Below are 235709 nucleotides of genomic sequence, written 5' to 3' on the forward strand. Positions count from 1 at the left end.
TCGTCATCTACTTAACTAATCCCCAAAATAAAGCCTGCGAAAGTCGTTTTTTTGACAGTCTGGTTTCGGGTCTCGACTGTAAATCAAAGCCATCAGATGTTTGTGCTTCATTCAGCACAGTGATGCTCTGCTGCTGCTGCTAATCAGCTGCAACCACATTACTCTCCTCCTTAATAAGGTTTACTGTGTGTCTGCCTTACCAAGCCTCACCCTCCACCAAACACACACTCACACACACACAAACGGAGCCCGTCTCATGCAGGGCCATGCAGTATGTGTGCTTGTTGAAGCATTGCCATTGTGTAAGTTGTGTGCGTGAAGGCTAATGTCTGTCCTAGAAAGAGTGTGTGTACACGTTTGGTTGTCATGCACTCGACTTACAAAACACTGCGTTTGAGCGTGTGTGCCAATCAGAAATAAGGTTTGTGTTACAAAACAAAAGACGGGTGTGTGCGTATGCAGGAAATGTGTGTGTGCAGTATGTAGGCTAATGTTCTTCATTGTGTTGCAGCATTAGAGGGAGAGGAGGAGCTATTCTCATCAGAAGCCTTTTAAAAAGCTAATTGGCTACGTCAGTAAGGGTCAGGGAGCCCAGCAGGATGCAGACTAATGATCCAGTACTCCACGTTCTGCTTTAACCTTTTTGAGTCCCAACATATTTTTGGTAACTGAGCTTAAGTTTCAAGTTCCGGCATCACTACAGATTTCAGAGGGAGACAAACATCTATATTGGGCTCTGCTAAATACACAAACTCATTTCAGCTGCTTAACTGTCAGCTCTGTGTGCCTTGACTGTGGGTAATGAGGGTCACTGGGTTTAGAGATGGTCTTTTGTTTTATTCATTGTTGCTGTGCGCTGATCTTGTCTCTCCAGTCATTCATATTCCCTCTCACAGTTTTAAGGTGCAGCTGTTTGCATGCAGCCTCATTGGAAGAGCCAAGTCACGCAAGTGCAATGGAGGAAAACAGATTTGTATAAATCAAAAGAAGGTTTAGTGACTCAGCAGGACAAGGCAGAGTATGAATTAATTGCCTGGCTGAAGGTCACATTGACCACAGTGTCCTGAGGAGGAAAGTAGAGCCAGGGAAGAGGAGCGGCACGACAGCTGCAGAGTTACTGGACCACCAAATTCTGAATTGAATTTATTTGTTTCTTTTTAAAAATTTGTTTTAAAGGTTAGAGGTCTAATTAAGTTATATAGATATATATATATATATAAAAAAGTGGCTGAACGGTAAATATTAAATACTACTTTTGGAAACAAGACTACAGCCATGGCTGCGTCTCTATGGGGCTGTACTCAGAGGCAGAGCTCTGCTTTGTGCTACATGCTAATGTTAGCATGCTAACCATGGCTGTACTATAGCAACAGGATACCAGAATACAAATTACACAGCAAGTGCATAAGCCAAAGAAGTGCTCTAGCTTCCAGTTTAACTTCCACTCTATACAGCACACCATACACACAATTAAGTGTTTGATGGATTAAACACTCATAATACAAACAGTAATGACGGACCCAGCTTGCAGTTCGAGGTGTCCTGTCCTGTCAAAACCTTTACAAACTTCTAAATGTGGTTGTGGTTAAAACGCTGCTTGGGTCAGAGGGGATTTTCACTGTAACACAGAGGGGCCACTGGGACAAACTGGGAGCAAGTAGCAGAAGATATATCAAGCTCTCTTAATACTTCCATGATGTTAACATTTTTACAATGACAATGCTGATATGATGAAGTTTGGACGGTACAATATGTTAACCATAGTCATGTTTGCTAATTAATATCAAAGTAATAAATAAATAACAATGCCATAATACCATGCCATAATAAGATAAAATACATGCATATTGTATGAATGAGTAATAACACATCTACTCCTCACAGCATCTTCTGATGAAAACCATCTTTGAGGTAGTGATGTTCCTACGTTCCAACTAATTTCCCTGATGCTTTAACAGAACTTAGATGAGTCGATTAGTCTAAAAGTAGAAAGAAACACTCAAAATTGATCAGTTTTTCATCTGAATCTCAAACATTGTCAAAAACATTGTGTTTTAGACTGATTTTAAACAGTTCATGACACTCTTCAATAACCAAAAGGCATTTTAAATGTTGCTGAAATGTGTGGCAGTTTACGCCATGCATCGGGTTTTCAAGATTTCAATGTCCCAGACAAATGGGAGAGATATTACCTGTGTTTATGGACCCTGTTTTTTTATGCAAGTGACTAATCAGGACACCCATTTTTGAAACTGGTCCAGTATTAACAGAGTGCAGCACCCGGCAGTTGTAAAAGGGGCTGCAATGTAATTCCTCTGGCTGGTGCATTGTGAACACATTATCCTGCCATTTATATGTGTGCATGAATAAAGAAAGAAGTTAACCGACCAGTGTTTCTGGTGCTGACTAGTGAGGGCAGCAACGTTCAAATCGACCAGTCGACTAATCACGCACATCCCTACTGTGAGGTGAATTTCATTCGATTTCAAGTATGCAGCCTCCACTTGTGGTATCAAACCACAGTATTTAGTTTGATTATTTTCCTGTGCACTACCTAAAAGAGTGTTCAAATATTTCATGCTCTAGAGGATAAAGAAAAAGAGGCTTTGTCTTCATGTAAAGCATTGTGTTTAAAAACTGTCAAACATGGGATCCACTGAAGTGAAGAGGAAACCCAAGGAGATAAACATCCGCGACCAAACATCCCATGACACAAATTAAGATACTAAAATATTCTATCAAATCAGATTTATTTTACAAAATAAAATGAAAACATGATGCATGTTTCCGTAATGTTCCCTATAACGGCATTTGAAATGTTTCAACCCTGTGCAGAACAGCAATCTTAATATATGATCAAACCATTGAACACATCAGACACATTGATGGCTTCTGAGAATGACAAAAGGCTGCACACAAAAAACTTCTTTTAAAACAAAAAGCATTCACATTTTAAAAAAAGGACAGCCATACTTTTCATATATATATATATATATATATATATATATATATATATATATATATATATATATATATATATATTTTTTTTTTTTTTTTTTTTTTACATGTCAAGGCTTAACTGTTTGGAGAGTGTTACAATGACACCGAGACCAAACTAACAAACAGAGCAATTTAACTGATTAACAATAGATTAAAATGAAAATGAACTTCTAATAAAAATGCTTGTAGCACATTTGACAAGTCGTAATATGAATATAAATCAAGTGCTCGCTGACAAAACAATTCCTAAACGGCGTTCTCAAAGCGTATCAAGATATTTTATCAGTCATTAAGGAATTAATACTCCTTCTTGTTGTGGTTCATTCTGGTGCTGGTTTTGGGTTTGGGGTGGATGTAGGAGTCACAACCTACCTGGTCCCAAACAGAGGAAACATGATACCAGAGTTTCGCAGTTTGAGCGGAACACCTGAACAACACAACAAAACACATGATTATCAACACAAAGACACAACTATCACTCTTAAGAGATGTTCAGCACATGCACGAATTTCCTCTTCTGTACACCATTCTACAAACACGACATTAATGCATTCACCATAATTAGATAAATAATTTGCCTTGAGTGATAAGTCAGTTGTGATTTATGAAACTCCATCATTAAGCCTTCTTGTGCTACTAAGAACTGTTTGAACAAAGCCCCCTGCAGCACATCCTAATCTCTTTTCTATCTTTAAGCATTAACACCTAATGGGCAACTTTAATTAGGTCCCAGGCTAAGAGTTTGTGTCTCGTGATGCTACTATGAGTTGTGGTCAGAGGAATGCTCTGTTGAGATCTCAGCATTTACACTTGAACATTACAGCAGTAAACTAAGAGCTTTAATCACTGGAGGTCAGCAAAAGCAAGAATTTAAGCGGGCGTTCATTTTCTCTTTAAGCTTCCAAGATCTAAAAAACAAAATTGTCATTTTCAGTTCTGCTCCATACTGTACTACTGCAGGAGCAGCTCAACAACAATCTGACTGCTGACCCGCTCGTACTGTATGCAACAAACATGATGAGCAGACAAACTCAGCTGTCTCAAGAGGGACACAGGAGAGTCCCGACGAGGGACAAGCACCGGCTTTGCATCTGCAGGTGATTGTGTATATATTTTTATTATCTGAGTCAAATTTCTGCTAAGTCAGGTTTCTGAGGGAGGCCAGCACACAGATCTCAGGGTATGGTGAGGGACAAACAGAGAGGAGCACAGGAGCGACTTACCAGAGGGAATACTGTCAGCACATTGTCCAATTGGGCTGTCTGTATGTAGTAACACAAGTTTCCAGCACATGCACAACCACACTCAGACATCATCCTCCAACCTGTCATCATTGTTTCTATCTTGAGTTTTTATCTGTATTTGAGCAGCTGCATGAAGCACTTTCCAACACGACACAATTCAAAAAACATTTGTAGATAAATCTGCCTTGACCCACTTTGTTGTGCTTTTTTCATTAACACTGTGCAAGCAGAAGCACGGTGGAGCATCTGTGTATTGATAACAGGGCAAATGCAATGAAAGCAGCTTGTTGGGTCAAATAGCTCTGGTAACAGGTCTAATTGAATCTGTGTCAGGTTCTCAGTGAAGGTGCATCCACCACTGCAAGTAGCAGGATGGAAATCAATACGCCCTCTCTGCATCCACAGACACAGTCTAATTTCATTGATTCTCTCTCTGTGTACATGTGCAGGTTAATGAAGGTCATTGTTTAATCCTATTAGAAAATGAGTGTGTGTGTGCACGCACGCAAGAGAGAGGAGCCTTTGTGTGTACAATAGGACTTATGTTCCACAGTGTTATCTTTACTCTTGCAAATGATTAAAACTTGATGTGATGACTTGTAAAAATCAATAAATGTAAATATTCTTATTATGTAACAAAAGAACTTTGATCCATGGATCCTTAACTTAATCCATGATCCACTGATCATAACATTTCCACAAGATTGTAATGCTATGAAGGAAGTGGTGCATTTTGTCTATAATAATCAAATGAAAAAAACAATGTTGTTGCCATTCAATGATAAATCCACATGGTTAAATTACATTTGCTGAAACAGCTTCACAATAAACAAAACCGACTCACTCCATCCTCCACAACAAAGAGGCAAAGTATGGATTTCAGTTGCTCATTTTGAATCTTAACACACTGGATTCTTTATGTCAGTGTCACTTACCTGCACATTGTGTACAACCCCAATTCTAAAAAAGTTGTGTGTCCATGTAAAACGTAAATAAAAACAGAACACAATCATCAATCAAAAAGATAAATCAGCATGTGTGTGTACGTACACTGGCCCAGGTCAGGGGGGCGAAGGCTCAGGGTCCTCAGTATCTCAGGTGGCCTCACAAACGTGGGGTTAGCGACTTTGGGCGGGTGCTGCTCCTCTTCCAGTGTCGGACAGCAGGACCTGGAATTCAAGCTGGATGGAGCTGGCAGAGGAGTCATGCTCAGTGTCTGAGAACAGAGTAAACAACCACTGTCACTAGCTCTATTTTGTGCTTTACAAAAAACATTCATCCACAGTGGCTTTACTTCCTTAAACACAACTAATGTCTTCTCACTTTAAGATCAGCGTTAGAGTGAGCTGGGGTTGTCTTGATCTGATTCAAATCTGGAGGGGCGATGGAGCTGGAGGTGGGACTGGAAGGGTTGGTAGGAGACGAGTTGTTGGTCAAGGATGAGTCCCATTCACTGCAGCTGAGGGTTTGGTCATGCGGCAGAGCACCCTGAACAAGACACAGCAATGAACCAGACTTGACGAGTGTCTGCTCAAGAGATTCTGGGCTTTTGTTTTTCCTTTTAAAATATAGAGTCTTTCAATTCACCGCTTCATTTTTTCAGCTGGTGCTGCAACACAGACGGAAAACCAATGCCTTCATACAGAAACTGAAAGCCTGGAATAAAGGCAGTGGTGGTGTGGATGTGGGCAAGGTCAGTGTCATAAGGTCATACCTGCAGGTGACAGCTGACCTCACTGTCATCAATAAACTCCAGGGCAGGCATCTCTTCCTCTTCAACCTGGGACACCAAGAAACTTCCTGTTTGCTTCAGATTCATATTTCATTTAGTAATCTAACAGTACAGAGATCTTTATTTGTATTCACTGCTCACAGATTCTTTACACACAGTACTCATCTTAAAATGATCAACCTACACATAACACTCAACAATGACAAAGCAAAAACGCATTATTGGAGTGTTTTGTAAATGTATTGAAGAGACTGAAATATCCCACTTTCGTAAGAACCTTTCACTTAGTACTTTGTTGACCAAATGACAGCCTCGAGTCTTCTTGGAAATGATGCTACAAGCTTGGCACACCTTTCTTTTGGAAGCTTCTCCAGTTTTTCTTGGCAGAATCCTTCATGTGTAACCAGAGTAGATGGGGAGTGTCATTTTCACATCTCTCCTGTAATGCTGTACTGGGTTCAGGTCTGGACTCTGGCTGGGTGACTCCAGGACATTTACAGAATTCTCACAAAGCCACTCCTGTGTTTTCTTTGGTCATTGTCTTGTGTAAATGTAAACCTTCACCCCAGCCTGAGATCCTGAGCACTCTGGAAAAGGTTTCCAATCAGGACTGTTCGATTTCTCTGCGTCCATCTTTCCCTCAATCTTGGCTATTCTTTCAGTCCCTGTTGCACAAACAAATCCCCTAATTGTGTGTGAACTTCTGACAACTGTATATCATCTTTGTACTGATCTCAAATGACTACATGTCAAAAGAGACCCATAAAACATCACATTCTGTTTTACACAGCATCCCAACTGTTCTCAGAATCGCAGTAATATGACAGATTGTACAGTAAGTGATTTCAGCTGGTGGCAGTGCATAAAAAGGCACCTCAGCCTGCATAAAAGTGCTTCATTATCTACAATCGACTTATGACCACAGTAATTCTGCTGGGATTCCTGAAATGCCCAGATTAATGTCTGCCTTGACTGCCATCAGAAGAAAATATCCCTTGCAATAGTCACACAATCATAGATGCTACTTTTTACACCTTCATTTAATACACAAATGGCACAGATAAACAATAAAAGAGATCTCACCACCTTACATTTGGCCTGCCAAATGCTCTTCTGTTACAATATTATGATTTTTATTCTCCCATTCTTGGTAGCCGAAGATATGTGAGGAATGATGTTAAAGAACAAAAGCAGCAAAGACTGACAAAACTGTTTAAATTTGCTCAAACAATCATCAGCTGGACACACATTTCATATACAGCACAGCTCAATCAACATCATGTTGACAGGATCAATTTCTCCCATCAGAGGATTCTTTTAGAGAGGTGAAAAACAACACACTGCCACTCTACCTTCTGATACACCCTCTATCATTCTGATATCTAATTTCTGGGTCTTCTTGTAACTGCTTCATCCACCAATAAAGGTTTATTGTTGCCTCAGTTCAGTTTGGATGCGTTCACACTGCAAGCCTTGCTGCTCAATTCAGATTCACTGCTCTCAGATCTGATTTTTTTTCATTTAGTTGTTCATATTATTTTTGAAATATGGCCAATCTCACATTTCAGTGTGAACTAGTCAAGGTCCTGAACTGACTCACATGTGCACGGTAACATGGCATACGACGTCAATGGCTGAGTACAGTACATCTGTCAGTGCAATATTTTCAATATGTCCGCTCACTGAAGTCGCATTCGACATGATTTGTGCTCTTCACACTGTCATGAAAAGAACAGATCTGCACCACTTCTGTCTGTGGTCTAAATGTAGCTTTTTTTGTTTCCTTTATCAACTTCATTCTTCTGCAATTGATGCTGTTCAGTCTAGTTGCATCTACTTGTAAAATGCTGTATCAGGATGCAAATAAACAATAAAATTCTAGTTTTTTAATACAGTCAGAGACAGTAACACTGTAAAATCTCCTTTCGATATATGTTCACTTTAACAACCATCCCCATTAACATACTGTAAAACAGACACAGTCTAAAAATCCAATATCCATTTAACAGCAAACGGATTGGGTGTCATCTTATTTATTGGTCAACAGCAAGCTGTGACCTTCCAAACAGTGTGACTATACATTAAGTAGCATTGGATTGCAACCCCCCCTTTTGGCAAGTGGATGTGTGTGTTCGATGTGAGTGTGTACAATGACTGTTTGTTCACAGTGCGTGGTGCTGCAGTGGGCCTGCGAGCACAGTATGGCTGGTAAGATAAGAGCTATAGGCAGCAGAGAATGAAAGCTTTACAGCCACAAGCTACAAATCCACCACAAACACATAAGTAACCCAGTATGGACACTAATGTTTTGTTTGGCTGAACTGGAATCTCAAAGACTTTTTACATGGAACAGCACCAGCTCTTTACTTCTGTCTGTCTGTCTGTCTGTCTGTCTGTCTGTCTGTCTGTCTGTCTGTCTGTCTCTACATTTTAATGTCTTTCTGACAAAGGACACTTTCAGGGGCACATTTAAGAGGAAATATCAATTAAATGGGAACTGCATGTCCAATTGGGGACAAAACAAGGCAAAAAAGATGATTTTTTGGTCAGTGGTTAAGGTTAGGGTAAGGGCAAGTAGTGGTGAGGGTTAGTTTCCAGGAAATTGATGTAAGTCTGCGTAATGTCCCCAAAAGTCACCTAAGTCACTTGGGTAGCTGTGTGTGTCTGTGTCCGTAGTACCTGTGGTGAAGTCGACATGGACTGTTCAAGCATGTTTGCTGGCTTGGGAGAGGAAGTAGTGTCTTCTTCCACCTCTGGCAGGTCAACCATTCCCTCCCCCAGGTAGAGACTCAGCGGAGTCACCTGGACACAAAGCTGAAGGAGGAGAAATGACATATAGAGAGTACATATTATTTAGAAATGGGTGTACAGATCAAGTATAAATACATACTGTATTTCAATATTCTACTCAGACTGGTGTTTGTCTATAGTGACACTGACTTGGAATTAACTCACAACGAAGCAGAACTTAAATGTTTAATGATGTAAACCTTCATTATTACTGCTCGTTATCATCATGTGTCAGTCAAGAAACTGGTATTTATCGTGACCGTGGTACAAGTAAGTTTGTGTGTGTGTGGCTCACTGCTGCACTGGCTGTGGGGCTGCAGGCTGTCCCGTGGCCCTGGTTCAGCAGGACAGTGTGAATGTAGACGTCGTCATCAGTGTGTGTGTCACACAGGTAGAGCTGCAGCACATCTCCAATGTAACAATTCAAAGCGCCCACCAGGGTGTGATCAGAGCACAGCTTCTGGAAAGACGCCTTGGCCTCAGCAGTCCAGCTGCCCTGCAACAGGCAAACAACAACACTCTTACTAGTAAAAGTCCTTGGAAAGTTTGAATTTACTCACACACATGACGGATGCCAGATACAGATGACAGTTAGTGCAGGCCTTAGCAAGCCTTGTCAGGTGGTAACTGTGAATATTATTAAATAAGAAATGAGACTCACAGCGGTGGGTTTAATTCCAGCGAGTGATGATGGAACAGCTTGTGCTGGAAGAACTGAATAACATGACCTGAGAAAAAGACAGATGAAATGTGAAGAGATCTGAAAAACACAGACACTGATCAGCTTAATAGCAGTCATGGCAGCTGTATTGTTTAAGTGCTTTAATGTTTGAGATGGCCCTACTTGAGGAACTTGAGGCTGGCGCTCTTTACCACGGTCATGCTACCAAAGTCGACGTAATAGACCTCGACCTGAGTGGGGCTGATGACCTGATGGATCACCACTCGGTAGTACCACATTCCTTTGGGAGACACACAGCAGACCTGACCCCGTCGGACAAATCGCTCTGGGAGGCGGTAACGCTCCGACACCTCAGGCCAGGTGTAATATCGTCTGGAGTACAGAGGAGGAGAGGACAGAGAGAGTCAAGGAGACCAGATGTCATTGCTCTTAGAGGAACACCAGGAAGCTTAAATGCATGTTAAGACATGATAACTACATTTTGTGATGTTTTACATCGTAGTTTTGTGATTTTATTTCTCTATAAAACAGTTTCCACCTTCTACTTTACAGATGCTGTCGGTGTTTGGTTTTATGCAGAAAATGATTTGACTTTTTTCCACTAGTGCATTGAAGATGGAATAACAGGTGAGTGTTAGATATCTAATTCACCTTTAACTTCTTTTTACTAGTGTTGAAGAGGAACTAGATTTGTGGGAATACATTTCAAAGACGTACAAAATTAATGAAGGACTTATTATTCTTAACTCATGTTGGTCAAGCTAAATGACGAACTGTATTTTGGTTCAAGCACTGATGAGCGAAAACAAATATTTTCAAAGACGAGTGTGTGGCATCTAGCTGTTAGGTTGCAGACTGCAATAGCCCTCTCCTCACCCCTCCCTTCCCAAGTGTGTAGGAGAACCTACAGCTACTGCATAACTCTGTGGAGTAGATATAAGGAGCTCATTCTAAGGCAACGAAGACACAGCAATTTTTATTTTCAGGTGTTTCTATACCAATGAAAACAGGACTATGAAAATTATATTACTGACATATTCTGCCAGTAGTCCCTTAAATCTTACACACTGATCCTTTAACCGCCCATCAGATGCTAGACTTGACTGATTAGACTGCACATACTCTAATAATGCAACAGATACAGGAAGTCTTAGTAAATTATCTTTTGACCAGGGTGCCACTAACAGGTCCACCACCTCATCTCAATCATCATGTCCTCCATAGCTCGGGCCTCCTCACTCTCACTGAAGCGGATGTGGAAATATCCAGGTGACTCCACCTGTTCCACCAGGACTTCTACCAACTCTCGAGCATGATGGCGTATTGGCTGTTTGAGACGTTGACTCTGCAGCGCGTCCAGAGGCACCGCAGGGCTGCAATGCACTTTAATGGTCGGGCAGATCTCAGACATCTACAGGTGTGCACATTAAAAGCAAAGTGTGAGTGATACGCAGCAGTGGTACTCTAGATTATTCTACAGCACCTGTAATATTAATGACAGGCTATTCTGATGATGAGGCACTGACACCTGCTTATTAAGTGCAGTGAAAGTCATGATATGTGTTGGCATAACATCATATGTTGTTCTAATTACAAAATCTTTATTCAGGTTTCTTCCTTAAAGGTTGTCCTTAGAGCTCAGTGTGGTAAAATAACATGAAGAAAAGATGACGACTAACCGTTTTGAGGGTCTTAGAATTGTTACTGGTCTCCTCATTCTTGTCATCGGTTGTGACATCATCATCTTCTCTTTCCAGTTTGCCTTCCCAGGGAGACTCTCGACAGCTCATAAATGGCTGCTTCACACCTTTACGTAAACTCTCAGTGTCCTTTGAGCCTGCAAAATAAGAGAAGTAAATTTCCTGCTTAGCTGAAAGCCACTGTTCCACAAGAATGCTTTGTCACATGGTATCCCTCATGACAATGGATCATTGATTAGAAAAGTACTGGCTGCAGACACAAACACAGACTGGTGTCCTTGTGAGACACTGGTAGCAGATAAATAACTATAGGAGGAGGAAACTCCAATCTCAAGAACAGCTCCATAAACATAGCATTTATATGAACAGTAACATTACCAGTGTTGCTGGACTGTAACCATCAAATTAATTGTCCACATCCACTATTTTCCATTTTTCAGCCAACATTTTACAATAGCTCGGTTAATATGAAATGTCAAAATGTGATGATGCATGAAAAGCAAAACATTTTTATAGTAATTCAATACAGTTCCAGTATACACTCTGCATGTCAAACTTAAATGGAATAGCTTGCATTACACCTAAAAAAATAAACAGAGTGACACTGATGGATGGTATTTGAACACGCGTGCAAACGCACCTGATTGTGTAAGGTCACTGTCTTGTATGTCCATGACTATCCAGTGCTGTCCACCGTCATGACTTGTAGGTTTCAGGTAGAAGGTGTCATTAATGGCCATGACCAGTTCAGTGACACTGGCAAAGCCGTTTTGTAGCAGCGGCAAGTCCTCACCAAAAAGCCTCTAAGGAGCCAAAAAGGAAAAACAACACAAGTGAGATTCCCAGTAAGGTCCCCACACACCCTTTATATCATCTGAGAACAGCTTTGTCCTCAAACTGCTCGTATCCTCATCACAATCAGGGGCCGGTAGACTAAAGGTGAGTAGGTTACTAAAACAGTAGGACAGAGCAAGAGAAGCTACGACGACCGTAAATGACAGCAAAGCCTAGTAGAGAGCTCTCGCCATGTTTTTCTCCTTGTTTCTTTTCTCTGTTAAGTTACTGTCTAACATATCATAACACTCAGCATAGGCAGACAAGCCAGAACAAGCTTCTCCTCCATTTTCAGGGTAACAAGTCCCATCCCGTTTAATAATTAGAAAAAACTCTAAGCAGTCAGTATGATCTCTCCTCATTGGCAATAATTGGAAAAAAAGATGGTGGCATGCAGGAAAAAAAGGTAATATGGACACATTAAGCTGCCAACCCCATGACTGAACTATCTTAAACTCACTGTGGAGATTAACGGGAGCACTGCATGACATTTGTTTTTTTACCTTGTACTCAGAAGGCAGTTTCTGCACCAATAATCCATCACTGGCCTGACCTACAACCTGCAGAGAGTCATAAACATATAAAGGGGTCCATTACGAGACTTGTACCCACGTGTCTTGGTTGCCTAGCAGGAAGTCTGACCTTTCGTAGCTTGTCCTTCAGCTCCTGACTAACAGTGCCAGCAACTCCATTCTCCACAATTTGCTGGCGAAGCTCCTCCTCCAGCTGATGTACAGTTTAAGCAGACAGAAGAAAGACAACTATACTTAAAAAAAATAATAATAATTCTACACAAAATCGTGTCTTTCCCCCCATTTCACATTCTCATGTCTTGTTCTAAGCAACAAGACGCAGATACAAGTCCTGAGATTTGTTGTTTTAAATGAGAACAAACCTTTAGGGTACACGTCTGAATGAGCCGACCTTCCTGGCAGAGCTCTGGGTCCACTTCCTGCTTTTCCTCGACCATCTTCGGCTTGTTATTGACAGTTGATGACTCTTTATGGATGGGGCCCAAGGTTACCTCAGTAGAGGGCCGGTTCACAGGATTCTGCTTCACTGTGACTTCAGTTGGAGTAAAGCACAAAAGTATTTAAAAAGCAAGGCTAAAAAATTTGAGGATTGTGCTTTTCTGTGCAAAGCTTACAATAAAATGACTGAGGAGTCTGAACATTGAGTTAGTTTGTTCGTTTTGTTTATGTTTGTTACTTGCTAATGTAATAACTCCATCAACATTGAGCCATTCAATGCACATCAGGCAGATTAAGTTGTTATCCAATTCCAAAAAAGCCCAGCATAAAAAGAACCAAACCAAACGATATAGATTGTTTTAAGATTTTGGCAAGATGTTCACAATGTGTAAATGGATCAGTGTCTCCAGAAACAGATGGAGTTTCCCACAGCTCTAATTTTACACAGACCTGGGGGTGCTGCTGGTGTCTGAGCTCTGGTGCCTGGCCCTTTGGAGGCTGACTGGTCAGCTGTAGGTGTCATTTGCTTTATCGGTGCAGTCCTCCTTGGAAAGCTGGACAGCTGCCTGGGCAGCATGTGCTCCCTCAGGGTCAGAACTGAGCCCAGCCTGCCCTGCTGGACAAGGATCAGGTCCCTCGCTGCCTCCAGCATCTCTACAGTGGAGTAGAAGCCATAGTTGTGGACACGGAGCGGGTGGCCGAAGCAGCACAGGAAGCCGGCCTCCAAGTCAGCCAACCGGAGAGGACCCTGGGAGAGCGGGTGCATCGTTACTAGAAACAAGACAACATTTTGCAGTAACACCTACATGAGTTTGTTAAAAAAAAAAAAAACATGAGCAGTCAGGCCCGACAGTACTTCTGATGTAGTCTGAGAAGTGCACTGCATTTTTTTCTTTTTAAATAATAAATAAGAATAAAATTTTGATTACATTTGTCCCATTACGAGGGGAATTCTGGCTCTTGATGTATTTAAACTGCAACTGAAAATCAGCAGACCTGAACAGTCCACTTCATGATGGATGATGCACACAGTGCCTTTGGGTGAGAAACAATTAATGGTAACATAACTGTTTCCAAAAAACCAAGACATACCAGGGAGAGCAGTGTGCGGAGCTGTGCCCTCAGCTGGGCAGGAAGAGCCAGAGGAGCACGGCCTCTTCTGGGAAGGACCACAGTGGGGGATGGGTAACAGTAACGGGGCCACACCTTGCCGACACCTCTTTTCAGGACCTTAATGTCCGCCTTCGATGTGCGCTGATGAGCGACCAGCTCCTCGATGTTTCGGGTGGACTCGTCACCAACGGCTGCAATGATGAACATACAAAAAGGTGAGAGCATGAAGTATAAAAACTTGTTGAGGTGTCTGATCAGCAGATGTTTGAGGGAACATATAGATAAAACACTACTATGGCTCAGATTTTTTTTTTTCCATTAAAGCTAAAATACATAAACATGCTCAAATGGAAAAAGGCCTGACCCTTTAAGACGGGTCTGCCATCTGGCCTGAAGTGCACTGACACCACGTCAGGCATCTCCTTCACCATATCCATGATGTTTCTGAAGCCCAGGTGTTTCAGGGGCATGGGGTGCCCCAACATGTTGGCGTAGTCTTGCTTGAGCTGCTCAGGGTCCAAGGCCATCTTGGATGAAACGAGCAAGGAACGAACATCCTTTTTCAACTTTGCCAAAACGTCTTCCTGACTCATTTTGCCTGCAGACATGGAGGACACAGCAGGAGGACAGATGGAATAAAACACAGTGGACATCCTGAAGCCAAACACATGGCTGGGACACCAGAGAAGAGCAGCCACAAAGCTGACATAAAGTTAATAAAATATCAGAGTATTACTTGATTCAACTCAGTCTTTTCTCAAGATTTTGCATCTTTGAAAATTATAAATGGATAAAATGCTCAGGAGGTGATGACAGCTGAGGTCATGATGTCAAACGTCAGTCTGTTCACTTTCAGCCATTTTAAATGGTTACCATAGAGGAGTTGCTGAAGCATGCCACTTCACATTTCTTGACGTTACAGGTAGAACAAAGCCTTCTCAAGTCACAGGCTAACAACATAAACAAAGGTTAGAAAGGTAAAAACTAGCCGGCTAATACTACTTTGCTTCTGACAGACACGTCGCCGCCACTGCACGTGACTCAAATGCTAAATTAGCATAAAATGCTAAATTAGTTAAGCTAGCCTGCACCTTGCAAAACAGAATCTTCTTTAGGCTGCGCATGAAAACCAGAAATTTTAACTAAACGAGTTGACAGTGTCTTTAAATACGGACACGGGGCTGAATAACCTTACCCTTGTTGTGGCCACACCTTTAACACAAGTCAATAATCTCAATATCTCTGCCGCATGTTCCCACGATTTCTGGATCTTTCCTTTCCTTCACCTCCACAGACCAGCCGTCATTCGCAAATCCGTGGTCACATCAGCCCCCCCTAAATTTGGAGTGCACGCGTATTCTCTTTTACGGTAAATGCGCTGAAACGGTCCGAGAGTTAGTGACTTTATTCTCGCAGATTTCTCACTTTCCAAAAAACGAGAGCGTTGCGGATTTGAAGTCTTATCTGGAGAGAGGTTATGTAATCATCACGCATTGATCACAATTTAACCAATTGGATCGGATTTGGTGAAGTTAGGGTGAGTAGGATAGACACGTGACTCTGTCCGGTTTTCAAAATAAAAATATTAACGCAAAGCAAATGGAAAATACAGAAATCAGAAAAGCCTTTTTTGTCAAGTACGGTTTTACACATACGAGGAAATTATATATATATATATATATATATATATATATATATATATATATATATATATATATATATATATATATATATATATATATATATTTTTTTTTTTTTTTTTTTTTTTTTTTTTTTTTCACCTAATGGTGAAATTTCTCAACTTTGATGGTCTTTATAAACACATTGTCCCATAATTTATGATGATAACTGACGGATCTGAATTCCATCCATGATGATCCAGCCATAGTCCATCCATAGTCATTTAGCAGTGTGATTTAAGCACAAATCTATTGATCTGTATGTATTTCACAGTATTTGTATGTGTAAATAAGAAATAAGCATTCAGTGTCAAGATATTAGGATAATGTTTCTTTAATACATTACTTCACATTGTACTGACATTTATTCACTGTGCATGACCCTGGAACTCTGACGACTAGGAACTTGGCCCCCAGTTCAGCCAGGGTTTGCACTGCTTGATTGGAGGCCTCTTTGTCTGTGTTTGCAAACAATTAGTCTTCGATAGCAGAAGGACCACAAAATTAATTTTCAGTCTAATCAAGCGCACAGTAGGGAGTATATTGTGTGTCGTCTCCTGTGAAAACAGAACAAAACTACATCAGCTCTTTGGATATGAGAGGCCTGAGTCTGCACATTCCCACTGAAGACACACTCCCTGAGTTCCACTAACACAATTAATCTCAATAGTAAACTCTGAATGCTGGACTACAAATGTCTCTGCCTGGCACTGGTTTTACCAGAGAGGAAATGCAATCCAAACAAATGGACCCACAGGTACAAAGATTTAGGGCTTTGAAGGTTTTCATAAAATATGTCTGGATGTTTTATATTATTTATATGGCATGCACTTAAATCCCATGTTTATGATTTAAGGCATAAATGGTATAAACATTTCCCTACAGGACACCCACCAGCCCATGCCTCCACCAACTTCCCAAAGTATTGACATCAGTGATTTAAGCAGGCCATGTATACTTTAGTAGACGTGCTACCATGCTGTTCACCAAATGTGAGAACAACTTCGAATTTTATACTCAAGGATTGGGGAACATTTGGCTCATCTTTTCTCTTGTTTCTAACAGAAACGAAATATTGCTGAAAATAAAATTCCCTGGATGTGTTATGAGGCTAATGAGGCTATTCTGAATGTGGGGGAAAAGAGGGAGAGAGATGCCCTTTATTTGTTTGTAGATCAAGAGATGACCAGCAGATGAGAACTTACCATTATTACAGAATCTTGATGTTTTCACATTATCTCATCAATTGCTTTTACTTTATTTTGCTGCTATGACAACAGACATTGACATCCATGCTCACAAAGGTTCACTGACCTAAAATAATTTGAAAAGCAGAGACAGCGCTAAGTGGCCCTCCCACTACTGTCCTCCCACAGTCCGACAGTCAGTTTAATGTACCATCCACGTATTCCGTCTGATGACCACAGTAGACGGCAGCAATCACTGACTCCAGCTGCAGACCTTCAGCCAGAGGAAGTATCTCAACAGCCAAAAAATTTCACTCAGGGAACCATCCACTAACCCATCAAGCAGAAACATACCGACAGCCATCACTCCTGTGGTCTGTACTGCAGAGGCTCCAGCCAGAATGGAGAAGTCCTCAAATGTCCACTCCAGAAACCCTCCGAGATCCAGAATGAATCCTGGGAAGGAGAGGGTGAGGGGAGCCACAGTGCCTCCCAGAAGTTACCAACAAAGGACATCAAAGACAGGCCGTGACCCAGAGGCGTCATCAGTGAGGAAAGAGAGGCTACAGAAGGAGAAGCAAGAGACACACAAGATGACGGTGGAGCAGCAGGCAGACGTGAAGGTGAAATCCACCGTGGTGGACATAGACAGTGTGAGAGAGGATGAGGTGAAGGAGGACAACCTGGGGCTCCTGGAAGCAGCAGAGCAGGAGGACAGTAAGTGAAGTCTGAAGAAAAGCCTGGTATATTGTGTCTGCTGTGAGGCAAAGGTTAACAGTGGATTTATTTCTGTTATTGCTTCTTTAGTTTTCCTCAGTTCTTTGTTTTCTGGATAAAGAAATATGTCATCCTGTCACCTGGAATTTTCTTTGTGTTGTATTTCTTGAAGGATACATTCTGGAAAAAGGGTCTTAGCTCTTAGCTCTTAGGGGAATGCTCACTTTTCCTGCTCTGTTTAATCTGAGTATCTTGGTTGGATTTCTTCATACTAAGTTCGGTGGATCTCTGCAGGTCTGAAGCGCAAGAACCTTGGAGTGTTTGAGTGGCTGCTGATGGTCTTCGTCTTGGCTCTGGTTCTTCTCTTCCTCCCTCTTTCCATCTGGTTCTGTGTCAAAGTATGAACAACACAATAGACTGAACAGAAACCAAACACTGCATCTACTTTCTGTGTGAATTTTATCATTCAGGTTTCATCAGAGACATCTCCTCATGGTCAAAATGCTGTTTCCACCTTGACAAGAAGTAAAATATTCAGAGAAAAGAGTGAATATTGGGGATTTTTTTAGCATGAGTCAGTATTTTCACCTCATTTCCTTTGTTTTATTTCTAATCCAATGCACTACAGTACACAGCCAACACAGCAAAAATGTGTCGATGTCCTACTACGTTCTGACTACAATGTAAGGCTGACCTACTTGTGTTGTATGTCAATTGGACACTCCAACCATCGCCGTCATCCATTTATAAGGACTGACTGACTGTCATTTTGACTGACAGGTAGTGAGAGAGCACGAGAGAGCAGTGATCTTCAGACTGGGTCACCTACTCCGTGGACGACCCAGAGGACCAGGTTGTCACCAATTACTGTGATCTTTTGTGCTCATCTGTCAGTGGTGATACAAAAACTGTAGTTTTTTTTTATTTTGCTTACATTAAGAATGTGCCACAACAGCTGCCTTGCCATTTCTTGGCGAGTGATCATACAGCCACAGAGTCATGAAAAGTTTGGGCACCCCACAGTTAGTTCAAATGTTTTAGCCTGAGACCTGCACATTCACCACCACAGTCAAAGAAATATAACTTAAAAAAAACAAAACATCTGTCCTTTCTTTTCTATTCCTTTCTTCAGGTCTTCTTTTCTACCTCCCACTCCTTGACGTGTGTCACAAGGTCGACATTCGACTGAAAATGCTGAAGGTTCCTCCTCACACGGTACAGAACAATAAATTAAACCCAGCTGATGTACTCACATTTAGCTCCATATGCAAAAATGATTGATAATAGATTTACAGATTTACTGTAAATGCGCTTTGCTTTCCCTGAAGGTGCAGTAAATCTTTCACAGTTCATAAAGAGATCAGCCTTATTTGTCACTGGCTGGTAAACTTCAACAGCCACTTTCACTATATTACATTCACAGAAGTTCCATCTTCGTTAAACTGTGTTTCTAAACCTTTTAGGATGGTGAGTAAATGAAGTGTCGCCCCACTGAGCACATTTACCAGACAGTGACAAGGTTTTAATTGGATTAGACTGCTGACTGATATTTTTCCTCCTTCATCTGACACAGGTGGTGACAAAGGACCTGGTCAGGCCGGAGCTGAGTGCAGTGTGTTATTACCAGATAGAGAATGTGGCTATGTGCAGCGCAGCCCTGTCCAGTCTGACCACAGTGCTGCAGACACTGGTCCAGGCAGCGGTCAGAGACGTCCTCGCCCAACACACACTCAGCCACGTCCTGCTGCACAGGAGGAAGATCGGACAGAAGATACAAGCAGCCGTTGACTCTGTTGCTTGCCGCTGGGGCATCAGGGTGGAGAGAGCAGACATGTAAGACTTGTTGTAATTTATCTTTCTTTTATTAACCTTCCTCAAGAGCATCTGTTTCAGTTAACGAGTAACTACAGTCAAGAAGATCACAGAGCACGTTACGTCCTGAGGTGGCGATGCATGCTGGTGTACCTTTTGTTACTGTGGGTGTAGACTGATCTTAATGCCTGGGTGACTGTGTGACAGCAAGACCTGATGCTGATGCTTTCAATGGCTAAAGAGACTCTAGATGATTTTTGAAGATATCTACCAGCCCAAAAGAAAAAGAAGCTGAATTGTACAATGCAGAGAGATAGCAGAGCTTGTGAAAAATGCCTCACTTTCTGTGCGCAAAAGCTATTTCCTCTGCACGCACTGATTTTTCCAAGTAAGCAGCAAAAAGGAATGTGGAGATTTGTCGTGCACCGTGACGTTCCTGCTGACCAGGCTTGTGTTTGATTTCCTGTCAGAGACGAGCTCAGTTTTCCTGCGGAGTTACAGCAGAGTCTGGCTGCTGATGCTGAGGCCAAGAGACAAAACCAGGTCAGAGGAAGTAACTAAACCGGCTTTTTATAATCTGATGTTTATCGTTTTGAAATTTAATGCTTGTTTTTGCACTTTAAATATGGCATTTAACCAAAGATTTACCTAACTCAGGAAGTGTTTCATTATCAGCAGTATTTGATAGGCAGAAAAGGCAAGAAGATGAATTTTACTTAAGATAGCTGATATAATTAAAGCCTCCATGTATACAATTAGAGCACGTCTAACTGTGGCGAATCCTTGTAGTAGTACACAGTGAAAGGCATTAGCTGGCAGCAAAGACAGCGGCTGGCAGCAGGCAGGGGCTGCTTTGCAACACTCAGCTCGGTGCACCACAGAGCGTGGCCCTGCTTTAGCCTCCAAAACAACAGTTCTTTAGTTCTGCCAACTGAAGTTTACCTCTGCCAGTAAAATCATTTCTACGTTTGTAAATTTTGTAAAGAGAACATGTTTCAAACGGCTGTCCATCTCTCCAACAGGCAAAAGCAGCAGAAGGAGAGAGAGATGCCTGGGAAGGGTTCAGGGCTTCCCTCCGTCTCCTCCACCCTGCCCTGGTCCTTCCACTCCCTCCAGATCTCCTCAGCACGACCACTGACCTCTCATCCCTACCACCCCCTCCTCCCCCTGTTGTGGAAGAAGAAGGGGGGATGACAGAGGGAGATCCAGACAGAGACTCACCAATGATGTGACAGACTGCTATGAAATGAATTAGCATTGTTGAAATGTAAGAATTAATTATTATTGAACACCTACTGAGAGTGAGCCAGTAATTATCAGCTTATGATCTAGTTTCAGGAGATATTGTCCACGTTGAAGAAAGTAAACTTCAAGCCAAATTATTTTGTTTATTTGAGTACCATTTAAAATACGAGTCCACAATAAATGTTTCCCTGAATACTTTGAAAAAAGAATCCCATTTTCATGTCAGAAACTTTATTGTTTGCTCTGCGTTTACATGGAGTCAAAGACATATCACAAGGTTAAATGAGACCACAGCAAACCATAATGTAAATGGAAGCGTCACTATATTTGTTCTCATACAACAGCCAAATAGTGTGAATATTGATAGATATTTTGTGGTTTAATAGCAGTGCTGACCTGCTCAGTCTCATGCATAGGTATGAAGTGGAACACCTTGTGATCACATGTCAGATCACCGTTTCTTGGTCCTTTTGGTGCTGCTTGTTGGTTTGCCTTCAGCTGTGCTCTTCTTTGGAGGAGCTGGAGGTGTTGCTGGTGGTGGGGAAGGTGGTGGTGTTTTCTTTTTCTCTGCAACACAAAAAAAGCTTTAATATTGTGTCGCTGTCTCTCTGCTTCAGTTCTAAGTTTACAGAATTTGTTGTTTAGTCGCTACCTTCACTACTTTTTGACTCCAGACTGGGTCGACCCTGCAGTTGTCTCTCCAGGTCCTGAATCTTCTCCAGCGCTGCCTGCAGGCCTTCTTCAGCCTTCAGGGCTCGGTGTTCGGCACTCTGGACCCGCAGCTCTGAATCACTGACAAACACAAACACAGAAAACTCACTGAAGTCTTATGTGTGGACATTAAATTAACTTATTTCAACAATGATTGAAATGAGCAAATCAGACATATATTTATTTCCTTGTTGCCCTTCTGATGGGATTTTGCCTAATAAACTCCTCTCCATACAAAAAGGTGATGCGAGTCATCTATATTAACACAGTTTTCCAACATGAATTTGTGATAAACTCCATGGTAACAAAGTCAATTTACTGCAGTTCCTGCTGAAGTAATCCCACTGTGGTCAGATCACTAAAAGCTTTCTGTGATTCATCTGTCAGCGGGGACACAACCAGCTCCTCAGTCTGACAGAAAGAGACAAACAGACGGATGGTCAGTGGGACAGACAGGCAGTTTGTTCTGTTCTATACAAAGACATGACAGTAATGCCTGACCCCATTCAGGTGGACACTGCTCTCTCCCAGCTTTCTGTGTGTAATGTTCCCATCATAGCCAATCAGCTTCACCACTGGGCTCTCGCAAACCGCTGGCTCCCCCTGCAGGACAACAACAACATTCAATTTTAGCAAGTCTGGATCATACTGTAACATAAATAAAACCAGCTGTGTTCCTTTGATAAGAGCCAGTGTTCCTCAAGAGTTTATTTAATTGTTTTTCATGTGTTTTTTATCAAACAAACTCCATAAAACCTTCATAATGAATCATGAATGTCTTAATTCAATGTTCCAAACAAGCCCAGGATTTTAGTCTTTTTCTGATCAGACTGCTGACTATAATTTACTGTAATGTACATTTCATGGAAACAATATTTATACCTGACAAACCTCTTTTTGTGTTTCTTCTCGTTCAGCAGTGCACTGTGGAGAAATAAGAGTATTATCACTGCCCATGTTATTATTATGATGATGATTACCATTCATTTGGTAACAGTTGTTGAATACATTATCTATTGCACATTATATTTATAACAAATATAATTATAATGCATATAATACACCAAACAGGGCTGCTCAAAATTCTAACTTAATACCATCATTCAACAATATAATTCTATACTGTAGTTATGACCACCCTAATCAAGTGTTCAACCCTGATCCCCTGGTTAAATGACTGCTGAACTACTCAAACCGCCTGCTGTCCTATATCATCAACAGCAAAGATGCTTTTTCTCTTCCTGAAACATTTAGCTCACTAGAAAAAGATCCATCCATCCATCCATTTTCTATACCGCCTATCCCTTTCGGGGTTGCGGGGGGGCTGGAGCCTATCCCAGCTGTCAACAGGCGAGAGGCGGGGTACACCCTGGATCGGTTGCCAGCCGATTGCAGGACAACACACAAGACAAACAACCATTCACGCTCACACCTAGGGGCAATTTTAGAGTCACCAGTTAAACTAATGAGCATGTTTTTGGTCTGTGGGAGGAAGCCGGAGTACCCGGAGAGAACCCATGCATGCACGGGAAGAACATGCAAATTTCACAAAGAAAGGCCCTGCCCGGGGATCGAACCGGCAACCTTCTTGCTATGAGGCACGCGCACTACTGCCCCACCGTGCCGCCCACTAGAAAAAGATACTATAGTTTAATTGCTGAAATGTTTGGATAAACTTGTACATCTACAGCATGTCAAGTAAAGACACTAGAACTTCATTTAGGAATTCTACAGACTCCAAAAACCTTGTTCCACGTTCTAAAGCGCAGTCTAAAGGATTACAGGCTTCATTGAGCTTTTCACTCGTACTCCACAGCTGTTACTTTGATTCACCTCTTTCTGCTCTGCCTCAGTCTCATCTTTGACCTCACTGTCTGCTGTAGGTTCTGCTGAAACTTCTTCATTCACCTGTAAACACAAAGACACACACACACACACACACACACACACACACACACACGCAGGCCATCATCAAGATAATAAAAAAATAGAGCACCACACTTTCAAGTAATTTCTCCAATAATGGAGTCCTCACCAAAGTCTCCATGCTGTCTGCTGGAGAGACCGGAACATCACTGCTGGAGGTGGGGTCAGCCTGTCTGACAGGCAGCTCCACAGGACCACCTTTCACTCCTGACAGCAGGATTACACAGGTCTCCACCCAATCAATACACTCCGTCTAATGATGGACACAACAACACACAGACACACAGATGTAGGTTTGCTTACTTTACCTCACCTGAGTGTGTAACTGCAATCTGGCTCCCTCTTCTGGAGACACAAGAGTGGCATAGAACTGTGTCTTCAGCTCTGAAAACTATTCATGAACACTTGGGTATGTGTACATGTATATACCTCAATATGTGTCGTGAATTGTTAATTCTTTAAGAAGGCATTCTGATAAGTTGATAAACACTTGTGTTGACAGGTGAGCCACCACCATCACGACCCCGCTCTGTCCGAAACACATTGTTGCAAGCTAAAAAATGACAGTTGATAATTAATTTCATCATTCAGTACAAAACAGTTTGGACATCCTTTTTTCTTAAGGGTAAATCTACCAGTTGTGCAGATGTATTCAGAAGCTGTTTGGTCTCAAACTGGAAAGTTGGTTTGATGCAACTCTTGATTTTTATGGTGCACCTCCAGCAATGATTACTTTTGAGGGGTAAAAACAGTTAGCCATAACATTACAATCAGTTCTATTCATTGAATGTCACACCATTCCACGTCGTTCACCTGCAGCTTTCTGCACTCGTTCATCTCCTTTTCACCCTCAGCTTCACGTGGGTTCTGCTGATTCTGCTCCTCCAGAATCAGCTTGCAAGAGCTGGAGTCAAAAACAAACATTTCCTGATGAGTAAATCCTGGAGAAAATCCTCCTCTGCTGAGCTGCTCTCAGTCAAACATACTGTTTCAAAGGTACTGTCAACGTTGAAGTAACTACAAATACTTTAGCCATCATTTCATTTCTGTGTTGTTAATTAGTATCTCTAGTGTAAGGAGGTTATCACTGTACTCTGTAGTAGTTCAGTGCTTGTGTAAGACAACACAGTTTGCTCACTCTACCATGTTAGTTAACATCAGTTAACATCAGCTGCCTCACTGTATACTGTAAACACCTCTGGTACCTGGTGATACATCTGGAAAAATAGTCCAGTTTCTCTGCCAGCATCTTGGCATCCTCATCCAGTGTCTGTAGTGAGACATTTGTAATGGAGGGCTTATCCTGTTCTTGGTTCTGGTCCTCACTATGGTCAGGTACCATAAGGAGCAACAGATCCAACATCCAGCGGGTCTGAGCCATATGAATAGAAGTGACCTGGTAGGAGAGGGAACACGAAAAGTCAACCTGTAACATCATAGCAAATCTCTTTAAAAAGGCAAAAAGGCAAATAAAAGCAAAAAAATAAATAAATAAATAAAATAAAAGAGATATTGACACTGTCAGACTCCTCTCCCTCAACAAACATTGTGGACATGGATTGAAACCACAACTGCTCTGGCAGAGCTGCTCTGTGATAAACAGCATGAAAAGAAGCAGGAGAAATCATCATACTGGGCAGTTGTGTGGTAACAGTATGCAGGAATGCGGGGTAAGCTGTTGTTGGAAAAGACTAAGAGCAAATAAGTTATACAAAGGAAAAAACTTAAATCACTGTGAACAGTGAAACTCTAAAGAAGGCAGAGAGTACCTGAAATGATGTGGGGTAAATGGGCAAAGATCCACACGAGACATGTGGTTTTGTTAAAAACATTAAATACAGTGCATCTGGTGCTTGTGCATATTGTAATTGTATGAATGGTAAAATAAGCTTATCTTAAGAGCTCAGGAAGTGAAGCTGACAGTGAAAAGTGCAGAGCAGACAGAGGGAACAACTGGAAAGTGAAAAGATCAGGTGGACTAATTAAACAGAGCTTCCATTTCCAACTCAAAATGGTGACACATCAAATATTAAAGTCTGAATGGAAATGGCATAATGTTGTTTGGATGTATTCTCTGTGAAGCATCTAAGCATCACATTCATGGAGCTGATTTGTTTGTTGGACTTGCGTGTAAACTCCCTTTACAGTTTGACTGCACCTGGTTGGTACTCACCTCTTCACTGAGTCTCTGGTTCTCACCATCAGTGAAGTTGGACAGGCTGGTTATGAACTCCTGCACTTTGTCTAACACGTTTTCTGCCTCTGCACTGTTCACAAACAAACACACAACAGAAACAAATAACTACTGGGGAATAGTTCAATTTCAGTATTAAAGCACTTGTAGTCATTTTTCAATCTGCTGATTAATAAAACCCATTCAATCAAATGTTATCAAAAGAAACAAATAAGATGTGTTAATAAAAGCTTAGAGACTTTGATTCTCTATGAAGTTTTCTAACAAAAAAAAAAACAAAACAAAAAAAAGCCTCTCCCCGTAATGTGTTAATGGACAATTATGGCAACTAGACTGAAAGGCAACATGGAAAAATGAGCTTTGATTTGCACCCATCAGCAAATATTTATTGCTGTGTTGATTAAAGACTTGCTCATTAGTCTGTAGGTCACAGTTCACTTCCAAGTGTTTGTGAATCCTAAGTATGCATATTAAAACATGCATATATTTGATTCACTACACACACAGAATACAAACCTTCTTGTATTTAAGAAAGTTCAAAATTTTACACAAACTAATCTACAAAATGAGCAGCTCTCTGTTCATGGCATCCATTGTTTTAACCATCATTTTGACAGACTTGTGTATAAATTTAAAGCTCAGAGAGGTGTACTGTAAGTGTGTCACTAGTAATGCCACTGAATGAAACACGTACTATATGTCATGCTTGATTTTATTTTCACTCTCTGTCTGCGTGCTGGAGATGTTCTGTTTGGCTTTTTCAGCCACACTTTGCCAATTGCACAGTGCCTTCTCCAGTTTCAGCCAATCACAGACGGACATCATTTCTGGCCGACCGATCACTGCACCAAGCTTGGAAATCCAGGACTCCATCAACCCCAGCAGCACCGTGATCTGTCCGTGGACGCCTGAAAGAGCGTGCCTGGAATCAGTTTCAGCACATCTTAAGGATTCTATCACACACAGACAGACACACGAGGATTCTGTGACTATACAGCAGTCTGTCACACTGCGACACTCACTAAGGTCCGGATTTTGCAGCTGTCAGCAGTTCTGTTTGTTTACAGATGCCCATTTGGACTACAGTCCAGCAAAACTAAAGCAGTGCCAGGTTAAAGTGTATACTTACCTGCCTGTAGGCCACAAAATCAGCTTTTAGCTCATTTAAAAACCTGTGACTCTATCAGCCCTCACCACTCTCTCCGCTGACTTGTGTGTCAAGCTGTTTGAGGAGCTCAGATAGAACCCGGACCAGCTCTCTTAGGGCCTGCTGGCCTCCGGGAGGTTCACCATCGGCAGAAGGGTGTCTTCTGAACAGCTGAAGGCTCATTTTCAGCCATCTTTCCTGGACATGGCCAAGCTCGGCCAGTGTCTGCTGGCAGCAAAGGAGCTTTTCACCTTGGTAGCGCTCACACAGGAGGGCCAACGTCTGCAGAAAAACCGAACACAGAGGAAGACTTTAGGACAACACAGGAAAATCTGCTGTTGCCTAGACATACTGTATTACCCAAATTTCAACATATCCACCAGATATTTGGAATCTTACTGAAGGCTGCCGAACCCGACACTACGTTGTAACACCAAAAAATACAAGCTTAAATGTAATTAATGCTCAGTTAGGACATATGCGGACTACTTTTTATAATGAATTAATTTCCCATTAGCAGAAGATTTTCAAACGGACGACACAGATGTGAAATGACTGATCAGTGGTGGATAGATAAGAGATATGTCAGATGAAAGAGACAGATGACAGAGGTGAAACACAGCAGACAGATGACAGCATGACAGGGATGATGTGGATCAGACATGACAGGTGAACGTAATTATGCGAGACGAAGTGATGAGATGATGTGATTGGATCAAAAACATGACAGAGTCGAGACAGATCAAATACATGATGATAATGAGATTACTGTCAGGAATAAGACACGTGAGCTGTGCGATCAAGTCGAGATAGATCAGATAGATTAAAACAGCCATGAGAAAAACACAAACAGAGGATGGAAATGTGCTGTCTTACATTTGACCACTGCTTCAAATCAGCATGGATTTTTTCCACTGAAGCTTCCTCATACTTTGGGTCAGGACACCTTGAAATAGAGAAAGAGCAGAACACACATACAGATCAATCATCTGTGTCATAAATTGCTCTCAATGACTGCTGATTATTACCCGGCAGTGTATAGTCTCAATAAAAATGCTTAAGTAGATTCTTAAGTAGGCTAGGCACATTATAATAATAGATATCCATGAATATTAAATAATCTCCTTTGGTATCTTAGCCTGTCATTACTTGTTCTCTCTGGTGCAGAAGCTGAGCCACTCAGCGATGCCTCGCTGGATGGCACCGATCTGTTCACACTGAGCATGCTCAGTCTTCTTCAGCTGGGACGTGAAAGCAGCCAGTTGCTCTTTCCAGTCGTCAGTCAGCTCCATGATGACATTCAGGTCCTCTGCGTCCTGCAGCAGGATGGTCACTGTCATAGTCAGAGTGCAACTGAACCACCAGTGATACTTCTAAAAGTAATCTGTGGTGTTTGGTTTAGAGCCAGGAGCAAAACAGAAAATGAAGAAACAGGAGCTGCACTGTTACCTTTGAAGTGAGGTAAAGGCTGCAGTGCTCTGCTGTCTTGAACCAGCTTTGCTCGCTGATATGCAGCCGACTGATCAGCTGCAGCTTCTTCACACTGATCACCTGACAGTCACAGAAAACATACTGAACGGGTTCAGCTTCAGTTGATATCATTCCTACTGAGCTTCTTCGGGTAGAAATTTGATCCTTACAACACAAATATAACAGTGATGCAAGTTTCTATATTTTATCAACCACTAACAAGGTTGAGCATATTGTGAAATTGATCATTGGGGTGGGAATGATAAAATCCATTCCATGTAGTAAAACAATCAATATTAATGACTTTCTTACCCTGATTCCATAATCAGTCAATCTGAATAAAAACACATGGCTCACACACCTTGAGGGCCAGGCAGAGGGTGATCTGGCTCCAGTAGTCTCTCTCCTCAGTCATCTGGAGCAGCTGAGCCTCAAGGCGACCCCTCTGCAGCTCGTACAGCTCGTGGTAACCCTGGACCACGCTGGGAAGAAACGATGGATCATTTGAGAGGGAACACCAGCTCACGTCTTGGATTTTTTCACAGAGCGCTTACTGAAAATTAGTTTTATCACTCTCTTGTAACACTTAGCTGAGTCTCTAAAAAGTTTTTTAAAGTAATAATTAAGGATAAATTTAACTTGAAATAAATAAAGGTTCATAATGTTCTTGCTGGTGAATTTTGGAATGCATCAACTTGGAAATGGAAATATAACTTGGACTGAATAAACAGTAATTCAGGCCCAACGAGGGACTGACTCTGAGTTGGTGTGAGTCTGCTCAAGTGCCCCAGCCAGCTGCTGGTGAGCACGCTCCACCTGGTGGGACACGGAGGCATCGTGGTCTCTGATCCTGGACAGTTCCCTGTGAAGATGATGCACGCACATAAACACACGTGGAAATGAACATGTTTGTCATTCACACACAGTAACGAGTGCCATTATTTTGGTTTCTTGCCTTTACTATTTCCTCTTAAAGTAGAATCACTCTGTAACAGCACATAGTTTTCAAAATGTTATTCATCAGGACCCAGCAGCCTGACACTTCACCTACGTACATGCTGAGCTGCTGGATGGATGTCTTGATGTGGATGATCTCCTCTGTGAGCTGGTGGTCCAGAGCTCGCTGCGCCACTACCTCAGTGTGCAGAGCCTTCAGGCGGCAGGGGATTCGCTCGAGCAGGGACTGGTAGCGCTGTCTGAACACACAAATACAACAGCTGCTTGGGAAAAGGCTTCCTGTGGTCCTTACTGAAAAAGATCTTCTAAAAATGTCAATTTTCTTCCAATTTGTCAAAACGTTTCAGAGTTAAGTTCAGGTAATAAAAGGTAATACAGTTGCAGAATTTTTCATTTTATATGTGTTAACCTGAGTTTGGCAAGCAGCTGTCCTCTTTCAGCACAGCTCACGCTGACCTGCCTGATCAGTTCATGGAAAACAGTGTTGTAGATGCTCTGCTCCACCCGCACCAGCTCCAGCAGACCCTCCATCTGTAAGACATTTCACTTTCTAATATGTATGGCATAGATGGCTTTACTTCCATTAGAATCTGTGAGCACTTTTGTTTTTCACATACTAAATATGTTAAAGTTGAGGGTGCAGCCACCACAATGAACATAAACACTGATTTATTTTTTTACTGACTACACCCAGCTTCCAGCCCTGCACACGGCATGCACAAAGCATTGTATGTGTGTGTATTGTGCTAAATCATGAGCATGGGCATCATGACCTGTGGTAGTTTTTACCTCCACCAAGGAAGTTTATGTTTTCAGTTCAGCTTGTTTCTTTGTTGGCTTGTTTGTCTGTTTGCCAGCAGGGTTACAGAAAAACCACTGGCCTGATTTTCATGCAACTTGGTGGAAGGGTGTAGCATGGGCCAAGGAAAAAATTGTTAAATTTTGGAGAGGACTTCTCACTTTCATTAACATTGTGAGATAGGGCATTTGGCTTTGGTGAAATAAATGTCATACATTTTAAAATCCAGTAGATGGTAGTAAAGTTCAATATTGACAAAACAACCAATTGTAGAAATACAATGACTCCATATCACAATCCACATTCACGGGTACCAGTGATCCTCTGAGGAAGCCACCACATGTAGTTGCTCAGACTTCCTACAGAAAGCAGTCGTTATGAAGCAGTCTGGGTCAGTGGTTTGGTTTCATGGGTCTGTACATGAATGCAGCACAGCAACAATATCAGCCATAGACGCACAGAGCAGCCTTTCTACTTTCTGCATGTCTGTCTGTCCGACCTGGCAGAGCTCAGTCAGCTCCTCACTCTGCTGATCCACTCCAGCCTTCACCAGCATGTCATCCATTATCCTCATCAGCTGGACCACTTCCATTCTGCCACTGGGCCTCCTGGACACACAGAATATACACACACATTTCTATTACAACACACTTAAGGGCTTCTCCTGACAATACTCATCCCTTATCTTAACAGCATTTGCCTACATAATGGTACACAGTTCTTTTACTTCTACAAATAAGCTACACCATTACTATGTTAGACAACAAAATCTCCCAATGAAGACTACTCAAATAAGGTTGATCTGTTAATCAGATGAATTCAGATTTTTTAACTCACATTGAAGGGAAGACCCGGAGCTTCTGCTCATCATCCTGCAGCTGCACTGTGAACGCACTGAGGAAGAGAAGCAACGTGAGAGTTGAGAGGAAAACCGAATTCCAATCTGACAATGATAATATGAGGGTGCACGGTGAACATTCAGAACATTGATGAGCATAATGGAGCTGACTTACTCCTCGTAGAACTCAAGGCTCTGCAGCCCTTTGTTTTTCACAATGTGATATTCTTCTGGGATCAGACTTTCTGAGACACTCGAGTCCTGAAAGACAGAGTAGCTCTGTTTATCACTTCACACTGTGTACGTGTATGGATGAATGGCAATAAATGTGAATTTGAAGTCAGTACTATCATGGTAAATCATAGTATATTTAAGACAGCAGTAAAACCTTTTACTACTAATTATGAAAATATCCCTGAATTTCTCTAAAAGAATGATTTTCTTTTATGTAAATATAAAACAAGGCAAAGTAAAGAGTAAAAAGCCAACAAATTAGCTGAAGCAACTTACTCGTGTGTTGCCAATGCCATGCCTGTCAGTCAGTGGTGGGAGGGGTACTGTCTTCCTGTGGTTTACCATCGCATCACACAGGAATGAAATATCCCTGCATGAACATCGTCCAAAGAGAAAAGATAAAAACATGCAAACTTAGTCTCATTCGATCTGCAGACTGACGAAAGGCAGATTTAAGACTTTTGATACATATAATGTTGCCCTGATTCTGGCATTTCTTTTATTATCTAGTCAAGACAAAAGATATTTGCATGTTGTTTGGTTATGAAAATGTAAAATCTAACCAAGCTGAATTTGCATGAACCCACTCCTGCATTAGTCTCAAGATAAACGCCATACTGTTATTATTGGTACAGTACATGTAAGTAATGTTTCACTAGATCTTTTGCAACAACATGTGTTGTTGCATGTTTTGTTGATCTAGCTGACCTGCCAGCTCCAGTCAGGGACGTTGGCTGCTCCAGAAAGTATCTGTATTTCTTGCGTCCGAGCGGGTGATGCCAGACCGCATCTGGCCGTCTGATTCCACAGCCCTGGACACAAACTCATCTTAGGAACACTGGCATGAACTGATTTCAGCCACAAATAAATGGGGCTTGTATGTACCTTGCAGTGGCGATGGTGTGCAGTGTGCCCCAGCGTGCTCCTGTTGCAGACGGTGGAGGTGAGGCTGACCAACAGTTCATCTGGGATGACCTGACTGCTGACAGGAGGGAGGTGTGTCTTTCTGCTCTCTGCTGGGACTTGACCATTCAGCTCTGCCACTGAGAGAAACAAAATCAAACTCAAACAAACCAGTAGGTGCGTAATCCAGACTCTCATCTTGGCATGAGGGGATGGTAAGTAATGGGAAATGAGAAAAGTAAAAAGATAAGACGATCTGAGGTGTTTTTCAAACAAAGTGCAACTGTTTATTTGTTTCCCTTAAAAATATGTTATTACCAAAAACAGTTACCTATTTACACAATTAAATATTCTAATGGTATTTTAAGAACATTGATATTCAATTAGCCATTAAGCTTTTTGTTTTAAGTTTTTGTCTTGTCTGAAGGGAAAAGTGAGACTTTTAATTATCAATGCCAGAGTTTGTGCCTGTTGTATCTATCTGACTTACTGTCTGTCTGTGTGAAGTGATGTGTGCTGTGTCAGCAAGACGTTATGTCTGCCTAACATTAGCTCATCTTGCGTTTGTTTAGCATCCACCTGCTAGCTGACCGTTGTGATGTTTAGCTAGCCTCCCCACTGACGGCTCAGTGTCGTCACCTCTGGTGTCCACTGTTTGCTCCGGCCTCGATGAACTTGGCGCTGAACTGGCTCTCATGGACGCGGACATCCTGGACTCACAGTGGAGAAGTTACAGTAAGGTTTGGCCGAAAAAATTCTGAAACTTTGACAAAGTCATGAGGTCGAGAAGCTGGTTTTATTGGCTAAAAAGAGAGAACCGCCTCTTCCACTCTCCACGGAGCTTCACACTTCCTGGTCGCGTTGCCGTGGCAACGCCTGGCGCTTCCCGTGGTTACCTTAATAGAGAAACGTCTGCATCGATTAGTGTTTTGTAAATGCAGCTGTTGTTGTTGCTGCTGTTTGTAGGATGTTGTTGTTTATTGTTTCATACGGGCATTCATTTTTAGAATTCCATTCTTTAAACCAATAATTCCATAGTTAACTCACATTTCTATTTCACCCTATTCAGTCCACTCAATGGATCAATAATTCGTATCAAGCATCTTTAGCAAGCTTTTTTTTTATGGCACTTAGCCATAAAAGTCTACATTTAGCACCTTCAAGTCAAAGTAATGTAAATAATTTATATTAAAGTACTGTTCAAGTGTCTAAGTGATGTTGCTGTAAATCCCTCCCATGTGATCCGTCACTACCCGGCTCTGTACGTGTGTGTGTGTGTGTGTGTGTGTGTGTGTGTGTGTGTGTGTGTGTGTGTGTGTGTGTGTGTGTGTGTGTGTGTGTGTGTGGCCTGTTGAACGCCACGCTTTAGTCTTTTTTCTGATGGTGCTCCAGCAAGAGAAGTGAGCATCAAGTGGATCTGGAGTTGACAGCAGATGCGTCGCAGCGAGCAGAAGCAGACAGATCCGTGTGTGACGAGACTTCAACACATCGAGCACGATGATTCCCTGTCCCGATTATGGATCTAATTCGTAGTCATAATTTTGAATTACTTGCATGCACAATTCTCATCTCATCACTTGCGGTGATAGATGGTAAGTGACCGCTCTTCTCTCGTGGCTTGTGAAATGCTGTAGCTTAATCACCATCATGGTACATCTGTAGTTAACTATCAATCAGTACTTTGTCTTTGTAGGAGTAGCCTCACTTTACAAAACTGTAGTTATTTTTGCATCCCTTTCAAAACGTGCGTGTTTTATTGACACTTCTTCGCAAAAGTTTCCTTGAACCTTTAAACTAAGCAGAAAAACTGAGTAGTTTTTGAATTTGAGTCTAGTTTTTGGCTTGCATTTTAACAGTCCATGCTTGGAATATCAATTAAGGCTGTGGTGACATCATTGCCTATAGTGATCTCTACACATGGCCTGAAAGATGACAAAAAGATCTAACAAAGAGGGGGCAGCATAGTGACCCATTAGGGGTGGGAGGATGGGGGAGTTGGTGGATAAGTGATGAGGCCAAAAGGGCAAGGCACTATATGTCTCTGTGGCTGTGCCTTATCACCACTGAAACACTCAGACAGGAGATGTCCGGTGCCCCACATGTGCCATTCGAGGGCCTCCAGATAGGACCAAACAAAGACCCTCAGAAGTGATTTGCATATGAAAAAGCCTTACATGCTGAGGGAGGGGATGTGTGGTTGGCTGGAGCTGCGTCTGAATAGACAACAGGCCTGTCTCTCAATCCTCTGAACTCTGCCTCAAACACCAACGGGTTCAGTGAAGAGCAAATCTTAAAACAGACACCACCTGTCATGGTTTCCCAAAAACTAAAGAAACAGTCAGAGGGAATTTCTTTCTCTGTGATTACAAGCTTTTTATTCTAATAAGAATCTGTCTGTGTTTTTGTAGACAGAAAATATATATATACTTAACACTGCTGCAGCATGTACCTTTAATCTGGTCTGAATTTACTGGCTGATCCTTGTTGTAATGTGAGCTAATAAAGGCATATGGTCATAGCATCACCGCTGATACCCATGATCTCCCTCACGCCCCATGAACACTTGGCCCATACCTCCAAGTCCAAGTCTAGACATGTATAAGCTGCTCCTGGAGAACCCTGCCAACTGTCTCTGAAAATGACTGACCTCCACCAATCACAGAAGATTGTTGCCACAGTTGGTGGAGATGGAGCACCAAGTGTAATTGCACTCCTCTCCGTCCTCACTCAGACTGATTGCGCTCTTGAGGCATGATTACTACGCACAATTATCATCTGTGAGGAATATTACTGGGATATATCTCTTGATATCTGTGTGGCTACATTTGTGACCCCGAGCTTCATAATGATGTGGGATCCTTCTTGCACCCATCATGCAAAACACACTTCAAGTATTGCCACATCCATCTAATATTCATATATACATACAGTATTGCTTTCAAGGCTGTTAGAAATGAGGTACATTCTTATCATCATCAGTAGATGCAGCACTTGTTTGGCTGATTTTGAAGGCTCCTTTTTGTGGCATCATGCCTCGGTGTCCCCTTATGAAAATTACATGGAATACGAGGATCACTGCCTCCAAGCTGGTCCCTTTTTTTCTGCATGAAGTATGGCGATTTCGAGATTCCTCAGTGGTCGCTACAGGTCTTTGATGCTTTCTTGCATGTGTAAGAGCTGTAGGGGGAAAGTCTCAGGGGAGATATGATATTTGATTTGAGAGTCAGGGAGAGTGAAGAAATAAGAAATGCATCATCACAGGGTTGAGGTTCTCAAGACGTTTGGTTTTCAGGCTTCGCTGAAGCTGTTTAACACTTTAAACCTGTAAGTGCATCTTAGTAAAATCCTGCCAAAAAAATGCTCAAACCCACAGAGGTTCTAAGATATCGAATATACCAAATTGGAAATTGAAAATAGTGAACAAAAATGATTTAATATTCATTTAGAATACCTCCATCAGATTTAATGATGAAGCCATAAAAATGACATCATTGGTCTGAGTGCTTTGCTCAGTATGAAATAGCTTCAGTGAAGTGTTGAAACCCAGATATAAAATCGTCATTCTGAGTGGATATCTTTGTATGTGACAGAAACTGAAGGGGAGGTTGACGGTTTAGAGAAGCTTTAAGAATATTTTCCAAAGCCATTGTCGCTGTTTTTAGAGATTTGAGGAATTATCTGTCATGATTATGGAAAATACCATCCTGAAACTACTGTACAGAGTTGGTTCAGCCATTACTTCCTCGAGCATACCATTTTCAACAGAATTATAGGCAAATTTAGGTTTGGAATAGTCTTTTTTCCCCAAAATCAATAATGCCAGCTAGTTTATAAAACTAGGCATAATGAACAAACAAATGTCTACAAGCTAAGTCTGGTGGAGTCTGTATTTAAAGTGAAGTCATTAACTCTTGTTTGAAGTTCACATCTTGTTGGCTGCTCATTTATTTAGCTCAAACTGTCTCCTAAAACACATTTCTATTTGTATTAACAGGAAAGATATGGTACGTTTATGCTATTAATGATGACATGAGAGTCCTAAAAGTCCTTGCTTTGTAAATGTGTGATAGAATTTATGCTCAGAAAAAGTGATGATTAAGTCATGTGCAGTTTGAGAATTATTGCTGGTGTTTGTTGATAGTCGGGAAGATGAAGTGCTGATCCTCTAATTAGTATGTAGAGCATGTGCTGACTGAAATGAGACCTCAAGCCAGAGCTGTGGCAGCATGGCATTAATCTCCTGCTGATTAAAACACACCATTAAGTGTAAAGGAGTAAATGCCTGAAATGTTCGGTCGGATGCAGTCACCATGGAAATAGACTGAATGCTGAAGCCAAGCAGTGGAATTGGTTACCATGGCAGCCATCCATGACGCCTTGAGAGGTCCTTAAATCTCAAGGCATTACACTGACAACTGCTCGATGTAGTGTTTTTATCAAAGCTAAATGGAGATAAAAGAGCTTCATGCCAGGCGTGGTCAAGCTAACAAAACAATCGAGAGCTTGTCTGCTCACATTGATGGAAACACTTTTTACAAAGTGCAGAGGTAAGGAGAGTCACCTCAGAGATTGTTGGGACTGAATTCTTTCTGTAATAAACACAGATCTTCTTGAGGAGTTTGACCGACTGATGGAGAGCAGCATTTCCAATCTAATACTTGATACTGAGGCAACTGAGGTCACAAATGTACAAAACTGTTCTGCTCCGAAACTAAAACCATCAATATATGACAGCCTAAGCACCAAGAACAATGATGTTCTGTGATACGAATAGTTTGATCTGTTCATAGGTGCAACCTCGGACAGGCTGCCTCCAATCGTGGACCAGTGCTCTCCAAACCCATGCCAAAACAGGGCCATATGCAGACTCCGCGGGGACGGCTACTCGTGCTTCTGTGTGCCGGGGTTTCAGGGCGCTCACTGTCAGATTGATGTGAATGAGTGCGTCTCACAGCCCTGCAGGAACGGAGCCACCTGTGTGGACGGAGTGGGCAGGTTCTCCTGTCTGTGCGCTCCTGGGTTCACTGGTGAGTGGAGGCAACAGTGAGACACTGAGTCTGCATCTTAAGATAAAGACGAGATGAAGATAAAGAGTGAGAGGCCACATCATTTCAATCCTAAAATAACAGATTTGTGATAAGATATGTATGAGATAAAGGGATTCCGAGACATTTTTAATCATTAGAGGAAACTACAGCACTTGCATGTGTAAATATTTAAACCTTTGTTTCGGATGAATTTAAATGTAGAATGGGGTTATGGCATTTTTGTGTGCTCCATCCAGCCCTTTTAGCCATGGCAGCAGATTGCCTGATCAGTCAGTCAGTTGGCCCAACGCTTCAGTGCAGCGTGAAATATTTCTACAGTTGCCATGGCAATGAAATTTTGTAAACACATTCATAGTTCATAAAGGATGAATCCTGCTGACTTTCCTCGAGTGCCACCATCACGTTTATGGTTCTGAGTGAAATTCCTCTACAGCTGCTACATGGATTGGCATGAAATCTGTCAAATTCATGTCCCCCTCAGGATGACCAATTGATGGTCTGATGACCGTGATCCTCTGACTTTCCTTCTAGTGCCATCATTAGGTGAAAACTTCAGCTTGTCCAATACCCACCACAAATATGTGAGGATTCATTCAATCTCTTTTTGGGATAATATTGTCTCACCTTTACTCTAAAATTATGCTCTGCATCATGGACAGATATATATGTATTTTTTTTTTTAATTTTATCTTGTTTTATGTTTCACCAAATCTACTTTTAGATAGAGGGACTAGCTAAACCCCAGTGAATGAATCTGCTGACAGGAGCCTGATTATGACATTGGCAAACATTGGATTGATCATATGGTTTACTGTATCTTGGCAGTTTAAACCATGTCTTGTTAGTTGCATTTATTCATGTTAAACCTTCATTCTCACCATCTTTCTTCCACAGTGCATGAGTATAATAATGCTATAGTGCAGGGATACATTTCAAAGATGTGTTGTATACAATGTGTTGTTTTCAGAGCCGCCGAAGCTTTGCTGTGAGATAAAAGAGCCGTCCAAACATGATCACAGCCAGTACACATAAAAGCTTTGTTCATTTTTGCCCCCTGCCCTCAGTCTGTGTAGCCGGCTCATGCGCCCTCTGACATCTGCGCTGCTTTGATGTTCACAGGGGCCGTTTGCGAGGTCCAGATTGATGAGTGTCAATCACAGCCATGTCTCAATGGCGGCAGTTGCCATGACTATGCCGGTGGCTTCACTTGCACCTGCCTGTTCGGTTTCCAAGGACACTGGTGTGAAATCAACATTGATGAGTGCGAAGAGCAGCCATGCCAAAACGGGGGTCTGTGTATAGATGGGATGAATGAGTAAGTAGCTCAGTTCCATTTGAAATTACAGCTCTTACAACATAGTTTCATACAGTATAGATTTCTGATAGATTTTAATTCTACACCTGTAAACACAGACGGCAGGAAATGATCTCAAATATGTGATGTCTGAATCCTTGATTGTCTCAGCTACTACTGTGACTGCTCTCACACAACCTTCACTGGCAGACACTGTGAGACGCCACTGCCAGCATGTCACTCTGAACCCTGCTTCAACAGCGCCATCTGTGAGGACAACCAGGGTAACTACACCTGTGAATGCTGGCCAGGTACTGTACGTCCATGAATGCATCCATAACAACAGATTTTCATTATATATAATAATATTGTCATAATAATCTAATCTAATATGATATATAAAATAATACATAGGCATCATATAAGTTAACATTTCAAACACAGAACAATGTTGCTGAATCCATACAGGATGTCCTATGTACTGTCAGTCATGTACATTGTTCCCTTCAGAAACACTGTCTGCTTCCTCATTCCAGGGTTTGAGGGGCGTCAGTGTGAGATCGATATCAGTGAGTGTGGCAGCAACCCCTGCATGCATGGAGGCCGCTGCATTGAGAGGTCGTGGCGGGCCCTGTATGGCAGCGAGCCTCTGCTGCCTGAACTCTACGACCAGCAGCATGCTGCAGGCTACATCTGCAGCTGTCCTCGAGGAACAACAGGTCATTTATTCTGATTAAGTGGAATTCATTTTGTCTTACCCAGCCTCCAGTGAGGGTTATACAGTAGTTTCCAGAACAATCTGCAGTATGTAGGGACTTCACACTGATAAAAAAATGCCTTCAAAAAGCACTAAAGTTGACTATAACAGTGTGTATAGTCAGATATCTGATCAGGGGAATGAGCAATTTAAATAAAATAAAGATATCAGCCATTATGTACTCTACATATAAAATGCATGTACTGTATATTAACACAATCTTCTCGCTCTTATCTCGTGAAGAAGAAAAGGTTCACTGAGTTCTCTCAAAATCACAAATCACCATATCCCTAATGGTCCCTACATTGTGGGTGAATAGATGTGTTTGTCGTTCTCAGCTCTTCAATATTTTATGTTTGAATAACATCTTAAATGTTTCCAGAAAAAAGTCACCAGTAACCCAGTAATGATATACAGACTTTACACAGACACAGTTTTTACTTTACTCACACAGTGATAACAAAATAACTTTAAAAGAAAAGTGTAACGTCGCTTCAACAGACCGAAGTGCAAAGAATGCATGGCGGGTTTAATGACTGTGGGAAATATAATATTTTTCTTTGCTTAAGTGAACACAGAAACAAGACGAGCTCCTGTGAGAATGAACAGGCAGAACTAACTGAACTGGCCTCAGACAGGGCAACTAAATAACTCTCCTAATGAGGCCTGGAGTGGGGTAGCTTTGCATTTTTTGCAGCCATGTAGACACGATTCAACAAGGTGTATACAGTGAAATGAACAGATGATACAGATGATCAAAGTAAACTATTGGCCATCAGTCCCAGCATGCCAGTGTGAACGTTGCTCCAGTATCAGCACCCGTGACAGCAGTAGTGACAGAAAACAGTTGAGGTTTTGGTGAACTGACCCTTTAAATCTGTTGTATTTCTTATTTTAGCACCTCCCAGTGGTAGTATTAAAAAAACATTAAAAAAGTTAACAGAAGATGCCTTAATCACTCAACTACATGTAGCAGCTTTAATTTGGGCCTCACTTTAATGCTGTTTCCATCTCACCTCTCTGATGGATGCGTAGTGAGCGAGAAGGATAACTGCCACAATTAATCTATTAAAAATATCTAAATCAGGAGTTAGATCTTGGAAATTTGGTCTGCTGGTCATATAAATAATAACACTCTATATACAGCAATAAATGACGTTTCATTGCCAAAATCTCACTGCTGTGTTTTTTTGTGCAATGACAATAAAGGAAGTCTAAGTCTAAGTCTAAGTCTAAAATTCACTTATATTGTTGTGTATTAATGTGCAGAGAAACTCTGCATTATTGTAGGAATGCGACATCAAATTACAGTTTTGCAGAAAATTCTAGTTGTCCGGCTTACACAAGATTTGATCTCGCAATGGAGGTAAGACTGTGAGCTGCTGCCTGCTGAGAGTTGTGTTCTAAAAATTGACTCTCTGCCAGTTGCAATGGCACTGACTCAGTAAGGTGGCCAAATAGCATTAGTTTAATCCCCAGGATATGGCTTTGCTGGTCTCCTGACTGGAGCCACTCAGCCCTATGTGTTTGCAGAGAAGTAGACAAGGAGCAGATATCCCCTGGGATGGCCTGTACACACACAAACTAATATGGTGCAGTTAGACAAGTTCAGGGCGATCTGGGGGGAAAAAGTGACAGCATGATGTGGACACCTGCACCATGGATTTGGGGGATTTTATTTCTTGGAACAGGTAACATCACAAGACATTCTTTTGTACAACTAGATATTTAGTATAAGTATTACATAATAGATATTTAATTTAAAGTCATTTTATCTTTTCTTCCCACAAATATAAAACAATAAATAACTTAGTAGTTGACTAAAATGCATTGATACTATTGTTAGCGTATTTTTCTACAGTGTGCTGTGTTGTACTATAGAATGTGTAGTTGTTGGTCCACATCAAAAAGTGCCTACTCATTGCAACCGTTTGTCTACAATACAAATTCCAAATGCTGATAGCATCAATAGCATAACGAGTAAAGATTTCTGGAGACAAACAAATGGAAGAACAATGTTAAGAAGATAATACGTGAACAAGTAATGGTTGGCTGTAGAGAGTAAAACACACCACCAGCAGAGAACTGGGATTAATGGCTAACAGTTTGCATCAGAAGAGGAACATAGTAGTCCGCACTGTTTTTTCAAGACACCATAAAAATGTGAAAACAGGAGGCATTGTACAACTACGGCAAGAGCAGGCATCGACAGTGTATGGAGGATAGTGGGAGAAAAAAACTGGGCTCATGTCCAGTGTTTTCCTCACTTGCCATCATTATGTAACTTGCCCACATAATAACCTAGCACAAGTGCTTTAACGTGAATGGTATGTTGTAAACAAACAGCGGCTATCTACTGCTTACAAGACCACTGAACAAGTAATAATGACAATAAGTCAGAATAATTAATGCCATCATGTTTTAATGACAGCAGTAAGAGAGTTTAAGAGGGTTTGAGTTGTGTAACTTTTTTTGTATTTTTATGCTAACAGGTTCCCTCTGCCAGGAGGTGAGAAACCAGTGTGACCCCAGTCCCTGCCAGAATGGGGGCAGGTGTGAGAGCCGTGTTGGAGGCTACACTTGCCACTGCCTCAAACAGAGTCATGACGGCTTCCTCTATGGAGGTGTAAACTGTGATGAGAGGCTGGTGGGCTGCGAGGGACATGAATGCCAGAACCACGGTTCCTGTTCTCCTTTCCTGTTGGATGGGACTCATGTTTACACCTGTTCCTGCCCGCCTGGGTACACTGGACCCCTCTGTAAGACCCCCACCACCTTCTCCTTCCAACGCAGAGGCTACCTGCTGCTGCAGAGTCCCCTGGTGGATGCCGAGGTGTCCTGCAACATCACCCTCAGCTTCAAGACTGTTCTGCTCAGAGCGGTGTTGTTCCAGCGGAACAGCCGGGGGCTGCTGCTGAGCCTGGAGCTGGACGAAGGGCAGCTTCGTCTCACACTGAGCAGGGAGACCTCTGCTGGGGCTGAAGCAGAAAGACCGAGCCAGGCCCTGAAGCTTCCACACAATGTCACAGATGGAGAGTGGCATTCTGTAGAGGCTGTGCTTGGAAAGTGGGTGCTCAGTCTGAAACTCTTGGATGATGCTGGGAGCTGTGCAAGCCAGTCGTGCCACAAGGTGGCCCCAGTCCAAAGCACCCTGGCTGGGCTGGCTTCACCTCCTCAGAGCACTTTCATTGGAGGAGTGCTTCAGGATTCAAATGGCCCCAATGAGGACTCTCCACTTCCGGCATTCATTGGCTGCATGCAGGATGTGTTTGTGGACTGGCAGCTCATTGTCCCCGAGGAATGGCTGAGCGACTCTGCTGTTAATGTGTCCCTGGGCTGCAGCCACAGGGACCGCTGTCTGGACGTGCCTTGCCAAAACAGAGGACAGTGTGTCAACCTGTGGCAGAGCTACCAGTGCCGATGTCCAAGGCCTTACGAGGGGCAGGACTGTGAGGAGGGTATGTTTATAGCTGTGAAGTAGTAGGCTTCAATAGGTGGAGGATGTGGACAGTCAAATAGCAGCAACACAGTGTTAAATTCGAGAGAAGGTTCTGGTTATCTAAATCTACTTGTCCCATCAAATGTAGAAATGCATTTGGGATAGCTAAGCACCAAAGGCAGATATGAGCCTCACCAGAGTCTTTAAGCTTAAAATAATCTGATTAATTGAGATTGGAGGATAGCGTACCAGGTCATTCTTACCAAATTTCTTAATTGGGAAATTAGATAACATCCTCCGTAGCTGATGTATAACAGAAGTTACGGAAGACCAATCAAAAGCCACAGTAAAGGACAGAGGCAGAGATCCTCTTATCTGACGCACTGGATTAAGGATAGAAGGGCTTCTATTTCGGAAATACACAGAACATGCAAGAAAAAATTACAGCATTCAGTAGACTGTTGAGTACTGTGATCAATACATCAGGAACAAACTGAGAAGTAGCACAAAAATGTTGTCGTTTGAATACCTCGCTCAAGTTTCCTCTGAAAATATTGAACAGTTGCGCTTTTCCACTGAAGATATCTATAGCCTCTTGAGTCTATCAAAGCAGATTACTGATCCCGGTGTCTGACGGGGGACTGGCACACACATTTATTCACATGTGCACAAATGCACACACTCGAAAAATGCACACACATACACGGTGAAGCTTTCATAAGGTTTCTGTACAACCTGTCAGACACTGTAAGTCCTCCCTGCTGTAGCTCTGTGTGTCCTCAGTGTTCTGCCTGCCTTATGGGTGACAGGCCCTCAGTGGAAAGTGCTGACAGTGGACACAGAACATACAGAACATGAGGGCTGGTGGCTGCTAAATATTCCTCTTCCTGTGCCTGTAGGACCTCTATAAAACTGCTTTAGCTTTTCCTCCAGTTACTTAGTTCTGCAAAAAAAACTTAATGCCCATTAAATAGTAAATATTTAGTTACTTAAGTGCTCAGCACACATGAGAAACATAACCTTATTTTATACCCCTGTGCTGAAAATAAAAACTGAATAAATGTTATTAAAGAGAAGCCTGATAGATTTGGGAATGTTAGCTTTTTTTGTTCTCGGTGGACATGCAGCCAGCTCTCTGGTTGTTTTCTTCTGCCTTTGTCTTTTCACTGCTGCAGATAGTTCTCAAACTTATAAAAGGCTTTTGAACCCCAGAAACTAATCCCATGCTGTCCAAGCTGAAATGATTTGAAGATGTTTTCCTGATGTTGACACCTGGCCACCTCACTTTTCTTCCATTTTTATTTACATTTTTGCAGAACATGTGACTGCACGCTTTGGGGACGAGGACTCTCAGAGTTACGCAGCCTTCACTGTCACCGACGATCTGGGTCACGACCTCTCCATCTCCCTCTTTCTGCGTACACGGAGGCACAATGGACTCCTTCTGGCATTCGCCAACAGCAGCAGCCAGTACCTGCACGTGTGGCTGGAGGATGGCAAGGTCACCGTTCAGCTCAATAAATTTGAGAGCATGAAGGCGGAGAGCGCGATAGACGACGGGGAAGTCCACTTTGTGAGTGTCAAGATGGTGAAGGATCATCTGGAACTGTATATAGGGGCTCAGAAACAGGGCGATGTAGAAGTGAGGACAGTCAGTGTCCAAGCGGGAGACACTGTGTATGTGGGAGGTCTGTTGGGGAGGACGACCACTTCAGTGTTTGGTGGATATTTTAAAGGCTGTATCCAGGACCTGAGGATCAATGACAGGAGGCTGCAGTTCTTTGTGCTGGACACCTCAGTGAGATCTTTCCCTCTGGAGCTGATGGAAAATGTGACTGCGGGATGCTCTGGGGACAACGCCTGCAGTGTGAGTTCAATGCTTCTTTACACTTTATCACTATTGACAGTGTCTCTTTAGTAGTCTACTGTATGCAGGACTGGATTAAAACTTAAAATTCATCTTTAAATGAGACCTCACTCATGCCTATGCCTTGTGTCTCAGTTTTAGTGCAAAGAAATCAGGCAGTATGAAGCATTTGGCAAAAGTAAGCCCTTTATCATTTTCTCATCCTCAGAGGAACCCTTGTCTAAACGGTGGGATGTGCTACTCCATGTGGGATGACTTCACCTGCACCTGCCCTCCCATGACAGCAGGGCGGCGCTGTGAAGAGGTCAGGTGGTGCGAGCTGTCACCGTGCCCCATAGACTCAGAGTGCAGGATGCTGAACCAGGGATATGAATGTAAGTGGTGTATATATTGTTCAGCAGCAGCAGCCTTGAAAGCCTTGAATGTAATCATGTAGTAATGTTACTTCATCACATGTTCTAAAAATGTCATGTAATAATTATAATGTGAAGGGTACACTGACAGTTACATTTAAAGCTTTGATTACATTTTCAACCTATTTACTTGTACCTTTGTTTCCATCGTGTTGTTACACTTCCAGTCGCTGTGTGCTAATATCTTACAGCATCAGCGAGGATTTCCTGAAACACTGAGGTCACTTTTCTCATTAGTGGTAAACATTCATAAAAGAGCTTCAATCCAGACATGGATTTGTTTACCTCTTACACTTAAAGTGTTTGCCACCTAATTGTTGACCTTGTTTGTGGAGTTGGTCATTATTGACTTAATTTGCCACTATATAAGCGAGAGAAACAACATACTTGGTTATATATCGGCTTCAATCTGCCCACACAGTACACTGCCTGTGCTCCGTAAAGCAGGATTGGCCTGAGGCCAGCTTATCCTTTTTTACTGGGATTAGTGATGATTTGACGTACTGCCTGTCTGTGCTGTAAGCCACCCCACATTCAGTGATTAACTCATTGAGAATACCTGCTCCTTATGGTATTTCCACTTAAGGACCTCAGCTAGTTGTCTTAAAGGATTGTAGTGTTATCAAACAGGTAAACGGCATCCTGTCAAAACCCCTGTTGAGTTTGACCTCAGTGCTCTTGTACAATCCTTGTACAAACTAACCATCTGACAAAAGACACTGACAAAGTGAGTGTGTAAATGTGTGTGTTTTCTCTAACCTCCCAGGCTACTCCAATGCAACTTTCCTGAATGACAGCACTGTGCTGTCCTACCGGGGAAATGGCCACATATCCCGCAATCTAACCAACCTCTCCCTAAACCTACGCACACGAAAGCGTAACGCAGCTCTCCTCCACGCCGAGATGGGCTCAGCATTCATCACGCTCTCCATCCAGGATGGTTTCCTCTTCATGGAGCTTCAGAGTACCTCTGAAGACAACAGAGAGGAGGAGGAAGGTGTGTCCACTGTCAGTCTCAGCAGCAGGAGGAGCGTCAGCGATGGGGAGTGGCACAGCGTCCACCTGTTCATGGTAGCACCATGGGCACGAACCTCCCAGTGGACTCTGGTGCTGGATGAAGAAATAGAGGGAGCCAGCACTTCCAGGAGTCAAGGGGGCAACCTGGACTTCCTCAGGCAGGGGGTGGACATCTTCTTAGGGGGCCTGGCCCCTGATGCTGGGTGGGCCCTGGCTGGATGCCTGGGCACAGTAGAGCTGGGTGGCATCGCCTTGCCTTACCTCAGCTCCTCTGTTGTGAACCTCCCACGCCTGCAGGAGGAGCAGTTCTTCCAGACGTCCCGGCGTCCTCCGCTCCTCGGCTGCAACGGGGCCCCCGTGTGTGAGCCCAACCCCTGCCAGAACGGAGGGAAGTGCCAGGACTTCTTCAACACCTACAACTGCAGCTGCGCCGAGGGCTGGGCCGGGAGACGCTGTGACTTCTTCACCGACACCTGCGCCTCCCGTCCTTGTGTTCACGGCAACTGCAGCGTGACCGGGCTGACCTACGAGTGCACCTGTGACTTTGGCTATGCAGGTGTGGACTGTGATGAGGAGGTGGATATGTGCGACAACCACCTGTGTGCCCATGGAGGCACCTGTCTGCACGGGCCAGACAGGTACGCCTGCCTCTGCCCTGAGAACTACACTGGACCCCTCTGCAAGTAAGTTTCATATTGGAGTAGAATAGTCTCTTTCTAGTGAGTGCAAAAGGCTTGTGGAAAATATAGACCAGCAGCAGAGGAGGAAACAATCCCAGTATAAATATTTCATGCTCTGAAGATGACTTTGCTCTCCTGTGCACAGTTTTGAGAGCTTAGTTAGTTAGTAAACACAAAATACACAAGTAAATGCTCCAAATTGCAGAAACACGGGACCTCGCAAACAACACAGACAAAATCCTTCACTGTAAATGTCTCTGCATCTCTGCCTCTGTTCAGCATTTCAACCACGCCTGCAGCGAGCGTCTCAGAAGCTGCATTTCTATTCTAGTGTCAGCCAGAAAAGGCCTCAGTCTGCTGTGGTGTCTCACTACACACGGCTCTCTGGTTCAGCGCCAGTTTCTTTCCCCTGTCATCTACCGTTTGCCTCGGAGAACCAGCAGGGGAACGCCTCCAACCATTTATCCTGTAAACACACAGCCTCTTGCATTTTGCCTCTTTTGCACAAGGAAAGCCTTTGCAAGTGTCTCGCTAAGCAAGACACCCGACAAGCTGCACATCTCCCTTTACTGGGAACATCTACGCTGCAAAGTTTTCATCAAAATGACTTCTTTTTGTTTGTGTCTCCTGTTTGTGTCTCTTTCTACCCCCTTTCCCCGTCTTTCTTTCTGTTCCTCTCCAGTGAACGCATTGAAGAAATACCATGGTACATTGTTGTCAGAAAAGTGTAAGTTGCTTTTTTCCCCCCTGTTTCTCAGGTGTTCGCTATTTGTTTCCCGTTAGATATTTGACTCTCAAATGTCATGTACGATGTCTCCTGTTTTTTCTGTTCAACTGCGTGCAACAAAATGCCAAGCAAAGCTAATATTAACGCTCCCTGTGACATTGTTTGTCTGAAAATGAGATACCCACTGTTTCAAATGAGTGACAGCTGTAGTTCAAAATGATTCCTGGCATCTAAATTAAAACTTCACCTGCCAAAACTGTACTCTCCAAAAGAAAACAGCCTGGATTTTTTTAACCATTGAGGGATGGATTTGAGGTTGCCAGCAGATGCTTGACAGTTGGAACAGAGCTGCTGTGCTTCAGGCAAAAACAAGGTTATAGAGGCCAAAGAGAAATGGTTGGCTTTTTCACTCCTGTACATGTGATTTGACGTCCTGCTGGTGAATTGTTGCCAGAAGTCTTTAATCTTATTATCCCGGTCCACTCCTAAGCCTCTTTGTCTCCCCTGTGGGGAGCCGAACAATACAGCCCCTGCCACCTCCTGCTTCCTGCTTTCTGCAGACGTAAAGATGTCAAACCCTGGTGCACATGAGCCGCTCAACACCTCACTACCTGTGATACTACAGCTTTAAGTCGAGCACAAACAACACATATGTTTACCCTCCTACACGTCTGACTGTCTTCCAGCGGACGGCCTAAGCTGCCTGTGTCTGTGTGCGGCGATGACAACAGAAACTACACCTGCTTCAACGGAGGCAACTGCACCAACCGAGAGCTGTCCTGTGACTGCCCGCCAGGCTTCATTGGACACCGGTAGGAAAGAAAAAGCCATGAGCATTATTAGATCAAACCTGTAAATAAGTGAAATGGATCCAGAACATGGATGATTGGCATCAGCTGCATCAATCATGCGTCACAATCACTGGCTCATTCGCCCGCTATCAGCTGACCACTAACGTCCAGTCATATTCACGCAGGTGCAGCGTGGCCATTATATCCTGCTACTGTTGTTTGCTGCAGCAGCTTCCTCCACCACCCCAACCTCCTCCATATGAGTTATATAAGATTTAATGTATGTTTATTAAGGGAGGATATTTCTCCCAGCAGAGCTCAGATTCTTCGAGAGCTCCCTGAAAGACACTTTTCTTAATTTGCCAGAACTTTTAAGCCATTTGCTGTAAGTGGTCACCTCCTTGACACGTGTCTCTGAAGGATGTGTGATTGTGTGTCCGCAGGTGTGAGCAGGAGGTGGACGAGTGCAAGTCCAACCCCTGTCTGAATGGAGGCTACTGCCGCAACCTCATCAACAAGTTCGTCTGTGTGTGCGACATGAGCTACGCCGGAGACATATGCCAGACGGACGTAAGCGACATTTACTTTTATGTGGCCGTGCTGCTGTGGCAGAACCTGTTCCAGCTGCTCTCCTACCTCATCCTCAGGCTGGACGATGAGCCAGAAATAGACTGGGGAGGCAATGACTGAATGTGTGTGTGTGTGTGTGTGTGTGTGTGTGTGTGTGTGTGTGTGTGTGTGTGTGTGTGTGTGTGTGTGTGTGTGTGTGTGTGTGTGTGTGTGTGTCTGCACTTGTCTGTTTGAGAAAAGTGGGTGCAGGGTGGAGTTTGTCAGTGCAGGTGTGTGGGTGATTGATTGATGATAACACGAGGGTTTCCTCTAGTTTGACGTCAGGTTAACGCTACCACAGAGCTTTTTCTGTGCCTTAAATGAGACTGTGGTAATCAGAAGCACCTTATTCGATATAATTATTTATTTTACTCAATTTACTTTCAAGTAGCCAGAGAATAAAGCCAGCACAGACAAAATACGGTTTAGGGCTGCAGCTAAAGATCGCTTTTGTTATTGAATAATCAGTTGATTATTTGGCTAATCGTTTAATTGTGACGAATCATTTCAGCACAAAACTGCGTAGGATAGTTTCTAAAGGGTCTAAAGGGAAGGATAGTCTGTGTTCAGTAAAGCACTTTTTGATGCAGTGAAGAGCATTATAAAATATGTGTTATTTATAATGTCTCTCATTGAAGATATCCTGTCAGTCTTGTGTGAACTGGATTTTGGGAGCTCCACGCGGATGAATGTGTGAACTATCAAAAACGGTGTTGTAGTTACAAAGGCGCCTAGAGGGGCTGGAAGACGACAAGATGTCTCACTTTGTTCTTGACGCGTGTTCAGAGCACTGTGCTGACTGACTGACTGACTGACTGCTGCGTGTTGTTTTGTAGCGGAGGAGAAGTTTCTGTCTCTAAACCCTCCTGAGTCAGGCAAAAGATATTTTCAGCCTAAATTCTCTGCAGCTCTGCTTGAACGGCACCGATCGGCATTCAGCATGCCGCTGTGGTCAACGTTTCATGGCCGTCTGAATCATTGCACCTGTGTGTTCCCCGTGGACTCGATTGTGTTTTTGTCTGTCTTTTAGTCCTGTTGTGCTCACATCATGTTGGATGATTCATGTATGACCATAACTTCTTGTTTGTCTGTCTTTCCTTCATCATATTCTGTCCTCATGTCCTGTCTCGGTTTAAACCCAATCTGTCTTTGTTGTTGTCAAATAAAGGAAAAAATCACATCAGGCTTTGTGTGTCTTCTGTCCTCTTTTCATCTCTCTCAACTAATTCTTCTCTTCCTTCGCCACATACTTGGTTTCCTTTCCAGTTTCTTTCCTCCATTTCCTCCTCTAGACAAACCTCAGTTGAAGGTTAACTGCAGACTTAATCCTTTCATTGATTTCTTAACTGTGCATCGGTGTGTGTGTTTGTGAGTAAAGGAGCGGTCAGTCAGGTGGCTACCGTGACACCAAACATAGGCCCGTAATCTCTCCTAACAAGATGTAGTGTGAGTAGTTCCTGGAATAGCCCAAGTTCAGAGACGCATATAGTCATTAACACACAGAGCGAAGGCACAGTGCTGCAATATTTGGACTCCTCAGTCCAGGTACTTTTGTGTGCTTTTGATCAGGGGCTAGTTTACATTGTGTTCGATCGAGGCCTCTTTCCTTTGCCCCTACGCACAAGGCAATGTTATTAAAGGCAAGGTGGATTCATTCTTCCTGTTCATACAGCCAGCGTAAGTGTTGGGGGACAAAATCTACCTCCATTTCTGTAAAAAATGCATTCAAAGTATCTCTGAAGCCTTAATCATACTCTAAAAAGATTCAATAAACCCCCTGTTGGTGGAGGGATACTAACAAAAGGGGGTAAGTTTGCACAAAAATTACTAACATTGCAAGATCTCTGCTTGATTTGTCTAACTTGGACAGCTGAAGTCTCATATTAGCTTCGCATAAGCTTATGAATAGATTTGTACTCAGAACGAACGCTGTTTGCAACACATTACAAACACTGGAAGCACATTAAGAAGAGATCTTTTGATGCAAGCATGGTTTCAGTCTTCATATTGGCCTCTGACTATTGTTTTAAGATGGACCTGAAAAAGGAGAAACCTACTCTTTGATGTTTTTCTGAGTCTGATGTGGAGGAAGGCCTCATCGCTGAACATCAGTGCCTGACTGCAGGAAAGCTTTTGTGGGCGTAAATCCCTGCAGCCACGTTCCAAGATGTTGTGGAGAGCCTCCTCAGCAGACTGCAATGGTGATGTTCAACAATCACATTTGGGTGTAATGTTCAGCCGTCTGCGTACTTCTGGCCGTGCCGTCAATATGCAGTTACACCCTCTCTCGTGCACCTGCCTCCTCTCGTATTTTTCAAGTCCGTGTGTACTTGCGTGTGCATGTGTGAGTCTGTCCTTTGCGAGCCCAGGTAGCCCTAATGGTGAGGAGAGAAGGGGAGGAAATGGGAAGCAGTTTTTCAGTGTCGGCACTGATGTGGCCATCCTTTGAGAGCGAGAGAAGCAGAGAGGGAGAAATGTGCTTCGCCAGCGAAAAAACAGCATCTGGCGCCGAAGTGCAGTTTCAGCAGAGAGCTGGTGGCATTCACAGAAGTTCAGTCTGCTTCACAGAAACATATGAGGGCAGCTTATCTGGCAGACACACACACACACACACACACACACACACACACACACACACACACACACACACACACACACACACACACACACACACACACGCACACACACACACACACACACACACACACATATATACACACAGAGCAGGTTGATAGTGCTGACAGCAGGGAAGCATTGCTGCTGTCTCTGTGTGTAGCTGCTCTGCAGAGGCTTCAGGGTGGCCTTGCTGTGTACCTTAGAGACTGGTTAGTTAGACATCTCCGCGTCTGTGTGTGTGTAGCAGTCGGTGACTGATGGCGGGTCCTGGCTGCAGGCTGCTCTGGCTCGCTTGTGTCACACTCGCTATGACAGCCAACTGTGCTGCAGTGACAGGTAAGCACTTTCCAGGAGTCAACAAAGAACCTGTAGCGAGGGAAAGGAAGTGTAATGTCTAAAGCGCCTAGCATGAGTGCATACGTTATTTTTTGCCTCAGGATATGGATGGTTGTGTTTTTATTAGAATTATGTTTCCATGTTGATTGCTCAGTGTAAAGTTTGCTGACTTCTGAGATTTTTTTGTAGTCTTGTGTAGCCTGACAAGTTCAGTCAGAGGCTTTAGTTATGAGGATGGTGTCAGCCAAAATGGGAAGTGTAATGGAGTGATACTTGTGCTGTTGTAGCAGCCGCTCAGAGTGTCACGACTATCACGCCAACCAGAACTACTGATGTAAGTGCATGTGCTGCTCCGTCATCCACTGCTGGTTAATGAACGTTAACAATCATTCACCTGCTGCACTGGAGGCTTTGATTCACCTTGATTCACTGGGTTTGGCTCGTGATGTCAAATCTTTGCGTGTGCATGCAGGCTAACTTCTGGTTGGTAGTGAAGGTGCTTGTGTGTGTGTGTGTGTGTGTCTGGTGTGTGATGATCAAAGGGCCACAGGGCTGCAAGTTAAAAATGAATTTTAGCAGGTTTCACAAATTATTAAGACGCCTTCAGACGCTTTGTGTGAAGCAGCTTTTCTTCCTGCTAGACAAGACTCATGTGTGCGCCTGTGTGAGCTATTTTTGGTGTGTTTCTGGTGGTGTTTGCTGTGTATGTGCTAATGGGATCATCAGGCAGCATCTTGCCTGTGTGTGTGTGTGATCCTCCACAGACGGAGCGTGCTCCATACAGCTCGCGGGTGGCTGCCGTGCTGGCACCGTGTCTGGTTGGCTTGGCGATAGTGGTGACGCTGGGGCTGGCGCTGGCCATAGCCAAACTGCGAGAGAGGCGGCAGACGGAGGGAGGTTTCAGTCCGCAGCAACTCGAGGCTCCTGGTGGTCGCAACCCACCTGCTGAGCTGGGAAACACATCCATCAGCACTTTGGCAGCGCGTGTGGAGCGCCTGGTGTAGTGTAAAGCAGTGAGGAGAGGGGAAGTGTGTGTGAGGGTGTGTGACAGAGACAGAAATAAACTGCATCCTGTGTGAGCGTCTTTAAGCCAAAACATTTCTTTCACATTTCCAGCAAGCACCTGTTAACTGATTCTGTCTCTTCTCCTCCTTCCCTCCAGCTGACCTCTGGGGGTTTGACCTCTGACCTCTTGCTGTCCATTAGTCTGGTGTCCGTTGTCCTGCTGCTGGTCCTCATCCTCTCCTCCGTCGGCCTGGTGGTGGCTCTTAATCGCCGCGCCACCCACGGCACCTACAGTCCTAGCCAGCAGGAGAAGGAGGGATCACGGGTGGAGATGTGGAGCATCACTCAGCCACCGCCCATGGAGCGGCTCATCTGAGATGAACTGTGCTTACATGCAGGGTGATTGTATGTTTTTCTTGTAGCAATGATGGAGCAAATGCTAGAAATACATCAGATAACGGATGTAACTATAAGAAGAATATCTGCAGCCTGCATGTTAACACAGTCTTCCCCTCACAGTCCCTCCATTTTAAACGACAGCTGTCTGTCTTCATTTGCATATGCACATGGTGGAAGACGACATCTTCCTGCAGTGTTTGCACCTGGCTGCACCATCCAGCAGCACATCCATCTAAGTGAAAACATTTGAGTTCAGAATATAGCTCATTCTCTGTGTGTCTGATCCATATTTTTAGGACTGATGGACCCGTGGGAAATCAAAGCAATTGTCTTATGACACATGTGAAAGCAAGCAGAATAAGTCACGTTCCTCTTTTAAAAGATGAGGCCAGTCTTTATTTTTCCTGACTTGTCAACAAACTCCATGAAAAGATCAAAACCAACAATACGTTAGTCTGTCTTTCAAAGTCTGATTGGTTCCTACTGAAGACATAAATCTTTAAAAGCAGGTCACAAATATAGGAATTCATTTTTAAAAAGTAAAGAGTACATTGGTTGGGGACTATTTTCAGATGTGGATTGATAAACATTTATTGCTCAAGTGAGTGTTTTTCTTTCTTTTTTTTAGTTTTTGGACAGTGGTAGAACTCTATGGCACAGACCTGATATATCAGGCTTTGGCTGACTTCAGTGCTGGTTTTTATCTTTTCATGTTATTTGTTGACAAGAAGAAAAATATAGAACATCACCAGACTCATCATTTAAATTAATATGTATTTATTACAGGAAAATGTCTTTTTCATTCTTTGCGTCCTGTCTACACGCCAAGTGTTGCTGCCAGTATTGATGTATTTCTCATTTTCAGCGAACATTCACACAGTTTTCTGCTGTAGCTCCTAACTAGCAGAATAATGTCCTTTAAGTCAGGTTTCAGGATAAGTTGCACTAGTCTAGACTAGCTTTAGTTTCCCCGAGGCTCACTGAACTATCTGTAGACTGCAGAATCATTTCAAGTGTCTAAACGATAATGAGGATTTTGTTTTTTAAACTGTGAATTTAATTTCTGCCTGTTATTGTTGCCAACTGTACATAGAAAATGTGGTGGCTAATTAAAGTGAATTTATTTGTGTTCATTTATGTTGACAAAACTCTATTGGATTAGCATTTTTACTTCAGCGTTTGCCAAATCGATAAGTCAATGCACTGACATTTACACACACACACACACACACACACACACTGACACTGTAGAATTCAATAGACCAGCAGTCTCCTTGCATGTGCTGTGTGAACCGTGAACACGCAATATACCATCCCGGCTGTGGTTTTGTCAAAATTTTGTTCCAGAAAATGAGTCCAGAGATGCATAAGCATGAAACAGTATAATTTATTTTCAGTTCACAGTGCATACATTATGTGCAGTTGTACCAAGTTACTCATAAAGAGACATTAGGTGACCTCAGTTGTTCAGGACAGTTTTTTTCTCTGCAATGAGAACATGCAAGTGAGCACAAGATCAGAAAGTCAGTATATGGCATACTGAAGAGTTAATCATCATTACAATGCCCCAAAAAGAAAAAAAGTTGCTAACAGTAACTTGTCCAATGTTATCACTGCAGTGAACACACACCTCGAATGTGTGGATAAGGGGAGGCGATGTTATATCTGTGTTATATTGAACCTGTGTTCTCGCTCCTTAGTACCTCAGTCAAAGCTGCTACATAATCTGTTGCCTCTCACTCACTTTCAATTTGTAATTTCTGGACAATTCTACTTCACTATTATTAGCAGAGTATAAGGTATCCTCAGTTATCACAAGCCTGCAGACATTGAAATGTAAATTCCCTGGCGATCACTTCTTCATTGTTGTACAATATTAGTGTAAACGGGAACAGAGACACTAAAGCTTTTTATATCACCCCTAACAGCAGCTGACAGCTCAAGTATTTCTCCCCACAAACCCCTACGGTTAGATTTACAGTAGCCAGTAACCAAAGTAGAAATGCTTCCTTCTACATAAAATGCAAGGCAGATGGCATTTAACTCCACAATACCCAACGCAAGGCAGAATGAGTTTACTGTACGAGATCCAATGTTATTTCCATCATCCTTGATTTGATGGAAGTGCTAAATACTGAAATAAGGTCACAATTTATATTAAAGGTACACATATTCAACATTAGCTGGTTGATTATTAGCACGCACATTAGTAGCATATTAGTTCTTAATTAGTCACTATAAAGCACTTATTAATGCCTCACTCACTCTGGGGGTTACTGAGGGGAAGGTCATTAAGATCGTAAGTCATGTATAACAACTTCCTCTCTATCAATAAACAGTAATTAGGAGGTTATTAAAGGAAAACTCGTAGTTAATGGCCTAGTATTGTAGAATATGGTCATGAAGAATAAGGTGTTACTAAGAAACAATAAGTTAATGGTGAATATATGTACCATAATATAAAGTGTTACCTGAATTGATAGTTAATACCAACAGAATCGACCACATCTGTAAAACTAAACAAAATCATAGTATACAACACATACAGGTACATACATGCAGATACAACAATACGCATTGTACCATGTACAAGCAACCGTCAGTCTCTACTTATTTTGATTTAAAGGTGTCAAATGCTGAATGTCAATGGCTACATGGGACGTTTGTTAATACTCTTTCTTCCAAAAATAAAATCTAAAACATTCAAATATTAGGTGTCATTTTTCTACACAATACAACACCAATCATATATATAGATTTATATATATTATCCATGTAAAATAAACTCAAGCCAGCAAAAATACACGTCTATTCAGTTGAAAATAATTTTTCATCAATACGAAATCAACTAGAGAAACTCCTCTGAGAAACATTTTTTCAACGTTAGCTCAGAATGAGTGTTCTGTTTTTGTTTTTTTAAAGAAGAGAGAAAACAAAAAAGCAAGAAAAAAAGAACAAGTAATCACCTATTAGTACAACCAAAGAAAGTACCTAATTTACAAAAAGTCAAATAACCCAGAGAAATTCAGAGATCCTCTCTTAAATACAGGCAGGAAGATTCCCACCGACCACCACAGCAAAGAGAAACACTGAGTCAGTCCAGCTGGACCGAAGCCGAAGCTCGAAAACAAAACGGCTATAAAAACAAAGCTAGAACCCGAGTTCATTTCAGGTCAGTTTCTACGGACCAAAACAGGTTTTGTGTCTGTTTATCATATAAATGCCATCATGTTCCTGATTTAAGGTGGTCTGAAAACATTGCATACGTCTCCGTTCTGTAATACTGTACCTTGTTGTGATTATCCTGGGTGGTACTCTCACTGCATAAGGCACACCATGCTCTCCATTCTGTCATCAGCAGCCACAGACACACCTCAGCTCACACACACTTAAATAGACTTTGATATTTACTTCTTTATTCAGGGACACGTGAGGCTTACTGCCACTACAAACTAATTCCACCGTGATTATTTTTCAAGTAGAACTGTGCATTATGATGTCATTACTCTTAACGACAACTGACCTTTTTGACAATTTGAAATATTTGCATAGTAAATATGTTTTTTAAAGTGTTTACAATGAATAAGGCCCGTGCAGAGTTTGTTCTGGAGACTGTTTTTTTTTTTTTCCTCCTTTTTGGGATTACTAAGACTGATTCCTGGGCTTTTAGAAGCACGCCAAAGACTTTATGAGCAAATCGTTAACGCAGAGCAGCACTCAAAAAGTGGAGAAATAGCTGCTATTAAACTGCCACACCGACTGGCGTCTGGCATAAATCATGAGAACAACGAACCATAAATGTAATAATCCCAACACAAGCACATGAAAAAGCTTTCTTCTTTTTTCTGGGTTTGTGGCGGCGCAGAGAACGATGGGAACCCACAATCTGTGGACTCGGGCGCGTCTCTCCACAGGAGAGCCTGTAATAGAAATACTTTTGTTTTGTCTGTACACGTTACATCCATGTAGATACTCTCTGAGGAGAACCGTATTGCTTCGTTACAGTACAATCATCAACCACTGCTTTACATTACAGTGTGACTCTCACTGAGAAGGACACAGGTTGCAGTTCTTCCTGTGAGCGCAGACAGGGGGACACAGACAGAAAGACGGACTGAGCTCTGTGATAAGTCTGGTGATACTCTATATTCCTCTTACCATGAAAGGACCAAAAACAAAGAATTCATCCTACTAACAGGTGATCTCTGGCTCAACATAGTCCCCAAAAAAAGCACCATTTACTCCTGTTTGATTAACGTTCGATTAAAAAAACTACATTTTATATTTTTCCAAATGAAACTATAGATTTTTTGACATTTTCAGTAGGAACAAATGGGCTTGGGGATGGGAACTCAAGTCTGAAACCCTCGAGAGACGGAGTATTGCGCATTGTTTCATGGGATTTGTTGACAATCAGAAAACCCAGAATATCACCAGCCTTATCCTTCAAGGTTCGCCTCGTCCACTCCAAACCACGTTAGCTCTGCAACGACTGGCCACCACCGTTAAGGTCGAGAGTGAAAGTTAAGATGCGCTGAAAAGACTAAAAGACGGAAGATTAGGAGGGACAACGTGAGGGGGAGAGTGGTAAAGAGGAGGACGTGGAGCATTGACACTGGCATTTAAAGATGAGCCACTTGAACATGTGACTGTATTAGCTTCTCTTCAGAGTGACAGAAGCGTCCTCTGAAGAAAGAGGAAAGAGACAAAGAGGTTTCTACACGCACATCTCGTTATCTGGAATGCAATTTAAAACAGCAGCTTAAAGCACGTCGTATACATATATATTAAGTACTGTGTTAATCCAGAGAAATACAGTGCTGCTAAAGATCTATTAACTGTTGCATTTAAGATCTGAGAGTCAGATCAGAGGTTTTGATTAAAAGTACCTGCTATGGTATCTACAGATTAAGACACCAGAGTATCAAAAAAACAAATCACATGTCCATTTAAGGCATGGTGATGAGAAAACATTGAACTTACACAGTGTATAATTAGTTTCAAAGGCCCGAGTGGACTCTGTGTCCGGAAAATCCTGTCTCACATCATTGTTTTGCTCAAATGGTTTTAGTGCCAGGTGGTCAAGACGGAGTACAATTTGTGTGAAATGTTTGGAACACAGTGAGTAAAAGACTGACATGAGGATGTCTTGAGGAGATGTCAACCCTTCTCAATCCTGAAAAAGACTTTTCTGAAGTCTTCTAAGTGAAGACGGAAAATTCCTCCATTATTACATTTTACCCAAAAGTGAAATTTGTGGGTCTTTTTTTTAAGGTATTACATTTTGAATGTTACAGGGTGGAAAATATGTGTTATCCACAAGTTTAGACGATGACGGACAGAAATACTACAATGAGCAGTAAGCACACTGCAAAACTCTCCTTCTTATCAAGTCTTTTCAGTTTGTAATTGAGTTTCTAAAGTTGGACTTTCTTAAAAGTTTTCTTAAAAGTGGAAAATCTCAATGCTAAGCTGTAAGGGTTGAGATATTCTTACTACACGGGTAGATTTTGAAGTTGATTTGAAGTTTTTAGGGCTCTATCTCACACAGAAATGTCTTTAAAGGATGGAGAGTTCTGCAGTGCACCAGTTCGCCTCTTCCTGTTTCCTGCTCTCTCTCTCTGTTTGCCTGTATGACATCAGATTTGTTCGGAACTGTTCCTGATAGCTCAGTGTTGAGATAAAAAAAGGTCAGACCAATCAAGTGCTCTGAGACTGCAGTTAATGGTAACAGAAGGATTAAAGTGAACAGATTTCAGTAGAACCCATGGCATTTTACAGACCCTGAGTCTGTGACGTCCCTACGACTCGTCTGTGGCTTTGCCGTGGACCTGCTGGTGACCGTTGTTGCAGTGAACCTGTGACAGCTGCAGGCTGGTGTGGAGGACTGAGCCGAGGCAACACATGGACTCAATCTCCTCAAGGAGGCCTTGATCTTGCACCACAGCTCCCCCTGAGCCTTTTCCCTGACCCAGACACAGGCCGAGGCCCAGGATCCCCTCCTTGGACACCTCTTTCTCCCACGGCACCTGCATAGCTGACTGCCTGTTCCTCGACGGGTTGGCCTGAACCTCCTGGTGACCCTTGCTGCCCTGCCTCTGGAGGGCCTTTTCCTGGTAGTGCCTCACTGTCTCCTTGGACAGCACCTTCCTCCTCAGAATGCTAGTGGAGGCAGTCTGGTTCTGGGCCTGAGGAGGCTCTGTGCTGGCTTGGGGGTCTGAGATGGTCCGAAACCGGCCAGCAGGAACGGGAGAATAGTCCGCTGAAGAACTGCAGGTGTGAGATGGTGGCGTAAGTGGAACTCTAGGGGACATGGAGGGCGAGTAGGAGAAACGGTCTCCTGGTTGTCGCCCTGGAGGTAGAGGGTGAGGGTCAGAGTTGGGGTGATGTGACTTGGAGACGTCAGCGTTCTTGGCTGGAGCTGCAGCTGTGGTGACGGGCGCTGCAGGAGCTGTCGTCGGGTTCTTGGACACCTTCAGGCTGCTCTTGTTGGGCTGTCTGCGTGGGGACGGGGGAAGGTGTTTCCCGTGGACCGCGCTGTCATCCTGGCCCATGTTCCAGCCGCCCTGATCCCCGCCGCCACTCTCATCTGCAGGTTTAGATTCACTGGAAGTTGTGGGCTTGCTCTGGAGCAGAAGAAACAAGGAATTAGAATAAAACATATACTTTTATGATAAGAACAATATCTGCCCTGCTGAAACCTGCTGCACTAATTTTCAGTTATGAGGCCATTTGAAGCTCTTAGTTTCAGTGAGATGAACTTAAACTTCACAGATGTAACGGATTAGCATTTCAGCACACACTTTTCTAGATGAACCTAAACCCTACATGTAAATCATCCATAAAACCTGATGGCGATTCAACTATTTCATCATCCTCTAATAGCTCTAGTCGAAAAGAAAACGTGTAATTACATCCATATTTGAAGCTAATAAGAGACACTGAGAAGCAGATAAACTGTAATGAGAGTATCTGTACCACAAAACACAAACTGTCTCTGTTCTCTCTGCCCTCTTTCCAAAAGTCCTGAACCTGTAAATAATTAAAGCCCTTCTCATAATGTCACTGTCTTTCGTACCGGGGCCTTGTAGTCTAAATCTTCCATGGACCTGAAGAAGTCCAGGCTCTTGGCAGCGCTGAGTTTGCCTTGCTCCACTGTTGTGGTGTTCAGAGAGTCCAAGATTTCCTCCAGCAGGTTCATCTGGCCTGACTGGGAGTCCATGTCCAGCTCAAGTGAGTAGGAATCATCGCTGTCCTCGGTGTAAGAAGGGACATCCCCGCTGTCCTCTGAGGAGATCCTGCAGAGAGTTAAACAGTGTTTCATGTACTGTACTGTTTCTATTGTGGGAATTTAAAAAAGTAATATTTAACATATGTCATGAATTACTGTGAATATCACAGTGATAACCTGAAAGTCACAGTGGCTATGACTGACATTTCTGTCAAGTAATGCTGTGACTGAACATGTCCACTTGGGGGCAGTATTATCATGAGTAAAAACATTGCTTGAAGAGGCAACTTTGAACATGTTGTCAACTTTTTCTTAATTAAAAGAATCGAACAGCCAGCAAAAGTTCTCATATCTTAACACGTGACACATATTCTTGAAACCACATGAAAATGTCTTTATTGACAAAATGAGGAATCAGGTCATAAAAGAACAAGTCCTTACTTGCTTGCACTGTCCAGCTCATCATCATCGAGCCCGTATCCCAGATCTCGAGGGCCCATGCTCATGGGAGACTTGTTGAAGTTATGCTGTTAATGAGAAAACAGAAAGTGGATGTACTTAGATGCAAAGAGTAACATGATAAAAACAATAAAAGTGGACCCGGGGGGTCTCTCTAAACATGGAGTCTAGGCAGAATATAATGTTCTGCTGAGGTGCAGCTTTTCAGAAAACGACGACTGAGAGCGCGATGGAGACAAGATGCGGGCCTGTGTCTGGTGGGTCCCCATAAGACTGGAGTACTGGCTTGTTTTAATGAGCCTGGACCCTTAGGGTTGAGACTAAATTTGTCAAATTTGGGTCTAGGGATAAAAATCTTTAAGATCCCCTGCAGTGTTTCATCAAACCCAGCATTATATACGAACTACAAGCTACTCATGCACTGTGAGTTAAGACGTGGGGACCTACATGAATCATTTGCATTGTGTGCTCCAGTGCACGTGATCGTGTTTGTCATTGAGTGTTGAGTGATCAGTGTGTACTGTAGTTGTCTGACACAGTGGGTTTAATAAGCCACCTGTGTACCATATTTAATGGGCGGGTTAAAGAAGAGACAGAAGCTTCACAGAGCAGGGCAGGACTCTCCCCATGGGAGCCCGAAATCTGCCCCAGGCCACTTATTAACATGCCTTCCACTACGACGCACATGTTCCTCTCTCACTTCATGTGCATGTTCGCTTATGTTAACACGATGCCACTTTCCAATTTACCCTGTTTGCATTTCGTCTATTTACCTTTTCACACATTGCTGCACACCTTCTTTGTTTATTTTTGTTAAAATCTCAAATTGTCCTTCATTCTCTGTTTTTTGTACACACATGCACTCATGGGGTACGGTTAACATGCTAGCACTGCTAATAACTGATGTGCGTTAGCATTAGGGGGCAGTGCGACGTTTTCACTGTTTTTTTTTTTGTTTTTTGTTGTCTTTTACACCACCTTAGCTCCACCTCTCTAATTTCTCTGCACTGAGAAAAAGGTCCTTTAAATCCTAAAGATGAGCAGAGCATGGGGGGTGTTTAAGAAGTGAAGAGAGTGGTGTTTGGGCTTGAGTTGTGGTTGTAATAAAACACAAAGGTGAAGAACAGTAAGAAACACTAATGATGAAAGGCAAAAAAAACCAAAACAACACAAGACCAAAAAAAGGAAGGAGGAAGGCAGTGAATGAAAAAAGGAAGGAAGGAAATGCTAAGAGGCGAGGAAAGATTCCTCAAAACCCCAAAGAATGATGGGAATTGGGGGGAGGGGGGTCCGTACTGGAACAATGAACCAAGCCGTTCCTGATTAGTGGACGCAGTGCCAGCCAGACAGGCGGAATGTAACGTGTGGCTGGCCTGGCCTCATTTAGGGCCTGTGTTCGGCCAGGGAAGTCACACACTCACATATACACACTCGGTCACATACGCACCCTATTACAAAAAAACACAAAGAGTTAAAGTGCCATTTTCTCCATAAAAGTCAGCGGAGGAGATGTGTGCAGTAGCCACTTAAGCCTCTCAGCCATCGGGCTAAACACGAACACATGTGGTGGCACTGCTGATTGGCCAAGCCTCTCCCCTTCCATGGTAGCTTGGAGCTATAATGAAAGAGATTTCAGAGGGGCTCAGGCCTGGGATCCCTAAACAGCCTTTAATGGATTCCTGTGTCAGGGCAGTAAATCTGGGGCCAGGCCGACATGCCAGCCAGCCACAGCGGGCCGGCAGAGCGGAGATGCACCTGTGAGACACTTGGGGAGGGTGAGGTTCAGACAGAAACACACAAACGCTGCAAACACGCGCTGTATGTTCATGGTGCGCGCAGTTATTTAGACCATGCATTTGTGCAAGAGGGCTGTGTTTAGGGGAGCGGGGCCTCTCTCTGCGTCTAGGTGTTTATTAAAGCAAGGTGAACCCAAACACAACCAGACACAGGTCATGAAGCCTGGCCCTCTGATCTCTGTTACAGCTTTGGTGCCGTCTACGAAAGGAAGTTCCATAGGGAGCAGTAAATGGATGGTACCTCACTTCACGGCTTTATCAATTTGTCATTCCCTCTCTTCACTGTGACCCTTTAGTGCAGCAGTTAAGATGAAACTATTTACTACAACCGAGCATTTTACGATAGAAGCGCCAAATTTGGCGCAGGAGTGGGTTTATCACAGTCTTTTATGATGGCCGACACATTGCATTCATTTTACAGGTAATGTGAGATACAAAGTGTGCTTTCCTTAGTTACTCGAACATAATATTCTCAAAAACTGCCAAAACCAAGAACAGCAGTTAAATCCAAGATCTAAAATTAGATGGTCTGTGTGTCAATGTAAAAAACAACAACAAAAATATACTCCTCAAATTTAGACATTCACAACGAGATATTCTCAATGCGTGCTGAAGCCGTGACAGCTCTCTGCCGCCATCCCGTACCTCCCCGGGCCTGACAGGACAGTGGAAAGCACAAAATAGCAGAACAACAGATTATCATCCTGCTCCTTCATTAGCTTCTCGCTGTCGGCTAATGGGAAGCTGAAAGGTGAAAATGAAAAAGTGCCTTCCTGTCTCCCATTTTCTCCCTCCATCACTCTGCCGTCACAGGCAGATGTCACAGTTTGTCTGTCTGGCTCTCGCTTGCCTTCCTCTCCAACACATCGCCACAAGTGAGACTCTACAGAACGCGGCGAGCGACAGTCAGGAGGAGACAGAGCAGAGGAACATGAGTCATGAAAATAATAAAGACGGTCAGGCCATTTCAGTGAAACTGCTGTCGGTTAATCCAGTCTTTTGGAAGAGGGAGAAAATCCTCTTGTGCTCCTTAAATCAAGGATAAGATTTGACATCTGAGCCTCTCTTGTTCAGGGTACTCACTTAGCTGACTTAACTTACTCGGGAGGGAACCACTTCTTAATTATTTTTATGTTACTTTATAATTATTTGCTTTGATCCGAGTTCCAGAGTACCTGGCGAAAGAAGTAAAAGAATCACGATTTCCTCAGATTTGGGCTTCAGACACTAAAAGCAGCACATCCACTCCCGTCCTCAGCATCATCATGAACAAGCCTTTACAGTCGTGGATTGTGAGCAAATGAGGGTAGAATTGTAAAGATGACTAACTTATCCTTTCCACTGACCCTGCATACCCTGGGATTCCTAATGTAATAAGCAAAGGTATGAAAGGAGCCTATAAAAAAAAAAAAAAAAAAAAAATCTTCAGATTTGATAGAACAAATTACATTTCATTTCTGCGGTTATGAGGGGAAAATAGTCATCACCATTCATTTTAGTTGCTGCATTTGGAGAAACAAACTTTCCCCTCCTCTTCCCTTCCTTCCCCGCATGACCGGTTATGCGGAACAACTATGCCTCTCTGTGACAGGGCCAAACGCTAGCGGACTTTAATAGCCAGTCTTACATTATACATTTCATATGGTATTTCTGAGTGGGCACTGATCTCACAGCTTGGCACTGTATGTAAAGAAATGCCGGTAAAATGCAAACAAACCTTGGGGAGAGGCAGAGCCGCTGCAGAAGTACGGCCAAGTCTGTGTCTGCCTGTTTAAGAGCTGCTCACTCGAAAAGGGGGGGGGGGGGGGGGGACAGCGTTTGAGGCAAGATCCACTACTCGTCTGTCCAACTGGCTGTTGCTGAAAGCCCGCTTCCCTTTCGTTTAAAACAGGAGCCGTATAAAAGAAGGAAAATGTGCATTATTCTCATTCTGTTACACTAAGCTAAACTCATCCAGTAAAATCACCAGGTGTCTTTCTGTGGATGGGCGCAGTGCAGTACTTTGAGGGTGCCAGGAGATGGCACTTTGGTTTCAGCGAGGAAGCCAGCTGGGTCTCTGAAGTGGGGAGAAGTGGAGACTACAAACGCACTCAAATAACCATGTAAACACATGCACGCACACACGCACACAGCTATAGACAGAGCCACTGCACTTAAAGTTCATTGTAATGCATCTTAACTCCTTATCTAACAATATTTACCCGCAATATTAATCTTACAGTGAGCACTATGAGCATATCTGAGCTATTTTCCGTTCACAATTATATCAAAACTTTAATTATTATGAATTATAACACACAGGCACAGTATGCTCTATAGTCCACACTACATGAATATGCTTTAAAATAAGCTATTAGCTATTCAGTTTACCCAGAAAGTCTTGCCTTAGCATATTGTTCATATTATAGCGTTTTCAATCATGTACTCAACACAAAGCACACATACGTAATCGTTCATGAGCAATACTTCACATTAAGTGTTGCTGTATTAAAAATACAGTATTAGTAGAAGCATCTTTGAGCTCAGAGACATATGATCGTCCTTCATCCTGAAATCATAACCACTCAAATGTACGCTTTCCCCTGTTATCACACACACACTTCACAAGTCATGTGTACAGTGTACATATGTGTCCACTGGCCATGAACACATGAGCTGTCCCCCATTGATGGAGCATACAAACACATCCACCCATGCAAAGATACATGCATGCACACGCGCACACGCACGCATGCGCACACACACACACACACACACACACACACACACACACACACACACACACACACACACACACACACACACACACACACACACACACACACACACACACACACACACACACACACACACACACACACACACACACACACACACTGCAGAACCCATGTTCCTGCTCTACATCTTTGTTAGCTCCCCGTTTCCCCTCCACCTTGAGCTGTGTGGTGTCTTCCGGGCTGGCATCTCTTCTGCCTCACCAGGTGAAGAGTCCAGAGCCTGGGGCTGAGCCCGGCCACAAGCCTGCTGGCTGTCATTGTCCATAACACTGTCCCAACCTCTACTCTCCTCTGCTCTCTTAACAGCTGTCATTCTGTTATCTCCAACCTGAGGCAAACTGCTAAATGCATGCATGTTCGTGTAGATACAGTACACACACTCAACGACATACACATGGACAAAACGGCTGAGGCACAGACATACTTTCTATTAGCAGATGCTTACAGCAAAATACCACATAAAACATGCACACACACGCACACACACAGAGCAGATACACAAAATCTTAAACAGACTTTCAAAAACAGACGTGGCATTCACACACAAAACCACACAGGAGCCAGAACAATGGCTGTTGTTTGTTGAATCAGACAAGAAGTCAGCAGTCCAACGCAGCCTTGTTTTTGTCAAACGAAAGGATTACTCCTACATTCTTAATCAACAGGCTCACCAAACACAACAAATCACCCACATCGCCAGATACAGCTGAAACATGTACGCAAATGACAGCAGAACTTTCACTTTGCTGCACGGGTTGGCTGATCAAATGGAATATGAATTTCATAACTCTGATTATTTTGCTATGATTAATTAAAAGGAGCTACTCCAGGATCATTCATTTCGTTTTCAAGGACAGACATTGAGGGGTTTGCAAAAGAAAACGGTGAATGATAAAAATGCATCAGGCTTTTTCTTTCAGGCAGGACGGATGGAATGTCTTTAATCAGATCGCATTTTTGGAGCGTCGGATGGCAACGTGTTTCTGAATTCATGAGGCAGGTGAATGAGCCTTTGTTGGTCACTTGGTCAGAGGTATGGACATGTGGAAAGGACGCAGGGAGTAGGCTTTGGAGTATATATATTGTAGCTAAGGACGCAATGCAAAAGATTTCGTGCATGTCGCACCAAGTCTTTCAGGAAAATCCACATAAATATCTTAAGTTTATTGTAAATGAAGCCAGGAAACGGTTTCCTTTCATTTTCTATTGATGAATGCTGCTCAATAAGCAGGACCATTGCACTAGCTTCAAAATACACTCAGCCGCTAGTTTATCAGATACACAACAGCAGCTAAAACTACTGCAGTGTAATTTCTGAAGGTTTTTTTGTGGCGCTGTGTTGAATACTTTATACTGAGGTGTGTTGAGAGAATGAGAGGAGGCCAAAGCACTGCTAAAGGTGTCTGTGTGTGGGCATGAACGGTGGGGGAGGTATACAGGTACGTTTTTTTAATTTAGATTTTTTCATTCAACTTAACCTTTATTTAACCAGGTTAGTCCCCCTGAGAGTAATTCCTCATGCAAAGAACACCTGGTCAAGACCGCTGTGGGCAGCGCACAGTATCAAGACTTCACAGGAAGCAATGTAAGAAAAATAAGAAAACATAAAAGAAAAAACGTAGAAGGGTGAGATATGGAGAGATAAGGTGAGCAGGGACAAAAGATATGTTTTCTTACAAATATTCTTTTGAACTGCACCTGAAATGTGAATATGGTGTGCTTTAAGAGTCAGGTGGAGGTGAGTAAACGGCTAGCATCGAGTGTGGCCACCTAAGAGGAAAAATTCCACGAGAAACCTAAAAAGAGCCTTTATTTCATTATGTACTTGCCAAATGTTTTCCCCGTGGTATCTCACAAACAGAAAAAACCTTCTTACTGAACTGAACATGAAAAAACTTTTTGTGTAAGAATTTCTTTTTACAGCTTCCATTTTGAGTTTCTAAGTAATGTCCTTTAATATGTGCATGTGAAGACATAAGCTAATGTGACTGTGGTGGAAAAAAAACAACAAAACACTGGAAAAATTTCCAGCACAATCTCCCTCTAAATTTTGTTGAGTTTCAATCTTTCAGGGGTTACTGCACACTGAGAGGCCATAAATAATCAAGGCTTTCTTGGCTTCTCAATTTTCAGTCTTAGTTTCAGGCGTCTTTAATGTGTGGGACTCCGGGTCATACAGTAATATACCTGGGCGGTGTCAAGGAGGTCAGAGAAAGAGAAGAATGGGAAGAGCATTGTGGATAATATATAAACACAAACACACAGACCCTTTGCTGTGGGACATGCTACCCTGTGTCCTGTGTGTCCCTCCTCCAGTGGTCTCCAGGGACCCGTTACTGTGGCAATGAACACGCCTCAATGGCAGGGACAGGGGTGTGAGCATGTGTGTATCCTGACTACGGTGTGTGCGCGTTTGCGGGTGTGTATGCACATTAATTGCATGTTAACTGTTAATCTGTGTGTGTGTGTGTGTGTGTGTGTGTGTGTGTGTGTGTGTGTGTGTGTGTGTGTGTGTGTGTGTGTGTGTGTGTGTGTGTGTGTGTGTGTGTGTCGGGTTGGCCTCGTCTTTGTGTGTGCACTAGCTGGGGGGGAGGGTGTCCGAGGAGGCCTTTAGAAAAGCCCTAATTGCCGTTCCTCTCCTCTCCCCGGCCGTCACACCTTCCTCTGCGCTAAGACTTTCCAGCCTCATCACACACACAGGAAACGCAACGCTAATTAGAGACAGCACAGCCTCTCCTAATCACGCTCTTGCATGACTGTTACCAAAATGCAAGTGTGTACATTGCAGGCATGTTTTATTTTGTGTGTGTGTTTCTTCAGACACAATTTGGAGTCCACTTGCCTCTATTCGTTTAGCATTAAGAGGTGGAAAAGCTCCAGCAGAGAGTACAGAGGTATAGATACGAGGTGGGAGATATAACTAACCCCGAGGCTGTGTGCATGTGTTTAATACCGTACATAAGTGTGATATTTTAATTACATGAAACTAAACGTCCTGTGCCAAAAAAATACGAGCACATTTTCATTGACACTATACGAGCGTGTCTTAGAATCTTCTAACTCTCTCGATAAATTTATTGATGAATGTGTGTTTTGTGAGTGTGCATGTGCTTGCACATTGTATGCCAGCTCTGCACACAACAAAGAAAAAAAAAGTCCATCCACTTATGGCGCACAAGCAAATTCTTCAGAGGAAATGCTGACCAGCAGATGAGTTGCTTCTACTGTCCGTGCTGTTCGGAGAAAAATACCGAATGTACAACATGAGTGCGTTGAAAGAAAAAAAAAATGCTTATCGTTACGTTTGGCATCTTGACAAACTACGGTGCTTCCAAGAGCTGTTACGAGAGAGAGAGAGTGAGGGGAGAAAGAGAGAGAGGCAAGGGTGGGAATAGAAGGGGAAAGAAAGATGAGGGGATGGAGAGAGGAAGAGAGAAAGAAATGAGGACAAAAAGTGGACAGACAGAGTGCTGAAGTGGACGACTGAATCCATGTGGGTCAAGTGAAAACTGAGCTCTGGAATGATCAGTCAGTGTGCATGCAGTTAACTCATTCACTGATGTGCATCTGTGTGTGCGTGTGTGTCGGTGTCATACCCGTCTCATCTTCTGCAGTCTCCTTGGAGACAGGCTCTTGGTGCTGGTGGGAGACCCTGCACACACTGTCATCCCCTCTTCTTCTTCTTCCTGAGAGAGAAGCCATGAATGTAAATCTGATGATCGTGTGTAGTAGAAGTTAACTAAACTGACTAAAATACGTATCGGTCGGAGAATGATGCACGTTTGCGTTCACAAACCATCCAACGTCTCTCTCCTTCATTTCAGTTCATCCATTTCACATGAAAGAAGAGATTACTGATCTAAAACAAAGACGCTCTTTGCCCAGTTTACTTTTCTCAGTGACATTTTCAAAAGTCAAAGTCTGATGATATTCTTTTTTTTCTTACTGCCAAAAAACCCCATGAAATGATTTATTGATCCTACCGACAAGATCTAAAGCCTGATGCTGTTTATTCGGTGAGCCACGTTGCAGCATTTGGTGACATATTCCTTCGTTATGGCCTACAAAGGCACTGAAGTTTACCAGAGTCAATCCCACACACACCTTCCTGTTAGTGTAAACACTCCAAAACCAAACCAAACCTTCTTGTGTTTGAGCAACATTTGCTGAAAACTGCAGTGGCCAGCTGTTGACAAAGAGGTGAACCTCACATCCTCGCTTGTGAACGACTGAGCCTTTCCCAGGATGCCGCTTTCATACCCAATCATGATACTATCACCTGTTGCCAATGAATTGTTTACCTGTGGAATGATCCAAACAGGTACATTTTCAGTAGAAAGGAAAAGGTTTGTGTCTCATGGACATGGCACTGTGGTTAGAAAGCCCTGAGAGAAGAACTGAGGTACTGCTGGTTTTGATCTTTTTATGGGATTGTTTGGCAAGATATACAAAATATAGACAAGGTAACCACATCTGACACGCTTGTGCATTGAGGTCTGTGGCTGCAAGACACATGAATACAATGCCAATTAAGAGTGATCCTGAGAAACTTCAATTAATCCATTTGTGCATTCGTAAATTCATTTATGAGCACACATGAAATCTGTTTAACGTCAAAATTAAACAGATTTCAACACCTCTGTTGCCTCCGCTCTGTGTGTGTGCGTGTGTGTGTGTGTGTGTGTGTGTGTGTGTGTGTGTGTGTGTGTGTGTGTGCATACACATGGCAGAGCATTGCGTACTCCTCTTGTTCATCATCAGTGCCCTCTCTCCTCAGTTTCCCACTGACAGATCAAACTGCTATTGCCTTATCAAATCCATCAGGCTTATGGAAACATACACCTCGTTACATTAGCTTTGAGGAAATCACAGACTCACTGATGAAATATGCAGACAATAAAAGAGAAAGAGGGTCCGGGGCTCGGATGACATGACAGGCCATAGCCAGAGGGGCGTTGGTTAAAAATGTACAGCCCTGAACAAAGCGCTAAGCAAGCTTCAACAGTCATTAAAGGCCTCTGCGTCAGAATCACACTCTCCATGTAAAGCAGCCATCCTGTCTGTTTCTATGAGGGGTGTGTGTGTCTATCTCTGTGCCTCAGAACAGAATTATGCGCGCGAGTGTGTGTACGCATGCTGCTACGAGTGTGCACGTGTGTCAGAGGTGTGAAGGTCCGTGCTGCTCACCCTTGCTTTAAGTCTGCCCTTAATGTCCCGGATGCCCCTCTTGGCATGACTCTTGGCCTAGGGAGGAAAAACAACACACACACACACACACACACACACACACACACACACACACACACACACACACACACACACACACACACACACACGCACACACACACAGATTACTAATCAAAACATGTTGCATTAACATTCTGCTCTGGTTTCATGTAACATCAAGAAATGCTTTGATCCCTGTGGCAAAAACACGGAGACAAAAGGCTGGATAAGAGAAGCCTCGCACACTAACAGGAGGCGATAACATGAAAGGGCACCCTGACCACCTATTGTACAGAACATAACGACGTGGTGCTGCTCATCAAACATGGACTCGTCAGTGCTCCCGTTCCTTCCACCGCCAATTCCAAAACACACAAGTTTTTAAACTAATCTGTTGTGCCTTCCACAGACGGGTTCATTTTCACAGAATAACCTGCAAGAGGTCTACTTCAGTGGCATTTTCAGGACGCGGCATTTCAATATTGAAGAAAACATTAAGCTTCACTGCAGCTTTGCAGAGGAGCGTACCTTTGTCACAGCTGTGTTGAAGAGCGCTCCTCCTCTCTGTAATAGACACAGAAAACGATTAGTCAGCTGCTTCCACACATATACTCCACACACATTTATTTTTCATATTAAATATTCAAATACGCACAAGCGCACGTCTATACAATAACATGATGACTATCTTCTTTTACTGCAATCATAAAGCGATCGTATGATTGAGCACAAGCTTATGTGAAATAAAGACATGTCACACTGTGCTGTACAGTAACCTTATTAATAAACTCAGAATTATTTTTACCATATCACAGTAGCTGACTTATTTTCAATATCAAAACATCAGCGAAACTCCCTCTGCAGCTGTAAATCGTATTGTAATACAACGTCAGTATATCAGCGGTGACACTACATAAAGTATCATATTGCTGAGCCATGATAAACTGCATGATTCACAGCATTCAGGAGGTTTTTTTTTAGAAGCGGCCTTAAAGTGATGGAAGGGACTGCGTGTGATTGATTTCTGCTTTGAGTTCTGCAGACTGACATTATGGCACCCAATAGCTCTCTGTGCGTGTCTTCTTTTCTCTCTCCGAGGTTGCTGCATCTCTTGTTTGGCGTCTCACTCTGTTTCTCTGTTTGGTCTTTCGAGTAAGCACAAAGCGTTGGCTAAATGGCGAAACCGAGTAAATGGCAGACGGCGTTTCAGAAGTCGGCAGAGGGAGAGGAGTAGAGGGGCCGAGGTGAAGGCCCCTCTTATAGATCCCTGTCAGTCAGGAAATGTGAACTTTAACAAACCTTTGAAGAGCACTCTAGAGAACTAATTCAGCCTTAGCTGACGGCATGGGGAGAGAGGGAGGGTGAGGAAGAGATACTCAGCGAAGAAAGGGGGGGGGCAGGGAGACCGGGGGGGGGGCTGTGACAGAGATGAGAAGGGGGAGAGAGGAAGATAAAGAGAGATAGATAGTGGGGGAGAAAGAGAGGAGGAAAGAGACAGGAGATGAAGAAGGAGGGAGGGATCTATGTTCTTGGGTCGGTTCAGCGGAGTAACGCCTGTGTTTGCTGCCAGATCAACATGTCATGTCGGAGGACGTCTTGTCACGTCAAATCACTTCTGTCTCCCTCCCTGTCTGTCTCCACTGTCCTGCTGCACGCGCCGCTTCACACACCAAACTGCGCTCGCGCTGGATCTGTACGTTCAGGCAGCCCCTTCATTCCAAAGGCAGCGGCAGGACTTCAAACACTGAGTCGTGTCAATCACACTTTCAATTAAATAGAACTCGAGAATAATATGAGCGAAACGTTAAAAAAAACACGCCATAGATAAAAGCATTTAGGTATGATATGCAGGCCACTCTGTGAATACCTTTACAGTGTGCATCCATTGCTGGTAAGACCTTGAATTACCTGGAGGGATATATAAAACACAGGAAATATGAATTAATCATTTTGCACTCGAGAGCATTGTATTAACATAGTTAAGCAAAGGTAACTATGTATTTTATACTGTGACATGTTTTAAATTGTAGACAAAACCTTTTCTATATTAAACAGGTCAAACATAGTGTCAGTGCATCAGGTACTGTGGCTGATTAAAAAGGGTAAAATAGAAATAAATTCAACATTATTTGCTTTCTTCTTTTGCCCCTTTTGGCATATAATAAAAATTTGGTGCTGAATCTAGAATTACCATTAGTAAGTGAATAGATTGGATTGCATGGTTGGTTGTTTTATAGTGGGTATTTTTCTGTGGTATCCAGGGTTTTGCAGATGACAGTATGGGTTCGGCTAAGGATTAGAATTGATAAGCTCAATAATATGAAGATTTAGCTACAACATCTGGAGGGCATTTTTTTCTTGTCCTGTAAATACGAATCAGCAGAGTTTCACGTGTAATAATGCTCAATCCTGCCAAAGCTTCATTACTGTAATTCTTTCGTCAATCTTCTTTTGCCACATTCAATCCGATCAACAAGTACCCTTTGTTATCACTTCCAATAAGATTTTTACAAAAATATGACACTCGAGATGCACGTCAAACATGAAAAAAAGAAGTAATTCCCCATGCTATTTTAAAATAGCTAAGAGGCACTAAGGCAGAATTCGAAGCAAACTGTCACATTGTCATTGTTTATCAAGAATAATTAAAAACATTTCTTCTAAAAAATTTAAAGTTCATTAATGCAGCAGTACTTAAAGCACTTCATGTGGTCACAGGTGTGTTCATGAGAAATTTTACAACACTCTTTAAACTTGACTCAAACAATAAGTAGGACCAGAAATGCTTTGACATTAAAATGTTATTAAAATATAAACAAGATGCCTGCAGTATCCTGTATAAATTACAGTCTTTTTAATCAGCTTATCAGTGTTTTAGAAGACTTTTTGGGCGGTGGAAGGCCCAAATACGTGCCTTTTCTTTTAATTATGAGAACTTTAAAGGTTTCTCCTTATTCTGTTCGCTGCTTTCATGTCTTACTAAAGCATGATAACTACTGCCTGCTGCATGAAATACAGCAAAAAATATATATAATGTGGCTGATTGATAGACAGGTCTAGCACTACTCACTTCCACAGAAGCCCCCTTCTGTGATCTCTTCTTCAAACACGTCAGAGAAGCCGCGGCCTGCGTTCAATTTGGCCAGCCGTCCGTCGATGAACTACAACCATAAATTACAACGTGCTTATTAAAGAAAGGGGTTGGTGGGAGGGGGGGAGGGTAGACACACTTAAACAGATACACATACACTTACACACAGATTCAAACACTCAGGCCACAGTGGGGTGTTATTAATCCTACCTGACAGAAACTACATCCCAAGATTAGGTGGGTTGCAGGTAATAGGGATTTGGTAATGTGGAGCAGGTGAGGGATTAGGGCAGCAGACTACATGCCCCACACTGTCTGAGACATGAGGAAGTTTCATTTCCTCCCTTTGTACCATGGAGCGCATAAAACTCCATCTCATAAACATGGACCGAACAGCCAAGACAGCTCCACATTTCAAGTCACATAAATATGTTACGCAAGTGATCACACACATACATTGACACGCACGCACACGTACCTCAACACTTGTGATTAAGACAATAAGAAACAGCAGCATTCTTTAGACATTAAAGCATGAGAAATAATCTTGTGGGTTTTTACAGGCCATGACCAAATAAAAGCAGAGATGCGAGGTGAAGGAAAAGGAAAAAAACTAAATGATGTCAACAATGGTTTTAAACACATTTCTTATCATTTTGGCCATTTATGTATACAGCAAGAGCTTCAGTGTCTCCTCTGAGCGCTTTACAGGCCTGTTACCTTATGTGACTGACCGCTGTACTGATGTTGTATTGAAGTTTTTGTATCTGTCTAAATGTTGAGTGTGAAGAACATGTCATGTGAATGTAGATCACTCAGTCACACACATGGTGCACTGTTTTCCATTAGCTAAATCCAACCACATTGACCCCCAAGTTGCTGTTAGTTTCCTGTGCAATCACTTATAATATCAGCAAATCTCTGCGTGGAAACAATACGCTGCAGTGAAATCCTTGGGCAAATTTTGGCAAGTTTCTGGTGTAAAAATAAATAAATAAGGCAAGCAGCTGCAATACAGTACTTTTCTTTCATTGTCAAGATGTGGAGCCAAGGTCTGCTCAAGTCCTGAAAAACTTTCTACTAGTTTGTCTTTTTTTGTAAACCTTTTTGTTCAAACTTAAACCAGAACTCCTCTTTAAAAGATAGGAAAGGTAGGAGGGCAAAGCAGCTAACAATCAGTAATGGTGCCATTCAAAAATAACTAGTAAAAACCAAAGCATTTGGATTTAAAGCTAAAATGTATTTTGAATGATGGCTGCATTAATTAACAATCAACACCTCCTACCTTTAAAGCACTCTTTTGCATTTGTAAGAACAACAACAGATCATTTTATCTGTAGCGAGCCCACTCCCACCACTGCAAGTGTATCCAAAGTGTGACAACAGTGTAGGTTGTTTTAGGGTGCGTGTCCTCAGGGACAGCCTGCTAACTAGCGACCGACACGACCACCCGCTCCTCTGGTCAGAAGAGCTGGAAACTCATCATTAGATCATTTTAATGAGAGGTGAGACTGCAGGTTCCAACCACTGCTCCGCTACTTGGCTGGCCCAATTAGTGCACATAATCAACCCAAATCATCACCTAGCCAAAGCTTCCACTTATCCCCCTCCTCCCCCGTCTCCCTCCACACACCCCGGCCAGATTACCTGCCTCATTGTGGGCCTTAATTAGACATTACTCAACAATGGCAGACTGTGATCACCACACTCTCACGCACATGCAAACGGACACTTAAACACTCGCTCTTGCACACGTGACAAGCAAATGTGCACGTATACACAAACACAGGTGCACGGGCTCATTTTCTTTGTTTTGAGAGGGAGACCACAAAAAATAGAAGAGAGCAAGCTATCTCACAGAAAGAGAAAATAATCTCAGTTTGGGCCACATGAGGACCAGTTACACTTCAAGACTAAATAAATGTATATGAAAAACAAATTTACTCCATTCACATTCAACGAATGGAGTTTTCTTTTCCTAAACAAACTCAACCCAAACTACATTTCCAAATAAAGTCGAGCCAATTCAGGCGCAGAGCTCCACAACTGGATGTGAGTCCTGCTCCATCTCTGCATGTCATCTTGTTTCCGTTGATGTTTTAGTTTCAGACAGTAGAGAGTTATTCCATCTGGCTACCAGCAGCACATTGACTCACTCACTCTCGGTCACAGTGGTCTAGATTCATTTCGACTCTGGAATTGTGGAGCCAGAAGTTAGGATTAGGACTCCACAGGGGTTCGTTTACAGAGATACATACATGGAAAGCCTAAACCCCCCATTTTTTTGTGCAACCTGGGTCTCATTTGTGGAATTTTAGCCCATAAACTGCAGATACTATGGGATATGGTGGAAATCACGTCACTCATAGGTTTCTGAGGGGGAGTTTTAGAGGTTGGATTTTACAGCTCACCACCACCTTTGCTAGTTCCTTGAGCATGGAAATCCAAATTTGGCCAAAAGAATGAAGAGGAAGCGGCAACTACAACCGATCCTGACAGGCTGCGAAGCATGTCAATCAAACACAGACAGAGCAAAACGTGCAAAAGTGCTTGCTCACGTAGGAATTGTTGGGCCTGTAATTAAAGAGTACGGTCTTGATCCGGTCTATGTGAGAAACATTATGAGATAACTTTTGTTGTGATTTGGCGCTTCTATAAATATAAATTGAAAAAAATGCCACAGGGACACACACCAGAAGACTCTGACTAAGACTTGGCTATTGAGACCCCCCTTCTTGCAGAGAGGTTGATTTTGTATTTTAAGAAAGAAGTTGGAATCTGGTGTTAATTCAGAGAGAGAGTTTCTGGAGCCAGCAGCGTGCAGCACTAGTGCTTGTACATCTTAAAGCACTTCACACTTACTTACACTGCTGGCCATGGAGGTCGCAGCTGGTTTTACCCATCATTCCTGTGGAATGCAATTCAGTTTGCCATCAAAGTGCAACTTTTGTGCACTCAACGGAGGGGACGGAGCAACCACATGATCAGATTTTACATTTAAAAAAATGGTAGGGACACACCTTTGGGCGAATGGCTCAGCTATTGTATTTATACAGACTGAGAACGACAGATGATTATTGATTGATGGGAAGCACATTGCTTACAAAGGCTCCTGGCAGTAAATCATCACAGTACAAGTCCCCCTACAGACTCAATATACTGCGTATGCCTTAGTTCTGTCAATAAGAGCAAGAGACATCATTGAATCAGTCTGCGAGCACAACGCACACACACAAACAGCACGTGTATTCGCTTGTGAGTTACAAGTGTGTAGGGGCTGAGGATGGTTGATAGGAAGCAGGTTTATGTCGACAGGCTTTCCCCCGCATTCTTTTGGAGGGCTTCTCCCACTTGTTCTTCTGAACACCGGATGGGCTGGTGGACGGAGCAGAGAGGACAACGTCCAGAAACAGAAGTGTGTTAGAAGGTGAGAAGGTGTGCATGGGTATATTCATTTTTAGGCTGGCTTAGTGGCACACGGTAATACTACTCAAATGCACTCAACAGCTTAGATCTGTGTGGATTGGAAACAAAATTTAAGACCCGTTTACATTTTGGTGATTTAGAGAGTGTGCTTATTCAAAATCATTTATATTAAGTGATTTGTTCCAATAACACATTTAAATAGGGGTACTGAAAGTTATTGATGGCCCTCAATGTCATGTGACAGCACACAATAGTCTCTCTGTCCAACTCGGCCATTCAGCTCCCTAAGTATTAATAATGTTTTCCTCAATTTGCATGAACAACTCCGAGCTGTTCCCCCTATAAAACTGGAATTGCTTGTGGCTGATCATGAGGCCAAAGAGCTGCTTTGCAAGGACTGAAAACAACATCACCTGTAGAAAAGCAATTTCCTGCTGAGATGGCGACACCTCAAACTCAGGTAACACCTCGGCATTATGCGTGTGTGCTTCACCGTGTGTGTAATGTGTGTTGTGATCAACCAATTCCAAAAATATGGTTTGAATTTGGCTCAAGCTTGACCTCGTGGAGCACCTTGGTAATCAGCACACGCCGCATGGACAGCCGGGCGCAACCGTTACCGGTTCGATTCCAGCCGGCCACATTTTGTGCATGTCACCCCCCCCCCAACAAACTGCTGACTTCAAGCAAAACAATTAAATGATTAATCCCTGCTTCTATTGTAATATCAGAAATGCAGCATTTGTGGATTTTAATCTAGTTTTCATATATGACAAATAAAAAGGAGCCAAAGTTTAGTACTCGCTGTACGTGTCCAAATACTATTTATGTTTTTTTAATTGAGGAGAACACTTATAAGACAGGAGTCCTTCCTACATACCTATAAATAATGTGCAACATACTGACAATGAAGATAATATATTGATATATATAAGCATAAAAGGACGAAAAGCTTTAAATATAATAACAGTTGGTGTAAAAACAATAACAAAAACAAGCAGTAGAAGTGCTGGAACAAATCCAAACATCTCCAGTCCCACTGTGCATACTCTACTTATGTATAGAAAAATGAATGTGTGCATGTGTGTGGCCACGCACGCTGGGTATTGTTTGCAAGCGGATATGGGTCATGGCCAGAGCAGAGCTCGGGCGGACTGCTGGCCTCTCTCACTTCAGTCCAAAGAGGAGTGGAGGAGATAAGCTCACCCCATCCCCTGTGCTGGAGAGGAGGAGGAGGAGGAGATAAGGGCCTGTTTCCCAATGCTACCGCTGAGGCAGGAGCCAGCCGGGAGGATGCTTTGAACTGCTGCTCGCTATCTGCTCTGCCTGGGAAAATTATAGACGGGGCAGAGTGTCCAGAGAAACAAAAGGCTGATTGAAGGCCGCTGTGCTGTAACTCTCGGGGGTAAATCACACTACTATCACGGGTCAGAGAGCGCAAAGAAAAATTCAAGGGGTGAGAGGAAATTTTCTTCGGAGCCAGAGGTGTCTCTCGGCTCGGCTCTGTCTCGGCTTAGTTTAGTATTGCTGAAGGGATTTGGGGGAAAAACATATTAAGTATACATGAGTGATTTTTAAGGGAAACTCGTGTAACCACACATGAATAAAGGATACCTGCTCACACACACCGATCCTCTAAATACACAGCACATAAATACACACATGACCACAGTGGAGTTGAAAATACTGCATCTGCTAGTGGTGGATATTCATTTTTCTGAATGTTTAAATTCAGACCACACTTCTTGTGCATGTGCTTGTACATACATGTTAAAGACAGACTGCAACCTTGATCTGGTTTAGTCTGGTAAAAATACTTTTAACAGGCCTGGCTCATCATGGTTTTGTTGCATGAGACAAAACTCAGCATACAGAGAGAAATTAAGCTGTGTTGACAGATAACCACAGTAAACACTTTGGGGGTCAATAACCGTCTATAATCCAAGCCTCTCTCTTCTCACTTTCTCCTCACCCTGAACAACTGAACTGTCAAGAAACTAAATGCTAAATTTACCCAGCTGACAGTTTGCTGAGCAAAAGAGGTGCTGAGAGAAAACTTTCATGTGTTAAAATGAAGACTTTCAACCTCCTAAATAAAAAATCAGCTCAAAAATAACCTGACACTGAAGGGAGAGGAAAGAGTTACCTACCATACAAGCACTCAGTCATCTGTTTCTATGCGTGCCTGTCTATAGTTTACAGGATAGGGCTGCACATCTGTCAATGCACCCATAAGTGACAGCAGATTTGTTATGTATACAGTAATTATGATGTCAGGATGAGTAGAAGTTCTGGTTTTATGCATAAAGTTGAGAATCGTCGAGAATTTAAACATTTTCAAGGGTCAGGTCAATTTTACTTGTTACAGTTTTAGTTAATGCTGGTTGAAAGAAACACACACATACAAACACACACGCACACACACACACACACACACACACACACACACACACACACACACACACACACACACACACACACACACACACACACACACACACACACACACACACACACACACACACACACACGCACATTGCAGACAGCTGTTTGTACCTGTTTGAAGAGCTGCAGGTTGACAGCCATGGACAGGAAGTTCTTCATGGTGCTTGAGCGATGGTTTACAAAGCTCTCCTCGCAGAAAGTGATTGGCTCCCCCTGAAGAGTCCACAGAGACATTATTGGCAAAAAATTAAAATAAACAATGAATTGTACTTCATTTTGGCTTCGTACTTGGTACCAATCTGTTTTTTTTAAGATGTTTACTTTGTTCAAAAATGAGCCGCAGGAACACAGGCGGACGCGTTTGGTGGGCAGGCGGGGGGTCTAAGCTAAAGAATGTGTTTAGAATATGACTCTCAGCTCTACGACACTCACATCACGTCTATTATCATTGTACACTGTAAAAACATCTCCTCACCAGCTGAACTGACTTGTTCATTAGTGAATAAGTGGATCTGAAAACAGAAAATGGCTCTAAAAGTGAGACAGGCAGGAAAGAGGAAGGAAGAGGAAGAAGGAGGAGGAAGAGTATTGAAAAAATAAAAAAAAAAACAACAGAAACCAGAAAACAGTTCCCCTGGCAGAGCGCACACCATCTCCCACCAACCAGGAGACAGTGCCCCAGTAAACTCCCCAGTACTCCACATGAAAACATTATCACATTATTACTATTTCTTACATCATGTCTGCTGGCCTGCGAGCTATAGACACGCAGGACGACAACAGAACCACTGCAGGCCAATCACAAAGAGCCCCGCAGTCATTTCCAATTCATGTTTTCTCTTAATTAACATAATTCTCACATATTTCAATGATGCTCTAAATTCTTCTAGTGTATAACAATGTGCTTTGTCTGTACGAGGCTCTGAGCACAGTGTGGCACATAAAAACAACTTAACAACACCGGAGACTAACCCCATTTTCGAGGATGGGCGGATGATACCAGTGGCCCAAATTACATCACAGAAATACTGCTCCACTTACATCACGAAAAGTTTTTAAGGCGTATTCTCTCGTAAAAGCCGAGTTAAAAGTAGCTTGTTGTAGTTTAATCAGCTTTGCAGTCTCCATCTGGCTGCTACAGCCTCCGACCATACTGCAGCAAACAAAACTGAATAGCATGCTGAGACTAACAACTAACTGCTGCAGAAAAAACGTCAACTTTAAGACTGGCTCTGAGTACACATCACTATCCAACAAAATCCTTTGCTTCACACAGGCCTGCGCTGAATGCCAAATGCTACTGCTGCTGGAATCCAAATAGTAGTTAAAACTAGTCTTTTAACTGCTTTAAAAGACTGAAGGAACATTAATTGTATCTCTTAAGAGGGTCAGCATGGACGCTCTATCCCTCAACTGTATGTGGCCAAAAAAGATGATTCAGGCGAACAGCGTAGCCGGGGTGGTACTAATATTAGTCTAACACATATTATCATATTAAGTAAGGGTTTAATGCACTGCTTAAAAGAAAGGGTCATTTTACAGCAAATGTGCAGTGAAGACTGAGCAGATCTCGTTAAGGCTGCTACAATCAGAGAAACTCATCTTGTTGCAGAGTTGATAAGAAACTCACTTTGAAACCCTAGAAAAAAAGAAGCCCCTATTTAACACAGCTGGAAGGAATTAATAAAGAAAAATTGAGCCACAGAAAAGAAAATCTATGAAGACAACTACAAAACAAGGCAATTCAATGAAGGATGCAAGAAACTGTCAGAGCTGCAGAGAGGAGCTCCAGTGGGCAGCAGGACACAGAACTCAATGTGAATGTATGTAAGTATCAGTTCAAGTATGAATGTACATTTGTCTCATGTACATCTGTTTCATGTCAGCCTGACAACAACCTATGAAATGTATGCACATAATATATGGCAGTATTATGAAACTACACAAATGTTTCTTTTGAAGTTTTAAATATATGCTTCTAATTTCCAAAAAAATGTTGGGATGCTGAGTTAAACATAAATAAAACAGATGATGTGAATTTCCTAATCCCTTCTGGCATATACTAATGTTTGACCTCATCAATGTCATAGATTTTTGTAAACATCTGCTTATTCCGAATTTGATGCAGCAACACATTTCAAACACGTTGGGACAAGAGCAACTAAAGACTGGGAAAGATGTGGAATGCTCCAAAAACACGTTTGGAACATTCCACAGGTAAACAGGTTCATTGGTAACAGGTGAGAGTATTGTGATTGGGTATGAAAGGAGCATCCTGGAAAGGCTCAGTCATTCACAAGCAAGATGGAGCGAGGTGTCGGTATCCAGAATTTGCTTGCAAAATGATTATTTACGTTTTACACGGCCAACTTTTTTGAAGTCAGGGTTCTAGATCTGCGTGTTTTTGTACACGACTCCTACTTTATGTGAACACACGACCTCAATCTGCTATACAAGAAAATATGCAATATGTGAGATTTTGGGTCTAAAATAATCTTCACTACCTCTGAACATGTGATGGCACCCTGACCTGCACTACCAAGAGATTTCACACCCGGTCGCATGATATGAAGCGGTTGGATGCCTACTTCAGTAGAACATCAGCTAATTCTGCCCCTAAATAGAACCGAGCACACACCTATACAATACACACACCCACCCACCCGGCTTGGCTTCATCAATGGTTGTGAAAACTAATCGGAGTTACTATTTCAGGTTCTTTTTGTCCGACACCTGTGTGCTGGTGAGAAGCACCTGCGGGAGCATCACCATGAGCTGGAATTGTTGACCGAAGAAATGGTGTTCTAATCAGCTGACTGCTTTTCGACTCATTATCATTTTCCAGTATTGTTTCATTTACAACTCAGCAAGACTCCCACCAAGCATCCAAACCCCTCCTTCTGTCAAGGCATATGGGCCTGTGAACCACAGCGCTCTGCTCAGCTGTCTACGAAGATCTTTTCCTCAGCTCAAAACAGAAACTGGCAGAGTGATATTCCACAAATATCACAACACAGGGAGTCTCTTCATGAAGGTACATTTGTGCATGCTTACGTGCGTGCATGTATGTTAACTCTTTTCTGAAAGATAACACGGTGCGAGCGTGAGTGAACTGAGGAATTACTGCACGTTGTGCTCACACATACACAGACACACACATGCACTGAGTCTCAGTGCTTGTGTCAGAGGGGAGGCAGTTTGTTCTTATACTGTCTGTATACAGAGAAAAGAGAGACAGCATCAATAATGTAGCATCTTGACTCCGGGAGTCCACAAAGTCCAATTAATCTCAAAGCCAAAGGAACAAAGGCTTCGCTATTTGACAAACAGGACATGCTGTAGTTTGCTGTGCTCTGACTCAGACTTGATAAGCAGAAAAGATCCAGAAAAGAAATGTTAGGGGGGCTTAGTAAAGGAGAGTAAAACACCAAAGGTGGCTAAAAGGGATCTTCAAAGGGAACGTCCGGACTCTTTTCAGCTCCTCTGACATTTCACTGCTTCAGACAGGCCCACCTTAGCTCTGCTCTCCAGCTGAAAACACACCTTTTACTTTCAGTCAAAACTGCCCCAGTCTAACCAGACTCCAGTGAAATTTGACTCACTTCAGCCAAACGGAGAGCGCTCCTGCCTTCTGCACGTTCTGGAGCGCAAATATATTCATGTCTGTGAATATTTTTGCTTGTGAATGAAAATACAATCTGTGGCCTTTACACTCAATATCCAGAGTTTCACCTACATTGCCTCCACCTGCTACGCCCGAAACAAACACCATATTTTATTTATGTTTATTTACCTAATTTATGTGCATTTTTTCGTTGTCATTTACAGTCACACTAGTTTCTCTCCTCTGCTCTGCTCTCTGTGCCTCATCGAGGGCGAGGCCCCTCCACACAATGGAGCTGGAGCAGGTTTAAGACACAGGTGAAGTGGACATAAGTTTGTCAGTCCTGGTTATAAGCAGGCTCGGCAGTGAATGACACACTAACGTGCTGATTCAAGGTTGTGATTTTAGCTGAGCTGGAGCAGAATATACGGTTATAACAGCTTAATGATGCCCCACTGTTCTCTGTGAAGTTTGCTGGATGTGATGTAATGTAGCCCTGGTGTGTTTTATGTGGAGTGAACACAGCGCCAGACTCTGTTTAAAAAAATGTCCTTTCAAAATGCTACATCGCCTGTCAGCAACTGATCATATGGTAACTTTGGAAGCAATTTGGCCGTGTGTGCTCTAATTAATTTGGCATGCAGTGAACACACCAGTCCTAATTTTGTGTTAATGAAACCTCAGCTCCTTGTATTTGCTCCTGATCTTCACCACTGTTTTGGGGGAAGGAAATAATGGCAATAACCAGCTTAACCACCAGTAAACCAGTTTTAATTGTGACATATGAGTGCTGTACAGTGGATCAAATCTACGCCGATGTGAAGGCTGGTTCCTGTGGATTTTGAGAAGTAACTGATAAATATCCTTCTGTGAGTCTACACTGGCACGTGAGCAAAAAACTTTTAAGTGTTAAAATTTGAGGAGAGAACTTTGTGTGGCGGTAGGTGGCAGAATGAGAACGTTCAGTGGGGCAAGATGTGATGGAATCCATTTTTGGTTAACTAATTAGACATTAAATGGCACAATTCTTTCAACATTTGGACCGGACCTTTTCACTTCCTTCAAATAGAACTGGAATAGGATTGAAAATAGCCTGTCCGAAGCCAAAGAGGAGAAAGATGGTTTTGAGTTGATTGCTGGCAAATAGAATAAATATGGGAAAACTTGTAAAATAAGACTCACTTAACAGTTTGTTTGTTCGGGTCCAAATGTAATATTGTAACACTGCAGTTTATTGGGTTAGCCTCTAGGTTTGATGGTAAAACATATCCAACAATATGTGATTTAAGAAAATAAGGCTGTAAAATGGCACAACCTGATCAAAAATGATTAAAGATTGGATCCTTACAGGCTTATATCTGAGGGCATCTCGGTAGGATCCAAACAGAGCGGCCTGCGCTCTCAAGAAGGCCCTCGCCACGCCACTTCCTGTGGCTGTCGACTGCTTCTTCAGCTTGCTCTTCAGAGAGGACACCTGGTGGAAAACATAAAGGGAGAATGTGGGGGAGAGGCAGAGGGAGAGAGAGGTGGGAGGGGGGAAAGGGAGAGATGGAGGGGTAAAAGTTAAATTATCACCTCTGAAATTGGTGGAAGAAGGAGCTAGCCCATTCTGGGTGTGAAGTATCACATTTGCAGGTCATCTCAAAAAAGAAAAGAAAAGAAAAGAAAAGAAAAGAAAAGAAAGCAAAAGCTTCAGCCTTTCCTCCAGGCTTATCTGTTGTGCTGCTGAGAGCACCTGCTGCTTTGCTAATTGAGCAGAGGACGCAGAGGGGGGGCAGCGAGAGGGACGGGACAGCAGAGAGGAAATGGAAACTCGTATCATTGCTCTTCCTCTCTCTCCATCCTGCCACCCCTGCTCTCCTCCCATCACCTCCCTGCTTCTTCGCTTCTCCCTCCATTTCTTACTCTCCTCCTCTTTCTTTCCAGTCCTCCTTCTTTCCCCTCCCCGAACTCCCTCTAGAAAGGGACTCTTGACATAAAATGTCTTTAATTATTTTCCCCTCTCCTGGCTCTGTCTCCAGGACTCCAGGCGAGAGTGGAGGAGCAGCAGGCCCGAGCTTGTTTTAGGATGACAAAAGATTCACCCTGGCCACCAGGCCCTGGGGAGTCTGGGAAGGAAGTTGTCAAGAGGCTCTCCTCACCTGCTCAGCAGTAGTCTGACTGTGTTGTGGCAGAGCGAGGAGGAGGCAGAGATAGCGAAGGGACTGCTGCTCTCTGTGTGGGTTGTGCCAGCTTAGCACAAAGCACAACGTTTGATTGGGTTGCACAGGAGGTCTAGATTACTGTCATGCAGTTTGGTGTGGGCTGTTAGCAGCAGTACGGGCTTGAATCCTGATTTTCAAGAAAAACTTTGTAATTTCCAACCACAATTAGTGAAAAACAGATTAATTGTAACTTTGCATTGTTTTATGTTATATTCCATATTGTCTACTGACATATAATAAGATAAAAATGTGTAAATCAATGCTCGACCTCGCTGTACAGAACTAAGAAAAGTGTCGCCTACAGAACTGTGCCTCGTTCACATCACGATAACGAGGCCGGTCAAACCAAAGCTCTCCAGGTACGGACGCACTACCTTACTTGACCACTCTGCTGTCTGAAAACGGGGTAGGAACTGTACATGCAGAACTAGTAAAGTAATTAACAGAGCAGAGTAATTAGCATTTTTGGCTAGCAGTCGGACTATTACATTTAACATTGTACTGCATATTTCACCAGTCCATTCAAACACTGCCTAATACAGTGCAACTTTCTGTGGTGTGTGTTCTGCTGGTTTTGTGTTCACTGCAGGTGTCAGATATTCCCGTGTTAACTGACTGCTTTGTCCACCTCTGCGAAGAAACAGAGAACATTTACAATAAATTCTGCATGTCAGTATTATTGGTTTTAATTGGTGGCAGCAGTATTTGTGGGTGCGAAGAGAGGGAAGAAGAGATGAAAGCGGGAGAAAATCTGAGGTTGTGTCAACCATTAACAGACCCCAGTCCTTCTGTAATGTGATAAAATTTTGATCAGGACCATTTCAATCAGAGGTGGGCCAATATATCATGTCGCGTAGCTGCAGCGTTAGAGGGATATCACGGTCTGGCGTCTGCAATTAGCCTATCTGGAAAACTTCAGGGAGGAGAAGCAAAGTGTTAGCACAGCTCATACAAAGGACAGGCGGAAAGACACAGAGAGGCTGAGAGAGAAGGAGAGAAAGCGAGACAGAGAGAGTGGCAGTCTTAAACTGGGACAAAGACAAAACGAACAGCGTCGATTCCTCTCCCCTGGGCTTTCTCACTCTCCACAACGTCCCCATGCTGCCATTGCAAATGCTCCCAGGCATCAAACAGGAAGTTTATCACGGATAAATTAACAAGTGTCATCTCCATATTCACTCATTGTGCTAAATGCTTTTATGTTTATGTAAAGCCCTTTCTGGAATTAATATTTCATGTTTATGTGCGTTTTCACTGATTTTTTTCATCCTTGCAAATCATTAAACTGTCTTTTTTCGGGGGGAGAATCAAAGCGAACACAATGTCAGTCTAAGTGGGGGAGGCATACCCCAAAGACTGTCAGAGAAGACGGGATAGCGGAGTTTACTCTGCACACAGAGTTCTGTACATCAGCTTTGAACGGGTGAGAGCACTGCAGTGGCAAACACTTTTTAATGAGGTGGGGACACCACTTCACTTGTGTTTTGTTTCCCAGTGTTTGAGGAAAAAGGGGTGATAAAGCAATCAGTTCAAAGTCTCACGTTCATTCATCAGTAAGGTTAAGCAGGATGAAAAAAATATTCTTCTTCAGTCCCGAGCGGTGATTAATTAAATCGTCATATACAGCAAATATAGTGGTAGTGAATGACAAATACCTCAATATCGCTTTTGCTAACAGGAACACCACAGTCCATGGTGCACTCCTTCACGTATCTGACACCAAAAGATAAATGTGTGTTTAGTAGTTGGGTTTTGAATATGGCCCCTATGCCACAATTATCAGGTATGCCTCCACGGTAATGGCTCTGTCAAACTAATTAACTTCTACAGTTTGAGTGAAGCTAACGAGATGCGTACAGGCATCAGAGGAAGGCCAGGCTCTACAGGTGATAACCCAATTTGGCAGTGACATTTTTTAGTGTAAAGTCACAGTGGCGGTGATGAGATCAAAGGCAGAGAGTCCCCCATTGGGTCCAATTAGAACTATAGCATTGTACAGGGAAGGGGTGGCAGGAGGAGAGAGGGGAGTGGGTGGTTGGGGGAGAGAGAGGAAAAAAAAATGTTGAGTTATGATATTCATAATCTATGCAGAGGGGCCTTTCCAGTACAGGTCTTCTCCCCATAGCTGTGATCTTTTCAATTTACATCAAGGGAAGATGGTTGGGGATGAAAGCAGGGCATCCAAAGCGCACAGCCCACAGAGGGCAGACATGGGGCCTCATTAAGACCCAGCCCAGCCAGGCCCAAACAGGGTTTGAAGTGCGTCACATAAAGAGCATGGGGTCAAAGGTCAGACATAGAACAGATCTCCATTTAACTCTCCAGCTGGAGATGGTAATTAGCAGGTGCAATGACGATCCCTGCCTGACTGTAAGGGATGATACCACTGTAGGTGACACCAGGCATATGTGTGAATGTGTGTGCGTGTGCGTGCCCTTGCATGTGTACGCACAAATGATGCCTCGACGCATTAATATGAATTCAAACATCCATCGGAGATTCAAACTCAAACTCGACATGCATGTAAATACAGAATACGCAGGTACTGAATAAAGTACATTTACACCTACATCAGCAGTTGGAGGCTTTTAAAATAAAAAAAAAACCCATCTCGCTGTCATTGTAAGAGATGGAGTAACTGCTGCAGCTCTATAGAACGAGCCTCATAGAACGATCGTAGTTTTATGAACGTATGAAAGGTGGTCATTGCTGTTAATTAACTGTTGGAAATTTTACTCTAACGTCAAAAAACAGAAAACAAAATATGATAAAAGGTAAGAGCCTGACTGACAATATTACATTTACTATTGAGTAATTTAAAAAAAATGTAAATGAAAGAAGAAAAAGTTACACACAAAACTCAGAATATATATTTAGAATTTTCCACTAAACTTTCACTAGAGCATAAAAAAACCCTCCCAAATAACGACCCTGACACTTGTCTGTTGTTAAATAAATAAATAAATAAAAAGTTGGGTTTTCTTCTCACAAAAAAAGAATGTTTTGTTTAAGATTCTGTCCAGGGAAAGAAAGCCATGGGGACGCAATTAAAGAACTACAAAGAAAAAAAAAATAGTTATGAAAATCTCCCACTTTCTTTTGATGTGCGGCAGTCTGAACTATGCACGCACACACACACACACACACACAAACACACACAAGGATGTGAACAAAGACACACAGAGAAGCAGCATACACTCTCACGAATGTACACAATGTGCATGCAACTTGGAATCTATGAAACTCATTCATTCTTTCAATTGTAAACAAATCTTAGATATTTACTGATTTCTTTTAAACTAACCTCTATTTTTAGTAAAACGGCACAATAATGGGGATATTACTTAAGCTGATAACTAGATCATTAACTCCTATTCACTGTTACGACAGCAAAATCAACTTTGGTGAATATTAAATAAGCAGAATGACGTGATAATATAAATATGTACAAATGCAGAAAGACGAGAATGGTGATTAAAGTGTGTGCTGAGACATAAAATTAGTCATTAAGCATGCTGATCTGCTGTTAAGTAAATGCAGTACAATACATTCATCAGGTGAAATGAAAAGAGTGAGAAAGCAATGGGGAGATAGAGTCTGTATATGTGTGTGTGTGTGTGTGTGTGTGTGTGTGTGTGTGTGTGTGTGTGTGTGTGTGTGTGTGTGTGTGTGTGTGTTTTAATAGGGCTATCTCATTGCCATGAGACTCTCCCCGGTGTGGGGTTACTTTGTCAGGCTGACCTCTTATAGCAGCTGAGCGGCTGAGTTTTGCATACATAATTAACTACAGCTAAATGTCATCTCTCACTTCAATAACTAACGCAGTGGGTGATGCTGCTCTCCCTTTTTGACTTCTAATCCAGAGCGAACCGCCGGCAGAAGGAGTATGTGAAAATGAAGTGCAGCTTTCAAACTCCACATGAGTAAATGAAGGGCTGCGAAGACTGCAGAGAGCGTACGCACAGTTCAGCGCCATTTAAAACAATCGGAACACGCTAAAACCATGCTTTAAATGAGCAGATCTCCACAAACGCCGTTGCTGAAGTACAGACGCAACAGCAAAAAACAAAATGAAATACTTTGGACCTTGTTATTATGTGCTGCAGACACTGGAACTGTTTCTGGTAAAGTACAGTATGTAACTGAGGTGGAGCAACCACGTTCCCAGCACAGAGCTACAATCTAGTTAGTACAGCATGCGAGGGCTTTACTGTAGGTGGCTCCGCTGCACTGGGAAGACACCAGTGAAGTGAAACACACTTGGCTCGATCTAAACTGAAAATGGGGAATTCTGGTGGACAAACCAAAAATCTGTGAGTAGCAGAAGTTTACTCCTGAACTAGATCTGAATGTCACTGATGAGCATTCCTGGCCGACAACGTGTAGGTGTCTGTGTGTGTGTGTGTTTGTGTGTGTGTGTGTGTGTGTGTGTGTGTGTGTGTGTGTGTGTGTTTGCCTGCTGTCGGCTGTACTCTGTTGTAGACGATGATGTAGATGTTGTTTTCCGGGAGCATTGGAAACTGAACACCAAATTAAAGCCGCAATGTTTGATTAAGTGTGCCAGGTGATCTCAGGAGAGGCGCGCAGACACAACCGCAACCCCCTCATTCATTTGTAAACCTCCAAATGCAGGCTTGAAATACAGGAAGTAGGAGTGTACGCTGTAAATTTCCCCCTTTATTGGGAATACAAATGATCAAATGTATGAAGGCTAGGAATGTATGGGTACACGGTGTCAGCAAAGTAGCGAGAGGCAGAGAGGAGGAGAATAGAAGGAATTAGGCTGTGATGTGAGAGAGAGCATCTGAAAATAAAGATGTAAGCTCCATTGTAGCACCTCACCTTGAATACGTGGCACAGAAAGAATAATACATGAAAAAATTCTTCCGTCATTGGTTTGAGATCAATTACTGGGATCAAATAAAAATCTGATTCAGTCACACACTGTTTGTTTTCAGAATTAACAGACTCCTAATTTGCTATTCTTGGATACTTTTAATGACTAGCGCGGTAAACAGCCCCACCAACCAAAAGCCAATTATAACTTTATCAGCACAATGTCTGTGTGGAAGAGCAACTGTGGATCTCAGAGAAAGAAACAAAAACACCTTGATGTTCCAGGGAAAAACTACAGTTTCTTTATAGAGTATTTATTTTCAGTGTGCTTGTCAACATATTGATTTTACTGACACAAGTGCAGTCTCTCCAAGATTAGTGTGATTCTTAATGTGCAAAAACTATGGAAACTTTCAGTCCAACTTAGGCAGGCTTAAAAATATGCAAAATCCTGCTAAAAATACACAACGTCAAATTAAAAAAAAATAAAAATAAAAATCGCAATGTTTATCTAAAACAGAAAACAAAAGAAAAGCTCAAACTCAAACGAAGCAACAAAAAAGTTACTTGATCTGCGTTCTAATTTTTTCCGGGTAAAACAGGAAATGTTTAGATTGATGCAACTAAAAAAATGATGAAGGGAAAAAAATCTAAAAGCAGAAATTAAAAGAGATTGATGAGATGAAAAACGTGCCCTGTGCATTTAAACAGACAAATCCAGAACAACAGCGCAATTAAAGCCTTTGATTCATATGATGTTTCCAATTAAAACAACGTCAAAAGTCACACTCAAAAGATTGCTGCATCCTTTTTTGACCCGTTACCAATTACTCTCTTATTCAGATCTTTCCTCTTTCTGCAAAACGGAACCGCTACTGGCATGGTAGCATTTGTAATAGTCAATAAATCTAAAATATTATGTGTGAAGTTGCGGGGAAAGACCATTAAGGGGCGGGCACTAGTGGAGCCGGAGTAGGGGTCCTGTCTGAAAGAGGGTGGCTAATTCAGGACAACTGTGAACTCTGAACCTGCTAAAAGCGCTGGCCACTGGTCAGCCGGGCCACGTAATAGAGTCCATGTGTGCTCACAGCCTGCGTTGCCATAATTAGACGGATCTCTGAAAGGCTTAGCTTAAATCAACATCAGAGTGCTTTGTTTTCCCTCTTAGTTACACTTAAAATATGCACTAAAATTGCCTGTGGCCTTTACCTTTTAATCCATTTCATGGTTTACATATTCATACAAAGTGATGCCGGGCTTCTAAAGTGAGAATAATCACTGCTTCATAGGTCTCAGGGCTTTGGTTTGGTTTCACACTGAATAAAGCCTGAGCGTTAAGTAGCCAGTGTTACAGTGAGAAATTAAGAAGGGCTTTAATAGCTCAGAAACGACACGCGGCAGCTCAACCCAGGCAGAGAATCGCTCAGCATTAATCAAGATTTCAGGCCTCTGTTCCACAAAATGCACAATGCCTCAAACATCTCCTTGTGTGTAAACACAAACATCAAATGGCATGTGGCATGTCCTCATCACTAACAAGCAAACTAACAAAGAGATCTGGAATTCCACTCAATTAGTATCTGCTCGCTTCCTTATTAATCTACTAGCCCCGGTGAAAAGATGAGAGGAGACAGGGAGAAAAAAAATGAATAGGAATAAAAACAACAACAACAATTTGTTGCAATAAATATATTAATGCCAGTGAAGTTTCCGTTTCAGGTGGTGTAATTTGACATGATATGCGGGCTATGTTCTGTCATTAGTCAGGAAAAACGGTGAGAAGGGGATCAAAGCAAAAAGGCTCTGAGCCTGCCACTTAATTTATCACACGGCAAAGACAAAGGCTTTTCTCTCTGCTTCTGTCGCTTTTCAAAAGCCCTGACTCCTTTTTATGACAAACTCAGTTTGCAATTTAATTTAGGACTTGAGTCCCTGGGTGCAGAAAAGCAAACAGGCAGGAAGTGAAAAGAGGGTATTGTAGCCAGACAGGCACACAGGCGAAGAAGCATGAGAAGCAAACAGCGGGTGCAAGATGCGTCCACGCTGGCGGTAAGTGCTGCGGGAGAGAAAGAGAGAGAGAAAAGAAGGCAGACAGGTGTCATGAAACAGTCAGGCAGTAAGGCAGACAGGCAAACGGGCGAAAAGCAGGCAGGTAATTGTATAAAATGTGGGAAAGATCGTATCGTAGTGAGGAGGAATTATGCACACTAGCAGTGTGTAGTAGGCAGAGCAGCGCTACAACGGGAAAACCAGAGGAGTGTGGGAGTGTGAGAAGGTCTGGAGTCTGCCGGGCAGTGGATTGAATTATATACTGCGGGTAGGGCCGGAGTCCGGTAGGCGGTGGAACCTGAGAATATACTGTTAGCAGTGTGGGTAATAGTGCGTCCGCAGTCTCAGTGGGGCCCCAGTGACTCACAGAGGAGCTTTAATACACACACCCAGAAAAACAGCTAAACAAACAGATTCCTGCTTCGGCAAAGACGGGAAGACAAGCACGTGTGTTTCTTTAGGTTTGTCTGTGAGTATGTGTGTGTGTATAAATGTGTGCCCTGATGCCGTGGTGATGCTTCCTGTACCACTGACCGGCATCAGTGCTCCATTAATTAAAGAGACGATGCACTGGCAGGTGGCTTCACTGGCCACACTGGTAATTGGCCCCCTTCTTCCCACTCTCTCCCCCTAAAAATTCACCCATCTCTGCCTTTTCTTTTCTCCTCTCTGCCTTGTTCCCTCCTCCTATCTCTCGTTCTCAGTAACGTGCCAGTGGGCAGGCAGAAATGCAAGACTTTGTGAAATAATGATTAGAATGGATGGAGATGAAGGGAAGGGAGTTGCACATTTTCCCACAAGCCTCTGATGGTCGGGGAATGCTGTTTGCCTTCAAGCGTCATACGACGCGACGGGAGTTTACTTTAGACAGCCACAATCTGAGGAGCCAGTACTGCAGTCATTAATGATGTGGGGAAGGGGCAGAGCTATACTTTGACAAGTTTCTGCATGTATATGTGTTTTGTCCATGTGTGTTTGTCGGCGTGTGCATGTGAGCGTGAGTATCTCAGTGTGAGAGTACATTGGAGGACAAGAGAATTTGTGTTTGTGCAAGTGAGGCTCGATGTGAAAGAGGAAAAATTAACCTTCTGCGTGTCATGTGGAATGACACAATAAAGACCGAGAGGCTCTGAAAGGTGCGTGTGTGTGTGTGCAAGTGTGTGTGTGTGTGTGTGTCTCACCACGTCACTGGGCAGGTTGTGCAGGTCATCAAAGGGACTCTCCAGGGTGTTTGTGTCCACATTGAGAATGACCACGTCCTCCAGTGATCGACTGCGTACTCTCTGGAGGAGGAAATGTCCGGCGTTGTCAGTGTCACTGCCACAGTAATTCTAAACAATTCTAATAATTTAATCTCACAATGTCCATCTATAATTATGATTATGACATTTAAAATCTTGCATGGAGCTGTTCTAATAATATTAAAATAAAAAAAAATCTTTCTGCTAAAGATAAAGGAATTTATAAAGGAAAGTATTGTTGCTTAAAATGTACATATATGTTTTTACTATCTGACATCTCATAGCAATTCACTCTTTTTAACACAGGTAGAATATGAAGATTTCATACTTCAGATAATAAGGAGATAAATTATTAAGTCATGGATTTAAGTTAACATTTAGAATTGTAAGCGTGGCCCAGGTGTGTTTCCCAGCAGACAAAGTCAGATCAGCCCTGAAGCCCCAGGAAGGAGAAAACACAGCGGTCACATTTAAAACCACACTGTCATCACACTCCTTTACGATTAACGGTGACAAATGGCGTGTAGCAAAAAAAATATTAGAACATCTTTACTGTGACACACACACTCGCAAAATGAAGAATGGCACGGAGAAGAGCATTTGGATTGAAGATTTTCCACAGCACCAAAACCTCATGCATCAACAACAACACAGTGATGCTGTGCTGTGCTGTGTGCATCCTGATGGCGACAAATTCAACAATTATTTCAGTGTGGTGCAGGATGCAGGCAGGTGTGTGTGGTGTGTGTGGGGGGGCAGATAGTGTGTGAATTTCTAGTTTGTCACTTTTGTGACAGCCTGTGCAGTGGAGGCTCACATGCTGATCTGGACTAATTATGTAGTGGCGGAAAGGGGGTCTGTCACGGATGCAGAGTGTGATAAATACTGCCACTGCCGCAACTGTCAGACAAATATCACACACACACACACACACACACACACACACACACACACACACACACACACACATGTGCATTACGACATATGCATTTGCACAATAACACGTGCACACAAACACTAAGACACTAACACTTACACACAAGTGCAAATGTGCGCGTGCATGCAACATGCATTCACACACCACAGCAGTGCTGGCGACGGCTTGCCCCCCAACCAACACGCAGGCTTTAACAATGAAGTCGAAAAGCTCTTTGTTTGCAGATACTTTTTCTGCCTTTCTCCTTCTGTCTTTTGTACTTCTGGTTAAGAATGCACACAAGCAAGACAGGGAGATAAAGACGGAAATATATATTTGGTCAAGTTTTTTTGATTCAATGCGTTGGAGGTGCCACAAATTGGCTCACTGAAATTTCAGATATTTTACACCAAAACTGAGAGCACAATTCACCGAACCAGGTGTGGCATTTGTTGGCCATAAACAGAGAGGGAAACTGGGAATTGACAATATGCCTTTCCTACATCGTCCCTAAATGCAATTTGATTATTCTTTTTAAGAAAATCAGCTGACAAGGACCCTGAAATTCATAATATACAGAACATCTGATGCAAATTAGGAAACATTAACATTCCACTATGCAGAGTGCAGAGTTTGCACATATACACATCAATTTGCAGCAGCATATATAATTATGCACATACACGAAAACAATGTACATTTATATGCATACACGTGCCAACAGATTAACTATCATACCTCCAGCAGACTAAGATGAACTCCCACAAAGTATGGCATGGGGGCACTGTGGATGGAGAGAGGGAAACAAAGCTGTGAGTAATATCAGTATCAGATGGCTACATGCAGTAAAGAAATATTTATGGAGGTTACAGCAGCACAGCGCGCGGCACACACACATCTGAAAAAGTAAAACGCTTGATGTTGAGAGCATCTTTCATTAACAGATTAGTCGATCTACAGAAATTAGTATTCAAAAGTATTCAATCACTATTTTGATATTTGATTAATCTTCAGTTATTTATCAAACTACAACTTCAACATAAATTACAGTTTCTTCAATAGGGAGATTTGTTGCTTATTATTGTATAACAGAAATAAAAATGCAATAGATCATTCAAAAGTTTTTTTAAAAAGTTAATTAAACTTAGCACTTCATATGCTAAAAGTTAAGAATAAAAGCTCAGAGTGTTTTAAAAGTAAAATCTATTTTATCAGCAGCCAGAAATGATGTGAAATATACTGGAGTGGAACAGATGTGCATCGGATGCACTGAAGCTACTCGGAAACGTATATTTTAATTCGCATGACATAACATAATCATAACATAGGCAGCAAAACCGATTATCATCCATATGTTGGTCTTTATATTATATATCATCGTACATGTGGCCGCTCTCCTCAAAAAAAGTTTTCCCAAGCACCACCATGACTCTCCAAATGGGAAACAACATTAGATTAAGTGGTGTGTGTAGCAGGAGCTGGAGCAGTGCGACTGAGCTGGTTTAAAAAGTTAAAAAGGTAAAAAGAGAGAAGTTCCTCCTTCATTCTGCCTCTTTGATTTTCAGACAGTGACTTGTGGAAATGTGATTAAAAGTTGTTTTGAACATTTTGTCTAAAACTGCCACACTCAGCAATTAGTAAGCATTAATTTCCCTGGAAAGACGTTTGAGAACACTGATGCTACAATTGTTAATCCTACCGCTATCTATTATAATGATGAAAATAACAATAAATGCTTTTGCAGTACATTCAATGGAGTTTTTCCTCTAACAAGATGGTAGATTCAGAAAGTATAGAAAGACTTGGAACCCTTCCTAGAAAGCAAAGGGGTAGAAGTGTCAAAAGTTTTCTTTTTACCCGACGAAAATAAGTTTTGCATGGTTATTATCATGTCATCCTTAATTTATGTGATATTTTTCTTCATATTGAAAGTTAGTGGCAAGGAAAGGTTGAATCATAGAGTAAGTTTCCCATCCACCACGATGAATAAAATCAACAAAAACAGTCAAATAATAGAAACCATTTTTATGATGAGGTTTACAGAGGCAGCAATAATCGGATAGCTTTGGGTCAGTGTGTTCCTGGCCAGAATGATTCAGAAGCCACAGGCTTGTAATCGACTTAAAGCAACAGCAAAACAAACAGCAGGCCTGTAGCTCGGCACTTTGGCCTACATCTTCTCCATTTCATGAATATACAGTACTGATTTGCACCCACATTTACACAGATACATGCAAACAGAGCATCTATATAATCCAGTTATCTAATCAGTGCATGGAGGACACCCTTGTGATTAAATAAGATAACGATGAGCCTTCACAGAGTATCGAAAATCACATTTTACTGTCAGTGATAAATAGCTTTTTCAAACTGAAGTGTCCCTTACAGTACAGCACGGTGCTGTACGAGCCATCAGCACTGATTCGACAAAAAACAGCTCCTTTTACGTACGCTGACCGGCCTCTCTGCTTCTTTATTTTTTATATATGTACAGATCTGAAGTTGACCTGAACGCACGTTCACGCACGCACGATTTGTGGATGAGCCGTTACCTCTGCTCTCCATTCACTTTCAATCAAGTCCATTCAGATTTGTTGGATTTGCGTTGGATGGGTGGTAATGAACCCCTGAGAGGGCTAATATGATGAGAGCCTGGCGCTAGCACTGGCATGAAATATGGAGCAAGGTGATCCGGGCTGTTCATTATGTTGAGGGGCCACACAGGAGAAGGCGCGCCACGAGAGGAATCGTGAGAACAACTCGAAGAACGGGTGGGAGAATGTGTGAACACGTGTGTCTGCACTTTTACACCGAGGTTTTCGCGGCAGAGCTTGGTGCATGACCAGCACACCTGGTGTGGTGTGTGTGTGTGTGTGTGTGTGTGTGTGTGTGTGTGTGTGTGTGTGTGTGTGTGTGTGTGTGTGTGTGTGTGTGTGTGTGTGTGTGTGTGTGTGTGTGTGTATTTACAAATCTATGTGTTGGGAGTGTGTGAGTGTCAGAAGGTGGTTGAAAAATGAGAGAACAAAGGAGAGAAAGTGGCAGGAGAGAAAAGGAGGGGGTACAAACATTCATTCTGATGATCCTGATGGTGTGTGTGTCTATGTGTGTGTGTGTGTGTGTGTGTGTGTGTGTGTGTGTGTGTGTGTGTGTGTGTTTCAGAGGTGGCCAGCCTTACCAGCAGTAGTCCAGAAGATGCGGGGGCAGTACGGGGATGAAGATGTGCTGCCAGTACATAGGAAAGAGCAGAGCAGCCGCACCGTGGACACATGCAGTTAACTACACAGAGAGAGAGAGAAACGAGAGGACAATCTCAACACAACTTTCTGAGGCAACTCAAAAACTCTGAAAACAAAAGACAAAAATACCCTCATATGCTGTATGTTTACTGGTAGTTTGCTTTTTTTTAACTGAGGGTTTGTGTGATTTCAGTCTGAGGAATTGCCCCAAATACAGAACAGCAACAAGTCAAAAAACAGTAAAATAACTGAGCTAAATATACTGCTTGTCTTTTTTTCTTTCTAAGACATTTCTCCAACTTATCCAACTAAGTTTTTACACTGCTGAAGTCTACAGAAGTCCAGGGAACCACAGCTCTATTCCCTTCCTAACAATATCCTGTTTTTAAAATCCAGAAGTCTGATCAAGGCGGTGATGCCTTGTGTTCATGTGTTGATGCACTGTATGTTTGATTTCATTGAGTTAGCCTTTAATCTTGCTCACTAACAAAAAGCCCACGGTACACTGACACGTCTAATGCTGTTGTGATGAACACATGACCTGCGAGCTATTGTTGGAGGAAGAGAAGAGCAGACTGAATGCTGGAGATCAACCACTTGTCTTAAACTCATGACAGAAACACAGCAGGGATTGATGAGGAGGTGAAGAGAAAAGTGTTGAAAAGACTGACATGAAGAAAGGCAACGCTTGCTTTACACACAGAGAACATGAAACCAGTGGTTCCTCCATATTGATTCATTTGTGGTGGGTCATCACTGCAGTAATACTGCTGCTATTGTACATGGCATTAAAAAAAAAACAACTCACAGATTCTAACCTGTTTTGAGCACAAAAATGAAGGGCAAACACAAGCCCAGCGTTCATTAATAACTGCTTTTCAATTCAATGTCAAAGTGAGGATTGTGCTGCGACCTGCACAAAAGCAACAAAAGGAGGCAAAACAGCGCTGACAGTAACCATAAAAATCAAAATTATCCCAACTAGTATGACCCAGAAATTAAAGAGAAAATAGCCTCTTTTTTAACAAATAATGAGAGGCAATCACATGAAGATGACATTTGCTTTCAAAGGGGCTCTCTGCATTGTCAAACCAACACTACACATAAAATTAAAGTCATTGTCTCCCATTGTCTTAAAGCCAGCATCCCCCTCTTGACATCCCATCTCATGAAACCTCAGCTATAGTAATGACCTGCAACACACACATACACACACACACGCAGCAGGAGAAAGAGGCGTTAGCTCATCCCCCAGATTAAAATAACATGATTAAATATGGAAAGAGAACAGAGGTCTGAGGGGCTCCTGCGGGACTTCATTAGGGCAAATTGCCAAAGAATGAAACATGAGTTAGCCAAGAGAGACTGCGGGCTAGGCCAATACCGCCGGGACCCCGGAGCAGCAGCCGCTGTTATACTGCTGCAGCTTCACAGTCAATGTGTGAAGCGGACACACACTATCACACACACACCCACAACTACCAGGAGACCCCCTGCTCACTGACACACACAGTGTCACAACTGACCGGCCAAAAGCGGGCGAGCTTGAAAACCAGGCTGAAAACCTCCGCTGCCGGAGACAGAGAAAGGGGGCCCCACCCTCTGAATCCACCCGAACATCAAGCCCGGACATCTAAAAAGCTTACAACAAAAAGTGTGTGTGTGCGTGTCCATGTGCATCCCTCCCTGTGTTTGTTTTAACTGCATTTATTTTTCATATCTGCTGGAAAAAAGCAATGATCTTTTTTTATTGTCTCCATGCAGTCTCTCATACACACAGTCCCACAATAGTTAGGACTTAATCAACATTTAATTGGTGTCTTGCTCTGTGTATCTGCATATGCATATTTGCGCTGCCTGCCGTCTTCAAATGAAACACAACAATGCCACGCTCCTGTCAGGATTAATTCCCTGGCAAACAGTTTGTTTTTTTGTTAATTCTGAAAATAAATCAATGCTATGAATATTAATGTGCGAAAGTGAAGCACTTGGTGGAGGCGCTACTATCAAAACCATCACGGCCTTCTCCCTTTTTCCGAAGCGATGGCGGTAAGGGGCCATTAAATTGTGATGAAGAGAGGTCAGCGATCTGGCTGCGGATATACATACACACATACGTACATGTTTCACGCGCACACACTAAGTGGAGAGCCAACAGGCGAGTGTATTCCTCCTCTGGGAGTGTGAGACAAGCCCCAGCCATTCGCTGGTACCAGGAGGTAATGGCACAGAACACCTCGCTAACCAACTCCAATTATCTCCACCAGGCCTCAAGGTGAGCCCCCCAACTGGCATGATTTACTCTCAGGTTGAAAGGGAAAAACAGGAGTCTCTCTCTGCTTCTCTTCTTTCTAGGCTGGGTGGCTGGTTTGGGGGAGTTGGCTGGGGGAGGGGGGGGGTTACTGAAACTAAGATAATGATTTATAAAGCAGATCTAGATCTCTGTTTTCTTTTATTTGCTATCTCCAAAGCGATGGAGGTGGCAGTGTGCCTGAGATAAGGCAACTTGGAGGAAACTCCAGAGGAATAGTTCACATATTTGTTTCTCTAATTCAGCTGAATACAAATCCCTGTGTCCTTGTTCAGGTTTTAGAACGAATGAGGCAAAAAGTAAAAGGAAGATAAGTGGAAAAAAGAGAAATTGTAACAGTCTTTTTTTTTTTCTTCATTTACAGGGGGGCTTCACATGAGAGTGGGTCATGAGAGGCTAAGGCTGATAAAATATTTGCCAGGCTGATAAATAATAGATGAGTGGAGCCAAATGGCTTACACGCTCCACAAAAGACCTGGGTGCTTAATATTCCATTCAATGGAGAATCACAGATACAGTCCCCAAGAACAAATACAGGATTAGGTGCTGGGTCCAGTCCTCAGGGACCAGGGCTCTGCCCGGTAATGAGGGGCTGCCTGCCTCTCACACTGTGTGCATGTGTGTGCGTGTGTGCGTGTGTGTGTGTGTGTGTGTGTGTGTGTGTGTGTGTGTGTGTGTGTGTGTGTGTGTGTGTGTGTTGCCCCTTCCTCTGAGAGAAGCTAACCGATTATACAGCGACAGCCTGCTTCAAAACGCAGTCAAGGTCTTTGGTTCTGCCCTGAGAGCTTTCTTAGTGCAGCGTAGCTGAGACAGAAAGTGTCCACACTAACACTGGTTTCAACGGGACGAAAGCGACAGAGAGACACAAGGACAGAGAAACATAAAGCCATGGAGAGGAGGAGGTCAAAGTGGGAGAAGAAGAAGAACGAGAGGAGTGAAAAGATAATGTCAGATAATTTGCATCTTTGAAGTAGGTTGCAGTAAACTTCAGCTAAGAGGTCACACACCAGTTCTGTCAATAATGTCCCATTTCATACTATATAGCAACAGCATACAGTAAGTACAAAATGTCATAGCATATTGGCTGTAGGACACAAAAAATCCTTTCAGACCGAGAGGAAATTAAACAATGCGTGTGCTTCTGATGACAATCAAGCTGCGACTGGAATGTCACTACCAATTAAACTTCACAAACATCAAAATGTTTTTCAAAAATTTAATAGCTATATTTGTTTTCTGCTGTGTTCACAAAGCTGTTTTACCATCATCCACAATTTGTTTTAACATTTCCCATCTGGAGGCAGCTCCTCCTTTGTGCATTGCATTGTGGGGCAATAATATCCATCAACAGCACATTTGTGTACTGGTGTCACTTTAGCACTGTGAACAGTAGCGTGTGGAACAGGGATACAGCTAACTTTTTTTATTCTGCAGGAAATTAACCCAAAAAGCTGAATTATGAATCACGCAGTTAACATTAAAAAAAGTTCTTTACATGTGGGCAGCAACCCCAACTCATCTGATGGCTCTCCCCATCCAACAGGTCTTCATATTCATATGTCATGATAATCAGATGGGCTTGTCGCCCTACACGCACGAACAACACAACAACACTTGGACAGTAATGTTTCCTTAAAGAGCCGGACCCACCAGAGACCTCAGATCTCAACACCGCAACTCTGAGCTCTGCAGACTCTGTCAGTAAGCAGTGTGTTTCCACCCACACCACTCCTCTTCACCTGAGCAACTGGACGCGTTGAAGAGAAACAGACAGAAAATGGAGAGAGTGCTACTGTGGGGGTTAACATGCACCTCCTTCAGATTTTTCACATACTAAACAGGAGCGGAGATTTAGCCTTTTTGCTGCACTCAGAACATAACCGTCATTCCCTCGGCTTACATACTCTTAGATGAGGGAACCTATCGCAAATGTTAAATTACAGTGAGAGCGAAGTGTGAGACAAATAGCTGCTGCAGGCAATGTGATTCAATCTGACAGGAGGAATAGTATCAACAGAGTCGCTCTTGACCTCTTCACACCAGCCTCAAACACTGATTTCCCCTCTGCTAGCCTTGCCTTCCAACTCTGTCCCTACGCACTCTCCAAATTCGATCCTCTCTTCTCCATCCCCGGCCTCATTTTCATCTAAATTCTTCATTTCTTATTCTGTTTTCCTCCTGCTGTCCGTCTGTCCACCTCTCCCTCGTTTCTCCTGTTAGTTTATCGGTGCGTATCTCTCCCCTCCCCTGCACAAAGTAAGTCACCAATTACCCGCACTCTGCTTCTCCCTCTGTTGACAAACGCCGGTGTCAGGCCCGGCACAACGCAGGTGTGCCACAAACAAGTAGGTGGCACAGGGAAAGAGAGGGCATACAGGAAGACACAGGTAACAGCTAACGCCAGGCCTCCCACACATGCACACACAGTCACTGACTCTCTCTCTTGCAGAAAGACATAAGACATAAGGTACAAACACCTGTGAATGCACAAGACACACAAACAGATGCATGCAAAAGAGACGCAAACACCCACAACATGCACATATGCACATACACGGTCACAGCGGCACAACACACATGTTCAGTCAGACACATGGCACAGGGCTGAGATAAGTCTATTGAGGGGAGGGATGGGGGAGGATGTCCCGATGTTCTGCAGATGCCCAACAACAGAGAGACACATTAAGACACCGAGGAACAGGGAGGCAAAGTCAGAGAGAAAGAGAGGTGTAGGCAGGGTGAGTGAGAGACAGACAGACAGACAGACAGACAGACAGACAGACAGACAGACAGACAGACAGACAGACAGACAGACAGAAAATAATATGTCAGTGAGGAAGAATAACTAAGATAGAGAGAAAAGTGGAGAGACAGAGAGAGGTCGGGGAAAGAGAGGAGAAGAACAACAGAGGAAAAGGCAGGAAACAGAGAGACAGCTGGCACTCTAGGGCATGGTGGATGGATAGCTCCTTGTTAGCATAGGCCTGACAGGCTGATGAGAGGGCTGCTGTCAGCCGGTGCTGGGGCCAGGCTGTGTGAGTTTGGGCGATAGGCAGGGCAGAGGCTGGGCTCGAGAGCTGGGGGGCCTCGGCAGATGAAAGACACGGAGGGTGGTGGGGCGATGGTGGTGGTGGTGGTGGGGGTCCTCCCAACTGACTAGTTAGAGGAAGGGCCGATGCAGCCCTATTATACGGCCCTATGACAAGGCTGCACGCTCGGCTGGCTCCCGCCCCTGCGCCACCGCCGAACAGCCTTTTAAAACAGTGGTACCATTCACCTCCGGTCACGAAACAGCAATAAGTCAACTGACGCATTGTTGTAAGATCATGATTTATTCCTTTGCTGTTGGCTGCTTGCGAGACGCGCCAGCCATGTACCGGCAGACTGACACACTGGGTTCACTGGGGGCTTTAACACAGGCAGCACCTAGAGCAGGCAGAATAAATGTAGTATATCTGTGTGTGTGAGTGTGTGTGTGTGTGTATGTGTGTATGTGTGTGACTTTCTCTCTCTTTCCACTTTCTATTCCCTGTTTCTCTTTGCTTGGCTGAGAGGCTGGACAGGCGGAGGTGGTGAAAAGCAGCTGGATGGTACTAACGATGTAACTAACAATACCTTCTCTCATACATCCTCTATCTGTGGCAAGCAGACGATAGAAATATAACTTGTCCACACTGTGATTGCTAACACTCACTTAAAAAAACATTTTGACAAACTGCGACATTAATTATTTATTTCCCAGCCTTTAAGATATTTGATCACGAGACAATGGATTGGATAATGAGCCGGGCTCTTTGCAGTGAAGTATATATATATATATATATATATATATATATATACGCTTAAGATAGCTGGCTTCAAGAATCACGGCAGCCATTCCCACTTGAACCAGGAGGTCAATCTACGCAACAGCAAAAATAACGCATCACAGGAGCAGTAATAACATCAGGCCTGCGAGTAATCCCAGTGGAGATGTGAAAAATATCTTTGTACTACGGTGCCTGACATACATCGCTACCAAACCAAAACACCTCTTTCAGCGGAAGATGGATGGATAGACAGATGAGTGGATGAAGGACTGCGGAGGATGAAAGGCTTACAGAGGTAAAGGTCTGACGTGGAAGCTCTTAAAAAATCCTGTCGGCATAAATTTGTTAGAAAAAAAAAAAAAAGCCAGGATTAGTTGCTGCAGAAAACTGTAAATCACAGACAAAAATCAGTTCACCCCCTCTTCCTGCTAAAAAGAAAAACACCTTCACCCTTGAGTCTGATACATGGTGTAACTCTTGTGTCGCAGCGCTGCGTGCCGCCTATACCCCGAGCGGAGGTGCTGCTGGTCTGAGGAGCTGAGGGGCGACAGGTGAAATTCTCCCAGGGCTGGGTAATTTTTACAGCTCTTCCTGATTATAGCTCCTATGGGAGGCCTCAGGTACCATTCCCTCCAGCACCCATCACCACCACAGGCCCCTCCGGCTGTTCTGCATTCTGCAGCCTTGTAGATACCAAGGCAGGACCAGCTACACTACAGACACAGATAGGACTTGGGATGACATCACTTCCCTCTCCCATCTCATCTGTCATAAACATTTGGCTCTGCCTCATCAGCCACGAAGATAACAGCGGGGGGAGGATGGAGTGAGGAACAGAGGGAGGAAGAGGGGGAGAAAGACAGAGATTTCTTCCCTCACAGAGACCGACAGAAGGGACTTTAAATTATGCGGGAGAGTTAAGACATGTAATAACGGATAATTTAAGGCTTTTTGGCCATTAATATACTGCAGATATAAGACAAACAGTCAAATATAATCCAGTTTCAGTGTGAATTTCACAGCTTGTCAGAGCATGGTGATAGTTCGGCTCTCTGACTGCAGGACGCCGGGGCAAAGAGGGTGGGGGGGTGCAGAGAGATCAGTCCAACTCTCTCTGTACAAGTAGCGTAGCCATGTCAGATAAATACTCGCATCGTACTACTTAGGGTTTGATATCCTGCTGGAATATTGATGAAAAGAGTCATGTTCAATCTCGGAAACAGTCCCAGCATTTGAGATATATACTTTTTTAAGAGGGCAAAACGGTATCTGAATTTGATATGAAGCCAAAAACAGCAAACGGGACTCTCTAAGACTGTAAATTTACAACATTGATATCATTTTTATGGACGCAAGAATCCTACATTATCTAACATGACATGCTGAAAACACAAGGCTTAGCATTTAAAAAAACCAAAAGCTTCACCTCAACTTAAATTAAACGTTTAGCAAACTTGTCCTTCAAGTGGTTTCAGTATTGAACTGTTTTCTAACGTGTTTTTCCCCTTGTGCCTGACAGGGCAGAGCTGGTAACTGACTGCAGCTGAAACACTGACTTGGAGGGAGTGGACTCACAGTGCTAAGCTTGCTTGAGGTAATGATGATGCGCCGTTCGTGCAGCATACTGGCGTAGAGCTGGAGCATGTTGTTGACGTCCACAGCCACAAAGTACTCTGTCAGGTTCCTCTGGAAATAGACAGCAACAGAAGGATATGCAGGTACATAACAAACTGTCCTTGCACAGCTTGCTTGCGGTAGAGTGTCAATGCTACAGACTGTGAGATTGCAGAGAGTGCCATGAAGAGAGACACACAGTACTGGCTGAAAAAGCACTTGGACTTCACTCTTTGCACATATTGTTTAAAGGAGACTGATAAGGAATACAGATTTAAACCATCTGATATGAGTCATGTTTGGAAAATAGATAACGGATCAATCCATGTAGTTTCATTTGTCAGACTGATCAGCGCTTTCATCCGGTGCTGCTTGCCATAAAGACTTGCGACGCTCAACTTGAGCTCCAATTTGAATACAAAATCAACAAAGAAGACGTGTTCAGTTTGAATCCTCCAATACCCATGGCAATCACTGAACTTCGACATTACACGTACAAGCACCACAGGAGATGAAACCGAAACAAGAGGATGATGCAATCATTTCAAAAGGTGACAAGTGTATCAAGTGTGATTAAAAACGATTAGAGGCAGACATGTTTCCATAAAGGAGGGATCTCTGTTAGCCTCCTTGTGTGTCTTTTCTTTTCTTTTTCCATGAATACTCACGCTCTCAGGGATAGTTGGCAGTCCATTGATATCCGGGGCGATGAAGTAGGAGTGCTGCACAAAACACAAACACGCAGGAGAAAGAAGAGAGGAGGTCACAAGTGAAGCACACCACTCACACAGAAGAGAATGAGGGGAAGAGGGGGGAAAAAGGCCGTTCACTTTGTTCCATGATTTATGGCTCATCTTCAGCTCTGTCTATATGAATTGCTGAGCTGGTGTCTGAACTGTGGCAATGCTTTTATCAGGCCTACAGAACAGACAAAGCTCAGTAGCAGCTCAGCTCCCCGAAGACACAGACTGGGGTGATGTCTCCGGTGGAAAACTGAGTCTTTATTTAAGCATTAAATAGGCCTGTGGAGCACCAACACGCAGACAAAAGCGCACGTGCACATGAGCGCAAGTGTGCATCCACACAGACACACACGCGCAGGTTGTTTAAAGGATCACAAGGCTGCCTGTCTCACTTTGGGAGAGCAGGGCAGGTTCAGTGTTCAGATCAAAGGGGCCTGAGAGAGGTGATGTTTGGAGACAGGTAGACAAACCACCAACTGAAGCGCTGTTGTGTCTCTCACACACACTCTCATAGTGCACCTGCCTTTCTGTTGGCCCTCACTCGACCATCTGTTGCAGGTCTTCCCTGTGGCATCTACAGCGGATTGTCTCACGTGATTTCAAGTGAGTATTAAAGTTCATTTACCCTCTAAGATTTCATGGTGATTAAAGTTGTGACTATTTACTGGTAATGCAAATCATCCAACAAATCATTTCAGGCTAATACACAGCCTGCGTTTCCTCTAATAGCTGAGAATGTATTTAATTTGTGGCCTCTGTGGCAGGAATGCAAAGGAAAGCCGCAATCGAATTCAAGACCTGAGTCTAATGTGGAAACAATGTGCACTTTGGAAGGTGGAAATAATGAAGAGACAAAAGAACCAGCTAAATAGATTCCTTCACAAAAGACAGCATCACAGTAATACATAACAAACACGGTTACGAGTAAACAGTTACATGCAAACATAAGAAGAGCCATTCAAAACCAGCGACCCCAGCGAAAGTATCACCACCATGAAAGAAAAATATCTCTGATTATAGCGAAGAGAGAAAGCCCATCACAGTCAGAGAGCAGCAGGATCGTGACAATCTGGTTGATGCGACATGATTCAAGCCCAAACAATCTGACTTGATTCTGTATGATTTTGACCAATGCTTTGTTCACCCTAACCCATTATATTATTTAGCTAAATGATAACACGGCACAGTAACGACAATGTTCGGCCGTGATCACATTTCACTACATAAAGTGCTGCTGGGTGGTAGCGTTCTGCCGCCTGTACATTCATTCAGCAGTGAGACATTTCTGCTAAAAGAAATCCATTACCACCAGTAATAGGACTAATGGTAATAATTTTTAAGGGACAGTGTTTGAGCAAATAAAACATGAACAGACTGTAATGATGAAGACGAAGCAACGGCGGCACATAACCGCTTACATTTCGTCTGTGGCTGACAGTGGAACATTTAGTTTAATGCGAAACAAACGAAAATGTTTCACTCCCTCAGCGCGTGTGTATTAAGTGTGAAAAATGTGAAAACAATTGTCATATTCCCGGAGGAGGGTCATTGCTATAGTCGAACGAAGCTTGGAGGAGATGAACAACACAAACAAACACTAAACTAGAACCAACATCCGAGGCTTTGCCATTTGAGGCTTTTTTTTTTTTTTTTCATGGGCGAAAGACGGAGTGTCTGAGCATGAGCAGATGATTCGTCAACTCCTACGCCCTCTTCTTCATGTTGAGTGAATATGTTTAAATGTTATATTTTTACACCTTTTCACACCTAACAAAGTTAATGCAAATCGTTTTTGGACGTGGTAGTTCCAGAAGTCTGCACTCCAGACGGGCTCCTGAACACACATGCGTTGTTGTTCGAGCTGAGTCGAGACTCTCTTCCAACCTGTTGTCACCTATAATCTGTTAGCTGCTGTTCGAGTGGATTTGAAAATCTTTACTTCTTCGTCATCTTTATAAACAACGCCGCATGTGGGAAGGGAAGCCCGTTCACAGTCGCCTGAAAAGAAGGCTAGCAGTGGAACAAATGAAACAAAATAAAAGAACAATTGTAACTAAACAAACAACTGTAATCAAAGAATCAGGGACTTGAGGCAATACATCTGAGGCACAGGACAACCCCCATAACCATACATACAGTCACTACAGTGCATTGTCTGTCTCTGTCTTTCTTTTTCCTGTGCTCTGTGTGCTAAATAATGTTTCCCCGTTGGACTACAAATTCATGGCATTGTGATAATCACAAGCCATGCTCCTCAACTCAACCCAGGCTTTCATTGGCTGTTTGCTTGCTTATCTGCTTTTTTCTTGTTCTTTCGAAGACATGTTTATATGAAAACATTGAAAGTGGGTTAACTGGAAAGGCATCAAGGAGATTTTTTGAGCACAATTGCCTTTGCTTTAAACATAGAGAGGGGGAAAAAACTTTTGATATTCAGAGAGAGAATATAGCAGTGTGGAATGGCATTAATCATTTACAAAGTTTGATTGTTTTCCAGAGGAGAAGAAACATACACCAAGGCCCAGGATAGTTTGTTTTTGTTATATTTAAAAAGATAGCGCAGCTTATTTGGCCAAATTGGAAAGCCGTGGCTCCCATGCGATTAGTGCAGCAGCGGTTTCATATTTCACAGCAGCCTCCTTCCCGCCTCCCGTTTCTGCCGCTCACTCATTCCCCTCCACTCACCGGCTCCTTGCTTCGCCGATCTCTCAGTACTTGCCCAGTGGCAATATACAACTGCTCATTCTTGCACAATGAGAAAGGGAGAGAGAACAAAACAGGGTTCACACATGAAAGGGGACAATGATCCTTCTTCTTGGCTGCCATGATAAAAAACACACACCAAAAAAAAGAAAAAAAAAAAGAAAACAGTCTTTTAGGGAATAATCCTGCTTCATCAATTAAATATCAAACTAGTGGCTTCTCCAGAAAAGAGATGAAGCTATCACCTCTGTTCTCCGTGGGCTTCTTTTCCGATGAAGCTCTGAGATTCAGATGAAAAGATATGGTTCATATTCAGCTGATAGGAAACTGACACAAAGAAAAAAATAAATCACCAGGAATCTTAACTGACCTTGTTAACCTTCGTAGATGTGTATTGATTACCTCGTATTAGTCTTGTTATGTTGTAAATTCATCTGTGTAATTAGATGCGTATCCTTCTGAGACCTATGCCGCAGAAAAGACCCAGAGTTGCTGGTTTTAATTGGTCTGGAAAAAAAAAAGGAGCAGTGCTCCTCAAGGACAGAGGCTGAAACTCTTTTGATCCCATTACGGTGTGGAGTCTGTGCAACTCAAAAATAAAGATATTAGTGAACAAAACATTATGAGTTTAGCAGTCCCACTGAAAACCATTACATTGTATTTATGTAGGCCAGACTTATGAGAGCGACAACTGTTTAAGCGCAAGTGTTTTATGTACGAGCTGGAAACGCACAAGGCCAGGTTGTGTCAGAGTTAACACAAACACAGGCTGACTTTGAGAGAGCCGGGCTCGTTAGGCCATTTCAGTTTTAGATAAGCAGGAGACATGACGAGTTGTGAAAGGACCCTTCAAGTTTAAACATGTCCAGCTCGGGCTTATCGCACAAAAACCTGTTAGCGCCACTTCTTGTCTCCAAACAGAGTGTCAGTCCTGGGCCCTCTGCGTCTCTCTGTTCTTACCTGGTGTATCTTAACTTCCCTCCTGCTCTCCACTTTCTGCCTGCTCCGTTGCTCCCTCAGTTATCGCGTCCATTTCAACCTCTTTACTTTGTCAGTTTCACCGGTTTCTGCCTGTCTGCCCTATTTACATTCTCTGTTTTTATGCCATCTTTGTCTTCTCCTCTCGCCTTTGCGTCAATTTCATTTTAATCCTCATTATTCTTCCCTCTCTGTCTCCACTTTTTTCTCTCATACAACACTTTTAACTACTTCATTCAAATGTTATCATCCGCTCTTCATCTTTCCTACAGTCTTCTTCCTGATGCAACACACTACCATAGCAACCTACCTGTCCCTCTCTCCCTCTTTCTACCTCTACTCTCAGCTGTCTTGCCTCTGATAAGGGGGAATATGAGATCTATACCTACCACACTCAGGTTGACTGGCGTGAAGGGCTTTGGCACAGGCAGATCATAGAGAGAATTCAGCATGTCATTCAAGTCATTTTCCTGCAGGAGAGAAACAAACAACAAAAGAAGTGACATAAAAACATAGGACACATGAATTTTATTTACTTGTTTTGTTGATGTCACGAGTTATGTGTCAATCTTAACAATAGTGCTGGGACAGGCGCTGCTGCAGACCAGAGGGCAATCCTGCAGCGAGGCCTGAAGGGCTCCAAAACATCCGACTGACATGTGTTTAACGAGCAATGGTGAGGTTAAAAGACGGCTGAGTGTAGGGCTGCAGACGCTTATTATCCAGCAGCGTTGATTTATGGCCGAGAGCGGGCTGTCGGTAATTAAGCAGGGGTCCCCGCACCAAAGACAGGGGCTTTAAGAAGCCGTCAGAGAGCTGGCTTGACCACAGAACAGGCCCCGAGATTATTCTTCCAGCATTTATGAGCCCGAGGACAACACTGCTATTTACACTCACGGGCCTCTCGCTGGAGAGCTGATGGGGACAACAGTTTGCAACTTGTACTTTAAACTAACTAATGTGAACACAGAGGCTGGGCATTGTTGTTTGCTTTTTTTTTTTTCCAGCCTTTCTCTACTTGCCCTCTCAGGGAACTTTGTTTTGGTTTTGGCTACGAGTTGTTGCTTGTTTGAGGAAATGTGCAGATATGTGTGTGCACAAGCCAGAGAGAAATAACTGGAAAGGAATGGGCGGCAATATACAGTAAGAGGAGGGTGGGTGGGAGGGAGGGGTGTCGGGGTGTGTGCAATCGAACAGCCTCCTGTCATGAGAGGCTCAATGCTCACACGCATGGTCAGCAACACGGCCTGGGGAAACAGTTCATTTACCCCTCGCCTTAAACCCTCATCGCTCTTCTGTCTTCCCTCGTCTGTCAACATCTCCCTCTCGCCTGGAACGGACAGCGGGGTAAATAGAAACCAAATCATGCACACTAACACTTCAGTCACCCAGGATTTCCAGCAATCTTTCTGTCTCTCTCCTCCTCACTCTTTCTCACACACAAACTGTCCTATCCTACTTGCCTGCCTCTCTCCATATTAAGACTATCCTGCTTAATATCACAGAAACGTGTGGGTATGATGAATGTTTATGTGACCTGTTTGTGATCGTCTGCTTTAGCGAAGCTCTCTGTCCTGATCATTGCTCTCTAAGGGTCTCGGAAGAGGCAGCGACTACATGACAATTGAAAGCAGTCCCAGAGCTCTCTGCATTTCTCCCTTGCTCTGCCTCCCTCCCTTCCTTCTTCCTCTCTCTTCAGTCAAAACATGGCAACATCACCTACACCCTCTGCGCTAGACGCTGCACATCTCCCCAGTTTGTTGCATATTTTACATTTCCCTCCCTTTGCTAGTACAATGCAGTGAATAGTCAGGGGAAAAGACTTTTGTGAAGCGCGAACATTTGTGTGTATGTTCGTGTATGTGTGTGTGTGCGCGAGCTGCTTCTTTTTTTTCCTTAACGATTTGTTTTCCAGTAAATCATCAGGAATAACTTCCAGTGTCAGATCAGTGTTTGGTCTGTGAAATGTCAACATTGTTGCTGCTAACAACAGGAGCCAAGTCGAGCCCAAGACGCTGAACAAAACTTGCACACAAAAGACAACATGCGGCATGCAGAGGAAGAACAGAATGGAGGGAAATATCTTAACACAGTGCAGTTTCAAAAACACTTAACTGTGTGCTTGTTTCTCAGTCAAATCAAACCACCACATCTTATTTTTCATGAAATGTACTTACACGGCACCGTATACTGCATACATACAATCAGAGACCGTTGATGCATCCAAAAAAGAGGATTACCTGTTGTTTTGTTAGGTAGTCTGCCAGAGTATTGAGCAACTTGTAGTAGATTTCAAACCATGGTAGATAGCTGCAAGAGCGAGAGAGAAAAACGGATCAGTGGAAAAGCTTGAACTCATTTTATCACCTTCTGCAATAAACAAACAGCATGTGCTGAATCAAAGCTGATCACTGTTTAAAAGTACGACAAATGTAGAGACGTTCGGCCCCCTGAAAACTTAATTTCCTCACCTGCAGGACAGTAGACATTCAAAGAGCACTGAGTTTGTTATGTATAGCCTTGCAATATTACTGTGTGCGCGCTCTGGCTATTGTCGGTGACCTATTGCTGAAAGATCAAATGCATACAGGACACTGATAATGGACTGTGTTCCCAGCTACAGCTATTCCAAAGCACTCATTGTTACATCGAGGAAAAAAAAAAAAAAAAAGAAAAGTAAATGCTATCTAGTCCTTATTACGGCATTCTTGGTACCCAGGGCCCTCTGCATGCTATGCATTCCCGTCATGGCTGCTCTTTAAGCCAATAGGAAAGGAAGGTAGAGGAAAAAACAATGGATTTCTTTAACAAAGAACCGCCATAGCTTTCATGTGATGCAGAGGGATGCTATGGTTTACAAGCATGCTGCTCACAGATGCACAGGCTTAACAAAAATGCAGCCCAAGATTCCTCCTGCCCCCCCCCCTTCTCCACCACCTCCCTCTGCCCTTCTCTGCGCTTCTTTTAATACCCTTCGCTTTTAAAGAAAAAAATCTTTGCCTTATGCAATTAATGTCAAATAAATAAATTCATTAACAGGCACACACACTCACAATAATTTATACCGCAGTGTTTGTGTTAAAGCTAATCGCTAAGTACACCCACCATAAGCTAAAAGCATCTGCAGCATGGCTTTCTTTACAAAGTTGACATTTTCTTGGCCAAGTCCTCTTGCTTTCGAGGTGGAAGATGGCCAACATTTTCTTTTGGCATAAAAGCTGCGAGGACTCAGTTCATTTAATGTTATGCAATCAAATAATAAAAACATGCTGTCCTATCAAGGTATTGAATTTTTATTTAGTTTGGGGTTTTAACATGCAATTCTGAACACTGCATGAATAATGATTCTAGATAAGGACTTCTTAGCATTGCAATGAAATAAACAGAAACGCCCATTAATGCTTCATTAACTCGCCTGGACGCAGGGGTTGAAAAATAAATTAGTGGCCAAATGAGCCAATCAATCAGAAGTGGATTCTTATTTGCTCACCGAATTCAGCAAGTGAACGAGTAAATACAGTCATTAAGACAATATTTTCACTCAAATGAAAAATCTGACAAAGAGCTTAAATTTGCACTTTCTTAATTACATAATAATAAATGGCTAAATAAATAAGCAATGCTTTGATAGTGTGCGAGTTTATAAGCCGGTCAAGTCCTGCTCAGGCAGTTGACTGGAGACTGAGGAGTTTCCAGGGCATGGGTCACTGGCTGCTCTGCAGACTGGAATTAACAGACAACAAGAAAACAATAAAGTGAACCTAATGCAAATTTTCATATCGCTAAATCCGCAAGGGGCCAATGACAGGCCGGGTTCCCGGAGAAGTGCAGCCAAGCGCACCAATCAGAGAGGTTGAGTGACCATTAGTCTGAAACAATCAGCCTCTTAACATGCCAATATTTTGACGTCTGTGCGAAGATTTACCGCAATCAGGTCATACTCACAGGAGGAACCGAATCAAACACGCATATGCTAATTCACATGCTGACCGGATATCAACCTGAAGACCTATTTCTGCCATGTCAAACAACGCACAGCTCAAATATCTGCATATGGGGTCAGTTTACATTTCACCGTTGCACAAAAAGTTCAGTCTGATATAATGACGAAGGGGGAGAACAAAGCATCTGTACTATCAGCCTCCTGTTTAAAAAGCCAGGCTTCTGGACATTAATCCCTCATTTTTCACAGCTGAAGGGGATGTAAATAGGACTCGCGCTGTCAGAGCAGCCGTCAGGCCTCACAGATCTCACAGTCATTACACTCCTACACCAAGGTGCTGTAAATCCTTTGTTTTAGAGGAAACTGCATGATCGCTGGTGAAGGCAGCCAACCACAAATTATCAATATTCTTCTGACACCTCCCGAACATGGGTAATGGTTTTCTGTATTCAAATGCAATAGAATGCATATAACTTAAAGATGAATTGTTTTGTTCTACTTATCCCTGCCCCTCCCGCCCCCCTCCCACCCCCTGGCTCTGCTCTCTCTGTTGATGCAAAGTTTAAGTTTGGAAAGCTTAGAGACATACTCCTACTTGTCACAGTTCATTGCTCAGATCTGTTTGTGCTTCACAAATCCTCCGATAGAGAGAGAGGCATCCATCACTGGAGTGCTCAGTGCGTGGGGGCCCCGCAATCTCTCCTGCCATTTTAAACACATGTCTTCTCAAAGTGCCATGTACTCAAAGAATGAACCAGTTAATCTGCAGCCCACTCACAGCCCATCGTGCCTTCCATCCCAGGCTCAGGCCACCTAACAGAACGGAAATATCTAACAGAAGACAGGGCCATGGAAGTGCCTCTGGAACTCACAAGTGCGCTGCGATGGATAAGAGCACACGCACAAACACAAATGTGGCTGAAATATGAAGGCAAAAATCTGCAGTGAAATAAAACAAACCATTTAGAAAATCTCCAAACGCGGCAGACTCACACTCCCACATTTTATCGATATACCTCAGTAGTTACGGCGTTTAAATCTTAGCACTGGAGCACTTATATCAGCCCTTCTTGCTGCCATAAACTACCTGTTGGCTGCAAAGCACGACACTTATTGCTGTTCCTTAGATGAGTCTTAAATCTCCTTTAATGCACAGGCACCTGTAATCGTAAGTCAACTTACACTTTGTAGACGGCTCAGTGGAAGATTTCATTACACCTTTACTTTCTCAGGTTAAGGGTTAAGTACAGGGAAGGAAGTATCCTCCGGCGGCCCACTAAGTGACCACTAACTGGAGCAACACAGTCCCTAAAACGTATCCTAAAGCCTCAGCCATTAAATAAAACTGAGGAAAGCCACATTTTTTATCTCCGATTTACTCACACGTTCAATCGAAAATCCTTCAAATGTGAGAGACAACGAATGAGAGAAGACAGGGAATAACAGCAGAAAATAGAACAAGTGGTCCTTCATGTTTTGTGTTGTTTCTTTTTTCTTTTTTTTGTTCCTCTCAAGGCTTGCGCAGCCCTTTCGGCCACGGCTTCAGCAATGAGACTACAAAGGTCTGTCCACATAAAACTGTCCTGCTCATTAAGGCACTTCCTCCTGTAAGCGGAGGTGACAATTTTACAGTCCCAGTATTTCAACAATGCAAACTGTTTTAGCTACTTTTATTTTCTATCCAGTGGAAATTCTACATTAAATGAAAATAATCTCATGAGTTTAACCAGGCACATTTTACACGATAATACTTCAAGATTAACAACTGAGATTATCTGGATTTTTTTGGTGATCATTTTTAACAAAAGAAATCTGCTGTCATTTCCTTAATACTGTCTCAAATGACTATTATGGTGAATGAAACAATTTAAAAAATGCTAAAAAATAAAATAAATGCTTGACCAAGAACTTTGAATGCAGGAACTTAATTTACACATTTCTCCGATGGCACACCCAAGGTGTTTTTGATGCTTAAAAATATTTTGGTTATCTGCTCCCACCACAGTGGGGCTCCTTCTGATAAGAAAAGGAAAAAGATCAGGACAAAAAAAGAAAGAGAGAAAAACATAACTGGGGAGCGCACAAACAATTTCAAATTAACAAAAAAAAAACTTTCTATACGTTATTTTATTACAAATGAAGCAAGCCATGCAAAGTACTCAGAATGCATAATGAATTTTATACATCATATGTCAAATGAATTAGCATGTCTAACTCAGCGAGAGGGACAGGGGAACCTCTGCTAATTGGCAGTGAAGCTTCATGCATAATTATGGGCCAAGCGTCTTTGCTGTCGCACTGTGGCAGTAGCCGAATAACGAGGAGAAAAAGGAGAGAGAGAGAGAGAGAGAGAGAGAGAGAGAGAGAGAGAGAGAGAGAGAGAGAGAGAGAGAGAGAGAGAGAGAGAGAGAGAGAGAGAGAGAAAAAAAACAAAGGCCACGGAAGTTGGCCGGGAAGGGTGGGTGGTGGGGGGAGGAGGGACACTGTTCTTCACAGCAGCTCATCAGGGCAGCGACAAACCCACGACTGTCCATCACCAGCCACACACACACACCCAGCACGCACACACACACACCCAGCACGCACACACACACGCGCATGTACACACACACACACACGTACAGTGGCGAGAGCAGCACTTACAGGAGTGCTGCTTTACACCAACAGAGAAAAAGAAAAGGCTTTGTGCTCCTTTTCCAGTTTGTTGTTTGTTAAACTGCTTAACACATTAATTAAAAGTGGATTTATTTTGTATATTTTCCACAGTTTATTCTAAAGTGCATAAGTCTGTCCACTGAGATTAGCAGTGAAGTGCTCCTTCTTTGTAATGGTAAGGTAATTACATCTGTAAAAACATTGTGTCAACATGCAATTACATGGGAATTAAATGATAATAGCCTTTGTTGGAGAGTAATTATGCGAAGAAAATGCAATTTTCCTGGGTTTGGTGTCCTCATTTATGTACGCAGTGATAGGATAAATCCACCTATGAAATATCAAAAACCGCTAAACTTTTGGATAATTATAGGCACATCACTAACATATTTGTGTGGGCAGATGAGAATATAAATTTGTTATTCTGGCATAGTGCAGCTCAGTGTGAAGTGTGAGAATGAATGGAAATGCTGTCTCAAAAATCTGTGTTCACTTCTAAGATCTGGTAAATTAATTTTTCTCATCATACTTGAGAAATAAATGCAGATATATTAATTAAAAAAAAACAAAAAAAACAGTTCTGAGACTGATCCATAGATTATTTGAAAAGGGGCAGAACAGACCAAATCCTGCTTATTTGAGCGAGTAAATAAAGACAGTGGTGTTTGAAGAAGTCTTTTTCCACACATTCTCTTGATTCTGATTCAGAGAGGAAAATGTGAAAGGCTGATTTTTATGTCTGGATTTATGAAGGGCAGCATAACTTTTAGCGCATCCACTTGGCACGAGGTTGGATATGTTTATTCTTTTAAAAATCCTAAAGCCGGTGTTAAAGACTGCAGTGAGATTCAATTCATTAGGACAACATGATTTTAAATGAAGAATACATAAGCAATATAAGGACTTTGGAGTATTAACAAAAAAGCATATGAGGATTTAGTGAACTGTGTGTGTATGCATCAGTGTGTGCATGTGTGTGCGGTGTTACCTGAGCAGACATATGCAGACCCGGCAGCCTTGAGTGAGTCGACAGAAGCCAAATCTCTGTTTGCTGTCAATGTCCGTCAGCACAAAGGTGAAATTTTGCCCCACCTGATTGTGGGAAACCCTGGGGCCGGACACAAGGTACACACACACTCACAAATGGCCAATATCACATAATGACTTAACAATCAACTGAATGCAATGGGGTGCAGTAAATCTATGAAATCCTGTAAATTCAAAACACAAGATAACAAAACACAATCTGGTCTAGCTGCATCACAAACAGACTAATTGTCAGATAAAACCTCACCATGAGCTAAATCTCCAGTCAAGGTCCAAATCTGATGTCACATATTTCTGCTATGACTGCTTGAAAGGCTGTAAAAAGCTTTTCTAACCCCAAGGTAAATTTCAGAGAAAGGCTGTACATCCTTACACCACTAGATGGCAGCAGCTCAGCTTCAGTAAAAGCCTGTATATCCCCCCCCATCTTTACAATGGGAATTTTAACATGTCATTTTCCATGCTGAAAATAAGAGGTCAGTGCTTTTCAGAGAGCTGCTGGCCTGATCGGACCTACAGTATGTTATGTAGAAGAAAAAGACTTAGACTCTTTCACACACATGCACTCATAAACATGTTACTGTGCAAGACACGTCAAGTGGGCACGTCACTGATGACCTCATCAGCAGCGTCCTTAATGGAGGGTGTTGTTATCATTATCATCATCATTATCGTGTGGCCTCACCATCACAACATTTACATTTTTGGGGATATTTTGCTAACAGCTGCGTTCTTTGCAGGTACAGTCAGAACAGCTTGTTTGCAGGAAAGACCGCAGAGCCTACGTGCAATAAAACCTGCAAATACACTCATCATTACGCTCTGACAGTTAGTAAATCATCATGTGACTGTACTGAGGAATGACGGTAATTTCACCGTAACACAACTGTGTGATGCGCAAAGTACACATCATCTCATTTCCTTTTTCAAATGCATGTGTCTGTGGAGGTGGGAGGAGAGCTAGGTGCACATACAGGCGAGTGTGTGTGCATGTGTGAGAGAGTCTGTGCATGTGTTATGTCAAGAGGGTGAAAGTGAGCTGGGAAGCAGAGAGGAATCGTACCTTTCCACGTCAAAGGGAAAGCAGAACTTTGGTATCGTCTGAAGGACCTCCTGAGAAACCAGAACAGAGACACACACACCTTTTTAGAGAAACACACATCACAGGGAAAACAAATAAGAACTGTGTACTTCAATATAAAAGTCTCTTGGGCTTCCACTAAGTGGGTGCCATCAACTGGTTGAACAAAATGGGGATTAATGTTAAATGCTGCTGATAGAAATCTGACAAAGTCTTCACATCCCAAACACTGCAGCCTAAATGCACTTAATCCAAATGAATGGGCAATGTAAACCACCTCATTTGGCAGAACAAAGTGGAAAGGATCCTTTTTTTTTCCAGGGATGGGGAGGGATCCTCGATCCACAGCTTGAATAATTAGCAGTTAATAAGTTCATCGATTATCAGGTGCCAAAGGGAGATGGAAAGATGAAGGAAGAGAGAGCAAGAAAGAAAGAAAGAAAGAAAGAGCGAGAGGGAGAGAGAGGGGACACACAACACCAAGGCTATGGTGGCAGATTGTAGTGACAATGGGCTAAGCAGCTCTGAGGGGTTAAGAGGTAGGAGGGGGGTACAAGCCTTCAGGGCTTTACCTCCCAACACCTCCCTTGTGGGTTGGGGGAGTGTGGGGAGGGTGAGGGTCTGCATGCACTTGAAGCAAGGTGGGAGGGGAGCGGAGCGGGGGCACCTTTCCACCAGCAGCATATGGATTTAGACAGGGAGCAGGAACAGAGCGGAGCACCATATGGGTGAGCCACTCCAGACCAGCCACACAGCCACAGAGCACCAGGTCCCCGCTCTGTCTGTCGCTCTGTCTCCTCGTCTCTCTGGCTGCTAACCTGGCCCGCGGTCGGCGCCAGGCACCAGGTCCTTTTTGCCGTCTGTCTTTCAGCTACCTCTCTCTCAGTTGTGGCCAGGCTCTGCCAACCTCACAGACTAATCCTGGGGACTGGGTGGCGGTCTGCTCTGGCCTCTCTCGCTGTCTCTCTCTTTCTCTTGGTTTGCCTGCCAAGCTCGGCCTCTGAGCCCAAGGTCTGTCTCCTCTTTCTGATTGGAGATGTCCGAGCTGAGAGTGATGCTGCTGCTCCACTATCTCTCAGTCTCTCCTGTCTCTCCCTCCTCCTCCCCCAGAGACTGATCTGGATGACAGGTTGGGTGTCTTCTGTTGCTGCTGCCTACTGTTGCTAAGACCTCGCCGTGGGGAGCAGTCACTGATCCCCCCCCTTCCCCTCCTGCCCCATCAAAACTTAAAGCTGCCACCCCAGCAAAACACAACCATAGCCACAGACAAGCAAGCAACGGCAACAATGAGCTATGACAGAAGGGGGGATGAGGATGTGTGTGTGTGTGTGTGTGTGTGTGTGTGTGTGTGTGTGTGTGTGTGTGTGTGTGTGTGTGTGTGTGTGTGTGTATGTATCATGAGTATTTGTGCATTTGAGTGTATGACGTATGTGAGTGCCTGCCTGCTTCAAGGACTTTGTGTGTTCAATGTGAGAGGGTGGTTAAGCATGTACATTTGTATGTGTTTGTGTGTGTGTGGGTGGGTGGCTGAGTTTGACTTGGCTATATGTTTGTGTGTTTGTGTGTGTGTGTGCATGTGCCCACATATGGAGCAAATGGGAGGGGAGAGGAGGGGAGGGGCGGGGAGGCGGGGTGGTGGGAAGCGGTTGTTTTTACTTATCAGGATCTGTGATAAATTTGAGAACTCGACAAAGACGGAGGGCTTGGTGGCAGAGGAGGTCTCTGTCTCTGCTACGGGAGTGTGTGTGTGCGTGCGTGTACATGTGTGTGACAGTGTCTTGGCGTGTGCAGCTGTAAAACTGTCACACACATCAGAGCTGCCATCGCTGTATGCGTTTGCTACTATTATTAACCACTATGTACGCACACCAATATGTTCCAGAGAGCCCTCCCTGGCGCACTACATATGGCACACAAACCCAAACAGACACACACATACGCACATACACACACATGCACGCACACACATACGCAGGCACTCGCTTTCCCTGCAAATAAAAACATTTGACTTGCCAGATTTGAGAGTTGTCTGTGTTTGAGTGACAGTCTAGGGGATGCAGAGACTCTAATCTCATGCAGGACCAGTGGGAAGTGGCGTGTTTGTATGTGTGTATAATGTGAAACAGCAGACATGTTCTATATATACATCCTAAGAATCAGATATACATATCAGTCTGCATGGCTCAGGTATGCTGACGCCATACAGTCTATAGACATTTTTCATCTGTAAAATGGCTGTTTTTGTTTCTGAAATCACTCAAGATCTATCTTCATCTTTATCTACCAATTCATAGCAACATGTTTAAGGGCTGCAACTTAAATAATCTTTTGAGTAATAAATTTGTTTTTCAGTTTACAAAATGTCAAGAAATTGTGAAAAAGTCAAATCCCTCAGAGCCCAAAGTGATGTCTTAAAATATATAGATACATATATATAAAGATATTCGGTTTACGATGTTATAAAGCAGGTAAAAATGTAAATTCTCACTTTTGGGAAACCAGAAAATGTTTAGCACATTTGCTTGAAAAATGTCAATTAAATGTTTATCAAAACAATTACAGATGAGCTGCCCGTCAACAAGGCTAACCAATGAACAGCCAGACATCAATATGACAAGCGCTCTTCTTTCCTAACAATGGCATGGAGCCCGGTTATCTAATCACTGGATATAATGTTGTTTGTATATATATAAAATCAATACAAACTTTGAAGGGAAACCACTGAAGAGGAAAAACACCTCATAACATACCCTGCCTGGTGTAGAGTGTGATACAGCACCACTGCTAGAAATACTTTGGCTGAAACTTGTAGTCGAGGTTTTGACATAACCCTGTCTGAGATTTCTGCCTCCAGCCGATACAACAGAGCCGAGCAGAATTTAATTTGTAGTGCTCACAGGATTGGAAAAAAAAATAAATAAATATTTGCAGTGCATCTTTTTGGAATCAGGGTCTCCATTACTCTTGATAACCTACAGACTTTGAAAGCTCTATATGCAAAGAGATGAGACCAATATCTAAAAAACATCAAAAATACAGTACATATATCTCAAAATAGTGCCTAAACAACCAACCAGAAGTATCTGAGTGGCTACACACCGCTATGAGGAAGTGAGAAAATATGTTTTGGTATTTTTTGGATAAATCGACCCTTTATAATGTGCTCAACAGTGCTCCTGTTCCAGCACCCCTTCCCTTTCAGTTTTAACCAGACAGACTGCTTGTATGAGATATGCAACTCATAATCTTTCAGTTCCTCATCTGTCAGTCTGTTTTCCGTTTCCTAAACCATACCTATTTCACTGACAACTCCTCCTCGCATCTCTTTCCATTCCCCTCCCTCCATGACTGGGCCCTACACCGCAGGGATATCTAAACAGCAATGGCACAAAAGGGGGTGTTCTTCCACAGTTTCTCAGTACAGTAAACCCCCCACCAGTACCACCGCACATGCACGAACACACGCACACACACAGGCACACACTCCCCCTGCTTGCCATTTTCCCAAGACAAAAGAAAAAGAGGCAGCTAATATATTTGCAGCTTTGCGAGGGGGGTGGAGGGGTGGGCAGGAATCTGCTGCTAGGCTGGGCTAGGCTTGCCAGACAGGAGTGAGTGTGTGTGTGTGTGTGTGTGTGTGTGTGTGTGTGTGTGTGTGTGTGTGTGTGTGTGTGTGTGTGTGTGTGTGTGTGTGTGCCCTGTTTATCGTGCGTGGAGACAGGGGTATCACTCAGTGAGACAGAATACTCTGGGTTCCCCCAGCGGACGATCCTGCTATCACTGCACCACAACGCTACAACAGCACACAGCAGCGCTGTGCAGCTTTGCACTGTACCCCTGCAGAATAGCACAGTACAGCAGGCAGGAGCAACAAACTTTGCAGCACAGGGGCGACAAGCTTGCTTTTCTACTCTTAAAAAATAGGCCTAAGCTTCACTTTTATTCATGCTCTACCCTTTTAGTAGTATTTGCAGTGGGTCAGGTTCTATAGGGCTGAGGCATACAGTGGGTACTGGGGGGATCTGACACGTGAGAGATCATACTCTTTGGGCTATAGTGTCTAACACTTAAATGCACGCACGTCCCCTCTTGGCCAGTCACCATTAGTAAAAAGGGGAAAACCAGCTTTTAAGATCACAGCCAAGTGGACAGAATGATGTTAACCAGTTTAAAAAAAAAAAAGTGTCTTTCATAAACGGATTAAATGCTAAACTCAGCATCAGCCATGGTGTTTCATTTTGGGTGTAAACTTCATGAGCAATGTTCATTTTCCCATATGCTTGCAAATGGATGCAAGGAGAGAAGGAATGAGGATGGAGTGAAAGGACAAAATGCTGAAAATAACAAACTAGGAGGCAATAAAAGAAGAAAATGAGAAAAAGAGAAAGATGGGGCAGACAGAGAGAGATGTGAATATCAGAAGGAGGGAGAGATGGAAAAGGTATTCAATGGATGGACACAACAGCAGAAGGAGGGAGGAGGAAAGGGAGGGAGGGAGGGAGGGAGACAGAAGCAGCTCAGTTCATGCCCCTCTCCCCATGCAGCAAGGACTCCTCCCTGGGGGGACTCAGACTTTAAGCCCCTGCCCTGCTTTATATTCCCCTGGCTACTGCAGCCAGATCAATCTAGCTAGCTACCCGGTGTAACTCAACCCAGTTCAGTGCAGCCTGGCCCCCAGAGCCCTCTATACAGGGTGTAGTTTTAAGAGGAATGGAGGCTGGTGGCAGGCAAATTTGTAAATGTACCACTGGTATACTCATATTAGAAGCAGACTTTAAAAGGACTATATCAGTGTTTTTGCATGTGTTAGCCCATTACTACAATTCACATGTACTTTACATTACTGTCAGCTGTTTTCAAAGCGTGGCGTACTGTTTTAGATTTCTGGATGTCTTTTTTTACTGTATAATCCATCACAGCGCACATTGTGCCTGCTTTTATTTTTGGTCAAAGTTAATTTATTATTTCCTGGTAATGCAATTGTAAGTGCAGACTGATTTGAAAAGCCTGCGCTGCATTACCACACAAAAATAACATCGCTCAAAATAATGCAGACAAGATGTTCACTGTGATGGATTACCTAACTCAAGCTAAGTTTTTGCAAGATGAGTTTTTATACCAGATGGAGTGGAAATGAACAGAAATCAATTAAAGCTGGGAAGGTTGTAAAAGCACGTTGAAACACCTAAAACAGCATGGTATGCTGCACATTTGCACATCTCCACGAGGATTCCTTGTTAACTGTGCTGTGCTCTGGAGCGGTGTGTCACACATGGGCAGCTAATGTGTGCAAGTCATCAAAGAACCGGTGATTCAAACCCGCTCTGAGTGATTTTGTTCTTTCTACAAGGTAACAACCCCCTCCTGCCAAATAGTTTTAACTCACTGTCTGTGTACTGCATCATTAATGTCACAGCATAAAATAGTACAAGTGTACGGCCAGAGCATTACACATTCATTTGAAAATGGTGAGTCTTAGGCTCAAATTTGGTGAACTGTTGGTGGTTCCTCATGGAAATCTAGTTAGAGAAAGTTACAATAATTATAAATTGCTATCAAATCAAATTGTAACTGCTATCAGGAAGCCTTATGTTTACGACTGCAAACAGAGCACAACCTGTTACAAATGCATAACTTCGGCCAAATGAATATTCTGTCAGGTTACGTGTGCCAGGTAACTCACAACATGGCCCACTGATCAAAATTTTGGGTCTCATGAAAAGCCAGGCTGCTCCTCCCCTTCTGAATCCCTAAACTGAGCAAACTCCATCCACTGAGGAAGACCACGGGAGGGACCTGAAATCCCGAAAGGAAGCAAATGTGTGGACCTTGAGGTAAGATTTTTTTTTTTTATTTATTTATTTATTTTTAAGTCACCACACATTAGTTGAACACCACATTACATAGTTTAGTTTTATGATTGCCAGTCACACGCTTTGATACACAAACATACAATCTTTGGTTCCTGCTCACAACTCTTAATTATATTGATCATTATCAAGATCCAATGATGGTTTCTCCATATTGCAATTCTATCGCTGTGCAGTGGCCAGTTAACTTCATAAATACATTAATAATTTAACATATGATTAACTTTTTTTTGTTCAGACTATACAGAGTACTCCGCAGTTGGTGCCTGTTGTGTTGGAATCAGAAGTATACTTTCAGACTTCGAGGTACAGCTGAGAGAGACCAGTTCCTCTTTGAATGTTTGCAAGAGAGACGGTTAGTGCGAAGCTCTCTCCTCCATGCGTCAAACATGCAGAATAATGGAGTTTTAAGGCTACAGTGGTTTGCAGCAGGCAGGGACCCTGGTTATCCAGCCAGCGCTTCAACAGTATAATGACACAGTCAGCAGGGCTACTAACACATCAGCGCTGGAAACCACAGTGTCTCCACTCACCCTTCCTTCACCTCTTCCTCCCGCACGCTCTCGTGCCCTCTTCATCACCTCCTCTCCTCCTTCCCTTCTCTGTCCTTCCCTTCATCCCCCACTCTGCGTCCTCTTTCACCTCCCTCCTAAACCCCCTGTCGTCATCTTGGATTCCCCCCTTCCTGCATACCCCACCTTTTCCTCACCCTTACCAACACCCCTCGTCCCCCTTCTCGCCCCCCTTTTCCCAATTAGTCTGTCTGTGTGCAGCTACCCAGCCGATCTCTGCCCATCCTGCCGGTGCTGGTTCGCTCACCCAGCCCCTCTGGCGAACATGACAAAGAGAGATCCTCAGTATTCAAACAGACACACTGCTTTCAAATGCCGAATGGCAGGGTCGACCTGGGTGCAGCTTTAAGCAAAATATTCAAATTCTCAGCCTTTCTTTTTTAAGAATTTGCATGGATATGCATTCATTTGCAATGTGTAAAGGCACAAGGACAGCTGAGCCTTGGTTTTAGAGAGAGAGTGGGGAAAAAATAAATAATGCAGAATGAAAATGTATGATGGTATGAAACCTTGATTGGGTAGACTGGTGGATTAAAACTCAGTTCCAGTTTTTTGGCACCACATAACTGATGAACTGATTATTATCAGGGCTTTTACATGGAAAAGGGAGTGACTGAGCCTGTGATCTCATATACTGTAAACAACAAACTTCCTGAACAACTTCCTGTTTCTTCAGTGATCTTCAAACTGCACCAGATAGCAAAAGGTTACTGGATGTGATACTATAATGACAAGAAAGACAGAGAGAAAGGCACTGAGAGACACACTGAGCCGAAGATATTTAGACAGAGAGAAATACAGAAAACCAAAAGAGTGAGACAGAAGAAATAAAATGGGAACTCTGGATATTTAATGGCTTAATAGAGCTTTGAAAACATAAAAAAACATGAACATTGTAGATCCTAAGGAAAAGGTAGCATCAGTTCTGACATGATGAGCAGTTTTCGTTCCTCTGAGGCAAACAAAACAAGGGGCTAAATCATATTTCTCTTCGTGAAATCAATAGAATTTAACCAATAAATATGGAAAAGGCACAAGAGATTAATCTACTGTCATGTTATAGGCTACAGCATATTAATCCAAATGCTTTACAAGTGTCAAACAATCTATACGAGCAACTTATTCCAATAATGTTGACCAGCACACTATATCTTCCTGAACAATACCATTATTTTCTAAGGCCAAGAAATAAATGCAGATATGGTGGTCATGGGAAAGTCTTGCATGAGTGAAGAACTGCACACCACTGTAAGCCACACTATGACAATGCAACTTTGTTTTCAGAGTACATGGAGGAAATGGCAAAGCTGCATGTCAATTCTCCACTGATGACTACTTTTGGGAGAAATTTACAACCAAGCAGAGCTCCTGCAGAGACACAGACAGGATCTTTAGAGGGTGGGATGTCAGGGCATATCTGTGTCCTGAGCAGGACTTCTAGGTGCCCCTGACCTCTGGCCTACCTGTCGAGGGGGCGTGCATGAAGACAGTTCTCTGGTGGGCTGTGGTAAAGTCATTTTCATCAATTAATATGAGAGGGATTCCTGAATAGATGATTATAAGACAGTCAACTGGGACCATATCATGGAAAAGAAAGGGAACATACATTTATTGGAGAGGCTTCATGGTAAAATGTCTGCCACAATAGCATATTTAACAAAATGTAATAGCAGCAGTAATCAGAAGGAACGCTGAAGCCTTGTCTTACTAACGTGAGCCCTTAGCTCATTTTTTTTTGGAGGCAGCCAAACAAATTTATAGGAGTGAAAACATAATCTGATGCAGATGCAGGTAGAGTGAAACTTAAAAATACAGAGCAAGAGAGAAAACAAGAGAAAGAAAAAAGGAAATGACAGAGACAAAGACAGTGACGGGGGAGACGCAGAGAAGTCAGATTTAGAGATAGAGACACCATTCTGTAGGAATAAAAAAAACCTACAGAATAGTGAGGAGAGGAGCAGAAGAACAATGGGCAGAGGCACAGCCTCCTCTGGCCGCTGCAGACCGCAGACCCTGCAGAGATTTCTTTCATTAGGCTTTAATAGTATGCTGCCGGCTTGCCATTCTGACCTGCGCTCTGTGCCAGTAATAAGAACGGCCTTCAAAGCCGGACCAAAGCAACAGAGCTGCTTGAGAGGGGGAAGGTGCAGAGGGGGGTGATGGAGAGAGAGGTGGAGGGGCACATGAGCCGATGAGGTGCACTTTCAAATTGACACGGGGGCGTTACATTTTCACATTCTTGCTCACTGTGCCCGGGCTGATAGGAGAGGGAGATGGGGGAAGAGGGAGTTTTGTCATTCTGGGTTTTCTTTTTTAATCCCCTCCACAACTTTCTGTTCCCTGTGACCCCTCTGCTGCAGAGTGTCTGTGTTAAGGGAGGTTATTTTGGTTAACAACAGCCCCATGTTACCAGAGCTCTTCTCCAGGAGGTGTTGAAGGTGGCAGATTGATCTTCTGGCCTTTTCAAGCACTTGCTAACACCTGACAGGTGTACAGTATGTGCTCTTATAATTCATATGTGTATGTGTCACCTCTAAGGCAAGAAGAAACCCTGTTTGGTGAAAATATTTGTCATTTTCAAATCTGCACTTGCAGGCCCTTAAGGACATTAGAGATGCCTAAACCAAGGACAAAATATAGGCCTTAGTTTGGCTCTGCCGTGTCTGCCTACTGGCCTCAACACCTTACACCACGATCTCGAATGGAAACATCGCTGGAAATTAGCATCCAAGGAGCCATTGCATTTACCCTCAGAGTTGTCCTTGCTCAAGTTTAATAAGGGTAGGTAAAATGTTGCTCAGATTTTTTTCTTTTTAGGCTATAATGCATATGTAGAACGAATTCAATCATTTGTGTTAACAAGAGGGATAACGTCCCCTTAACCCCCCACTGTCCAGCCATAAACTCGTTCCCCGTCTATCAGCTGTTAATGAGTCACCTCCAATATAACAACATTCCAGTGGGGTAGTATACATGCCATCCATTGTATTGCACTCATTTATTTCCTGCTTTTTGCACAATGCACGTATTTATGTTATGGGGTGAGGGGGCACACTGCTTGGAGAATAAGTATGTGGCGTCAACAATAACAGTGTGCATTATTCCAGTGCTAATAACCTGTCCTGCTGATGTCCTTTCTACGTATCACAGATGGGCTCAGACAGGGGAGAGCGGCAGTATTATGCCTCTGCAGAGATCTTCTACTGAATATATTACCATGTGATAGGGGAAGATGTCTCACTCCCTAACACACACACACACACACACACACACACACACACACACACACACACACACACACACTTGTAGTGTTGGGCCAAGAGAGCTGCATATGCCCCAAACATACAAGCATGGGCTTCATTAATGACGTGCCAGGAGGAGAGGGAGACGGATAGAGAGAGAGCGCGCACGTGTGTGTGTGTGTGTGTGTGTGTGTGTGTGTGTGTGTGTGTGTGTACCAAGCAGCCGGGGGGGGATTTCCTTCTTTAAGCTCTCAGCTCCCACTGGGCTTAGCTCGACTGTATGAACCCTGATGTGGGCCTGCCTCTAACACATGGCGTCACACACACACACACACACACACACACACACACACACACACACACACACACACACACACACACACACACACACACACACACACACACACACACACACACACACACACACACACACACACACACACACACACACACACACACACACACACACACACACACACACACAAAGAATGTATACATTGAAGCTCAGTGGGGGACCAGCAGTGCAACACTGGCTCCTAAACATTTGGCTGTGGACGTTTCACTGACAGATGTACATGGAACCAAGCAGAGGGGGTCAGGTCATCGCTGCACCTTTCTCTTCCTCCTTCCCCTTCCCCTTCCTCTCTCCATCCTTTACACAGCACCCTATTTGTTCTGCCAGTGCTTCTATCTCGGTCTCGGGCTGGTGGTTGCCGGTTGTGCCATGTATCGGGGAGTGTCGTTCAGGAAAAATGCATGCCAATTAAGCCACATTGTTAAATGTGTGATAGCTCTGTTGGCAACAGCAGCATGTGGTTAGGGTAAGTCTGGCATCTGATACCATAAATATGAGTATCCTGGTTGGCAGGGACAACCTGCTTCCAAGTGCAAACACACTCTTCTCTGTGAGTGCAGCCATAATATCGAGGGAGTTTGGCAGCACTCAGAAACACAATATACCATACATTTACTGCAGCATTACACTAGTCCAGTTTGTATATGTTAAACCCAACAAGGAGCTCTAACAAATAGATGCAGGATTCAAGATTGTATTATGAAACAAAAAAAGGTGGAACAATGTTTTACCACATGACTAACAATTTCCCTGTTCCCTATTCTCGAATCTCTGTTCCCTTCCTGCAGTCATGTGGGCACAAACGGTTTCAAGGCGAGGTCTTAGTAGTTACATGTTGCGTGCTTCAAATCTCTGATATAAAAGAAATGCTTTGAATAAAGCCACATTCATCTTTTCATGATCTTTTGAAATCTTTTCACCTGTAGTGTCATCACAACTTCACTGCACTGTACTAACACCAGTAAAACTTGAACACGACACAGCATGTTGAACGTCTAAGGTCCTCTCGATCAGCTACATGAGCCAGTCAAAGGTTTGCGTTTGGAAAGCTTTTTCATGTATCTAATGAGCAGGTAGGAACCACTTCAGCACACGTCCACTCTCCGCTTACAGTACATTGCTTTTGAAGCAGTTCATCCTGGAAACGGACTGGCAGTGCAGCTAAAGTGCCGCCAGCTCATCAGACTCGCAGGATGGATACATCTGTAGCTGAATCCACTACTGTCCACCTGCAGCTTGGGAAACACAAGCAGCCAACAGCTCTTTACTCCACTGCCAAAACACACCACCGCTTTCTGTTCACCAGTCACTGGTGATGCTGGAGAGGTGTGAGCAGCGGGGCGTAAAAACACTTCCCCTGCTCTCCGCTTCCCTCTCCACCGCCCTGCTTCTCCCAGGAAGCCCGCCCAGAGGTCAGCGCAATCAGGACCCATGAGCAACAAAAGGGCCCTAGTTAGGCATCCAGCTCAGCGCCCGAGCCAAAGGCCAGCTTAGTAGGGCGAGACTGTCCATTAGGCAAGACCCTGGAACACCCGGGGGATCTGAGGTGAAAGGGGTTAGAAAGAAGAATAAAAACACTATCAACCCAGACACACACACACACACATTCTCAAAGACATACACAGATCATATGAGGCCTTGTTTGACACTGCTGTCAGGGTGCAGTGAAGGGGAAAGACGAGACCCTGTGACACACAGAGACATCACACACATACATGTGCGCAAATTCACGCACGCACACACTTAGGCCTATTCCTCTCCACACACACAAACACAAGCGGGGTATGAATTTCCATCTTTTTCATTTCTCAGTTTCCCACACGTTGTGCCTTGATGTTACAGCTTCACAAAACCGGCTGTAGCTGTACCCAAAGAGCTGACAAAATAGGCTCATTCTCAACAGCTCGCCACAAAACATCTTCTGTCTGCTGTCTTTTCGGAGGATGGGTGGGGACGGTGGCTTTGTCCTTGTGAAAGACTCTGGTCTGACAAAGGTGCTGTACTTTTCTCTCTGGTGTCATCTCCTGTTGTCAAATATCCAGCGCATTCCTCTGTCAACCACACTCAGTCTACACAACCTTTATCATATAGTGCATTACTCCGTCATCACCTACTATATCATTTATTGGTGGTGTTTCATATCTAAACTCGTCCATTTTTCAGTGACTGTGGAAACAACCTTACCATTGGAGAAATGAAAATATTCTGTGCTGGGTTTGTAGACCCTGAGGCCACAAAATGTACAGTTTACATAAAAAACATACCACTTCTGGATTTCTGCAAACACAGCATTGCATTCCTAAAACTTGCACGCTACTGAACTAACTCACTCTCTCTGCTTTTCACTGTCCTTCATCTTTTCTGGATTTCTTTCTCATTTTGTCATTCCACACGCCTCTCACCTTGCCTTCATCTCTCTACCTCCCTATCCCTCCAAACCCAATCTCATGACTTCTTCACCTCCCTCCAACTTTCTCCGTTAGCCTCTTTGACATAAATCTCCTTTTAAACTCATCTACTTCCATTTCTCCACCTCCTTTTTTCTTGTGTCTACCTCTTCTCCTACATGTTATTTTTCTATATCGCTCACTCCTTTGGGTGCTGTACAAGGTCTCAATTGAGGGCCACGTCATTGCTTCAAGTTAGTATCTCTGGCCCCCTGCTACAGTACCTCTGCACACCCATCCTGACCTCCACCACCACTCTTGCCCACTATCTCCTCCTCTCCTCATGGTCAACACTCAGCTCCCTCAAGGCTGAAGCCACCAATCATGTCCACTCCTTTACCTCCATCCCTCAGACCACTGCTACCACACACACTCAATCGACCTCTCCTCCAAAGAGCCCCCTTCCTGTCTCCCCCAGCCAAGGCTGGTCCAGAGCTGTGGCCACCAATCACAGCATGTCAGGCGGCCTGTCCTGATGGAGCACAGTGTCAGAGCAACACTCAGTGTTGCCGAGGCTGAAGCCTCGAGAGACTCTCCGCCTCTCGCCTTCTCTCCCTCTTTGTCTGTCCCTCCCTCCCTCCCTCCCTGTCTGGCTGATGACACACTGAGCTTTTGAGCAGAGATGGATGTACAGGACTACGTGAACAGAAAATAAGTCAAGTTTAGCCTTAAGTCATGGCATCTCAAAAAAACTTCACTGTTTAAAACTAAATAAGCACAAAGATGGAACATTTGAATAACATTTCTATAAAAGAAACAGAAACATCAGCCTGGAAACTATTCAAAACTGTGAGAAACATGGTTTCAGGTAGAATGATTGGTACATTTTGAAGACTGACCCCCACCACATTTAAGCATTAGAACATTTTTTTTTTTTAAATGTGGCCTATTTTATGATTTTGTTTGTTTGTTTCATTATGCATAGAGTGACATTCAACACTTGACACTTCCAACTATCACAAGCTAACATAACCTGGCAACCTTAGTTAGCTAGCTAAACAGTAATAAAAATAACTGTGACATTTATGGAGAATGGCAAGGAGCCGGCGAGCACCTCGTCCTCAACAACGCCACTGGAGTCACCGAGTGGAATCCCAAATGGATGGTGGAAAAGACAGTGGACTGTCGAGAGCAGCCCACTGACCCCAGTAATCCCAGTTCAAGTGTTAGTAAAGCTTTAAAACTATAATGAACTACACTCGCAAAACATTTGGTTGTGTACTTCATATCATACTAGTCGTATATTATTTGGTAATCTATTATATGAAATTAGAACCACTAAATTAACGTCACATAATAAATGTATTAATATTGTATACTTTTTTTTGATGTAACAATATTATACTAATTTACTCATTTATAATAGTTACTCATCCAGGCTGTGGATGGTGATGGTGGGGGTTATGATAGCGGGGGGGGGGGGGGGGGTAGATGGTCAAAGATATTTGTCACTGGGCCTCAGAACTTTTCTGGGGGAAACCCTGTTTGCCTTATTCCCATGTCTAATTTGCCAAAACAGATGACATAACAATAAGTTGCGACATTGGCTGCTCTGCTACACATAAAAGGAAATAGTCCCTGAAGTTCCTGAATATCTAAAACACGAGCTGAAAACATCAAGTATTGGTGTCAGTCCAACAGAACAAGAGGCTCCTTGTTTTGCTCCAAACTGTAACAACACATAAGCCATCACTGAATAAGCAAAGATTAATTAGTCCATAACGCACTGCAGCATAATGACATAATATGTTTTAAATAAAGTCTGTGACTCAGTTTTTCTCATGTGGGGAAACTCTTTCTTTGCTACAGCAACTGCTCTCTTCACGCCTACATATTCCAAATGCAACGAGCTCATAAAAAAGGCCTACGAGGAAATGCAGGAAGTCACAAGAAAATTACTCATGTAGAGGAGAAAAGTACATTACAACATTTTTCACAACGCAAGTCCTGGAATGCAATAAATATCACAAATCGATTATACAAAGCAATGTATATGTTCATATCAAAGCATAGATATTTCCTTTTCGGATCAAATCGCACCTACTGTGGCCTTGGCATAAATGAAAAACAGCATGTTATATGATCAACTCCATGAAGTATGCAGCAGGAAGATCAAAGGCTCCCTATTAAAATGTGTGGAATGGCCATAGAGAGTTAACATCAACTTCAGTTCACAGCTGAGAGAAGGCCCTTGCAGTAGAATCTATTCATAATTCAATATTTCCTTTATTTCTCTCTGGATATTATGCCGCAATCAGGCTGGCAGAAAAAAATGTGGTTTATGTGTAATTTGCAATTTCCTGCAACATCGTCTTTTGAGGGGAAATATGAGATGAGGTGTTTGGAAATGGGAAGGTTGATGAACCGGCTGGGAGCAAGAGATACAAGGGGGCAGAAGGGATGGAGGGAGGCTGCGATGAAATAAGAAAGAAAGATGGGCATAAAGAGAGATATGAGGGTGGAGAAAGAAGTGGAGTGACAAAGAGGGAAAAATAGGGAAAAGACTAACAGGAGCACCAAGAGGTTGAACCGGAATGATGCGTGATGCCCTGTGTATGCACGAGTATGATATGGTAGTAAACTCTAAACTGTTAGGAAGGGAAGTGCAAAAAAGAAAAGAGAGAAAGAAAGAGATGAGATATGTTACTGGAAGACAAAGTGTATTCAGAAGATGGATTAATCTGTGTCTAATCCCTGAGAGTAACTATCTCATTTCCTCTATTTCCATGGAGCGCAGGCAGGTGACAGGGTCTATGATAAGGTCCATAGGTTAAGGATCTCCAGGAGGTTGATATCACTTCCACACAAACTAAACATTAATGTTAAACCTCAGTACGCTCAACATCAGATCCGCTACTTCTCAGAAAAGGTAAATGTTTGGACAATACAAAAACATGTGGCCATGGCTGACCAGTGCTGATCCATGGTCCCTCCCCCCAGCATGGGTACTGTGTCCCAGTTAATATTGATTTATGTTTAGGAGTTATAAAAACAAACAAAAAAAATCTGACTTTTCCCATCACATCCTGTATCTTGGCACATTGGGGAATTGGTAGAAGTACACAGAGTTTCCCAGGCTTGTAGCCACACCCCCTCAGGTATTTCCATTCTTAGCTCTTTTGAAATGACTTCACGACAGCCCAAAGCTAACTAAACAAATGAACAGGAAGACAAAGACAGATACGCGTATGTTAGACACATAATAAACACATCATAAATAAAATGACAGTTTGGAGCCTCTGAAAATGAAAATGCATTTTTGCTTGCAGTCTTGGGCAAGTTGTGCTGTTTGCAAAAGGGTGTATGTGTGAGCAACATTTTTAAATCTGCTCAGAGCCGCTAAGATTTCAAATGGTCGTCTGTTTGTGGAACTTGCTGAGTGTTCATCGTATCATCCTCTGTTCTCTAAAGAGGAGTGGGCCTTCGACACACCACACTGTGGTTAGCAGGAATTAACTGGCAGAACCATTTTCTGTATATGTGTGTGTCAGCACGTGTGTGTGTGTGTGTGTGTGTGTTCTGTCTGCTGGGTTTTTTCCACAACTTTGGGATGAGATCTGAGAGGAAACTGACAGATTTCCATCTGTCTGCTTCATTTGCAAAAAAAAAAGGCCTTCTTGCGATTCAAATATATGCTTTATCCACCTCTCTCTTGCCCTCCCTCCCTCTCTCTCTCTTCCATCTCTCCCTCTCTATCCAAGTGGCATCTGCAGATGACCAGAGCATCAAGAGTCTCAGGGGCTGAGGCAGGAACAGGGGGAGCAGGAGGGAAAAAGGAAAAGAGAGGAGGGAGAGAGGAGGGAGAGAGAGAGGGAGCAAGCGCCTCTCACTTCACATTTCCCCAGCACCACCCCGGCGTGCCAGCCAGCCTGCAGTCTGTTCTCCTTTGAGCTTTCTGTTCTACCACAGCACAGAAAAAAAAATCAATTCATATTTCCATAATCCACAGTCCTGTCTGTCTACATGTCTTTGCCTCTCCCCCTCCTTCCATCCCACTCCCTCTCTCTTTCTGTCTCCCTCTCTCTCCCCCTCTCCCCTGGGGTGGACTAACCCCTCCACCCCGATCCTACGGCCTACAAATGTCATTACGCTGAGCAACAATAACGTCCTAAACAAAAGGAGGCCTTGCTCTGAGCTCTGAGCCCTCTGTGGAGACTGTTGGCTGCTGCTGCCATATGCTGGCCAGCTCGGGCCACAGAAAGAGATAGAGACTGTGGCTACAGAGGACTCCAGCCTTCAGCCCCACAAAGGAGGAAAGGAGCCCTAATCCTGGTAATGAGGCCCGTGAATACAGCCTTTATGTATACGGGGGAAAGGGCCAATCCCTCTGTACACAGCACGCTAACTAGCCATCTTAAGGGCCATCTTATCCACACAAACGATCTGGTCGACAACAGAATGAAAGAAAAGTAAGGTTGTGGGGGGGCTGAAAAGAGAGAGACATACAGGAGAAGAAGGATGAGACAGGCCCGTGTCAACACGTATACTATGTTTACACTACGTTTGTTTTTTTCCCTCTATTTCATCCCTCTTGGATTCAGCTGCTCTTTCTACTCCTTTTCCCTCACTTCCATTTCCTGCGCCTACCTCTGGAAGGCTGTAATTTCTTGCTCACACTCTCGTTCCCTCACTCCCTCTACCTCTTACTCTGATAGCACGCTCTGGTTCTTGTGGGGCAGGCAGACATCGCCTGAAGCATCTTTCTACAAGCCCGTTTATTCCTCAAAGTGGATCAGAGAGGCAGGAGAGCTGTTTAAACTCACTGGCTTGGCTGCTGTGTCGAGAGATAGTTAGCCTATGCACATATTGTTGTCTTTTGCTCTATTTTTATTCTTTTTTTTATATCTGTCCATTTTTCCCCTCAGTCCATTGGTGGGCTGCTGTAGTCATCTGCACAGTGATTTGCTGCAGGACCTGCTTTGTGCTGTGGCCACTTCTGGAGCAGAAACAATATGTTGCACGTCCTGTTTTTTTCCTTTCAAATCTCTGTCTTCTGTCATTCTTACACTAACTGACAGTAGAAAAATCTCTCTCTTGCCCTTTCTCTCTCTCTCTATCACACATACACACACTGTCCGAGAAGCCACAGCAGCAGAGAGCAAGAGTCATCAAGTCATCAAAATGATGCAAATCTCATCTACTTCACAGAGTGACGCGCACAACATAGACATTAATACACTTATTGTTCAAGGCCGTGTGATCGTTTTGATCAAGTTGGATCTCGGCTGTTGTTCTTTGAAGGTGAAGCCAGACAGAAATAACAAAGAAACCCTGCTGAGGTTGTGTATTTTTCTAAGGGTAAAGAGCAAGGCCTTTAAATAAAAGGAATATTAAATCAATTTAAATTATCCCTTAGATCTTTTTTTTTTTTTTTGTACAAGTGCGTGCACCCAGTCTCTCTGAGGCAGCTGGTAAGATTGGTGATTGGTTTCAAGGGTAATTTGGACTTATGACACCTTCGGTCTTATTTCACAGTCTTGACCATTACTTATATCTGAAACAATAACGTGGCTCTCCTCAAGTCAAGTCATACTTCCATGAATCCAAACCAGGCACTGCACTGACACGGTGCTCTCTCTTTCCATGGTTAAGCTCTGTATGCCTCAACACATGGAACCTACCGGAATTGTTTCTATTTAAGGTGACATGGGGCCAGGGATCGCTTTGGCAGCCCACCATGACTGAATAAATGTAACTGATAGCTGAAGCCCTGAGTCTTCATCGTGGATCGGTCAGTTCTTGGTTGATACATGATCCACTTTATAAGGTCAGACATCAATCTGCTGAGTCGAGTGCGTGCCTCCCGTCAGAAAACGAAGGCCAATCGCAAAACAGGACGTAAACATCCATTACAGGTTACATTACAGACTTCCTGGTTCAACTTTGACTTTTTGTAATCACCATAGTTGTGCACATACACACACAAAATAAGGGTACACAGTGGAAATTTTGGGTACACTTGCTTGCAGTTTTATCTCCAAATGAATGAATTTATGTAATTTGGCTTGTTGTAAACTGTGGGCTTGTTTACAACCTGTGACTGTCAGTCAGCTGCTACTTACCCCTTTGAATTTTATTGTTGCAATATTTCCATGTTCCCAGATCTCAGCTACTACTGATCAGTGTAACTCCATGATTATAATCAATTGAAGTCATAACCAAAGGTACATCATGTCTTCATCAAAACTGTGATTCTTAAACAATACAGACTAGTGGGAGATACTGAGGTGGACACTCTAACCCTGCAATACTTACCTCTCAGTGGCTTAGGAAGAACATGGTGTGCCAAAAAAAGTAGTGCAAATCGGCTGTGGATTTTGCTTTCAGATGGAAACCGAGCCCAATAATGCTATAAATGTGAAACAATAGGAAGCAGACACAGTAACACAATGAGAGAGAAAGCATGAGATACAAACCGAGAGAGAGAAAGAGAAAGGGGAGAAAACGGAGGTGTGCATTCCTGTCACGGTTGCATGATAATTACTGATTCGTCAGTTATTGAAGACCTGCTCACTGCTTTTCATTACCAGCAACAGCCGCACAATGAGACAGAGAGAGAGAGGAAGAGGAGGAGGAGAGGAAGCACTGATAGGGATGAGGAGGAGAGTGGTGGTGGTGGTGGTGGTGATTGGTGTTGGGGGGGGGGGGGGGGGGGGGGGTTACCACAGGATGGCAGGGTGAGTGAGGGCATTAGGCAGGGAAGGGAAATGGGAAGGAGGAAGAGGTTGTCTGTAACGGTGAACAAGTGAGAGAGAGAGAGAGAGAGAGAGAGAGAGAGAGAGAGAGAGAGAGAGAGAGAGAGAGAGAGAGGGAGAGAATGAAAAAGCAGAGTGTGTTCCAACCTGGTCTGTGTGGTCCTGAGGGAAGCTCCACAGCACGGTTGGATCTAGAGGTAATTGACAGACAGCATTAATCAGCGGGTGAGAAACACACCGTCTTCGCTAGCTGCCTCAGAACACATACATATTAATGAGAGGGGTGGGGGCAAGGGTGGCTGCTGCAAGTCTGTGCACGCACGCACGCACACACAGGCACTGATATACTCACTTACACACACAGGCTGAGCAGCGCACAGTGAAAGACAAGAGAGAGAGTCTAGGCTGTATGTGCTGTAAATATGCTAATCTATATTCTCAGTGTAGATATGATAGCTTATATTATACACCAAATCAGGCACGTTTAAGAAAGTCATATCAACACATACTCTAGTTCATTTGCTCTATATTCCAACACCAACACAAGCCTAGCTGTTTGCTGGAGAGATGTGAAACCTAAGCTAAAAGGTTTATCATTAGAGCTTGTGATTTATTTATAACACTAATGTTAAGAGATTGAGAGAAATTGATTAATCGATTTTGAGATTGAAAGCAAATGAACCAGTTCTGATATTGTCAAGTCAGTTCATAAGTGTAAACACAAATCATCAGCTGGGTTAAAAGCTTCAAACTGTATACTTAATAACTATATAAGACATGCTGCATTAGTTGTAGACATAGACGACTTAGAATGGTCATTCTTATTTAAAGGTCCAGTGTTTCAAATTTAGGCAGATCTATTGGCAGAATATGGCAGAACTTAATATAATATTCATCAGTATGTTTTCATTAGTGTATAATGACCTGAAAACAAGAATCGTTAGAATCTCTTTCTTTATATCTACAGAGAGTGTGGGTCCTCTTCCTCAGAGTCCACCATGTTTCTACAGTAGCCCTGAACAGACAATCCAAACACTGGCTCTAGAGCTTGCCTTTTGTAATTTTTACATTTTTAGCGATCGCCGTATCAAATCAAATCGTATCAAATACACCAACCTGCATGAAACGTTTAATTTACCTTCATAAACTGCTTCTACTACTACTGCTGCTGCTTTAGTGTCATTCTTGCTCTTAAAGGTAGCCTCCAAATGAATACGTGAGCCTCTCGCTAGCTTGTACCATGTGGCGGAAAGGAAGCAGCCACCAAGCCATAGCCTGAACACAGGGGTCTCTGGTAAACATGGCTTCTACGGCTCCAAGGTCATCCTGTGACCTCAGCAGGAACAGCAAGGGTTTGAAGAGATGAGCGCTCAAATGCCAGGTTCACTGTTATGGACATACAAAAGGCCTACAGGCTCACCAACAGACCCCCAACTCTGCCAAAAGAAAGCTGGCTGAGAGACAGTTAATCTTTTGATAGCGTAGAAAAACAACGACTGTGAGTTCAACAGGTATAAACTATGAGGTTGATTTGGAGGTTGTATGAGCATTTTCACAAGGGTTATATTTGGGGATGATCCTGCCCTATGCATATACCCACAAAGATTAATGTAGACATTTATGAAGCCAGAGGAGAGGACCATTACTTTAGTAAAGAGGCCATGCAATAACACACAATGTGTAAAGTAGCTTTATGGCTATCACACCAGGCTGCCTGTGACAGAGGCATACAATGGACAAACGGATGACAGGACGCAGCAGAATCCATCATGCCTTACATAATCCTGTTGGATAATTTCATGGGCCCCATCTTGAAAAGAGCGGCACAGAAAAAAAGCAGCAGAGCTCAAAGCTCGACACTCTGACTGCCCCCCTTCTCCCTACCCTATGATCTGCCACAGTTAGGGCTATTTTATGCTGATTTACTGGGTGAGAGGATGGGAACTGCTGCTAGAGTGTGATACAGGTCAGAGGAAGAGGCACAGGAGTTACGGAAGAGAAGGGACAAGGGGGGTCCGACGTCTGTAACTTCAGGCAGTTCTACCTACTTTGAACAGCGTTAACACTGTAAACCTCTACTTGGCCTGAACCAAACGGGCTGTGTGTTGACAGTACAGACAGACAAAGTGTGACTGAATGTGAGATCCAGTTCTAATAGAGGCTGCTGTCCATTTTCACACTTGCAGGAAAAGCGCAGGTGAAAGAAGTTTTGCTAACAATTCATTCCATTCCATCAAGTGTCCCAGTAAGCCACGCCAGTGAGGCAGCATGCACAATACCAGGAACCGGAACTGGGTCACCTATATGGAATGCACTCATTTTTAATGTTATCAATTACACCTGTGCTTTTCCTCAGATGACAAGCCAAAATGTGTCACGTGAGAGAGGTCTGTGAGCAGAGTCTGTTACCTTCTTCCTTTGAGGCCGGTATGCCACGCATGTAACCGTTAAGTGTAGACTGATGTCTGTCACGTGAAAACTTCCTATCAAACATTTTATAGGTGCAGACCCCAGTATGTTCAATTCAGTATGGAGTCACACAGAGGGACAGCGGCGTAGCACGAGAGAGAGGCATGAATAGAGAGAGCACAGGAGGCAGAAAACAGTGAGCTACAACAACACACGAATACTATCCATGTGTAGCTGAGGGCATGTGAGAACTTCAGAGCACCACCAAACACCGTCCTTTATCATTCATGTCTCCTCTATCCTGTGCATCCTGTGTGCACTTTCCTTTCTATCCTGCAGGATCTTATTCTTTATGTTCTGCTCCACCTCCACGTTTCTGTGCCAATCATCTTGCCTCTTCTCTTTTCCACTGTCTTTTCTTGTTTTTCCCCCCATTTCTGCTTCAATTCCAGTCCCTTTTCTCGCCGCCCTCTGTTTCCCATGCTTGCCTCATTTTTTCTGTTTCTTCCAGAACCTTTCTTTCTCTCCATCCCCCCCTGCAGCTCTCTGTCCTCTTCACTTCTTCACCCCCCTCTCCATTTTTCTCACTGTCTTTGGTTCGCATACCCCTCCCTTTGGACGTGCGGGGAGTGTGGTGGACGCAAGAGGGGGCCTGGAGGGGGTTAAGGCTGAAAGTTGAAGGTTACAGAGGTGAAGAGGACCCCTGCTGCTCCGCCAGGGGACACAAATGTCACCATGACAGATCCTGCACCGGTTAATCCACCCTCCCCTTCTTCAAAAACGCGCACACACACACACAGACACACACACTGAGGCTCAAAGATACTGACCAAAAAACACGACAATTCATTCCTGAATACTGTAACACCAACTGCAAAATGGGGAAAAAACTCCGTATGAAACCGTTTTCTTTTCAGCACACAAAAAATAGTTGAGGTGCAAATGACATGATTGTAATTTCCTCCATTTAAATGTCATCAAAATTTTTCACTGCTTGATTTGCAAGGAGGGGGGATTCTAGACAGCCATGAGCCCACAGCAGATACATTTCTGTCTGCAGCCTCTGTGGCTTCAGACGTTTTGGGCATTTTCAAAACACAGGCTGTGGATTTTACAAGTGCATTGCATAAATGTTTTGGCTTGTGCACAAGGTCGTAAAACACTCTCTGCATGCGACAGACAATGGTAGCTGTCAGTTACAATAAAATACAACAAAGTCAGAGACACGGGGGTTCTGGAGGACACCACCAATAAGCATGAGCACATAAACACACACACACAGCTAATAATAATGTCACTACATGACTGTAGTCCTACAAAGGGTATAAATGCGGTGCCCTGTTCGTGGTTAGGAATTAGCTTGCCAAATGTCAACAAGCAGTAACTGCACTGTAGCTTTTGCCATTTGACTGGACTAATTATTGGTAAGATTCATCAACCACTTCTGGCATTTTCACACACCTGCCGACACTGCAAGCTACCTGTTTGTCCACGCATCTATCTTGCAATCCAAGCTCTGTTAGGCCTGTCTGCACGATAAGCTGCTTTGTTACACATCAGCCTCTCCATCACCTGTCTCAAGGCCAGAAATGCAAAGGATTCACAATGTGTTTATTGTATTTCCTACAGTTGACAAAATCTACAAAGAGCTGCTGCAAACCGTATCAAAACAGCCCATTTGATGTGACACCACTGGCAGCTTGAGTGAGAAGGGGAAAACAACCTATAGCATATTTCACCCCGGTGGAGCGCAAACAGATCCAGTGGGTGAGAATTGAATTGAAATCACCTATCCAGAGTTAGATTCCTCCATTCACACCCCGGGAAATAGAGGTGCGCAAATGTGAGGACAAGCTCAAGGAGTGACCGGCATGTGTATCTGTGCGCAAATGTATACTATACAAGCGAATGTGCGTCTCTATAGCAGATAGATATCAAGCTCAGGCGTGAATATTTACTGTACAATAGCATGTCCATTGATCTCTGAGGACTTCAAGCGTGGCTGATCTCCAGCAGTCACGATAGGGGCAACATGCACAAAGCCCCTGAGCCATGACACAGATACTGGGGAGAGGAGGGTGGTGGTGGTAGAGATGGTCAAAAATCAATGTTTCGGCTATTCCTGAGACACTTGTCTTTAAAGTCGGAGGAGGAGAGTGAGTGAGGAGAAAGGAGGGTTAATAGGTGAAGGATGCTGGGAACTGAGAACGGGGCAACAGGGAAGGAGTGGGAGGAGGAAGGATGAGGTGAGCAGAGAGACGGATGGACTGCTTAAGAGTGGGAGGTAGACCTCGGCCTCTCTCGACTGACATCGCTTCATTCCTACCTCCTCAGGTGGATCATTAAACGGGATGGGATTAAACAGAATAAATTAGCAAGGTGCGTGTGCACTGAAACATGTGAGAAGAGAGAAATAAGCCTACCCCTTCATCTCTTATTTCTTCTATTCTCGGCAGAAATCTACACAATGTCTACTGGCACTTCCAAGTAGGCTAAAAATGAAAAATGCTGGCATCTTCTCTTGGCATAAATCTCTGCTTCTTGGGATTTCCAAGTAGGCTAAAAAGAAGCTGTTGGCAGAGGGTGTCATTCCTAATGCTGCCCTAATGCTGTTGGCTGGAAGAAAAAGTTGGCGCGCAACACCAGTGTGTCAGAGACCTCACTCTGCCCAACGTTGCACTCCAAGTTATTCAACTTCGACCATTTTGTCACAAAACTACAAAAGTAAAACCCAACTTACTTTCCTACTTTGAATGACATAGAGCTTTATAAAAATAGCCTTCGCAAAAAACAACTGGAGAAAGCATATGATAGACATGAAACACACCCACAGGGCAGAGTCCTATGTTTGTGTTTCTATAGGATCACCTCAGCAGCTCAATAACAGTGGTCTGAATGCACGGTTCTGGCTTTAAGACTGAGAGAGATTCCAGTAAAAGACAAAAAGACCTAACCCTAAATCCAGTGTGAATACACATTTGGATGAAAGCCTCTAGTTTATAATTCTCTATACTATGTGAATCAAACACAGACTTAGAGCCCTCATGGCCATCCAGTGTTCTAAAGGCATAAAAAAAAAATGCACTTTTTTCACCTTATTCCACGAACGACTGAATGTGTGTTGTGAGTGAATAGGGGGCCTGTTTGTTAAGAGAGGCCAAATCCCATATGGTGAACAGCAGCTTCTCTGGTGAGAAGAGAGGCTGTGAAAGCCACCGGCAGCCCCTCTTCTCCCTCCGTGCTCCGGAGATGAAGGGATGTAGTGCCTGCCTCTCCTTGTTCCTCCTTTCTCTCGCTCCCTTTGCCTCCTCTCCTCCCTCTTTCTTGGCCAGGGGTTAAACTGCTGCACTCTAACCTCCTTGGCAATGATTTCATTCACTCCGTTTCTCTCGCTCGCTCTCTCATCTTTGAGAGAGATTTATTTCACAGTATGTAGTGGATTAGGCCCCCCTCGTATGCCCTCGGACAAAAGCATTGTTTTAGCACTAGCCTGTTCGCTGTAACGGGAGGAAGTTACCGCTACTAAGCATCCACAATACAGCCATTGTGGACACAGGGCTGGAAGGACCCTGCCTCGGAGGCCGTCTAGACTTTGAGCCTGGGCCGATTGGAGAAACAGAGGGAGAAAATCCCATCAGGCAGTGGAGTGAAAGTTAACTAAGGTAACCTGCTGTGAACCTGATGAAGATGTCAAGCCAACATATGGCAAAAAATGTCTATTGTCAGAACAAGGAGCTTTCTTCCCGCAGAGGGAGGGGATGGTGGAGGAGGAGGAGGAGATGAGGGGTGGCTAAAGAAGACTAGGGGGGTTGCACAACCTAAAGGAAGGAATAACTGTGGTGGTCATCGTTTTACTTCTGGATCAGTAGCCTTATTCTGGCCGGGAGGAGGCCCAACCCCTACACTCACAATTAAAGGAGTAAGCAGATTAACTGGCATCTTTCAAAGGCCAGCAGAAAGAAAAACACACTCGCAGACGTTTAAAACAGTTTTTTTCCATTTTGCCTATCAAGTCTCACACTGCACACTGCAAATGGCATTACATTTCATGCTGATTTAGTGAGCAGAGGTTTTCAGAGAAAAGAAACTTCTTAAACGATGATATGCTCCTTAAGTTTACTCATACTGATTGGTCACACTAAGTTGTTACAAATGAGGACTGGGGACAGATACAAAGAGTGAGAGCCTGAGGGTAGTCAAGAACTGGCTGGATTCAATTAAAACAGATTTGTGTTTGATATCAAATTGGGATCTAGAACTAAACTGTGACAGAAAATGCTCTGACTAAACGCTCTAAAGGGTAAATTATTTTGTGTCAAAGGCACTTGCAAATGGATCATCACTAGATCAGGACTTAGAAATAGGCCTAAATTTGCAAATGAGAGATACTTTTTAATTCCAACGCACGAAATCTTGAATAAAACAGAAAGAAAACAACCTCTAAGGTAGAGCCTGCTTTACCAGCCAAAAACATCAACTGGCAGGCTTCACATGTGAGAGATGCTGGCCTGGGGGATTTCTCAGCCATTTCTACAGCTTCATCTGAAAAAGATAAACAACAGCCTCAGCCACTGGAAGAAGAAGAAAGAAAGAGTTGCATGGAGATGATGCGACCCTATTAATGCCACATTAGTTGTTCCGTCTTCCCAGAAAAATGCTTCGGCGAGATGAGCCGAGAGAGCGAGAGGGAGAGAAGAGGTGGAGTGAGAGAGACAGAAAGAGGGAAGTGAAAGCGATACTGTCTCCAGGCTAGTTGGGATGCAACCCAATTTCACAGCTTCACGAATGAGTGGCACAGCATATGGATGCAACCTTTGTGACAGCCTCTGTGTATCACCACATATCAGCGTTGATATTCCGAGTCAGATTCCATACTGGTCCAACATTATGTCAAACACCGGCTCCGCATGACTGCATTTCCAACACAACACACAGACAGTGTGTTTGTTGGGGGTGTGAGGGGGGTGTTAGCCTCCTAAGCTAAGAAAAAACAAACCAGCATCTCCCTAGACAGACTCACTCCAACTCTTTCTACACTGTGTGATGCTCGGTTGCTGCAGGATGATAAAATAAAGTGCTTATATTAAAGCAGTAGCGTGCCCCAAAATCTGAGGTACAACCTACAATCTGAGATATGACCCAGATATTTATTTCCAAATAGATGGGGAAAAGGAGGGAAGATTGCAGAGTTTTGACAGCAACAGCACGAGTTCATGGTGAAGACTGCATCTCTAGCTGTTGGCTGGTTGGCTTAAAGGCCAACATTTCATCACATAATCACATACTTCTCTCCATATGGCCCAACCGTCTGCCTCGGTCAAAAAACAACATCTATATAAGGACAATCAACAAATGAATAACTGTATTATTGAGGTAATAAGCATAAAAAGACATGACTGTAGCAAGAGCAGAGCTTACATTACAAAGAAAAGCTTTAACTTTATCTCCTAACACACTGAAATGATTGAATTTACTCATTTGCACACAGAGAAACATGTTTTGGGTGTGGCCTCATGACACAAATGGCTGTCTGATAAGTCTGACAAAACAGAGTTTTTGGATGCACAACTCCTAAAGTTTGAGAGCGCTGGTGATCAGGTCATTGTCACTCACTTACACATGCTTAGGGGAGAGTTCCTTTTCTAGTCTTTGAGGTGGTGGTTGCAGCATCAGAGAAAAACACTGTGTAGCACGGCAGCTCCTTTAGGTGGGGAGAGGATCGATCTCAGCTAATGTCATATGGCACAGCACCCAGAGGCAGCTGCGTGGTGCTGATGACAGTGCAAAGCCTTGCCTTTGGCGGCTACATGCTTGGTGCTGCCGAGCTGTGATTTGAAGTTCACATGCAAAGGCTGACAGACAGACAGCTCTCAGTCAGCCAGTCAGACAGTCAGTCAGCCAGTGTTTCCACAGAGATAACAACACATCTGTATCTGTTAAAAGCGTACAATAGTGCCTAATCCTAAACACATTCACAGGGGTCTCAAAGCTCTACAGGTCTGATGGATGAAATACTGACAGAAGAATACTGGGCAAACGCTGTCTAACCACTGAAACTGAAACATACACAGATACCCGCGCGCACACACACACACTACCCTCAAATTTAACTGGCTTCAGCAGAGAAAACAGAGGATGTCAGGTTTTGGAGAACCATAACTTCTATGGGATTTATCTGGAATGGTCATTTGGAGAAAAAAAAGCCTTTAGTGTCCAGAAAACTCAACGGTTGTTTTTCCATGATCCTATCATTCCTTTGCAATACCCAGTTTCATCTTTAAATGAAGTCAGAGTTGCAAGCTACCAGATAAACTGATTCAAATTTCTAAGAATATATCTATGTTGATACCATTTTCACTGCAAACCAAGAGCAACTTTGCACCTAAGATATTGACTAGTCCATTATCTTTGCAACAATCATGGATTGAGGCTAACGCAGTGAACAAACCATGTCAATAAGCACACATTCTTGAGTAAAAGCCAGTAATGTTTGAGCTGACAACTATTGAACAGAAAGCCATTGAAGTGTGCATCCCCCGTACTGCTTGCATTCTCTGAATCACAGAAGAATCGAAAACACGGTCTTAGTCAACGAGTGACTCTGCAGACAGGACGAGGCTAACGCATGTCAACAGAACTACACCCACTTTCAACGCACACAAACCTGTGTTTGATGAGGTTTAATGAACACACATTCCACCCGCATTGGACTCATTAATATCAACTTCACTCCCTCATAACAGACATTCACATAGGACCCAGATCTACTGTGGTTCCACAGGGATCGTGGCTAAACCCATCATTTACTGCAGCAGGCAATGAGTTTTAAGATCTAAATTCTGGGTAATTGATAGTGTATAAAGTATCAGAAAATAGTGAAAACTGCCTACAATTTCCTAAAGCCCAAAGTGACATCTTAAAATTGCTCATTTTATACAATCATCAACCTGAAAAAACACAAAACAAAAGCTTGTTGATTTACAATGAACACAATGAAAACATTGTGTTTGGCATTTTTTCTTGATAAATGACATCAAAAATGTCTGTATTCACCCCAAAATATTTCCGCCCTAGATCTAATGTGAACTGTATATTTGTCATTGTTGCTTGTGGGGTTGTTGAAATTCAGTTCACCAAAAGTGATTGTTGATACAGACTGTCAAGCCCCCAGAGGCAAAATTTGGATTTTGGGCTGTATAAATAAAACTGACTTGATTTGAAAGCAGAATAGGGCCAGACCAGTTAAACCCCGGTCAGAGGCAGGTCCTGAGGCCTGGTTGGATAACGCCTGTTAACCTATTCACTCTGACCACAGACTCAGGTTAATCCTGCTTTACTGTGTCAGCCTGAAATGGGTATTAGATGTTTACACAAGTCCGAGCCTCATCCTGGATGACCAGAAATTATTCAGGAACTACACTGAACAATAGCGGTTAACACATGAAAGTCTGGAAGCTGAGGGGAGCATCAGTGTGTGTGTGTGTGTGTGTGTGTGTGTGTGTGTGTGTGTGTGTGTGTGTGTGTGTGTGTGTGTGTGTGTGTGTGTGTGTGAGACCTGGTATTTATCACACTGTGGGACAAAAATCTGTTTACACAGTCACATTGTGGGGACTCACCTGCCTTATGGGGACAAAATGCAGGTCCCCTTAATGTAAATCATTAAATTTTAGGGTGCAGACTGAGGTTAGGATTAAGGGTTAGGTAAGGTTAGGTTAGGTTTAGGGTTAGGAATAGGCAAATGGATAGGAAATGAATGTAAGTCTATGTAATGTCCCCACAAGTGATAAAAACACAACGTACATGTGTGTGTGTGTGTGTGTGTGTGTGTGTGTGTGTGTGTGTGTGTATCTGTCAATATGAAAACAAAGAAGCTGTGGATGAATTACATGATTTGCAATGATAAATGGTCTCAGACGTTCACAAAGGCATCAACATTGACCTATATTCCCTGTCATGAAAAAATAGGCCAGAACCCAAATTAAGGGCCAGTTGGCTACTACGCACATGTAAACGGCATCATCTTCACTGTAATTGTGTGGTGTTAGGAAACATAGGAGCAGCCTCGAACGGAGAGATATAGCCTAAGGGCGTAGCTGTTGACATGTAAATAGTGAGGATAGAAACTGAGATGACAGCACAGACAGTAGGCTTGTAGCACTAGTTCTGCTTGACTTGGATTTGGTCTTGACCACAAAATTAAGGTCTAAAGGACAACAGTCTAGATGTCAGGATACCAGTACTCATATCATGTCAATAAGTAGGTTGATTTCCTTAATTGCCGGGGAAAACACATTTCTGTCTTTTCATCATTCATCTTTTAGGTCATTTTACATCAGTCTACATGTCAGCAGCCCCGTGAGATCAGAACACAAACACTGAGGCTGCATCCTCTGGAACAACCTCTGCCTTTATCTGCATCTTCCACTCGTCTAACAGTGGAAGATGTGCAATGTGAATACCCATTGTTGGCTATCTTCTGACAGCCAGAAGATAGTCAATGTATGCGTATTATTTTGTACTAAACTCAAGACAAAAACACTCACAGGTAAAGGTTCCTGTGGGAAAATCTCAGAGAAAGTGATGTCTCCTTTAATATGGCTGGAATCCTTCATAAGAAAAGCTTTATAAGCTTTATGGCCATCATTCACTGCACATGACAGGAGAAGTGGGCCAGTTGATGTCGTCATGAGAAGTGAGTCAGTCCCAAATCCTGTTAAAATCCTGCCGTCATAAAATCTGCTCAATATGACAGTCACAAAAGTCAACATATTTTTGAGCACAGCTTCTTTTTTTTTTTTTTATGAAATCCAATTTACCAGACTAGGCCAGATTTACATCACCAAAGCTACATTAAAGCAGGAGCTACTCTAATCCTGTTCATTTGTGGGCTAAACTAGGCCACATTGGTATTACATGCATAAGAACCAGCCAATCATTGTTGTTTGACTCATGATAATTGGTTGTGTGTGTTTGCTTGTACAAGCTTGTGCCATCTGCCGTGCTGAACATATATACTCCTGGCCGTCTATTGCCATCCTTTGACATGACACACGTGAATCAGAGCTTATCGTTCAGATGACATTGGCACTTTTTGGAAGCTAAATTCAGCTGGACATTATCTTAGCCTTTGCTTCTTGGTTTTTATTTTTAAACACATAATATTCCCACAGCTCTCTGGAGCATAACTGAAGAGTGGTCACAAGGGAATAAATTCATCTGCCATCACACTAAGATGCACAGTACACGCACACACACACACACACACACACAAACGAAAAACAAGCCAACGACAACAATGCTGCGAGGCTGCAAGTGAAGAGTGAGGGTGATGTGATGAAGCTCTTCTGTATTCATCAGAATCATCTCATTTTAAATCATTGATCGGGTCCCTACTTTTCCCCACTTTTTCGCCGTGGAAAGGGGAAGTCTAAAAATAGCCCGTGAGCGTCAGTGCCTAGAAGTCTTTCCATGTTCTCGCAGTCTGGCAGCATTAGTGAATTCAGATGAGCTTCCTGCAGCTCTCACAGCTTCTGTGTCTCTTTCTCACACACACACATCCATGCAGCCGTGCACACGCACATATACACAGTCATATATGCGCAACACGCACTATACACTTAAACATGTACCTGCCATCACACACTCACACAAAGAACAATTTACCCCTGGAGTTTCAGTACCGCGTCAGTGGGTGGGAAAGCTCAGCTAGCATCCCCCGCACTATCTAACCTCTCAGCCACCTCTATGCCTTCAGCACATCCACGACACCCTTCATCCTCTCTCCCCCATCTCCCTCTCTATTCCCCCTGCCCCACCCTGATTTTGCCCCAGTTCCTCATGCTTTGGCCAATAATACTCTATGCTCTGAAGAAACACACACAAGTCCACGCACAGCTGCCCTGATGGCAGTGGATGTGTGTGCGTTTGCCAAAACATGAGTGTTGCGAGGTCACATGGCACCACCTGAAAAGTCCCAGTGACCTGTTCCTTCATGCCATTCTCCCTGTCGGGCCCGTCCGTCCTGTCTGTCATAACGAGTGATAATCAGGTAGGGCCATGAGAAGCAAACGTGTGGTTACTAAGAAAAGTCTGACATGCAAGAATGGACAGAGACAGAAACATGAATGCGTAAAAAAGGCAGCTGTTCTGTGATCATTACTGCCAGAGACATATACACCCAAAATTTAGAGACTGCAAAAAAGTCTATTCTCCTGGCTTTGAATTTCATTGGCGGCCTTACCTGTATAACAATCGAACACGTCATTGGCCTTTGGCCAGTGCAGAAACCTTCTTAGTCTGAGTTTCACCATAATCTGAAACAAAGTAGGCTGTGGTGAAATGTGAAGACAACACTTGCCTCCATCTCTTTTTAATGAGAAAAGAGCTGGAACTAAACCCAGTAAGCAGCAGGCCACTACACAGTTACTGAATGGATGAGTGGCTGTGAGGAGGGAGTTACAAATGACTCCAGACACCAACAAAGAAACAAGGCTGTAGAGCACTGAGAAAGGCTAGTTGGCCAACATTGTCATCTGAATAACCAAAGTGGAAATCCAAGCAAGGCTTATCTTACATGTGACTGTGCAGTACACAGGAAAAGCTGGGATGAAACATCACAGCATTAAAGGGTGGAAACTGAATTCACATCGCTGATCAAATCGAACAACAGTCCAGTCTTGACTTGAGAACATGTAACTATTCCAGAAGCCAACCTAATTTCAAATGTAATGTTACTGATGCAGATCCAGTTTTGATTCTTCTTTTTCTTTTAGGAACACAAAATCATCCACACATAACATATCCAAGCCACTTATTCCACTTAAACCCTTTCAATTCTTTTCTATTCCTAGCTTGATTCATTCAGATGCAACTGAAACACTTTTTAATGGTTCCAATCTCCAGTCACATACTGCTTCATGTATGACATTATCTTTGGATACAAGCGCCCACCAGATGTCTAATGTTTCAGTGCCATGTCATTAAGAGTGCAGAGAAAAGAAAGGGACATCAGCACACAAACAAACAGCCCCAGCATGCAGACACAAAGACGAGGTTAGGTGGTGAAAAGTTGGACTGAAGGTCAGACATGATCTTACACACACTTAGACACAGAGTGGGAGGGGATTTCTCAAAGTTCACTCACACTGTGGTCATTACAATAGCATCGCAGGGAAGTTAAGAGACTTCCGCAATTCGCTTCAGAGGAAACAGATAAAAGACAAAGACTTGGGTGATATCTGATTCTGTGTAAAAGAGCCAATTTAGCGAAGTCATATGGGTGAGACAAAAGCAAAAGGCAGTAGCGTTGTGAGATAAACAAAGTGTGAGACCCTGGGGACCTCTCAGGAGTGTGAGTGGAGGAGTGTGGCTTCTCTAATGACCAATCAACACCCTCCTTGCTGCCATGGCATCTGTTAGTACTCCAATGGCCTCCCGTCTGAGTGTGAGCCCACTGTGAACTCAACACGCAGCCGGAATCCAATCAGACTGCAGAACTGGCAAAGCTTGGGTCAAGGAGCAATTCTGACATTTTGCAGAATGTCAACGTTCAACCTTTTCTAAAAGTTCTACTACACAGGAGTTTTGCTCTACGAATGCGAAGGGTGGAAATGGGAAGGTGTGAAAGCCAAAGGAAAAAAACGGAATATCACAGCTTCTTGAGCGGGGCTGCGGCAGAGATGGAAGCAGATTGGTAACTAACGAACAGTACGCCACACCGTGAGACCCCCAGGTCTCAGCGAAAATGTTCTTAGGATACAGAACAAAAGTAACTTTTCATAGTTGGAAGTGAAGCTATAAGGCCACATGAAGCAAAGGGTAAAATGCATCTACTCTATACTTTTGCTTTTCCTTTATGTGCATCTGAAGGAGAAGTCAAAATCCTTCGCACGTGCACTTACATTTTAACAGTTAAAGCTCCTGCTGCGTATTCTAGTAAGACTCTGTTATGAGATACTGAAGCAGATGATAAAGCTGTCATTTATCTCACGCAAAAAAAGGCACATGCTCAATGGCACACAACTGACAGGCACAAGCATACAACGGAAACAAGACAACAAGTGCTTTCATCCATCCGCTGTGCAAATAGGGAAGAATGTCAGTCTTTTGTAAGGCATGGAAATACATTCACATTGGTTCATTCAGATAATTTAGTGCTCCCAATTCATCTGACCTGCAGTCTGTCTGAACAGCTACACAGAGAGAGCATGCAAAGCAAACCACACAGAGAAGAACCAGGGCAATGATTTTCACCCAAGACCGTAATCCTGTGATGCATCTGTGCTAACCAAGCTGCCCCCACTGAGGTGTTTTTTTTTTTCTTCTTAAAAAAAGAGTAAATCGTTCACCCTAATTGCAGCATGAATGTTGCTATAAAATTGATATGCTGATCTATTAAGTTTATTGCTTTGTTACTGGGAACAATCTGGCTGGAGGGAGCGGGCGAGGACAGGTAGCATCTGTCCCCACCTACTGCCTTGGCAGCGTTAGCGTCATCTGCTAGCTTTGGCAGCATCTTGGAAGCACATCAATATGGCTTTATGTAGCCAGGGCCGCTAGTAGCTAGCATGCCAGTCACGCTCTCAGGCAACACTCACTCACAGCCTGAGCATCCACAGAGCACTGAGCCAACAGAGCTAAGCGGAACTGAGCTCAGGCTGAACAGGGAGGCCAGGTCTCCATGGACCTGCATGAGGAAAAAGGCCCAGAGTCTGTCATCTATCCACACATCCACGGTTAGAAGTATGGGGCCAAGTCCAGATATGAACACTGCCACCATTATAGCTGTGAGCTTTATTTTCTTGTTGTATCCCTTCAGCAACACTTGTGTTGTGGAATGCTGATGCTCTTGTCAAATGGACGTTTCTGCTCCTACCGGCACTACTGAAGTCATGAAATGTTTGCCAAAAGACAAAAAAAAAAATCAAGCCCACTCATGGGATTAATAATTGGGAATGTGTCCAATGGGAACAAACTGAGAACACTGGCATAGTTAAGTCCTCTAAATGACATGGTTTTAGCAACATCGTGACAAATAGTACTCTGCTTGACCGCGGTAAAACGGAAACTTGATCTGCATGCCTGTCAATCAGACTCATACATCAAAAGCAGGAAAGCCATGTCATTCAGAGTAGCTGAACGGCCCCGTTGGCTGAACATCACAGTATAGACAACAGTGCTTAGTTAAGGTGCCCTGAAATGTATTCCTGTAAACAAACAAAACTTTTGTTTACATTCAGTGTTACTCACCAAAACACACAGTGTGTAACCTTGAGGTCTAACAAAAGCGCTGAATTCATTTCCTTCCTCCCTGAACATTTGCAATGCCGATTTTTTAAGTGTTTTAACTCCAGCCTTCTTTCCACCCATGCTGCAGCCTTCCTCTTGCTTGCCTTGGCTGGCACCCTGCAGCATATCTTGGCATGCTATCGCAGTCTGTTGATCAGTGGAATTGGGCGACACCATTGGTAGGACTGTATTTCACTTCATCCATGCGCACACATGCATGACATAAACAAAACGGGAACCCACTCATAGCTTCAGCTAGAGGTCTAAAACTCCACAGGGAACCTTTAATCAATTATCCACCATAATAATGATCAATCATAATTAATTAATCATTTGAGGCTTTTAAAATGGACAAAATGATACACCATTGACATGATACTGACTTTTGCAGCACAGCCATCTTAAGTATTTGAATAAACACAAGTAAAAAAAAAAACTGAACCAACAATTAAAAAAAGGGAAATGCTGTCACTCCCACTGCTTATTATTCAAACGAACAATTAAAGAAAGGTGCATATTGTTCTGGTTCTGATTTTCCAGAGCACCTAAAGGTCTAAGCCGTTCTTTAAATAAAAAAAAATCTGTGGTAGGTCGTGAGCAGCTTAGTGTATCTCAACTTGCAAACAAAACTTAAAAGGAGAATTAGCCAAGGAGCAGACAGCAACGGAGAACTGGTTCAATGAGAAGCCGCAGGTGCTCACTCCAGTTTGAGTCAAATCAAAATCCAACGAGTCATCAAGGTAAAAAAAACACCTTTCACTCTGTTGTCACAACAAGCCTGCATCACTGGTTCAGATAATGGTTCCTAATGGTGCACACGCCGCACTTCTCCAGTAATCCCAGCTGCCTGTACAGCTAGCATAGCTCCAGCCATTGAAACCACCTCCGCAGATGAAACCAAATTTGCACGTTGTCAGTTAAAATATTTTTGATTCAAAATCTTCACAGCGATTAATTACTTCTTGATTAATTATTAATGTTGGCATTGATGACTTCACTCAGCACTCAGGTGTGGACTTGCCACATAGAGAAATGTTAAGCCACGCACGGTTTCTATGCCAAAATGTCAAAAGTTTCTAATGAGTAAGAAGTCTATTCTGAGACCACCAGTTTAAAAAGGTTGTTAAAAAGCAGGTTTATTGCAGGTCTGTCTGTACACATGTGGGCGTCGTCTGCACACATAGTGCTAAGTGTGAAACCTATTTAACACAGGAAGTTCGGGGTTAGGTGTGCTGACCATCTATAAAGAGTTTTGCCATTTTCATCTGACTACAGTACAGGCCTCTCTGCAGTTTGATCATGACTTATATTTTAACAAAAAGGGAAATACCCTCAACAATATAAGCTTGTCATGTCATGCTATCGCACATGGATCTAGTTTCACACCTGCAGGACCAGGATGTGGTGAGGGTGGCAAAACAGCAGCGCAGCATCAGCACAACCCTGCACACAGCAAGCTTTCTAGTCACTCAATGAGGACACCCTGTCAGTCACTTCAAAGCACGGCACTGCGAGCTGGATTGCTGGTAGAGGGAGGACACACTGAGTGAAATGCAGCCAAAAATCAATCAAAAGAATTTAACTTGTATTCCCTAAAGTGTGAGGAGGCGATATGAGAAATATGAGCAAGCTTAAACCTTCCAGCACTTCTCCAAACGCTCAAATGTTCTGCAGCATGTTGCTATGACAATTTAATTATAGTCTATCATGGTTGCACTCTTGTTTGTTTGCCTCTGTGAGGTAGTGGGAAGATAATGTGTGAATGTGAAGTGGTGCTTTTTGGCCGAGTATCTAATGTTCGACTGTAGGAGAAACGGCTCTAGTCTGCGGTGAGTGACTGCGGAGGTTTCATAGCTGACCAAAGCTGTTCTGTTATGACTCATAGCTTTAACCCTTTCAGCTCATAATAAAAGCAAGCACCACACAATTAAGACAAATGCATACAGTACTATAAGGCAGGTCAAATTTTAGTTGTTAACGTGTGTATACATACAGCATATAATATTCGCACACCATCGATCCATTTGGGCCTGGTAAAATGCTAACAGTTCATTCATTTCAATTCATTCAGCTAAAGCCAAGTCAAAGAAAAGGAAATTGATCAGTGACTCATTCCTCATAAAGTTATCTGAAACTCCTTTAAAAAGCAATCTGCCACAACCATAAGTCCCTGCATGCAGCGATACACATCTACATCATAACAACATCCTCAACCGGGACATTCTTTTATCCAATCAGGATTCAGCACAGGGCAGAGAGCGCCTCCCCCCCAGTGACTGAGCAGAATGTGTATGTTCTACTTGACCTGCGGGGTGTGCAAACATTGCTCTGTAGCTGTGCTCCAGGGAGCAGGAGTCCGGATATGAGTCTGACCCTGGATCATACGTGGGGGAAGTCGGTTATTACAGCACAGGCCGGCGGTTTATGAGTTTGGTTTAAAATCCAATATCAGAATTACATCCAAGGACAACTTTCAGTCTCCTCTGGTCAGCTAAGCAGCTGCACAAGAGAACCGTCCACATAACACCTCTTTAACGTCAAAACTGAGTGGGCAAAATCAGACAGCTGGTGTAATGTGCAGTGAAAATGTTTTTACATGATATTTGACTTATGAGCGACACTGGATATTGATGTGAAATGTAGGTTACTGTATTTCCCATATTCATAAAGGTAGAATATGGTGTTGTTCTTCACTGGCCACAGAAATTTCCTGAGCCAGTCTGAACACTTTTTGTCCCGGCCACCACGGCTGGAATGTTTGACCACTGCAAACAGCAGAGCAGTTAATGCAGCTTGCTGACCCAAGCGTGATCCTTCTAAAACAATCTTTGTGGGGTCACGGGTGCAAGAGAAATGCCCACACTGGTTAGCTCATGGTCAGGCTTGATAACAGAATAGTGCAAAATCAGTCAAACAAATGAAGAACGCATAACACCAACAGATCTTAAAGCAGCTAACGTATCTGACAATTTTGCAGCTGAACTCAGTGCTGACCTTCTCTAGTCCTTGGGAGTGCACTCTACAGCACACATAATAACACCCGAGACATAATGATTGCTCTCATTTTGCAAGACTAAACTCAGTCATGCACTGCAGTTCTGTGACGCTTGCTGTCTTACTTAAAATACTGTGCAAGTGCATTTGGTAAACACTGCTGCCAGCGTTACACGGCATCTTGGCTGTGCAGCCTTACAATTACTGTAATTACACGACAAACAGTCCTTTCTACAAACACATGGCACAAAAACAGAGACAACTGGCAAATACACATAAGCCTCTTCATCAAGATGGATATTAGGATCATGGGTAACAATTATTTTCAATGTAAAATAGCCTGTCACTTAGTTTGGATTCTTTTAAATCAATCAATTAACTGTTTAGGCTCTAAAATGTAACAAATTTAAGAAAATGTCCAACGAAATTGTCCAGAGCACAAGGTGAGGTGAGCACAAAGTCAAAGATATAACATTTACATTGATATGAAACAGAGTAATGCAGGAAATTCTCCCTTTTAAGGCGCCTGAAACCAAAAAAACACTTGGAGAACTACAGAACGAGAACGTCTTGTCTGATAAATGACTCAAATGAATGATCATTTACTGAAATTGCTGATGATTCATTTTATGCCAGCCAACTAATCATTTCAGCACTGAAACACTGAATGAATATGCTCTATTTAAGGGTCTTACAAATAACAATTTTCACTAGCGATAAATCTGCCAAACACTTCCTCCATTTGTCACTTCTTGAAAAATGCCCATCACACTCTCCCTGAGCCGATGGGGACGTCCTCGAATATCTTTATTTGTGTGGACAAAAGTTCAAAAGCCAAAGAAATTTACCATGATGGAATCTGTTAATTTAAGGCATGCCCATCTTAAAAAATAACAAATTTTCTGTCAAAGTGCTAATTAATCGACTAACTGTTTCATCTCTACCTCTGTTATGATGGCTGCCACTAAGCGGTTCAGATACCTCTTTACTTTACTTAGCAGACTGCAGACTCGCATAACTGGCACACTGTTATGGCATAAAATCATCACCTACCTTCATTTTCAGATGTTGGACATGCCACCTGTAGAACCAGATCAAATGTTCTCTCTGGATGCTCCCTGAAAAGAACAACACACTGACTGATGAGGGGAAATAAGGGCCAGCTGTTGTTGCACGCGCTCATATGCAGTCAGCATGTATTCCATATTAGCGCGCATGAAAACTGTGCTGAACTCCTTTACCTTATAATATCATGTATAATCATACAGTGGATCATTATTCACATGAATCACATTGTTCACAGCCAGCTACATAAAGGTGTCAAACAGTGGTTTAGTGAGTGTGTGAGAAGTTTTCTCATCAGTATCTCGACAAAGTTGGGTCACAGGACACGACCGTGTAGCCTATTTAAAGCTGCCTGCTTGGCTAGCGGAGCTGCTAATTGGTGGCCAGCTAGTAGACAGAGCAACAGACTGACCCAAATGCTATGGAGCCAGCTGGCCTGGCTGCTAAACCCACTGCTGAAGATGACGCCAAACACTGCTCCGTGTTTCACAGTCAGCTCCGACTTAACGTGACGTGCCTCAACCACGCATTAGCCGTTAGCTCGACCGCTCTGTGCCGAGAAGCGGCACAGGCGGTGGTGTTGGTGCTGGTGGGGGTAAACATGAAACTCAGAGGTCTTACTTTATTCTGCTGTCCATGGTTTAGCTACAACATCGCGACAACTCGGTGCTGTCGGCGGCTGTGCTCGGCTCTGCTCTGCTGGCTGTCCGGGAATATGTGTGCACCTCGTCCTTCCTCACTCTCCGCCGTCACTTCTTCTCTCTTATCTAATACCGCTCGAAAGCTGCCGCGACCACATGCTCGGACGTGGGATGGTGTGGCAGTTTGTGGCGACCTTCTGTCCTTAATGTAGCACGAATCCCCAGTTCAGCACCACGGTGTTTATTTCCCACAACAAACGCCACTCCAGGAAGTGCCGCTGTCAAAGATTTGGTGACGTCAGCGCGTCGGATGAGCACCTTGCTGTTGCTGCTGCTGCCTGCGAGCGTCTTTCCTCCACTTTAGATGAGTAACAAGCATGATACGAGCAGCAGACCTGAGCCTTGTGATTCATGCTTCTGATGAAAAACGTGTTTCCCTGTGAGACTGCATTATTAGTTCAATAATTGTGGCAGCGCTAGCCTCCAGCAGCGGCTCCCAAAGTGGGGTCTCGGAGCCATCAGGGGTCTTTGTGAGGTCTTCCAAAATGAGAAGTAGTTTAAACCAGTATTAATAGATTTTTTTGGCCGCTTGCAGGCTGAATACATCATAGCACAACATATCATCACCTTATTAAGCTGTTATGATGAATGTGATGGTAAACAGTTGCCTATAGGCCCACACCCTAAAGATACAGAGAAACATCAACATTGATTTGGAGTCATGTTTCGGGTCACCTGACAAATGCAAGTTCAGTATTCACTCTCTTGTAAGCCTTGTGTTGATCTCTAACATCTGGCTCTTTAGCTGCTAAGTACTCCACAATGTTCACCAGCTATAGTCGCCAACTTTGTGTGTCTGCTGTTCGTTGTTGTGCAGCTTGTGTTCATCAGCTATCTGCTTCATCTGGGAACAAATCCTGATGACAGAGTTGAGAGTGAATCAAAACAGTAGTTTTAGGCCATGAAAACCATTAGTTAAAATAATAATAATAATAATAATCTGTAGACCTGCAGAGTGGGATGATAATTCCCACCTTTCACACAAAACATTGGCTGTTTATTTGATCCATTGTTAGTATACAAATACTGATTAGAGCTTTCGCTGGTACTTTCTCCCACAGGACTGAGTATGAGTGGAAATATAAAGCATATGTAACAATGTTATATGAAATTTAGCATAGCAATATGTAAGCCACTGCCCTGGGGCTCAAGACCCCCAGGGGCCCGAAAACCCAAATTTACTGTGAGGTTTTGGGAAAGCTTAATATTTTAGGGAATTTGCACTATTGAGATACAGTTAAGGTGGATCCTGTGTCATGTGTCAAAATATACTTTTCAGACCTTCATCATTTTAATATTTTATTGTGCAGTGTCATATTGGCAGCATTCTAAATAAAGGTGTGCTTAATGAAATTACCACACATAAGATGGTAGCATTATTCCAGCATGAAGGTCCTCTGGGTCTCAGCAAATAGGGAAGTGTTCACTTGGTGGTGACAGGCTACACTCATAATGTACATGTGAGGGCTCACTTCTGGAACTAAAGGTACGACCAGAGCGCTGTCGCCTCGCCCCTCACTGATTACCGCCACTGAAGTGCCTTTGAGCATTCCCCCAACTGCTTCAGTGCAGCCAACCAACCAGACTGTGGTGGACAGTAGAAGACTGGAATGATTATTTGACTTCATAATTATAGTGTGTCATGTGTAAATGCTACTTAGGGTAACCGCGTAAGATGACAGCAGTCCATGCATGAAATAGATGCTGAAATCGCAATACATAACTCTGTTACTTAGGCTTTCAAAGGATGAAAAACCATCTGTGTCACACACACAAATCAACTATAGAATGAGCCCACTGTATGTGACTAGAATCTGCTTCAGGACTCCACATTAGGCATATTGCTCATGAATCAGCTGAGTCAATGGCGCTCTTACAGAGAAAATCCACCCTAAAATCGAACAATATCTATAATTTTGTACTTGGGGTTTTATTTTTGGAATTTAAATGAGACAACTCATTGTTTCATGGATAAATGTCTGATTCACACCTTCATTAAGTTTAAACTTATTTAGGTGTAATATTTCAACCAGATATCAGCCCACAGAGTCAGTAGCAGATTCACTGCTGGTGGACCAGCTCCCTGAAGTGACACCTGATGACATAAACCATTAGTGCCATGAATCTCTTTATTTCCTTTTCAAGGGAAATATCTGTCATTTGATATATGTTGCCTTTCCTTGCCCAAATCACTGACATTAAGTACAATGTAAATTCTGTTTTAGGGTAGACAGTCCTTTTATTGTTTGCATGTTTAAGCAATATTTGTCCCATGGTAAATTGAAACCAATGGCTTAGATGTACTTCTCTCTCCTCTCCAGAGAGTCTGTCTGGATCAGAGCCAGATTTCTTCAGGCTGACTGGAAGGTAATTAAGTGGCAGCAGACTGGGGCATGCTGTTTCAGGCATCCGTATGAAATGATAATGGCAGGGCTGCTGCCTTAACATAAAAAAAAGCAATGTGACACACATGCACACAAAGGGACACACACATAAAGCTCTTATGAGTCTTGGGCACTGAGAAGCAGTGAGGTTTCACATTTCAGACAACTGTAAAAGCAAACAGTTCCAGATTATATTCATTTAAGAGAACCAAACAAAACAATGCAGTGTCCCATTGTCCAGACAACACATTTCAGAATGGCTTCAAACATTTCACTTATTTGAAGTGCACATGATTTACCTTGCTGAATTGAAATGTGGAGTTATTTCAAAATCTTGCATTGCTTAGGACTGCAATACATCTGCATTGTCTTACATTTTCAGGTTGTTTTGCAATATTTCATATTTTTCATAAAGTAAATGTGTTTTACACATGTAGCACTGTGTTTGCATACTAAGCATGTATATATTTTTTACCAGTAATCTGTAATTTGTCTGTGGGTCAATTGGCCCCACAATGTCAGTCAAAAGACACTTGTCAGGTTTCATTATCCAGAATCCTGTAGTACACATCATCAGAGGTGGCTTACAGCATTGGGTAACCTTGAAGGGACTCATTAACGTCCACTCATCAACCTTTCAGTGCTTTGTCCAAGTCATTATACTACTTAAGTATTATGGGAAGGTGTCTTTGTTTGCACTGTGGTGTCATTACAGCCAAGGAGAACAAAGCTGGACATTTATAGGGATGCTGTAATTTATCCACATCCATAATTCTAGAATTAAATCAATATTAAAAGTGTATACATCATTTTACATAAATACTGTAATTATCAAACCGGTCCAATGTTGCTTCTCAGACAAAAATAATGAACACATGAGTTCTTAAAAGTGCAGAGCTGTGACTGTTAACCCATTTATTTCATTATATATCAGTCACATAATAAAATGTGGCAATGCACTGGTAATGAATGTAGTTTAATATTTCTCACTCATTTGTGGTTTTATGATTTTTCTTATTATTATTATTAGTATTGCATCCTTCAGTGTGTAAAGTGTGGCTATCCTCACATCAGCAGGGGCCCGATGGGAGCCGCTGTGAAACGGCAGGGGCGCTGTGTGCGCCGGTGGATCAGTGTGACGAGGCGGTCACACGTCAGCGGTGTGACGAGCAAAGGAGGAAGTGCAGCACATATCTGTGCAGGAGAAACTACGAGGAGGAGACAAGGAGTAAACATGCGATGAAGGCTAACTTTGATGAGAACCAGCGACGCAATCACTGTGTTTGATTAAGAGTTGGGATGTTTCCAACAGTTAGAAAGTGGTGCAACTCTTTCCCCGTTTGTAAACTACACACATAGAGGAGCATGTTTCACCAAAATCGCCCGGGTAAAGCGTTTGTCAGCAGATTGATTCTTCTGCATGTTCAGCGTAATAAACGACTTGTAACAATGTCAATACCGAAGCCCTCGGAAGAAAGCTGGAGGCGACCGAGAAGCAGAGGCATGTCCCAGATCAATGCGGACGGAAGTGAAGCAGACCTCAGCGACGTGGTGACAGGCAGCATGGGGGGTGAGAAGGACCAGGCTGGAGGAAAGTTCACAGAGGAAGAGATGACCATCCACAGAGTCCACAGAGAGGCGTGTGAGGTAAGATGAACCACTTTAAACACCTGAAATCCAGTCATGTTCAGTCCGATTACTGCAATTACGCATGATTAATTACAAGCCGGCGTCCCCACATGCTGTTTGTTGGCTGTCGCTTTGTACTGAATTGCATAACTGCAGTGATGGAGAAGCTCCTCCTTTACAGGAGAAACACCACAATGAAACACACTGCACGTTCACATCTGTCATTCAAAATATAACAAAGTAAAAATAATGTCAGCCAAATGTAGGTGAGTTTGATAAGTAAAGCTACTAAAGCAGAACTCCGTCAGAGTGCTCATTATTATACACTGAAGATTTACTGTTATAATGCTGCATTTTAAGCATCTCAGCAACATTTGAATGTTGGAGCATGTTATATTTAAGTTGAGCTTGTTTGTCTTGTAATGTTGAGCTGATATTACCTAATTCACTTACTGTCAGGTAGTATGATCTGTAACAACTGACCAACTGACTGTCTGAATCTAGATTCACAAAATGATACTGAACTAAACAAGCTGAATCAATCTGCCAGGAGGACCTAATACCAATATTCAATATCTTCTCTGCTATATGTACCGATGTTGCCTCTTAATGCGACAACATGCTTCTTGAAAAAACAGGCCTAATGTCAAACTTAATGCCACAAAAGGCCAAATCATTACAAAGAATACCAGACCAATAGGATCAGTGTTTATGTAAGCTGATAACAGTCTTGGTATGACAGTAGCAGCTGTGGTGCATCTCCAGAGCCCACCTGTCCCCAGGGCAGGGTCCCCTGCGGGTCCTTGGCAGAGGGACATTTCACTGTAATTTTAATGTCCGACTGTTAAAGAGACCGTGGGTAGAGTAGGTATATATGTGGTGCTGCCAAATGGTAGTCCGAAGGTAAATTTGGAAGATTTCTTAAACAGCTTTGTTCCAGTCTTGCTCAGAGGCAGACCCACCCAGGGCTCCATACACAGTACATGTCATTCAAGTAATGACGACTGTTGCTTCTGTCAGATCCATCACATTGACCAAATCTTCCTCGCTCTTCCATCAAACAGAGCCAGTGAGCTCTGTGCTGATGACAGTCATGAAAAGGTGTCATCTGCGTGCCTCCAGGCGGATCTGCTGTAAATATTGTGCTTCAGAGTGTGGATGAAATTGAGGCAAGTTGGCCTCGACCTGAGGAGAGTGGTAGGGCCTGGGTGGGAAAAGCACAATACAGAGGGGGCCCAGCTATGCCAGCTTCACTATGCGCCCCTGCAATGCCATGTGAAATGACAGGCCGTGTCACCAAGAGGCCTGGGGCCTTTTTCCCTTTGTGGCCTGTCAAAGCTCACCAACTAGTGGGCCCTCAGTTTGAAACAGACTGAGAGATGACATTTTCTAACTTCCTAAGGGATTGCAGAGGAGTTCAGTGTTTTTCATGTACAGGAGGTGTTTGTGTGTCTGTGCAAGATGAGTGATCAGTCAAATAAGAAACCGACTGCGTCTAAAATATGTATTTTAAGCGTCTTGCACGTATGCAGTGAATCTAACTTATTGCAGTGCTCCCAGTTGACTAATCATTGCAGATTCTCACCTACTCAATTGCACACAAAAGGACAGCACTAATTAATAAGTAACATCATAGGAGTTAGACTGTCTTACATCTGTTTCTATGCATAGAGGTCATCCATTCCCTCTTCTCCTCGACCCAAAGCAATCTGTCTCCATGTATATGTTCATATTCAGTATTATGCTCACATGTGCCTTTGTGTTTGGGTGTGGATATGTACTGTATATGTTATGTATGCGGGGGTCACACACCAGCATACGTGTTTGTATGTCATGCTAATTAGATAATAATATCTTCATTATGTTCAGGCAAAGAAGCAGATGTATGTCGACCCTTCCAGTGGGTACAAGGTGTTCACAGAGTATGCCCACCTTCAGAGAGGGAAATGCTGCGGCAGCGCATGCAGACATGTGAGTTCTTTGTTTTCTGTTGCACCAGCTTGTGTGTTTCTTCACTCTGTTTTGTGGAGTGCATGGTTTTTCTCTCAGCTGTTTAGTCCTCTCTTGTCGCATCCTCGTCAATCCTTTTGTGTTCCAATGATAATGATGTTTTCTAAGAGCGTTTCAACAAATCTTCTTCTTCTTTATGTGGTGTTTCTTGCCCAAACGTCACATAAATGGCCATTATGATTGACTAGGTGCACCTGTAGAGTAACCCACATATGCGGTGACTCATCATGCATGCACAGACAGTCTTCACTGTCTGGACATGCATGTAATGCATTAACTAGAAACACAGACTTTAGTCTGAATCTTTTTTTGTTCCCTGTATGCAAGTCCTCCCTCAGTGCACTCTAACTTTTTCCCAGACTGCAGCACCAGACAAGAGGACATCCAACGAACAGTTTTTTTTTAGAGCAGCTCAACCCCTGTGAACCACTGTTAAGAGCATCTTAACATCAGCTGTCCATGGTGCTGAAAAGGATGGTGAATTAATTAAATTAACTAATAATTTCACTGCATTCTGAGTTTCTATAAATCATTTCACTTAGTTTGACAGTGTACCTTAATGATCAGTCGACGCTCTGAGCTCCCAGCCTGCTGCATTCTATACAGCTGTGTGGAGGCGAGTGTGAGAAAGTAAACTTACTTTGATTGATTTGCCTGCTGCTGAAGGCAGATGTCGCCCATAAGCGCAAATTATGAAAGCGCTTCAAAATTCAAAAGTGATGATTCTTCAGGTTCCTGAACGAGAGTGATATCGCCTGTTCACGCAGGTGCTGTCATTCTGATGTCAAACTAAGCTTCCTGTATTAGAATAAAATTGTCAATTTTGGAACAAATTCTCTCACGAAGCAACACGTCCAGAACAAATGAAAAGCAGCAGTATTGGCACTGAACAATCAAGAAAGCGGTGTTTTGGCCAGATAATGGCCAAAGAAATGTAGGCAAATATCCAGCTTGTGTACTGAAAGAGTTAAATCAAAGTATTGGATCAAGTCGATGGTAAGGTCCAGTCGAAGCTTATTTGTACATTGTGACACCTTTATGTAATTGAGAGAAGTTAGAAAACAAAAAAAAAGTCTTATTTTTAAGCGTCACTTAAATTGAACCAAACTCTGCATTTATTCACAGAGAGGACTAGTTTAAAATTCACTGGTTATAAAAATGACTTAAAGATCCTCAGAAAGCAAACAGCCTATAAATGAAGCACATAGTTCACAGTTGATCCTACAGGTGCTCGGACTTTCTAAGATGCTTCTGTGTAGTCTGCATATGGAGGTCCATATAGATGCAGGATGGCTTTCACATAGCCGCAGGACACTTTTGGAAACAGGGTAGTTCTGATCACTTCACTTCTGTTGTGTCCTGGCGACACTTGTTCTGGTCTGTCTAGACCACATCCTGTCACATATCATCCAGCCTCGTCTCATCTTCTGTCCTGCCGTGCCCAGTCCTGTCCCATTCTGTCTTCCCTGTTCTGTCCTCTCTTGTGTGGTTCAGTCCTGATTTGATTTGGCCTCATCCTGTTCTCCTTTGTTTTGAGCTTCGCTCCTCTGGCGTGCTTTGCTCTGTACACATGTCCGTGTCTTGTTCTCTGTGTGACTGAAGTTCTACTCCACATGCAGCCATTTAGCACCATTTAATTATTTCATTTTCTCCCCCAGTGTCCATATGGCCAAGTCAACGTGAAGGACCCTGCGATGAAGAAACAGTTTAATTCTCTGTTTTATGTATAGGCCTAACGTGACAACGGTGAACTGCCTGTGAAGAATGGAACCCGCCACACGTTGCTTATCTTCTGCCTGTCGTTATTTGGACTACTTGAGAGTCATTTTTAGCAGTGTACTAAATGATGAAATACGGGTAGTGTCTCTGCAATACCTACCTCCTATGAATCACAACTATTCTCAGGATTGTTTTCATTCTGGTAAGACAGGCAAGTAGGAGAAAAGGATTTGTTCACTAGAACCTCATGTAAAATAGTCTTTTATCGCATTTTGGTTTTGCTGTGTTTTTCTGCTGTTTTTTTCTCAAATGTCCAACGAAGTGCCTTGAGCTTCATTTTTGGTTTCTCTTTAAGACTATTTAATATTTTGTGGTATTCCACTCCTCTGATGCATTTACAAGGGTTGTGGGAGTATGGAGATGAAAACTGAAAGAGCATTGTAGATCTTCGCCCTCGAGATAAAGGGCATATAAGCGAAAGTAACGGTAGATAGTCAAAGAGCCTGGTGCTCTTTTGCTTTGCATGTCTTGTTATTTTTCCTCCCAAATGTACGACTGCATGAATATTAGCATCATTTACACTCCACAAGTGCTCGACTGAACTGTCTACCTTTGACTGAAACACGGTGCTGTTAAAAATAGGCAGGGGCCAGGGGTCAGCCCTTACACTTGGCTGCTCTGCTTTTACACCACTTGATGGAATCAGTCTGTTAACAAACATGCCATGGACATCAACAGCAGCCCTCCCCACCGGACTCGCAGCTCAGCCTCCTGGCAACACTTAGCTACAGCGCCGCTCCCTGCGGCTGCTCTCCTGAGCTGCAGCCTAATGAACTCCTGGGCCCTCTTATCCCAGCACTGCAATAGATCAACTCAGGCTCAGACGCAGACATGCATAGGCAGGCTTCCTCCATCAGAACACCCTGTGGCTCCTAATAGGTCAATATAGAATAAAGGTTGCGCTGAACACCGCACTTTGTAGCCCACAGTAATAATACAAGGTAAGGCCGAGCGCTAATGCTGCGCTACCTGTGCGTGCAAGAGATGTCGGGGAAAGATGTGCCACTTGATTTGTGATTTGTGAGTGCATGTGGGTAGGCAGCGCGATGCCTTCAGGCGCTGGCTCTGAACCTGCCACACACACTCGCCTGTCTCCGCCTGATTGGGCAAACAGCGTCGGGATGAGAGGATGTGTCTGCCACGGAATTCTGTTGCAGCCGCCTACTGGCGCGGCCACAGTTTTCCTCGGCAGGTGGGTCCCAAAGGCAAGTGCTTAGTGATCGGAGCAAAGCCCTGTGAGCGGCTACAAGGAGATTCATGATCCCAACAGTGCTGGGGAGGACAGGTTCTTGGGGACGCATCGTCAGGCGGGATGAGAGGCGAATTTATTTGGTGTTATTCTAAACCGAGGCAGCGGAGCGTGCGGCAGCAACATTTCTTCAGCGGGACGGTGAAGGTGTCACACTCATCAAGTACCTGGGCCCGCTTGCCTGCCGCGGCTCTGCGGGTTTTGCCTAGGGACTTGTCTGTCACATTAAAGTAGATGCATTGCCATTCAGGGCCTCGGCGGTCCCGCAGCCTGACCATGAAATAGGCCAACTTTCATGTCTGCCTCATCCCTCCACGTCTTCCCAATCCAGTGATGGCACAGTTTGAAATGTTTTTTTTTTTCTCTCTCTCTCTATCATGTTCTAGCCGAGCAGTTGGTGACTGAGACACAAACAGCACAGCAATCCCTTGGACAGATTTATGGGGAAATTTACTTGAAAATCGACCACGCCTCCCAACACCACACTGGTCAATCATCATATTAAAGTGTGTTAAGAAACGGACTTGTCTTTGTATATTTTCTTCTGTTGTGCCCTGAAAGTCTGAATATCCACGTTTTCCCGTTTCTTGTCTTTCAGATGAATTGTGATATCTAGTTAATGTATTAATCCATAATTTAAGTTCCTAACATTCATGCCATTACTCAGAAAATGCCTTAATCAACCTTATTCATGAATGAATTCATTTTGTTGGATTTGGCTGAATTATGCAATACCAGTAGAATGATGAAAAATGAAGAAATTTTAAAAGTTTTCTCAATAGATGTATACACACATGCGCGCGTACACACATGCGCGCGCAGTTGTATTCCCTCGGTGCAGATGTGTTCCCAAGTTACAAAGCCAACCAGACGTGATGTGTTTATTTCAGGCATTTTGGACTGAACATCTCTGACCTTCAGCCGGAGCATATGCTGCGCTGGAGCAGAGTGGCAGCTCTATACTGTGGGCCTTTCTACAGGACGATGGCACTAGCCGCAGAGAAAGAGAGAGCTGTCCAGTTTGGAACTGTGACCAGACAGGCTCTAGTCACAACCAGTTGACAGGCCAAGCAGCCCCTCCTCCCTCAACCCCCAGCCCCCCCCACCCCACCCTCCCCCATCTCAAACAAGCACAGCAGCCCTGCGGCCAATGGACCCAACCACAGTCAGTTACAGTGTCTCCATCACTGCTGGCCAGACCAGCCAGGAACTGACATAGGGTTGGCGGGGAAAAAAAACAACTTGAGTGTCAGCCGTATGATGGCTGAAAGGAACATCAGTCTCAGCAATTGGCCAGGCACAGCTTTGTGCGTTTGTGTGTGCGTGCACATGTGGATGCGTGCGCGTGTCTTGCTATTCAAGCAGCATTTGAGCAGCCCTTACATCAACGTCTGGTCGTTCTACACAGACAATGTCAGGCCGCCTCAGGGCAGCAGCCTCCACAGTGGTCATATGGACGACCCCGATCCCTGTGGTAGAATTAGTGATAAAAAACACACATGGCCACTGAGTGACAGTCAGCGCACCAGATTCCTTTGGACAGACAGGGCTGCAAATAGCACAGAGGAGCAGTTTCTCCCTCAGACCGCAACTGGTGGTCAGGCTCATGCCAGGGCAAGTCATAGCCGCCAGATGAGCCCAGATAAAAGGAGAGTCAGGGGCGGTCAGGGGCACCTAAGTACCCCAGGAGCACTTTGGCCTGTTTATTTCCCTCCTGGTTTGACATCTATGCAGTCATATCAGTGATTTCTTGTCCACACTTAAAAGAAAAGGGATGTAATTGCTCTTTTTGTAGCTTTCACACTATCTAACCTATTTATTATGTTCTCCCCTGTCTTCAATGAATGGTTGAAGTAGGAAGAAAGAGAGTGTTTGACAACATCACATCATATACAAGCATCACCTAAACCAGTGTGCCTTCTCTGAAAAAGCCGTTTTGCCCCAGAAGGTTATATAGCGATAAAGAACATCCATCTATTATGTTTCCATGTCCTTTCTAGTGTGGCCAGATATGGACTAATACGCACACCATTCCCCAGGAGGATACTCTGTCCCCAGAGGAGATAGAGGGGGTGGTGGGTGGAGGTGGCGATGTGCTGTTGGAGCCGTTCTGAAGGCAGGGAGGGGAGGCAGGCAGCAGTTGGTGTGCAGAGAGCAGAGGCTCAGGCTGGCTAGTTAAGAGCTTCTCTCTCCTATCCTCCATCTGCCAGGGACCGGGGTTGTGATTTGAGCTCCAGCAGAGCAGAGCAGGGAGGAGATCGAAGGAGGGGTGGAGGGAGGTAGGGGATGGGGGGGGGGGGGGGGGGGGGGGGGGTGAGAGGCATGGGGGGGGGAGCATTGGTTGGAAGAGACAGAAAAGAGAAAGTGGAAGAAGCGGGGAGTTGGAGGAGGAGAGGGGAAAAAGTGAGGGAGAAAGACCTGGAGAGAGAAAAAGAGGATGGAAATGAAAAACAGGATGCATGAGGATTGAGACGCCTCACAAATCTATTTATAGGCTTATTCCTGTCTATCATTATTTTTCTAAATCACTGTTAGACATTTTAATTCTAGGTATCAGCCATAAAAACAGCGCTTTGGTCATATTTCTCTCACGCTTATGTATTTTGATATTTCCTTTCCTTCAATAATTATGAAGCCATGTCCACTGTGTGTTTGTAAATATTTCCAGGATGTCTCACCCACCCGCCCTGGCTCATGTGACTGGGATACATGTGACTGGGATACAGCTTTACAGTGTTTCACTCCTCCCTCTGTTCCTCCTCCTCAACCCCCCTCCCCCCCACACACACACCTTCCCTTCCCACTCCTCTCCTTCATTCTGTCAGTGTTTAGCCTGTGGTTCCCTGCACCACAGTGGATCCTGGGAGAGCGTTCCCACCTCCTCCTCCCTCTCCTCCTCCTTGGCCTCCCTTCATTTCCTCGCCTCCTCGCCTTCTCCTCCTCTCCTTTTCTGGCCATGCTTTGGCAGTGACTGAGAGTTCTCTCTGTGAGACGGAGTGTCACTTGAGGTGACCCAGAACTGATAACTCCAGATGAACCCTGGATGTGTGGTAATCTAACCACCATGCCCTAGGAGCCAGGCAGCCAGGGAGGCAGGCAGGCATCCTGGGTGGATGCTGTATCTGTGGCTTCACCGTTGAACCGAGCACGCTGCAGAGCCTGTCTGGGTATCATGCTCGGAGAACGCTGCGTGCACGGTTCGCGTTGTGGTACACAGTGAAATGGATCTCAGTGCCGCTGCATTATTGATGAGATACATTGTGATGTCAGCCCAGGCGGAAGGAGCAAAGCAAAATGACTGTTAGCAGTGTGGCACACAATCATTTATGCAAGCAGTGCAGAGGTGTAATTAATTGTCACCCTCTGCTCTCATCCTCAGTGCTCACTCACACAATATTCCATTCACTTGTTGTCAATTGAAATCCATCTATTCCTCAGTATTGTTCTTGAGTAGCCAGTGTGAGTAGGTTTTTTTTTTTTTGTCTTTGTCATGTTAAAGGTAAACATTAAATTCAAGTGGAAGCAGCATGCACCGTTTTATATTCTGCTGTCAATCTTATTATTATTTAATGGCTTGTTGTCATAATGTTTGCCCTGTCAGGTGAATAATAATCCAATAATGCACGAGGAAATCACACCAGTACAAATGCAAAAGGCACATTATACAGTAAGGTAATGAATATTAGTTTTACTGCCTTAAATTGAGAAAATACAGTCTCATTATAGGCCAGGCACAATCAAATCATCTTCAAAGCATAAACAATATTAATATTTACTAAAAACTTGACATTATTAAATAGTGGTAAATTTTTCATCAACAAAATTTCTTTATTCATTAGATGTTGCAACATGAGGCCAAGTGTGTGTTGAGTGGTTCCTGGCTAAACACACTCAATACTGCATTGAATTTATATGAAGTTTGTCAGCTCTATTCTCCAGGTGAGACAGATGGAGAGACATGCACCACACTTTAGGGGGAAATGAAATATGAACCCAAGGATGACATCATTTTCATATTGTTGCTATTTTTGGAGGATTAATCCAACATAACCAGTGGGAAAAATAGAACAGAGGCTGGGCATACTGATAGGATTTATTTTTTAACTATTATTTAGTATAGGGTTGTTGTTTTTGTTGTTGTTGTTTTTTTTTTTGTTTTTTTTGAAATTGAGGAAAATCTATGATCCTAACAATTTACCCATCATTGGTCGTTTTAGACGATCAAGTATGCGATTCAAATAAAGTACAATTCAGAAATGGTTTCGCACTTTTATTTTGAAAATAATTCGTTTTGGTATCAATATCTGTTTCCAGCAGGCTTTGTGTTTCTGTGCCGCATATCTCTGTCAGATGGATTGATCGACTTTGACTACAAACCTCTCTAATGATTCATTCACACAAACCTCTGCCCTCACACCACTGAAATTACAGCTGTAGCCGTGTTTGCCTTGAATCGCACACAGCTCATATACGTTCGACACGTCATTGTAAATTTTGGGATTATAATTTCTAAGAGCTCTGAACCCAACCATAACTTTTACCCCCCCTTAATAATAAACGACTTTTAAAAACACAACTTTGGGATCTGAATTCATCCATTGTAGTTGTAGAAGTATCAGCCAAAAGAAGAAGTGGCGTTTAAAGAAAAAACAAACATAGAACTGTGCTGAATTATTCCTCAATCTTATTATAGTTTGCTTTTTGGCGACCACCGACTCCGGATTATGTAGTTTATCCTCGTTTAATTTATGACTACATTGCATATTATAACCTACATGCTGAGTAGGCCACTGGCTCATAGCTTCCCATTTTCTGAGCGTTGTGTTTGTGTGTGTGTGCGCGTGTGTGCTGTGCTGTGCTGTGCTGTGCTGTGTTGAGCGCTGCCTGCATGCGGGAGAGGAATATTTAAATGTCTTGTGTTTTAATTGACGCTCGAACTCGAGCTGGAAGCTCAGAAACGAGGAACAGCCCCCATCTACCGGCAGCGTCTCCTCTGTCTCCTCAGCGCGCTCAGTCCGGAGCTCCTCAGCCTGCACGCTGCACGGGGATCTCTCCCACCGCACAGCCTCAGGTAAGACCTCTTCTGTAAGGGACACAATAATACAAGGTTTGCTTCTTTTTTAAAAAAAAAAAAAAAAAAGAAAAGAAAAAAACAAAAACAAAAAAACACTGAGGAGCGCGTGTGAAGCAATGCGCGACAGATCTGATGCGTTAGAGGGAACATGGGTAATATTCTCCGGAATCAGCAGGGATGTGGTGGAAGGTAAACCCAGATCAACTCTATTTACCTGTATTTTTATTTACAGACTGCTTTTAACAAATCGTTTCCCCCTGACTATCTTAATTATGTAAATATGTAGGCTAAGATAGTTATAAATGGGATCAAAATCGCAGAAGTTAAGCGGTGCTACAGGGGAAATATAAATGTATGACGCTTTTCTTAAAATGTAGGCTGAGTAATTTTGTTTGTATTTAAAACTGAGATATGGGGTTTTTTATTTTATTTATTCATATGACAAAAGTCAGTGGCCCACTGAGCCATTCTGGGTTTACACGCCATTTTAAACAGTGTTTTTATTTAATTTTTAAAACGCGTCAGAGGCTTGAAATGGTGCTCAGTGCATGAATAAGCAGCGGTTATTTGGCGTTTTTAAAAAGCTTTCATTTGGGCATTGAAGATCGCAAATGTTAAATTAGGGCAAATCATTGTCAGAAACTAAACGACAAATGACACAGAATCGCCCACATTCATCTCCTTCAATTTATTTAAAGCCAGTGATGAAATGTGATGGCTAACATACATCAGTAGAATGTTAATTAACAGGATATATTTAGAAATCAAAAGAGAACTGTTATTTCTAAACTAAAAATTTTCCCTTTTTTTGTTTATTTTTGTTTGCAAAATCGTGATTTCGTGGCTTTGGTTTATGCAAACTTTCTCCAAATGACACGATGAATTCAGAGGCTAAAATTAAAAGAGCGGGTCGTGAATAGATCTTCTGTAGCAGGTAATATTCCAATTAGACACAAAGAAAAGGAAACGAATGAAAATGACAACACAAAAGACATTATTCCCTCAGCCCCTTGGTGTTCACTGACACATTGTTAAACCCTCTTCAGTCAAATGAAATGTCACTGCTGCAGGCAACGGGTCAAAACAGTATCTTTTTATCGACATTAACGATATGATGGATGCACATGCAGTGTTTATATTTCACTTTGTGCGTAAGTCCAGTTTTTGAAAGCAGAAATCGCCTTTTTGTCGGAGAGGAGAAGAAGAAGGAGGAGGAGGAGGGGAAAAAACGAAAAGAAAAGCAGCAGCCAGATTAAATATCACACAGAGCTGAGTTGATCACTCCTCTCAGGGCGTCTTTGTCCAGGTGAAATGAAATCCGTCTGTCCTTTTTGAGTCCTTTTCTCACCGCTCTGCGGCTGCTGCTGAGACACTGACCGAGCGCAAATTAACGTGGTGCTTTGCAGAGCAGCTGCAGGTCCAGTCCGTCCAGGAGAGAAGGGCTCAAGCCTTGTCTTACAGCGCTGTTATCAAGGGGCCTCCAATTAAAGCCAACACAACTTCATGGTGGGTGGGTGGGTGGGTGGACGGGGGGTGGTGGGGGGGTTGCACGTCTACGCGTCTTTGTACACGTCTTGAGATGAAGCATCCACACCTGAGCCTCAGGAGATCTATTAATGGGACCAAATCCGAGTCACACATTCAGCCGGTATATCTATTGTTTTATGGAGAAATGCTGAGGGCTCGCAGGGACCAGGGCTGGAAAGGCCTGCGTCGTGTTAGTGAAAACCCTGACCTTGAGCTGCCTCATTTTGGGTTTGTTGTCACCATATTTGGCCCGCGTGCTGGACAGCAAAGCCAGTCGGTCTGCCTTTTTTTATTTGCGTGGCACAGTTTTCACACCCTTTAAAACTGACACAGATCTTTATTGTAGCTCCACGGTCTCGCCTCCACGCTGGATTATATTCAGTAAAGTACAGGGAATTAAAAAAAGAAAACCACATGAATCTCTGAAAACATACTTGAAGGTGATGACCACCAGCTGGGTGTGTTTTTTTTTTCTCGCTCGTCTGCTTTTATTTTACTATAATATGAATTAGATATGTTTATAGTTGCGATCTTGTTTCTGTTATCATCAAATCAACTCTCCCGCAGGTAAACAAGATTTTGACCTATTTCAAGTGAGAGAAAAAAGAGCCGGGTTAAAGAGTGCTGGGCTGTGAAAAAAAAACAAACCTGCTTCACATGAGCCTTTAATGGGAACAAAACTGATCCTGCTCTGAAAAGAAGAGCCTATATTTACATGCATTAAAAAAAGAGTTTGGTTCATCGCCTCAGCAACTGAAGTCTATCCACAGAGCATCAACATGCTCAGGAAAAAGATAAGCTGGTGTGTGATTATCTTATTTGAGTAAATAGGCTGTAATGGCGTAGGATGCTTTTATTTTGAACCAGAATCTCATTCATTTGTGTTTAAAATGCCTTGTCTTTCAAACTGTTTAATAGCCTACAATCTGTCCCCGCCCTCTAGCCTATCACTGATCACTGCCCCGCCCCAAACAATACACACACACACACACACACACACACACACACACACACACACACACATACACACACAGTGAGTTATCATGTTATTCTGGGACAACCACACGAACCTGGAAAAGAACGAATTAAACCCCTAAATTTGTGAGGTTTTTAAAAATGTGGACCCTCGAGCTCCAGATGAAACCAGATCACAGTCCTCATGGAGGAGAATCAGCTATCCCTTTCTCTGACCCTTTTAATAAAACTCCACTGGCTTTTATTGCACTTCGGATGCATATTATTTGTCTAAGACATGTTAAAGACAATATTTACACTCGATTTACTCTAAGCCCATTTCGGTTTATGCATGTCATGACTACAGTCCAGCGTCCTCTCCTGTAAATGAGGGGAATAAAAGTAATGAAAATGTCAATACCATAAAATAGCGGTCCTTCGCGCAGCCAGAATCGGGAGTTTTTGAGGGAAGAGTGACAGCTCTTTGTTGGTGAATAGGAATCAGTGGCGATGGAGAGAGAGCGAGAGGGAGAGACACAGAGTGAGAGGAGGGAGAGAGAGAGGGAGAGAGAGAGAGGGGGACTCCTCCTACCAAATTATTCAGACTGGGCAGGCTTTGCGGGCTCTTCACAAATAGGACACGGTTCTCAAATCCAGGCAGTCCCAACCTGACCTCCAAGCACCAAGGAACCCCTGACTGGGAAAATCGGGAGAGAGAAATCACCAAAAAGAAACAACAAAAACTTTGTGTCATTATTTTTTGGCGAGAGTTCACACTGTAGCCCCCTCCCCTCCCCTCCTCCCTCCCCACCACCACTTCCACACCGGTTTGTCGCATCATTTGGACTATATTTTTTTTTCTGGAGGAGAGACATTCACGGGAAGAAAGGGAAAAAGCTGGTGCAGCACCACCACCACTCCAACTGTCCCACCCATGTTGTAGTTTCTTCGTTTTTCTTTTCTTCCAGTTGCCTTTGCACTCTGGCGAGGAGGTGATCTGAGCCTCTGGGCTTGTGTCGCTGTTTTGTGCGCCTCTCTCAGAGCCTCAGAGCCCATTCGGATGCGCTGAGAGAGCGGGGCGCAGCGCTGCGGTAGCTACAGTATATGGAAGTTGTGGGCTGCAAGACAGAGGCAGGCAGTTGCACGTTGCGTCCAGGACCGGGAGCCATGCTTTTCCACGGGATCTCCGGGGATCACATCCAAGGGATCATGGAGGAGATGGAGAGAAGGTCGAAAACGGAGTCGCGCCTGGCGAAGGGCATGCAGCTGAACGGGAGAGAGTCGGTAAGAGGCCGGTCGAGCCGTGTTTGAATTCATATTAAAACTTAACCTTCGTCACTGCGTAAACGGCCACCGTGGCACCGCTAACGTGCGGGGAAACGCACAGTTGTTTTGGGGGTGAGTAGGAGACCTGAGAGGAGGATTTGTCAGTTACTTCTTTTTGTTAAATTATGGTAAAATATTTTAGTCAAAATCTTCGGCCAAATTTCGTTTTGTCTTGGATATTGACTTTCCTGCTCATGGTGTAAATTTGTTAGTATTTCAAAAGCTGCTCAAAATAATCAGCTACTATAAACATCAACTGACTGCAACTTTACAAGCAGAAGCCTCTAAATATATTTTTAACGCAATGTAAAACAACAAATAAAACATTGCAGTTTAAAGCAGCACTCATTTGTTTGCTGTCAACAAATTGAGCAATTTTAGTTCAGTTATACATTTACAAATAGCCTAACTATTGACAAAAACACGGTGTACTATTATCATTATTATTATTATTAGATCTATTATTATTATTAGTTCTACATTTCTTTTATTTTAATTGGAAACAATATATTTTGTAATTTTTTTAAGAGGCCTATATTCAATATTTAAAATATATGTTTCTCCTCCCAACTGTTAGTGAATTTGTTGTTTGGTGAAGAAAGAAGAGATTATGCCAATATAATGTTGGGTTTGCAATACAATTTGATTTAATTTTCCTCCATATTCAGCTAAATTCAGAAGTTCACAGTTGTTTGATAGATGGCAGGCATTTCTTTTGGGGGGCCCATGAACACACCGAACCTGCGTCTGTTTGACGGTGCGTTTAAAATGCTCTACAAAGGGCCTCGTGTTGATAGGAAGAAAGTTTAACTTCATGGCCATAAAGGCCTGTTGTTTCTGCATCTGCTTCACGTATGTTGTAAAGGATTTCCCCAGCAGGCTCTTGAAGGATTCACTGTAGCTGCCATGAGCTCTCCTCTCTCTCTCTGCCTCAGACCATGCCTTCTATGAGCCCAGAGAAGCCTGCTCTGTGCGCCGGCTGTGGCGGCAAGATTTCGGATAGATACTACCTCCTGGCCGTGGACAAACAGTGGCACCTGCGGTGCCTCAAATGCTGTGAATGTAAACTAGCGCTGGAGTCGGAGCTTACGTGTTTTGCCAAGGATGGGAGTATCTATTGCAAGGAGGATTACTACAGGTAAGAAAAAATACGGTTAATCATGCGCGTAATTTTAGCTTTGAGTGAAAGTTCAGTCTCCTGCACGTACACGCACGCGCATACACCCACCCACCCATGCACGCTGAGGACCATTTATTCTACTGGCTTTAAAGGAAAATGCACCTTAAACTCTTGAATGAACAAATAACGTTTGTTGTTGTTTAATTTTTTTTTTTTTTAGTCCCAAACTTTTGTCCAGCCCTGATTCAACAGGCTGTAGCCGCTCATCTGGAAGCATGATGAAGCTTTTTGGTCCAATTAGGCTTCATTCTTGTCTGAATAAAACCATAACATTCTCCCAGCGGCCCTGCATGGTGTTAATTGGTAATAAGTTATGATATGAGATCGTACTTTTATTCGTTGGCTCTGAGTGTAACGCAGGATATTAACTTACAGTCACCCTCTGACACAAAAGAGAAGGCCTACACCACTGTACCTTTTTTATTTTTATTTTTTATCAAAAAAAAAAAAAATCCATTTTAGTGGCTTTTGTCAGCATGCACAGTGACCCAGCATGCCCGAGTTTGGACAATAACCAATGAAGAAATGCTGTTACGGGTCAAATATGTTGTCCCATATTGTATACGTTTATAAAGCCATGCACAAGCCACTATAATAGTAAAAATAACCCAGGAAAGAGCTGCTGTTAAATGCGAAATGTGTTAGCTGTCTCACCACTCTAACACCTGTAACCTTTTGTGTTTAATGTCACTACCAAGGCCTTAGCAGCTGTACGGTTTATCACTGAAGCTGTACACTGACTTTTTAATTATTTAACAGAGAAAATATTGGTACATAGAAAACATTTGTAAGCTTACCAAAGTGTGGCCTATCGACCAACCGTTACTAGTTATAGGCCAGATGTGGTCATATTAGCCCACAGTGTAACCTCAGCGTACAGGCCTGCTCTAGTGCTGCCATATACACTGAAGCGGTGTCAAATATGCACAACGCTTTGTCACTGACATAAAAGACAAATACGTACGTGCCAAACACCTTGTTAGCCGCTTTAGCCTGTGACAGTGTAGGTTTAGCACGCTTGTCCACCGCTTCTGTCCTCTTGTTTGTCCCCTTCGGGCTCTGTGTATGAGGAGTCTTGACGATGTGTCTGTTCCAGAAGGTTCTCCGTGCAGAGGTGCGCGCGCTGCCACCTCGGGATATCGGCCTCGGAGATGGTGATGCGGGCGCGCGACTCCGTGTACCACCTGAGCTGCTTCACGTGCACCACTTGCAACAAGACGCTGACCACGGGCGACCACTTCGGCATGAAGGACAGCCTGGTGTACTGCCGGCTCCACTTCGAGACGCTGGTGCAGGGACCGGACTACCACCCCCAGCTCAACTTCGCCGAGCTGGCAGCCAAGGGCGGCGGCCTCTCCTTACCGTACTTCAACGGCACCGGTACGGCACAGAAGGGACGGCCGCGCAAGAGGAAGAGCCCGGCCATGGGGATAGATATACCCAGCTACAACACAGGTGAGGCAGCTCGCCGCTCGGAGCAGGGCTTCACGTCGACAGCACACAAACACGCACAGAAAGTCATGTGTTCATAGTCTGCCCAAGTTTTTGGGTTGTTTGTTTTGGTGCCACAGGAGCTCCATCCTTTAGCTGTTGGCCTGATACACTGTGTGGACAGGCCCAGCAGCGGGGAGACACTGAAACCAATAGTAAACACACACCGAGCTCCGCAGTACGTCAATCAGCTCTATTAAACTACTGTGAAATTAAACACTTAGCTATTCTTTGTAGGTCAAATCCTTCTGGAGCCTTCTGAAAGACCCCTGTTGGCCCATTGACCCCAGTTTTGGAACCGCTTCCTGCATTGTGGTTCATGCATTCTTCACGAAAGTCTCCATGGTCGTCGAAATTTTCTGACCAAAATGTTGTCGTATTGGTTTGATTTTACTTTAATAAAATACGACATAAATGATTAACTTTAACATACGTACGAACAAACAAACAAGCAAACAGCCAAAATGAAAATTACATTTTAAAAATTCAGGCTCAATTTTTTTTCCCCATTACCCAGACGACCCTAGCCACCGGTTCCTCGGTGCCCCAGCTGTAGCGGCCGATGATTACCTTCCATACATGAAATAAATACATGCAAACGGAGGAGAACATGGCCTGCGTGTGACTGCGCCCGCAGCCAGTTGATCCTCAGCTGTCTGTCCACGCGTCTTTAACGCGTCGTTTTTGTGCTTTAAACTGGGGCGTGTGTTGCACGGACAATGATCTCTCCGTCAACTTGCCCATCGACTTTTATAATTACGCCTATTTTAGTTAAAAACAAATGCGCAGAATGGCTGTGAGGGGCGCGAATGATGCGTAAAAATCGGCCAAAATCAGCTTTGACTTTCTGCTGGAAGACAAAAAACTGTAATCACAGTGAACATTAAGCTGCTGTTTAATGTAGGTTCCATCCCAAATCTCGCATTGAATCGCTATGTTATAGCGACCCCCGCCCCCCAAACCCCCCAACCCCCCTGCAGCGTCCCCATTTTGTTGCCGCTTTCTGCGAATTAGTGTGCGGTTGACAAAGTTTGTCATTGTGCGCCAGGTTTCCTCTGTTCGCGGTGAATAGGGAGGAATAAGGGTAATCTGCGCGTTAATTGTTCTTCGTTAATTGAAGGTGACGTTGGAATCTGTGGCCTCCTGCGCGGCGGTCAGCGCAGTTCTCATGCAGGGACACGGCAGCGCCGTGCAGAGGGGCCTGCTGCAGGGAGAGACCAGGGGCTCTCAGCACAGCACTGTACAGCCCAGATCCGGCTGGAAGGGCTTTGGTTTGTTATTCGTAAACACAATTCCAAGAGATTATGCAAATCCTAAAGTCCTCATGATGCCTAATAGAGGAATAACTATTATAGCGCTGGGATTTTTTTTTGCCCGTGCATGGCAGGATATGCATACCACAACAAAGCGTTAAAGTATAATGCGACCACAGCAGGTAAAAAAAAAAAAAAAAAATCACACGAAAGAAAATCCCACAGAGAAAGACATCAGATACAGGAAGACGATGTCCCTGTGCCTTCATTACGAAGCACCACAGACAGTGGGAATATTATTTTTCATCTGGGATATTTAAATAGAACAGATAGAAATGGAACAATACATTTTCTAATTTGAAAAGAGACTTCTTGAAGCGACATGCCTTTTTTGATTCATTTCTGAGAGGGTAAATTTTCTAATATGCATTGAAAACGACCTTACATTCAACTTACTCCATAAACGAAAATTAAAATTTGATAGAAAATAAAACTAAATATTAAAAAAAAAAAAAAAATAGGGAACAGATGACAGATTTAATGTTCTTTTTCGTGTGCTGTGTTAAACTATCACAAACACACCTCTGATGCCTTTCTCAGCATGATCTGTTCAGGTTAATATATCGCTCTGCAGATCAGGAGCCTCATATTCATGACAAATAGGAAGAGGTTTTGTTTGAGGTTTTGTTTCTGCTTTAGCGAGCACGTTCGTGTTAGTTCTCACCAGGGAAAGGTGTGTGTCTACTGAGTATTCCACACCACTGTAAAGTTTGGTCTTGTTTGGATATAGAGACCCCTAGTGGGTAATATCTAGTGAAACACAATCCAGTCAGGGCTGGAACAGAGGAGCATGGATGTCAATGATTGTCATATTAATGGTGCGTATTGGTGTCTAAAGAAGAAGTCTCAGATAGCAATAAACATAATTCACGCCATAACACGTGCATAACGCAGTGCCACGCATTTAAAACATGTATCCCATAGTTTATTAAACCTGCTTTAATCAACCTGATTTGTGATTTAACCCAATAATCATTTTTTTGCATCTCATCTTTATGCTGAAATCTTGGTTTAATTCGCTTGATATTTTATCAGGCACTGAGAAAAACAAATGGTCAGCATTTTTGTTACAAGGAGACATGGAAATCAATACAACCTACTATATAATTTATATGCTTATTCTTTGCATGCTAAATCTCCTCTCCTTTTGCAGGCAAGGAGGAGATGAGATCATATGAGATCTGTTCCCATATATATCATAGGTTCTACAGCAAACATAAAAAATCAATAAATTATCAGAATATCATTAATTGTATTTCATTGTATATTTTGGTTCCAAGCATATAGATGTTCAGCAGTCAGTCACATGTCAATTTAACATGTAAGTATTTATTTGTCATTGGAGTTTATTCTGTCACAACATTATAGAAAGATACAAAAATCTAATTTGTAAAAGAATATAATAGTGAAATAAAGATTTTTCAGGTTTCAGCAGCACAGTTAAGCCAAACATGTATTTAATTTAATGGATCCATTTTTGCATTTCACCATCATTTTGCACTTGCAGTACTGCGCCACTGACAAATGAGGCCCATTAGGCCTATTAGTCTTTGCAAACACCAGCAGAAATAATTTAGCTCGGCTCTAGCGTGTGGTAAAAATACATCATTTTGCTTTTATTGAAATGGAATAACACAGATTATATTTAAACCACAATAATCACTTCCAATGTGTTACCATATGCATGGAGGTTAAATACATTTCAGTTTCTTGACATTCACTTATTTGCATGCTCTAATTTTGTCTTATAATTATAGCAAAACCTTCATTATTTATCATTGCGGTAAATGACAGATCTGTTAACATAGCAAGTCACTGAAATGTATGATCTGAAGTCCATATGTGATAGCCTTAATCAACGCTCTTAATTGTGTCTTTACTTTCCCTTCAAAACCAGACAGTGTAACAAAATATTCAACTTCACATTAAGCCCTAAATGCGGTGTAACATTTCATTAGTGACCATTGCAAATAATCAGATTTGAATGGCGTTGTCTTGATACGTGGAGAGATCTGCTTTATCGCTTCTTTCAAGAAAATAGTTGAGCATTTAGAAAACGAGCCACTTGCAGAGTTGACCATCTTTTGCAGTTGTTCCTTCCGGATCCTGAGCCCCCTCTGTGTTCTGCTCTCTGCCCTTTCAGGCTGTAATGAAAACGACACCGATCACTTGGACCGGGACCAGCAGGCCTACCCTCCAACACAGAAGACCAAACGCATGCGGACCTCCTTCAAGCACCATCAGCTGCGGACAATGAAATCCTACTTTGCCATCAACCACAACCCAGATGCCAAGGACTTAAAACAGCTGGCCCAGAAAACAGGCCTCACTAAGAGAGTTCTACAGGTAAGCAGAGAGCCATTCTTCTTACTGATCTGATCACCCCATGTCTGTGTCTGCATCACCCCACTCCTCCTCCACGTCCTTCTCATTTCACACCAGTATTATCATTGAAGTCATCTCTTTGATTTTGTTTGTTTGGTTGGCCCATTTAGTCATTAGATGTATATCCAGGGGTTTTTATCAGCAAATTTGCAGATTCTTAAATGCTTTTTTTTTTTTTTGAGAAACAGAGGAGAAAAGTCGTTCTTACGTGTAGAAACTTAAGTTTAAAACTGTAGCTGATTATTAATAATGAGAGTGCACGTATTTCTTTTTATCTGTGAAACAGAAAAGGGTGTAATTCAACTCTCACAGATAAAAAAAATTTTTTTAAAAGGACAAAAGTATTGTTTTGACGTGCTATTAAAATTCACTTTCTTATATTCAGTGTTCAGGAGCTAACTGGTTCATTGTTATCTGCCCCACAAGCTCAAAATAATGTATGAAAATTGCCATATAAAGATTTACATATATAAGGCAAGGGCATCTTGATAGAGTCATAGCTGTGATAACTTGATATGTAGACCAATGTACAAATGATTTGATACTTTCTTTTTAAAAAATAATCCTAAAAACAAAGAGTAAAAGCCACATTGGGATTGGTTTGCAGGTTTGGTTCCAAAACGCAAGAGCCAAATTCAGAAGGAACGTTTTGCGACAGGAGAATGGAGGTGTTGATAAGGCTGATGGCACCTCACTCCCTCCACCCTCATCTGACAGTGGGGCCCTGACCCCCCCCTCCAGCGCGGCCACACTAACAGACCTGACAAACCCCTCTATCACTGTAGTGACCTCCGTCACCTCTAGTTTGGACAGCCATGATTCGGGGAGTCCTTCGCAAACTACCTTGACAAACCTTTTCTAACAAGCTATCTCTAGCAGACTGAGTTTTTGATCTGATTTTTTTTTTGTTTTGTTTTTTTGTTTTTGAGTTACTTTAATTTTCTTTCCTCAATTTACATTTTATTTTTTTTAAGTGACACCTTTAAATCTACCAGAGACAGCTCCTTGGAACAGAAAGTGCTGTACTGTGTACACAAACAAGAACAACAAGAGCAAGAACAGCAGCGACCACATTAAAACACAAGGAAATCATTTTAATGTGTAGCATTTGAAACCGCATGGCACCCGTGTCTGCAGTCGACTTACAGTATGCAGAGATTGATTTTGGATGGGACATTTTGAAGTTCAAGGCATTAGAAAATTGTCATGGATCCCACAATTCATCGGAAAAAAATAACTAAACTTGAAGCTTGTCTGGAAAACTAGCTCTTTTTTTTTTTATTAACTTGATTTGACTTTATTTGTACATTTGTATTGAATTATGATAAAATAAGCCCTTCCTAATTTATGGTTAATTGGTAAATTTTAAAATAGTATGAGTATTTTGCCCTCAGAAACCTGTTTATGTATGCACTGTGTTCGCACTATCCAATTTAAAGATTTTTTTTTCTGTTTTGAAATAATTTGGGAAATAAACTTGTAGAATGTTCTGTATATGGATAACTCCAGAAAACAGGCTTTAATTATTTCCGAATGTTTCGGTCTTTAAGACTGAGTTGGATGGAATCAGACACTGAAATATCTCACAGAGCTACATGTAAAACGTCTAAATTGCGTTATAAGCACCGAACCATTGCAGCTTATATGGCAGGTAGATGCTGAAACCACATACGTTTTTGTCTAGATTCACAAATCTACTGCGATAAAGAGAAAGAAGCAAATCTTACAATCTGTACAGTGGTAACTGTTCAACATGTAATGCAGTCACATAATAATTGGAAATCAGCGAGAGAAATTTGGATCGGAGAACAGTTTATGGACACTGTTGCAATCGATTGTTTTCATAACAGAGCACTTTCTCGGATTTGTTGGCGTCATAGATTAACCGTAGTCAAAAGGATAAATCCTAGTAAACATATCCATAGATCCACAGTTAAACTCAATTGCACACTGACAATATACTGCCCAGTGAAAAGTGCATTATTGTTTTTATCATGTTGCTCAGGGTAACGATGTGATTTTAAAAGGGAAAAGGAGTAGGGGTGAGAAATTAAGTGGTTGCGACGTTGCAGACTAGATTTGTAGAGCTGACATGAACATTCAAATGACCTCAGATAGGTGGAGTCGTAAGAGGCAGCCAGTGGGAAATCATTGTCCATGTGTTCTCCTTTTTGGCCATATTTATACTTTCTTTAATGACACTTGCCACTGAACAGACCAAAAACATGTTTCTTCTGGCTGAAAGATGGAGAGAAAAGAAAGACAGAGCAAAATCTTCAATGGAGTTGATACATTTCATTGTGAGCGTCACAATTTGTTCTATCGTAGAACAAAGTGGTACTCTAAATCTACTTAATGAAGTAGATGCCTAACTCAGTTCTACTATGTGCCTTATGCTATAACTTGGGAGAAAGTTTGTGAAATTCAGGATATATGTGTTCTTTGTTAACTGATTCACATCCTTTTGACGCCTCACTAGTTTTGTACTGTTTTGCATCTTATTTCCGAAGATCTTTTTATGGTGTATCCTGTTAAAAAGGGGGCAGCGATGTCATAGAAAGCATTTGTGCACTCTTTCAGATATAGTTGGGTAATCCAAGAACCTTATATATTGATCTTCGTGTTAATAGTTGAGTACAGTAAGTGTTCTATCAAGATTGTCCATGTTTCCCTGTTTCTTGATAAAGATGGTGTATAGAAACTATTTCCCCTTAAATATTTATGGACCAAACGGTTGTTATATATCTTATTAAATTTGTGTGAATAAAAATACTTTGCTTTAAATGGGTTTTATTTTTCATTACACTTGCCATTTTTGTGTTCTATCTTGAATACAGTTTTCGTTTATCACATCAACAAATGAGAAAGCATTCAGTTATTAATGACCAGCTAAACGTCCTCATTTTTGCTTCCATTTTTTATTTCTATTTCCTATTTTATGATGTTTATGGTTTTTAACGTAATGCCCCATGGATTTGCATCTAAACCCTGCAGTCAAAAATATGAAATTGCTTTTTAATGCATGAACATGGCTTTAAAATTTAAATCAAAGTAATGCTGCAAAGCATATATTGATATATATCTATATACATATATAGTATATATTTATGCATAGCATATTGGTAAAACTAAAATGAAGTAAGAGTAAATGCAGACCCCGTAAAGCCAGGTTGCTCTGTAGTTAATATATTCTTACTCTATCATTTCTTTCAGGGAGAACAAATCTTGGGGCATTACAGCCATACATCCCGACGTTTGAAAATTCCCTAAAGTATTAACAGAAGGGGAAAACTTTGATGGGAATTCCTCACCATTGAAGACAAAGACAATATTAGGATAAGATGATAGCATATTGAGAACAAATAAACAACCAACATAAAACCTGTTTCAGTTGCAAATGTACAACAGATGATTTTTTTTAAACTAAGGTTTGTCCTGAGTGTTTGAATCCATCAACGGAGGAGAGCCCACAATGTATGATATTACTGGTAATCAATGTGAAAAAAAAAATCTTTCTGTATTGGAATGTTAAATGGACAAAAATGATGATAAAATGTATTGTAACATAGTAAAAAAAAAAACTCACAGAAAGGAACAGGATGTCATTAAAAGACAGCAGGCATCCAACATGATAACAGAGACGGATGTTGCTGGTACGAACACACACACACACACACACACACACACACATACACACATGCACACACACGCACACACACACACACACACACACACACACACACACACACACACACACACACACACACACACACACAGAACCTTTCTCCCACTGCCTTGCTCCTATGTAAGCACAATATATACTTTCCCACAATCTTTGTTCTCCAACATACACACAGTTACACACACACACATACACACACACACACACACAAATGCACACACGCTGCTGCCCCCATGCACCCCACCCAAGAATCAGCTTGCTAAATAGAAGTTTTCTTTTGTCACGAGTGTCATTTCGTAAACACATGGCCTCCTTGAAACTCGGCAGCAGGACGCCCATCAAATATGATGAGTGTATGAAGAGGACTGCAGAGCTGGAGCTTTGCCATCTGGCTGTACCGAGGGAAGGAAGTGAAAAAACAAAGCAGATAAAGAAGAGATTCTCATTTTGCATGCGCCTCATCATCTTGTTAACATTTTCCTTGAGATGTATATTATTTCCTTTGATTCATTGTATGATTCATTGTCAGCTGCAAAATAAAGCATATGAAAATGATGTCCCTGATGCCCATATAGTACCTCTCAGTGGAAAAACACTCCTATAGATTATTTACTATTTACAGTATTCAATGGTTCTGCTAAGCTCTATTTCACCCAAACTCAGACAGCGATTTAAAGGTATGGTCACACATAAATCTTTTTGTCATAACTGAACACTGATATTGTATCGACCAGTTTGAATCATTAATTACAAGTGGAGCGAAAAACGGACAATGTGACATACAAACTGCAAAATCATGATTGCTTCAGTTAGTCTCATTACTTAGTCTGAATGCTGCCTATGTGTGCCATGTAAAGAAGGTGTGTTGTGGAAAGAAGAAAAGAGAAATATAGAAAGAAAGTGGAAGGAGGGAGCGAGAGTGACTGAAGCCACATGGGGACCAGTAAACAGGCTGGTGTTGAATTCCAACAATGTGGGAAACAGCAAACACTTCAGTCAGTCCAAGAGGAAACCTCAGTCGCTGGGGTTCCTGCGCGCTGTGGCAGCAGGGCTGTGTTCCCTGGGTCTGAAGGGAGGACAGTGGGCGGGTTGACACCACAGAGCTCCGGGAAGCAGGGCTGGAGCAGAAACACAAACAAACACAGCCAGCCCTGCTCAGTTTTGGAGCTGCAGAATGAAAATTCTGGACAACGTCATTGCCCTGTGTTGACAAGAATTTCAGGGGTTTGCTGCCGGGCTGTTGGTGACAGGAATGCATCTTATCGGTGTTTGTATAAGCAATGCCTGATCAGCCACCTTCTTGCCCATAGGACTGCTTCACCATATTCCAGGTATTTTCTTCTTTATTTCCAAAAATATATAGGAAGGATGAAAAAAATACTTGCTATATTGCACAGAAGCACCACAGGTATCTATTACACAGCTGATATCATAGTAAGATAAACCTAATTGCAACATGTGACCCTTACTTTTGGATTAATGTCGATGTAGAAACATAAATACAACAGGTGAAAGGAGGTTCTGCCAACTAACACCTTCCTCCAGCTCTCTATCTCCTCCTGTGAACGACAGCCTCTGTGTAACATGACTGTGCATAAACAATGCTGACAGTGCTGCATGTTTTCTGTCATACAAGCTCTTTGTTCAGAAAGCTTGGCTTGACTGATACATGTGATGGCACATACACAGACAGCTGGTTTGCTAAAGGTAATCGCACAGATGTTTTCGGTACTTTAGATTTATCAACAAGGACAAAGAAAATGAAACTCACAAGGGGCTCATCATGGTTTGACAGCACTTGAGGCTGCACAGACCAGCCACCTATTGATGCAGAAATACAAATTTCACAGACGTTTGGCCCAATCAAATAAGTTTGTGACCCAGCTTATCAGGGTCTGGTTTTACAAACCTGCTAAAATTTGTGACATTTGAGGCGTATTTGATCAGGTCTGCCTGAAAAAAATGTGTTACATCTAAAGGTCAAATGAGAAACCAGCTACAAGCATAAGCACTTTAATCTGCCTGTCATCACAAAAAAAAAAAAAAAAAAATAGTAGGGGAAATCTCCAGTGTCCAATCATGTTGACATCAGACATTGCTCAGTGGCAGCCATATAAACCAAATCAGCAACACAGCCACATCCTACAGTGTCCAACATTTTGTAGGTATATCAAAGCCATTCTCAGCGTGCTCACGGTTTGCTGAACTGAACTGAATCCAGGTGCAAAGCAACGCGTGTGTGGATATTTTCAGGATATTTGTACTTGTGGTCAGCAACACTTGTAATTCACACTACACTAACTAACAGGAGAACGAATTCCCTACTGAGCGATCAGCGAAGTCCAGGAAAGTGTGTCTCTGCCGACACACACACACCCTCACGTACACAGTCACACATACATTACCGCACATTATACACACACAGTGACAGGCGACAGGGTCAAAACAAAGTATGAAATGATCACTGAGGCATAGGCCACACCTGCAGCTTCCATGTTGCTCTGATAGTGTTGTTTCTATTGTCACTGCTTGTGTGTGTGAGTGTGCGTGGGATATTCTGCCAGTTCCGCCTCAGTTCCCTCCTCTCATTGCTAGGCGCCTATTTAACCTCACCTCACACACCAGCTGCCCCGCTAACAGAAATACACACCGGCACTGGGACATACATAATCACACACACACACACACACACACACACACACACACACACACACACACACACAGGCAGATGTCAGAGGGGTGACGATGTGAAAGAGCTACACAGCTAAACTGTGTTGTGTGTATTCACTGTGTGCGTGTGTGTGTGTGTGTGTGTGTGTGTGTGTGTGTGTGTGTGTGTGTGTGTGAGGATGTGTATTACTCACATTGTGGGGACATAAATTGGCACACTCTTGGGGCTTGCCTTTCTGTTGGGGACAAAATAAAAGCCCCCATGATGTAAATCATTAAATTTTAGGGTAAAGACTTGAGTTAGGGTTAGGGGAAGGTTAGGTTTAGATAAGGCTTAAGCTAAGTTTTGGTTAAGGTTTGAGTTAGGCAAATAACAGTTAGGTGGGTAGGGTTAGAGAACGTCTCCAGGAAATGAGTGTAAGTCTTTGTAATGTCCCCATAATTGATGGAAACACAGCTCTGTATGAGTATGTGTGTGTGTGTGTGTGTGTGTGTGTGTGTGTGTGTGTGTGTGTGTGTGTGTGTGTGTGTGTGTGTGTGTGTGTGTGTGTGTGTGTGTGTGTGTGAGGCCTGCCCTGCTCCTTGATGCAGAGCAGGTGGAGGGATCCTCTGTGCTGGGTGTTTGCCAAGAGAGTGAACACACAAACATACACACATGCAAGTACACACAGCACACACACTAAAACACAACAGAGACACACAAAAACAACCACTGAAAAACAGATTTTATAGCGTGATCTAGGCAGAAATAGTATGCCGTTTTGTCAGTTTTGTCCTTCACATTATCACAGACTATCTCTCCTGTGCCTAATTTGTGCAGTGCTCTCCACACGCCATTAATCCTTTATTTCTCTGTTGTGCTGTTATTCTATATTTGCAGGTATTTGTTACATGACGCTCACATCTAGACAACCTTGAAAATACTGCGATCAAGGCTGATAACTACCAGTTGCAATTGCACTTTGAAGACAAAACAACATTAATTAGCGTATAAAATGGAAATGCAGGCGTCACATGCATGCTGCCTCCAAGTTCGCCTGGGTATATGAGGAGAGAGAGAAGATTTCATACACATTTCCATCTGTAATCCCTTTCTCTTTTCCTCTGATAGCTTTGCTCTGTGAGGTACACAAACAGGAAGCTCGTCTGCATTGATACGGCATGTTTCAGTGTGTGACAGGTCATCTTTGTACTGGTAGAGTGTAACCTCTCAGTTCTTGCTAAACCTTCAGGATGCACGCAGCTCCTCTCCCCTCCATCTGCTGGTCTCTATGAAGTCTGCACCCGATCACAGGAGCTTTGACTGCAGCTTCTGTCTCTACCACATTGCAGTCATACCTAACCCCTGAGCCAGATCAACAACACACAGGGAAATAAAAAAGACATGAGTGAAAACATCAACATTTTTTTCTTTTTAAGCGTTTAAAGTGTGCTTTCAGCCTCTGGGTGTAACATTTCTGCATATTTAGCAATGAAAACCCAGGTAGAATTGCACTGAAATTTCTATGTTGAAGAAAACAAAAACTGAACTAGTGTGCATGTGTTGTAGGAATACTAAAGGTCTTTTTCGCAATATAGTTATTTAGCACTTTTAATCATTGCAATACACTGTTTCACTAATGATCTGAAATCAGCCCTTTTCTCTGTATCTTACAAAGATTGATTTGGCCTTAAAGTGCTCCCAGATGTTCTCTCGCGGTGGTCATATGCATAAGCAAAAGCCATTAGAGGCCAAATTCTTGTAAATTCAACTTAATTGTCATTACATTACACTTGTCGGCAATTTTGTTCAAAAAAAGGCCCCAAATATAAGCAAGAGCTTGTTCTAAAACATCAGAGTTAAATGTCACATTTACAGTAAAATGTCTAAAGCATCTCTATAAATCCAGCGATTCAACCTTCTTCATTTCCCCTGGAGGGAAAACCTTTTCTATCCTGGTTACCTGCAAGCGACACCGGAAAGTTTGAAGGGGAAGCGAGTGAGATAGATGACAATACTCTCTTCGCGCTAAAAAAAATTATAATAATAAAAAAAAATCCCTGAATCAAAAGGACATCCTCTCTGTTAAATAAACAATGTCAGCAAAAAGAACACAAAAAGTTTGCCATTGGTTTAAAGCACCAGATCAGTGCAGAGAGCCACTTTTAGAACAATGGAAATTCAGCGCGATTATTAAACAGTTTTCTACCAAACAGACGTGGAGGTATGCGTGTTGAACTAGAGGATCTCTGGGTGCAGCTCCCCTCGCAGACTGATGCATTACTTTTCATCCATCCATCTAATTATTCCCTCAGAAACCTGAAATTTGAAGATACAAAAGACCGTCCCTATCTGTCACTGAGCACCATTGATCTTATTGAAAGAAAATGTGGGTGTAGAGGAAACCCAATATAACTCATGCCATTAAATTCCACACAGCATTATTCACATACAGAATTGACAGATTTCTGTGAGACGTTTCTTTTAATCTTCAACTGTTGTTGAAGAAAAAGGGGGGAAAATCCTACACTCCAGGCATCTCTCCCTTTTCCATATTTGCAGTGAGGTTAACAAAAAAGGCTATTGAAGTAGGGAGAAAAAACACAACCCCACCTAACTTGTTGATTATTAACAACGGGGATGGGAAAAAGACAGATGTGTTTCTTGTGTATCAGCAGTGTTTGAATTGTCAGTCTGAAATCAGCGCTGAAGCTTTTATCAAAGCAAAGTAAGCTGATCAATTCCAGATGCTCTCGCTGTCCATGCGAGCCGATCTGCGATACCATTTTTGTCAATAAAGTCTCATGATATTCCCAAGTACAGATTGTGTGTGTGTGCCATGGGATGTGTGGGTAATCTGTATGCATGTGTGGAGTGACAGCAAGCAAGACTGTGTGTCATAGTGTGTGCACATAACTGTGTGTGTTCAGGAGAATCCATCAAGCTTTGGACGCCTCTATCTCTGGTACAAACTTAAGAATGTGACACCCTCAGCGGTTGAAAGTAACTAAGTACATTTACTTGGTAAAACTTAAGCAAAGTTTGGAGATACAGTACTGCCAGTCACATACCAAATTTTACTTTTACTCCACTCCAATACATTTATCTGACAGCTGTGGTTAGTAGTTACTTTGAAGATCAAGACACAAAACATTTGATTTGCCTTGAAAATATGATGCAGTTTAATAGATGAAAGTACCAAAAGATTACATGGAGTATTTTGGTTTTGTTTTAACTGTTATCTCCATGATGTTGGAGCAAACTCAATCCACTGATGAAGATTGTGAGATATGGTTCAAGATTTATTTTTTGTCAAGCTTTTTCTTCCATGCTCAAGAACGATCTGTCACACTTAATTAAATAACATAACTTAAATGTGCTCAATCTTAACCAGGTACAGAATTAAAATGCTGTTTGCACATTCATCCACGAGCCATAATTATGTAACACAAGCACCTAGGTGCCCCAGAGCCCCAAGTTCAATATGAATTGTAGATTTTGCTGGAAAATTCGAAACACTAATCAGATAATGTGATGAAGTCCTGCATTATGGCATTATTTTGTGGCCCTGTTCTGATAAAGACTCCTGCATGTGTCATAATGTGAGATGCACTTGAAAGCTGTTTTTGTCAACTGTCTCCAAGATTAAGAAACTACCAGGCTCACTATCAAATCCTATCCCTACACAAATATAGTGGTAAAAATTTTCATACACTTTTAAGAGGAATGAAAAAGCTGAAGGATCGTTGTTGGTTCGAGTTTCTCCGTTGAATCTCGCGGTATTTGACAGCCTTGCTCCACTCTTTGACACTTGCCCCTCCCCTGCGCCCCGGGAATGCTGGGTTGTTTACATTGCTGGCACACGGGTCAGGAGTGTGGTGATGAGAGGGGCCTAGTGGAGAGACAGTCTGAAAACACGTACACATCCCGACTGGCCCTACAGCACAGGCTCCCTCACCGAGCAAACTTTTTAGCGCTCAGGCAGCAGTGCCACGCAAGAAGAGACGCCCGCTGAGTCGACATTCGGAGCGACCTTGGAGAGAAAGGGAAAGTCAAAACAAAGACAACCGCCATAACCATCAGGAGAAACTCTCAAAGTGAAGAAGGAATAGCTTAGCAACAGAGTCCCCACTTCCTGGTAAGAACTGAGACACCGTTAGCGGACAGTGAAACTTGTGAAAGAGTGTTGTACAATGGACGGATAACGAGCCACTTGTGAAGCGTTTTAACTCTTAATGTTGACTATTTTGGAAGTGGACAGTCTTACAAAGCTCACAGACAGTCCCCATCTCTACTACTGACGCGGTGTTGACACTCAGTTGAAAAGTTTCTACGAAGTTCGCTAGCTAACTGTAGCTTAGCCTGTTAGCCGACTAGCATGCTGCATTGCTAACTTTCTCTGCTTTTAAACTACACAGTCGTCGCTGTCATTAAAAGTTTACAGTGACATTATAACGTCATGAGTACCGTGTGAGAAAGAACAACTTTGTTTCACTTTGCATCGTAACGACACCAAGTGTGTTAGTTAAATCTGAGGTGGAAACGTGACAGTAGCGAGATAACGTAGCCCCTCACTGATACCGTGCTACAGTGTCACAGTGATGTTATAATTACATAAACTGCATGATAACTTTCTTCTGATGCCATACTCATGCAAGTGTAGGTTCTACTCTTAAAGATGGGGCTAAATTTCTCTGAGGAAATGTCTGTCTTTACTCTGCATTCTTACACTCATGCTGGTTCATGCTTGTCTTTGAAGTTTAGACATGTTTGTTTAACTTGTGTGTGGTTTATAATTCTCAGCTGTTGAAGTAGTAAACTTTCTCTCAAGTAATTTGTCTGCAACAGTAAATATTCATTCAGCCTAATAAGCTTAATTAACTGTGGATTACTAAGTGTGACGTACTGTTAATGGAAATCCTGTTTAGAGATAAACGGAGTGCCATAGTGCCATGCAGATGAATACAATAGACAACGCCAGGCTCATAAATCCACAGACCCATGAGGTAGTTTGCACTTTTAGTGCTCATTTATGACATTATTTAGGAAAAGCGATGGTTTCAGTCACTGAGTGGACACCTGTCATGTGCATGAAAGCGTCTAACCAAACGTTACATCTGCATCCTATAAACTATCACACTTCAGAAGTTGCAGACTACAAGTGCTTCTTACATTTTCCCAAGTAGAGAGCAGAAACGTCAATTACGAGTAGTGCACAGAGCCACACTGTAGCTTGCTTGGGCTAAGCCTAACCCAACTTCACTGTAGTGTTCCCTCAGTTGTTCAGCCACTCATGTTATTAATTAAAATAAAAGTGTCATGTTTATGTGAATGAAAGAAGGAGGGGAAAAAAAATTAGAGATTCGATTTAAGTAAAATCTTGATGAAAAATATGCTCTTACTCCAGGGTTTTCCTGGCTCAGATGAGGCAAAGGTGAGCTGCCAAACCTTGATTTATGAACTGTGATGTCTTATTTTAATTAGAAAATTTGATTGCCCTCATTAGCCTGTAACTCGCTATCACATAGTGACTGTACGCCTTCTTTGAAAACATGCAGAGTAGTGGTATTTAAGTTAGTTGTGGAGGTAGCATCATCTTGGGCTTCAAAACCTGCTGGAAATTGAGAGCCCAGCCAATTGATGAGGTGTTATGGCCATGGCCTGTGATTGATCCATCGACCAGTGGCTATTCAAAATGATAATTTTTTTTTTTAATATTTTTTTTTTGATAAAATCAAGGCTTAGTAATGAGTTTAAATTTAAGACCCAAAATACACGCATTAATTTTAATTTGACTCGCTTGTTGTTGTTTTTTTATCATGTGTTAGTCCCAGCCCTCACTGATGTTGGAATACATTGTTAGGCTACAACCAAAGTAGTTAGCATGCTAACACAAGTCCACCTCTGTATTTCTTAGAAACCTTTTTTTTTTTTTACAAGTATTGCTAACCAAGCAAATTTTTCTTAGCCATGAAGTACTTTCAGTGGAAACTGTGTCAGTATGCTTACAGTTAAAGTGTGTATTGCTTCCAGACCATCTCTGTCTGTACAAAGACTTGGCCCAAGCGCTGCTTCCAGCTGTCTGTTTCATGCTGTTTCACCATAAGAGAGTTGTTGCTTGGAAGACAGGGTTTATTTGGAAGAGAATTACTGGTAGTTGTAAAGAGATGGTTTATTTGAATGAAAAATAAATAGAAGTATTCTTTTGGGAAACAAGTTTTCCTCGTGTGACTCACTGCTTTTCTTGTGAGTCAGAACGGTAATTGCAAAACCCTTTACGTTGTGATTGCATGCACAGTTCTGTTTCAACTTGAGCAGACCATTTTGTCATGCGCATCTATAATAAGCTAAGTAATAAATAATAATCTTCACAAGATAGAATAATTGAGAATAAATAGAGGGAAATACAACCCAAAAGCACAAGAAGCAAACAAAAGAAATAAAACTCCAAGATTAAGTGTACAGGTGTGCCAGCAGTGCCTCGACTCTCCTGGGCCTAAACGTTTTGGGGGTCACACGTATGTTGAAAACGGTATCTCATGCCATGTTGCTGTCGCTGCCTATCACAGCCAAATATTTCAGGCGTCATACTATCACATTTGGCTATGCTGCAGAGAGATGATTCAGACGAGAGTTAGTGAGAGCTGACATACCTTGTTGACCCAATTATTACTCACTTCTCTGTTGCTACATTCGATCATCGTCAAAGACAACAGGCTTGAGTCTGCCAGCGTCATCAGGTGGTGGAGATGAACACCGGCTGGCACTGTGAAGTTGACTATCAAGGAATGTGTCATGAACCGGATGATCAGCAAATGGCTGCCAAATGTTTGCATCAGTCTCTGCGGTGAGGGATTTCTGCCAGTATATCCCGCTTTGAATTTCAGCTGATGAGAGGTGGATTAGTTTTGACTGGCCTTGGCAAAACTTTATTATTTTCCCTTGTTATGCTATTTGGATTAAATAAGGGGTATAAGGGTCGACTAGAAAATGAAAGCACATAGAAAGAGGAATTTTGTCATTGAAAATACAGTCATTTTCCATTCATAAGTTATTTTACTTGATTGTTTGAAGTGGCGTCAATGATGCCACTGTCATATAAGAAAGAAGCACAAATATATACTTGTGTATTCACAAGGTTTCCCCTGTGATTTAGCTTTTAGCTTGGGTTCACTTCATGCACATTTTGGCCTAGGCCATACATAAGCTCTCTGTCAGTGCAATTTTAATGGCAGCTAGACTTTCTACTCCTGAGACATTCAGACTGAGACCTAAAATGCCATTCATTGGTGTGGAGAAATCTACTGCACCCTGAGCAGTGATTTAGTGCAGTGGAATTTACCGAATGGCTCGATCCTGTGAGAGTTTCCTGTTTTAGCCCTGGAGCTGGCTACTCTGCTGGATTAAAGATCAGATGAGACATTTGTCATCTGACCACTTTAACAGTCATCCTGCCTTTGGGTTTCACAAAGAACAAAAAATGTTAGCGCTTTTTTTTCTCCTTGCGTAAAGCATATTTGAAGGAAGATGCTTCCTAAGGCCATTTTTGAGCTACATTAAGCACTGTCTTTTGCATGATGTCAAAGACCTTGGCCAAGCATTGTACAGAAACGATGCTGGCAAAAGTAGCAGTTCGCTGCTTCAAACATAAGCTTGTTTGGTGCACTTTCTTTGTCATTAGTTGTTGTATTAATAATAAGAAGCAAGAAAAAGAAAATACCAGCTTGGTGCCTTCCCCAGAAGAATTTAGATTTGAGTCTTTCCTTTCCAAGCTCAGTTTGGTTAGAGTTTAAAATAAGGTCTTTGGCAATCCGACTGGGCTGTCTAAGCAGCTTCTTATACTCCTCTCAAACAGCCAGCCAGTCAATATTTTTCATATTCATCTCCCTTCTATCTTATGAAGGGTCACTGATGTTTCAAGCATTCAGATATCCTTGGAGGATGCCTCGCGGCTCCCCGTGTCACGTGAAAGTTCTCAGTTGCACTGTGGCATTGATGCCTTTTCTCAATGGGCTCTGCAGTGCTCTGGGGGGAACAAACTACAAAGACATGCAAACACAAAAATTACTGACCTATGACCTTGCTTAAAGTTTCTGAAACGCTTTCAGTGCCCCTGGGTCACCTGATGCCATGACCACACAATATCAATGGCTTATTTCACCGCAGAGGGTGTCGGAAAAAGGTTTTATTCATGTCTTTCTTTCTTTCTTTCTTTCTTTCTTTCTTTCTTTCTTTCTTTCTTTCTTTCTTTCTTTCTTTCTTTCTTTCTTTCTTTCTTTGTCTTTGGCCCTGAAATCCAGCTGTATTTCAAACAACTTTATTTATATGTAATGGAGTTATGAACCTTTTAAAGTAATGGACTGGTTAAAGGAATACCATAAAGAGCATTTTCCCCACTTACAGGGAAGAGCCCCGAAGCAGAAAAAAATGATTTAACAGAGATGAAGGATAGCTTCAAAACACCTGCCTTTCCAAAGTACACACTGGATGGTTAAAGGTTAAAACAAGGTCCACTTGGAAATAATTTTAATCTACACAGAAAGTGGGTAAATATTTTTGATGTATCGACAGAAATAGCATACAGATTGTGACTAGACTGAAGTAGCTGTGTAGTGTCACTGTTACAGTTATTTGTTACACTAACATTAAACTGTTTCTCATTTTGCATTTTTTTGGTTTGTGAGTGGGCCTTTTATCTGAGTCGATATTTTACCAACCTTTTTATTCAGTGGCCCCCTACATAACAACTGTTTAGTAAGGCTACTTGTGGACTAACTGTACATACTGTAGACATCTAATGCCTATAATATATGAGCTGTTTCTGTAGGTTGCATGTTGCATGCATGTTGAGGAATAACCTGCTGTTTGTTGCCATCTAAGCAAAGCTACCAAATCCATGTTGGCATATTGTGAACTGTGCTGCAAAGCAGCATCTTCCCTTTTTTTTTTTTTTATTGGAGATCACTCTCCAATCGTCCCCTCTCCCTCTCGATCTCTTTTGATTATCCACACGCAAAAATACAAATCCCTCAGGATACAAATTCTCTTTCACAGAATAATTACAAGATGCTATATGCCACTGTAAACACCACATCAGTGACAGTGACAGTATGCATTTGTCATGAGATGAGACAATAGCAGAATGAATTTGCACTCATGAACAGAATGAGGGAGGAAGATTGTTTTTGTGTGTTGCTTGCTGTCTGTGCTATGGGCGTTTGTTCCAGCCTCATCACAAATGAGCCTAAATGTTTCACACGGGATTTGCTGCAGAAGAGAGCAAATTTGTATGAGAGCATCTTGTCTGTTTTACCCTCCCCCTTTTCAGTGTGAAAAGCCGGGGACATCTTACTGTCTCTCCTGCACTCCTTTTTCCCCCTTTCACTTTCTTTTTCTTTTTTCTTTTCCTGTGACAGTGCAAGTTGATGAAGGTTTTGTAAGGTATACTAGCAGTTATAGCACAGAATGTGTATGTAATGCCAGCGACTGAACTGCTAAATCGTGCAAATGTTTTCAGTTGAATCAGTCGTGTTGTCATTGTGTGTTCTGTAGTGGAAAAAGCAGAGCTACTACTACATACTACTATTTGTTTTGACTGCATGTTTAGATGTGCCATGAGTGTACTTTAAATGCTGCTATTAGTTGAAAACTGCACTGGATTTTGTGCATGCTATATCCAAATCGTGTCTGTCTGTGTCTTTCACAGTTTCATGCAAAGATGGCGGTTATACAGAATTCTGTGGGACACTGTACAAAATTGGAAAGATTGTGATGCAGACTATAATTTCTAAATGTGGTGTTATTAAGCTGTTGAATATATCATTTCTGACTTGGATTCGTTTTGGAAATATTAATGTAAACCTGCTTGCACTGTCCCGCTGTATTATGTAGAGAAATGTAAATATTGGATTTTGTTTTTTTTGGAAAAGGTAGATAAACATGCAAAAAACCTTGGTTGTGAAGTCCATATTCTTTTCGTTTTCAGTCTTTTTATTTCATGCTGCCTCTTTTTAGTGTCGGGGACATCTTTCCCCCCACCTCCCTTTCCCTTCGTCTGTCTGTGTTTGTACCCTGACTCACAGCAGTCTTCCATGGTCTCTGTGGTCTCTTGGTTTGGCCTGGGGCTTTGAGGTTGTGGTCAAGGCCTGGGGGCATGAAGAAGGAAGAGGAGTCATAATGAGAAGCTCCCCTCAACTGCTGCTGCCTAACCTGCCCTCGAGCCCCTTTGTCTTTCTCCCTTTCCACATCTATGCCACCCATCTATTCTTCTCTTCCTGTATTACTGCCTCTCATCTTAGACCCTCTCTTCGCTATTTAGTTTTCCCACTTCTTCCTCAGTCTTCCACTCCTCAACCTCTGTGACTCTCAGTCTGTCCCCCTGTTCTTGCCTGTGGTCCTATCTCCAGGGAGTCCTCTATACCCGGGGCCTCCCCTCAGCCTCCTCCTCCCTGCCCAGCCTGGCCCACAGTCAATGGGAGGCAGGCAGCCTGACTCCCTCAGAGCAGCAGGAAGCTGCAGCAGCAGGGGTTAGGCCTGTATGGCGCTGCCGGCTGGCTCTGTCAGAAGTCCTGCCAAGCCAAGGATGAGAGACCTTTGCCAGTGCGGTATTGGGGCACCAAATAAAAATATTTTACAGATGTCTGAAAGCAGACATCAGGAGTCAGCAGCGACTTACTCAGGCCTAGAGCAGAGGCGTCTTTTAAGTGCAAACAATGTGCATGTTAATGTGCATTTGCGTCGTATTTATGGTAAAGAAAATTAACTAAAAGAATTAAATATGGATGGAGGAGAAGAGGCTCAATGAAGTGGTCCTCCAGAGTCTTGATATTTCAGAAAGTGGGCGTATGGCAGGAGGAGGGAAGTAGGCCGGTCTGATTCTGGATTGGCTGGAGGAAAAGTGATTGATTTGGTTGGGTTGCATTTGAAAAAGGAGAGCATCCAAAGCGCATGTACTGTGAATGCCTGGCTGGGTTCCCAGCTGGTTCTGGCTTGACAGTTTAACAGTGAATATTTAACTTTGCACCACACTGCGGGGTTTAGCTGTAAACAGCAGTCAGCAAGCAGCATAGCAGCAGAAGCCTGCGTGATGCTGGGCCTTGGTTGTGAAGCCCACCTAAAAACAACGCACAAGCAGGAAGCACATCTTGAAGTTCTGATTTTAGAAAAAGGCAGATGGCATTGGCTGGTGGTGTCACACTGTAAAAAAAACACTAGGATCCCCTGATGAAAGCAGCTCCCGCTTGCTTTGAACAGCGAGTCTGTCATGGTTGGTGTCTGCTGTGTGGCTCCGGGTTAAACTGTGATACGCAACTCCTGGAATTTGCGCTTTTTAAGTTTTTCATGTTCAAATCGTCTGAGGGGGAAAACAGAGGGGGGGAAAACAGGAAGTTTCATTAATATTAATATTCTAATATATGAAGGAGGCAGGGAAGACCTATCTGGCGTGACTGCTTTCAAACCATGTTGCGGAATCTTTCTCCCAGTCTTTTCTTCTTTTGTCTTTCTCTGCAGTTTTGGCCAATAATGTTTTCATTTTCTGAATTTTGTCACATTGTTCATTTAGAGAGATAAGCCTACACTCATATTCCTATATGGTACTTTCTTTAGGTTCAAATATAAAGTAAATGGCATGTACGATTTCTCTCTGAGGTACTATCAAACCTGTATATTTGTAATTCCAATTGTATCACACAAAGCAGATTCTTCATTCACTGGAAGCTCTGTATTAATGAACAGCTAAATCTCAAATAGATTTGGTCAGTGTCACCCAAATGCCACCTTGAAGTCAACGAGTGACCCAGTATTTCTAGGTGCTAAGCATTGCCAGAGAGTGAACTATATTTCCTTTTGGCCAATGACGAAGCTTGAAATGAGCTTTTCAACTTAAAGCCCAGATTTGAGAAATGAAAACAATGAGCCTTCAATGATGCATCAGTCAGCCAAACTCTCCAGTGCCTTTGATTATTTATCCTCTAAAGGGTATGAAAGAAAATGCATGGCTTTTAACAAGCATACTACAAACTCAATTACAGTTGAAGGCAGCGGTTTCGGCTGTGATCACTCTCAGAGATTGTTCCTTTCCGTCCCATGAACAGTTTAATTAAGGAGATTGTCATTGCTTGTACTGTTTCTGTTGACAGTGAAGATGTGGCAAGAGTGATGAAGTTTAGGCAGAGTTGTGCCCTTGTGGAGAGATGGATGAGATAGAAGAAATAAAGTTAGAGTGGAGTGGCATGGATCTGATGACAGGATTAAGAGAGTGGTTAAGGATGTATTAGCTATTATAAGCTGGATGAAAGTGACTGTTTACTTGGTTGTGACATTTGATCATTTCCTGCTTTTCTGGGCTCTGTTCCCATCTCTGAATATTTGTGTATGATTATTTGGATACATCTTGTCCTTGTGAACGTGTATTTTGGGAGCATTTCGCTTATTTTGGGGGTCTGGTTGTTAGCAAGGGATCCTCAGTATTTGCTCCATGTCTCTGAATTAATATTGTGTCCAGCAGATAATTGATTCCAACTAGGAATTAGGTTCAAAATAAACAAAGACTGTTTTAAGATGAGTTGAGGACAATCTGATTCAGCTGTGGCCCTCTTGGGCTCCACTTGGCCCTGATATCTAGAAATTAGGCTGATATGTGGAGTGTTACAGATGTTGAGTGAATGGAGGGCAGAGTCCAGCCTCTGTGTGAGGGATGGTGGAACAGGTCTGACATCTCTCCTGAACTGAAAAGGGAAATCCCTGCAGGCACAGAGTCGAGTGGAGGGATAAGGGAGGAGGGCGAGAATGGAGAGAGGTGCGACCCCTTAGGGGTAACGTTATTCTTCGGTCGCCAGCTCCTTACACACACACTTGCACACATATGTGCCGGGTGATGCACTCGTGCAAAGAGGGATGAGTGCCTGAGGAATAAAAATAAGCATTGAACTTCTTATGTGTGCATTTGTGTGTCTGCCTATGCATGTGTTGTGCTCACATGCATGTTAGTTTATATGTTTCTACAATAATTTTGGTCCGAATGTAGGCTACGTTTTTGATGTGTTTGGCTTCCACTCTTGGCCTATCCAGACCAATTTCAAGTGAGTGCAATGGTAGAATAAGCCTCATTTGTCACTTGAGAGCTGTACAGAGAAAATAGACAAAACTTTCTTTCCATAGAATATATATGTGTAATAGGCATGTGAAGTGAGGAAATAGAAAGCCAGCAAATTGTATTTTTTAAGCACCCATTCCAAAAATGTTAGAATAGCTTTTATGTAGTCACATTTTCCTGATTTATTTTCGGCCCCATGTTTTTCCTCAAAGTTACACCTACTCTTCAAGATGGAGCCATATGTCTAGAAATGAATGGATGCCTGCCTGCACCCCTGTTATGAATCATCACACACTTTCTATTTTTCAAATCCCAAATTTTAAAACCTTGAAGAAAATTTACCTCCAGCTGTTAATGTGGCTTTGCTTTGATTTACATATGTGGTCAAACCAAATAATTTCTGTGTGATGTGATGGGATCCTAAGCCAGGATAAATTGTGCTACTGGAATCAGCTGAAATAATTGTGTTATTGTCGGTTTCATAGTTAAGAATCATCCTCCATGGCAGTATGACAGTAACATGGGTGTATACACACACTCGTATGCAGTGAACGTACTGTATTTGACCTCTGATTGAGTAGCAGTGCTCTGGATCTGGTTAGAAAATTGTGTGTGCGTGTGTGTGCGGCAGCCAGCAGGGCCCACCACAGAAGCCACAGCAGGCTGAAACCGAACCAGAGCCTGAGCCAAGCTTGATTTTTGTGGACCGCGTTCCCATGGGCCAGCTATTAGCATGTATTCAGTATACTGTATGCATCCAGTTTTACTTTCATTTCAGTGTGTACCTACATCTAGTTGTGCATGAGACTTTATGTGTTACATTAATGTGTGGACCAGACTGTGTTGATATCTCTGTCTCTCCTCGTTGAATAGTAGGGTTGGGCTGAGGTTGTTTTGGGTTCACAGTCTTGGATGTTTCCATTTCTGATCGTGGAGAGGCTGAAGGGTTGTGGCCCTCTTACCCCGTCCCCCCACAGAGCATATGAGAAGGCTTGGGTCCAGAAAAGCCCCAACACGAGCCCTTAGCCCTCACGTTAGCACTCAGCTATGTAACAAGACATGCCTGGGAACTGCTCCTCTCACATTACTAATGATTTGGACATCTTGCTCTTGTCATTTCCTCTTAGACAAACTTCGATGCTGACGCAGGGTAACTGCTTCAAACTATCCAGGGAGAAGGGGGGTGGTGGGGACCTGCTTGAAGGGAGTATGAGAGACTGCTAGTTTGTGTGAAGTGAAAATAGACTACATTCACCAGATGTTTTTTAATGGTTGTTTCATAGATGAGAAACTCAAATGACAGGCCTCATCATCCTCCAGACAACACGGTGATGATGGGTCAGTGGTTGCTGCTTTATCGTTGCTGTCCTAGAACCCGGTTACAGCCAGAACTGTGTACAGGGTAGAGGGTACGAATGCTGGTTGGAAAAAAAAATTGGATTACAACTGTGGTGTTGTACCTTTGTGATCTCCCGACACTTAAATTTCCTGTGTAAAAATAAAAAACAAACAAACTAGGCATTGAGTCTTCTTTGTAACTGACTTTGCACATTCAGCCAGATTATGTTTTTTGCTCTTTTACCACGTCACACACTAGTTTCTGTATCTGTTGGTTGTGTATTTATGCAATTTGTTGTTAACATAGGTCATGCCAAGCTGCTTCCGTCTTTGCAGCTTCATCTCCTCATTTACAGATATTAATGGGGGACAAAGAAGGCTAATGTAATTTCAGAATTGAAAACACTGCCTACACAAGGACGGTCTCATCTGTTGATTCCAGATAGAATGATCACAAGCTTTGGCCTCAGAGGACACAGCGGTACGGATGAAGACCAGACTCTTGGTGGAAATGCTGTGTAACACAATCCTTTATTTAGAACAGAACAAAAAAGTCAGCGTGGCATTCCCTTATTTTATTTTTCATGAAATTTCCTCATTTGTCCCTATTTTATGTCGTTTTTTTTAATTTTTTTTTTTTACTATAAGCCCCCAGCCTTGCAGACAAACAGAGCCCAGGCCCTGTGGTACAGAATGTCACATCCGATATCCTTGTGCCAGAGGTGATGAAGCTAATTTGGTGGTCAGTAAGTGACATGGCTAACAAACAAAGCCCTCATTGGTCCTGGAGCAGTGGAAGCTCTGCGCCGCTGTGCAATGCTCTGTTTTGCATTTCGAAAGACCATGAGTTGTTGCCACAGGGCACTAACGCAACCTAAAGCCTCGGGATCTTTGTCATGCTGTGGTGTGCAAATCTGGGTGTGGATATTTGGTTCAAAGGTTCAAATGAACTGATAGGTGTGCTCCTAAAAATACCCTGAATAGCTGGTTTATTAACCTAATTGCAAAATAATCATAAACACTTTTATTTTGCTGACGTCTGGTAGCGTTCAGTTTAAAGGTATTTCCATGTAGGGGAGTTGAAATACAGAAGGGCTCACTATACTGTGCCATACAGTAATGTGGTGATGCAACCTGAATAGTTTTGACCACTGAGGGGGTTTTTACATTTAAGTGCCACATGTAAACTGCCACCAGTGACTTTACTGCTTTCTTGTAGAATTAAAAGTAAAAAATCTGACTAGGGTGGCACAGTGGAACAAGTGGTAACACTGTCACCTCACAGCTAGAAGGTCCCGGTTCGAATCCTGCTGTGGGCGCCGGTGGCGTGTCCTCCACTATGCCTTTGGTGCCTGCTGCTCAAGGAAAAGGGGGCCTTTCTGTGTGGAGTTTGCATGTTCTCCCCGTGTTCACCTGGGGTATCCTCCTTAAAAAACCCCTGCTAAAAACATGCAAGAAGATCACAAATGGTGACAAGAAGGAACTCGGTCCGCCGTTGGCTGGCAGCCCATTGCTCCTGGTCTGTTGCGGAGGAAAGACTGACCAGGTTGGGTGAAATGCGGAGGAAGCAATTTCACCGAAGCATGGCATGTGCATGTAATGTTGTTGTGTGCACCGAATAGCATATGCATGTTGTGTTGTGTGGGTGATTAATAAAGGAAGGATCTTAATCTCTTAATTTTAGGGCTGCAGCGATTAGTCGATTGACTATTAGAAGTTGACTGATAGTGGATTTTTAAAGGCCGGTGTAGTAATGATAGCTTGCCGCAGGAAAAAGCCAATAACCGATTAAATAACCAGCGGTCAGTCATCGGCCACTCTGGGAGCCAAGCTCTGCCAATAACAATAGTTTGTAAAACATTGGTCGATCTCTGCTGACTATTTTGATAATCGATTAATTCTTTAAGCCAAATATTTGATTTCTCAGTTGTGAAAAGTGCTTCTCTTGATTTTGGAACACAGTAAATAAATTGATATTTTGGGGTTTTGCACTGTTGGATGGACAAAATGACACCTTTGACGATGTCACATTGGGTTCTGGGATGTTGTGATGATGGGTATGTTTCACTGTTTTCTAATAGTTAATAGATGAAACTTTTACCGTCATCCATGCATCCGTGATTTAAGTCCCTTGAACATCCTAAAAAGTTATGGAGTGACTTGCAGCTCCATCAGACAGTCTAAATTAAGTCCTCTTGATTTTTCTTTCACATATTATGCATTCAGTTTCTGTTTTAACTGAGGTGTGGTGGTGATATGGCATTTTGAAGGGCTGTGAATGTAGTGAGGGTGTGCAAGCATAGCACAACCCCCCAGGGTCCCCTCTCCTGTATGCCTGGGGGGTTCTCTCCTTCACACAGCCTTCTCCTTCTCACACTAAGCTGGTTTCTGAGGGAGCGCACAGCTGTCTTAAATGCAGCTCTGTTTTTGCATACTTTGCCCTCACGATTTTGTCTTTCCTTACACAGTCAGCAATTTGTCAATATATGTTGTTTATTCTCAGTGATTGACAGCATGAATTGGTTTCACCTAGGAAAAGGCGGGGTGGTGAGGAAAGAAAGAGAGACGGATAGTGTGGCTAACGGTCTTTTTGTGACTGGAACCATGGCTGTCTGTCACTCTTCTTTTATCATTGAAATTGGAGTTTATCTTTTACAAGCTTGAGTGGAATGTTTTTGTTTTTCAAGTGATTATTAGCATCCTCCTTGGCTGCCGTCTCCAGCTGATGAAATGAGCACATCAAACAGTGCGCTGCACTAACGAAGCGGCGCGTGCTGGCTGGCTGGCTTTCTCCTGCCTTTTGCTGTAAGGCACCTGCTGAAGTGACAGGCTGGCAACAAAGGGCCCCTCGCCACAAGAGAGTCGTCAGTGCTGCTGTGGAGTGGCCAGGACAATAGAGCAGAGAGGTGGCCTGGGCTTTTAGCCACGTGCCAGCTCGTGTCGAAAACATACGAGCAGCGGAGCACAGAGGAGCACAGAAGGGGAGGAGGTGGGCAGGACAAGAGCGAGGGAGAAGGAGAAAGAGGAGGAGAGTGGCTGACACCTGCATGTGCTTGAGTTTTCTCAATGGTGGACGTCTTTGCTATACATAGTGACTGAAAATGTGAAAGGAAAATGGAGATAGGAGGGGAGACAAATGTGCAGGTGTGCATACGCAGGCAGAAACACACGCACGCACGCACACACACACACACACACACACACACACACACAAATGAAGACAGAGGAGAGTCCAGTGTTGTTAATGGGATTACTGGCTCATGGAAGGTCAGGTGATCGTGCAGATGTATAGCGGCTGCAGTAGGTGAAATGTACACACACTGGAGAGCACTGTGCTAGTTTACTTGTTGTGAAATAAATCAGTTTAGGCCTCACATGAAGCCCAGACTATTTGTGCTGTGCTCTTTACTTCTGCAGTGAAATAATCATTAGCCTATAAAAACTTGAAAGTGAAAAATGTAAAGGAGGCCTATAAATAGTTAGAAAGCAGCATTATGGATCACTGGCCTTGTAGATTCCCCATGGACCTCAGCGGTTTTCTTTGTCTTAATTCCCCTTTTTATCATTTCGCTGCGCTCCCTCCACTAGGGAGAGGGTGAAGGTCTGTACAGAGATATCACACTCAAACATACGCACATACAGAGAGCAGAGACATCACACATACAGAGCAGAAACATCACAGTTTACATTACACAGTTTTATACTTCACATTCGCATCAAAGCTAACTCCTAAACTCATCGACTGGGTACACTTTAATTGGTGTTGAAAGTAGAGCTCGATAGAATGCTGTTCAAAACTTTTCAACAGTAACAGTACTTTCACTTCAATACCCATTCCTGAACGATACTTTTTTCAGTACTAATTCACTCAACCAACCTTACTGTCTTCAGACGCTGTAAGAAGCTGACAAACACCTGGGAGCAGCTTGAGAGACAGTTTTATCTCTGTACACCGTACTAAACCGGAACAGCTGGACTAAAGTGAAGAAAACAAAGCGAGTCTATCTTCTGTGGTTATTTTGAAAGTAACACAAAAGTAGTTTAATCAATAACACATTACTGCACACATTAAAATTGTAAAATAACATCTTATTTTCAAATGATGGTGACTTTTAATATGTAATATATATGAAAGTAACATGCACAACGCCGCTGATGAGCAGATACAGTTGGCTGCACTAGCCAGCTAGCAAGCAGCAAACAGTTTACTTAATTAGCTGTGCAGATAAGCAATTAATGGTTTAAAAAAAAAACAAAAAAAAAAAACAAAAAACTGTCTCTGGTGGTAGCTTACTGTTTTTCCTGCATGGCTCTACGATGTGTCATGTTAGACAGTCAAACACCAGCATTATTAGTTATCTTCGTGCAAGCATGCTGCCTGTCTGTTTACTCACAGACACTGATGAGATTCAAACCTTAGGTATCAACATTTAGTACAGAATGACAAGGCTTGGCCAATACCATAAAAGTATCAAAGTTTGGTACAGCCCTAGAGCTAGACCAGTCTGTCAGCTGGACTTGTATTTCAGTTTTAGCTAATTGCAGGTACTATATATTGGTATTTGCATACTTTATGTCTGCATGGAGAAATAACATTAAAGAAATGACAAAGATATGTTTAAAGTAATCTAGAAACGTGTCAGTTTATTTTATAACTGCTAATTTCCTGCTCAGCATGTATTGGCCACATTTTGTTGATCCCTAAACACAAGACATGCACAGACTTTGTGCAGTCTCAAAGCGACCTCACCATTAATCCAGCCATGTTTTGTCTGTTGAGTGATGAATCTCGTTTGATGTCAGTGTTGTTGTTTGGGTCCACTGTCTGTCTGTTGGTGATATGTAATATTCTCATGCTGAGTTGCTCCCTGATTAACTTTATGCTTTGGTTGCCAGATTTGGGGAACGAAAAAGTCTAAATGATATGACTCTGTAGTGTGCTGGGCTGGTTTTGCAAAGCCTGCTTTCAAAGGTTTCTGCCTTCATCTTCATGTTGTGCTTTTTCTTTTAGATTGAGAGACAATAAAGTTTCCTCTCTTCATTTGCTATTCCATCAAGTCTTGGACCATCTTTCTCAAAGAGCTCAAAGACTGGCTCACATGCTGAGGTGTAGCCAGCCCTCTCCCACTCTCCATCTCTGTCTCTCTCTCTCGGCTCGTGGTCCAACAAACACGAGTGCTTGCACATTTGGGCTAATGATTTTGAATAGTGATTAAAATGAATTGGAGAGTGTGCTGCCTCTGTAGTATCCGGACCCCTCCATCATTAGTGGTTCTCTTCCTCTCTTTTCCTTTTTTTTCCCCTCTTTCTGTATCATCAGTGTTAGTCAAGCAGGGGTTTCAGACAAGGCCTGGGGTGGGCTTTCATGAGCAGAGACTCAAAGATTTCTCCACTTCTTGTAATCATGGACACCACTCTTGTAGCACTTTCACTGTCGTCTTCTGGCTCCTCAAAGGTGCCTTTGATTCCCTCACATCCTACACCCAGGCCGGATAGTGTCACATTATATTTTTCCTCTCTCTGTTTTTCAACCCTCATCCCCCCTCTCACACATCCACCTCCTTTCTTGCCCTTCTCTTTCCTCCTCTCCTTAGACCCAAGCTCATCAGTCTGTGTTCATATTTATTGTCCTCGGATTGAGAGCTGATTTAGCACTCTTCTCCCCGAGACCGCTTAATTCCGGGACCCTTCCCCTTCACTTCACCATTCATCCCACCCCCCTTGCTCCCAGTTTGCCTTGATCCACCTTTTTATAATCGACCTTCTCTCTTTGTTTTTCCTCTTCTCCTGCTTTAAATGAATAATGCAGAAGGGAGGAAATGGGGGATTAAAGAGGAGCTAAAGCCAGTGCCAACTTCTGTGGTGCACCGCTCCACACCGTCTCTCACAGGACCATGAACACATCAGGGCTAACAAGCTTCTTTTTTTCTCTCCTGGCATTTTTCTCAGTTCTGCATCTGTCCCACTCTCTGACTCCCTCCCTGCTGTGCCCTACTCACTTTTGCCTTCTCCTACTCAGTTTTGCCCCAGCTGACTGAAGATATGCTCTTTCATATCAAGATTGGATCCACAGTGTTGTGGAAAGCAAACTTGTATATTGTACTGAAATTTGAGCTTATTGTCACAGGGATTTGAAAACATCTAATGTCTTCAATAAAGAATAAACGTCAATAAAGAGGTGCAGAAAATATTGTATTTATGGGTGGCACACTGTTAGCCACTTTTCCTAGTGAATGTTTCATGCATTTAATAAAGAAATGTGGAGTAATGATGAAGGGAAAATCTGTCTATTGGTGCTTATATGTTGGACAAGAAGATTTAAGATTAAACAGAAGATTGAGGGCCTCTACAAAAAATGAACTGGCAAATGTTTTCACCCGTGTTTTGTTTGGTACAGTTGTTCAGAAACAGACTCTAAACCCTGGGTGGCACTTAGGTGCCACCATCATAGCCTGACTGTAATAAGCAGAGGAGAATCCACCAAAACAGATTTGATTATAAGAGATCTAACTGTGTGTAAAATAAATAAATCCTGTAAATCAAGTAGGACTGCAACTATTGATTGTTACTTCTATCTATCTATCTATCTATCTATCTATCTATCTATCTATCTATCTATCTATCTATCTATCTATCTATCTATCTATCTATCTATCTATCATTAAATGAATGGACATTTGGGATACGGCCATGCACTGGGAATAAAAGGGAAGCATAACTAATAAATGTTTGATCAAATATTGCTCAAGTTTCTGTTAGGAAGAAATGAAGGATTCACTTTAGAATAAAGAATTCAAAAAACTCCATAAAGGTATGTTATGCCCCTTGTATATCAAGTACTAATAGTATTTGCTGAATCTGCCAACTTGGGCAGACTTGTGTCCATTTGAGCAGACAGACACATGATTACAGGTTAATTTAAAAACAAATGTAATGGACAGAAATACCTTCTGTCTGTTTTCTCTCCATGTTGTGATAAATCAAGCTTTATCAGGGCTGTTGGCTTTACCAAGTGTTAGCTTTGAAATAGCTATCAGAGGTCTGAAACGGAAGAAAAGATCAGATGGAAGGCATTTCTGTGCTTTACGTTAGTCTTTAAATGAAAACCTGTAATATTGCGTTTCTCGGCTGTATTGTTAGTCTTTGCCGGCGCCATTTTTTAGTGTTCACCCGAGAGACAAAACAGAGGTCATTTCCTGTAATTCATCATGTGAGCTACACAAGGCGTGGCATTGGCTGGCTTACTGTCCTCACCTAAGGAGACGTTGCCATAGTGCATTTCGTGCATCACAACATAGACCCAACTAATCGATGATGAGATTTGTTGCCAACTATTTTTATAATCGATTTTAATACATTTAATATGTTGTTGTTGTTGTTGCAGCCGTAAAATCTAGAGAAGTAAGAGGAAAGAGAAGGGGACAAAGGGAGAAATTCTCGTCAAATATTATTTGTTTATGGGCCCTGTTTTCCTGTGGTTTTATGTCTAAGTTATGAATGGAAGCAACAATTTTTGAGATTCCTGTATTGAGCGACAGCGTTTTAGCCGACAGCTGCAAAATGGTCTGCAATGTAATCTGTGCGGGTGTTTTTTTTTACGTTTAACTCGGAAATTATTTTCACTGGAAATTATGAAGTGATTTAAATATGTTGGATGTCTTCAACAGATATTCCCGGTAACAGGACGCTAATGTCCAAATAACAGAAACTCTTTTATGCATGTTTGTAATCCTGAGGAGTTTGATGGATGTCCTATCTATGCATTTTTTGTGACATAATAACAGCTTGTGACAGTTTTTCTTATCATGGATAAATTCTAGACCTAAGTGCTGTGAAACAGAGGTGCAGAAACAGCATAATAGCTCCAAATATATCACAAATGTGATATGAATACGATAGGAAGAGGGCAAGAGATATTGTTGTGTCTCAAGTAAGGAAGAAGAACAATGAACAAATGATGTGTGTGCTGGAAGTGTGAGAACAAAGAATTCCGATCACAGAAAACTGCTGAGTCTTCTTGTTAATATCCTTTTCTTTCCTCCTCTTGTTCTGCCTCACTCGGCTTCTCCTCCATCTCATAATTACCTACGTGTGATTGGGCCTGCTGTGAGAATGTCAGGCTGGAGTCTCACATTAGATGGAACACAGTCAGAAAACAATGTTTGTTTACAGTGAGTGGTTGGTGGTCTGGATGAGACTTTTTCACTTTCCTCACCAGAAAAACAACCATCAGTTTGTCAGAGAGATGAATGGTGTTCTTGCTAGCGCACAACTGTAGAAATGAAAACTTGCAGAAAACATGGACAGAATTGCGGACAGTGATAATAAAACTGAATCAGGGTTTTCCCTACCATTATAAGCATTCTGTCACAGAGCGAATGAACATAAAAGAAACTATGCTGCTGTGTTTTACCATCACACGCACTGAGATGTCTTGAACAAATGCAGCCACTTGCAAGACGCGAGTTTGTGAAGACTTTGCCTGCATGCATGGAGTGAGATATTCTGTTGGAAAAAATGAAAAATGTGAATGAAAAAATGAAAAACGCTGTGTCAGTTTCTGGTAAAACATTGTAAATAAGGAGGAGCATTTCCTGATGTGAGAGTAGCCTCCATCAGACCCACGCTGTTCGAGCTGTATATGAAGGCTGACCTGCAGAAGGTCAGTTTAGAATTGTTGACATTTTATTAATCTGCCACAATTAGATGCTCTTTCTGATGACAAAATGTACTTAAATCGTAAAACACAGAAGTCAGAAAAATTAAAATGGAAAACACAAAATTTGGGAAAAAATTGAATAGAATCTGGAAAGGAATTGTATATCTTGCTAATTTCTATCTGCAAAGAAATTATTTATTCACACCTGACAGCCTAACCATAATGGAAATGATGGGTTAATGTAATGGTTTGACAGTCAACAGTTGCCACTTCACTGCTACAAGATGACACCAAAGACACTAAAATGAGTGTCGATGGTAAAACTTAGATTTAAAGTATATATATTATGATTTTAGCTACATGCTACAATCATCATATTGTAACCACGTGTTCAGCATGTATTGATTCTGCAGGACTCTAAACATGGATCTGTCCTGTCGCATATATTTGCGGCTGTCTCAGACCAAAGCGCTGAGCTAGTCTCTGACATGTATCCATGAATAGTTGGGGGAAAAAGCTTTTAGCTGCTGCTGCCAAAATCCTTACCAGTCAGCCACCATTTTGTGTCCCCATGATAGGAAGGCAGGCAGACTGGTACCTTGAGTTTCCAGGGCTGTTTGCTCCCCCCCAGATGTTGTAGAAAATCAAAAATCCCTTTCTGTGATGAGAGCAGGGCCTTGGGTGGATCAGAGATAATGAGAGTAACAGTGGAGACAGTGGAGCAGGGTTTATGAAGAGAGAGATTTAGTGGATTTAAGGTTCACATGATGAAAGTTGACATCAGCATGTGTGTTGTACTTGTCCGTTCACCAGGACAAGTCTTTGCTTTTGATCGCTTGCGCATTACTTGAACTCGGTGTGAGTGGGAGCCCGAGAGCGCGACCCTGCCTCGTTTGATTGAGTTAGCTTCGTTAATTGTGCCGTTTCCTGGTGTGTGCGTTAATTTAACATGGCAGTCTTAATTGATCTCGTTAACGTGGGATGTGGGAGGCAAAAGAATGTCAGGGAGCCCAGATGCCCCCTGGTTATTTTGACACGTATACAGCCAGAAACACAAGACGGTTAGGGAGAGGACTAAGGGTGCCATCCCCAATCTAACAAAACACAAGGCTGAAGTGCAAAGAATCACTAAAAGAGGCAGGAGGGCTGCCTGGGTGGATGACATGTGAAGTCCCCCGTGACACTGACATCAAAATGCCACGACAACCAGCTAGCCGTCCACTGAATTTCTCTCTAATAGGCCCCATTTTTAATATACTTCCTATCTTCTATATTACAAATATTAAGGGCTGACTTGAGTAAGAATTAAAAAAATAACATTTTAAAAGATTTACTTTTGTTTATAAGTCCTTATCATGATAATGATCACTGGCATTATAACAACTGTTTTTAGCAATTTACATGATCATTAAATTTATAGACGTAATCACAAACTTTCATTATAATAATCATTTTTAGCCCGTTATGGTTTAGAATTATCCTGTCACCATGGGACTCAGTATGTGGGTCAGTGGATTGTAATGGTGCTGTCTGTTTGTGGTAGTCAGCCTTGTGAACATACTAATTCAACACATAATGCAAGTTTCACTTTGAGATCACGTTTCCCCCATGGACTAAGTGATCTAAACACATTGCATAGATCTGCATATTAATGAGGATGACACCTTTTCATCACATGTACCACTCCTGTAACGTCAAGAGAAACATAGTAAGACAGATATTTGACAGACAATACCTTTGTTAACTTGACAAATAAACTCATTAATGTGGTTATGTTTAAAAGGTTATGGTGATTGGTGGGTAGAGCAGACTGGGACTATCGTTTATGTTTATACATGTAGGGAATTATGTTTTCAACCCAGTTTGGCACTCTGAAGATGGGAACATAAGTATGGTGTCATTGGTAAATCTAGGCAGCCTAACCAGAGTTAGGCCTTTGCGCAAGCCACGGCAATATTTGGCTTTCAAAAATGGTTTTTCTTTAGTGCATATATTAAGTTAAAATAAGAACCAAAAGATTCAGAATTGGACGTTTAACAATGTTTTTCTAGTTTGCCTTTTTTGCCTCCAGCAGTGGGTGCTTTTAAGTTTTAAGTTTACATTTAAATTGATTTTAAATTTGTTTGAAACAAGCTTTCAATGTAAATTTCAGAAAATAATATTCCCTATATAGTCAATGCAATCCCAGGAGAAATGGTGTTGTGTAAACACTTGTTTTCATGATCTTCAAAGCTCACATGAAGGCCAGCAAACCCCCAGAAAAAAAGATGAGCTCATCTAAAATAAACAACCACAGTATTTGCAAAATACGTGCCTCACCCGCACACATACATATGCCGTCTTATACACACATTTAAGCCTCACAAACACGCACTTACAATGCCACGCATATATATGTATATATTAATGGCAGATGTCTAATTAGTATCATTAGCCTTTAGTGAATGGGACTGACGACATTAGCAGAGAGACAGCTCCTCTGTGCCATTCTCCGCTCTGTTGTACCAGGGGATTTTTAATTGGCCGGGGAGGTTTGAGGCAACAGAGATAGAAAGACAGTTAGTAATACACAAATGACAGAATGACAGATCCGCAGACAGACGGCCTTCACTCTAGTGGAAAAACATGCAAATGTTCCACTGTGAAGTGTGTTGCGTCCCTTTCCTTTTGTGTGGAACTTTAATGTGTGTATGTCCATTTGTGTTTGCACACATGAGATAGCAGATAGTGGTAAAATCCTAAATCCCTACATTGGAATCTGGATCGGTAGACCAGCCATATAGAGCAGAACTCTTGGTCATCTTTTTTTTCCCCCTTATTGACTACCAAATATGCAAAGTGTACTTTTTTCAATCTGCTTCTGTCGTTAGTTTCTACTTGTTGATGCTTTCCAACATTAGCTATTTCCATTTTCTCCACAAGCACCAAGTGTTTGTGCAAATGCATCTGTTGGCCCCCATGTGCACGCACTCAAACATCACAGCAATGATGTGCGCACTCATTTCCTTTGCTTAATTTTGTATGTTGAGTACATGCAAACACCTCACCTCACATATATGGGTGTTGTGGATGATACATGGTTGCATTGTATCCTGTGTAAATTCTACGTAAATTGGTGTTAATTGTTAGACTGTGCAACCATATTATGTGCGTTACAGTATGCACTGCAAATGATCCTAGAGCGTCTGTCAAAATCTTCCCACATACAGGAGTTGAGAGGAGACACTGGAATCAGAAGCTAATTGCATGTGTGAATATAATTTTTGCATCATGCTTTTTTTTTTCAAAGATTTGTGTAAATTATTCATTCAGGTAACATTTCATATTATGGCACTGTTTGTTTTAAGCGCGGTGAAAAGCCAAGCAACTGGTGGTGGAGTGTCTTATGCAATTAGCTTGCTTCTAGGCTACAAGCCAGAACATGCAATTATACAGCACCATGGCATCCACCCATACCCAACACACTCACCTCTGTGTGACCTATATTCTCAGAAAACAGAAAATGAAGTGGAACTGCTTAAATGCTGATATAACCAGTAATTCCCATGAAAGGGTCCTTGGAGGAATGCCAAGGAAACACGCAGTGGCATTATCTCTGCTTTGTTTAGATTAATATCACTGCCTGCGGTAGCTCTGCCGTGCTGCAACTTGAGAGGGACCCAGACAAAGAGTGTCAAATCCACAGGCATGACGTGGGATCCAGTTCTGCTGAAACAGGACACTCTGACAGCAACTAGCTCTCACTGGTTTGGTACTGAACAACAGAGAGTTGACTAGTTGATTTGTGGATTTTAATTGTAGTCAAATGTTATTGTAGAATCCAATGAGATTTTTTAAAGCAAATGACAGCTGAGTGTTTTGTCTGATGGTCCACCTTCAGTCAGCTAACTAGAAGTTGTGTTTTTTGCTTTAGAGGTGCAAAGGATCAAGCTCCTAACACCATGGATATGGACACGCAGCCACAAGGACAGCAAGCAGCCGTGCCAGTGTTTCAACCCCAGGTACCGTCCACACACAGACTCACACATGAACACTGACAACCAGGGTTGTAAACGGTTGTGTACGATGACACGTGAAGTGAGAAGGTGAAAATAGTCAGTAACCAGGTATTTTGTCAGAACTTTCATGCTCGGGTAGCTGTTGCCTTTTTAAGTCTCTGATCATTTTAGGCCATTGAGAGCAAGTCTGCTGTATGGCAGTGTTAGATTCATAGGGTTGTTGCAACAATATGATCTATCTTGATTTTTCAGATACACGTCACTGTAATGGCTTAACGCAGACACAATGAAGTCAATTGATGCATTAAAAGTTTCTCAATGTGGTCTTTTAAAAGAAGAAGTAATCCCTTTATTAGTCACATTTTACACACAACATGCGAAGTTAGGAGGGGAAACTGCACACGCCATGCATATGCAAAAGTTATTCTCCGCCTTTAACCCATCCTTGGACCGTCCTTCCTCCGCGTCGGACCAGGAGCAGTGGGCTGCCAGCCGACCAGCGCCTGGGGACCAGTTCAGTATTGGTCAGGTGGTGATCTTCTTGCATGTTTTTAGTGGGGGTACATTTTAAGGAGGATACCTCAGGTGAACATGGGGAGAACATGCAAACTCCACACAGAAAAGCCCCCTTTTTCCTCGAGCAGCAGGCACTGAAGGCATGGTGGAGGACACGCCACCAGCGCCTACAGCGGGATTCGAACTGGGACCTTCTAGCTGTGAGGCGACAGTGTTACCACCTGTGCCACCTTGCCACCAATGTAAAATGTAAAAAAAATGTACTTTATCAAAACGTTATCCATATGGTCCAGCCCTGTTATGTTTCTATTTCAGTAAATCCTTTATTATAGTCATGTCACATTTTATGCTATCATTTAGTGAGTGATTTTATTAATTCTTTATTATTTTCTAAGATCCCCTCTACATATGTATTAAGGCATACATAAAAGTTTTCTAATATGTGTCTGACATGTTTTTTGCAGAAAGGAAAGTATAATCACGGCATTAAAATCCTGATAAAATAGCACCTACTCCTTCTCCTTTAGTGAAATTCCAGAATATATGAATACACAAATATTCTTCACTTCACAAGTTTAACTGCACATGATGTCTCCTACTTCACTGTAAAGCCCTTTCTCAGTGTATATGCACTGGAGGCTTCAGGTCTCCACATTACACTTGTGCAGGCTGAATATTGCACCAGGATTGGCTGCTAAACTCTTTGTGACACACATCATGCTCGTACGCCCGCCTCTTGAAATCAGATTTTCAGCCCTGCAGTGTCAAACTGCACATTCTGTACATCATTTTACACATGAAGCTCAAACAGGAAAAGGAAGAAATTCACATTTTTGACTTGAGGGTGACTTTAAATTTAATGAGGATTGTGGCAGTACAAATTGTTTCCCTGTAGGCTTGGTTACTGTTCATATTAGAGCTAGTACCGGTACCAGTGCTGGCACCCAACAGTACCCTTTTTTTTTTACTCAACAAAATGATTCATTTCAATTGTAAAAGATGAATCCGAATGTCTTAGTTTCAATATTGTTATTATTTAGAACATTTTGTTATTTATTTAGAACATTTTTCACACAAAATAAAACCCTCTCTCTACTTCTCTTTCCCTTCCCAAACCTGTCCCTATAACCTTCAGCCTGTCAGCCTGTCACCAGGGAAAAGCATGAGACACTGTTGTGTGTGTCTCGTGTGACAATGTTGTTGTTGTCGTCACTACTGCAGTGCTTGCATACTGTATATTTCCAGTATGCAGTATGCAATTCTTTTCTTTCGGGTTTTGGACATGCTAAAAAATACTGTCACATACTGTTTTAACATACTAAGCAGCACATTGGTAAGGAATTTTGGATGCAGCCAGTGGCTGATTGTTGGCTAACGCCAGTGAAAATGCAAAGCTAACATCAACTGAGATGGTGAAAAAAGCCCAGTTATTCATCGAGCTAATTACCTGAAGATGAAGTTGTTGATGTCTCGCTGTAAGTTTTGTCGCCTGTGGAGTGTTCACCATCTTCAGCACTGGCTGTAGGCATGCTAACATTGGCTGTGGCTGCAGTTGACTTTCTCGACTTTCAGGCTATCAAACACACAGCGTTACATTAAGATTAAGATTAAGATTAAGATTTTACTTTTATTGATCACTGCACACACATGCTACAGGTAGGAGACTGCACACATGCCATGTTTTGGTGAAATTGCTTCCTCCGCATTTAACCCATCTTGGTCCGTCGTTCCTCGGACGCCTGCACCCGGGGACCCATCCTTTTTTCGTCACCAATGGTCAGGTGGTGATCTTCTTGCATGTTTTTAGTGGGGGTTATTTAAGGAGGAAACCCGGTGAACACGGGGAGAACATGCAAACTCCACACAGAAAGGCCCCCTTTTTTCCTCGAGCAGCAGGTACCGAAGGCATGGTGGAGGACACGCCACCGGCACCCACAGCGGGATTCGAACCGGGGACCTTCTAGCTGTGAGGCGACAGTGTTACCGTGCTACCCACATTGCAGAAACTGGACCAGTGTTGTCTGTGTCGATTTTTCTGAAGTGTAGCCACACTTAATGGCTGCCTGTGGCTTCAACAAGCTGCAGGGGTGACATAGTCTATCTGTCTCTCTCTTGCTCTCTTAAGTTACACTCTCAGATATGATCTCGGGTACTGAAATTTGTTACTGTATTACCAACATAATTCAATGCGAAACAGCAGCTCTGCTTTATCTTCGCATGTAATGTTTCATTATTTTAATTGAGAAGGGAGTCGTATTTAATGAGTGTGATGTAATCCATTTATCCATTCATTGCAAGCATAATGCTTACCAGAGTACCAGCTCCGGCACATTTTGAACTGCAAATATTCTGTATTACCCTTTTTTTTCTCTGCGTCGATCAAGTTGTGCTTGCAGTCTGAGCATCCTTCAGACCACTGTAGCCTGTGTGTGAGATAGACAGAAGTGGATGAATGTTGAGTTGTTTCTATTGATCAGAGCTCTGGAGGCTGGCAGAGCTTGGCCTCCCTGCATGCCTCTCTTGGTTCGATACAACTCAGGTTTGCTCTGTGCAGGGCTGGTCATTGTTGGATTTTAATACCGCCCTCCAACATCAGGCCCATTGATTTCTTTCCAGAAGGATGTTTTTGCCTCCATAACTATTGAATAGACTTTAAACAAAGAGAATCATCCATATGCCCCAGAGTAGATGTGGATTTTTTTTTTTTCAGAAATAAACAACACTAAAAATAGGCCTGTACTCTCAGTTGTTGTTTTTCTTGCGTGTGCAAGGGCACTGCAACATTAACACCGGAATTGCCAAGGGGGTTAATTTATTCTAAGATGTGTAATTGCAAAATTAAGGATAAATTGGGTGCACATAGAAGAAAGTCAAATAAAAGCTCTAATGATTCATTTCACAATTTCACTTAGGCAAACCCCCACGCATTCGCACACAGAGACTAGATCTTCCACTGATCTCCCAACAGTTGATTATGTGTTATTGTTCACGCTTAATTATTTCTCTCTCTGTTTTTCAGTCTATTTCCAGCAGTTTACATCAGTGTTAATTCCAGGCCCACTTTTTGTGCTTAACTTATCCGTAGCACAGTGAACTTTCTATGTTGCATCATGTTTTTCCACTCTCACAGAGCACATCTGAGCTGATTTCACATTTAGTGGGAGATGGAGAGAGAGAGAGTCAGTTCGAATATGTAGATGGCTGTCTAACCAGCATCCAGATGGGTGTCTTTCAACAAGTCCTGTATCTGTTTCACACTTTCCCAAGGTTCAGTCTGCACAGTAGCACGGTGGGGAAAAAAACCCACCAGCCTCCTCCTGAAGAAATCTGAATTGTATATCTGATGAGGGATATTCTGTATCGCTTGCAATATCATTTCTCTTGGTCCCGGAGGTATGATGCATATGCATTAGGTAAACGAGATGAGCTGGTAAGATGTGCATTTTTAATGGCGCATTTGCTCTTTGAGTGAGTGGGAGGGTTGGTGAGGAGGCTCCCTCAGATCAGATTTTGATAGTCACTGCAGACTTTGACAGACACGGATCTGTCTGTAAGCGCTGAGACAAGGCGGTGCAGTTGTGGAGCAGATTGAGAGGAGAGGAATGAGAAGCACCTGTGGGGTGAATCTTGCCGGTTTGACTGCCTGGCTGGCTCACTGGCTGGCTGGCTAAGGATGAATATTGCATGGTGCCATGCTCAAGGGGGTAAATGACTGGTGAGGGTGGGAATGGCCCCCCTGCCTGCCAGTTGTTGTCTCTGTCTCCTCTTGTATCCCTGCCTGTCTCTCTTGGAGACCACATCAACAGTAACCCGTTTTCATGGAGACACCCGCCCAAACTAAAATGCTTTAACAGTAAGAAAACAAATGACAAAATTTCTTCTTCTTTTCGTTTTCGTCAGCAAACAACAGAAGGTTGCGTCATGGGTCACCCTGATGGCCTCGGGGTTAAGGCACTGACCATGACCTGCGTGTTCACATTTGGCCTTGTTGCGTGTAATTTCCCATCTTTTCTTCTGTCATTTCCTCTCATTTTTCCATAGTTGGCTAATCGTATTCCCCCATCCACAGCAAAATATGTGGCCACAGGTGAATAAAATGCTGGTTCAGTGTGAACAGTGTGCCAAAAGGGAGAGATTGGTTCTTAAATGTAGCTGGCTAAGTGTGGACATTTCCCTCTCTCTCTTTCTGCATCCCTCTCTGTGTCTCTCCTGCCGCCGCTGGCCTTTCTGTGGCAGCCGTTGGCACTGCTGGGCTGTCACATCACACCCTCTCCCCTCTGCTGCTTGTCTCCCCCCCACCCCCCTCTCCCTCTCCCTGTCTTCCGCATTCCCTCTTCCACTCTCCATGTGTCTTGTCAGTTGTGTTTGGCAATGGTGTCATTATTGGGCAGGCCAAATCACACTTCCTCCGATGAGCTGTCTGTCTGCTCTCCCTCTCCCTCTGTCTCTGTCTCTCTCTCTCTCCCTGTCTCTGTCTCTCTCTCTCTCTCCCCCCCCCCTCTTTCAATCCTCCTGCTAGTGAGTTGCCCATGGCGGTTGCATGTCACCTTTATACCCAAGACACGCTGTCCCTCACAGACATTACCCATAATACCTTGCACGGCTGCCACTTAATCTCCATTCCCTACGGCTTGTCCCCATCACCAACCAGACTGATGTGAGTTAAAAGAGTAAGTGCGCCACATGGTACACCTCGGAAATGTAAGCCAAGAAAAAGATGAAGAAAGTCTGTAATATGAACATCAGAATTTAGAAAGAGATGGCAATAATGAATGAGCCGAACGCTTTTTTCTCTCAGCCTTTATTTATAGTATAGACCTGGAGTAAGTGATCATTTCTGACATTTGACATGTGATACCTCTATTGATACAGTTGTTTGTATTGCCCAGCATTAGAGTATTTGTTTTTAGTTTTTTTCCTCTTAAGATTTATATGTGAAGGATAAATGTTAAAAAGTGATCATTGATTGATTTTTTTTTTAAATAAGATACACAAGACCAAAAGTCCAATAGGCAGTCCTTCATCTTTGGCCTCTACCATCATATTTAACATACACGTGAACCATCAAGTTAAGATCTGTATAAGCAGTAGTCTGTGTAACTCCTTCCTCCCAGTTTTGTGCACACACTGACCCTTGCATCATTCAGGGTCAGTCCTCTGTGATGTCCCTGTGTGTATCCCTGTCTGTGTGTGTCTGTGTGTATGTCAGGGCCTTGTGTTTCAGCTAGGAGCTCCTGATTGTGTGACACCCGTGTGCTGCAGATGAGACGGCCTGTCAGTCAGCTTTGGCCTGGCTGCCCTTTGAAGGCCAGGCCAGGGGGCGAAGAGGTGCCGCAAATGGCCTGTGAAGTTTACATACACTGCCCACTGCTAAACAGATTAGCTCTAATGAAGTGTCTAATGCTGGGGCCGCTGGCTGACATAATCCTGCCTGGCAGCCCGGCCCCTTGGCTGCCAAAAAAGCCGCCCTCCCTCCAGCCCTCTCTTCCGCCCTCGCACGGCCTCTGCTGCCACCCAGGGCGACTCCACATGGGGAGGTGCCCACTGTTAATCATGCCGGACAGTGTGCGATCTGACATGCAAATGTAGGTCATTGCATATGTAAATGTGTGATTACGGGGCTGGCATGCCAGGACACATTAGCAAGACTGTGCTCTCAGCAGGCGGTTGTCACAGCGCTTTAGAGGCTCATGCTAACATTTGTCAAGCTACCACGCAGCGAATGAAAGCAATGCCCTCTTGTCCTCTCTCTCTCTCTCTCTCTCCCCCTCTTTCTCTCTTTCTCTCTCTCTCTCTCTCTCTCTACACAAACACATACACACACACACACACACACATATATATATATATATATATATATATATATATATATATATATATATATATATATATATATATATATATATACACCTCAAACCTTTGCACAAATGCTTCTGTCAGCATTATGACAAGTCATTGCACAATATGTTCACACTTTCAATCTGACACACCATGTCGATATTTGCATTGTGCCTCTCTTCTATCCAAGTTTATTAGGACAATATGTTGCCATTGTTAAAGCATAAGTAAGTAAGTAAGTAAGGAGCTGTAGCAGCTTTTTTTTTTTTAGAGCTGCTGAATGTATTTTTGAACACTGGTTTGTGGACCAGTGTGTCATGCTTTCTGTCAGTGACTGTCAGACAGCTCGGGATGATGTTCGTGTCATGCTGGAAAATGTACACACCTCATCGGTGTTAAGTGTTAATTGGACAGGGCATCTAATTGGCTCACGCCTCTTTCTTTGGCTGTCAGCTTTAAACTTTAAATAACAATGAAATGCCCCCCCCCCACGCCCCCCTCCCCCCAGGATGAACAATCCTGTTTTGAATTGTGCTTCCCTTCACTGATTATGTTTTTGTCTTTGTATTTGCTAATAGTTATTGGGTTAATCTTTGCCAGACATTATTCAGTCCACGGGTTCATTTTGTCAGCATACAGATAATTAACTGAGTGTTGTCAACATGAACCGTAAAGGCTTTTGCTGTCTTGAATACATTGTAAGGCATGATCTTATAGTTGACCACTAATGCTGAAACAATTAGTTTATTTATTCAACTGATTCCAGCAGCTCAGCTTATTTGCTGCTTTTCTCTGTTATATATCACAGTAAACTGAACATTCTTCACCTTACTATTGACCGGACCAAACAGGCAATTTGAAGATATTACCATGGGTTCTTTGCAATTATGAGGAGCAATTTCACTGTTTTCTGACATTTCAGTGACGTTAAGTTGATTGATTCACTAAAAATAATTGTTAGTTGCAGCCCTGCTAATCACACAGCTAGACTTGGGGCAGGTGTTTAAGTTTTCTGTATTTTAGTTGTCTTTAATTGGTCATTTTTCACTGAATTAAAATCTCATTGTCTTTCTTTGCCATGACAAGACACTAGAGGGAATCCTGCATCGCCTCTGGTCCGTGCTCTAGTAACAAAACTATCAGTGCAAAACGCAAGTGAAGCCATTTGACAGAGTTACCATGAGTGTGATGACACTCCCCTCCTGTGTATGTTAGTGCACAGGAGGGGCGCATTTTTAACCTTCTCCCCCTCTTCGTCTTCCTTCCCTCTGTCCTAAGTCGTTTGCCCCTAAGCTGCTCCCACCGCCACAGTGGCAGAAGCGCTGGTGACATGTGGCATTCTGATATCTGTCGCCTTCTGTTTGCTCCCGCCGACGCCTTGTACAAGTTTACCAAAAGGCTGGAAAGGTCACACAGCCTGCTCTGTGCTATTTTTCACACATCATATCCAAAGGGCTCATTGTGGTTTATTTTTGAGTGGGGTATTTTTTTTTTCTTGTAATTGTGGAAGGTGAGTGTCTCAGCCTGCACAGCCAATCATGATGAGGAGAGGCAAGGAGTCCTTTGGTCTGTGGCCTAGTGCCAGTCAGTGATATAACTTGGCAGACAACGGAAGGAAGAAGACTCCTGAACTTAAAAACCATTTCAGATGGAATGATAAGATGCCCGCGTTTATGTAATAGTATTATTTATCCAGTCCAGTCAGGGAATAGTTTTTAACCTCTTCTTCAGGGAGGTCACAGTGCTGTTTTAACCAGAAAAATTCATTTGTTGATAAAAAGCATCATGCCGTCATGCTATCTTTAAAACAGTAATCATGTAACATTTTGACTTGCAACTTGTGAGTTAGCACTTTTGAATTGCTCAGGAAAAACACTGCACTCCCAAACATCTAGGTGCTCATTTGTTAGTTATGTAAATAGCAGAAAACAAGGACTTTCCTTGGTCTATAGGCCTTAGTGAGATGACGTGGTACAGCAGTTAAGCGTGTGCACATTCCTCAGGACCTCTCACAGCGTGACACATCAGCCTAATGCCAGTCAAATCATCAACAGCCTAGAGCAGCCTCTCAGCAAAACAAACTACAGAAGCTGGGGCCTTACCACAGTTTCACCCACATCCTTCAGCCCTCATCCTTTGCTCTTTCAGCATTGTGGAGATGGTTCAATTCAGTGGTAAATACATGGTTACTGCTGCAAAATCTCTGTAAATCATTTGGGGTTTTTTTGTTTTTTCCCCCTTGTAATATGTGTGTGTGTGCATATACTGTGTAATCCAGTGCGTGTGTGTTCACAAATTAATTAATTTATTTTTCCTCCAGAAACCATTGCAACCAGATATGGGCCATAACTCGCTGGCAAACTTTCAGATTGAGAAGAAGATTGGACGTGGTCAGTTCAGCGAGGTGTACCGGGCGAGGTACCTGTTAGACAACACGTCAGTGGCCCTGAAGAAAGTCCAGGTGAGACACAGTACTACCACTTTGCATAGTGAAATGTTGAACTATTCTTGTCTCTAACAGCTTTTACTGTAGTAGAAAGCCATGAAGCCACATAATAGTGTTATTGATACACAAGCACAAGTTGATAAACGTTTGAAAAAGGCAAGTTTAGTGAGGTACCACTACCACATTCACACACTTACGCATGCATGCAGATTATTTAGATTTTTGTCACGGTTAAGACTGTGTGGGGCAAGCTTATCTGCCTTCACAGTATGACTCACTCCTCTTGCTGAATGTGCACAGTGCACACACATACCTGCACATACATACAGTATTCACTGACTTATACAAGCATACACACCACCAGGAGGCTATGATGCTTTGGTTGAACATGTATACACACACCACACACACAAACAAACACACACACCTTGCACAAGGATATGTGCGTGTTGCTTAGATGTGAAACACCTGTAGTCACTCTAACGCCACCCTCTAGATAACAGCAACCATGTTTTCTGTTTAGTGTTTTTTTTTCTATTTTCTCTACACCTCTCCATCTTACCATTTCTTGAATATGTCATAACACCCCGCTCTGTCCTCTGTCTCTCTCTCTCTCTCTCTCTCTCTCTCTCCCCTTTTGATCTCTTGATAGATATTCGACTTGATGGATGCCAAAGCTAGGCAAGATTGCATCAAAGAGATAGATCTCCTTAAGGTAAAAAAACCAGAGAAGAGGGAGACGGCGTCATGCGCTGCGCTCTGTTCTCTTAAGGTGCCTCAGCTGAGACCCTCCACCACAGGAAAACAATTGATCTGCACCAGACGGCTTGGATTTTTGTGTTGGTGTGTGGGCACATGCATGTGTGCACGCGCTTCCTTGCATGGTTATGAATGCAAAGGGGTGTTTGTGCACACAAGTGAGAATATGAATGAGTGTGTGTGACTGTACAGTACATGTGCATTACTGTCTCCTTATGCCTCTGAGCTCTGTGTGTGTGTGTGTGTGTGTGTGTGTGTGTGTGTGTGTGTGTGTGTGTGTGTGTGTGTGTGTGTGTGTGTGTGTGTGTGTGTGTGTGTGTGTGTGTGTGTGTGTGTGTGTGTGCGTGCAGGGGTGCACCTGTGTTACATTCCTCCAGGCTCACATTGACTCTCTTTTTTAAAATGCCAAAACTATTGTTTTTTATCTTTTTGTAATATTTAGAGCCGGGCAACAGTGCATCAGCATGGAAATTTCTCCTTCATGTGTCTCTTGATGTTTTCCCTCCTCCCTTTCCTCATTCTTGCTTTACTTTTCTTTTTTTTCCCCGATGAAGTGGTTTCATTTATCAAACTGCCATAAACATGTCAGCTGAGTTGCTCTCAAATACTAATGAACAAACTAATGACAGCTTCAATATCTCCCTCTGTCTGCAAGATCCTGAATGTGTGCCAGAGTTGTGTGTGTTTTGATTGTGTGCGTGTGTGCATTCATGCATTCCTGGTAGTGTTTCCCTCCATATATAAAGCCTTTCTGTGCATGTGTGTGCACTGCAGGCAGTTTGTGCACATACGCACACTCACACATACACATTAGGGAAAGAAAACAAAACCAATTAGTTTGTTTCAAACACATCAGTGAAGCTCCTGAGGCTCTTTGGGCCAATCAAAGACAACGATACTCAGATGCAGGCGAGACCCTGTAGAGAGCTGTAATCTGACTAGCAGATCATTGACTTGATGGCATGAGACAGCGGGGCTTGCCAGGATCTTTATCTCTGACCTCCTGAAGGGGGTCAGGGCAGGGTTAAATGTCACACTCAGGTGACTGTGTTTCTCATTTCATCTCCCACATTTCCTTTATTTCTAATATCTGCATCTACCTTTTTTCTGTCCTTTCCCTTCTGCTTGTTTCTGTCTTTTCTGTCCATACCTTATTCACCCATTTGCTATGTCGTTCCATCCATCCCCCCTCCAAACCCACCCCAGAGCTTTTTGTTCCCTTCTTTTCATCCTGTAAGATGATTGCTAGTGAACATGGAAGTTATGCCCGGCCCTGCGCTGCCCAGCCAGCCTGATAATAAAGGGCTGAGTGTGAGAGAGAGACAGTCCTTCTGCCTTATCCCCCACTAGACAGGCCAACAGGAGACACAGCCAAATCAGAATAATGAGAGGCACACTGGCATGGACCGACTGGAATGACACACAGACTGGCGCGTGATCCCACACACGCACACATACTCAGTCATGGCCTTTCAACAGCCTGCCTATTTGTTTGTTTGTCTGTCTGTGTTTGTGTCTGCTCGTTCATCTGTATTTTCCTGTTCTGGCATGATGATTTCGACTTGAGAACCTCACTTCTCACTCGGTCCTTTTGTCTAAATCCTCGCTGATAGGACTGTTGGTTGCAGAAATGGCCTGTTCCCTGCCAATCTGCTAGCTTCACCATTCTTGAAATCCCACAGCTGTGTGTTCTTCTCGCTTGTGGTTACTATTGAGTCTGGACTGTATTTTGAAGACTAATGATCTGCCCTAATCAGCAGTGAAAAGCTCTAATGATGTCTGTGTCTTTGCGTCTCTGAGTTATGTGTGTCTGCGTGTGTGCGTGTCTGCGTGTCTGCGTGTGCGCGTGTGCGCGTGTGCGCGTGTGTGTGTGTGTGTGTGGATTGTACATCTAATTAGTTCATACCAGCAATTTACCGGCAGAGAACTGGCAGCAACCAGCTTCATTTAACCTGATGCACGCACTAAAAATGTAGGTGTCTTTTTGAGCAATATATTTCTTTTGCACATTTAGTACATATTTTGTATCTTTTCTAATGGACAAACAACCCAGAATAGAATTTCTGCTCATTTTCTGATTCAGTGAATTGAAAAATGTCAGTATGTTGTGCAACACAAGGCATTCATTTCTGCTGGAGAGGCACAAGCTGCTTTTACTTACTCTTTCTCACTCGATGTTCACTGTCCAAATCTTTCTTTTTACAAAGGTTGTTGTTCATATTCCTAGCTATAATCATGTAGTTCTCTCTATAAACACTGTAACCTAATTTTATTCTAATGGTTATTTTTCTCCCATCAGATTGCATTAGTCAGTGTCTTGTTCATCTTAGAAAAAAAAAACATCATTTCCCTAAATATATCACATAGTCGTGCATGATTAAGTAATTACACACGCTGGTGTGTAATTACATAATCATGCACGACTCTATGTGATGTTTCCCGATGAATCATTGTTGTATTGCAGTAGGCTCCTCTCCATCATGTATATAAACATCTGCATGTGAACATATCTCTTTATTTCTTTGTATCCTCCGCCTGAGGTTCAATTTGTGGAAGAGGAGTGGGTTGGGGCAGGCGTAGGGGGGGACTTGTCATCACTCCCAGGCTGTGCTACAGTGTGGAGCTGTGCAGAACTGCCACTCTGAGCCAAAAATACATCTGGCAAGAGAGAACAAGGGAGGGAGAAGGAAAGATGGAGACATGAGGAAGGGAAAGAGAGAATGAGTGAGAAAGGGGATTGTGGAGGGATGCAGAGATGGAGTGGAGAGTGTAGTGTTGCGTAGTGTACTGTACTGTGCTCTCCCTTCCCCTCTTCTCGGCATCATCCGGAGCATGAACATTTCTTTAATCACAGCAGAGAAAGCAGAGCGGAGCCGAGTGGAGGACGCGTGTCACACTGCTCTGTCTGCTTGCATCAAGCCCCCCCCCCCCCCCCCCCCCCCCCCAAAAAAAAAAACATTGCCATGCCACACATCACCAATCACCATCTCTCCCTTTTCCCTCGCCCCTTTCTCTAACTCTGCTCACCTTATCTCTCCCCTGCTCTTTTTTTTCTCTTCCTCACCTTTGTTCTCTTTCCCTCCCTCTTCACCCCACCCTGTCTCCATCATTCCTTTTGCTTGTCTGTGTCACTGTGTCATTTGTTTCTTTCCCTTCATTGCGCCTCCCTCCCGCCCTCCCCCTTTTCTCTTCTTGCTCTGGATGCATGGAGACTTTTTGTTTACTACGGGGAACGCTGTTCCTACCTTATTGACCAACCAACAGGAAGGAATCTCAGCCAGCGATGAGCCTGGGATGCTTGTTTTTCTGACTGCCAGCCATGTCAGCCTGTCAGGCGTGTGTGTGTGTGTGTGTGTGTGTGTGTGTGTGTGTGTGTGTGTGTGTGTGTGTGTGTGTGTGTGTGTGTGTGTGTGTGTGTGTGTGTGTGTGTGTGTGTGTGTGTGTGTGTGTGTGTGTGTGTGTGTGTGAGAGTGTGTGCGTGCGTGCGTGCGTGCGTGTGTGTGCGCGCGCTGCGCGCGTCTAACACATGGGTTGTCATCACAGACAGAGGGGTTGTTGTGACATGTCACCTAGCTTTGTCATTCTGGAGGACAAAACCGTCTCATTAGGTCCCCGCTTATCAAATATGGATTCCAAATATGGATTCAATTGTTTCGTTTTAATTGCTGGTGAAAGTACAGTGAATTGTGCAGCTTGTAACATGAACGTCTGTTATTTATCAGCTGAATAGGGTTGTTTTGATCTAAATTGCACATCAGGTTTGCAACAAGATGCTACTGTCTGTAGCTTCTTCGAGCAATGATTTTAACTCTTGGATTAGATGTGACCATGGAAGTGTAAGTGTCATCAATATGTCTTCTGTTTGCTTTTTCTTTGATCTGCATGACATTTTTTTTTTTTTTCTCTCACAGCAATTGAACCACCCCAATGTGATAAAGTACCATGCGTCTTTTATTGAAGACAATGAGCTGAACATAGTCCTAGAGCTAGCGGATGCAGGGGACCTCTCACGTATGATCAAGGTAAGGAAGTCTGCACAACAGCAAACCTATGAGCGATCACTCAGGGACTGTCCAAATAGAGTAAAAAATCCATTATTTTTGTATTACAAAGGGAAAATCTCGTATGTCTGATGTCAGACACCATATCTCACATTTGGTGTCAAAAGAAATGCTAGCATGAATTCAACAAACTGCTGACATGGCTTTTTAGAACAAAAGGAACAGTGGCAGGAGGTCTGTGGTTTGTGGTTGTTAGAAGATTTTGACTACCTGGACACTGAGTCAATCTGAATCATCCATTTCAAAGTGAAACCAAAAACCAACTAATACAATGCCTCCTGCAACCCCCTTGAATCTTTAATGTCAGTGGTCGATGTTAACGTTTGCCTAGACTGTGATAGGGAAGTGGTAAAAAATCAAGCAGTGACTAATGATCATAAAGTTCCAGCATGTGTTGTATGTAAGGGATGTTTGAACAAATACTGATCATGACTTATCTGGCTTTAATGCTGGGTTTTACCTCACATCGTCTGCATATTTAATCTTGAGGTCAGCCACAAAAGCTGTCATTTGTGTTAATATTTTAATGAGTTTGATAAACTTGAAGTTCAAATTTTTTTCCTCATGTACATTGTTATGTTTTGCCTCAATACTTGTCATTTGTAATGCAAAAAAAAGTCCAGCAGCCCAGCTTTTCATCCTGGCTAGGTTCCTCCAGGAAAGAGATGTTATAATTTAAGTGGTTGTAACCAGTAAAATCAGCATTGAGTCAAAATAGAAGGAAATGTATACTAGAATATAACAATAATGTGTGGCTTTGAGCCACATGGATGTGTCAGGTTGACCATGTCTTAAACCTAGATCAACAAGGTTTTCTGATGCGACATGTTGCTGTTGAAATTGGAACAGAAGGCACAAGGTTGTTCAAAAGTGGTAGAGCGAACACATCCTAGGCCTGCCCTGTTATTCCTGTTTGAGTTAGACCAAACCCCCAGTTATTATAAAAACCTGCCAGTATAGCAAATTAGTGGTGTGCATGTAAAAAGGCTGGTCTTCTCCCATGCATAAATGATGCCGCAGCGTTGTATCGGCACTGCTCGACAAGCTGTTTGCAGTCATACTCAGCAGCTCCACATCCGCACAGTTCTACGCAGCAAATTAGGAGAGGCGAGGATTAGCGGTACAAGAGAGTGAACATGGCAGGCTCAGCACACACACACACACACACACACACACACACACACACACACACACACACACACACACACACACACACACACACACCCCAATGATATATATCTAGTACACACACACACACACTGAATACATACATATGTTATACTGTGTAAGCAAAGACTGTGCACACACAACCATGGAGCACACACTCACGCAAATGTTCAGAGATGCACTTTACAAAGACATATCACAGCAGCCTGAAGAGGTAAGATAACAAACCGCCGAGCGTCACTGCTATCTTAGCTAAGCTACCAAGGATGCTGGGAGCATTCAGACTATGTCATCTCCTTATGGCTGCTGACAACATACAGTCTTACAGACAAGTACACGCCTCTCCTCTGCGCCATTTGTCTCCTGCTCCGTTCTAAATGATTTGTTTTTTCTAATGTAACAGTGGCAGTCCGGAGGTGCGTGCCATATTTTAGCCCCCCCTCCTCGGGCAGTAATGTGAAGTAAACACATTCGTACAGTGTGCCATATGTAAAACAGAACCCCCCGATGCATGAATTTAACATTTTTTATTCTTTTTGATTTCTCGTCCTCCACACTGCTCTCTCCTCCTTTCTCTCTCCCTCCCTCATTCTCTATTGCGCTCTCTCTGACCATCTCAGAATTCAAATGAAATCAAATGGTCCTTGATTTGCATGCACTTACAGAATATTGCATGTGCAGTGTTTGCTATTAAAGGCATGGAGAAGAGGGTGGTGGTGGTGTTGGTGGGCGTCTATGTGCTCCCCCATTGACATCAAACAGTCCTCTGATATGGAAATGGGAGGGCAAGGGAAGAATGGCTTCTCACTAAGGCTTTGTTTGGATGTAGGCCAAGGTCTATCCCTCCCTCCCTCCATCTATCTTTCTCTATCCCTCTCTTCCTCTCACAACTTCCATCATTTTCTGTATCTCTTACCATCACCTGCAACCGGTCCTTTACCTTCTTCCATTGTGCTATTATTTGCTCTCTCCCCATCCATCTCCTCTCTCTTTCTTCGCTCTCTTTCCATTTGTCTCACGGTGTTTATCAGGGTTATGGACCAGTAATTTTAACAGTCCCGTCTTTTCTCCTCCTTGACCCCTGACCTCACTAAAGATGACAGGTTATTCTGTTTCTATAGAAGATAAGCCTGCTTCCTATATATACAACCCTAATGTGCTTCCATAAATATTGTAGCCTCATTAAGAGAACACACTGAACACAGGTTGATAGGTTGGAACAGGAGAAGTATACAGTAGATTCTACACAAGGACCCCGCGTATCACCCACAAGACACCATCACTCACACTTTCTGGATACATACATGCAAACAGACACACAGATATATGATGGACAAAATAATAGGAATACTTTAAAATACAATAAAGCTCCCCTTTGGTAAATTTGTTGAACCTAGTCATGTTCTTGTGTTTTTGCGACTGTCATAGCTTGTGATTCAGCCTGATAGTCATGTTCGAGTTTGCAGTTTGAAGTGTTGCTGAGCAGATATTTCATTGTGGGTGAGATCATGCTTGTGACCACTGTTCTTATTTAGTTCTTACTTTAGTTTTCCTGTTTGTGACACATTATCTTCATTTGCCAGAGAAGCCGTTGAATGAATTGTAAGCCAATTCCTTTACTGATGCATAATATGAATGTACAGGTGGTGTGTAAAATGTACGCACATACAGCACAAATATGCACCGTGTTTCAAGACAAATATCCTTGAGTACAATGTAAATAATCATCATGGATGCTTCGTCTTCACTTCATTAATGTTTTAAGGTCTGATTTATCTAGTTACTCTCCTGTTGATGCCCTGAAAATGTTCAGTTATTGGACTGTTGCTCTTACAATAAGTTTTTCAATGTAAGAGTCTTTGCTAAATGCTTAAATTATAATTGTCATGTGCAGGGCTCTCATTTAAGATGGCTAAAATCCAGGCTTTTCTGTCTTGCAAATGAAACCATGTGAATACCCCATAAAATCTTGCTGGTAGCAAAACTTCTTAGTCTTACCCACCGCTGTTTGAGAAGGACTCGCTCACTTGTTGATGATTCTCACTGTAGATCAATAAGATAGTTTTGCTTAAGCTGAAGCTCTGTCATCATTGTGGCTTTTCTGGGTAGGGACCACACTCCTGATTACCCAGAACCACTCACTCAGCCCTCCAAATAAATAATAAATAAAGTAAAAACAACTGGAACTATGGTGCCACTGAAAGCTGAACTCTACCTAACAAAAGAGCTGTGTGCCAGATGGGAGAGTTTGGAAGGTACCACAGATTTCTTCTCTCTGTTCCTGAGAATGCATGTGCTTTCCATTGTCGGCCATAGAGAAAATGAGACGGAGCTCGGTTAGCAAGGGACAGACCGAGAGGAGAGTGGTCTGGGTTCGATTAACACTGGAGTCAGAGCTGGGGACCGAGGCTGGGGATGGATGCTGTATAAACACTTACAGACATAAACACTTTGCTACCATCTTAAAGTTGTATTCCGTGCCACACAAGACCTTTTCCCACTCCTATTAAAATGTTTTATTTGTTCCCTCTTTCAGGTATGCTAATGTTGCTTTGATTTTCTGATTCGGTATGTGTGTGTATGTGTGTGTGTTTCTGCATGTGTGCTTGTGTGGGTACTTGCATTGACTTTACAGCACTTTAAGAAGCAGAGGAGGCTTATCCCAGAGAGAACAGTGTGGAAGTACTTTGTCCAGCTCTGCAGTGCGCTCGAACACATGCACTCCCGAAGAGTCATGCACAGAGGTAGCGCTGATGCACACACATACTGAACATTAACGTACACTCACACACACATTTGGCTCATTTGTTCATTATAAGAAAATCTGTAGAATCCTGGATGAGAGCCACCATGAATGTTTTGAAAAGGTCTTAAAGAACTAATGCAAAGTACATACTAGTTGAGACTTGTGCAAATGCTGCAACTCCTCAAGTATCATTTTTCAGGCCCTAGTAATGTTGTGGCGTGTTAAAAGGAAGCATAAAACCAATGGTGACTTATCCAGAGAATGAAGTTTGAACAAACCACAGATACAATTAATTATGTGAGTAAGAGAAACAAACTCTTACATTTGCCTTTGAAAACACATTTTCTTCACATTTGAAAAAAAAACTTTCTTATGATCTAGCTTGCATTTGTTTGTTTCATTTATTTCAGTGGTGTGTGAACCTGCAGAGACTTTAAATGACTTTGAAATGCTGAATCCTATGCAGTCACCAGCCCCGGACAAAGTCAGGAAGACGTTTCACTTGAACTGATCCTTTCTGTCATGAAGTCAGAGTAGTGTATGGATGTTAGAGGAGGAAGCCTTGATATTGAGTGGCACACTTTCCTGTTCCACCAACAAAAATAATGCATGTTTGATCATGTTTGACAATGTTTTAAACATCCCAGGAGAGGTGTGCATCTGCCCTCTTTCAACGTGACTGCCATGAGAATCAGAGAGAGAGAGTCGAGTCCCATTGTCCAGTGGATGCTTGGCCTTAACAGAAGACTCATAAACCTCAAGATAAAATGAGAGGTGGTCCTGAATGTACCAAAAACATGGATGATTACTAAAACAGTCTTTGCCTGCAACTGCATTTCAATACAACAGGAGCAAAGCTTGTTGAGTTGTTGGCTGTGATGGATTATCTGTCTCAAAGAAGTTTTGAAGTCTCTGCAAGTTAATCTTTAATAGCATACTAAACAGAACTGCAACCAATCGATGTCTGGAAGGTGAGAAATCGTCTTCAGAAGTTGCTGTATACTGTGACTTTCCTGCCTTCCATTTCCTAGTTAACAGAATAAAATGTACGATACTTGTAGTAAGTCCTTAAAAAACTGGAAAAAGGGAACATTAAGACTGACTTAATTTTCTCCAGTGTGGACGACCTTATTGCATATGACAGAAGGATTAAGTGTAGGTGTTAAAGAACACATAGACCAGAGAACACAGTGTTTATGGGCACACATGCTTTCAGTAGGGCCCACTCAAATCAATTCCTGGATTCATGTGTTTAGGCTGCTGCACGCGCACGCACGCACGCACGCACACACACACACACACACACACACACACACACACACACACACACACACACACACACACACACACACACACACACACACACACACACACACACACACACTCAGCTACAGGTGGTGTACTTCCGTTGGACTGACTCTGATTAGGGCACAGGGACACTAATGAACCCATAGCTGTGGGCTTTAATGACCACTTAGCAGAGACCGCCTATTCAAAAGCCGCTTACAATTATATTGGAGCAGTAAATTTCAAAGGCTGATCCGTGTCACATTAATATTACTTTAGAAAAAGCAGCAGAAACGGTTACTAGCACCCACATTAACTGAAATGAATATTTTCAATAATACACTTCATGCATGTGTGTGTACATACAGGTGTGGTTTCTGAACAAAGACCAAATCTCCTCTCCTCTCCTCTCCTCTCCTCTCCTCTCCTCTCCTCTCCTCTCCTCTCCTCTCCTCTCCTCTCCTCTCCTCTCCTCTCCTCTCCAGATATCAAGCCAGCCAATGTATTCATCACAGCTACAGGAGTAGTGAAACTAGGAGACTTGGGACTGGGACGATTCTTCAGCTCCAAAACAACCGCCGCTCACTCGCTAGGTAATTTACAACGGTCTGTGCATATGTTGATGCACACATTCAAACACACACTCTTCACTTATGAACACACAAATGCACATGCAGACACTTAGACGCAGCAGCTCCCAGTATCACCCCATGTTGGATATGTTTCATGAGGCATTTTGTGCCCAGAGCCATGTGTCACACAGTCATGCTGCCTGGCCGTGGCTGTGCCCAGCCCCTTCATAGGCCACTTAGCCACTTCCTGTTGCCTTGACCTTTAAACCTAACACAGATGAAGAATGAGCAGAGGCCTTCGACACCCAGCTCTGATTGTGACTGTGTGCCATAAAACAAGCCAGTCAACTTTACAATCAGGGTTATTGTTGGCATTGATGGGTGTGTTTGTCACCTGCAGGAAATAAAATCATACAACATTATCTTTTTGTTTAAGTAAGTGTGAATTGTAGCCCAAAAACTGCCAAAATAAATAAGATGTGTACATGGGGCTTAGTTTGGGAAAATAGTGCCAAAGCTGAGACTGTACAAACAGACAAACACAATGGTGCTGCATGTTTTAATGCATTCTTTTAACATATAAGGTGTTTAATGACTGTGGGCTTTGCTCTGTAAATCTTTAGGAGCCAAGTCTGTAACTTTAAGAAGAGAG

General features: G+C 42.9%; 8 protein-coding genes across 20 annotated transcripts in view; 5 read left to right on the forward strand and 3 right to left on the reverse strand.

The window, feature by feature from the left end:
• Positions 1-3368: 3368 nt before the first annotated feature.
• tdrd5 (tudor domain containing 5) lies at positions 3369-14674 on the reverse strand. The gene is made up of 17 exons (XM_070961547.1): positions 14431-14674; positions 14046-14257; positions 13404-13701; positions 12878-13047; positions 12625-12708; positions 12486-12542; positions 11789-11951; positions 11128-11285; positions 10645-10850; positions 9611-9820; positions 9428-9494; positions 9062-9262; positions 8656-8790; positions 5959-6051; positions 5568-5732; positions 5282-5460; positions 3369-3429 (listed from the first exon to the last, which is right to left on the reverse strand). Exons 1-17 carry the CDS (start codon positions 14672-14674, stop codon positions 3369-3371), a joined length of 2703 nt encoding a protein of 900 aa, XP_070817648.1.
• Positions 14675-17333: 2659 nt separating this feature from the next.
• nphs2 (NPHS2 stomatin family member, podocin) lies at positions 17334-20774 on the forward strand. The gene is made up of 7 exons (XM_070961601.1): positions 17334-17649; positions 17926-18047; positions 18430-18502; positions 18782-18864; positions 19223-19482; positions 19932-20014; positions 20491-20774. The coding sequence occupies exons 1-7, from the start codon at positions 17334-17336 to the stop codon at positions 20691-20693; spliced, it is 1140 nt and encodes a 379-aa protein (XP_070817702.1). The 3' UTR covers positions 20694-20774.
• A 177-nt stretch (positions 20775-20951) lies between these two features.
• axdnd1 (axonemal dynein light chain domain containing 1) lies at positions 20952-32594 on the reverse strand. The gene is made up of 26 exons (XM_070960447.1): positions 32505-32594; positions 31868-32017; positions 31691-31794; positions 31259-31352; positions 30924-31009; positions 30748-30804; positions 30410-30518; positions 29521-29642; positions 29210-29350; positions 28912-29016; positions 28516-28636; positions 28134-28235; positions 27834-28000; positions 27561-27630; positions 26732-26966; positions 26232-26445; positions 25517-25610; positions 24549-24739; positions 24157-24247; positions 23453-23596; positions 23251-23325; positions 22300-22341; positions 21919-22020; positions 21737-21828; positions 21359-21498; positions 20952-21273 (listed from the first exon to the last, which is right to left on the reverse strand). The coding sequence occupies exons 1-26, from the start codon at positions 32592-32594 to the stop codon at positions 21158-21160; spliced, it is 3054 nt and encodes a 1017-aa protein (XP_070816548.1). The 3' UTR covers positions 20952-21157.
• A 608-nt stretch (positions 32595-33202) lies between these two features.
• On the forward strand, positions 33203-54027 carry crb1 (crumbs cell polarity complex component 1). Of its 3 annotated transcripts, XM_070960241.1 has the most exons (13): positions 33203-33477; positions 36676-36912; positions 38053-38248; positions 38399-38538; positions 38764-38946; positions 41477-42442; positions 43740-44290; positions 44499-44664; positions 45470-46403; positions 47083-47127; positions 47814-47939; positions 48362-48488; positions 52642-54027. In XM_070960241.1, exons 1-13 carry the CDS (start codon positions 33402-33404, stop codon positions 52858-52860), a joined length of 3966 nt encoding a protein of 1321 aa, XP_070816342.1. In that variant the 5' UTR covers positions 33203-33401; the 3' UTR covers positions 52861-54027. The 3 variants fall into 3 exon arrangements, with proteins under 3 accessions (XP_070816342.1, XP_070816343.1, XP_070816344.1); XM_070960242.1 differs by lacking the exons at positions 33203-33477; positions 36676-36912; positions 38053-38248; positions 38399-38538; positions 38764-38946 and adding an exon at positions 40515-40675 and having other exon boundaries at positions 52642-54018; XM_070960243.1 differs by lacking the exons at positions 33203-33477; positions 36676-36912; positions 38053-38248; positions 38399-38538; positions 38764-38946 and adding an exon at positions 40515-40675 and having other exon boundaries at positions 47817-47939; positions 52642-52922.
• Positions 51401-52483, forward strand: LOC139329784 (protein crumbs homolog 3-like). Its single transcript, XM_070960249.1, has 3 exons — positions 51401-51479; positions 51767-51813; positions 52244-52483. Exons 1-3 carry the CDS (start codon positions 51401-51403, stop codon positions 52481-52483), a joined length of 366 nt encoding a protein of 121 aa, XP_070816350.1.
• A 223-nt stretch (positions 54028-54250) lies between the features above and the next one.
• dennd1b (DENN/MADD domain containing 1B) lies at positions 54251-158175 on the reverse strand. Of its 4 annotated transcripts, none has more exons than XM_070960246.1 (23): positions 157862-158175; positions 157229-157293; positions 137633-137676; positions 118287-118336; positions 117165-117284; positions 111819-111888; positions 109968-110048; positions 108583-108642; positions 105823-105876; positions 105116-105226; positions 97360-97460; positions 94923-94968; positions 93212-93310; positions 84287-84412; positions 79446-79547; positions 73443-73533; positions 72240-72280; positions 70901-70936; positions 70334-70390; positions 68743-68832; positions 60556-60641; positions 59962-60181; positions 54251-59509 (listed from the first exon to the last, which is right to left on the reverse strand). In XM_070960246.1, exons 1-23 carry the CDS (start codon positions 157876-157878, stop codon positions 58685-58687), a joined length of 2592 nt encoding a protein of 863 aa, XP_070816347.1. In that variant the 5' UTR covers positions 157879-158175; the 3' UTR covers positions 54251-58684. The 4 variants fall into 4 exon arrangements, with proteins under 4 accessions (XP_070816347.1, XP_070816346.1, XP_070816348.1 ...); XM_070960245.1 differs by having other exon boundaries at positions 93209-93310; XM_070960247.1 differs by lacking the exon at positions 108583-108642 and having other exon boundaries at positions 93209-93310.
• A 13751-nt stretch (positions 158176-171926) lies between these two features.
• lhx9 (LIM homeobox 9) lies at positions 171927-186487 on the forward strand. 8 transcript variants are annotated; one of them, XM_070961288.1, is made up of 6 exons: positions 171927-172063; positions 175516-175831; positions 176809-177011; positions 178150-178508; positions 182001-182203; positions 185456-186486. In XM_070961288.1, the coding sequence occupies exons 2-6, from the start codon at positions 175652-175654 to the stop codon at positions 185510-185512; spliced, it is 1002 nt and encodes a 333-aa protein (XP_070817389.1). In that variant the 5' UTR covers positions 171927-172063; positions 175516-175651; the 3' UTR covers positions 185513-186486. The 8 variants fall into 8 exon arrangements, with proteins under 8 accessions (XP_070817389.1, XP_070817383.1, XP_070817384.1 ...); XM_070961282.1 differs by lacking the exon at positions 185456-186486 and adding an exon at positions 182850-185023; XM_070961283.1 differs by lacking the exon at positions 185456-186486 and adding an exon at positions 182850-185023 and having other exon boundaries at positions 171938-172063; positions 175589-175831.
• A 29098-nt stretch (positions 186488-215585) lies between these two features.
• Positions 215586-235709, forward strand: part of nek7 (NIMA-related kinase 7) — a 42415-nt gene continuing 22291 nt past the window's right edge. Inside the window, exons 1-6 of the mRNA XM_070961638.1 lie at positions 215586-215668; positions 224340-224480; positions 225118-225180; positions 229136-229246; positions 233088-233196; positions 234971-235078. Coding sequence (XP_070817739.1) covers positions 215609-215668; positions 224340-224480; positions 225118-225180; positions 229136-229246; positions 233088-233196; positions 234971-235078 — 592 coding nt within the window. The 5' untranslated portion in view covers positions 215586-215608. The remainder of the gene's footprint in view (positions 215669-224339; positions 224481-225117; positions 225181-229135; positions 229247-233087; positions 233197-234970; positions 235079-235709) is intronic.

Source organism: Chaetodon trifascialis, chromosome 4, assembly GCF_039877785.1.
Source record: "Chaetodon trifascialis isolate fChaTrf1 chromosome 4, fChaTrf1.hap1, whole genome shotgun sequence".
Lineage (NCBI taxonomy): Eukaryota > Metazoa > Chordata > Actinopteri > Chaetodontiformes > Chaetodontidae > Chaetodon > Chaetodon trifascialis.

Excerpts from the sequence above, each read along its gene's own strand:
- tdrd5 (XM_070961547.1), bottom strand. The coding sequence starts at position 14,674 with ATGTCTGCAGGCAAAATGAGTCAGGAAGACGTTTTGGCAAAGTTGAAA. Across the intron at positions 12,543-12,624 it reads TGAAGGACAAGCTACGAAAG|GTTGTAGGTCAGGCCAGTGA; the intron begins GTCAGACTTCCT and ends GACTCTCTGCAG. Across the intron at positions 9,821-10,644 it reads GACATGATGATTGAGATGAG|ACGATATTACACCTGGCCTG; the intron begins GTGGTGGACCTG and ends TCTGTACTCCAG.
- lhx9 (XM_070961282.1), top strand. The coding sequence starts at position 175,652 with ATGGAAGTTGTGGGCTGCAAGACAGAGGCAGGCAGTTGCACGTTGCGT. Across the intron at positions 175,832-176,808 it reads AGCTGAACGGGAGAGAGTCG|ACCATGCCTTCTATGAGCCC; the intron begins GTAAGAGGCCGG and ends TCTCTGCCTCAG. Across the intron at positions 178,509-182,000 it reads TATACCCAGCTACAACACAG|GCTGTAATGAAAACGACACC; the intron begins GTGAGGCAGCTC and ends CTGCCCTTTCAG.
- crb1 (XM_070960241.1), top strand. The coding sequence starts at position 33,402 with ATGGATCTAATTCGTAGTCATAATTTTGAATTACTTGCATGCACAATT. Across the intron at positions 42,443-43,739 it reads GGGGCAGGACTGTGAGGAGG|AACATGTGACTGCACGCTTT; the intron begins GTATGTTTATAG and ends ACATTTTTGCAG. Across the intron at positions 47,128-47,813 it reads TACATTGTTGTCAGAAAAGT|CGGACGGCCTAAGCTGCCTG; the intron begins GTAAGTTGCTTT and ends ACTGTCTTCCAG.
- LOC139329784 (XM_070960249.1), top strand. The coding sequence starts at position 51,401 with ATGGCGGGTCCTGGCTGCAGGCTGCTCTGGCTCGCTTGTGTCACACTC. Across the intron at positions 51,480-51,766 it reads CAACTGTGCTGCAGTGACAG|CAGCCGCTCAGAGTGTCACG; the intron begins GTAAGCACTTTC and ends GTGCTGTTGTAG. Across the intron at positions 51,814-52,243 it reads CGCCAACCAGAACTACTGAT|ACGGAGCGTGCTCCATACAG; the intron begins GTAAGTGCATGT and ends GATCCTCCACAG.
- dennd1b (XM_070960245.1), bottom strand. Across the intron at positions 108,643-109,967 it reads CGCCAGTCAACCTGAGTGTG|AATGAGCAGTTGTATATTGC; the intron begins GTAGGTATAGAT and ends TCATTGTGCAAG. Across the intron at positions 105,227-105,822 it reads TGCCAACTATCCCTGAGAGC|AGGAACCTGACAGAGTACTT; the intron begins GTGAGTATTCAT and ends GTCTATTTCCAG.
- nphs2 (XM_070961601.1), top strand. The coding sequence starts at position 17,334 with ATGGAGAAGTCCTCAAATGTCCACTCCAGAAACCCTCCGAGATCCAGA. Across the intron at positions 18,048-18,429 it reads CCATCTGGTTCTGTGTCAAA|GTAGTGAGAGAGCACGAGAG; the intron begins GTATGAACAACA and ends TTTGACTGACAG. Across the intron at positions 18,503-18,781 it reads TGGACGACCCAGAGGACCAG|GTCTTCTTTTCTACCTCCCA; the intron begins GTTGTCACCAAT and ends TCCTTTCTTCAG.
- axdnd1 (XM_070960447.1), bottom strand. The coding sequence starts at position 32,594 with ATGTCCGCGTCCATGAGAGCCAGTTCAGCGCCAAGTTCATCGAGGCCG. Across the intron at positions 28,236-28,515 it reads CCCTCTGCCTGGCCCTCAAG|GTGATCAGTGTGAAGAAGCT; the intron begins GTGTGTGAGCCA and ends TGTGACTGTCAG. Across the intron at positions 28,001-28,133 it reads GCCTTTACCTCACTTCAAAG|GACGCAGAGGACCTGAATGT; the intron begins GTAACAGTGCAG and ends ATCCTGCTGCAG.